The sequence below is a fragment of the Pseudopipra pipra genome, chromosome Z, assembly GCF_036250125.1.
Source record: "Pseudopipra pipra isolate bDixPip1 chromosome Z, bDixPip1.hap1, whole genome shotgun sequence".
NCBI lineage: Eukaryota > Metazoa > Chordata > Aves > Passeriformes > Pipridae > Pseudopipra > Pseudopipra pipra.
In genome coordinates, this window is record NC_087581.1 from 57,281,568 (window position 1) to 57,569,925 (window position 288,358).

The 288,358-nt window shown below is 36.7% G+C and overlaps 1 protein-coding gene across 3 annotated transcripts; it reads left to right on the forward strand.

Annotated features, from left to right (window-relative positions):
• Positions 1-53,905: 53,905 nt before the first annotated feature.
• On the forward strand, positions 53,906-199,996 carry PRR16 (proline rich 16). Of its 3 annotated transcripts, XR_010426957.1 has the most exons (4): positions 53,908-54,189; positions 152,795-153,689; positions 159,489-159,550; positions 194,510-199,996. XR_010426957.1 is itself a non-coding variant. In XM_064642880.1 (3 exons), exons 1-2 carry the CDS (start codon positions 54,028-54,030, stop codon positions 153,551-153,553), a joined length of 921 nt encoding a protein of 306 aa, XP_064498950.1. In that variant the 5' UTR covers positions 53,906-54,027; the 3' UTR covers position 153,554; positions 194,510-199,996. The 3 variants fall into 3 exon arrangements, 1 of the variants encoding a protein (XP_064498950.1); XM_064642880.1 differs by lacking the exon at positions 159,489-159,550 and having other exon boundaries at positions 53,906-54,189; positions 152,795-153,554; XR_010426956.1 differs by lacking the exon at positions 159,489-159,550.
• The last annotated feature ends 88,362 nt before the right edge of the window (positions 199,997-288,358 follow it).

The window sequence follows — 288,358 nt, forward strand, 5'->3', positions numbered from 1 at the left end:
CTCAGCTTGTTCCCACAAACATGATAAATGATCAAATTGGTTGTCTAGAAACAAATTAGAGAGATAGTACTAGGTCTGAATTCTGGGGCCAGAGATATGAGTCCTTAGCCAGTGGAGGAAAAGTATGTAGAAAGATAAATACATATAGATTTTTTTCTTCTTGATATGGAAACCAGTTGTGAGTATTAATTTGTTTTATATAAATCAATTTTGTCATACAGTAGCAACAGCAGCTTTTGGATAATATCAAACTAAGTACAACTACGTTTGTAACTTAGTGACATGCTTCTGATTTCCTCACCCATTCAGAAATTCGCAGATGTATATACAAAAAACTTTGGTGTTGAAGCACTTGTGGATCAATTTTAGTTACTGTATAGCTATATAGCTGTTATAATTAGATGTACCTACTATCAATATAGCTATATCTACTATCATAAGTTGTGACAAGAAAAGAGCTTTCAATAATCTAAGAATACCATAGAAAAGAGGTGTCACACTGTTTTCTGTAGAAAGGAAAAATAAACGTATTTACACACTCCTATACAGTGCTTTGATGAGAAAAAAGATCTTATTTTTTCTACATCTAAATACAAAATCAAAACCCATAAGTAATGCAATAATACCAATGCAGAAATCTGCCTAAGGTAATAATTCCAACTCCTTAGAAGAATCCTTCTGCTGACCTGGTTTATTCTGTTTCCAGTTACAGCTAACTGTTCACAAAGCCCACTGCACCATGCAGACATCTTCTTAAGTTCATGTTTTCTGTGGGTAAAAGTAAATGCTTTGATATGTCTATAAATAGAACTCCTTGTCTGTGGCCTCTGCCTTCCTCTGTCACTGTGAAATATGCACAGGTGATAGTGCAACAGCTAAGATATTTCCTTTTGTTTTTTGGACTGCCTTCAGTGGAAGAATAGAGCATACCAAAAGCATTCACCCAGGATGACAATGTAGAAGCTGTATGGCAAAGACCATGAAACTAGTGGAGCATTGTGCAGAGAATTCTTTAAAGATGCTAACCAAACAATCTGCTCTTTGTATTTGGTCTGCACTGACTGAGAAGCCAATGTCTATGAAATGCAGAGAGCAGACTTATTGGCTATTTGTGACTTAATTCATACCTTACAGACCACTGTCCAGGCTCTATGTCAGAATCCATTTAGAGTTTTAAGCATCCTTTTAATTTCACAGTTTAACATTTGACTAAAACACTAATAGTTCTAGTGATTTTATCAAAGGGAATTAAATAATATTTATATATTCCATCTTGGAGCTGTGAACTGTATCTGCACATATATGTTCACAGTGTTGTTTTATACACCAAACATTAGCCTTGTAGATTGAGTAAAAGTGGTCTCTCAGTCATCATGTCAAATGTAGGATAATTATTTAGCAACAACTTGGTTGATTTTTTTTTCCTTTGGATCGATATTTTTAGAAAACATCTTAAAACGGAAACTCTAGCTTTCTGTGGATTTGCATCGAGTCCTCCTCATCTGAAGTAAATAACCTTTTAGCTTCATTAGCTTCACATCACAATCCTTTTTCTTTTTTTTTTTTTTTTAAACTGTCAATATGATAGATTTGTACGCAACACCTTTCTCTGTTGAAGCCAATGGGTTTTCTGCCGACAGCAAGTATGGCCCACTACACGAGCAGCACAGGAGGGCTTATGCAGCTGTTTCTGGGTAGATTCAGCATATAACAACTTGAAAAAGCAGACTGTCCAAATGTAGACCCAACAGCCACCTCTCATTTGAGAATGCTTCTTTTACAAAGAGTCTGAAAAATACCACAACTGGGAATGCCATGAATGCAGGACAAAGCATTGAAGTCTGGCTTTATCCTCCCCTTCTCCTTATGGTATCTGGCATATCCTTCTTCTTTTGCCCTGCAGTCAGAGGAAGTTAATCATAGAATGGTAGAATTGTCCAGGTTGGACTAGACCTTTAAGATCAAGTCCAGCTGTCTACTTATGCACCCCCACCCTGGCTCACTATTAAACCAAGCCCTTAAGTGCCATATCCAGAAGTTTCTTGAACACTTCCCAGGATGATGACTCTACCACCTCCCTGGACAGGGAATTCTAATATTTTACAATCCTTTCTGTGAAGAACTTTTCCCAAGTATCTAGTCTGAACCTACTGTGGTGCAAGTTGTAGCCATTTCCTCTTGTACTGTCACTTGTTGCTTGGGAGAAGAGATTGACCCTCACCTCACTACAAGCTCCTTCCAGGTAATTGTAGAGAGTGATAAGGTCCCCATTAACCTTTTCAAGGCTAAATAGCCTCAGTTCCCTCAGCCACTGCTCATAAAACTTCAGACTCTTCAATGCTTCTTTGCCCTTCTCCAGGCACACTCCAGCACCTCTATGTCCTTTTTGAAGTGAGAGACCCAAAACTTAACACAGTATTTGAGATGCAACCTCACCAGTGCCCAGTACAGGGGAATGATCAGTGCTGTAAGCCTGCTGGCCGCACTGTTTTCAACACAAGCCAGGATGTCTTTGGCTCTCTCGGCCACCTGGGCACAGTGCTGGATCATGTTCAGATGCTGACAATGAGCACCCACAGGTCTTTTCCTGTCGGGCAGCTTTCCAGCCCTTCTGCCCCAAGCCTGAAGCACTTCATGGGGGAGTCGGGACCCTAGGGCAGGAGCTGGTACTTGACCATGTTGATCCTTATGCAATTGGTCTCAGCCCTTCTCTTTGGAGTCTGGAATATATCTAGAACAAATCTTGGAATTTGATCTGGAGATGACAAAAAGAAAAACAAAATTTTTAAAGAATGCATGATCTAATTTAATGAAATCCAGCAGAAAAGTACAGGCAGTGGCAAATTTAATCCTATGTTTATTAAGACCACATATTAAGAGTTTTGTGGTAAAACATTTTCCAGAAAGGACACAGTAAAGTGTCAAATGATCCAAACTTTTTCAATGATATGAGATTTCTATTTTTCTGTGATTTAGATACTTGAATTAAAACACCTTTGGAAAATAACAGTGCAGGCAAATTTAACATGCCCTCACAAGTTCTTGTGATTATTGTGTTACTTGTGATTATTACGTATCTATTTGTGGAAAAGACTGTTGCTGCCATAAAACCTAGAAACAAATTTGGAACACTGAAGTAGTAGTGATTTATTATTTTATATCAGCCAAAAAAGGGATTACATCTCCTTCTTGAAGAATTGATAGTTATGTTTCTATTACAACAATACAAAGGTCATTGTACATCCCCCAATTGGCTTGTCTTTTCTGTATTTTTATTTGTATATAATAAATTGCATAACAGCACCCTTGGAGAGAATGGCAGTACCTAAGTATTCCTGTCCTTAATCTTTTCTCATTTATTTATTTTACTTATTATTTTATTTATTTATTTATTAATAAAATTATTTATTTTATTTTATTTATTTTACTTATTTTACTTTTATTCTTGAATCCGTAAAGCTAAATAAGTATCAGTGAACCTGTCATGGTAATACAGACTACAAAACTGGAGATTCATTTGTCTGAAATCTCCCACCTTGATAACATATAGGTTTCTTTTCATGTGTCATATATATGGTGTCGATTTCTCTTGGAATGACTTGATGTCAATGCTTATGCTACTCTGCGTAAGTGACTGGAACATTTTTTACCCTAGAGGGCCTGCATTATTAGTTTGCACATGAAGACAAGAATTTTTTGCATCTCCATAGTAGCATCCTTGCACACATAGATGTACTAAGACCAAGATTTACAGGTGTAATAACAAAATTTCTAGAGAGTGATGAAAAATATTAAAACATATTAAGTCAAGTTTTAGAGATAAATAGATAAATGCCTTTTTTTTAATGGATGTGGCAGATGGTGAGAAATTCTGTTAGTTCAGTTAAAGGAAGGGATTAGATAACTTCACTCATTCTTACATCATGGAGCAATAATTACAGAAATCAATCAAAAAAACAAACTAAGCAAATGCAAGACTGCTGGATTGAAGAAAACCTCTTAATCTGCTAAAGTCAAGTGTCACAAACATTTCAGACAAGCAAGCCCTGGAAGAAACCTCAGCGGTGGTAAGGAAGGAGAGAAGACTCTGATAACCCCTTCATCTTTGACAAAGTTTCTTCTGCAAAGTCTAAAAACCAAACACATTTGCAAAAAAATCCTTATAAACTTTCAAAAGTTTATAAATCCACATTTCCACTTTGTGAATTCATTTTTCATAAATCTCGTATAAGATGCAAATGCTTTATTTCCGCAGTTAATAATAAATTTCCACTGTAGGTCACATTTCATCACAAGCTGTCGAAGTTGTAGATAAGGGTCAGGTTCTGGCCCATCCTTTGCAGATGCAGATGCAGAAACATAACTTTGGGCAGGAGCAAGAGTCAACACTTACACATTCGCCATAAGGGGACAAAGAAACAGGATTTTCTTTACAGTGTTGTTTAGAATATATTGAAATTTCAGTTTTTCCTTCTTTCTTTTCTTTTCAACAGAAGTACAGAATTCCCCTCTAAGGCAGACTACAAGAGACTTAGCAAAACATTATTTAGCCATTCAGAAGTGAAAAGCAGGTAGGACCTCTTGCCAATGGTAGAAAACATGCAAGTAAAGAAAATATTTAATTTTAATTAGCAATGTCAGATTTGTAATCCTGCAGTTGTTCCAACATGATTAATTCTGGGTCAGCTTTAAGCCTTCTAGAATCATCAGTTCAGTGCACCATAAAACAAGCCACTTACAAGACAGATTCTCAATGTATTATCAGCTTAACAGACCACCAAATTATAAGAACAACTTCCTCTCCAAAATTATTACTTTGTAATTATTAAGATAACACTGAATATAGCTGAAAATGAATTTTACCACCATTAAGTGAATATTCCCATGGAGTCTTTTTAAATTATTTTACAGTTCTTTCTGCTGATCCCTGACTCTGCATTGCCAATTAGTACAAACATCATAAAGGCACAAACAAGTTAGGATTAAATTTGGCCAACACAGAATGAAATAAAAAAGGCTGTTTGCCATGCACAGCCTGACCACAAATGTTAATGAAAGTAATGCTTTTGTACGGCATTTTTACTCCTATATATTAATCAAAAGAAATCCACAATAATACACCTACAAAGCTACAGGAAGAATCAGAATTAATTGATCTTTTTTTTGTAATTGCTGTTACAAGACTAGTCTGTGGGTACAATGTTTTTGCAAGTCTGTTTCTGTCAAGAAAGCAATTAAGAAGTGAGAGGTATTGTCTGTTCTTGGTTTTTTTGGTATTTTGATAATTTCCAAAGCATTTTATCACAGAACCACAACAGCAATATTAACCCTGAAGCTTAGAATCCCCATGGCAATTCCTCTCCTCGTTAAAAAATGCAAAACACTGAATCATGAGATGCCTACTTGCTAATATACAAGACAGAACTAACTCATAACAGAAGCTTCTCTTATGAAATATTGAGATGATTTAACATGGTGCAATATCTCATTCTTAGCAACTACTAAGAATTATCTTTCATTTCATGCCACATGAATCATCATAAACCTGGTTTCAACAGAAAAAAATGCCAAATCCTAATTTTTCTCCATTTATATGTTATCTGGAAATAGATAATCAAATTACATACTTTGGAATGTGGGTTAGTCAGTGCATAAATGCTAGCAACTGAAGATCATGAATTTTGGCATGTGCTAATATTTCATCATTTATTATATTAGTGTTAGTACAACATTGTAGTAATTTCCATATTCAGTTTTTATTACAAAATTGAGAACCTCTAAAGAAATAGATTAAAAAATCAGGCTAAATACAGTTTGTGTTCCTTTTAATTATTTTTTTATTTTCAAAGGAAATTTGCTCAGCTTCTGGACACAGTACTAGTTCTAAGCATTATTGATGGGGCCTGGCAAAACCTAGAGTCTTTGTGACAACAAATAAAAGGATGTAAAAATCCTATTCCTTTACTCAATTTGCTTTCATGTTAGTTTATAACAATTTCCTCCTCTGCTTTCACTGGCATATCATGCCAGTCAGTTCCAATGTGGAATTAGACATTTCTGAATGAAGATATATTCCACACATATCCTTGCATAGTTCTCTTCTGATATACCAATAAAAGTCTGATTTTTGTCAGATAAAATGTATTTACCTCTCTATCTTCCTCAGCATAAGGTTGCTTGTTAGAAAATAATCTTCAAAGAAAACAAAGTATCACCAATTTCTCCCAGCCTGAAGACTAATAGCTCATGCTGAATGATATGGGAAGACCTTTACTGCTTAAGTATAAAGTAGTAAGGAGAAGCAGGCTAAGAAAGTACTTTTCTTTAGCTTGGTATTGTAAATTCCGCCGCTCAAGTTTTTTTCAGGATAATCCATACACACCTCCACATACGATATTAATGATGTATATTTAAATTTTTCCTTTTTTATAAACATGTGCCCATAGTACATTCAACTCCTCCTTTTCTTGGCACAGTCAAGGAGAACTTAGTACCTATAAGAATATCCTACTGAGTCCATTGAGAAAATGTTTGTAGTAAAAAAGCAATGAATTTATTAAAAGTACAGCACTGTGCCCTTAACATCAACATGATGTTCAGTCATTTACCTGGCTAGCTGTAGAAGTCCCAGCTGAAAAATAACCAGTGTAATGCACATTTACAAGAAGGACTGGAAGGACACTTTGGGGAGTACAGGACTGTCACTTTGACCTTGGTACCAGGAAAGGTTATGCAGCAGATCATCCTGGGTGCGATCATGCACCACGTACAGGACAACCAGGTGATCAGGCAGAGCCAACATGGGTTTATGAAAGGCAGGTCCTACTTGACTAATCTGGTCTTCTGTGACAAAGTGACCCACTTAGTGGATGGGGGAAAGGCTGTGGATGCTGTCTACCTAGACTTCAGTAAAGCATCTGGCACCATTTTCAGTAGCATTTTCCTGCAGAAATTGGCTACCTATGGTATGTAAAAATCTGACTGGATGGCTGAGCCCAAAGAGTGGTGGTGGTGAATAGAACTAACACTAATTGGATGTCAGTTGCTAGTGTGGTTCCCTAGGGTTCAGAATTGGGGCCAGTCCTGTTTAACACCTTTATTGACAACGTGGACAAGGGAATCTCAGATGACACCAAGCTGGGTGGGAGTGTTGATCTGCTAGAGGGTAGTAAAGCTCTACAAAGGGATATGGACAGGCCAAGACCATGAGGTTCATAAGGTTTAATGAGGCCAAGTGCTGAGTCTCACACTTGGGTCACAACAATCCCATGTAGCACTGTAGGCTGGAGAATGAGGGGCTTGAAATCTCATCAGAAAGGAAAATGGAGATACTGGTGTACAGTCAGCTGGATATGAGGCAACAGTGTGCCCAGGTTGTTAAGAAAGCCAATGGTATCTTGCCTGTATCAAGAATAGGATGGCCAACAGGACAATGGAAATCATTGTCCCTCTGTACTCGGCATTGGTGAAGCCACACCTCAAATCCTGTATCCAATTTTGGGCCTACCCCTTCACTTCAAAAAGGGCATTGAAGTTCTGGGATGAGTACAGAGAAGGGCAGCAGAACAGCCGAAGGGTCTGAAGCACAGGAACAGCTTCAGATCAGCACAGGAACAGCTCAGGGAGCTGAGGTTGTTTAGCCTGGAGAAAAAAAGCTCAGTGAGAACCTCATTGTTGTCTACAACTACCTGAAAGGAGGTAGTAGCAAGCTGGGGGTTGCCTGATTCTTCCACACCTCAAGTGAAAGGATGAGGGTAAAGTTGCATGAGAGGATGTTCAGATTAGATACCAGAAAAAAACTTTTCGCTGAAAGAGTGATTGTGTGTTGGAATAAGTTGTCCAGGAAAGTGGTGGACTCACCATCTCTGAAAGTGACACCAGGAGGTATCTGGATATGGTAGTGGAGCATGGCGTTTAGGGGTGATTATGGTGGTGCTGCATTAACAGTTGGGATAGATGATCTTGAAGGTCTCTTCAACTTTGATGATTCTGAGACTTTAAGATAAGATAGTTACTGAAAATTATAATGAAATATGTCTATACATATGCATAATGCTTTTTGATATACGGCCTTTATGTTTGTATGAAGTTTGGTTATTTTATTGTTTATTAATAAATTTTTACATTCTAAAGAAAGAAAAAAACATTTACTAACATAAGAGCTTCTTTGTCAACTCCAAAGCCTTTAATTTTCTTCCCTGCCATATTAGACAAGCCCAAGTACATCCCTGATTAATCCATCTGGCCAGTGTCACTGGCTTTTGGAATGAATCTGGCCTGCTGCTCAAAGAAAGTGCCTGAAATGGTTTTATTCTGTTTACAGGAATACAAATAAAACCACTGAAAAAACCCAACTGATTAAAAAATACTTGGTGTTTAAGAAGAGGTTAATTTTGCTTAAATTGTGATTTCACACAGGAAAGGAGAACTTCAAACCTTTAAAAAGATATAATCCTGACATTCCTATAACTCCTTGCATTTTAGACGGTAAAGGCCTTGCTTTCTATTCAGGATATGGCCTCCTGCTACTCTCTGAACCTAGTTTACACTATTTGTAATGTGCTCTGAACTGAGTACCTTATTTGTCAGATTAAACCAACTGATTTAATTGCCAGGTGCACTATACAACACAACAGTGTAGAGAATCAGTGTAAGTCCAAACTTGTTCTTGTTTTTTGGAAAGAAAAAGATTCTAGTATTTTTTACTATCTTCTATGACTATTAAGTGATATGACAAGGGCTGGTGTTCATCAGACAGATATAATACAAGTTGAGAAATATTTTGCCCCACACTTCAACGTATTTCTCTTACACTATCATGATGTTACTGTTGAGAAAAATGTACAAATGACGTGAACGGAAGTGCATAAGCTACAGATACATAAAAAAATTGCAGCGTACACGCATAATTCTGTATATATAGAGTTTTTATTCTGTGGTATTCTGAATGCATGTTCCTATTATTACCAACACTGAACTCTCAGCCTTTTTGACATTTTTGGGGACTGTCAGATGCTACAGATTTTAAAAAGATCAAGTTTTCAAAACGTGTCACCTGATCTTTCTATTCTTTCTACTTACTCTGATTTGTAGCAACTTAAGTCCCTTCAGGTTTGAATTTTCAAGGAATGAAATGACCTCACAGAAAACTGAAAACTGGTTTTCCCCCTCTTAGATGATGGCCAAATAAAGAAAGGCAATTAATTTTTTCTTCTCTTTGGGGATAGAGTGCTATCTTTGCATCCTGCAGGAAAAAGTCTTGACCTGAACTAGTGGTAATATTATTAAGAAAAAAAAAAATTACATCATTACAATAAATAAGGAGGTAAATTCTATGTTTTATGTGTATGGAGCATTCTATGGATAAACATACACAGTAAATATACTAAAACTGACAATTTTTTTGAGGCTTGCTTGTATTAGTGTAGCTGACAATAAAATTTGGCTCCCAGAAACAAAGGAAAAGTTGAGAATACTATTTGTGTGTGACTGTTTACTTTTGGCTTTGAATAACTATTAATTTATTGATGTACTTTACAACCAAAAGAAGCTTTTAGAAAAAAAAGCTACATATATTGAACATATATTTTTACAGCAGGCATAATTTGTAAATATTTAAACAAATCCAGGATAAAGCTGATTATTTTTCTCTTGAATTGGCCCCAAGGTTTTGGTTTTAATTTTGTTGTGGTTTTTTTTCCACCAGAACCCTGATCACTTGCAAATAGCTCATACCAATTGCTTTACAAATAAAGCAAAAATATGGCTGACTTTGGTTTGTAAAGGGTGCACACAGGAAAGCATTCAGCCTTACGATTTAATTCAGCATAGGATTTGATTCCACATCAGTGACCACAAGCTGGGTACACTGCTTCATTCAAATTGAGCAGTGAAAAATAAATTATAACAGTGCCTCGTATCTGTTCTGGTACCAAGAAATGGTAAACGGAACTGTGAGCAAAAGGAAAACACGAATACGTATTCTTCCATTTTGATTCATACCAAAAATCTGCCTAACCAAGCATCCATTGGACAGGTGTCCTCTTTACTGGGTTGAAAGCTGGGCTCAGAGAGTGCTGGTAAATGGAGTTACATACTCCTGACAGACAGGCACCAGTGGTGTTCCCCAGGGTTTACTGTTGGGTTCAGTCATCTTTAATATCTTTATCAATGAGCTGGACGAGGGGATCGAGTGCCCCCTCAGCCAGTTTGCAGATGACACCAAGTCGGGCAATAGTGTTGATCTGCTGGTAGTGGGAAGGTTCTGCAGAGGGATCTGCATAGGCTGGATTGTTGGGCGGAGGTGAAAGGTATGAGGTCCAATTAAGGCGAAGGGTTGGGTCCGAACTTTGGTCACAACAAGCCCAGGCAGTGCTACAGGCTGGGGGAAGAGTGGCTGCAAAGCTGCTCAGCAGGAAAGGACCTGGGGGTGCTGGTTGACAAATGACTGAACATGAGCCAGCAGTGTGCCCAGGTGGCCAAGACGACCTGCCTTGTATCAGCAATAGTGTGGCAAGCAGGACCAGGAAAGTGGTTGTCCCATTGTACTTGGCACTGGTGAGACTACACTTCAAATCCTGTGTCCAGTTTTGGGCCCCTCACTACAAGAAAGACATTGAGCATGTCCAGAGAAGGGCAAAAAACTGGTAAGGGGTCTAGAGAGTAAGTCTTATGAGGAGCAGCTGAGGGAGCTGGGGTTGTTTAGCCTGGAGAAAAGTGGCTCGAGGGGGACCTCAGTGCTCTCTACAACTACCTGGAAGGACTGTGTAGCCAGGTGGGGGTCAGCCTCTTCTCCCAGGCAATCAGCAACAAGACAAGAGGGAATGGCCTCAAGTTGTGCCAGAGGAGGTTCAGGTTGGACATCAGGAGGAATTTCTTCACTGAATGGGTGGTTAAATATTGGAATGGGCTCTCCAGTGAAGTGGTGGAGTCACCATCCCTGGAAGTGTTCAAGAAATGACTTGATGTGGCACTTGTGCTATGGCCTGTTTGATGTGGTGGTGTTTGGTCAAAGATTGAACTTGATAATCTTGGAAGTCTTTTCCAACTTAATGATTCTATAATTCCATGATTTTTTTCTGTGCCCATCACTTTTGCCTCAGGACAGAACATAAAACTGGGAGTATGTAGTGTGATATTTCTCCTGCCATATGCTGTTAGTAATGAACAATTTCAGGACTTCCAGAGCTATTCATACATTCCTGTCTTTGTGCTGAGACCTTTCAGAAATCCCTTCCTGAAAATATATATGTTCGTACTTCCTCCTTCAAACCAAACTGCTCCATTTCTCTCCTATACTCTCATTTTTTAGTAGAATTTATTCTTCTGATTTTCACTTTGATGACTGTGACTATGCAGCTACTGGCAGCACTGCTTCTGGGGACATAATCTTGTCTGTGTTTATTTTTGAGTTAGAGTGATAGTAACATGCAGTCAGCAAGATGCATTCTTGGAGGTTATCACTGTGGATGGCAGATATGATTTGGTTTCTTCTACACTGTAAAGGGAAATCTTGACCAACAATATAAGATACAATGTGAATTAATAGTTTTTAGTTGCTGGAGCAAGTTATTTAGATCCAAACAAGGATCTAAAGTCTCTGTGTTTCTTAGATGTCAGATTTAACTAATGACCCAAGACTGTTACAGAAGCCCATCAGTTGCAAAAGTCTTGGATTGTGTTTTGTACTTTTTTCCATGCTGGGAAATCAGATAGCATAGTTTTTTTCAAACAAATTTTGTAGTGAGTAGGACATTGGTTCAAAGGAAAGCAAGGTCATCCTGCGGCCTCCTCCAATCTTAATTTACTTTGTCATTGACAAATAATAAAGTCAGTGATTCTTTCTTTGTGAAATAGGAAATTTTAGCTCCTAGAAAGAGCAAATTCCTTACACAATGCTTGTGTAAGGAAAAAAAATGGATTCCTGGAAAAAGGCCACAGTGGGAAGCTGACTTATTCTGAATCTGTGTGGCTGGAATCAAGAGAATCTTGTCCAGATGCCCTTGTGCACATGTATCAGCAGTTCATGAAAATGAATTTTTTCTGCTATGTGGGAAAGAAGATATCCTGGCTGTTCTGTTCTTCATATAATGAAATGATACTCTGCAGGAAACCCTAAAAACACTGACATGACCAATGAATTCTTTATTATACCTGGCTGATGCTCTGTATGGGATCAATATAATCCAGTTATGATTTGAGTAGTGCAACTTGTATTTAAGTCTTCATGGCCATTTGAAAACAATGGCCTGCCAAAGAATGTTTAATTCTTTCCTTTAGTTCTTATCTATGTTTGTTTTTTCCTCTGATCTTGCAATCTTTTCAAACCACTTATTTTCCATGGTGTCCAAGTTCTTTTCTGTCAAATATTTTAACATTCCTGATTGGTATATCAGAATGTAGATGAAAAGAAAGTACTTTACTAAAAACTGAAGCTCACAGAAACTACATGATCTTCTCACTTAACTACATGAGGTCACCAATTGTATTTAAAACAGTAGAGTGATCTGTAAGATATTAGTTCTATTTTCTGTAGTGTAACAGGGTCAAATTTAAAAAAGACAAACTGACAAATTGAGAGTTCTTAATCACTTGGAAGCAGATCCTCTCTCACAATTCCATAAAGAGAATAGGTGAAGGTAGGTAGTGGGATTGTCCCTGGAGTAGGGGAGTGCTGAGGCCATTAACACTGGACCAGTCTCTTGTGTGATACTATTTCATACTACTGTTTCCACTGTTGAGAAATTTAATATATAACCCTTCTTGTTTAAAATAACCCTTCTTATTTCATAAAACACACACACACAAAAGTTCAAGCAGTTTGAGTGTGGTTTTCCTAAATCAATACATGAAGATAACACAAGAAAATTGGTAAATTATTATTGCACAGGTATATGCAACTACACAGTGCTTCAAACCTCATTTGCTTACAAGTAAAGTAGTAGAAGAACTTCCATGCATTTAATTGAACATGAGACTACAATGTTTACTGTAGAACATTACCCATTATGTAGAAAAAGTTAAAGAACCTATTGTAGTTTCTGTATAGGTTGAGGATTACATTGCAGTTATTTGACAAATCCACCAAGTCTTGGGAAATGATTGACATTGTTGACTCTTGACTGTTGTTCAGTCAGCCCATTTGTCCTTCAAACTTGCTATTGTTGCAGACTATATAACATTCACTCTGCTCCTTCTCTTTAAGAATTGTGATTTCTTTTGAGAGAAATACAGTGTTTGATATATTTTATGCTTTATGGAAAAGTATTGCAAAATTATACTCTTGATCCCTCTTGTTCATGAGCGTGACATTATTATAACAACACGCTAATCATTAAAAATGGAATTGCCCAGTAGACAATGGAACATGCTGTCCAGGGAAGTGTCAGAGTCACCATACCCTTAAAAAATATATGGATGTGGCACTTGAGGATTCAATTTAGTGTTGAACACAGGAGTGCTAGCTTGACAATTGGCTCAATGATTTTAGAGGTCTTTTCCTGCCTTAATGATCCTGTTTTTTCTTGTTCCTTCATGTACAAGGCCATGTAGTGACTATACCAGTTCCTCTTTGACCAGTGCCATAATCTTCTTGTTCAGAAACTGGATCTGCATAGGCACTGAAATCAATTCCCTTCTGTTACTTCATAAAATCCTAGATGTGCAGGAAAAGTTATACAGTGAGGCAGCAGTGTGGGTATAGTTCTTTTTAACCTAAACTGTCCATGGTGAGAGGGTAAATAAATAATATCAACCAAGCAGTTTCAGTGAGAATTCAGTGAGAAAGTAGAACTACAATATAGAAATAAGTACAAGTAAAAGTACAGAATAAAAATAAGTGGTAGCTAAATTACAGGAATTGGTGTTTATCACTTCAAACTTTATACATAGCAGGTAATGTATTAAATGGATGTCCCACTGAAGAAAAAGACCTACTGTAATCAAGGAACAGGAATATTATATATGAAAAAACCAACAAGTTTAACAAGGTATGGAAACTTTCAGTCCTTTACTGTTGTTAAGTATCCTAGAAAATTAATGAACAAAAGCTGGTTTCAGCAATTTGCCTCACACTGCTCTGTGTCATGATGAGTTTAATATTTCATCTCTGAAAGACATTCTAGTTTTTGAATTCTGCAACAATGTAATTATCTTTTTCTTTGTTTTGTCCTCGTTGTTTGAAATGGTCTCAAATGCTACAGCAGAATGAAGGAAAGACATAGGATATGAATAAGGTGGGTTTTTTTAGTGCAAAACTCCCTAACACATGCAGGAAGAACCGTGTAGCAGAGTCTTGTGAGAGTGAAGAATACTAACGTGCTGACCTTCTCATGCAATAGAAATTGCATGATTAGAGTCCTAGTGAAATTAAGAGTTTCAGCTAGTTATTCATGACTTAAGCCTTCATATTGCCTCCCTCTATTGCAATCATTACTGCACAGCTTAGGAAGGTGGTCACATCTTTTTCAAAGGGCACTGCCCCTAATTACCAGCAAAAGAGTCTGAGTAAAACACTGATTTTACACCACAACAGATGCTGTTGTACTTGGAGGAATAATTAATGCAGCTGTGGGTCAACTGTCAGGTTTCTGTCATTGTTGTTTAGAATAATTGTGCAATCATTCAGAGTTTATAATAAATCTTGTTGTAGACCCAACTAGTGAACATGGTAGATCACGACTATCCTCAGAAGAATTCCTTGTCAAATGACTTATTGAAGGATGTGTAGCCCCTTTGCTCTCTGTAATGTGGCAGAAGAGTTTCCCTCTGCTGCTATCTGCAAATCAATGTTCTTGGCAAGGAGATGGACTTCAAATCATAGAATCATAGGCTTGTTAAGGTTGCAAAAACCTTTAAGATCATCAAGTCCTACCACTGAGCTAACAACACCACCATGTTCACCATTAAACCATGTCCTCAAGTGCCATATCCACATTTTTTGAACATTTCCTAGGACAGTGACTCCACCACTTCCCTGGGCAGTCTGTTCCAATGCTTTACAACAGTTTCTGTGACAAAATTTTTCTTTATATCTATTCTAAACATTCTTTGGTGCATTTTGGATATTTTTTCTCAATTGTTTTTCCAGGCTAAATAACTACAGCTCCCTTAGGCACTCCTCATAAGACTTGTGCTCCAGACCCCTCATCAGCTTCACTGTCCTTCTCTGGACATGCTCCAGCACCTCAATGCCTTTGTTGTAGTGACGGGCCCAGAACTGGACACAGGACTTGAGGTGTGGCCTCACCTGTGCCGAGTACAGGGCAATGATTACTGACCTAATGCTGCTGGCCACAGCATTGCTGATACAAGCCAGGATGCCACTGGCTTTCTTGGTCACTTGGGCACACAGCTGGTTCATATCCAGCTGGCTGTCAAACAGTACCCCCAAGCCTTTCTCTACTGAGCAGCTCCCAAGCTGCTCATCCTCCACCCTGTAGAGCTGGACAGGGTTGTTGTGACCCAAGGGCAGGACTTGACGCTTCACCGTATTGGATCTCATGCAGCTGTCCTCAGCCCACAGATCCAATATGTCCAGAACCCTCCGTAGACCCTTCCTACCTTCCAGCAGATCGACACTCCCACCCAAGTTGGTGTTTTTTGTCAGCTTACTGAGGATGCACTTGATCCCCTTGTCCAGGCTGGTGCTAAAGATATTAAACAGAGTTGGACCCAATACTGAGCCGTGGGAAAGCATAATCACCAACTGGATGTAACTCCATTCACCACCAGTCTCTGGGCCTGGCCACCCAGCCTATATTTTATCTAGCAAAGAATGCATCCACTCATGCCATGGGCAGCCAGTTTTTCCCGGAGAATGCTGTTGAAAACAATGTCAAAGTCTTTACACAACATCTGCAGCCTTTCCCTCATCTACTGAATGTGCTACTTGTCATAGAAGAAGTTCAGGTGGATCAAGCAGGACCTACCTTTTAGGACAATCCCCTGGTTGTCCTGTACGTGCTTCATGATGTCACTCAAGGTGTTCTGCCCCATGATCTTTCCCACACTGATGTCAAACTGACAGGCCTGTAGTTCCCCAGATTGTCCTTCTTGTAGATGGGTGTCAGATTTGACAGCTTCCAGTCACATGGGACCACCCTGGTTGACGAAGACTGCTGGTAAATGATTGAAAGTGGCTTGGAGAGCTCCTCCACCAGGTCTCTCAGTACTCTTGGGTGAATCCCATGTACTTGTGTGGGTCTAAGTGGCATAGCAGGTCACTGACCTTTCCCTCATGGCTTATGGGGACTGTGTCTTTCAAATCAGGGCACTCAATACCTTGATAACTACTAGTCTTACTAAGCTTAAGGCAAAGAAGGGATTAAGTACCTCAGCCTTTTCCTCATCCCTTGTCATTACATTTCCCCTGACTGTAAGGATTAAAGAGCACAGTTTTCTGTCTCAAACACTTTTAAGATCACAGAAGGACTTTGCCATGAAATAGGCACAGAATGGCATGACAGAACGGCACAAAGCCCAGGCCTGGCAGAGGCAAGGTCTGATTAGCACATCCTGAGTAACACACCTGAACAAAAATTCCCACAGTAGCAAACTGTGTGAAGAAACAACTGCTCATACACGTATCACTGGTCAAACAAAGATCCCCTCAAGTTAGGGGACATATGCCATCTGCAACCACCAATGACAACCAAAGCCCCCCCCCCCCCATATTCCTCTGTGGATACCTGGAAGATGGACAGTAGATAAGATAAAGGTGGTAGTATTGTCTCTGCATTATCTTGGACCTAGGAGGAGTTCAACAAATCTGGGGGAAAAGAATGTATTACTGTTAATAGGCACAAAGAATGCAGAATTTATAGGCTACGAGGAAAGCCAATTCAGCAACTGTGCTGAAATCCAACTAGGTAACAGGTAATTCTGGCAAGAGGAGGTCATAATCACTGACTCACAGCCCACTACGCCAAGAAACCCACTGACTCAAAAAAAGAGAAAGACTGAATATATGGACTAATTGACATTAGCAGTGAGGGAATCATTCGACCAGTGAAATAAAAGGACTATGTAGCCAATGAGCATTAATTCCTTTGTTTGCTAAAATGTGTAAATAGTAAAAAGTTTTGAATGATCAGGGGAGCCTCACCACTGAGAAATCTTTAGAATTTTCTTCATAAAACATGTTAAGCCTTTCAGGACGTCCTCAGCATTCAGGACTGCCGCCCGCAGTACTCTCTCAACCAGTCTCCTAAACAGGCCAAAGTTTGTCCTCTGGAAGTCAAAGATGGAAGTTTTGCTGACGCCTTTCCTTACTTCTCTGAGAATTGAAAACTTGATCACTTTGTGATCATTGTGCCCAGGACAGCCTCCAACCACCACATCACAAACAGCAGGTCCAGTGGGGCACCTTCCCTGATTGCCTCCTTCACCATCTGCATCAGGAAATTATCTTCCACACACTTCAGGAACCTTCTTGATTGTTTTGTCTCAGCTGTATTGTATTCCCAGAAAGCACTTGGTAAGTTGAAGTCCCCCATGAGAATGAGGGCAAGTGATCAAGTGACTTCTCCCAGCTGCTTATAGAATATTTCATCTAACTCTTCATCCTGCTTGAGCAGTCAGTAACAGATTCCCACCAGAATATCTGCCTTATTGGCCTTCCCTCTGACTTAGCATTAATATAATTCAAAATGGACAAGATGAGCATTTCTGAGTTTAACAGAGACCATTATGATGAACATGGTCAAAGTTGGGCATATGTTTGAAAAAGTGGTAAAAGTAAGCTGTACAGCTTTGTAACTCAAGGCAGCACATTACCAATGGCCATCTTTTCCTTTTTAAGTGGTCAGTACAGATGTTCTTGTTTCACCTGCTCTTTGTGTTTGCATTTCTTTGTAGATCTTTCACCGAAGAGATGCTTTAAGGTGTTCTTGTTTTCTTGCAAATTTCAGCAGATGTTGTAATTCTTACCTGAAAGTTACTGAAGTTATTAGCATACATCTCACTGCCTTGTTTCTGAGAGACCATAAGAGTAATTTCATATTTGCTAGAAATCAACATAAATCACAACTAAATCTATTCTTCTAACAAAGCAGCTTGCTATCTTGTGGTTACATCCTGACTGTATGTCTTCAAATTATCTAGGTATTCAAGGTTCTGAATCAAAGAATTAGGTTCTTTTAAAATTGAGAAGTTTCTTTTTCTCTCTTTAAAAAAGGACAGGAAATATTCCTCTTTAGGCATGTTGTTTCTGTTGTCAGCCAGGAACCATCACTGGGACCACTTTAATGAAGAAATGTCCAATTGTGTGAAAGTAACTGATGAGCCAGTATAATTTACAATTCCATATCATGACCAATTCTTTTAGTAAATTTGAAACCCAATAAAGATTAAATATTACACTCTGTCCTGGAAATTACTGTTCAGCATAAACCTTACATTATAATAGGAACAAATTAGAATCTACTTTCCTTATATGTGGAGATTAATGTAAATCCAACCAATCACAGTTACATTTAGTAAGTACTGAATGACAGCAACTATAGGTCATGATTTTTTACCTCTTATTAGGAACAATTAACGCAGCAGGAAATTCTAATGTCTGACTGAAAAAATACTACCAGTTGCACAAGTAAGTATTTTTACGGCAATATTCTACTGAGAGGGGAGGAGAAAACAAATAAAATTCATATAAGTGTGTCTGATAGATCATAATTATATAATATATATTTTATATATTTTATATATATATATTATAGAAAGAGTTATTGAGTGCTTAAAAGTGTGGTAGAAGTCTGTTGGTGAAGGTTTGGAGTTAAACCGTGATGATGGATGTAGGAAAGAATTGTCATTTTACACAACCCCTTCTTCATTATAGTAAATGTAATTTCTTATAACAATTCATTATAATAAATGTAATAAAGTCCCCTCCCATCCCCTATTCTTTTTTCTTTAGCACATATACACTATAAAACTGTTCTTTTCCTAAGGTACTTTTACATTATTCAGAATGCAACCTTGATGAAGTATTATTCTTCACTGGAAACAGTGTAACAAGAGGTATTCACTGTATTCTTAAGGACAAGAAAATCCCTGAACCACCTCTTGGTATTTCCAAGTCTTTGGGAGTAAACATGTAGCATTTCCACAATAAATGACAAACAAAAAACTCAAACAAACGAAACCCAAAACAACAAAAGCAACAACAATTTAAAAACAGAGCTAGTTATTTACAACAACAAACTGAACAACACAGCTAGTTATTTACAATAACAGATTACACATTTATTCAGAAAAAAAATGAGAAAGTCAACCATGTTTCAGAATTTCTTAAAGCTAATCCACTGGTAGGATTTTGACATATATGACAGAATAAGATTTTTATAATTGCATCCAGTCCAAAAATGGTTTACATTCTACATTCTTCACCATTTCTTGACAATTAATCAATTTAAACATACTTTCGATGTCAGTGTTTACTTTTTCTGCAAAACAGGAAGAAGCCTGTGCATATATTGTAAATCCACCCAGGAACACAGAATTTTTGAGGCTAGAAGAGGCCTATTGAGATAATTTTGTCCAGCACCACTGTTTAAATAGAGTCAGCTACAGCCAACTGCTCGGGGTCATGTCCAGTCACATTTTTAATATCTCCAAGGATAGAGACTCAGAGAGCTATCTCGTTAATTTGTTCAGTTTTCAACTACCATCACAGTAAAAAAGTTTTTCTTACTTTTGAAAATAATTTCTTACATGAACCTGTTTAAACGCTGTTGGCCCCAGTATCAACCCTTGGACTTCACCACTTGAGACTGGCCTCCAACTGGGGTTACATTGCCACTAATCACAAGCCTTTGAATCTGGCAGTTCAGTCAGTTTTCAGTCCACCTTACTGTCCACCTATGGGGCTGGTACTTTATCATTGTGTTCATGAGAGTACTAGGCAAGGTAGCATAGAAAGACTTGCTAAAATCAAGGTAAAAAACCTCCACTGTCTTCCATCATTCCCTTAGCTGTTCATCTCAACATAGAAGCCTATCACATTGGTTAAGGAGGATTTCCCCTTCAGAAGTCCCTGCTGACCATTCCCAGTAACTTCCTTGTCCATTGTGTATTTCAGGAGTGGCCTATGAAGAACACTTACTGGCTCACCCATCACTTGTGGGTGCACGCCATCAAGTCCCTTAAACCTAAGTCTATCTTATTTCTTTAAATGTTCTCTAACCTGCTCCTCCTCTTATTCTTGTCTTTCTTGTTCCAGACTTTCCTTCTCATCTCAGAAACCCTGGATTCCCACTGAACTAACCAGCAAGAGTGTTTTCATCTGAATTATCCAGATTATTCTCCTGTTAAAAGAGTATTATTTTTCTTCTTTAGATTACCACTGCATTTTATAAATCAGGAACAATTAAAACTGTTGGTGCAATAAGCAACATCTGAATATCCCCTAATAATTTTAATTTAAAAGTTTATTTTAAAATTATCAGATATTTGTGTTAAATAAAATGGATGAATGTATGTGGCATAATAAAATTGGATATTTTATTAGGTAATTTCCTGAACCATAGGAAAAATTTAGTATGGCCAGGATTGACAAGAGAAGCACATGTGAACTGCTGGAAGCATGGCATATTGCATTGTGCCCAAAACGAACAGATGGTGATAGGAAGAGTACAGCTACTATTTAGTGCCCAGAAAGTTTTGGCTTCATGCTTTTTGGGGGAAAGTTAGGCTATGGGCTAACTGGTAAGGACAGTCCGTGTAAAAGTGATATTTTAAAGAGATGGTAGCAACACCCAAGCAGATGCGATTAATAGCTGGTGCAATCCACAAAGCACCATGCATGCTGACCTCTTCTCTCTGGCTGAAATCAGAAGACAAATGGACATGTTATATGTTTAAAGTTGGGACTTTATTTCCAGTGAGAAAATGTTTGGTACCACCTTAATCAAACATGCTGTAACCTATTGAAGAGAATCTCCTAAAAATATTAGAGGGCTCCTAAGGCATACAAATTAGTGATAGGTCAATTGCTTTCATCTGTATAAGAATACTCCCTCTCAGATGTTTCCCTGTGTATTGAGCTGAACTGAAGCAGCGTTGCTGGATTCACAAATTAGTCCAGATGGCATTTGTTCTGAAATTCAGAAAGCTGCAAATCTTTCCTCCTTTTAGTCCTGCATTTCTACAGGCCTCCACAGAGAATTGTCAGTCCTTCACAGGCACAACACCAGAAGGAAACACAGAGTAATGTATACGATTTAATGCTTTGTGCGATTTCAAAGATTTAAACATATAAACTTAGTTTTAGGACTTTTAAACGAGAACACTTCATATCACAGGATAATAGTTCCTTTAATTTCTTATTTTTGTATCTACAATATTTTTTTAGAAAAACATTCAAATGAAGAAAGACTGACTATTAGGTTAGGTTGAATGCAACCACCAATACCTGCATATGAATTTTCAGGATCAAGTTGCAGGTATCAAGAGGGAATGTTTTCTTCTCAACAAAATTTTTAAAATAAAAATTACACAAATTTATATGTGGATGAACATAAAAATGTACAATATCAGTGCAAGTTTTGGCCTGATTAATGGCCTTGACCATAAGAGTTTCTAAATCACTGAAAAAGAAGATTGTAAACGCTGATCTATTGAATCCTTGACAAAAATGATCAGCTATGAGATAAGGCAAAAAAAAGTAGAAGAAGATTCCTTAAAACAAGTGTTAAAACTGTGCTCTGTTGTCAAGCTGGAAAAACAAAGAAGCCAAACTAAATCAGGTAGAATTACCTCATGAAAGCAGAAGTACAAAAACGTAGCAGAAAACAACCCCCATCTGAATATCATTGATGAAGATTCAAAATCTTTCAGGAATGGTTGATTCAATTTTTTTTTTTCTAGGGGAATTCTATAGTAAAAGAATCAGAAATGATGAGGCAGTCTACTTCTAAGTAGTGCAGCTGATAATCTTTTTGTGTAGGAAGAGGTGTGGAATGAGTTTGTAACAGAAGGTGAGCTTAGCAAAGGCCTATTCTGCTAATGCCATTTTGCATACTCTCATCATAAACAAAAACAACTGAAATCAAGCCAAGGGGATGACTGAGAGAGTTCAGAAAACAGGAGTTAGATTATGCTAGTCTTAATCAGAAATGTGAAAAGATAGGTCTTTTTGCTATTCACCATGTCAGAAAGAAAGGACATTGGAGTTGCACAGAGAGCACAGCTAGAATGACAAAAATCTAGCAGTTTGTAGATTTAGTGATACCATCTGTGTGTGTGTGTTGTGCTCTATTCAAAAATAAAAACACTGCAGACATGACCCTCTGGGTAAGTACAGTGATTCAGCCAGTCAGTGGCAGTAGGAGGTGCTCTCTCAGTCCAAGCCATTTTCTATGGTCCATAGTACTTGCCTCTGCAATGTCTATAGCTGTTGCATTGTGGATGTTGGAAGTTACATCCCTGCCTAGCTTCTTTGGACCAGTTTTCCATGAGCTCGTCTAAGGTATATTTGAATCCGGTGATACCTCATCTACAACTTTATTCACACTAGAGAACCTAGTTAGATGCTGTGTACTTTCTAGTAACTGTTTTAAATTGATTCCTTCTAGTTTCAGTAATTAAACCTCAGTTATTGTAGAAGTCAGTGACTGTCACTCACCTTAGCTATTTTCATGATTTTGTAAACTTTGATCATATACCATGTCATGTTTTGTCCTAAATGAAGAATTCAGATATTTTCAGTGTCAACTCACAAGGCAGTTGTTTTATCATCTGACCATTTTAGTTTTATCTCTGTAAATTTCTAACTGCTCTATGTTGTTCTTGAGATGCAGAGATCAGAACTGGCAGAGCACTTAAAATATCGGTGCAGTAAGGACCAAATGATCCTTATAGGGCAAAATGGTCTCCTCTGTCTTGTTCTCCATACTCTTCCCAGTGACGCAAAATATTTTTTGGGTTTTTTTGTCTGCTGCTAAACAGGAAGCTGTGTGTTTCAGCTTATAGTGACATGACAATGTCACATTTATTTCGGGTGGGTTATTAAGAAACCTTTGGGAAGGTAATACTGCACGTTTTGTAATTGTCAGGTTTCTAAATTTGGAATCACTGTCAGAGACTTTAAGCTGGAGTATTGGAAAGTATTACATTACAATTATATTCTGACTCTTTCTATTACATTGCACCAGTTTTTCATGACCCTAAACTTGCTGGGATTTTTTCTTATTGAATATATTGCTCTAAAAATGTTCAGAGATTATAATAGTCTACAAAAAAAAAGTTATATAATGCACATGTATATTTAGATATTATGTTCTTACATATTTTCACTTAATCCATTAATTTCGCCTGGATAAAGTCATACTAAATGTTTTTACATCTGAGTACTCAACCATGGTGGTGTACTTTTAGTGATGATTGTTACTTGGTATGCTATATGATACCTATATGTTTTAACTCCTCTGAAAGGGAACCTCGTAGCTAATATTATCAGTGTTGTATAAACAGAGTTGTACAAATACTATACAACTATAGCTTAATTACCTTACTTTCTTATTTTCATCTACCACCTAATTTAAAAGTCTTGTAGATATATATGTCAGGTTTCCCATCTGCACTTTGAAACTTTTTCAGTTTAGCTCCCTGTGGTTTTTTTTTTCAGTTACTTGACTCAATTTTTATTAAAACTGTTCCTATTTAACAAATTTCAGAACTATTGTTAATCTTCATCCAAAATTATTTACGCTCTTCCTTTTCTTTATTTGCTCACATTACTCTGTCATCAACTGATTCATCTGCAGTATTTATCACTGTTCCTTGTACCTGTGCAGCATCAGAAGGAAATTTAATGGTTTTTCAGGCAATTCCTGTAATTTTTTGCGCTAAATTTGATCTAATCTATAAGCCTGAATTTAGTGACTATCTCTATGACAACAACTTGCAGATCAGCTTCTCTTCTCTGCTCCCTTCTTTTCTAATCAAAAACCTCTTTTTTTTCTCTTTCCTTTTCTCTATTACTTGACTGGCACTATTAGTACTACCATCCAGCCTATCACTCAAATCTATAATGTGGTTGCGACATTATTCTTCAATTTCAAAATTTTCAAATCTGGAATCTGCTCAAAAACCTGATGCTTTTGTAAGTATAATAACTTAAGTTGTGGGCATTATGGGTATTTCTTTCCGAAGTAGCCATATGGCTAAAACTCTCCTCCAGACTTTTATCATATTATGTTTTGGGTTTTGCAGCACCCTCTCCTATGGCTCTGCTTATATGAGTCAGAATTTTGCTACAAGAAGCAAATTCTTCGCTTTCTTTTTTTCACCCTGTAATCTATGCTAATCTAAGCATTATGTGCTTCTTTTAACTTTTCAGCACCAAAATCTGTAATTCCCATTTTCCCTTTCCATTTTCCATGAACTATGATTTTCGTGGACTCTCACTTTCATTTGACTCATATCAGTTCCTATCATCCTCTACTTCTAGCATACCTCTGCTTTCTCCCAGGTTTAAATGCAAAAGTTAAGTGCAAAAAGCCGTTCAATTAACCCATCCTAACACTGCTTTGTTACGAAAACCATAACATTGCTAGACAGCAGCTGAAACTTCTACAGCACTACCACAATACAAACAATATTTGTAACAACAGCATCGTTTGAAAGAATTTTTTGATGACTGGTTTTGTAAAAATGAGTATTTTCCTCCTCTATAAATACATACATTAATATTCTTTTCTAATAATTACCTCTTTTGAGAAAAAAAAGGTTTTTCTCTTTAGTTGACTGTTATTTATGTAAATGCACCACTCCTGTTTCACTTGGCACATTAAGTCCCACTTCAAATTAATATGTTACACTGACATAGCTGAGGGAAAATCAAAGAGTTCAGGAATACCTGAATATTTATTAATTCAGGATTGCAGCCCCTGTAATATGGTGCCTTGTTTGGCTTCCCATCCATCACTCAATTCCAAGAGCATGACACTATTGATACTTCCGTTTTGACTTTGAAGCATTTGCAAGGGGAGGAATGTGTTTAATTTCACCACTTGGGCACTATGATGTAGCACAAAGAACCTAACTGTATACGTACAGCCGTGCAGTTAAAAATATGTATGAAGCAAGTAAAAAACAAGAGCTCTAAAAAGAAATCTATGCAACTTAGAGGCAAGCGTCTGGAAACATGATGATACAAAATAAAATAGCCTTGCTCTATGTGCTAGTTCCCAGTCATTTGTGTCTCAGCCTACAGCAAGACGCCAGAAAAAGTCATGTGGTTTTTTCCATATTTCAGGAAAATTTTTAGCTCATGATTTAGGAATATGATTCTTACGTTGCTGGACACTGTCACATATATATTTGTGTAGTACAGGGGCAGGGGTGGTTTTCATTCTCAATTTAGCCTGAGAATGGTTAAGAAAGGGCCTAATTACTTCTTTCATAAGTATACAAAACTTTCAAATGAAACCCTTGCTTATATCTTCTAACTTCACTGTTGAGAGTATCATTTATTTCTCATTTATTTGGGAAACAAAGAATGTTGGGTTATGTTCAGTTCTGACCCTGCGGGGCTGGGTACCTCCTTGCCACATGTCCCCTCTGGAAAATAGGATTGCAACATTCCTATCTAGCTAGGTGTTTCTAATCTGCTAAACAATTATGTCTTAGATTTGCTCTTGTAGAGAATATGGAATCCTTGCAGTGTACTGGCAAGCTGGTCAGAAACCTTCCCTTTCCCTTGAAAATTCACTTTAAGCATCCTGTACAGGACATTCCTCTGTTATCTTCAATCAACACAGAAGTCCAGTTTGCATGTATTTTCTTGAAAATGAGCAATTTATTCAAGTGTTGGGGTTTTTTGTTTGTTTGTTTGTTTTTGTTTGGGCTTTGGGCTGGCTTTTTTGTTTGTTTGTTTTTTTAAGGGACTCATTATTCTTTGTGTTACAGCACTGCAAACATGACCCAGTTTATTCGGATCTGAAGTTAAGTTTTTGGTTTTGTTTCATGATGAGCCTTTTGTCTGGCATAAAAACAATTATGTTTCAGACTTGTGACTACTCCAGAAGTTAACCAATTAGCTTAAGACTAAAATCTCAGAAAACAGCTTAAAGATGTGATATTTTGAGAATATTTTCAAAAACTGGAAAAGAATTCCTGCTCCTATATACCCTTTCTGGATGGCAGAGGAGGGTAGAAATTTCTAGGGCAAGGAGCCTAGAAATCTGATGTCTGGAGTATATAAAATCTGCAAAATTGCTTTGAATTAAGATTTAAGAGTGTTGGCAATCTAACAGGAAAAGAAACAATTTACTTGGTCTTATACAATTACCCTATCAATTGGTGAGTTTTGCTCTAATGGAAATCCAATCTGATATGGAAGCTGTGAGATGATGTATCTAGCCTTGACTTATTTGCTCACATCTGTCTATGGTAGTTCAGCCGTCGCTGGTTGTTTTTACTAAATCTTGGAATAAAATCCATTGGATGAATCCTTAGAGGGACCTACACTAACTGGTACTTAGAACTGAGATTTATTTATTTAGCCCTGATATAACATGTGTACAGAGTTTAGAGTTACAGGTTAGAGATTATGTAAGCATTCTTATCTACCCTTTTTGAAGACCTAGGATGAAAGAGGGAAATATTCTAATGTGTTCACATTTCTTCTGATGATAGCTTGAACTCTTGAAGTGTTTCCACAGTTTTCCAAGCCCTAAATTTTCCACTTCTCGAGTGTTTTAAAAATACAAATTAATTACTAGAACTAACAATTTTCTGGGTGATTATTCAAAGAGTAATGTACAGTTCCCTTACAGCTAATCAAGCCTGGCCTTTGAAGTGCATAATACTGATACCCATGGGTTTTATTTTATATCTTCTTACTCTCCCAGATCCCTAGCATGGGATAAGACTGATACCATGGCTGTTGTGAGTTGTGATAAAGATTATATGGCTTTCCTTCTGAACTGCCTAGTGAGTGCTCTGACTATCCAAAGAGCAGGGTGATCAAGGACATTGAATAGAGAACAGAGAACAGCAGACCTCATGAAAGGTTAAATCTTTTAAGGAAAAATTTCCAGGTCACTGATTTGATTCCACATTAAGACAATGAAAAAAATATTCTGAAAAAAATGTTACAGTTGATTCTTTGTCTTTAACTTGTGATACATTGTTTTCATGAGGGAAGAAGGTATATGCAGCTTTTATAAACAAGAAATTGTTATTTTCTTTTTTGTTCTCATAGGGGTATTGAACATACATACATATTATGTTCATGACAGCATGGTAATTTACTCCATGGTAAAATCTTATAAACTTGCTTGATAATAAGAAATGAAAGTAATATTGAGGAAAAATAGGAAAGTTGAAGGCTTCTTTTTTTTTTTTTTTGTATTTGTTTGGTTTAGTCAATCTCGTCTAAAGCCTGCTGCTGATAACACACACATTGACATTATTCCTCTTAGTTTTGGCCCCCAACAACAGGAGGCCTACATAGCACAGCTTCACTGTCACTGAGCCGAGAGCAGAGGACTTTCATCTAGGTTGCAGACAGCAGATGTTCATGCATCAGACCTGGAGAATTTTGTCTCTCTTCATAATGACATGTTTTATTACTGTAATTTTGGAGGGTAGAAATCTGGCCAAATATGTGGATGAGTTGGAGAGAACTAAAACACATTTTTGCAAATTAGGGATTATGGTAATTTCTGACAGCTCCCTTAACAAAAAAGTAGAGGTTATTTAGAACCAAGTGAATTGCTGAGCTATTCAATCCTGACTAGTTTAATGAGACAGAGAGATGAGTTTTGATAAAGCTGCCCCTAACGAAAAAGTTTTCTTCAGCCCCTCAGCTTTTTTGCCATGGGAGAGAATCATTCTCTGAGGAATAGTGTTTTACAAGACTTTTAATAAATGACCAAGAGATATCTTTTTCAAGCAGATGACATTTTAACCCTTGAATATATGCCAAAGCTATCTGAAAGGGAGTGTTTCAGAGCTGTCCCAACCAGCTGTTGATAACTAGGTATAACAAAGTTTGTTGTTATTGCACAAGAGTAGAGTTGAGTCCCTTATCTCTACAGGACTAGAGTCCACATGTTGCAAGTACTGTAGCTTTACTGATAATGATGCTAATCTGATGCTGTGGCATGATGAATCTGTGGCTTCAGTACCATTCTCCAAGTATATGCAGACACTATTTGTAGAGAATGTACAGAATTATGTGTATTTCTTCCAAGATAATTTTCTCTCTGAAGATCTAGGACACTATAGTTAGGTAAGGATTGTCACTGTCCAGCTCTACCTCCTTGGCTTGTTTCTTTCCATGGTAGGATGGTGTCCTGGTTTCAGCCCAGATCAGTGGTAGAGGGCATGGCCAAGACCCTAATGTTTTTCAGTACCACCTTATGTAATCACCAGGGGCGGGGGGGAAGGGACTCTCTCCTTTCCAAGAAGAAGGGTGGTTCCTTCTGGGGGGAGAAAGCATGGAAGGCAAAACAGCCAGTATTGTCACAGACTTTCTGTGTAAATCTTTTACTTGTCTTATATCTTCTGTTACTAATATTGCCGCTGTTACTGTTCACTGTATTATCTCATTGCTGTTTCCAATAAATTGTTATTATCTCTACCAGTGATCTTTGTGTTTTGTGCTTTCAGGTGGAGGGGGAGGGGAAGCAAGTGCCAGCAGAGTTTCAGTGAGAGCACTAAATTAGGGAATACCATTCCTAAACCACAACAGCCTTAATTAGTGCTTAATGTGAGGCTTGAAACCACAACCCTGGGATTAAGAGTCCCATGCTCTACTGACTGAGCAGGCTGTTGGGTTGAGGTAAGAACAATTTATTGGAAACAGCAATGAGATAAGAAAACAAACAATATTACTATATTAATAACAGAACGTATAAGACAAAGAAACAATTTACATGGAAAGTCAGCAACAATACTAACCATTTCGCCCACCACGCCTTCTTCCCTTCTTCTTGGAAGTAAGATTCCCTTCTCCCATCCCTGACAATGATGTGAGGCGGTATCGAACAACATTAGGGTACTGGCCATGCTCCCTCCTGCTGATCTGGGCCGAAACCAGGACCTGCTTTCTCAAATGGTCTCTATTTGCATTTCTTTTTTTCTTTTTTAAAATCAGAGCCCAGAATATAATCCATTTAATTTTCACAGTTGGCATCTTCAATTTACTATTTATCAGAAAGGAAGGAAGGACTGATGGCACTGAATCATAGAATCATAGAGCAACAAAATTATCTAGTTGGAAGAGACCTTAAAGACCATCTAATTCCAGCCCCTAGAGAAGCACTGAACTACTTCTGAAATCCCAATTCCTCCTCATTTTAATCTGAATAATTTCATTCAGAAATAGGGATAAAGTTTTGCTTCTGGAACTGGCTGTATCCAGATGGCTGTTCAGGACGCTCACAATAAACGTCATGTTTAAGTTATCATCCAAATATGCAGAACAAGTGCTTCTTGCTTATCATGGAAAATTTAATACATAATTCTTTGGCTTTGTGACACTATTGCTCCAAACCAAAGAAACCATTGAAATTATTGCAGCTGTTATTTCAAACAAAGGAAATCAAATATATGCAGTAAAATTTGTGTCACTGTGCAATTAGAACAGGAGCATCTACTCATTAAAGACTCATCTTTATTAATACAATAACTGAGGCTTTATCATGCAAATGCATCCATGTTACATAGAACTGCAGTATATCACATATGTAAATTTGTTTTTCCATCAAAGTTGCTTCTTATTATATTATTTCAGAATGTCTCAGAATTTTCATCTGATGGGCTGATTTTTATTTCCTACTGTTAATGATGTGTTTATGCAGGGAGGGTGAACTCACAGTGTTTTTGCCAAGACTCGTATTTTATGTCTCTGGTTTTCTGGTTTCAAGCTTTGGAAAGTGGCTGTGGAAAAGTATCTATACATATTTGCTTGTCTTTCTTAGCAAATGCTGTTAAATAATCCTACTTGTTTTCACTTTCCCAAGACACCAATACAGGAATTCCAGCTTTTTGTAGAAGTGGTACACTGATGTGTATCAGCCTTCTCACATGAGTGATTTCACTATCCCTAGAATCATGCACTTTAGGGTAAGTTAGGGAAATCCTCTGTCCTAAATGATCAATTACTAAACATTTGACAGTGACTTCATACAATATTAGGGAAATAGTAATAACAGGGTTTTGGATTTTTTTTTTCTCCAAGATATGATTCAGTGTTGTTCTGTCAAAAATACTATTTTCAACCAAGACAGTATTTTGCACTACTAAAAATATCACTCATGGTAGATCTTCTGATGCTTTTTGGAAGGCAGCACCAGATGCTTTCTCTAACAGAATATTGCAGCTTACATAAAAGCTTTATCAGCCTATTGGTGGGGATAACATTTTTTACCTCGTAAGAGTTTGTTAGTTTTATCCAATCCATCAAACAAACATTTGTATTCTACATTATGCTGCTTGCAATATCTCAGTCATGTAACTGAAATATATCATCCAAGTGATGAAAACAGGTGCTGGATCTGATTCGTAACCCTGATAAACGTTTTTTCAAACATTGTAGAGCTACAGTATTTCGTATTTTCATAACACTTTCCATTCTGTGGGATCCAAAGTCTTAAATTTCCCATCCAGGAAGGCAGAAAACACAAGCTAAATGAAGAATAAGAGCTGAAATTTCCTTTAAAGCAGTTTCCTTTTAGTTTGGAGAAGGCTGATTACCTCTTTACATATGTGTGGAAAAAAAAAAGGACACTGGATGATCGCCTAATTACCATTTTTATCACTTTTAAATGTAAAGTTTCACTAGTCGTGGTGTCAATGGAGTCTGGATCATTACACATGGAAAATTTCCTGCAAAATTTGGTCAATTTGGAAAGTGTCTAGAAGGAAATGTTTTTAAATTATCTTTCATAAGAAAACAAAATCTTGATTACTTTTACAGCTTTTTTTTTTTTTTTTTTGCTGTCTGTTAATATGTAGAAAGATATCAATAACCTCTGGAGTTTTAGAAAAATTTTTTTAATTTCATTCTGCACCAAGCAAATGTGTCCTGTTGCAGTGTCTCCAGAAGATTTGATTCAGGGTAGCTGTAGCTGTGTGTGAAAAACTTCATTATTCTAAATCTGCCCTCTTCATTTTTTCCCCCTCTTCTCTCTAGAAACTAATTAGTTAACTAAAAGTATATACAAACAAGGACTAGTCCACTACCACATGTCAACTCTGAGGTCTTCATTCTTCTGAAGAATATTTATTGGAACTAAGATTAATTTACCACCTTGAGTCTTACTTTACTAAGATGCTAAGCTGCTTTTTAGCTCATCACAGATGATCATAATGAATTGAGCTTGTTCTGTTCCCACGCTCAGTCAGAAGTGATTTGCAGCTTATCATCCATTTCAGCAACAGGTGCCTAAGCACTCTTTTAGAAAAGCAGAATTTCATGGCTAAAAGCCAATTATTAAAAAAAATAAAAACAAAACCAAAACAAAACAACAAAAAAACCAAACAACAAAAAACCAAACCAACCAACTAACCAACCAACCAACCAACAACAACAACAACAACAAACAAAACAACAACAACAAAAAAAGAGAGGCTTCAGAGACAATTATGAAGAGGTATAGAAACCCAGTCCATGGCCTATCTCTGCAATTTCAACACTTCAAAACCTTTCTTTTTTCCGAAGAAACCCAACTCAAAATGTTATAAGGAAAAGTCCCTCGCCGACTATTTAAATTACTATTATTCTGCTTTAAGATATGTTTCCTACTATATTACAAGTTTAATAGCATGTAATAATTTAAGGAACAGGATGTCTGATTACTCGTTCAACTTCTAATTGCATAATCACATAAAAATATTCCCTTGTATTTGAGGTGGATAATATCTATCCACAATTTTAAGCATTTTCATGTGAGATCTTTGTCAAAATTAGAAAAAGTTCTGTTTATTGATATTAATTTATTATTAATCTAGACAGACCAATGGAGTGCTAGTACCACATTATGTTTCATCTCCTTTTAACAACCCTGAATCTCAAAGACAGCACATTACACAAGGAGAAAGGACTAACATACTTCATATCAGTGAAGTCTCCTCTCTGTTTAATGGACCTGGCATTTATTGCATGGCTGGAGCTTATCCAGCTTATATGCAATGACAGCATGCTAATATATTGTCTCTTAAGTCAGCATCAAGTTAAAAGTATCAGACTTAGAAAGATTAAAAATTTCCCAGCCCAGCCAATACGTGCTTATAATTCTGAGGGGATAGAATAGCCAGTTTATTCTCTAACTGTTCCTTATTACTGCAATTATTCACTAATTCTACCAGACTACCTGCTGAGTAATCATTATTGTCCTCCTAAAGATTCACAAACTTGAAATGCACATTGAGCTGTGTATAAATACCTCCTCAAAAAAAGCTCACCTATTCAACTAACTCCACTTCTTGGAACACTGGCAGCAAAATGGGAAGGTCTTTTAAGAAAAGTAAAAATAGGAGACAGATTATACGATGTGCTGATACACAACCCCCCTTATTTTTCTTCTTCATCTTATAAATTCCCTATTACTCAGGCTCAAGAATAAAAACCACTGATTTTCACTCGACATCATCTCTCCCCTAACAGACTGCTGCTGTTTGCCTTTTTCATACTCAGGAATTGAACAGGAGTTTTGTGTTTGCTACTTCAAAACAGAAATGAAGAAATAAATGCTTCATTTGGAGTCAGATAGAGTCCTTAAAGATAAAAAAAATGGGCATTCTCTTAAAAGGACAGCTGCTTTTGAGAACATAAGAATTTGAACTTTATGTGAAAATTGCTGTTGGTTTTGGGTTGTTTGGATTTTTTATTTTATGTTGTAAATATTTTTCTCCTGAGTTTTTTTCTTTTAGATCAGATTTAATTGTGCCAGTGCTCTCCATCACCTAAATTCTAATATAATTCCTTCTTTCTCCAGAGAGTATAAAACTAAAAGTAAAGTTCAGAAGATTTCCTAATGGAATTTAGACTAAAGGGAAGAAGAAAGGAAGGAAGAGTACAACAGTCTCTCCTTACCACAGAAGCGTTTAATCTAAAGACTGTGCTGATGGGAAAAATGCCATACTACAGACATGATAACTGTAATTTCTGTTTGAGTAAAGACATATGTAATTAAGACAGAGACAAGAGTTCTCTATTTCACTCCATCTGTGATTCAAACTCACTACTGATACTGAGGACTATGCAAAACCCATCACTTTTTAAATTCAGTATCTATGGCAGACAGCTTCAGTTTCTGATAAAAAAAGGAGGTGAAAGAGACTGATGACGATATTGGCTGTACTATTCCAAATTTTTTCTTTTCTGTTTCATTTAAAGTATGTGAATTTTACTAATAACTCCCACCTATGTCTCCAGATTGTTGATTTTTGTATATTATTTTGTATTCTTACACTCCTGGGGAAAAACAAATCAAATCAAAATATGGATAAAAATAAGGATATATGATTTATGATACAGAAAAGCTGCAAAATCTAAAGTTAAGAGGGTAAACTTAAGCTATACAAAGTTTCAAAACATAAATTCCCACCATTGAGGCACAAGGAAAATAAATTGTATTTGAATGGGAATTTTCTGTTAATTTTTATTCTGTCCCAAGAAAGCTTCCCCCCCCCCCCATTTACAGGGGAAGAAGAGAAAACGTGTCTGGCAGGAAAGCATGGAGATTTTCATTCTTACGATAACCAAGTGTTTGCTTTCTCCCAATTCTTGATCTGACTACCTGACTAATTAGTGTGACACTAAAGAGGTCTGAGGACAAATGGATTGTGAACTTACTTCAAAGACACTAAAATTGGAAGGGGGAAAGGGGACAGAATCTGCTTTTGATTTCTGGTACTAAAGGAAGAGTTCAAGAAAACAACAGAGAAACTCTTGGCTTTGAATTGTCTTGAGCTGCACAGTACTTTATAATAAAACTTCCAATGGGAAGAAATTTCCATTTCTTGTTAATCTCTAGCATTCAAGTACTTACTGAGTTTTTTCAGTGAATTTGAGTATCTCATGAGACTTAATATCTAAATATCTTTTAAAACTGCCCCAGTAATACACTCTATTTTGTATTATCCCTTGATGTTTAAAATGCTTTGAGGTACATCCATTATTTGTATGCATGTTCAGTATATGATTAAATTTCTATGTTATGTATATAGCATTAGATTCATGAGCAATACAAAGCTCTGTGAAAACAAACACAATAATTTTGTATGTGATGCTGCTGATGTGACAGCATGTTTGAAGGGATTAGTCTTGACAGAAGACAATAATAATGGTCTGGAAAGGTGGGAATTCTGTCTGCTGAAATATTAGCTACTGAAAGGTATCCACTCGGTCCGTGTAAGAGCAAGGCAAATACAAATGTATTTTTCTTGTACATTAGTTGAGTCAAATTCTATTCTTATTCTAGAGTTACTTCAAAAGGGGAGTGAGAGATATAATGGAAAACGTAAATCATGGAATCACAGAATCATTTAGATTGGAAAAGATTTCCAAGATCATCAAGTCCAACCTTTGACATATCACCACCTTGTCAACTACACTATGGCACTAAATGCCATATCCAGTTCTTTCTTGAACACCTCCAGAGACAGTAACTCCACCATCACCAACCTGGGCATGTCCATTTCAACGTTTAGCAACCCTTTCCATGAAGAAATTTCTCCTGATGTAAAACCTGAACCTCCCCTGACACAGCTTGAGGCTGTCTTCTCCTCCTATCACCAGTTGCCTAGGAGAAGAGGCCAACCCTCACCTTCCTACAATCTCCTTTCAGGTAGTTGCCTGCAAACTTACTGAGGATACATTTCATAACCTTGTCAAGATCATAAATAAAGACCTCAAACTGGACTGGGCCAAATACTGATCCCTGGGGAACACCACTTGTGACTGGCTGCCAACTGGATGCAGCACTGTTCACCACCACTCTCTGAGCCTCGTCATCCAGGCAGTTTTTTACCCAGTGGAGAATGCATCTGTCCAAGCCATGGGCTGCCAGTTTTTTCAGGAGAATGCCATTCACAGGCTTTGCTGAAGTCTGGGTAACTATGTTCACAGCCTTTCCCTCATCCACTTGGTGGGTCACCAGGTCATAAAAGGAGACCAGGTTGGTCAGGCAGGACCCTCCTTTCCTAAATCTATTCTGGCTGTGTCTGATCTGTTGGTTGTCGCATATGTGCTGTGTGATCACACTCAAGATTGTCTGCTCTATAACCGTTCCAGGCATCGAGGTCAGGCTGACAGGCTTGTAGTTCCCCAGATCCTCCTTCTGGGCCTTCTTGTGGATGGACATCACATAGGTCAACCTCCAGTCGTGGGAGGCTAACCTAGGACCTCTCCAGTTACACAGGACTGATGATGAATGATGGAGAGTGGCTTGGTGAGCTCTTCTGCCAGATCCATCAGCACCCTCTTATGAATCCCCTCTGGTGCCATAGACTTGTGAATATCTGAATGGCTCAGCATGTCGCTAACTACCTCCTCCTGGATTATAGAGGGTCTATTCTGTTGCCTGTCCCTGTTTACCAGCTGAAACTGGAACATATGAGATGATGCACTTGAAAAAAAGTTAGTGAGCTTGTGGTGATATAAAATTATGTCTGGCAAACTTTTAAAATTCCTTACTAGGTGAGTTGCTGGCTAGTGATGAATGAGAGTGCAGAGAGCATTCAGGTCAAAGCCTGGATTCAAATATGTCTGAAAGGAGAAACCTGCTCTGGGGGCATCAGCAGAATTCACAGCAAATGTGTTTCATTTGAATTCATAAACTTTTGCTAAGCATCACTACTGATGGTGGTTATGTCATGATGTTTCCATCAACCTTTCTTCCATAACGTTTTGGAAGGACTTCTGAGGAACACTGTTGGTAGCTAAAGCTCCAGGTGAAAAATCCCATGGAGGCAAGGCCATGGTAGTGGCTGTATGTTTTCCTTTTGTTCTTCATGGTGCCACTGTGAGATGTGTAGCATAACTCAACCCAGTTTAACTAATCACAGTTTACTGAGGATGAAATACTATGAAAAAAACAAATTTGCAATTCTTCCCTTAAGAAATTGTATATGTGTTCACACACAGGGATATGTGACTGGAGTTAAGAATTGATTTTTCCAGAACTGTTAAACTCTTGGAATTTTAAAACACTTGCTCTCTTCCTTCTACTCCCAGTCACTTCAACTTCTCTCTGACTTTTGCAGTTGCAACACTGACATTGTGCTGGTTTCCAGCAAGTATGACAAACTGTTCTAATTAAGTAATTTAAAAAAACATTTTGATTGCAAACATATGTGAAACTAAATGTGTTCTTAAATTAATTTTCCACTGCTCTTTCATGAAAATTAGATGGCTTCCATCATTGTAAGTATGATTTAGGAGAGCTGAAGTTGTTGGAGCCCACTGTTTTGTGACAAGAGGATGGATTCTTGTTTATTGAAATATAGTGCTGGTAATAGCTGTTTATAAGAAATATATACAGTTTGTTGAAGTTAAATTCAACTGCCATAAATATTCTACATAGTACTGCTTAAAATATTTTACCCTAAGAAAGTCGATATCCTGTGACTTTCAAATGTAAAAGGCCTTGTCTTATTAATTCAAGAACTAAAAAGCTTTATTTAATTGGTATTTATGACATGACATAATTATTTAAGTATTACTATGAACACCTACTAATGTTTTCAGTATGACTTTTTTTTAACATGTTTTAAATTTAACTACTTAGATTTGAGATATCTCTTTAAATTTTCTTAATAAAATTTCTTTTAGGTAAGTACAGTATTTGGTGGTACAGTTGTCAGAAACCAAGATTCTAGACATAGAATTTTGTTTTACCTGAACAAAAGCTTAAGTAAATATGAAATGGAAGATCATGAATAGTGAATAGGTCTGCAAAAACAATTTAAGACTCCTTACTCTGCTGTAAAAATGTGTGGTTTAGGTTCAGTCTTCAAAGTCCTTATTCTATATTTAGGGACAGGTAGGCATTTCTGAGGCTGGTCCTCAGCAGTTCACTTCCTAAACTGGGAAATATCTAATCTTAATCTCTACTTCCTGCTATAAATTCAGTCATTTGCTCCAGGCTACACTTCTCTCAAATAGGAATTCAAAATTTGAACACTTTTAGAGGAGAAGCATACATACAAGAAACTTATCCCACTTTAATTCAAGCAGAGATATGAGAAGCCTATGTCATTAGAACTGCCTTTCTGCCTGAGGATACTTAAACCCAGTCTCCTTTTGGGGTAGATCTTGGATACCAAGTCTTTCAGTTTCTTCCTGGGTTTTAAAGGAGTTTACAGCAGCTATGTTCTCAAATCCATAGCTGAAATGGGTCTAATTTTGTAGGGTATAAACAGAACAGGCAGAGTTAATTTTTTAAAACCAGTATGGTAATGGACAGAGGACATTCATGATTGGTAAAAATGAGTGATTGTATTTGCTATGTATTCATACTTTAAAACGATTCACAGTCCTATCATTTGCTCCAGAAATGTCAGTACGTTTGTTTCCAAAGCTGCTCTATCAGAGAACATAGAGTTTTTTTCCTTCCTCTTCTCAGCATTCACAAAGCCAGTGGCATACTCTCCAGCTTCAAGGCCTGAAGTGCCGAAGTGCCCTGACAGATCTCCCTTTGAGGCCCCCAGGGCTTACCTGCAGCCTTTGAGCTGCTCTTTTCAGAAACAGAGAATGAGGATCCAATATACACCCTCAGATCATCTCATCTGGGTTGCAAGCTCACACCTCGATGGCCGGCACTTTATCCATGTTCACCGAGGTCAGCTAAGCCAGCTTTTCAAGTTGCAACATGGTGTCCTTACTAACCAAATCCTATCTTCTTTCCATGAAGAATTTAAAACCCCACGGACACCAGCTTTACCTGTCAAAAATTTGTCAGAGGGCGGACAGGAAGAATACTTCTAGAAAGATAAATGCATTTTTTTAAAAACAAATATATGTTCTTGCATTTGTTGAAAATAACAGTGTCTTTAGAAAGGTTGAGAACCAGTAGTAATTCAAGTGTATCTTCACTTCTATCTTTTTACAATGCACATCATTCTACTCAATGCCCATGCAGTCTATGTAACACATTGATAAAATAACCTTTAATACATGATAACTTAACTTTCTTCGTTTTTCTGTCTTTAAATTCTGTGCATGGCTTAAATATCCTTGCTTAAATCATGTGTGTGTAACTTCATGGCTAGGGCAACAGATTGTGTAAGAGATGAGGCCTTTCTTCAAATCCTGGATGGTTAAGAATAAAATTTCCAAGATAAAAAATGAGTGGTGTAGGCTTCTCTGCAAATAAATGCTTTTATCATAACATGTGTGATTCTCAGTCCTGGATTTTCTCTCTGCATAACAAATACAATTATTCTAAGTGTTCAAACGGTTTTAACAGAAGAGACTGGAAGCACAGTGTGACTTTCATGAGTTTCAAATAGCAATGGTATGCAGGGTCCACCTGCACAATGGTACATAAATTTTGTTATGCCCTACCTGTGTGGATAGGCACAAACTGCAGCTGGAAAACTCCTTTAAGCAGCAGTAGCTCAGCAGCAGCTGCTTTCTCTCCTGGAGACCATGGGTCGGTTCCTCCACTCAGTGATGTAGCTCGCTGCTTGTGACTGTTGTGCCTTTCTGTAACATTCTTGGGTTTGCCTAACACATCAACCAGGTTTGATAACACATCACTGTGACTTGTAGATCTCTCACCAAAGAATAGGCCTGTGATGCTTAGAGGATGGTATAAGCTCTGAAGTCCTGACAAAAAGGGAGCAAGAAAGATAGGATTATTTAATACTTGCTATTAATGCTTGCTTGTAAGAGAGCGGCAGCATGTAAACATCCCTACCAGACTGCAGGTAAAATCTAACTGGCAATATTACAGTCATTAATAGCACACAACCATAATTATTGTGGGAAAGCATTCGTGAAACCTGAAAAAGATGGCACATGGGAATGAGACACCAGAAGCAGAACATTTTCTCTGTTTTGCAGCTCATATCTATGAGAGGAGACCTATCTGTGGACAGCTCTGTTTTTTCTATCTGTACCGTCCCATTACAGAGGATTTTTGCCATTTGCATGGATATACAGAAGGGAAGTAAATGCTTGTACCACGTTGACTAAGAAGTGTTGAAAGTCTTGCATATGCAATGCATCATGATTCCTCGTGTGTACTACATTTGACCTGTATCCTCAAGGCATAAGGTCTGATCTGTTTTCTGTTTGGCCCACAAATTTATCCATGAGAAATTCTGTGGCTTGATGTGAAAGCTTGAGGATCACTGCCATTGACACCCTTGATTACAGAATTCTCCACTAATATGCAGATTCAAGTGTCCTGAGGCATGGGTATCACGTAAAAAATTTCCAGTATATCCAACAATGGCGTGTCTAATTAACTACAGCACTGGGAAATCAGACAAATGTGCAAAACTAGTTCTCTGAAGGCCTTTTGAAAATCTAACAGCAGAGGTGTTAGGTTATATATTTGAATATCTTGCTGGAGTTTCACCTCTATAGACTTTAAGGTAACTTTGCTTCCTCAGAACAGACTCCAAAGGCATTCTTCGTCTCTTCTTACCTGAGTACCCTTTGTAATATCAACTCCCAGGTATATGAACTGTGGAAGGGAGACCAGGAGTCACTGTGCATTGTAGGGGGGCACTTTGGTGTTTCACAGAACAGCTTATGAGCTGTTCCGAGCTTTTGCCTCACATAGAAATGCCATAAGGAATCAGAGAGGAAGGTATGACACTGAGCAAACAAAGAAAAAAAGTTGAATATTCATAAGGAGAAGATAGTAGTATGATTTTATAGCCTCAAGAGTAGGGCAATGACCTGCTCCTCATTGTTAAAAGACTGCTCTGTATACTATTCAATATTTGATTTAATACATTCATAGATAGCAAATAATTCTCATCTAAAGTATATGCTTTTGTTCAATAAAGTTGTTAAAGATTATAGTTTACTCTTTGTAGCTGTATGAATTCAATTTTTAGTGTAGATTAGAATTTGTATATATAATCAATCTTAATTTTTTTTCTTGCTGTCTTACCTTATCTCAACAGAAGATAATGTACAAAAAAATCTCCAAGAAAATTATTACATTATGGACACACATGATCTCAAGGTTTATTATTCTCCCTAAGTATTTAAAATTGCATTTGAATGAGAATGGAGTAAAAAGGAACAAAACCCAACAAATAAAATAATTTTGGGAGACAGCAATACTGTCATAAGTGCTCAGCAATACTGTCATAAGTGACTCTGTATCTCATGCAAGAAAACTGTATACACTTACTGAGTAAACCTTTTCAGGTCTTGTCTGTAGAAGGAGCATGTTACATGCCAGCTGGAATAAAATATGAATACTTTATCTTCCAAAGAATTACCTGCCAGGATATTGAAAAATTTCAAGTATCCCATCTTGCCACACAACTGAGCCAATGCTTTTTCCCTCAAGTCACCATTTTGATTAATGCAAGCAGAAGTGTAAGAATGGAAGTGGGTGCCTTCTCAGACAAAAGTGAATGAGTGTTGTCTATTTCTTTAAGTTCTCATATGGTTCCTATCACTTAGTATTAAAAGCGTCAACCAAATATTTGAGAATACTGGTTGGGTTGACAGACTTCTCACTTTAGAGCTATATCTCTCAACTTTTGAACCTATCAGGGTTTTGAAATAGTATCCAAATTATCTGACAACTGACAAAAATACAGACTATGTGTTTAATTCCATACAGTTCCATTTCTTATTTTAAAGTTTTAAGAAGAAAATAATTTATAAAGGATGCTTCCTCCTTGTATTAATTAAAAAATATCCAGGTCTTTAAAAGAAAAATTCTCCAGGCACTGGACTGTTCTTCTACTGACAGGGAACGTGAGCTGGGTTAGTTATTGTACATTTTATACTCATCCTTTGTTCCTCAGATTGGAGAGTGCAAAGACTTAGCATCTATGACATGCAGAAAACATTTCAGCCATAGTAAATTCCTGCATCATAACAACAGACCTACCAGCTTCAAAAGGAATCATCATATAAAAGCCCAGGCTTGATAAAAATTTCAACACTTCAGAATAAATGATCATTGGAGAGGATCATGGAAATGGAAATGCATTTTTTCCTCACTTCTTCAATAAACACCCACAATAATTACATCCTTCCTGTCAGAGAAAACAGAAGTGAATGTCAAAAATCTTAAACAAGGCAAAAGTTACGAGTCTCTGTTTCTCACTCTAGTGATTGAAATTGCATAGATGAATTATTCCTTTATGCAACCTACACAACAGTAAAAGGACTTATTTCTCGACTTGGGGGTGTCCTGGGAGAACAGAGCAGTATCTAAGCACACTCCTCCTATAAATATGGAGAAAGGATGCTTCATATAATGGATTTTGACACCTTGGGTCACCCTTTGGTTCCTGTACCAATGGGATTGTGCTTATAAATGCAATTTTTTAAAAATAAATCTGTCTTTATATTACTTGTTTTATGCAGGAGCAAATTACTAAGAAAACACTAAATATTTACATTCCGAAATCATAAATGCAAGTTGTCAGCCCATCAATTTCTGTAAAACTTGGATTCCTGTGTGAATTTAAGAGAAGGCATAAAGGCATGGAAATTTAGGAATGGGAATATATATTCCAGTGTCTGTCAAAGTAAGAAAAAAACTCCCTTGAACTTCACAGAGAAAGAAGAAATAGTTCCTGTAGTAGGTTAAAGGAGACCAAACTAACGGTAAACTGGCTATGTTGGCTTGATCATCCATTTTATCAGACTACGCAGTTTTAGGATTGTATTTGCTTCCAGTGCCTCTAGTTTAAACAATTTCTGAAGCAGAAGGTCAGTGCTATAAAATATTTATGGAAACTTAAAACAACAACTTCAAACAATTTTCAAAATTGAGCCGAGTTTTAAGAAGTTTCCTTTGTTACTCTTCCTTTTTTGTTCATTTGATTGTTTTTTAATTCAAATAATGACAGGGGTGTTGAAGTCACAAATTTACAAAGGTAAATTAAATTAAATTAAATGGGTGTTATTGGGTTTGTCAGGCACACTACCGATGCATTATTTTTCAAGTTCAGAAAAATAATAGAAATTATCAGAGAGGCACAAATGAGCATATTTATATTAAGCTTTCTGATCTTTACCATTTTATCTCCAGATGAAATCTAAGTTGGTGTAAAAAACTTCAAAACATTTTCTTTAAATGTTAAGTGATTGAACAGTAGGAAGGGTGAAAGAAAATTCAGGTTGTTCTTCCCTACTAAGATCTGGATACCAGAGCAGCCTAAGCTTGCTGTTCCTTTATAAAATAATGCATAAACCCAGGATTTTCACCACCTTTCAGACTGTAAATTATATGTGGAAATTTCTTTTCATACACTGCACTACACTTTTTATAGTTCTTTTCAAAATAAGGTTACTCTATGTAAGATCTTGTAAAGCAAGAATATTCAATGCTAATTAAATTTAACATTTTTCAGTGCTAAAAAAATCAATATAGGAGATTTATATTGGAAATTACTAAATATGGTACTTGACACCTGTACCAAAATTAATTTAGGTATGGTTATTGGTTAGATAGAAGTATTCAGCAATATAATTTTAGAGTGACTGTATCAGTTGAGACCTGGGGAACAGAAGTGCATGTGTTTTTAGGTAAGAGATAGGGTCCCAGTAACCTATGTCTGGTATTGAATTACCATAGAATCAAATGTCAGTAGCATAAAACCAGAGCACACTCTAGGGAAATTAGGGCTGTCTTCTTGTGATCTGACTTATCTTTCTGCTAAAAGATAAGATTGGACATACATAAGAACTGTCACAAAACAATTTTACACATGTTTAGACCAAATGGATTCCCTCTTTAAAGCAGACTTGTAGACTGTAGGTGAGACCTTCAGGTAATGTCAGTTAATCATTTAGTTATAATTTAATTACTGATAGTTTTCTTAAAGTAGAACCGAAAGGCATCTTTCAGGAGTCAGCTTCATGATTAAAAACTCTATTGTTCCTAAACTTGAAAATCTGCCGACAGGTCATTCTGATTGCATTATCTCCCTACGCCTTCCACTTCACAACAAGCAATGTGTTGTCCTCTTTAGTATGTATGCCCCGACTCTCCAAGCTGACCCTGCCAAAAAAGATAAATTTTATCCTGACCTGCGCTACCTTAGCCAAAAGGTTCCTGCAAATGATAAGATCATTATCCTTGATGATTTCAATGCCAGAGTAGGAAAGAACTTTGAAGCCTGGAAAGGAGTATTAGGCAAGCATGGTGTTGGAAACTGCAACGATAATGGACACCTTCTGCTAGAGTTTTGTGTGGAGCAGCAGTTCTCCATCACCAACACTATCTTTCAGCAGAAAAACAGACTGAAGACAACCTGGATGCATCCTAGATCCAAGCACTGGCACCTCATCGATTACATCTTGGTGCGAGAGAGTGATGTTCGCGATGTTCACCATACCTGCGTGATGCCCAGTGCAGAATGACAAACAGACTATCGCTTTGTGTGTTGTAAATTTAACTGCAACCTTAAGTTCAAGCCTAAAAGGGGTGGCATTCCAAAGAGGAGACTCCAAGTTAACAGTCTTCAATCAGCTAAAGTGAGAGACAGCTTTCAGGCAAACCTCAAACTAGGCTTGAGGATCATTTCATAGATCCCTCTCCTGAATCACTTTGGCAGCATATTAAAAATAGCATCCTGCAGTCCTCTGAAGAATCCTTAGGTTTCTCCTTCAAGAAGAACAAGGACTGGTTTGATGAAAACAATCAAGAGATCCAGGAATTGTTGAGGAAAAAGAGAACTGCTCACCAAGCACACCTTGCTCAGCCATCTCGCCATGTAAGGAAAGCAGCCTTTTGTCTTGCATGCAGCAAGCTCCAACAGAAACTCCGTGACATCCAGAACAAGTGGTGGATCAATCCAGCAAGAAAAATTCAATTATGTGCAGATACGGGTGATTACAGAGGATTCTATGAGGCCTTGAAAACAGCATACGGGCCTACATACCAGGTCCAAAGCCCTCTACTCAGTGCAGATGGACAAACACTTCTGACAGATAAAACCTCCATTCTGAATCGATGGTCTGAACACTTTCAGACTCTTTTCAGTATCAACTGTATAGTTCAAGACTCAGCAATTCAGTCCATCAAACAACAACCGGTGAAGAATGAATTGGATACTACCCCTAGGACAGAAGAAACTCTTAAGGCCATACAGCAGGTGAAAACTGGCAAAGCAGCTGGGGTTGATGGAATTCCACCTGAAGTCTGGAAGTACGAGGGCCAAGCACTCCATGCTAAATTTCATGAGTTTGTGGTGTGCTGTTGGGAACTAGGCAAACTACCATCAGACCTTTGTGATGCAGTCATCATCACCTTGTATAAGAAGGGAGATAAATCAGACTGCTCAAACTACCGTGGTATTACTCTCCTCTCCATTGCTGGTGAAATCCTGGCAAGAATACTCTTGAACAGACTAATACCTGCTATAGCAGAAGAACTTCTACCTGAAAGCCAGTGTGGTTTCAGAGCCAACAGGAGGACCACAGACATGGTATTTGTTCTCAGACAACTGCAAGAGAAGTGTAGGGAACAGAACAAAGATCTCTATGTAACCTTTGTTGATCTTACAAAGGTCTTCTATATTGTGAGCAGAAAACGTCTGTGGCAGATTTTGGAACGTTTAGGTTGTCCCCCCAAGTTCCTTAAAATGATCATCTCACTCCATGAGGATCAGCACAGCCAAGTCAGATATGGCAATGCACTTTCTGAGCCCTTTCTAATATCCAGTGGTGTGAAACAAGGCTGCGTTCTCGCACCAACTCTATTCACAATCTTTTTCAGCATGATGCTCCAAAGGGCCACAGCAGACCTCGATGAAGAAGATGGCATCTACATTCGAGATTATACTGATGGAAGCCTATTCAACCTAAGGCAACTGAAGGCCCACACGAAGACCTTAAATCATCTTGTCTGGGAGCTGCTTTATGCTGATGACGCCGCCCTTGTCATCCACACAGAAGCAGCTCTGCAGTGTTTAACATTTGCTGAGGCTGCTGAGCTTTTTGGGCTGGAAGTCAGCTTGAAGAAGACAGAAGTTCTCTATCAGCCTGCATCTCAGGAAGTCTTCCATCATCCCCATATCACCATTGGCCAATCAGAGCTTCAATCAGTCCAGCAGTATAATTACCTAGGTAGCCTCATCTCCTCAGACGGTAAGATTGACAGAGAGATAGACAACAGGTTAACAAAAGCATATAGAGCTTGTGGAAGACTCCATAAAAGAGTTTGGCGAAGGAAAATACAAAGATCAGTGTTTACAGAGCCATAGTGTTGTCTACTCTCTTATATGGATCTGAATCATGGGTCATCTACCGCTACCACCTGCGACTCTTAGAACGCTTCCATCAACGCTGCCTCCAAACAATCCTAAACATCCACTGGTCAGATTATGTAACTTAATCTCTTCTAGAACAGGCAGCAGTTACGAGTATTGAGGCCATGTTGCTGAGAACACAGCTGCGCTGGGCAGGACACATCTCCAGGATGAAGGACCACCACTTCCCTAAGATCAAGCTCTATGGTGAACTTGTCACTGGCAGCCGCAAGAGAGGAGCCCCGAAGAGGAGAAGCAACATCTCAGCCTTGGCCACATTGATCTTAATCGCTGGTCTACCCTGGCCTCCAACTGGGAGGCCTGGAGACACACAATCCATAATTCTTCTGCTCCCTTTGAGAACACATGCAGGATCACCATCGAAGAGAAAAGACAAAGCAGAAAGAATCGTATCCTGCCGATACCATCGAAGGAGTCTTTCTGCTGTGCCTTTTGCAACTGATCTTGTCTATCTTGCATTGGCCTCTTTAGCCACCAGCGCGCTTGTAGCAAATGTGGGTAAAGCTCTTCCCAAATCTTTGTTTGCGAAGCCTAGCCATGAATGACATTACCTACTAATCAAGTGGTTACCATTAAACAGGTTACCATTAACCAGGTTACCAGGTTTTAACAGGCTTGGTTCAAAAAAGCAACCTATATTTGAATGGAAAAATTCAGTCTGATCTGGTTTCTCTTTCTAAATTTTTCAACATTACATCCTGTCCAAAAAAAAAAAGTAAGTACAAGATAGAATTGCCTTTTTCTGTGATCTGAGTGCTACTGCTTTTTTCCTGAAGCTTGCTAAAAAGAATAGAAACTGTTCCATTTTTTGAAAGAAAATAGGTATTCAAATACATGAAAAAAGTTGTTCATGTGTTGGTTTTCATGTATTTTCAATGTGTTGTTTTTTCTGTACCTTTCAAATGAGATTATAATCCAGAGCTACTTTTCCTGAAACACTATATAATAACAGACTGGTGGCAATTTTTAAGAAAGCAAATGGCACACACTTAATTCTGAAAATTTCTATTGGCAATAGTTCTTACCTTGGGAGAAGGGGAGCTGTGAATTTTCCCAGCACAGCTGCAGAGAATTGCAAATTCTCCAGAACAAATTCAAAGCTGAGGTAAACAAGAATAGCCACTTTGTTTGAATGACTGATGGATCAGATATTTGGATACTCAGTGAAAACATTACTTTGAAAATACCTGGCATGACTTCTCAAAGAAACATTGGATGAAATGTACGTATTGGCATCCATCATGGTGCAACTGATATTTTGAAGACAGATCATAGGTCCTGAGAGACTACAAGAAATGATATAACTGATTCCAGGTAAATTGATTGTGGAAATTTTCAAAGAGATTGTTTCATAAAAAATATTGGTTTAAAAAAACCCACACAAAACCAAACAAAACCAACCAACTAAACAAAATAAATAAAAAAAAAAACACCCCAAAAAAACCACCACAAAACAAAATGAAAAAACCCAACAACCCCCCCCAACCAAAACAACAAAAAATCCCCAAGCGTAGAGGAAAAGCATTAATGTCCAAATTAATAACAGATGACATTAGCATATTGAAAAGATCACAGATTTAAATTTATAAGTTTCTGAATTGAGGAGTGAAATATGGGACCATTTTTCTATAATTTGGAAGTTTCTCACTAGTGCCTCTGTGTACTTGGGTCTGTAGTGTTACTGGTCCAGTTCAGTGAGGCAGGGACAGAACCAATGCTTTCTCACGCCTTCACTTGGACAACAGTCAGTACCTCAAGGGATTACTTGGCACCCACACAATTCAGTACTATGTTCATCAGTGAGTAATGGATCCTTCCCATTTAAGTTTTTGGCTTCTTTCTCTTCGTTTGCACCATGGCTTTTAATATAATTTGAATCTGGGGAGTAGGGGATGAAGTGGCAGAGATTCATTGTCTGTCAATAGATAATTCAGCAATCTAAAATGAAAGCCTTGAATGTATGAATGTTCACCTTTGCTTTATGGTGACGGAAAAAACAGCTTTTTAATTGCAATAGCTGGAGTGGGCTTTGAGATAAAGGCTCTATAATCCACTGTAGGTCTGCAAGTTAAAGAGTTGCTTTTTTTTAACCTTTGTATTCTTCCTGTTGTACTCTATTCCTTTTGGTTACTCATTTAAGCTGGCATTTCTCTTACTCAGATTATTCTTATGGAGGTACTTTAGGAAAGAATCCAGACAGTGTTTTTCTTCTGTGCTCCAGATGTTTGCAATAATGTACTACTGAAGTGAATGCCAGTGGTAAAAGAATATTTCTCCACAGGAAATACTTTGCATCTGACACCAACCAACAGCTCCTTGGGGAAAAAAAAGCAACAATTTGTTAGCTGACAGTTAACCAGAAAACAAAAGAGTAATCTTGGTAAAATTAGATTAAGTATATAACTTCCAATAACTGAGTTTGAGAAACTGGCTAATATGATGAAATAAAAAATGGTTTATATAAACTATTGCTTTAGGATTACTGCAGAAACATATTCAGCCAACATTCTTCTTTCAGTTTTACCACCTTGTTTACCACCATACTTGTACATTTTGAAGAGGAAAAAAACTTCCATTTTTTCCAAGTAATTATGCAGAATGTATTCGACAGAGAAAAAAATTATTTTTTATCTTCTATTATTCCTACAGTTTAGAAGTATTTTGATAGACATTTGCAAGAGAGATGTAATAAGCATGGTATAACCGTGTTTTTCCTTCTGTGACTCATTTTCTATTTTTTCCTATAATATTCTATTGATTTGCAATAAGATAGCCATTTCTGTTAATTCTCTCCACCAAAGCAGTGGACATTGAACTGAGTACCTACTTTTAGAGCAAATACATTTTTGCACCTTTCAAGGCCGTGTATGCATACAGTTTGGTTTTCTTATTGTCCCACATTAAATTAATAGATTTTTTATTTCTCGACTATCCAGGGGATCTTTGTTGAGTCAAAGCATTCTACAGAGAATCATTCACACAATGTTAGAAGTCATTGTATAAAATGGATGGACAAAGATCACGTAATTTTGACAAAGTTCACAATACAACATCACTTCTAGGTACTTATATTCCAAATGAATTTGATTTTATTATCCTGTACTACTAAACTCATAGGTAGTATTCCATTGACTTCTACACTGAAAACTGTATCTTTGTTGAAGTAAAAGAAGCACAGGTATAGCTAATACTCATATTTTTTAGTTAGATGCTCCATTTCTTTGCCTAGGTACTGAGGGACTAGCTTGGAGTAAATAAATAGTTTAAATGCTTTCTCTTGCGCACTTTTCAGAGCTTTTGACATTTTTGGAGAAATATCACTAGTTAAAATTGTACAGGAGAAAAAGCCCACTGCAATTTAATGCCTGGGAATATCCCAGATGCAGAATGGGTTCGTATACTATGGTTGTTTACAGCTTACCAAGGAAGCCTGATAGAGCACAAGTGGTTTAAAGAGGACTTAGTTTCAACATGTTTATCTTTCAGCACTTACTTCCCCATGAAGCTGCAGTAAATCTTGTGTGTTGGCATTCCAAGTCAGAGACATGATAAGGATCATACTTTGAACTGTATTAACAAATGTAACACTCCATCCTGAGTAGATTGAAGGAATTGAACATAAGTGATGCATAGGATAGAATTTATTAATATTTAATAGAGAAATGCTTAAATACGTATTTTTAAGTTAGGACAAAATAACTGTTATTTCTTTCCACAACAAAGGATTTGCCAGATAGGAAAAGTTTTATTTAAAAAAAGTTTGATTATCATCCTCATTATACACATTACAAATAACATGGAATAAAAATAGATTTAGATTCCATAAAACTCTGCTCTACTTTTACTTCTAAAGGAGAATAAGGTAGTTTAAGTGTTCAGTTTAAGTGTTCAGTTTCTTAAAAGCTTGGTTCTATGCTTAGGGTTCTGCTCTACAAATAATAAATCATGTACCATTCTTATGAGAAATATGTGTGGATTGTGCATTTAACTAAAAGCATGATATGACTAGTTTCATGCCATACATATAGTATGCATGATTTCAAATCAATATCAAGAACAAAAAGGGTGGAGAAGTAGGACAAGAAGTTGGTGCAAAGCATGACTTTGCCTTAATCCTGACTTCCATTATGTTTTTTATCTACTGTTTGGAAATGAGCCAGCTTAATTCAGAAGTACAAAGTTTATTTTGTGGGATCTTGAGTTTTGTTAAGGGCTCATTTTTAAAAACTTGTTGTTTTTAAAGAAATGGAATTATGACATTTAATCATGCCACCCACAGAAAGTGTTTTTTGGTTTTTGTTTTTTTTTCCTTTAACTGAAAAATATTTCAGCCTCTGTCCAAACAAACTACAACTCTACAGTCTGGGGTGTGAGCAGCCAGTGTGCCTTTTTCATCATAAGTGTTTAAAATTTTTTAAGAATTAAGAAAAGAACATGATATTCAGTTAAGTATGGAAGTACCTTGAAGAGATTAGCCCATTGTTCTTTTAGAATGGAAAGTGCAAAAGACAATAACGTGTGTACAAGAAGTACCTGGAATGCAAGTTAGTGATTTTATTGCATCTTAACCCATTGTTTTACTTTAACTTATGATAAATTTTGAAGATTTTAATGAATATTTTAATTAGCACGTGTCCAATATGCAAGCCTGTGGCAATCATTCTAAGCTTGGTTTTGCAATTTCACCTGGCAAGAAAGAGGCAGGTTTATTGTTTCAGTGCTTCCTAACTTGGATGTAGAATATTTCCTTTAAGGACAAATTTTAAAGAGCCATAGAAAATAAGTTAAGGTTTTATTTTATCATTCACCAAATTAGTAGTTTGGCTAGGGTATATTTTTGCTTTGTAAATTCTTTGACTCTTTGACATTCTTTGACAATGTTTAAAATAAATCAGAACATTCAGATTTAAAATGTTCTGTTTGACTTAAAGATTTTTTTGCCTTTGGTAAATAGCCCAAACTCCAAACAAAATATCTTCCACAGGCAACAGCAAATTATTTTTTAATTAATCTATTTAAAATACTAACAACTTGAGAGAAGTGGGATGTATGTCTACATATATAATTTGTAAAGTGCTCATTTGGTTTCTATTCTCATACAAGAAAATGTATAAAGGTTTTATGGTAGTAAACAGTCCCTCCCAAGTAGGCAAGCATCTGGGGCTTTTTGGTATTATTTTGGGCTTTTTTTTTTTTTAAATAAGAGACAAGTGACTAAATTTAAAAGCAATTACATATCTGATATTACTAGTCTGGCTGATTTTCATGAAAAATTCTTTCTGTGATTCATGTACATTTTATGATTACTCATGATTTCCTGCATAGTTCCCAACTCTCTTTGTGACTCCACACGTAAAATAAATAGCATAAATAAAACAGCATGATAAAATCACTGTTCTGTGTGCACAGTTCATTCTATTTGTAACACTTGGCTGAGGTATAGGATTTTTTTCCAAAAGGAAAAGTGCCATCTACTGAATCACCAAAACAAAACTTTGCAGCATCTTGAGCGATTTTCCTGAGAGATGTCTTTCCCAATAACTGATCAGACCAAACCTCACTCGACTTGTAAATTTTAATGAGATCATTACTGGCCCTGATATGGTTGAGTGACACAGTACTTCACTAAGTATTCATTTAACATGTGTATTGTCTTTGTTTGGGTTCTTTTTTCTGGATTTCAAATGTTAGTGGAAAATCAGTGAACTGCACTTTGAATGTCTTATGCTTTTATTTTCAAAGTAACTTTCCCCCTCAAGATGTCTGGGGAGACTTCCTGTGCATCCCCTGCATCTCTCTCACGGCCTACAGAGGTCAGACTTCCAGTAAGGAGTTACTCCTATTTTCCTGATTAGCCAGTTTGGGTTTGGTAGAGGTATAGACAGAAAGATTATAAAAAGAATAAACTAATAAATAACACTTTATAAAGAGACAACAGCAAAAAGAAATAAAACAATTGGTAGATAACTTCCATATGGGAAACCACCTATGAGTTAACTGAGAAAGGGTCTGGCAAGGTATAGAATGTTTTTCAAAAGGCATAAAATTGCTTGAAAGACCAATAGGACAATGAACTTTACTCAGGACTTAGAAGTGCTGTCAGTTTTTTTCAGAGCTAAGCAGTAGCTACTTGAATGAATAAAAAATATCAGCCACTATATGTTTCTGCACAGCTCTCAGAAGAATGTCACTACAGAAGTGGAGTGATTAGTAAAGTGAACATGATTTATCCTCAAAACTTTGGGAAGTCTCCAAAGGTGGTCACAAGATTAATGAAATTGGATAAACACAGGATTATGGGTAAAATCTTGTCATGACTTAAAACTAACTGATGAGGTAGAACAGGAGTCAATTCTCCTTTCTTAAAGAAAAAAATATTTAGCAGTGAGCAAGAGATGGCAACACGTTTTACTGAGACAGTATATAAAATGTAAGCAATTGTGTATGAGAGGTATATTTAATAATGAATTCCCAATTGGACTGGACAGGGTCTGTAGCAAATCTAGTAGCAATTTGTGACAATGTTGATTATTTCTACAGTAATATGGTAGAAACCATCACTTACCCATGTAAGCCATGTTATGTGTAGGTATGTACAGTATACTGTTGTATAGTAACTAACTTTTCTCAGAAAATAGGCTTTTTTCTCTAACTAAAAACTGGATATGTACAGGTGTCTACACAGATGATTTCACTGATAGCTTTTTGTAAATGTTTTATATTTTCTGTTCATACAATGCCCTTGAGGAATAATATTCAAACATATTTAAAACTTATTCAACAACTTGTGGGTTTCTTTCTTCCTAATTTAGTGGTGACTGCAGTTTGGAAATTCTGACTGTATTACTTAGCTAGCTTCAAAAATCATATGATGTTGTTGCTCATATAGAAACAGTTAAGTAAAAATAACCAAAAGGAATGCTTTTAAAAGTCAGTGTTGGAAGAACTTCTACTTTAGTGAGATGAAAAAGAAATCTTCCATTTTACTTGAAAATCAAGAGGAAAGACATGGGCTCTCCTTGAACACGGTCTCATTGAAATTGTTTGAAAGGTCTTTAAAACACCTGGGGAAAAAAATTGCACTATATGCCCACTAACAAATTATTTCAGCCAAACACCACAGATTTTATAGTGACAAAATGTGGAGAGACAATTACAGTTAATGCTAGACAGTAACAGGTGCAGTCAGGCCCTCTCTATTCATATCCCAGTCCCACAATCTTCCCAGAGACAAACTGTTCATCACCAAGTGAGATTTTTACCACGTGCAGACACAACATTCTGGGCAAGGTTGCTTTTCCCTTCCTGCTTTAGCTAGGTTAAAACATTTCAGGCTGCCAAAACTCTCAGAAACACAACATCAAAGTCAGCTGCAGCCATGCAGGGCAACCCTCAAAGCAAGGCTTGGCTGCATGCCTCCTTGCTGTTCATAGCTAGTGGGAGGTAGGAATACCTAAACCAACTCCTTTTACCTCTTTTGCAGCAAGATGAAAAACCACCAGAGGTGAGTGATATCTTGCAATCTCTTCATTTTGCCCCACAGATCAGTCTGTGAATAGCGCCAGGGAAAGTGAGCGTTCTAAAGCTGCACTGGTCTGTAGTTCAGAGAAAGAGCCTGATAGCACATTCATGAAAGATAATCTGGCTCACGTGCATTTTTATTTCTATTGATGAGAGACACAACCTTTACTTCCCAACTAGAATAGGGTCTACCGACCCCTGCGTTTTTGCACGGCAGTATACAGGGGTGAGCAGACGCCTTTTACCAATTCTGTGGCTTTTACAGAACACTGTCCTTCCTCATAACTTCATTCCAGCAGCAAAGTTCAAACCAAGCAATGTACACTCCAGGCGAGCCAAAGTAGTCACTTTACAGTACAGGGGTATGTGAGTGTCTCTTCCCAATTATGACTTTTATCACCAGAAACAGGCACTGTTGTTGCCTCCTTCGACAGGAATTATTCAATGAGCCAGCCACGAAAAGTGTTTCCTTTCCGAGGGGCTGTTTTGGGGGCTAAGTATTTTTCTCCGGAGAGCTTGTGCGACCCGTCCCCGCTCCCAAGGACCACCGGTGCGTGCGCGCTGGGGGGGTTCCAGGGGCGATACAGCACCGTGCACTCTCTGGGAGATACAGCGCAGCCCACTCACCCCCGCGGGCCTTGAGGCGCGGAGGAGGCTGGAGAGTCTCTCTTCCGCAGAAGCCGCCTTGCCTCCCCCGCCCCTCCGGAGCGCGGGCGGTGGGCGCTCCTCCCCCGGCCCCTCTCGCCGCCCGGGGCCGGTGCCGGGGCCGGTGGTGGCGCGGGCGGCGGCGCGGGCGGGGCGAGGCGCAGGCGCGGCGCACGGCGGGGCTGCAGCCGGGCCCCCGCGCCGCTCCGGGAGCCCATGGCAGCAGCTGCACAGCGCGGCCGCCCGGCGGAGCGCGGCGCGGCGCGGCGCCCCCGGCGCGGGATGCGCGGGCGGGCAGGCGGCGGCGGCGGCAGTGGCTGCGGCAGCTCCGGGAGCCGGAGGGACGGGGCCGGGCGGCCGGCGACCGCCGCGCTCCCCTGACCTGCGTGCCCCGCTGGCCGCGCCGGGCTGCCCCAAAGGATGTCCGCCCAGTCCAAGGGGACCGCATCCTCCTCCTCTTCGCCGTCCGAGGGGCCGCCGGCAGCCTCCAAAGCCAAGGTGAAGGAGCAGATCAAGATCATCGTGGAGGATTTGGAATTAGTCCTGGGGGACCTGAAGGATGTCGCCAAGGAACTTAAGGAGGTGAGAAACGAAGGGCTGCGCGGGCTGACCTCCGGTCTGCCCCGTATGGGGCGAGAGCCCCATCGCCCGCAGGCCGGGGTCCGGCTCCCGGCGCAGCTCCGCTGCCGCCCCCAGGCTCCTTTCGCCGCTTCTTCACCGCGGGTCAAGCAACTGGTGTCCAGGCTGGGTAGCTCCCAGTCGTATCCAGGGGCGGGCGGCTGAGCCTCGGTGCGGCGCCCGGCGGTCTGGGATGGGACGAGGAGCGCGGTTGGAGCCCCTTGTCCCGAATGCCAGGCGCCCCGTCGCCGGGCGTGCTCCCCTCGGCTGCGAGGCGGCTCTGCCTGGGAACTTCCCACCTCGGCGAATCCCTCGGAGTTTTATTTTTTCCCGGGAGGCCGGGGGTGCCTCTCCTGCGAGGTTCCTGCTGGGCAAGGAGGGTGTTCGGGGGAGCTGCGGGACTCGCAGCCCTACCCTATTCCGGGCTGCGCCGGGCCGGCATCCCGACGGTGGGAGAGGAGTGAAGAACGACCGCACTCCCGCTGCAGCGGGTTTAACTTTCGGGTTGCACCGTGCGGCCCCACGCTCACCCCCATGGAGCAGCCCGGCTCTCATTTCCCCCCGGGCCGGGCTGAGTGGCTCCGGACCCGCGCACCCGCCGCCCTTGGCGAAGGGTCCGTGCCCGGCGCCGGCAGCACCGGCTTGGGGAAGTCTGCTTCCGCCTCTGCAGCCTGCTTCACTGGGAGCTGAGCGCCCTGTTTATCTTCTTTATCTGGCAAGATTGCCTTTGCAATCTCTCTTTTGCCGGTGGCGAGTGTCATCTTTCTCAGGTTAATCTGCAGGCAGAGTGCGATTACCGCGGGCATGTTCATAAGCAGGGAAATGCAGTAGCCGAAGGATGAGAATTTGGCTGTCCTTTTGGAGATTTCTACATTCTCTTGATTTTGCTACACAACTGGTCGACAGATGGTTGGATTATGCACCGAAATTCAAGTCTAGAATCTCTGTGCATTGCTTTATAATCCTGTATTTGACATTTATAACAGGCTGTGATTTTTTGCTATCAAATATTAGTTTTCTATTTTAACAACATTGTCAACAAGTTTCATTCAACAGTCTTTTGCCATCTGAGGCAGTCTGAATTTCACCCAGTGCTTTGTATAATGTTGAAAGATGTATAAACACATGGCTCACTAATCACAGCTGTTAGGCTCCTTTCTCACTCACGATTCCAGATTTCTCCTTTTTTTTTTTAATATATCTATAATTTCTATTTTCCTTAATGTACTGCTGCCTATGCTTTGTAATTTTTGAGGTATTTTGAAGTGGGAGTAAACACTGTAGAGCAGCTCTTACACCAGTTTTTAAGACTGATGGTGCAAACTGGCTTCTGTTGCTGCAGAAGAACATTTTCAGGACCTGGAGAGGATGTAATGTGCTTTGTCCCATGAATGTAAATCGTTCGCCGCACTTAATCAGCCCTAGCTTTCTTCTAGTGAGCAAACAGGATTGCTGTAAGTGGAGATCATATATCATCATTTACTGTGGCATGTTTTATCTAAGCAAACTTGTCTGTTCTGGTTGACTGCATCTGTGATAGAGAAATGGATTTACCTCTGCTTGATGGAGAAATTTATAGAGAAGTGGAGCTGTAACTCTCTTAAGTAGCGTGTACCTGTTGAAGGGTGGAAGGATTGCCAAAACCATCTGTTTTGAGAAAATAAAAGTGTTTTTATAAAAAGAATAGTTAAATCTTGATTGTAGCTACACATGAGGTTTTGAGTAATGCTTTTCACCAAATAAGCCTTATAAAGATGATAGCTGTGATAGTTCAGTAAGCAAGAATTGAATACACATACATCTCCTTGCTTGCAATATTATCATTATCTGTTAAATACACTGTGTATGATATTTATTTTGAAAAGTCTGCAAAAGTTTGACATCTGAGTACCTTCAGTTGGCTGCCTTTGTAGTATGGACTCAATCTGTTCAAAACCGTTTAGACATAACTGCAGTGTATACTTTTTAGGTGAAAGTAAGTTAATTGATGATATTATAAGCTAATCATCAGTCTCTTTCATAGATTGTTTGTAGATGTTAGAAAGCACTGACAGCTCATCCATTAAAGCTTATGCGAAGTTAGCCTATAGTCAGTTTTGGTGTATTACATACAGAAATATACCTGTCCTTTATTTAGGTTCCCTACTGTAGGATCAGTCAAAGGGATAAACTAGTGGATGTAAGTTTATACTTTCCATTTTCACTACAAATTGTGTTTTTCTATTTTTCTGGAAATGTTATTGCTACCTTTCCCCCCTGCCCTCCACACTGGGGGTTTGCTGCAGTCTAGCTGTTGTGCTACAACGTTTTCTGTTTGGTGTTTTTTATTTTATTTTATTTTTCTATTAGGAATATGGTATTCTGAAAAGAGCATTTCATTCTTTTTATTACTATTTCAGAAGTCTTCAGTTCTGGTATAGCGGTAGGACATGAAGGGTTTTTTTTGGTGCAGTTCCTAAGTAGAAAATTTGGTGTAATATTTATTTGTGATATACATAATTTGTAAAACAGGTTTTTTTTTTCTATTTATGCCTACATATTTGTTAACCTTAAATATAAATTATGATTATACTTAAAATAGCACTTCAGGTATTGTGATAAACTGGATGTCTTCTAGCATCCTTCAGTCTTCTTTTGTAAGATTTTATGGTCAAAACGCTGTCAAATTGAAATATGGTTTCATTGCTTCAAAGTGAACTGTTCTGTAACAGTAAAGAGCTTGGCTGTACAGGACTTCTATGCCTTGTTACATTTAGCTTATGATGGTTTACTTACATTTGCATCTGCCCTTTGTTCTGAAGCTTTTTCTAATTGGTTCTTTAGCTTTTTTTGTTTTGTTTTTAAAAAGGGGAAAAGGAGGAGTGGGTAGAAGATGGGATGTTAAATCCAGATGCACAAACCATGAAGTTTATAAATATACTCTAGAAGCATGTGACTAAATCATGTGTATTAAAACTAGTACATTTTAAGAGTTACTGTGTCTCAGAAGTGCAACATCTGTCTCTTCCTTCCCACCTCCCGCACTCCCCTCCCCCCTTATTTATTGGTCTTGTCTGCTTAGGCTGAGGTAACCACAGAAGATTAAGATTGCAGAAAGGGGGTGACGGGGAGACATGATAGGATGGAGCGATGCTGAGTCCAGAGTCTCAGCTGGTGTATGGCAGTCTTCTCTAGGGTGCAATTAATTTAGGGGAGGCTTGGCCCCTTTTGTCTCCTTGCTAAAGAGAAACATCTTGAGGCTGTGTAGCAACAACAGGATGTGTTTTTGTGTTGAAATGGATTAAGTGGCTCTTATTTGATGAATATTCCAAAGAAAAATCAAAGGAGTGCCAGAGGATTGAGTAACACTTTCTATTCCTTTAGTCCAGATTATTTCAAAATCAAGTTGGCGGAGCCTTAAACTTTGGTTCTCCTCCAGAGGATTGAATAAAAGACTTTTTTCACTGAAGTCTGTCTAGAAAGATGGTTATTATAAAGTCTTGTTTTGGAGTTGATACTTATCTGTCTGGTACCTAAATAATGTCCAGCTGGAAACCAGAGGATGTGTGCTAAATTATATTGATTGTAAAATGCATGATGTAGCCCTAATTCTCTGATGACTTCAGAAGGGATTGTAGGAGATGTGCATTTGCAGCTGCAGACAACAGGGCACAGAGATTTATGTTATCCTAATACTGATATTGTAATTTTTAAGGCTTCCCTGCTTTCACATTTTATGATAATGTTGCACATTTCTGTAGCCTTGCACTTGTTTTCATTAAGGAAATACTTAACTAAATAATTTGATAAATACTTTTTGTAGCAATAAAAATTCATCGTGCAGAACAAATTCCTGGAAGTTATGTGTGAGACATTTGCATAGCTTTTAATTGGCTAAATACTCTTCAACCTTTTATCAAAAGGAAGCAGCTGTGTAGCTATTGCCAATGTTTAGAATAATCCAAAATGGAGGTTCAGGAGAAACAGAAGCCCTCATAGGCGTTGCACATGGATCAGTAAATTTCCAGTCTTTTGAATCTACCTCCTCTGTTTAAATCCTGTGAAAATGTCTTGCTGATGGAATGAGTGCATAATTCTCTGTCATCTAACTGATGTGTTTATTATCCATAAAGATGTGATCTATCAAATTTAAGCATGACTTAACAAATAATATTTTCTAAGTGATGAAATTAGCAGATACCAATCCCCCTCCCCCAAAACACCATAGCAAAGTTTGTTAGGGGATAGACAATCTGATTTCATAACCAGGCCAGTCATCATTCTCTTAGGTGGAGAGTGGTCATGTATTTTGTGGTCTTAATTTCTGAATCAGGCCTGCAGAAGTGTTTTACGATTTCAACACCAGTGTTTTCCATTCCATTTTTGGTTTTGTGTTCTGATAACAATGAAGATGGTAGGAAGGTTCTTGCCTGTTAATCCAGAAAATAGGAGGCTCCAGTTTGTATCTACCAAACACAAATGATTGGAGCAGCAACAATCAGTCATGTGTCAGTATCTCTGATGTGCAGGCAGCAATACAAGCAACAATATAAAAAATCTTTTGGGTTCATGCTGCTGCATGGAGCTGAGCCAGGGAGTTATTACAGCATAGTTATAGGATATACTATATAGAAATCTAAGGGTAGGTAGAACAATACCAAAGCATTTTAATCTATTCCTTCTTCTCCTTCTGATTCTTGCCTCTTCTCCTCTTTGTATTCTCTCCAGGTGTCAAGGACCTGCCACTCTTTTTACTATGCAGTGGCAGTTGAAGGGAGAGGTTTTTGAACATATTTGTTCCTACCATTAAAAATCCAATAAATGCAGATGCTCTACTTATATCTGGATCCTGGATGCAGGCCTGCTTAACAGTGTTCCTTCTGGAGTCTTGCTTCAGTGGATACACTGTCTGTATATGCAGATCCTGGTCAGAAATGAGAAGGACAGAAGCTTCTGCGTAATTTTTATTGCTGTGGCTGGGATTGTGATCCAGTTCAGGCACCAGGAACAAGGTGTATGAGTGAAGGAATATGCCATTCCAAAACTTGCAAGACTTTTTTTTTTCTGATTTCTTATTACGTTCCTTAATGCCAAATGCAATCATGAACCGTACCTGGATATTTGATTGCAGAGTATGATTCATTATGTAAGAGAAGCACTGCACAGCAACTTTATTGTGATCTACCCAGGGATCCAAAGAAGGCCATAAATAGTCATTGCAGATAACTGAATTGTAATTTTTCTTTCCATTTATTTCTTGTGGCCTATGAAGCATTTATACAGTTATAGACAATAAAATGTGCAATATAATAAGATAAAACTCTTACACTAGTAGTGTCAATAAAGCTAATGGAGCTAAAAGGTAATTGTGAACCTTAAAAAAAACCCCATGTGTTAAAGTTGTCAGGAACGTTTATATGCCAATACATGACAAGGTGAAGTTGCTCCACATATCATTTGTAACCAAAGCTACCAAGAGTTAGTAATTGCATTGTATAACCCAAAGAAAATAATAAGTGGTGTACGTATAGAGAATTGCTTGTCAGTATCAAGAGGCTTGACAGAGGGAAGCATACTGTCAATTTGTGCTAGCTGTTTTATGAACATCCATGTCAACTACTTCATTCCTTGTATGTACTACTAGGCTCCTGAGAGCAATGTATTGTACAATGGGGAGCTAACTAGAACATATATAAATTCAATTTTCAAATAAAAACAGTGCCACAGTGAAAATATGTATTTTTTTTTTTAATTTGAATTTCACACAGTCTGTCCAGTACTGACCATGATAACGAAAACAAAAATAGTAAGGTACAAACTTCTGTCTGTTGCAGTCAGATTTGTTCCATTGACTTTGGAAGGAACAAAACTTAAGTTTGAGTGATGTAAGTTATTTTTGGGTTGCATAATTTTTATTAAAACTTCAGAATTTAGAGGAATCGGTTGCTGCCACATGTATATATGAATGCATTATGCAATACCAATGACTTGGTTGAACACCATCATTGATGTTTGGAATATCTTTGACAGTTTCCTCTGGAAATTATGCAAAGCTTCTGTTCCCATTATTCACACTGGACAAAGGTCTGGAATACCCTTCCCACTTCCAGTCAAAAATTCCAGCCAAATTGCTGCTCACATGTTGTACACATGCTGTACACAAATAGTTAGTACTCCTTGTGGTAGCTGTGGGAGAGGTGCTAATGTTGTCCCTGAGTTTAAAGAGTACTTTCCCACAATACCTCTTTTGCAATACCTTTATGAATGAGCATCACTATTTTCTTCCAGTTTTCATTTCTTTTAGAGCTGCAAAACATTGACATCTCATAGTCTTCTCTGTATATTATACTCGTTCTTTGAAAGGCTGGTGTACTAAATGTTCAGTAACCTCACAGGGTAACTCAAGTATTTGCTGTGCAGGCTTTGTTTTCCTTTGCTAGTAGTTGGCATTTTTGTTTGTTTGTTTTTTTAATAGAAGCAGTAAATAGCAGTTGATGTACATTGTATTTTTAATGAGTAAAATGTTACCTCTCTTGAGATACGAATGTATGATAAGGGCTGCAGCTGATACATGCCTCCTCCGTAGAGTTCCTGTCCAGCTCTATGCAATATTGACTGGTCATTCTTGCTGTAGCTACCTTCAAAATGCCATTTATTATTGTACCCAGCGGAAGAATCAAAGCAGACCCTGCTTTCATTGTGGAAGGGCTGAGAAAATCCTCTCTCTCTCTCCAACCTCCCTCTGTCAGGTCGTGTGTGTGTTGAATGACGCATGAGAGGTCTTAGTGGCTTAGCTGCTGGCATTCTGGTTTAGTTTAAAATTGTTGCACTACAGCTGATGGGAGGTAGTGAGGAATAATTGCCTCCAAACAGTAGTAATACCATCAGTTGTTGCTTTTGCAAAAACTATAGTATATGTTTTTAAAGGTTAACAGAATCATCTGTTGTTTCATGCAGCATGTGCCACATTGCGTTATGAAGACTGAGAGCACTGATGTTGAATCATTTCCAGATTTCATTGTAGATTATTTCTCAGTAATGTGAAAAATCCTGTAATTTTAAAACTTTTCATTTTTTTCTCCTTGATTTTTTTTTTTTAATAATCCAAGTCATTATTTCAGTCCTTCACCCCTGATGGTATTATGTTTTTCTCTTTTTTGTTGTCTGTTTACAGTTCTTTGAGTGAAGAACTTCAAGGTAGAAGTAGAGTATGACATCCTTACTTGCACTATAATCATTTCCCTTGTAAGTAGAAGAAGATTAGGAAAATCTTAGGAAAATAGTGTGAGAAGTTTACTATGTATTTAAAGTGAGACCAGCTGCAGGGTGCTCCAGGACTACCAAAAACTAGATTTGAGCTTTTCACCCAACTGCAGAAAATTAGATAAGTATTTAAAATATGCAAAATTTTGGTATCTAATAACGATTCATACTTTACTGGAAATGTCACTGTGTTAAAGCAGGCAGTTTATGTGGCTTGAAGGATGCAGATTCTAAAAACTAACAAAGTGAAAACAAGAAAGAAGAAGAAATTAATTCTCTGTTGTAGTTTATTGGTTTATACCCATGTATCTGTCCTTTCTGTATAAAATTATTTGTGAAGATGTGAAAAATCAAGGTCAGTATGTTTTTTCTTTACTGCGGTGTAATAAAACAAAGTGTAATTCTTTCTTTGTATGCTTTGTCACTGAGATTTTCAGCTAAATTAACTACTGGAAGTTCAGCAGTTATTGGGCAAATAATTGGAGCAGATATATTTATTTTTTAATATAGAATCACAGACTGGTTGAAGTTCAAAAGGACCCCTGGAAATCGTCCAACCCATTCAAGAGTCAACTAGAGCAGGTTTCTTAGGATCACCATCTTGAATATCTTCAAGGGTGGTGACTCCATGACCTTTTTGGATTACCTATTTCAGTGTTGAATCACCCTTATGGTAAAAATGTTTTGTCTTGTGTTTAAGTAGAATTTCATGTATTTCTAATTGTGCCCACTGTTGTATCATTTGTTCCTTCTAATCAAGTCTATAACAGATGCTCCAACCCCTTAGTTATCCTCCAACCCCTTTCCTGAACTAGGTCCTGTTGTTCATATCCGTCTTGTACTGGGGAGGCCGGACTTGCACACCATATTTCAGACTCAAACTCAAAAAATCAGGTATATATTCATTAAAAATGCAATGTCACAAACATTAATTTCCCTCAATAGATATTTCTTTATCTGAAATTTTTAAATTAACTGAAAAACCTATTTTCTACCTTTTTGTTTGGATTCTAGTTATCTGGTTGTTATTACAAGCAAAAGCCATCCATGATAGATAAAGTTCACATTGTTTTCTAAAATTGGCTTCATTTTTTTCTCAAAATACTACAGAACTGTTCTCTTAAATAAATGATTTTCAGTTGCCACCTGGAGTGCACTTTATTCTGTATGTGTTTTTACTGATGATTGCAGTCACCCTTTGAATGGGGTAAGTTCATGAAGCAGGTGGTTTATGCTACTGCTATGGAGTTTTATTTGTGATATCTGGAGTGGTACAGTCTAGACTTATTTCACTTTCATTGCTTATGAATAATGCTATAGCATGTTTTAAGGTTCAGTAAAGCTGTGGCATTTGGATAAAGAAACATTCTGTGTATGGACACAGTGTTTGGTAGTTTGCATAATTTATTAAGACTAGGAAACTATACAAGTATATGTAGATCTGCTCAGGTAATAACTTTTAATTTCTTGAAATCAAAGTGCAGATGGTAAGACTTACAGGAAACTGATGTTCGATCAGGGTGGAATGTTTATGTTCAAGCAAAAGAATGAAGAGGTTATGATTATTATTTTTTGTTGTTTCCTGTTGACGGTTGGTTTGCATGTGCTTGTTTTCCTGTTGGTGGTTATTTGATTCTGTGTATTAAATAAAATTCATAGAAAGTGAGTGGTTGAATTGTAAGCACTTTAAATGGTATGCAAACACCTTAATTAATTATTTTGATTAGATGTTCTTAAATCTTAGCAAGCTGATGTGATACAGCTTTGACTTCCCTAGAGCTATGCCATCTTGTATTGACTGCACTGTTGTCTGTAAGCAGTGCCAGTCATTCTGGAGATTTGGTGTGCGCAAAACTGGTGTCTTGGATTCACATATCTAACTTCAGGAGAAATTAGAAACTCAGTACTTCTATAGACAGTAATATGTATAAACTGCAATGATGAGGTTCCAATTCTTTTATCTAAGCCTCAAGTTCATTGCATACCAAGGAACTGTAGACTGAGATTGGATAAAGCTAGACATACATAGAAATTTTACATTTGGTATCATGTAACTGATGAAAATGTCCTTTAAAAATCTCTAAAAATATCTTCTAAATTTTAAAAGTCCTTAAAGGTAGTTTAAAACCTTCTATTCAATAATTAATCTTTTCTATTTAGTGCAAGATTGTAAGTATGACAGGTAGCATCCTAATAAAAAAAATTGACTGTATTTTAATGAATGACTGCTGTATACTAGTTCTAGGAGAAATAGTATATATTATTCATGAATATACTATTCATGACCGGCATCATGAATATCTAATTGAAGTTTCTTACGAATTAAAAAAAAATAAATTAGTTCTATCAAAGTCAAAATTTACTTAGCGGACGTCATCTTAAAAACAGGAGCTACTTTTATGATACCTTCAACAGAATATTAAATATACCTAGTCAGTTATTGTTTCAATAATTTGGTAGTCTGCTATAAACTTATATCTGTCTCAGAATATAAATTATTTTTGAGTTTGTATGTTTAACAAGTATTAGTCAATCCAGGGCATAAAATAAAACGCTAAAAGTAAAAGTTAATAAATAACCTTTTGGACTCGTACTTTCTTTGAGAAAATGCAAGTGACCTTGACTTGATGCCTCGTATTATGCAATCAGCTGTAGTTAATAACAATCTATTATGAAAAGAAGGAAGATCTTGTGGATCATGTACTAAATGTGAAGTGTGCTTTTGTTTAGTTTTCACCACTTCTTAGAGTGACATCTCATAACATCCTGGTATAATGTGACAGCTTTTCAAATTACTTTTGGTTTTTTATCGCTATCTTTTGAAAGAGTGGCAAGGCCAAGAGGGAATTTGAAACATTATTGAGCCTTAATTTTCTAAAAATCAAGACAGAGTACTTGTGCCATGTTCATCTGTTATTTCTCAGTTTAATTTACTAATCAAGAATGAGGCATCAGTTTTGTCACTGTGAATTACAGATATGATATATCTTCCTTGTTTGCATGGTTTCTTGTACATAATGAAACATAGTTATCTGCTACATAACTGTTAATACACTGCAATTAAATCTTGAACAAGTAGATTTTTTGATAATTAAATGTCTATTTTGAACAGATTAAATTGTTTCCTTGCTTTTTGTATGGTAACTATAGACTTGTAGAATGCTGTGGAATTTTTCCTTGAAGAACTTAGTGTTAGACTTTGGTAGCCTGTATGGCTAGAGGACAAGATGTCAGCATCTTACTTTCTTCTGATGTAGCACCCTAGCAGATGGATATGTCTTTAAGATTTTCTTCTGGTGAAGGAGATATTCTTGGAGTCTTCACATGCTTCCTGTTGCAGACTGCCAGTTGATACAGACAGGGGACATAGTACAATGCTTTTGTGGCTGGAAACTCTTTAATCTAGCCCAAAAAACTTCATTGGGCAAACAAATAATGACAATTAATAACAACACCTAGGTTGTTGTGGTTTCTTTGTGCTAGTGTTGACACTCAGCTCTGGTAGCTCTTTAATATTTCTTCATCTGGCTGTACATCTATGTTGGTACATTAGTAAAGAATATATCTTTTTATTTATTTTGGCAGACTCTCCGTTTGGTGAAACAGATCTTTTCTATCTCTATTTTGATTGACTTGGTCTTCATAGAAATGTGTTCAATCCCGTAGGTGAGGTCTAGTCAGAGCTTTGCACACAATGTTGCTTATCTTTGCTGGAACCATCTGTTTTCCTACATCCTGAGGTTGCATTGAAGTTGCCTGGTGGTAGCCGTTCCGTGATGACCCTCTGTGCAGAGCTCTGTGAACTAGTGGATTTCCAGTCTGTAGAACAAAGGGATAGGTCCCCCCTGAGCCTCCTTTTCTCCAGGTGAGACACCATCTCAATTCTTCAGCGTCTTCTTCTGTGACCAAGTGACTGGTTTAGTGGATGAGGGAGAGGCTATATATATGTTGTCACCCACAGTGTCCTCCTGGAGAAACTGGCTTCTTCAGGAACATAGCGGGTGTACTCTTTTCTGAGTGAAAAACTGGCCATGCTTAGAGGGTGATGGTGAATGGAGTCACTGGTAGCTAGTCATGTCGTGTTCCCCAGGGCTCAGTGTTGGGACCAGTGCTGTTTAATATCTTCACTGATGTCCTGCATGAGGGGATCGAGGACTCACTCAGTCAATTTGCAGACAACACCAAGTTGTTGATCTTTTGGAGGATAGGAAGATTATGCAGAAGGATCTGGACAGGCTGGGTAGATGGGCCAAGACCAATGGTATGAGGCTCAACAAGGTGAAATGCTGAGTTCTGCCCTTGGGTGACAACAACCTCATGCAGTGCTACAGGCTGGAGGTAGTTTGGCTGGAAAGCTGCCAAGCCGAAAAGGAGCTGGAGGTGCTGGCTAACAGTGGCTTAACATAAACAAGTATTGTGCCCAGGTGGCCAAGAAGATGAATAGTATCCTGGCCTTTATCAGAAATAGTATGGCCCGCAGGACCAGGGAAAATATTGTCTCCCTGTACGTGGCACCGGTGAGACCACACCTTCATTCCTGTGTCCAGTTTTGATACCCACACTTAAAAAAAGACCTTATGATGGTGGTGTGAGTCCAGAGAAGGGGAACAAAGCTAGGGAAGAGTCTGGAGCACAAGTCTTGTAAGGAGCAGCTGAGAGAGCTAGGGTTATTTAGCGCGAAGAAAAGGACGTTCAAGAGACCTTATCACTCTGTACAACTGCCTGAAAGGAGGTGGTAGCCAGGTGGATGTCAGTTTCTTCTCCCAGGTAACAAATGACAAGACAAGAGTTGCACCAGGGAGGGTTCAGGTTAGATATTAGGAAAATTTTTTCATGACACAGTTGTAAAACATTGGAACAAACAACCCAGGGAGGGATTACAGTCACCATCCCTGGAAGTGCTCAGAAACCATGTGGATATGGTACTTGAGGACATAGCTTGCCAGTAGAAATTGATCTTAAAAGTATTTTCCAGCCTTAATGATTCTATGATTCTATGGAGCCTTTCACTACTTAATATCAGTTGCAAAATATAATTCAAGTTGTTAATTATCTCTTTAACAGCATATTCTTCTTTATTGTGCAGTCTTTATTTTCATGAAGTCACAGCAGACTTTTTAGTTCTGTGTGCTCTCTGAGGTAGTTTCAAACCAAGTTAGTTCTGGAAGTGAAGGGCTGTGATATTTCTGATTGGTGTTGTACTTTTACTTGAACAATTCTTCTCTGTATTTAGATTCATGAGCATCTCAGTTAACCTTGTTAGTCCCTTATAATCTGTCAACATCTAAGTTTTTTAAATGCAAAACCTCTTTATGTTTGGGTTTTTAAAATTATTTATTAAAGTCTAATTATGTTGATCTACTGTCATTATATGCCAGAGTAATTTCTATTATTGCCCTTTTTACAGGGTCTGAAATGGTCTGCAAGTATAATTTTTACTGAAGCAGAGGCTGGTTGAGAAGGATATGTCTGCTTTCACCCTCAGGAGTACTTGTGTATTACCATCAGCAATAACAATGTTGCAGGTGTTAATGGACATATTTGGAGTTGGGAAGTGCCAGCAAATGAGTACTGGACAACAAAGTAGATTCTGCAGGTTTAGTTGGTCTGATAAGTTCAAAGACTAATTGTTATTAAGGATTTTTATGAAACATTGGTTACAACACTCTGGTGTTAAATTATTGCTACAGTAATTTATATTGCAGAAGTTGAACCTGCAAAGAGATGAGCTGAGAAAGGCAAGACACAAAGTAAAGGAAACTGATATTGATCTTCAGAGTCTGAGTAATGTCTGTGTGATCTGGCAAGGAAGTCTGAAATGTCAGGAATACAACTTCAGAAAGATTTTCACTGAAATTTATCCTCGTTATTCTTTGTCCTTGCTATTCTTAGTTTTATTTTTTCCCCACCTCCTGAAAAAACTTCCTCTTAGTCACCTTAAATTGCCACTCTTATTTTCATGAGGGAATATGTCCACTTTGACTTTTCCACAGTAGTAGTCACTTATTGTTATTTGTAGACTTATGCATGTTTCTGTTTCTTTGGGGATTCTTTTGTTAATATTTTGTTGTTTGGATATTTGAACATCAGATTATTCTTGCATTGTGCATGATTAAGAAAGCATATATGGTAGTTCTGAATTTTCTCTGACTGTTTTCTCAGACCATGATTATTCTCCAAAAGCATATTTCAAAATACCTTTTTCTTTTCTCCTCTCTTATTACATCTTAGAGTAAACAAAGGCTGTTTACATCACTTAAATTTCATGCTTGTTCTAAGACAAAGTAATGCTTCTAATTAACTACTGTTAGGTGTCCTAGCCTACTTTGTCTTGTGGCAATGCCTTAATTCTCTGATCAGGGCAGTGAACTTCCTCAGTGTTTCCTGTCTTCCTTGAGGGTTAGGTTTCATCTGTTGTGAAACCATGGCTAGAGAGTGAAATCATGACTAGTTCTCTGTTGGAACTGGAATCTCCTCTCTACCAATTTTTCCCCCCCTCCCCTCTCCCCAGTCAGCAGACTTCTGGTAAGGTTTTTCAGGCTCTGGGAAATGTTATATCAGCATACCCAATTAGAAGTAAGAGTAATAGTAGCTGAAGTCAGCAATTTAAGTGGTTTTCTTCTATGAGGGAGTGACATTAATCATTTGTCTTTGCATGTTGGTACAAACCTATCAGTGAAGTAAAATAATGTATGAAGGACCAATTTGCTATGGGATGCTGTATGTTCATGTCAAAGGATCACTGTCCAAAACGGCTGGGTATATTTACAAATGCATAAAATGCCATTCTGAAGAGTTAACTTCGTTTTGTTAGTTTCATTTTGTTTTGTAGACAAACATAATGTTGCAGAAAGTGTAACTCATCACTAGATTGCCAGGTGTTTCCCAGTATAAAATCTGGCCCTCAGTTATTTTGTAAAGGTCAGATAGTTCAGACAGAATTTTTCAATTCTGAATTCCATATCATGCTGGTATTATTTTTTAGAAAAACCTTTCTTTTAGACTAAGTAGCTGCTCTACTTTAGAGCAATAAGCATGGGAAAATGTTATGGGTTTGATCATACTTGTCATCTTCATGCTTGAAAGCTTCCCTCCCCCCAGCCCTCCCCTTCACATCCTTTCTGTACTGTAGCAAAGAAGTCTAGCCTTTGCTAGAGTATAGTTTTTTGATCACGGAAGCCTGTCTGACAGGACCAGGGGATGTAAATGTTCCCTCTGAGCTGCTATAACAAGTTTGATTCTTTTTCTTCTCCTCCCCTGAGTAGGCCATGCCACTATCCTGAGCTATCTTGATGGAGAGATGTGTAGCTCCAATGAAAGGAGAAGGTTCAGGACAAACTGGGGTTAAGATGCTGTGATGTACCTAAATTGCATGTGCAACTTACCTTTGCATAAAGGTTGTTAGAAGAGTGTGGAAAAATGACCGTAAGTGAAAAACTAATACAATGATAAAGCTGTGTCCTGAGATGTGCATGTTAGAGGGCTCTGGAAAGAAGATGCCAAGTTTAAGAGTTTCGAGCTGAATCTATGTATTAAAGACCTTTTCTTCGGAGGGCTGAATAAAAAGGCTCCCAGGATCCTGGACTCTCATCTCTAAGTGGGTGAAACCCTCTAGTGAAAGGTACATCAGTCTTCCATATCCTTCATATCATGAGTGTCAATTGTCTTGTTTCTTTGCGTGCCAGAGGTCTGTCATGGTTTGAGAGCCCTAAAAATCCAATTCCCTAGTCCAAGCCCCCTCCCACATCTCAACTCAGTGTGAGATGGATTTTCCAGACACCACACGAGACTCAGAAGGGGGGAAAGGGAATATATATTACAATGACTGTACAAATAAATACTACAATTCATAATATACAATCTTAGCTATCTCTACCATGACATAAGTATTTACAATGGATCAAATCTCTTCTCCCCTCCAAATAAAAGTCCAAGAGGGAAGAAGGAAGATCCTTTCCACTTTCAGAGCAGCAGTCTCTAAGGCAGCAGGCTCTCTTCCTCTCATGCAGCATCTGTATCTGGATCTCTGCCAGTACACACGAGGGGTATCCAAGCCCCTCGGCCTGTCGTCTCCAAGCGAGGGTCTTCTCTTCCGTGGACTGCATAGCAGGGACAAAACTCACGTCACCACATCATATCATGGGGTGTAAGACCCCCATGAAGGTCCATTCCTCAGGGGATTCACCCCTGAGTCAGAACATCTCGGGCAGCTTTCAGTTGAAGGCCTTTACCTCAAGAGTTCTACCAGAGCTCCTGTGCTCTGTCTCAGGCTGCAAGCTTAGCTTGGCAGCGGCGGTGAGGGGGGCCAAGGTCACCCCCTCTGCATTCCTTCTCTGTCCCGGTCCAGCTTTCCAGGACGCTTTGAGCTTCTCAGCTCTTCTCTGCAGGGCATGTTGCGCTTCACCCTTCCCTTCCAGGAGGTGAGGGGTCTCCAAGGAGTTTGGGGGGTTTTCGGTTTCAGTTCTTACCCAAACTTTCTCTGTAGAACTCAGTTCTCTCTCTGCTGCTGGCTCTCTCTCTCGGCTCTCTCAGACAACTCTGTGTCTTCCTTGGCTGCATGCTGTTCTGCTGCTTCTTCAGTTCTTATCTGTTGGCTCTTTGCCACTGCTCTCTGTTTGCTGCTGCCTCTGCTGATGCTCCGTCTGCCCACTCACGGTGGAGAAAACTTCTTTAGTTTTCAGCCACAGGTACTTAGCCCAGCATTACAGTGTTCCAAGTCCCTGCAGCCCCCCCAGGGGCTCTGGGGGGCTTTTACAACATGGCTACTTCTCTAACAACTAACTACAACTACCTTCTCTTCCGTTCTGCTTGTGATATGTTTATATTTTGCAGAAGTGCTCATTGGGTAAAACCTCAAAACTTCAAGGGTCACCACTCCCTGGGGTTTTGGCATTTTATAACTTCAGGGGGAAAACTGTTTCCCCCCACCACAAGGTCTTAAAATGATCTACATGTCTCAACTATCAGCATGGTGCCAAATGATGGAGTTGGTCTTTTCTTCTGTTTTGGTTCACTTTTAAACTAGGAGATGCAACATAAGCTTATGGTTTGTATTCTTAAAATGGTTTCTTAGTTGGTTTTGATGGAGTTTTCAGTTGCATTCCCATAGCTGTTTTATATAAGACTCTGCCTTGGTGTATTTTGTGATGGTTCATACTTACTATGTAATTAGCTGTGTGGTACTGTGTTGTTATAATTACTTGGTGTAATAGCCCATGCCTTATACATAGCATGATGTTTAGAGCTTTTCTGAATGAAGAATTAATTTCCTGTTGACCTTTTCTGTGATGTGTCATTATGATGCTGGAAAGTCTTATAGATGTTTAATGAATTCATTTTCATAATACTGCTGTGAGGTGAGGGGGTAGTATCTCCAGTACACAGACACGAGACTGGGGGATGCCAAATGTGAAACAGTAAAGCCCTCATTTTCAGTGTATTAAGACTTTATGGATCTCCTTACTTCAACTGAAATAGGTTTATCTTTGACAAATCAGATATGACTATTTCAGGTCAGAAAATAAAGAAACACACATCTGCAACGTAGGTACAATTTTGGTGGCAATGACTTCCTGTGGTATCACCAAGCTAGGTAACAGAGGCAGGGGTAAGATCAGGGTACGATCAAAATTAATTTTTTGAATTGGTTACTGGATCTTCCCCCTGCCACTCTTTAGGGCTTTTTAAAGTCTCTATTGCTTTGGTATCTTCCAACACAATGATCCAGGACTCTCTTAAGAGAACATATTGGTCTAGTCTCGGGCCAGCTTGACCTTTTCTGTTCAGTCAGGTGGGTCTTATGTTGAAAGTGCTGTGCAGTCCTAGTCTGGACCACAAATATATGTGCTGGGGGCTCCAACTAAAATTCTAATTTTGGCCCATTTACCCTACCTTTTGCCCTAATTTTTAGGCTTTAGAATTCAGTAGAAAGGGCACTAGAGGCATGTAAAGTTTGCATTAATTTAAGTGGATTAGGAAAACTGAAACATATATTGAAACCAACATCTAGAAACAAATCCTTAACTGAAATGAGGTACTGATATTCATAATTTCTGAGGTGGTTTACGCAAAATGAATCCTCAGCTAGCTGAAATTAGTTAAGTCAATTATGAAGAAGTGTAATAGTTTGTCTATTCGTTAATTGTTTTCAGTTGAAGTACTGTCAAAATCAGGAGAAAATACCACCAAAAAGCTGACTGTATTTTGGGGAAGAGATTTCAGCCTTCTGTTTGAACAATGTGGTATAGTGGAAGGTGCCCCAGTGTATGGCAGGGGGTTGGAACTAAATGACCTTTAAAGTCCCTTCCAAACCAAACCATTCTATGATTCAGTGATTCTATTATCATTATTCTGAGTTCTCGGAAACGCTTTTGCAGAAGGATCTTGTAGTGCTCATGTAATGCTCACTGATCACAAAAGCATCAGGTACAAGCAACTAGCTATTTTAAAAGTATATCAGGATCTGAAGAGTCTAATCAGGCTATGGAAATATTTTTACTTATGACTGAATAAAGTAACTGTAAACAATAATTTTAAATTATCTGAATTGCATAGTGTTATAAAATCAACATTTTGTACTACCATTATTATTTTTTCTCCTACAGTCTAAACTATATAAATCTCCTTGTTTAAATTTCAGTCCTGTTCTATCTTATTTCTCGAAGATGATCTAAATTATTTTCATTAAAAATTCATCATGCCTTGTGAAAATGTGTACTTGTTTTACTATATTAACTTGATCAATAATCACCTTTCATTATACTATGACACTCAAAGAGAATCTTTTATTCTATAATTATGAATGATCTTTCAGAAGAGAGTTAAAAAAAAAAGAAAAAAGAAGGAAGTGCAATTTGCTTGCGCTTCACATGTACTGTGAAAAGAGACTAATTACACTTTTTTACTGGAATTTTCATTAAGCAAAGGCATCAGGGAACTCAGGTTAGATGCTTTTTAAAATTGTAAATTGAAATTTATAAAAAACATAAGCCTATTGCAAAAAAGGGAGTTCTTCCCATAGATGAACTGTGTAAGACACTCTACTTTGTTTCCACGATGCATTTAGCTTTCTTGTAGTGTACTTTTTATGCAGTGAAAGGATGCTAAAAATGAAGATATGAATCTTTTCCTCTTTTTATCTTTTTATGGTAGTTCCTTATTTCTTCCACTGGATATTATCAATGTTTTATTTCTTTTTATAAAGGCAATGCAACTTGTGGTATAATACACCGTTAGGGAAGACACTGTTTAGCTACTGCTCCAAAATGTTTTTCAGTCCTGAATTGTGTTGCAGCATAAACCAGAAGGCAGTGATATATTTTGTTTTGCATATGTTGCAAGGCTCTTCACAGCTTGGAAAGATGGGAAGGGGAGGGGTTTTTTTTAAGTTTTTGTTAGATTTAGAAGTGACAAATTGCTAGGTTACATATAGCTAAAATTATGAATAAGTCAGCAGTTGAAACTGAAAAACAGATTAAATTGGTTTTTTGTTGATTTTTAGTTTCTGTGTTTTTAGGTTAGAGTTTTTAAGCAAAACAGAGTTTAGCACAGTTTTGATACGTGTATGCTGTTGGCTGTTCTTTATGTGCACACATGCACAAGTACACTCTCTGTCTTACCTGTTTGGTTTGTTTTAAATGTGGTTTCTTTTGGATTTTTTAGTCACCTCTCTAGATGATCACTGTGACAGTTTTGAAGGTCTGTCATGTTCACAGCACATTTTTCAACTGTCTTGCTTAACTGTTGATGTCCTTCCATTGCATGTGCATCTGTTCAGCTGCTAGAAAGACCATCTTTCCAGTTTCATTAGCTGAATAAGAATTAGTTTTAAATTCAGTTGGAAGTGGGGATTGTTGCTACAGCAAACTTCCAAAATGACTCCTGTCTATGGCTTTAAACTTCGACTTCAGCAAATTCTTTTCTTGAAAACCATTTTAATATCTGAATTAGATTTTAAATTTGAAATTAAACTCTGAAGTTAATAATTTTTCCTTTGTTGACTTAGTTTTATGTTTTATGACAAGTATAGTGCACATGGAAATATCTCCTGACAAAGGATTTTGTAAATGAAATTCTGTGTAACTTTATAGCCTAAACTCAGCTCTACATCTGTGCACTTGGTTTGACTGTATTTCGTGACCTCAATAGGGTGTTGTAAAAATAACTGCACTAAAGATTGTTAAATGCCTATATATTATAGTAATAGGACCCATCTAAGTGCATAAGATACATAGATAGACAGATAGCATTAGTGCATTAGAGAGTTCCTTGAGAACACTAACCAGATTAAGTGCCAGTGTTCTCCTATGTAGTAATGTTAATTGCTAATTTTTGGCAGTTGCACAGGCACTAATTACTTTTTAATAGAACCAATGGAAGAAAATTTTCCACTAAGCTTTTATGGATAATTATTGCAATTTTTTTCCTTCCAGGAGCTTGAAAGTTTGCTCTTGTAGCATCCATCAGATCTGTCTTCCAGATAAATGGAAGCATTACAGTACATGCAAGATCTGTAGTTTATACCAGCCCTATCTGCTTTTTAAATTATACCATTTAGAACCTACTCCTTCACTGAACAGAGAGCTTGTACAAATAACACATCAACACATTGCTTTATCTTGTTCAAATGCATCATGTTTCTTCACAGTGCGTTACCCAACAGCCACATCTGCAGGGACTGTCCACTGTACTCAAGTTTTTGAAGCGAAGCCTCACAACTATGCTGAATAAATATAGAGGAGTGCTAGGATTTAATGCACTGAATTTGCCAGGGTCTGTTTCCTTTCTATGTCTCACTCTCTCATTATGTATTCATGTGTGCTCAACATAAAAAGAAGAAATTGCTGCATGAATTGTCTCAGAAATACAAGTCCCACAGAAGATGATAAGCATTAAACTACGTCAAAAGGTGAGTGTGTCAAAAGGTCACTGCAGCTGGACTAAAACAGTATTGTCATTATCTTATGTCACCCTTCTGTCAAGGGTTTCTTAGAGTTAATTGGGATTTTGATGTAGCGTTGATCTTTCCTAATTCTTCATAAACCAATGTCATGCCTTTTCTTTAATGAGTTAGACTAAACATTTGTGGGTTTGTCTTCAAACCCCACTGTGGTATTCCGCATGGGTAAAGCATCAGATCTTCGACTCTAGGAGACTTCTTGAAGGACAAGACCTACAATTTTAAAAGAAAATTAGGGTCTGTGTTGGTCAAATTCTGATAGTTTATAAGAAGGTCAATAAGATAATAGATACATGTGAAAATGGGGCCCCCTGGTGGTCTAGTGGTTAGGATGCAGCACTCTCACCGCCGCGGCCTGGGTTCGATTCCCGGTCAGGGAATTCCTCCGGGCAGATGGAGCTCGTCAGCCCTGTAAGGCCATCCATCTAAGAGAAGGTCACTCTAAACAAACCTACGTCCTGAGGACCTCGCTGCCACCGTCCGAGCTCGCTCGGCCCCGGCAGATGAACCTCAGGATTAAAGGGTGGGCTCAGTTCAGCGCACATTGTGTCTCACCTAAAAAATCCACTGCACAGGCTCGAAGGGTAATGACCTTTCCCGAATCTTCGTTTGTGAAGACTGGACATACACACACACAAACACATGTGAAAACGAGACTGTTTTGGTGGTCTGTTGGCAGGTAGGGACAGTGTGCCCCAAAACCGTGCTCTCAGTGGTGATTGATGCAGGGTTCACTCAGGTGTGTGTGTGTCCTACATTCACTCTTGTCCTGTGTTTGGCTCTACAATACCTCTCTGACAAGTCTGGCCCTCTTTGAAAGATTACCAGAATTTGGAGAAAAATTTTTGTAGCTTTTTTTTTCTTTTTATTCTGACCGGAATAATTGTCTAACCAGAAAGATTAGAGGGGAGCCAATGTTTATATTTTAAGTATTATTCATAAAGATTTTGTTCTTAATGTTGTTATATGCAGAAATTCCAACCTATACACCTTAAATTATAAATTACATCATGATATGAAATCCTGATCACAAAGTAAGAAACCTAAATTTTAATTTAAAAAATAATTTAGATGTTAGCAATTGCTAAACCTGGTTGAAGCAATGTTTACTGAGAAACCCATTAAAAAGATCTCTTAGTGTTTGTGTGTATATAAGGATGATGTGTTTATAATGTGGCATATACTCATTCTCTTCTCTAGAGCCAGTTGATTTGCCTTAATTGTTCCTCACTGCTTCTTTCTCCCTTTCTTTATGCTTATAATTACAAAAAAACCCCAAAACAAGCAAACAAAAAGAAAATAATTTCTCCTTCTATTAAAATCATTTTTCCTTTCCAGACAATCTCTTTTCACTGTCCTTGCAACTCAGTGATTGAATAGTCAGTATCACAAACTTGCTTACAATACTTCACAGGGTATTCATTTGCACATTTCAGGGTTTCTCCAACTGCAGTTCCTTTTGGTTTTGATCAAGATGAAAACTATTTTTGTTCTCCTGAAACTTAAATAAAATAAACTGCAATTTACGAAGTTTGTTGCACTTTCTGAACTCTTCCATAGAATGACAATATTTTAATCAGTTTCTATTGAAGTATTTTTTAGTTTTTGTAAGTTAGTAATTTTTACAGGCAGAGTCAAATCAATAGGTGAGAGGGAACAGGAGCAGAAAAGAGAGAAAAGGCTTCCAGGGAAAGGAGAGCACTCTTAACAGTTGAAATAGATGGAAGATGGCTGAAATATCTGTGTGAAGTTACTGTCAGTATTGGGTGGAACTAAGTTGTCTGATTCTCTCACCTCCTAGTGGTAAAAGCAATTACGTGATGCGAATAACCTGTGCAGGACTGTTGGGAAGGTGATTAAATCTAAGAAGTTCTATTTTCTAAGATCATCCAGACATGGAACATGGAACAGGAAAGCATCAACATCTGTTAAAACAAAGAGAAATCAAGAAATCTCTGTACTGAGGATAAGGAATAACACTCCATATAAGTCACTAGATCTTATAGCAGCTTAATCCAGAATTCTCATTAACATCTGAATGTTGGGCTAAATGGCTAGCACAGGGACCAGGAATGGTATTGTCCTCAGCAGCTGTCTTCTCATAACTAGTAATTCCTTAATAGAGTATTGCAGAATGCTGATACATGTAGAAGTTTATTAATCAAAACAAAATTCTGACTGTGTGATGATTGTCCACAGTTGTATGTAGTCCAAGGAACTCCTTTTAGTCCCAAGCACTCAATTCATGGACCTCATTAATTGTTAGAGCCGTCCTCCTATACATTATCAGAACTGCTGATGCCAGTGTTCTGCCACTTCTGCAGTGTGTGTAGGGAACAGAAGTACACCAGGAAATTGGCTATACTTCCTATTTAAAACTTCAGATGTTAATTTGTCATTAGTGTACAAAGGATTTTTTGATGGGTAGTTGGAACTAGGATTCCCTTCTACTGTAAGAAACTCTGGACGTTCAGAAGGCTCTTAATTCTCTACCATAGATGTTACTGTTTCAGACATGAATTTGTCATTAATTTGAAACTGAATTAAAAGGTAGTTCATTCTTAATTTCAATAAAAATATGAAAAAGCTTATGTTTCTTAGCAGGAATTATTTCTTACAGTAGCAAAATGCTGCAGTTTGTTACACATGGAATTTTGAAGCCTATAGGTAAAATCAAGGTAAGGACATGTTTCAATAATTGATACAGTTTCCTAATTCTATATCTAGTTTATTAGAACCTACCATTGAAGGAAAATCTAAACAGTTGGTGCTAAGTCTAAGGAAATTCTAACGGCAGTGCTAGAATTGAAAGGTTTTCTTCTAATAGAGACTACATTCTCCTTTTCTTTATTAGTGTAAATTTATTAGGTATAAATCTGCTATTTTTTTAAAATTATAATTTTGGGAGAAAGGAATTAAAAATGTAATTTTTTTTTTGTGGTCAAAAGTCATCTTTGATGGTTCAAAATCTGTGCTTCTCTGATTTTGATGATAACCAGAAATTTTGTGAAGAAGTAGTTATTTGCGGACTGTTCTTTAAAAGACACTTAGACTGATTTACTCTTCCTAATTTTATCTGATTAGGTGCTGAATAGTTTGTCTCCAGTGGCCACTTAGCTGCTTGGATGATTTAGGTTGTATTCTTACTCTTTTTTTGGCCCTTGATTGAGATAAGAGAATTGCAATGACTTTAGAGGTTTCTGGATTTTTTAATGACAGTTCAGTTTTAAAAATACTAAAATTACTTTAGTCCATGCTTTATAAAATGTTTTCCATTTGAAAACTCAACAACTTATTCTATAAAAGTTAAAATGCTAGATTTCTATTAAAGTGATTCTGTTGTTCTGATGATGGCAAATCTACTTGGCTGAGATAGAAAACAAGCTTTGGTGGGTTGACCTTGGGTGGCTGCTAGCTGCTCTATCACTCTCCCTCCTTGCCAGGACAGGGGAGACAATAGGATGAAGAAGCTCAAGATGAGGACAGGGAGATCACCCAGCAATTACCATCACAGGCAAAACAGTCTTAGGGAAATTAATTTAATTTATTTCCAATTAAAAATAGAGTAGGATAATGAGAAACAAAGGCAAAACCTAAAACACCTTTCCCTTAACTCTCTCCTCTTCCCAAGCTCAGCTTCACTCCCTACTGTTCTCATCCTTCTCCCAAGGGTTGCAGAGGAATGGGTAATGGGGTTTGCAGGCAATTCCTAATACATGATCTCTTGTCCTGTCTCCCCACAGTCTTTCCCTGACTTTTTCAGCTTGGGTACTCACCATGGGATGCGTATTTCCTTCAGAAACAGACTGCTTCAGCATGGGTCCCCTATGGGTCACAAGTTCTGCCAGAAAACCTGCTGCTGTGTGGCATCCAGGCTGGAGCTCCCGCCAGGAGCCAGCTCTGGCATGGGCTTGCTAGGGGCTGCAGCTTCCTTCAGGACTCATCCACCTGCTGTGGCATGGGGTCCTCCACATGCTGCATGTGGACCTCTGCTCCACCCTGGACTTCCAGGGTGACAACCTGTCTCACCATGGTCTGCACCACAGGCTTCAGGGGAATCTCTGCTGCAGTAACTGGAATATCTCCTTTTAGCAGGACCTGTAGCAGTAGACTGACCCTGAGATAAGCTCAGTTGGTTAGAGCACAGTGCTAATAATGCCAAGGTTGTGGGTTTGATCCCCTGTAGGGGCCATTCACTTATGAGTTGGACTTCATGATCCTTGTAGGACCCTTCCAACTCAGAATACACTGTGATTCTGTGATAGATCAAGGGGTAATGGTTTTAAACTAAAAGAAGGTCAATTTAGATTAGCTATAAGGAAGAAGTTTTTTACAATGAGGATAGGTAAACGCTGGAATGGGTTTTTCAGAAAGGTGGTAGATGCTCTATTATTAGAAACATTCAAGGTCAGGTTGATAAGGCTCTGAACAACTTGATCTAATTGAAGATGTGTCTGATCGTTGCAGGGAAGTTGGACTAGCTGACCTTTAAAGGTCTCTTTCAACCCAAACAATTGATGATTCTATGGTCTTAGCTGATGGGTGCAGCTGTGTTCTGTGGTGGAGCCATTGGAGCTGGCTGGAACAGCTGTGCTAGCATAGAGTAGCCCTGGTCACTCCTCACAGAGGCCACCCTACAGCTGACCTGACAGTGCCTAGGCATCTGCTCCCACCACAGAGCGTAAATGGAGTGTACAACAGATTGGAGTGTTCTATTAATAGGTGACTTTTTTTTCTAGGAAACTCAGATACTGAAAGCAAGGTGTGGTACAACTTCATTTCATAATTCAGAAAACATAAAACTGTTCTAAAATATAAGTTCCACTGATGACTGGAATAAGTAAAGCTGCTTTTTTCCTGTGTGTGTTTGTTTGTTTGGTTTGGTTTTTAATGTAAGAATTCCCTGTTTATTTGCAAAAAAAAAAGAAATTGGAATCATGTCTTATCAATAAGATGCTGGTTTAGAACATTATAGTATATTTTTTACCTAATTCAAAACAATATGGAGGCACTAGGATCTTTCCTTTGTTTTTGCTGTCTGATAGAAACCCTGCTAGGTGAGTAGCTGAATAGCACAAATTTGGTATGTGCTCAGTCTGCTGGACTGATACATGGCTGCTTTCTTTTTTGGTGTGATTCAAGTTTTTTCCCTCTATCCCCTTCAATGGTATTAGTGTCATAGAAAACTTTGTAATTAATCCATAAATATTTTCTTTCCTGCAATTGGATAAATGATTGGTTGGTTTAAATGTTAACGATGCTTTAACTTTTTAATTTGCAGTGAGACATTTTAAGTGTTTGAATGTCCAGGGGGGCATTTAGTTTTAGGTTGTCATACATAAGGAGCAGGTTTTGGGTGACTGCTTTGTTGCAGCTTCAGAGGGACATTTCAAATTTCCTTGCAGAAGCAATTTGGACTCTGACACTCAGTAAGAGCACTGAACAGTCAGTGCATTATGATGGTATTTATGCTGAGAGCTAAGAGACTTTCTTAGGGCATGAAGCTTACTCTGACTTGCCTAAAATATAATCTAGTCTCCAGAGATGGAAGATTGTGGTTATTAGTACAAAACTACTATTTTAATAGGTCTGATAGTAATCAGCTGTTAAAAGTGAGCATCCACAGTAATATTGTATTCAGAGTCTTTGTAAGAAAAACATTGACACCTGAAAGAGAAGACAATGTTAAATCTATCATGTCACCCTTTTTTCCAAAAAAGTGATTTTTAAATTATTTGTGTGATCCAAAGTGAATTCTATTGATATTTGACTGACTTGAAAGCCCCCTAATATCAGCATGGTAAGGCACAAGTATCTGTAACAGTAGAGGTGAGGAGAACCTACAGCTAAAATGAAAGACAAAAGAGTACGATGCATAAATTTCAGAAATGGACAAGAAATGGCAATTATAAAATTTTATGTGAGATTCCTTGGGTCCCTTCCCTTGAGAAGTTGTTGTGGTTTGAAACTCCCAAGAATCCAATTTCTAAGTTCAAGCCCCCTCCCACAATTTGCCCCTGTGAGAGGGTTTAGTGATGGCATGGACTTGATGTCTTCCTCACTTCATGTGGAGAGTTTTCAGACAAAACACAACTGTTCGGTATTGGGGGAAGGGGAAAATATTTACAAAGGTTTATTTACATACATATATATATTTACATTAAATTAAATTCTTCTTTTCCTTCAATAAAAGTCTAAGAAGAAAAGAGAAAAGTCTTTCTGTCACTCCTCAGGCCACAGTTCCTTCATTTCAGTTTTTTGTGGCACTGGTTAGTGTCCTTCATTTTTCTAAGATAGCAGATTTAAGTATGGCAGTCAGGATTTTTGTTCTTACTTTGTGGAAATTCCAACCCTGAGCCCGAACCTTCGGAGGATTTTCCTTGGAGACCTTCACTTCTCTTGGGTTAGAGCATTTAAGGCAGCTTTCAGTTCAGTCTTATCAGAGCTCCTCTGCTCTGTCTCAGCTTACCAGCATGGTAGCAGCAGCAGCAGCAGCAGCAGAGGACAAGGTCATCTCCTCTGCATTCCGTCCTGGTTCAGCTCTCAGGACGACTCTGAGTTTTTCAGCTCCTTTCTCTCTCTTTCTCTCTCTCTCTCTCTCTCTCTCTCTAGCTGCTGCTGCATTTTGGGACTCTCTAAGGGTTTGGAAGTCCACCCCTCCTCTTCAGGAGATCTCTGTGTTTTGGGAAAGTGATACAGTCTTACCCCCAAAACAGCCCTGTTGGGTTTTCCTCTGTTTTGTTGCCAGCTCTCCCTGGTGCAGGAACATCTCTGCGTCTCTCAGCTCTCACGTTATCTCGCTGCTACTGGCTATCTTCTGGCTTTTAGCCACCGCTGTCTCTGTTCAGGGCTGCTCCGCTCAGTGTCTTCTGCTGCTGCTGACAGTAAGGAAACTCTTCCAGCTCTTGATTACGGGACCTGGTCCAGCTTTGACACTATACCGGGTCTCCCGTAGCCTCAACTGGGGGCTGGGGGCCCTTGGCCCCCAGAGGGGCTCACTGGCCCCCTGTCTCCTCGTGGCTCAGATCATGGCTACCTACCTTCTAAACTATCTTCACCACCTTCTCTTCCATTTCTGTGGGTATGTAATTTTCGTAGGGCACATGTGGACTATTGATTGGTCCAGTATTATCAGTGGGGCAAACCATTACTACCCCAGAGAAAAGGTTTTTCAAACCACCACAGAAGTGTTTTATATTGAACTACTCCACTATTTTTTATTCATTGAATATGTTTCTCTTGTGAGCAAGTGGATGCTATGCTATGTGGGAAGCAGATCTGAAGTATTGAAGTGTTGCATGCCCTGTGTGGAATGAGGACAGTAAAGTGAATTGGACTTGGCCTTTTTAAGTTCTAGAAGTGAAATATTTTGGTTCAGGAGGAAAAGGCAAAATGGAAAACAGCAGCTGAGAGGGTCTGTACACAACTGTTTAATTTTGCTTCATGGTCAACCAGAGCTTAAGACCAGGCCTCCAAGGTTTTGTGTGTGTGGACTCAGAACCCTGCAGGGTAATTAGTCCAAGGACTGTTAGTCAAGTGTCTGTTAAAAATGAAGGCTGGACATGGGTCACTGCATGTATCAGAAGGAAGGTCCCTCCTCCTCCTCGAAATTTGACAGGTAGGACTGTACCTTCTACAACAGGTATGAGGCTCTGGAACTAGAAGACCAGACAACTAATGAGGTGGACAATGGTCCTTCTGGGGTAGTGGGGCCTCATAAAGCAACACCACATGTACCCCGCTTCAAGACCTCATCTGTTAACAGGAAAAGAAGGGTAGTTTTGTTAGGAGACGCCCTTCCAAGGGAAACAGAGGACCTGATATGCAGACTGGACCCAACTCGCATGGAAGTCTGCTGTCTCCCAGGGGATTGGGTAAACGACATTACTGGAAAACTTTCCAGTCTAATAAGGCCCCCTGATTACTATAGGCTATTTGTTGTTTGAATTGGCAGTGATGAAATAACAAAGGAAAGTCTGAGGGCAACCAAAAGACACTTCAGGGCCCTGCGACGATTGGTAGAAGGATAAGGAGCACAGGTAGTAATCTCCTCAATCCTTCTTGTAACTAGAAATAATATCGACAAGAACAGGCAGATTCATCAGGTCAATGAGTGGCACCAAGGTTGGTGTAATCAGAAAAATTTTGGGGTTTTTGACCATGGGATAATCTATTCAACACCTGGTCTGCTGACATCTGATGGGATACACCAATCTCTAGGTGATTTTACCTAGAGTTCTAAAACAGGAGCTTGTTGATAGAGCTTCAAACTATCTTGGAAGAGGGAAAGGGACAAAATCAGGCTCAACAGTGATGAGCAATGGGATGGTGTGCCAAAATGTGAAGAAATGAGCACTAATGGGATCCCTCAATCTGTTTCATGAGATATTGGATACAATGTGCCACACCTGAAATGCTTCTACACCAATGCATACAGCATGAGGAACAGACAAGAGCAGCTTGTAGCTTTGGCTCAGTCCTGGAGATTTGACATCACTGGCATAAGTGAAGCCTGGTGGGATGAGTCCTGTGACTGGAATGCTCTGTTAGACAGTTTCAGGATCTTCAGGAGGGATAGGAGGGCAGAAGAGGTGAGTGATGGCACTGTATATAATAGGGGGGTGAGAATGTATAGAGCTCACAGTTGGCAATGGCACAGTTGGGAGCCTCTGGGCAAGAATGAAGGGGCAAGCAAATAATGCAGATGTTGTCGTGGGAGTCTGCTATAGACCTCCCAGACAGGACATGGACAAATTATTCTTGGAAGAACTAAAAGACACTTCCAAACCAACTGCCCTTGTCCTTAAGGGGGACTTCAATGTGCCAGAAATTAACTGAGAGCATCACACAGCTGGTACAAGCTGGGCCAGAAGATTCCTTAAAAACCTGGATGTCAACTTTATGGAACAAGTCCTAAGGAAACTGACTCGGAAAGATGCTCTCCTTGATCTGCTGCTTGTCAACAGAGAGGATCTCATGAGTGAAGTGGATGTTGGTGGCCATCTTGGCCACAGCGACCATGAAGTGATTGAGTTTAACATCTCTGTTGACAGGAGGAAAAGTGCCAGCAAAAGCTCAACTCTGGAGATGACGAGAGCAGACTTCAGACTGCTCAAAGAATTAGTAAGTAATTTCTAATTAGTAAGTAATTTCCCCTGGGAAAATGTTTGTGCAGCTCCTGGTGTCCATCGGTGCTGGTCACTTTTCAAAACATCTCCTCCTAAGGGCACAGGAGCAGCAATTCCCAAATGTCGGAAGTCAAGCAGGTGAGGCAGAAGGCCAGCTTGGCTAAGCAGGGATTTTCTCTTGGAAATAAGGCAAAACAGGAAGGTATATACCCAGTGGAAGCAAGGTCAAGTGACATGGAAAGAATTCAGAGATGCTACTTGCTGCTGTAGGGAGAAAATTCATGAGGCCAAAGCTCAGCTGGAATTGAAGCTGAAATGTGGAGGACAATAAAAAGAGATTTTTTGAATACCAAGCCTGACAGAGTTCAAAAGGTGTTTGGACAATACTCTCAGATACGTGGTTGATTCTTGGGAATGGTCCTGTGCAGGGCTAAGGGTTGGACTCAATGATCCTTATGGGTCCCTTCCAACTCAGCATATTCTGTGATTCTGTGAAAATACCTGAGGCTGGAAGGTGAAATGGACTTAGTAAGTGATTGATGAAGGGAAACAAATCCACAGGTTGCTCCTACAAGTACTTTGTGATGCAAAATTATTTATATTACTTGGTTATGTATCAGGACCATATTTTGCACCAGATGCAATAGAATAATATTCTTAGTGTTTTGTGGTGTAAGAGTAAGAAAAAAAATCAATGGTGCAAGGATAAGTGAGAGCGCACAGTGGAGGATTGGGAAGGGAAAATAAAGCAGGTAATGTTTGAAAAGGTTATCCAGCAGGGAGGAACCTTTTTCAAAAAGATGTTTTAGGTTACCCATCTTCACAGGAATGCTGGGATTAGTTCTGGCTGAGGCAAATTTATCTCTCTCAAGGCCCAGGAAAAGGATGTTGCAATAAGCTGTACAGTTGCTGGTGACTAACCTCTTCCTCAGCAGTCACTGATGTTTTTCATAATATTTCTACCGTCAGATCATAACAGTATTTTTTGGCCTGTAATGATTACGAAAACTGTTCAGCAGGGTGTATGAGTAAGAGTGCCCAGCAAAATACACAAATGATCTGTATATTGTACAGCTGCCTTTTCTCCATCGGTAATCACTCTGTCTTGGGGAATGGAAGCCTATATTTGTTCGTGGCTGTAGAACCTGTCTCTGAGAACAAGTAATTGCAGCACAGCAAGAAGTGGATGCTAGAAGTGATATTGATGGCTCACCTGCTTCCAATTATTTATTGGCTTCTCTAGTGAAGCCAGAAATTGTAGTGGACAGATGACATCATTGACTCTTTCTTTTTTCCCTGCTATTTACCCGCCACAAGACTATAAACTACAGAAGCTTGTTATAAGTAGTTTCTTTTCTCTCAAAACTGATTCAGCTCTGTTTTTGCAAAGCAGTGTCATCCCCAAACACTCCAGCTCCTTTTTAGTATTGTTGTACCGTCAGATTCCCGAAGTTTACAAGCTTCCATTGCAGTACCATGTTTTGTGATTCTTGTTTGTCTGGTTTTCTTAAAATCTCTAACCCCCAATCACAGAGTCAAATGTCCTGGCACTGCTTTCATGGTGTGTGAATGCGAACAATTTCAAGATCTCCAGCTGTCATCATTGCATTAGTGCCTTCGCTGCAAAAACCTGAAGGATGTGAAGAGCTGGAAGTAAATATATGCAAATACACTGTTCAAAACCCCTACTTTTTAAGGAATTGATGTGAATTTTGGAAGCTTTTTGAATTTTAATTGTTGGTTGGTTGGTTTTTTTCAGTTCCTTATTCTGACATAAAAATATCCCATATGTTAGGGCAAGTAGCACATGTTTGCACTAATCTAATCACTTCATCTTTTAGTGTAGTGCCACACTTCGGTTTTTTTGGTCACTAATCTCAGAAGTCGCCTTGCCTTGCCAATAATAACTCCAACAGGCTGTGAAGAGTTTTTCTGAAGGAAGAGAAACTGAACAACTTCTGTCAGGATTGTTTCTGTTAGAAGTTTCAAAGCACTGGCCTTTTGATGAAGTTGTCAGAGTGGACCTGGTAAGATGGGGCAAAAGAACATGCAGCTCTGATCATGTTGCCTGTCATGGGAAACCATCGCCTATGGTTTCTGGAGGTGCAAGTCCCCTAAATTCCTCTGCTTTCTTCCTTTTCAGACGTGTGTCAGGTTGTATGCGGTATCTGTTTCAGGAACAATGTGTTTTACTGATCCTAATTTTATAAAACTCTTCTAACATATCATTGCTGTCTTGCCTATATGAAGCATGAAGGCTGTTGTTTTTTGATCTTTGTTCTCCAAGTTTAAAAGCATCTTGTATGTTAATTGTATGCTTGATTTTTTTTTTTTTTCATTTTTCCAGGTAGTGGAAGAGATATTTAAAGTATGTGAGGTACTGTACATCTTCTAGATTTCCTTTTGTGTATGCACAAATCTGTTGCTCAAATCTCTTGGTTTTACCTTATGCAGATCAGTTTTGAGGCATATCCTCATTACCCAATGGCTTTAAAATAACAAAACAAAACCAAAAAGACAGACTAAAAATTTGTTCTTGGACAAGCATAAGAAATTAATTATGCTCAGCTCCAGTGAATAATCAGAATTAGTAGAGATTAAATTGGCCGTTACTGCTATACATTTTTTTCTAGACCGTGCAGGCGTGATTTTTTTTCTATGAAACTCCTTTTAAATTCTTTACTGCTGTAAATATGGCTTTGAGGATAAAGTGTTTTTCAGCATTTCAGTGTATTTGCTGCATGACTGATGCAGCCTGATATGACTTATCACAACATGACTTGTCATCAGAAAAGAGCTGAGAAAACAGAAGTGAGTTCCTTGAAGCTAAGGGCAGAGCAAGTAAAATGCATGCTTTTAAGAATGGCTTCTCTCTTCTCATCTTGTTCTCTTTCCACTTAAAGAAAAAAAACCTAGCTTATAGAAACCAGGCAAATAGTAAATTTTAAATATGCTCCTGGATTTGGAATCTGTTTTCTAGTGATCAGGTAAAGGAAAAAAGATAGGGGACATTCCGTTGTTTTTTTTTTTTTTTTTTTTTTTTTTTTTTTTTTTTTGAGGTGTTAAACTCTTAATAAAGAAGGAATGCTAATAATTAGCAAAATAACTATAAAGGTTGTACATTCCAAATGCTGTTGCAGTTTCAGTGGTCACTTTTAGTAGTTTGAAGGTTGGAAACATTAATTTTCAATGATCTAACCTATCTAGATTGTTTATTAGCATTCAATTTTTATATTTTTTTAATAATATGTTTTGTTAGTTTCTGTTTTTATGGATGTTCTTCTTTGACTAATAAACTTAGTGGCAGTCAAAAATAAAGCACAAATAAGAATATGTTCTCTATAGTCAAATAAAAGTATTTAGTAATTTTATACATATTTAACAGCATGAATACACAGAGGAATATAATTAGTTTACTGGAGTTGTACTGCTAAGCTCTTGTAGGGCAAGGTGAGAAGACAGTGATTAAATAATTGTTAACTACTGTCTTAATGAATGAATTCTATATTTGCTAAGAGTGAGTTTATCTGAATGCTAGTTATATTGAAAACAAATTTGAAACATGTTTGAAGTTATTTCAAGGCCTCAGAGTGTTTAAGGAGAGATGCTTTAGTGCAGTCACAAACATATCACGTTGTTTTTATGTTTCAAAACACGGTCTGTGCCCTAGTCCTAAGTACTCAATATAATTTTTGCTGGCTTTCTGCTATTAATGTGACAAACAAAAGTGGGAACTAAGGTAGGATTCTAGTACAAGGGACCACTAATGGTAGACCGATATGTAACAGCATAACTTCAAAGTGAGTGCTGTATTATTTTAGAAAGCTATTTTCACTTCAGGATGGGAGAGAGGATGAGTAGCGACACAATGAGTCCAAGTCTACCATGATGAAAAAAGCAAACTACTGGAAAGGAAGCCTAAAGAGATAGCATGAGTTCCGTAACCAACACTTCTATATGTTTGCCATATTTTGTGGATCAGACAGTGTGAATACATAAAATTTCTCTTCCTTCCAAGAAGCAGTGGGCACAGCGGACAAATAAGGAGGAGATTTGGTCCAGATGACCTCTAGAGGTTCCCTTCCAGACTCAACCATTGAGTCGTTCTGTGTTTGCATTAACTTTTGTTGTCAGTGGATCCTGAGAAATTTGAATATTTGAAATGAAATTTTCTGGGTTTTTTTTTTTTTTGTATTTTTAAAAATTCATGTGCTTGAACTTTACTAGCATGAATCTAAAGACAAAAATTATTTTTATTATGTATCACTCAGCAACATTTTCTAATATATATGTTATTGTAAAGATTATATAATCATAGAATAATTCTTAGTTGCTATTCAATTACAGATGAAGAATAGCAGGAAAAATAGTTTACCACGAGACACAGTTTACCAAAAGAGCCTATATTAGAAATATTTTTCAGTTCAGTTTCGCTTCGTTGCTGGAATTGAAATATGTTATTTGCTAGTTAAGAGAATTAAAATAAATTGGCTTAATACTATTTTATAATCTTTTCTCCATTAGTTCAGTGACTTAATAGATTAAAAAGCATGTGAGTCGTCAGGAAAAATTTAAGAATTACCTCTTTCAATGGATGTGCTTGTTTTTCTGTGAGTATATCTTTTGTTACTGAAATCTGCCAGCTGCCTGCTATTTTTTAAGGTGTTCTAGTGTGTCATTGGCTAATAGTTGCCTTGAAACTTTAAACAGATTCAGAGTTAATAAGGATAAATCTCGATCTGATCCTACAGATGTGTCCTTTTGCTTACATAGTGCAAACGCTGAATATCAGCTGTAGAAATCTTATTAAACTGTGTAAATAAAAGAGAATACATTTGGACTAATGTTTAGTCAATCTTCCTTAAATGAAATGGAAAAGGTACCTAACTCAAATTTAGTATAAGGTGTTATTGACTTTGCATTGGGAAGATGAAACAAATTGTGTTTTGATTTAATGTGGGTTAATTTTTTCATTGTGTCTGCTGGTATGGCTGAATTAGTAGAGATTAAATTGGCCATTACTGCTATACAGTAATGATAAGAGCATGCAAAAAAAAATCCCACTCGTTTGTTTGTATTTCCAGTGTTGTAGTAGAGATCTGGGCATTGCGTTTTTTATTTTGCAGCTGGAAGATATTTTCTTTTGGCTGTGTTGCTGCTTGTTTTGTATCTGGCAGCTCAGAAAGTTCAGGCAGTTACTCTTCACCCTTATGAACATGTTCTTTTCTGAGCTCTCTGTGACTTCTCAGCATGGTTATAGCCAACCTAATTTGGTTCTATGAAATAAGCATCAGCAACATGTCAAACCGATGACTCTTGAAAAAAAATACCACTAAGAACCCTATTAAAAAACATAAAAATGTGTCACCTGAAAATATTTATTTTTTCAAGTATTTTGAAGTGTGATTGTTCTTTTTCAGGTTTTATTTTTTCTTGGTGCAGAATATATGTGTGGAAAATGTTTGGGTTTTTTTTTTCCCCAAAGGTTTCATCTAGCTTGAGGCAGGGATAGAAAAAGAAAGGAAAAATGAAAGAACATGACTGAAATACAAACACAGCTTTGAAAACAACTGTAATAGTTTTACTTGTCCCAGTGTTTTTGCAGAGTTAAGCCTCCCTTTCCTTGTCTATACTTTATATGTCTTATCACATGAGTGGCATCTCTTGTTTCTTCAATACTCTTCCTCCATTTTCCTTGAAGTGGAGAAGAAACATTTGTTCATGAAATACTTTTCAGCTTGCTGGAGTGGTTTGACAATTTTTATGTTGCAATAAGTAGAAAAGCTTGGTTTAGGAACCATCTGCAAGTATATGTTTTATTTTCAGACACTGCAGATAAATACTCATAGAAGTATGAGTATTCTACATAATAAGACTATAATAAGTAAATGTCTAATAAGAGACTAGTAAGTAAATGTCTTACTCATTTAAACAACCATCTTAGGCTCATCAGTTCCTTATTTCATCATGTCTGCATATCAATTAGGCAATTTGGAAAAAGTAAGATCTCTTGGAAGAGATTGCTTAAGCAATTTATTGGCTGCAACTTTCTTTTTGAATATAACTGACAGTGCTGAGTAGCTATGATTCTATGATTTTTTTTTTTTATGGGATTGGTGAATTCTTCTCTGGTGTGTTGAAATGGTTGACTCCTATCGGTTGCATGTTCCTCTAACAAGATTATGGGAACATATTGATGATCACTGAATTCCCTTTTCCTGTTAAAATGTCATTATTTTTTTCTGTGCTAAATTTCACTTAAACACATTAAAAAATGGAAGTCTGAAAAATGCTCTACTTCTCCAATACTCAAAAAAAAAAAAGGCTAAATTATTGTGATAATTAAAAATATTTATCTTGATGAAGAGATCTGTGTGAGAATGTCTTTGGCACTCCAGAAGCAAGATTTCCAAATTTGCAGTATACAGGCTGAATAATTAGGCCTATAGAAACAGAGCATTATTTGAGAGGAGGAGAAAAAGGAATCAGTTTGGAATACTTAGTGTAATCCACAAAGACAAAGCTGCTATCTTCCAGAGAGCATTGACTATGAGTCCTGGCTATGCTTTACTGCACTCCTTGTGGGACTTGCTGAGGTAGGCAGCTGTACAGTGTACTTTTGCATCCCATCTGTGTTGTCTAAGCTTAACTGGTGAACAGAATGACCTCATGTTCATAAAAACTTAAGTTGTTTTCCAGGAACTTAGTTGTTCCATGCTAGGGTTGGTCCACTGTTAGAGACAATAGTGCTGGGTCAGGGTGGTGTTCCTGAGGCTGACCTCTGCCTCTTACTTGCCCGGCTTGGCAGTGCCCTTCAATAGTCCTACTGGAGTTGGTTCATCTGGAAAGGGGTGTGATGACACACGCCATCTGGAGGGAGTTGCAATAGGGGGCTTCCTCTGTGGAATTTCTGACTTGAAAGTCAAAGAGCAGACAGACCTTGCACAATATATGTCCAGGTAGGTTTTCAGTTCTCCTGAATTGCATCCTCTATTCTCAATGCCACTGGAAGCATGATAGTTTTGCATCTTCGTAGTGTAAGTGGTTTTGGCAGGAATACTCCAGACATTACAAAACATTCACAGAAGTAGGTTCTGCTCTGCATTTAGTTAGCTCCCTGGGACAGCCAGAGCACTTTTGAGAGAGTTTACCAAAGCTGCTACTCTTCACAAAGCTTGTGATTTGCCTGAAAGTCCAAGTTTTCTGCTCAGCAACAACTAGCATGCTGTTTTACCATTCACTGAGTGCTGTTTTAGGTGGTGTAGTTTGTTGGATTTTTTCAGATTCTTTTAGTAAATGAAGTAGAATAATATCATCTGTAATCTTTGTAATTGTCACTGATTCCTTCGTTTATATGCTATAGAGTATGTGTGAGCAAGATAGTGGTGAAGGAAAATGTTTACAGATAAACACATCTATTTCTCTTCCAGAAGTATGACTAGAGGTAGGTTAGCAGATACAAACTGAAGGACTTCTGTCTGTGCTACCAATGTGTGTTTTACTATTTAATCTCTTTGCAGAGTATTGCAGATGTTCAGTGCTTGATTTAGAAGGTTAGAGATGAAAAGGATGGCAGCCGTAATTAAAAAGGATTTATTTTCTGAACACAGTTTTTGTTTCTTCATTCCTTCTCTTGACCTTATGTCAGGGATGCTGAATACCTTCAATTTCCTCTTAAGTAAAATGGATTCATCTTCCAGATGCTCAGTATTTCTCAAACTTACTGTGATTTCCCTTTTTTTTTTTTTTTTTTTTTTTTTAAATCATGTATGACGGTGGTTGAGATAGAAATGTTAATAGTAATTTTGGAGAAGAAACTACTTCTTCTTAGGCTAATAAACATTTTAGAGATAGTGCCCTGGCCTGTTTGACCAAAGATATTGAATTAAACCAAGGTATTTTAATGCCTGAATGCCTGGCTTTGTTCTGTTTGTTTTTTTTTTTTTAAGGTTTGGCAAATTTCACATGACTTTCAGTAAATTGCCTTTACATCATTGTCATTTTCATCTTATTTAATAAAACCTGTTTATTCTTAAAATAAACAAAATAAACTCGCTTATCTCACTTCAGAGAATCACCTTTTCTTTAATTAGACTTCAAATAGCATAAAACTGTGGAACCTATATAAAATAATCTTTAACTCGTTCTCTTTGCTATTCTCTTCTTTGACCATGAAAAATCAAAAGACTTATATGCCTTAATCTTTTAAGTTTGCAGGACTTCATCTGTGCAGTGAACACCTAAACTCTTCAATTATGAGTCAATATAATCTAAATTTCACAGATATTTAGAATTCAGAAGTGTTCTGAAGTCTGCATAGTCTGTGAGCAAGTCCTTATTTTTATAGATTTCATGCTAGAGGGAAGAACTGAGGGGCTCCATTGGTCCCAAAAGCTGTTTGTGGGCTTGGATGATGAGAGCAGCTTAATGTAAGGACTAATTTCTCATTTGCCTGGTGGCTGCATGATGAAGAAGCATCTCAAAACAGGAGTTTCCTAAATGGAAAAGGCATTTTTGATCCCTGACTGTGGTTGGCTTGACCGTAGTGGTCTGTTAGGCAAGTGCCCACCAAGCAGTTCTATGACTCCCGCGGGAATAATCTTAACTGTGTTATTGCAGAGGCATTATCAAGATTGCTGAGGAGCTCAGTTTGGTCAGTTTTGGTCAGTGACAGGTGTGTCTTGAAGCTGGCAGGAACTGCCTGTTTCAAATGTGGGGGACACTTCTGGTGTCTTCTCACAGAAGCCCCTTTTGCAGCCACCTTGTTACCAAAACCATGCATGTAAACCAATACACTTACGAAATGCATCACAAAAGGAAAGAAGGTTCCTTTTTGGTAGCAAGCTAGTTGTTATAGAGCTTCCTTTACACTGTGACTCAGTAGGGAAATAAACAGAATCAGAGAATCATAGAACATGCCGAGTTGGAAGAGACCCATAAGGATCATTGAGTTCAACTCTGACATTTTAATCTATGGAAGAGCAAAATTCTGGTTTTGAAAATGCTATTATACATGGCAATTAGATACTAAAATTTTCAATTATCATTATTTGTACTTTATTTTAAAAGTTTGTTCTAAAAGACTATTTCATTAAAAATGCCCCACATTTTCAATTTTCTGTCTTGTAAATGAAATAAATGAGGTGAAATTTGGTAGATTTTTATTATTTGGCAAGCAAGACACTAGGGCTGGCCAACCTAGGAGTTTATTAAATCATTATGTATAACAGTTTCAGCACTGGGAAATTAACTTTTGGTGGAGAAAAAGTCTTCTGCAGATTAGTAAACTGTCAGCATATGTTAATGCAGTTTTAAAGCCATGACAATACATGTGAATTCTAATACAGAAGAGGCAGCTTCCTTCCACAGTTTGTGCATGGACTGGATCTGCTGTATGTTAGTGCGAATTGTCTGGGTATGTGTAAGAATGGTCAGTGTCATGCAAAGTATTTTTTGGGGAAACCCTGGGACTTGTTTGTGGTGACAGTGTCATTCATTCTGCATGACCTGTTGCAAGCAGTGCAGTGTCTCCCCTTCCATTTTTCTGCATTTCAGGAGAAGGCAGAACAGAGAAGGTTAAAATTTGAACTGCAGATTATTAACAAATATTATTAGCAAGTGACAGGGCTTGTTTTTTGTTTGTTTGTTTGTTGTTTTTGTTTTTTTGTTTTGGGTTTGGGTTTGGTTTGGTTTGGTTTGGTTTTGGTTTTTTTGTTTGTTTGTTTGTTTTTTGTTTTTTGGTATATCACCATTAGGGTGGTGACCCTGCTCTGCTGCTCAGCCTTAGTGGGGCTCCATCTGGAGTGCTGTGTCCAGTTCTGGGCTCCTCAGCACAAGGGAGACCCAGAGCACGTCCAGTGAAGGGGGCAACAAAGATGATTAAGGGTCTGGGGCATCTCTCCTATGAGGAAAGGGTGAGGGACCTGGGCCTGTTCTGACCTGAGAAGAAACAGCTGAGAGGGGATCTCAATAAGTGTCTGAAGGGAGGATATTCAGAGAATGGATCCAACCTCTTAGTGATGATGAGAGCTGATAGGCAGGAGTTGATGCACAGGGAGTTCCACCTGAATATGAGGAAGAACTTCTTTACTGTTTGAGTGACCATGCACTGGAATAGATTGCCCAGAGAAGCTATGGAATCTCCCTCACTAGAGGAATTCAAGAACTGTCTGGAATCAATCCTGTGCCATGTGCTCTAGGATGACCCAGCATGTGCAGAGAATTTGGACCAGATGACCCATGTGGTCCTTTCCAACCTGACTGATTCTGTGATTTGCAAAATATTTTCAGTTCTTGGGGTTTGTTTGATACTCATAATGCAGATCCAATTTTGCAGCTAGATTCAGTACTTACTACTCATCTTGCTCAGCAGATGTATTTGTGAATTAATTTCATTAATATTTCTTACTCTTTATATCTTGGCATGTAATATTCTTTAAAAAAAACTCTCTAAAAAAATTAGTATTTGTGTGAAAAAATGAAGTATTGAGCCTTTTTGGTGAAGTATTCAGTCCCATTTGTTTTTTATAGGGCAAGACAGTGGGAAGCTTGGCAAACAAGCATAACTTAATTTGCTTTCAAAGATGTGAATGCCTCTTGAAGTGAAAAGATCCACTCTGTTGCAAATCTAAAATTAGATTATGTATAATGTATTCAAATCTGACAAAACAGAATGGCTCCATGATGAGTGTCATTTTGTTGATATGAAAATTATTTTAAAATCCTTTTTATGTGGGCTTTTTTATTTAAGTTTAAGCTCAGGTTGAATACCTCAGACAGTGTAGCTCTGTTCTCTGATGGATTTATATAATTTTTATCTTAAAATAAAATAAAAAGGAAGGGAAGTGAGGATGTTATTCCAATATGTATAAACTGCTGAATTCTTGACACAGCTTCCACAGCTTTAACCCATGAAGATTTTCGAACTCTGCAATGAATGAAAGAAATTAGAGGCAGCCGAGCTTTCTGCCTGACCAGGCATTTCTGCAATGAGTCTGCTCCTTGTCAGACCACTTGGAAAATTTTTACTTGTATTTTATTTTTACCTTTATTTTTGTCTTTATTTCAGGTTGTTTCATGTGGCTTGGAAAAGCTTAGTCTCTTAGGACATGTTAACCGTAATAGAGGTGCCACAGGAACAGACTCAAACCAAGTCCAGGCCAAAGCAGGCATAGTTATGGGATGCTGCACCACTTAGCACATCTTGTTGACTTCCTTCTGAGCCTTCTGGGAATTTTCCAAACAAAATATAGCAGATCTGTGACACTGCAGATTTAAGTAAAATATTGCATTCTTTGGTACAAGATAACCATATCTTCATTCTCTCTATTGCAGTACAGCATAGTTTACTGAGGCTGAAAGCACTCCTCCCACTATTTTAGGTAGAAATTGAGAAAATGATGCATCTAGTGGGAGTGCCCCCTAATTCAGACATGGTTATTCAGATCTGATGCTTAGTCCAGGCCTACTGTTAATGGCAAAAGAAATTTAAATACAAACATGCCATATGGGCAATTCCACACCTGCTAATGACCTTGTTTATAATCTCTTTTCCTTTAACCCTCACATCACTTCTCAAATGCAGATTTAAACTAAGATAGTTTGTTTTCCCCAAGATGGTTCCCTTTATACCTTTTTTTGGTATGGTGAGGCAGATATCTGAATGGATTACCCATGCCACAGCTTGAGCATGAGATTGATTGAGGGACAGAAAGTGGGTCATGTCAGTCTAGCCTGAAAAATATAGTAAGGATTTAGATGACCTGCTTTACCCAGTGTTTCAATTGTGATTTACTAAAAAAATTCTTAAAATAGATACTACTTAATTTTAACTTTGCTCTAAACAATACGTTTGCCAAGACAAGTATCAATGTAGATGAATATTAATATGTCCCCTCCTCCCCTGTTTATTAAAGAAGTGAATCAGGTATCACATCTTAGAGTAATTATATTAATTTAATGGCTTGTATTCAATGTATGTATTAAAAGGTGGACTTTGAGAGGGAAAAAAAAGTTCCTGTCCACTTGCAAATATGTGTGTTTGTATCTGGGACATCTGTGGTGGCATACATGGTAGTACAGCAGCTACACAATCTAGCGTAGCAGATAGATTTACAGCTGTAGGTTGCAGAGAAAACAGTCCTAATTCTTGTATTACAGTTCCTAAATTCTATCATTAATTGCTTTTCCATATTTAATCTGAATACAGTAAAGTATGGATTATAATTATTACTGGAAAATAATCATAAACCAAGCCTAGGTGAACAAAATATAGTGTGTATGGAATATATAGTTAGTATAATTATTCCATATATGTAGACACGATATTAATTTATAAATCAATTAGTACAGTTCTACAAGACTTTGTCTCAGAGACTTTATTTTAAAACACTCCAACTTAATAAATTAAATAAAGGCTGTGTTATTCATTAATACATTTTAGATTTGTATAAAATTATCTACATAAACCTTTATTTTAATAAAATCTTTGTGTCATGTCGCTTGACCATAGGTCCATGCATATACATAAGGCACTAAGTCCTGCCTGAAGTAATTGTATTTCCATAGCTTGTTAGTTTTCTTGATTTGTCAGAAAGGAAGTCCTGCAAATAATTTATTAGTATTTATAGTAAGGTATAAAACTAAGTTGACTGTGACCTAAAACCCACCTGGGAAAAGAAGATTATGTTTATATACCTTATGGGCTATATACCAGAGTGTGAGGTTCAAAATAATAACACAAAGCAATTATAATAGGAAAAAGATACTGATGCTGAAGTGTATGAGAATGCATTGCATGACTATAAACCTTCAGCTTCTCAAAGTGGGATTAGTCATAGAATTTCTTTCATGCAAGTTCATGCAAACATCCCAGAAAAATGAATGAAGTGCTTGGTCTGTCACTTGCTTTGCATTTCCTTGAAAAAAAACAAACAACCAAACAAAAAAAACCTGGTTAACAAGAAGGACAGAATTTTTAAAATACTGGTTTTATTTTAAGTGAAAGGCAGAAGGTCATTGTCAACCTGTCTGGGCTTCACTTGGATATAAAAGAATGTATTTGAAACTCAAATGTTTTGAGAATTAAGAGTACACCAATGCTAATTCCCTTACTTTTTCTGCTCTGAAAGTCTACCATACTATTTATATTTGATAATAGAGAGTTGTGACCTTTAGAAAACCTGATTTCAAGAAGGATAAAAAGTGGTATTAAAAGTGAAAGGTTTACTGCAAATACTGGAAGAAAGGCATACACTTTGGAAGCTAATGTTTACATAAAACCCCAAAATGTTACACTGGTATTTCTATGATAATTAATTAACGTCGTGCCGGGGTAATCATAACTCAAATGACTTGTATGTTTCCTTTGTAACTGCTGAATTCTGCTCTTTTTAATACTTGATGACTTTCATCTAGCCAACAGCCCTTCTGAAGATATTTTTGGTGCAGTACTTGATGAAAATAGATCAATCTTTTTTTTTTTTTTTGTAGAACCCCTCTTAGACTTTTTTCCTTTTCCACACCTCTACAAAGACTTTCTATAAATTATCTCAAGTCCAAGTCAATGGCATTGTAAAACTTTTATTTTTTTTTGAAGCATGTTATGACATACTAGATATGATCTGAAGTAAAACTGATCTGAGGAGAGCAATGGCATAGAGTCAGGTCTTTCTTGACATTGGCCCAATGTTGTATTGCAGAACAGAGTGTAGTGCAGAGATTTCTGAAGCAATGGAAACTCTAGTTAGTTGTAAGCCTAATTTGAGTAAAACAGAAGAAACCTTCAGCCTAGACAAATCCTTCCATGTAATCATAACATTAATTGGATTTTATTTTTTTTAAATTTAAAACAAAGGGATCGTGATTTCAGAGGTGGCATACTATTTTTAAACTGGAATCATGCTTTGGTGCCACAGTGATAAGTTTTTATTAAGTGGGTAAAACAGAAAAGGTCTGGGTGTTATGATATACAATGGAAATACACTATTTGTAGGGGTAGTCATTCGTACAGTTGTTCCTCCTATTGCTCAAGGCATGAGAAGATATCAAGGAAGCTTCTCCTTGCCAGCACTGAAATGGTAATCAGAAATACAGGACAGCTTCATCAGGAAAGGAAACTGGGGGGTGTCTGGTGCCAGGAGCTGCTCGCAGCAGAGTCAGCCAGAGGGTCAGACCACACTGCTTGGGGCTTCATCCCACTGGGGCCTCAGGCCCTCTGATGATCCACAGCCCCTGGACAGTCTGCGCCAACACTTATGTGTCCTCCCGAGGAAAGGTTTCTGTACAGCCAGTCCTAACTTGTCATGTCCCAGTCCTTCACAGTTGTTTGTGTGGCCTACGTTGTTAATGAAAAATAGTCTGGCAACAATAATGAAAATCCGGTATTTATGTCACCAAAACCAGGCTATTATTAAATGGACCTAATGAATTTAATGTATTCAGCAATAGCGTTTCTTTGTGCATTAACATCCACTTATATGCATGCATCATTCCCTGTGATGATACTCATTAATAATAATTGCAGTACTTACAGGGTTACTCTTTCCTGCAACGAAAACATCACAGCTTGATCTAAGCATTAACTACATCTAGCAATAGGAGTTGACAGTGCAAGTAGGATTCTTAGATGTGTTAAGAGTAGGTTTGAAACTAAAAGAAGTGAAAGCGATATGTTAGAAATTATTCATTTGGAACACAGAATCCAGTTTTAGGCTGATTTTCAGAGGGGAAAAAAACCAAGACACCTCAGAGGATCAGATAAGATAGAGAAACCTGGTGAAATTTGTTGCATATGAAAGTGGAGATTACAAATAAAGAAAACATCTGTCAGGATTAGGGTGAAACTTTCAAATTGCAAATACTTATAAATGGCTTCTTTTTCTTCTGTTGTATAAAGTAGTGAAATTATTATGGAATAGAATTACTTATCTGTAGTTCTGGTTGGTAACAGCCTCTGTCCCAGTGGACCACTGAGAAGCAGTTTACAGATAGGTATTTTAGTTTCAGTATTTTATTTATTTAATTGATTTGTTTGATCTTCCCGTGTGATTAGTTGCTGAAGTGTAAAACAACTTGGTTTATCTGTTTCTGTGATCTATGTCATAAATGGAAGACTGTGTGGTGTTCTGATAACTGGAGTAGCTCTAAAGAGGAATTTTTATTTTATATTCTTAAAAACCTGTGTCTCAGAGCAGAGTATTAGGTAAAGTAGTGCAATCAAGTGTGGCAAGCAGTGCGCTGCAGAAGGTTACTGTTACAAACATTAAACCTTTCTTGTACATTTTAACAACACTGAGAGCACAACTGAAGGTTTTAACCATTATGCCAGCGTAGATCTATGCAACTGACATCAGCCACTTGCTAGACTTGTCACTTCTGGGCTCTTGCATGTTTTTAAAACCTGTGAAGTCTGTGAAGCATCTCTAGGTGCTGCCTCTCCCTGCTGCAACTGTGCCCAAGTGTCTCTGTCTCTCTGCAGCAGACCCATCTGGCTGCCTCTGGCTGCAGGGTCCTGGGATAACCTGTGGGCAGGGAGCTCAGAAGGGGCTGGCTGCAAGGTGTCCACAACACCTGAGTACATGTTCTGACTTCTGATAAATCAGTGGTTCCCTACCAGGAGCTAAACCATCATCTAAAGTAACATGATTCACTATTAGTGAAGGGATCGTAGTTGTTCCATAGTACAAAAGGGATGCCTTTTGCTGAGATCTTGGATGTTGAGAACTGGATTTTCACCTTTTCTATCATGAGAATACTTACAACTTAAATCCCTTTATGTAAAAAAGGAAATGCCTTTTCACTGATGCTGTGAAAATGTGATTGAATTGGAGTAGTTAATGAATTTGGCTTCTTACAGAATTTGTTATCTAGTCAAACAGCTAGGCTTTAACAAAAAAAACAAATAAAAGAACTGAATAACTGCTCCAAACCTGAGAAATCTGTGGCTTTTACTGGCTGGGGGCATTTTTAGTCTGATAATCTCAATTTTAGTTCTCATTCTAGAAAATGTCAGATAAATAGTGTGAAAATCAGTCATTTGTGCAACTTCTATTCAATTTTCCACCACTGGGAGTATTCAAACTCCGCTTTCTGTAGCTGGGTGTTTTGTTTGTTTGTTTGTTTGTTTTTAAAGCAGGAGCTTGTGATTTCTGCTTTGAGTGCTCGGGTTTACATCTGGTTGGTCAGAAAGGTGCAGTACTAGTGTCAGAGAGCTTATTGATAAAAAAAAAGATTAGAAGAAGCATGTGGAGTTGCTATAGCAAAGATCTGATACAGAGTCAGACTTGCCAATTGGCCAAACTAACTTTTTTTTTCAATTCTGTCTTGGTGTCAAAAGTTGATGAATAAAATATCTTGGTCAACTATGAAGCCCATAACAGCAAGTTAAGAAGTTAATATTTCATAGAGTCATGGAATCATAGAATCATAAAGGTTGGGAAAGACCTCCAAGATCTTGGAGTCCAACCTTTGACAGAATACTGCCATGCCAACTAAACCATAGCACTAAGTGCCCCATCCAGTCATTTCTCAAAAACCACCTACCTGGGAAGCCTGTTCCAATGGTTGGAACATAATTTCTTTGCTTCAAGAGCTATCAATAAAAATGCTAATACATCTTTTGCTCTCCTTGTTGTTCATTTGAATCTTTAACACCTTTTGCTTGTTTTGGTATTCCTTCTGAATATTAAGATCTTTCCTCTGAATATTGAATAATAATATATTTAAATTATTGAGGTGTTTGTTCTGATAGAAGCTGACTACCTTTTCTCTATTTCTAACAGGATGATAATACTCAGTACTTATATTAGATTTTCCATATTCTAAGTTTTGTAGTCATCAATTAAACAGATAACAACACTTGTTGGAGTTGGATTCACAGGATAACTTAAATGCAAGACATAAAAAATTGGAATGTAGTACTGTCAAATTCTAATGTTTTCATTTTAGTTCTGTTGAATAGAGTCTTTGCAGTCATGACTAATTCTCTAGTTTTGATTTAGTTTCTAAGGGTAAAAATTAAAATTTTGAATAATGTAGCATGCAAAGGACCTTTCTAAATTTTGGCTGCCATAGCCACCATCTCAAATGACTTTTTTTATTTCTTTTATTAAGATCAAAGTGACACATTATTCAGAATTTTACTGTAATTCACTTTAAAGTCAAATGTGTATTTTAATATAATTTTCTTTTGTATTTTGTATGTAACACAGTCACTTATCTCATCTTGCATTAGCATTTCCAGATATTGTTGCAAATGCAATATTTAAATGTGGATTGGTATGTCTGATCTGCTTGTTATTTGTTCAAAGGCAACGCACAACTGAGTTAGATGTTAATAAACCAGTTACAGTATTTCCATGTTCCATTGTTGTATTCAATTCCATTTCAGTATTTCCGTAATTTTAAGCTTAATTGCAAAGTTTAAACCAGGAAGTGAAGTTATTATTTTTTATATAGCAAAAGATAGCTATAAAAGATAGCTGTAGCAAAAAAATTCTTCTTTGTAAACTGGAGAGGGCTACCCTTGAATAATTTTCAGGTAATTTTCATGTTTGTGGCTGTTGTAAGTAAAAAACCCCACTATATTGTGGTTTAAATTATTTAACATGCATATTTATAACAGAAGTTTCACATGGATCATTTATACTCAGTTTGGAGAGGGACAGTGATGCATAAAATGTGTTCATATTACAGTATTAGCATTTATGAAAATGTTTCATTTACAGAATACAGCATAATAGGCATTTTGAAGGTCTGATGCTTTTCCTGTGTTGGTAATCCTGATTAAAGTAACATAAGTAGGAATTGACACAAGCTGGTGTAGTCTATTATGCCACTAATCCGTGGTTTAAGGGTTCCTAAGATCTTGTGCACATTGGTATGAAGGTACTTAGTTAAACCATCATGTAAGTGGTCTACAGATAGATTTCATTTTGTCAGTTTTTGCTAAGTGTATCTTTTGTGTCCATGGGAGAAAAAGTTTTACAGGATGATTGAAAAAATATTGTCTGTAAGCAAAGACTCTGTAAGTAACCTGAAAAAACCTGCAGATAAATAATCTCTAGGGTATTTTGAGACATTAAATAGATGTACATGGTCTATTAAGAGATGTATTTTATTTTTCAAGAAATAAAGCTTTCATATTGATTAATAGACTAACAAAAATAATTGACAAACACCTGTTAAGATTATCTCAAACTGTTGCAGTACTTAAGCACAACAAACCAAAGGGAGGAATTTCTGAAAGTTAATTAAATTTCTGTTAGTATTTGTAATCTCTGTAACTTTAGAGAAACCAGGTGTTGGAGGTACATGGTTTAAATATAAGTCATGGCATTTACTTCTATAATTAGGAGGTTGCCCTTTTAACTTAGGTCAATGTATCAACATCTATAAAACTGATTATACATGCTGTTTGGGAAAAAAACCCCAAGTTCTGCCATTGGAACTCATCAATCGATGCTCATCGTTTCTTGCCAATACAAATCTCAAAAGACGTTTAACACTTGATACAACACGTCTTGATAACACTAAGTGATACTATTAGAGGTAGTTGCTGGGTTGTTTGAAAATGTCAGGTTTGTAATAGCATACCTGGCTTTTTTAAGGCAATGCTGTGACAATTTAAATTTTGACACTTGAGTTTCTTGGCCAGTTTAAAAGAAAAAAACCCACTCAAATTAGAATCAGATGGATTGATTAAGTTTATGGGCTTATCTTTATCACATACTTCAAGTAAAGTTTTGAGGTCCTTATAAAACAAGAAGCTTCTTCACTGAAATCGGAAGAACATCTGTTACAGGCAACAAAGCCTGAGAACTGCTTTGTTATAGCAGACACAAAGATCTAGTAGAAGGTTTTGACTAAACTTCTGTAATACATTTCCCACTAGTTTGGGAAATTAGGAAGCTGTTTGATATAAATGATGAGTTGGAGGCAGACATTTTTCTGTGGGAACTTGCTGCAATGACAGTCGGTTCAGCTGCTCCAGCACATGTGAACAGAGGGACAGATCTTCCCAGCTTCAGGGAGGGCTGACTGAAAGTCAGTATAAGTGATATATAAGACTATAATGCTTGAAGGGAACAATTCCTATTGAGAGGCATCTAAAGGGAACATAGGTGGGTAATGTTATTTTGTATTTATTGAGGACAAATACAGCAGTGGAATGAAACTATCACTCTGATTTCTGAAGAAAGGGCCATTTTCTTTTGAGAGATGACTAACTTTCTTGATAGCATTTACAACTAATGATGTAAATGTTCTAAAAACCTAACCAAACAAAACCTCTGGATTTGTTTTTGCAAGCTTGAATTCCTATAAAATGTGTAAAATTGTTATTTTAGAAAGGCTAGAGCATGAACTACTGTTTTAAAAAATTATCAAAGTGAGAGTGAGCATTTTGCACTTGTCAGTGAACAAATGGAAGGAACATTTAAAGAAATGTCACCATATTGTGTCTTTGCACCTTTAACTGATTTCCATGAGTTTAATATAGATTTTTTTAATTGCTGCTTTCTCAAAGCAATTCTGGGTTTTAGTACAAGTACGGAAGGCATTAAAGTAAAATCAATCAATTTATTTCGTTCTACCAATCTATTATTCCTGTTCCTAAGGGCCTGCAAAGCCTTTAAAAATTGGGTTTTTGTTAAAGTAATATTGTAGAAATAAGGAGTAACTTTACACATTTTCTAGTTGAAAGTAATTTGGAATTTTAAAAATGATACACTGACATCACAACCAGGCCATGTGCTTTCTATATTTAAAGAACTGTATTTCATTTGGGAGACAACTAATAGGAATTCAGCTGCTGTACCAAAGCATTCATTGCAATTAGCTGAGATAATTTCTTCTGAGCTATAGATATATCTATATGGAAGATTGTTTTTTGGAAAGAAATTAATGTATTTTATTTTACTAATGAATTATGAATGTTGAACTGTGGTTAGCAGTGTAGTCTGATTCTTCAACTAGTTAGAAACTCAAAGATGGATACATCTTCTAATCTTAACTGAAATATACAGTGATTTGATCTGTTTCATACAATTTTAGAGCTGTTTAAGATCACTCCTATGAAAAATTCAGTTGAAATTATAGTAAATTGCAATACATTTGTAGAAACATGATCAGATTTTTCTAAGCAACCTAACTAGGAATTGAGGATTTGGTACCAAGTGAAAAACTCAATATGAAATTGGAAAAGGGTATATGGGAGAAATCTGACAATGTGGTAAGTTCTTATTTTTCCTGCAAGTATAAAATGCAGTTTTCTGTTAAAATGGAGAACTGCCCTATCTAAAGCAGAACAAGGTGTTCTGTATAGCAGCATTGAAAAGATCTTACAAAATTATGGCAGTGCTCACTCACTTCAGGTCTCTTTCCCCATACAGGATGGAAATATGGATAAATTCAACATGGGAGTTGCTGGCCTAACCCAGGCCAATCCTGCATCCCAACAGAGAATCAGCTGAACTGCAGCTCCATCAGGTGGTCACAGGCAACTAACAAGGGTTTGAGAACTGGGGCAAAATACAGTTCTGTGAACAGACTCCAAAACAGAACACCAACAAAGGGCAGTCAGAAATAGTTATGACATGGAGGAGGCAATACTAGTGTAAATCATAAGTTGGATGAGCAAGTTGGAAATACATTTTGTTGAGGTTTTTTGGTAGCGTGAGGTTTTTTTGTTGTTTTGTTATGTTTTTTTTTCCTGTTTCTTTTATTTTTTTTACATTTTTGCTAGAGTATCCTATTTAGTTTTGATTTTGTCCTTAGAGATGTCACTGGCATGAAAAGTAGTGTGGCCAGCAGGTTGAGGGGGGTGATTCTGCCTCTCTACCCTGCTGTGGTGAAATCCAGCTTGGACTGATGCATCCAGCCCTGGGGTCTCCAGCACAGGAGGGACATTGACCTGCTGGAGCGAGTCAAGAGGTGGGACACCAAGATGATTAGAGGAATGGAGCGCCTCTCCCGTGAGGAAAGGCTGAGAGAATTGGAATTTTTCAGCCTGGAAAAGACAAGGCTTCAGGGTCACCTAATTGCAGCCTTCCAGTACCTGAAGGGATCCTACAAGAACGATGGAGATGGACTTGTTACAAGAGCATGTGGTGACAGGAGAAGGGGGAGTGGTTTTAAAATGAAAGAGAGTAGATTTAGATTAGATATTAGAAAGAAATTCTTTACCGTGATGGTGTTGAGACACTGGGGCAGGTTCCCCAGAGAAGTTGTGGCTGCCTCATCCCTGGCAGTGTTCAAGGCCAGTTTGGATGAGGCTCTGAGTAACCTGGACTAGTGAAAGAAGTTGCTGTCCATGGCAGGTGGGTTGATACTAGATGATCTGTGAGATCCCTTCCAACCCAACCCATTCTGTGATTCTACCAGTGAATGGCTGATATATATTGGTCAATCAAGTCTGTGCTGTAAATTCAGACCATCTGCTTCATGTTTGAAATTCTAACTTTGCAACAAGTGAAACAAAAGTGTTTTCATCATTTGTTTAACACTGCCTATGAAGGCCAGGGCCCCCTGGTGGTCTAGTGGTTAGGATGCAGCACTCTCACTGCTGCGGCCTGGGTTCGATTCCTGGTCAGGGGACTCCCCCGGGCAGATGGAGCTCGTCAGCCCTGTAAGGCCATCCATCTAAGAGAAGGTCACTCTAAACAAACCTACGTCCTGAGGACCTCGCTGCCACCGTCCGAGCTCGCTCGGCCCCGGCAGATGAACCTCAGGATTAAAGGGTGGGCTCAGTTCAGCGCACACTGTGTCTCACCTAAGAAATCCACTGCGCAGGCTCGAAGGGTGATGACCTTTCCCAAATCTTCGCTCGCAAAGACTGGCCATGAATCTATGAAGGCCTCTTATGCTTTCCTACCTGTTTTCTCTGAGACACTCACTTTCTCATGGAAACCTTAACTTTCCTTCAAATGTTAAAGGAAAGGGAGAATGTCACTGTGAAGGTATTTGCTGGCCTTTCCTAGTTCTAAAAGAGGAACACCTAGGGAAAAAAAAGATGCATATAGTGCATGTATGCATCTATATATACCCGGGTTAGTTATCTACATCAGAGACATATTTACTCTTCCTGCTACACCCAATAATGTATATTGAAACAGCTGAAGGAAGCTTGTCTGGAAAGGAAAGTAAGCTGAGGGGAAAAGCTTCTTGCTAGAGCTCTGAGGGGTTTGTCTCTTTATTTTTAGCATAGGATGGAAAACTGCTCTCTGTCACTGTCTCACTTCAACATGATTGAGTAAATTGTCCCTGATCAGTAAAACCCTAAACAGCCATGGGTATTCTAGTGGTTTGTATTGAATAAAATTTAAAGATGATCAATTTAAAATGTTCCATCTCTCAAATTAACATAAATAATCAAGATGAGTCAAATTCTATTACACGAAAACTTACAGGGAAAAAATTATTTGTAATTTAGGCTTCTGGTTTTTTGTAGATAGAAAATGCTTATTATTTGGAAGAGGGAAGATACTTAATATTTGATTTCTGCATTTTAAAAGAAATTGAGAATATCCATTTCAGAGAAGAGAAGGGAGAGATTAATGTGCACTAATTTGCATTTTTCTCTGTATACATGATATCATGGTTTGTTTTTATTTTTCCTTGGTGCTTTTGATTAACCTTTTGATAACAGAAACTGGTTCTGTTCAAAGAGAATTAGTATTATCTCTCATTTAACTGAGGATGGAAGGGGAAAAATGGCTTACAGGCTACGGTTTTAAAAGACAGCTCAGTTAATTTTGACAATGAATTTGATGCTGGCCATACATAAACTTCTTAATTTTTCTTGAGAAAATTGTCTGATTGATTTTGTATTTGGTAGTATGTCCATCAAAACACATTCCACTGTTTGTGACTTTTGAAGTGAAAATTTAAAATTGTTTTTTCATGGTCTCTCAAGATGTTCTGCCTATGTCTGCAAGCACTGTGAGCGTATCTTTGCAAATGTGGTATAGATGTAATTTTGATGGATAAAGGTACAGCCACTAAATATATCACAGATGTAGAGACCCTCATCTACCATGGATGCTGTCTGAAGTCTTGAAACAATTTATTTGTGCTAATCTGACAGTTCCTGAAGTGTAAGCCTTGGTCTCAGCCTTTGTCAAGTCATATGAAGGTTGCTGTGTGTGCAAGGAGCCTCAGGACCTCTGTGCTTTGCACTGCTACATGGTGTAGATAGGAAGAAGAAAAAAAGAAGAAACACAGACCTGAGTACCTAAGCTCCTTGTGTGACAATTCAGGAAATATAGGTACATTTAACTAAGGATTGCAACAGCCAGCAGATGGGACATGGATGAACTGGTCAGGAGAAAATGCTTTTGGTGCTGTGTGGGTTTTAATCTTGCCTTCAGATTGCAGGTTGGATGTCCAGCTCTTCCTAGTGTGAGTGCTTTCTTTCATAAACAGCAGAGGCATCACTTTGTTATAGAAAATGTCAGGAAGTGTATGAGAGGTGGTATCTAAAAATAACAGTGATAATTGCTTTCTGCTGGTGGGAGGATTTATTTTGGAACACAGTGAAAAAAGGAAAGAGTCGAAAGGCTGCAGCCAAGGGAAACTGCAGCAGGCTTTAGCCTCCATTTTGGTGTTGTCTCTCAGTTATTGCAGATATTTTCAGTGCTGATTGCTTATGTTCATACTTGATGTAAAATTTCTCAGCACAGATACCTGATCAGCCTCTGATGAGATGTTTTTGCCGTTATTTGATTACCACTCTCCCTCAGCCATGGAGCTGGAAGCTATATAGTACTGGTTGGTCGGGAAGCAGGTTGCTGTTAGGGAGTGAGCAACATTCTGTGCAAAAAACCCAGATGGGGTTGGTTCATCAGAAGTGTTGGGATGGCGGGAAAGTAGATGGAAATTGGTAGATTGGGAGATACGCGTCCTGTTCTAGTTTGCAGGATTACAGAACAAATTATTGAGACTAATCTGCACTACTCCAGTGCTACGAATAGACAAGATTACAGCTATCTGCCTAACCTATTGCATCTGTTATGCATTAGTGCCTGAAAGAATAAAACTGGAGAAAACTTGAGAATTTTGGCTCAAGTGGAGATGTGTGGTAGTAAAATATAGTTTTATATTGAGTTGCATGTCTATTGATGTTTAGGGATTATGTAAACGGCAAAGCATTTCTTTTTGTATTGTTATAGGAAAAACATCTGTTAGCATCCTTCTTAGTCCTTAGTTTTAGTACCTTTAAGGTGATGCAAATGTGCATATTTATCAGTATCAAGGTATGTTTACCAAAACTAGATGTGTTCAAGTTTGAGATATACTTGCTACAGCATTTGCAGTACATACACATATTTGCAAAATGTTAAAATGCATAGCTCAGGTAGTAAGATGCAAAATTGTAGGCCTTTTCAATTAAAAAAAAAAAAGAATTTAGTCTTCCAATTCTGAAATCAAAAGGGAAATTTATAGATGATCCTTTCCCCTTTCTGTGCTCTAAGGTTGATCAAAATCATGTCTTCTATGAATTTCTGAAATTATACAGACTAAACAAAATTCCCAGTTGATCTGGTTCAGTGTTCTACTGTCCTTACTCTTACAAAGGTTTTCCTAATGGAGTCCTCTTTGCTGCATTTTTAAGATGATTACTTTTTCACTACGTATTTGGTGTATAGGGAACTTATTCACTTCAGTTTTCTTTGCAGGGACATCTTGCAGCAAATTTGGAAAACTGTTCTCAAATGTTTTGATCCATTTTACTAATTTTTGGTGTACTGTGCTGGGCATATGGAAGACTGGTTGGGAAGAGAGTTGTAGAAAAGAAAAGACAAGTATGCAGCAGAAAAGCGTAGAGAAGATGATGAGACAGAGATTACAATTTTACTGGGTATTGTGACTGATCATTCAACATAAAGGATTGGTAGTTTGCATGACATCTGGATTTATACTGATTGGAAATTATTATATGGTGGTTTGGTGAAATAGCCTAATGATTTTTGTTTGAATTATTGTGGACAGGTGGCTGTATCTGAGAATTTCCTCATTTTTGGAGCACATTTGTTCCCCTTTTGACAATTTTAATGAAGATAACAAAGAATTTAAGATTAAAGACTGAATTGGCCTCTCTGTGAATAAGGAGTGAAGTACATATGCAGTGAAATTTCTGGGGCACATCTTCTGTCTGTGTCAAACTTGTATTGGGCAGAAATACAGTATTATTTCTGGATCTGTCAGTCATGCACTTTCAGAACTAATGAAATGCAAGAGACCTTCTTTTGAATGAGTTTCCTATTCTGACAGTGATATTACTTTTGAATTTTGTCTGCTGGGACAGAAGTGCCATATTTCTTTGCTAAGATAGAATACAAAATTTTCCTTCTTTGTTGCCGTGTTAGACTACTGTTAGCTGTAGATATTCTTAAATCTTTTAACATAGTATGTAGTATGCAGACAACCATGTAGTATGCAGATAGCCACACCAGAAAGATGTGTTTCCTGTAGATGCTTCATTTTGACCCTTCTCAACCTGTGCCTGTCAGATTTTTTAGTGATTTTTAAAATAATTTTCTTTAGCAGATTTATGTAACAAAATGATGGGAGCTAATTGCAGTCTGTGAAAGATTCAAGACACTTTTCATTGTGTCCACGTGTTTTCCCCATTTAGTTAATTAAGAAAGGTCACAAATTAAGATAATACACAAGTGAAGAATAATACTCCACATGAAATACAGTTATTTGAGACAGCATGTACTTTATTGATTGCATGGGAGTTAAAAAAATCATCTAGAAATTTAATTTTGTTTAATAAATATGATTTTAGTTTTTAAGTTTGATAGCTGTGCCTCTGTTCTGGGAATAATTCTTACTCTCTCTTAACACTTTCAGAGATTATCTGGATTTATTTTTTTAAGGGTCTCAGTCTTTCCTAGCTTCGAAAATGTAGTATTCTGCTGATGTCATTGTGAAAGTTGTGTATTTCATGCTAGGAAATTGTTCTGTTTGTGAGATGCTGACACAATTATTCATTATTCCATCCATTCACCCCTTTTATTAATACAAAATTATAGTTTATGCAAATGGCTAAATAAAACTGATGTCTTATCTACAAAAGCTCAAGCTCTCTCTTTTCCTGTTCTGGATTTGGGACAGAGATGGAGAGAAGTAGCAGCTTCTAAAGCATTCTGCTCTGCTACCTGAAGAATTAATAAGCACAGTGCCAGCATCAAGAACAGAGAGCTGTTTCAGGTGTGGACTCTGAAGTTCAGTTTGATTTCTGGAAGGAGGAATCCACAACACAGATCTGCTGCTGGTATGTATTAATATTGGCAAACCCCTTCCTTATCGATGTGCACAGGAGGGTTGGACAAAGCATGGTTGTTGTGCTCTGTGTGAGGATACTCAATGACAAAAATTCTTTGCTATGTTTGCTAAACTGTTGCCTGAACTGAACATAATACGACTCAGGAAGTGGTTTTTGACACTGTGGGAGTATGCCAGCTATGCAGCAGCTCGTGGCATTTCATACTCGAAGGGAGACTCCTGTCCCCTTCTGTTTCAAATTAAAACAAAGTCAGCGAAATGAAGAGGTTTTATTTTACTGTTTTAGTCAATGTAGCACATGTATGTCTTTTCATTGTGAACTCTTTCAGCTGTCTTGCTGTGATCCTATACATCCTGTGACCCTCTAAGTAAACTCTTCTGCCCATCAGCTCTGTTTCACATCTGGTGATCTATCTCTTACAGTCTCTGCATTTAACCAAGAGTCTCCTGAATAGTTTTTAAGGGTTTTTTTTCTGTGAATCTTCTAAAGCCCTCTGCATATAGACAATGTAAATCTTCACTTAACCAAGTAAGATAAGACAAAATGTTAATATTTCTCTTGGCTTGAAATTTGCCACAGGATTCAAATGTCTGTGAGGTGTTTTCAGGAAACAAGAGTTTCTGAGGATTTATACAGAGATTGTCTTAACTCTTTAATCTGTCTGCCTGGGTAGGGTAATCTCAGCAAAAGACAGAATATCATAGTATCCTAGGATAATATTTTAGTTAGTATGGCTTATTACGTATCAGAAATAGTGAATATAGAATGGAGAAAAATCTTTGTCTGATATAGCGTATGTAAAAAAACTTCTTATTTAATACTGTAGTATCTTTAGGTATTGATGGAAGCTCATTGTACCTAAAAGTTGATTAGGGTCTGAGATAACTGAAGTTGCTGTTCTTGTAAATGTTCTCTATCATTTTGTGGAAATAGAAATTAAAAAAAAAAATTACATACTTACCATAGATAAGGAAGCCCCATATTCCTGCATCATTTTTCTAGCAGCTCTTGCACGGCATTTAGTCCTGGTTTTTGTCTGACAACACCTCCTGTGAAATATAAGTATTTATCCCTTTGCTATATCTCCTGTCTGCTTCAACGTATTGTAATTTCTGAAATAATTTTTTTTAGAGAGGGGAGTGCCTGTGAGGGATGTGCTATGAAGATGGAGCTTCCGTAGTTCAGGAACTGGTGACCAGTAGCTTATAGGCATTGTTGAATCCATGGAGTTGCTAAAGCTTTGAGGTCTTTTGCATTTCTAGTGGAGATACTTTTTTTTTTTTATAGCCTCTTTCTTATATGTTGGTGATTTTGGAGAGGTTTGGGTTTTCTTGGTTGTGGGTTGTTTGTTTTTTGGTTTTGGTAAAAATCTGCTTTGATGACTAATATATGATGAACTGTGGATCCAAAGTCCTTTCTTTGGATTTAGCTGGTTCTTCTTCATCTTGGGTTTGTCTAGCTGATTATATTCTTATCGAGAGGCAGCACATAGTTGGCTTGCATCTTATCTATTTCAGATCACATCTCAAGCTCCTGATTTGAATTCCAATCCTCTTCTACAAAACAACTAGTTTGTCAGTGCCTGTGGATTTAAAAGGATAGTCTCCTTTTCTTTACCTTGTTAGTAAAAATGAAGAATGGCAGCAGACCTAAGCCACATACCTGAACTGTCTCATTTGGTCAGTTTTTTCCAGTGTTACAATGATCCATTTGCAGATGAGGTGTTTTCAGGAAACTGAGTGCTTGTGACTGAGTGCTGGTGGTGGAGTGGGATTCCTGTATGAGGTGGTTTGAAGTCTGCAACTACCTGCAGGCAAGTTTTTCTTTGTCAACATGCTTTAGAAGTGATGGCATGGTGCAAGGATCATTTTCTCAGATTTGTCTGGTATTCAGGGTTATCCTACACTTCAGCTCATGGGGCAACAGGGGTGACTGAGAAGGATTTTGTAAGGTGCTAATTTTGGTGGTATTTATGACACAGAGAAGCCTTCACATCTTATACCTCTTACTCTGGGCTCCAGTCTCTGAAATTGGAGGCCTGCATTGAAAATCTCCTAGGAAAATGGGGAGAAGTGCATAGGCATAACTCAGGGGCTTAGAGGATCAATATCAAGTGGAAATTTCTAACCTTGATGAACTGTCCAGGAAAAAGTCATGTGCAAATTCTGTACCATGATGTATTTGCAAGACATCTGGCAATGTCATGCAATAGATGTTATCTGAATTTTTCTTTTTTTCTGAGATATCCTAGTCTCCCTCTTCCTTGGTTAATGAAAAGTGTATTGTTTTGTTTCTTTATTGGTCTAATCTCAAGTAGACACAAAGGGGAGAAAAAGTAATAAAACTTAGCTGTATCTGTTGCAGACTGTGTTTTTGTAACAAACTTAGAGGATAACACAAGAGGAGAAAGACACAAGTCTTTCCATCTTTATGTCTTTCCCATCCGTTATATCTGGTACCCTGTCACAGAAGCAAACTAGATTTGTTTTGACATGATTTGTTCTTGACAAGCCAGTGTTGGCTATTACTCATCTCCCTTGTTGCTTTGTCTGTGTTTACAAGTAGTTGGTTTGACTGTTTCTTCCAGTAGTTTTTTAGGAATTAAAGGGGTTTCAGTAGTTCCTTGGGGTTTTCAATAGTTCCTTGAATTGCTACTCTGTAAATTTTAAAAGGCATGTATTCGTTTTGCCCTTTTCTAGTCATATTGCATCACAGCTTTTCAAAACAGTTATTAAAGGGTTATACTGTTAGTGCATACCTGCTTACCTTTGGTGATTTGGGATTCACATACTTCTGCTAGGGAATACAGTTCTCCATTCTTTCATGTTCCTTGTCTTCCATTTACTAGCACTGCTTTGCTTTTACCAGCATGTTTCCAGTTGCAGCGTTACAGAAGGGTAACAAAAGAAAATACCTCAAAGTGCAGTAGACAACTGTATGCTGCTATATTATTTTATTTCTAGTCAAGAAAGATTAAGTTAAAATTCATGAGAAGCAGGACACTGGGCTCAGACTTTTCTCAGCAGAAATAAATTGTGCATTATATATTGTTGTCCACCATTTTTGTCAGTAACTGCTACTTACCAAGTCAACTGTTATGTTCTTTATTTTGTCACTTCAGTTCATGATGAGAATTTTTGTGAAGGTGAAATTCCTGATGTTTTGTATCAAGAATGTACAAAAAACCCCCAACACACTAAAACCCAAATTAATATAAGAAATTGTAGGCCAGGCATCAAGCACCTCAGAGTCCTTACACCCTAGAGAAATCAGGAATGCAACTGCATGATTACGTGTATATTCAGCTGCACAAGTCTGATATTTCATGGCTAATCAATCTTCTTAAGTAAGGATTCAATTGGCTGTTAAAATCCTTTGTATGCAACTATTTCACCTACAGGTTAAGAACTAACTGTAGAAGTAGATTTAGGTTTTCCAGATGGAAAATCGTTTTCTGTGCCACTCGTATGCTTGCATCAAAATTGATATATAGTGCTTAAGAAGTTATTTTAACAAAAAGTGAAAACTGGCACTAGCATGTTTAGCAACTTGATATTGATGGTAAGAGTGATGAGTAAGAACTCTCTGATAACTTCTACTGTAGCAGTTTGCATTTTTAACCTGTGAAATGGTAGGGTCAGACCAAAATATCTATAATTAAGCGAAAACCTCTCAACGAGGTAGTTGAGAAGTCTGGCTCCAATTTCACAGTTTCATGCCTTTACTCTGTGCCGTGTTTGAACTACTGAAATAAAATGGCTTGATAGACTTACAAAAATGCATAAATTAGTTTCCAAGAAACTAGAAGAAACTATAGCTTTTCTGAGGTGGATTGTAAAATTGTCACAATTTTAATTTCAGAAAAAAGGAAAATTCCAAATTTCATTCAGCTCTGAAATCAACACTATTGTTGACAGAAAACCTTCCGGATTAATTAATAAGTTCTGTTTATAATATAAAACAATAGGCAAGCCAGATTGTTGCAAAAAAAAAAGATGAGTACATTTGACTAGGCAGACAGTTCAATTTTGAACATTGTTTTCATCCTCTTTTTTGTGTTCTCAGAAGTTCCATTAGAGAGATTAATTTGATATTTAATTTGTACTTATATGCAGTGCAGTCACCTTGTCATGTGTTAAATAACTGATATCTTTTTTTCTCCCCAAAATTCATAGTCGTCCATGTAAAGGTATAATGTGAGTGTTAAAATAATTTCAGATTAATGATTTTCTGAAGACCAAGTAACTGCAAGCTGTGGCTGTACTGATTGCTCTCAAATCTCAGTTCTTTCGTTGTAGGTTTCATTGTATTACCTTAAAAAAAAAATAGCCATAACCGAAAGAAGGCATGAGAGGTAATAATTCTTAAAGTAAATTTCCTTAAGAAGTTATGGAAGACAGAAATAATCTCATGGTTGTTTGAAGCAAATTGTACAGCTTTTGCTAGGTAAGAAATGTAGCTCTTCTGTGTTAAAAAAAAAAAAAAAGAAAAAAATAAGAATTCTCACAAGTAGATTCTCCTTATAAAGTTATATTTGTTCTCTGTGACCCTCTAGTCAATCAGGTACGTACCATCTTTAAAGTGAGAGATGTTTCTGAGAATCTACAATGTGCACACTATTCTGAGAACAGCTAAACAAGTCTTTTTCAAGTGATATTTCTATTATAGCTGTTACATTTCTTGTTTGTAAAATACTGTGTCCTAAAGTGGTTTTGGAATGATGATTAAAATGCTTGTTGCATACAACTTATATAGTTTTTTTACAAGAGGGTCTGTAACTGTATAAAATATCATAAAACATTACTATTTATTAATAATAGATTTAGATGACAATCCAAGGTACAGCATTCCCTCTTTTTCCACTTGAGACAGGAGACTGATGTGGTGGCTCATGTGAGAAGCATGTCTGTTAAGCAAATGACACAATGAGAGAGGAATCACAGTTGCAACATGTCTGTATCTGGAAAAATACATCTTTAGTCCTGAGTGCCGCAAAGCTTCCAGGGCAGTGAAGCATTATACTTTCTTGTTTTTTCTATGCCCTTATTCTCCACATGAAGCTGAAGCTCACTGCTGAGGCATGGCAGTGGTTTCTGATGTGAGAGGTCTTAGAGTGCAAGACGAAGGTTAGGAGAGCTTGCAAATGCCCAAAATGTGGGAGGTGCAGCGGGGAACTGGATGGTCTGGTAGCATGTGAGGCTGCCATATTGGCAGCATCTGGTCACTGCTTTTATCATACAGAGGAAAGAAGTTTTAGCTGGAAGTGTTAGTTTGAATTACTTGGAGGTGTAAACCAATCTTGAATTGACTTCTGATACAATCTGCAAGCAGTGGGAAAACACACAGCGGGGCAAGACTTCAGTTCTCTCCCACAGCTCGTATCTGCAATGTCACCAGTTTCACAGGGCAGCAAATCTGCAGAGCATCACCAAAAGAAACCCAACAAAGACACACAAAAATACATTGACAAGTTGTTTCCTTATGGTTTTAAATGTGATCATCGTCTAAATTCTCCTGGTTTTATTCTAATAAGTGTCTAAAAGCTTCTTGGCTTGTACTAGCTTCTGCAAGCAGCATCACCATACCAACGCAGAGAGCATACCAGGTGCAAAACCCACCCAAGCTTTATATAACCAATTTATTATCCATGGAGATGATTCGCAAAGGCTGAGCTGTGTGTTACTGTGGAGACCTTATTAGCAATTTTAAGCTGGATTTGGTATATCCATGTGAGCTGCAGCTGCAGCAGTAACTGCAAGGAAGAATACCCTGAGGGAGAGATGATGGGATTTTTCATTTTCCTTAATCTTAAGTGCAATTTTGCCAAGCTTCTTAATGAACATTTAGCTTCAATTTTCCCTGATACTGAGGAGGAGTGTATTTTGTAACAGTGTTTGTGTCCTCATGAATTCTGGAATTTCACATGAACAGGTTGTTCTGCTTTTGGTGACAAGATGCTGCTGCTGCCTCACCTTTGTGTCTCTCTATTGTAACAAGAATTCCTGCACCTACTTTTTCTCCTGCAGCTGTGCTGATGAAGAATAATGCATATTTCATCACATTTTAGCCCCTGCCCAGTTTCATATGCCTTATTTCAAGACTGGCAGCAGTCATACTGACTCATGTTCAAAGACATTATTCCTAGTTGCAAAAGCCTGGCCAAGAACCTCTCTGAATTACAGTCTAAGATGTACATAGGGAGGAAGGTGACCTATTTTGACTCTCCAGAGGATACTCACAGCCTTTTCACTAGGACTATTCTTTGCTTCTTAAAGGGAAAGTTGCCTTTGACTGCCTGTAGTAGTATACTGGAGGTAAGTTTACTTCCTTTGTATGTAGGCAGGTATTATCTGCAAACTCTTGACCACCTTTTATGCACAGATGGAAAACGATGTTCAAAATGTGCAATGGCTGCCAGATTTGTATGGAGAGGGAGACAGACCTTACTTAAATCATTACTGTTTTTCTGTGTTTCCAAACAGCTTTAGATTCAGCTTTGGTGGGGTCTGTGTCCTAAAATAGTCCCTTGGAATTACTGTTGCCATTATCTAATCTAGTGATGGCACTGAATAGCTGGTTGATCATGAGAATACTCATTTTATAGGGTCATATAGACTTTGGCTGGCTAGTAGCCATTCTGGGTGAGTCCCTTAATTGTTAGTGATTCCTGCTATGTTTTGTAGAGTAATATAAGCATAAATCTTGATATTTTTTCTGGCAAGGATTTGCTCTGCCATCTTTTAAATGTATTTTGAATAGGAAAATATCCTAGTCCCAGTAGGCCTGATGATGCTTTTTTGCATATTCTTTTCCTTTCTGAAGGATCACTCTTGCATTTAGGTTGTAAGAGCAGAGTAGTTCTTATCTGGCAAAGATAAGAACAGCCTCTTCCTTAGCTGTGTAGCTGAGAGATGATTAGTGAAAACCTTTTACGAAATATAGCCTTAAACTTGGCATTGACAAGCTAGCATTTAGTATTGTGACTGACAGTATCAAAATTAATTTTCAGCAAGGTCCTCTTCCATACACAGTGCAATATTTTGGGGAGAGTTTAGCAAGATTATCTAAGAGCAATGGCCTGTCTGCTTCAGCCTTTGCTGAAGACAAAGGCTGAGAACCTGAAGTTTGGTTAAATTTAAGAGCTACCTTACCAGTCCACCTGCCAGTTTTGTTTTAATGCCTAACAAATTTACATCTTTCAGAGATAGTTCTTCCCTGGTTTAAAGATTTTGGAACCAGATATCAAGAGACTGACTGCACACAAACCCTGCAAAAGCAGTTGTCTTTCAGTCAATCCATTCAAAATCAACAAAACTGAGTCTGCAGAAATGAACTTTGAGGTCTGTAGCAGGTCAGCACAATTGACATATATTCTTTTTAACAATACTGTTAAAATTCTTATAGACATCCTTCCTCCTGTCTGCCCTTTCCTTGGTGTTAAGTTCAACTTCTGTCACCACAGGGTGAGTGGTTCCTAAGTGGTTGGCTATAGTTTTGGGTGGGTGGTGTTGGTATAAGCAAGCTTTCAGCATGTGTATACAGTCCAGGACAGTTGCAGTGCGTGTTTCTTCCTCTTCTTTGCTGAGGAACACATAATATTGCTGGCATCTCCTTCTTCCTGCTGAAGTCCAAGGTGGGCTTGCACCCCACTTTACACCAGGCTAATTTTTATTGGTCTGTCACTTTACATCAGAATTTTTTGTATGCCGTGTGTTTTCTCAATGAAACCGAGCAAGAGTTCTGAGACGCTGGAATTCTATTCTGAGGGGATGTTACAGACCCTCGCTCTGAGAGGAATACAACATTAATGTTAAGGGACAAGTGGTACCCTGTTCCAGAGTTCTGCCTGTGTATGTTCTGTACTAATGAAAACATAACAGAAAGGACAACTTAGTAGTCATGAAATAGATAGAATGGACATCCAGGGAGATAAGCAAGCTGAATCAGGGGGGGTTTCGCAAGCTCCCAGTGTGTAGTCAGGAAAAGTTCATGACAAAGAGGACCCTCTTGAGGCTGAAGGACTGAAAAGACCACCAGAAGACTCCCTAAAAGGACAGCTCCGTCTCAAGCTCCGCCTAGAATCCGCCTATTATGAATATGATAATTAGATTTTGAAATTAAATGAATATGTATGTATAGATGTTGTAATCACTCATAAAAACTGTATAAATTACCTGGCTTTTCCCTGAGAACTTTGGAGCTAGTTTGTCCAGCGCGAGCTGGCTGGTTCCCCAGCGTTGCTCAAAATAAATACCTTTGCTGCTTAAAGACTCAAAACTGTCTCTGAGCAGTCTCATTTCTGCCAATTTTGGCATCATCAAGTTGGATAGTTGGTCTTAGTTGGCTGTAACTCTTGCTGTGTCTAAAGAAATGCTCTTCCTAGGTCCCGGGTTTCAATGCCTTCAACTGATGGCAAGAAAGTTGTTTGTGGCCACAGGATCTCCACTGTAATCCTCTACCCAATTATTGTATGGTGCTCATACTCCTTTGCCCTTCATCCTGTGTCCACATTTTTTTTTTAATGCATCCAGGCTAAACCAGCAAAACCAAATCTCTATGCAAGCCAAGGCAGACTTAGAAAAAGCCTTACAAGTCCCGAGGCCTTTCAGAGTCATTGCAACATGTATTACTAGCAATGGTGATACTGTAGTCACAAGGCTGCAAAGTGACAATACAAAGCATATGCAATGCATATTCCGTATGATGAGTAATTTGTTGTGTAACAGTCTTAAAGAATTCTTAGCAGTCAGGAGATCTTTTAAATATATGAAAGCCAGCTGTGAAGCAATTAAAGGCCTGATGGAGGTATCATAATAAAGAGAAGGGCTCAAAAACTCTGCCACTTTCCAGCTTGTAACACAGCTTCAAAGGCAACACGCAGAAGAGATATGCATCATCAAAGTTATGTTTTTATTAAACAGGAAGCATCACTCCCCACATTTCATATAAAAAGAAGTAGATCTAAAAAGTGGTTTTAATATTGGGTCTAAAGCAATGTACCAAGGCAAAAGAGTAGACCACATAACACAGGTTACAAATGCTCAAAGGCAGGTCAGCAGAGCATCAGAAGTACATCACTAGCATTCAACCTTGCTTTAGGACAAAATTCAGAAAAAAGCTGGTAGCAGCTAGGCAGACAAAAGCATAGATCTGTTGATCAGTCCATGTCCACTGGACCTTAGGTGGGCAAAACCTGGGAGTCTTAATGCTACGAAAATGCAGGCGATGTTTGTATTTGCATATTGTTTTGTTATGCTGTTTCCATTCTTATAATTGAAGTTTAATGTTAGAACTTCATGGAATTTCTTTGTTTTTACTCTTTAGTTTGTCTGAAACTGCAAATGAGTTCAAATGTAGTCATTTTGGGCACTATTCTTTGGAGAAAATGCATCCAGACCAGAAGTGTATTGTTCTCTGTTGCAGAGTTTAATATGTGATCGGGGTTTCTAGGATTTTGATAAAAGTTTTGTCCTGCAGTTTGAGTCTGTTTTACTGTGTTCAGATTGAACAGAGAAAGCTTTACAGTTGTAAATGAACTCTGAAGTGTCATATTCACATTAGGCCTACATTTTCTAATTCTAAGTAGCTCTATCTTTTTAATACCCTAGAGGGACTAAAAGTATTGTTGATGGTTTTATGTGTATATCTTCCTTTATTGTGATTTGCAGCATCTTAATCTTCCTTATATTTTTTGTAACTTATTTTCAGCTCCAGTCTTTTCACAAGCGTGTTAACCTAAAATTGAATTACTAGGTCTCCAGTGAAAGTAATTTTGAGCGTGCCCTGTGTAATTGTAGGCCTAATTTCTCTGTATATACTGAAATGTGTATGGAAACTGTTATGACTCTGTGGGGAAGAAGAACCAGAGGCCATGGAATGAAGAGATTAGAGGTGGTGTAGGAATGAGCAGGAAATTTCTGTTAAGCAGATGAGAATTCTTATATGCTTCTTATACTAAGTTTGTTTGGTAAAAAATAGCAAAAGCACTTTTGTTGTATGGATCCTTGAACTTAAGAGTACATAGTGGTATCACAGGAGCAAAACCAGTACTCCGTAGAGTACCACTTCCCATTTTTTATATGCATGTGTACTCTTGAAGTTGCAACTTTCTCAAGCAATAGATTTGTTTTTGCTGTGCTGATTACAGGCTCTCAGGATGCTGTGTTTCTTCCTACCTATCCTTAATAACCAGGGTTTCTACATCTACATATCTTCTTTCACTGTCCACAACATAGAGAAGTTGGGAATTGTTTTCCTCCTACTGTATCTCTAGCCCTATCTTACATTCCTCTTTTTTTATTTGTTTGTTTGGTTGGTTTTTTGTTATCAAGAATCTTCTTTCTCAAATGAACACAGCCATAGTGTCCTAGAGCAGATAAGGCATATCGTTAAAATTTTCATTCTCAGAAAGCCTTCATGCTTTTGGTAAAATAGGGCATGTCTGAGCTGGGGGAAGCTCTGTTATTGTAGGACAATTGTGTGTTCAATACTACATTAAACCTGCATTTACTGTGTTACAGTAGATCAACTAAAAGATATTGTAGGGAAGTGTTTATCACCATGAGCTAGGGTGATAAAGGCAGAGTGAGCCATGTGTTTCTTCTGTACCTAGAGATGAGAATCAGCTAGCCAGAGTGCTCTAAAGTCATATTTTAGCCCAAGTGTAAATAGGGCAGACATACTTATACAAGACATTTGGTACCACTTAAAATAAAAATCACACGTCTCGTATCTGAAAAAGCCTAACCCAGTACTTGGAGTTTTGCTGTGCTTGTATTCTTTAGGTCAGATGATGGCCTGTGAATTGACTCTTGATTTGTCTCCCCTGAAAAATTGGACAATTATACATGAAAATTATCTAATTGTCTTCTTTTTCCCAAAAATATGGATTCTTTTGTATGGGCACAGGACCTTGAATATGTGTTGGAATAAGTTAATGTAGAAAATAAATCGCAATAGTGAAATTTGGTAATATAGTTCTCCATAGCTGTTCAGGTGGTTGAGAGTCTCTTGACTCTCCTGTACCAATAAGATTAATTGTGAAAGTCTTGCAGGTGATTCATCATGAGCTTCTACAGACTGAACATCTTTGTTCTGACTTAGTGCTCCTGAAACACCAGTGTAAAGTGTTTTTCTGCTCTGACTCATGGTTTTCTTCAGTAAAAGCAGGAAATATAATGCAGCCTATTTATTTTAAAAGGATTTATTTTATTTATAAACACTTTCTTAAAATATTAATATGGGGACAATATTGGAGAATGTTTTTAATGTTTTTTCAAAAGCAGAACTATACTGAAGCTAACATTTTCTGCATGATTAGATAAATTATATTTAGGTTTCTCAGATGCTGATTATAAATATGCAAATTGTTTCAAGGAAAGCAGACAGTAATAGCTTTTATTGTTCCTTTTCTAGGTTCAGGTAATAAAGAAACCTTGCTGTAAGACCAAATACTTGTTCTAATGTTAAAGACTGATAGCTCATAGCCTTCCTCAGGAATTCCTATGTATTCTCCTATAATTTTCTGTCATTGTTAATTATCCAATGTGTAAGATAAATGTGACAGAACTTGGTTGTAAAGCTTTGGACACCAGATGTTACAAAAAATGTCTATTTAAATGCTGTGAGATCTGGAATATGTGTAGCAATATTCCCAAGTATCTTTAAACACAGTTAAAACTCAAGTACCATTGTGTGCAGACTGCTCTGAGTGGTAGGGTTAACTGTGAGAGTTCTCCAGATTAAGGATTGCTGGGTTAGAGGTTTAAGAGAATTCAGAGGAAATACCAGATCCCTCAATATTGCTGGAATAAATTTTAAGAGTCTGTCTTGCAGGTTTTATATGTATATGGCATGTCTTTTTTCTTGAGTATCTCAATATCAGTAAATTGGGCATGGCAGAAAATGATAAATCAGAAGTGACAAATCCTGAAGTTGCCAAGGCAGTCATAAACTTCCTGCCTAAAAATCAGCGTCTACTGAGGGATGTTGTCAAAGTCTAAAATGGAATAATACTCTAGTTGCCATGGAAAACCAAAGAGTTTTGAAGGCTAATTAATTTGAAAACTCTCTTCTTCACATTTTGACTGAAAATGAAGTTTGTGCTTCTCAGGACAGAAGACGCTGAATCAGAGAATCACGTTGCTGTGTGAGAACTTGACCCTTTATAAAAGGCTTTTACAGCAGAAGGGGTAGAGCATATTTCTGGTGGAAACTAAGGGTAGAAGTATATCTTTGTTCAGAACTCAGAACTGTGTATCCCACACCACTGGTAGTCATTTTATACTGCAGTATTTGCTTGAGTTGTATATGTAAAAATTCTTATTTTAAACACAGAAGTTTTTTGTTGCTGACCTGCTGCATTCTTTTTCATGCTGAAATTCCCCAATTGTGTGCTGCGTACCAGCATCCTGTGAAGCTGTATTAATAGAATCTGTCTGAGAACCATATGCTGTGTTTCAAACTGTCTTTTTTTTTTCTGGAAATAAAGATGGCTAGAGATTTTATAAAATATGTCTGACAGTCAGGAAAAATAAATTCAGACTATCTGTCAGGGAGCATAATGAAGTGTATTTATTCAAAACTATGTTTTATTTGAACCATGAACACTAATTTTTTTTTAATATGTAAATATTAGATGTATGAAAGTGAAAGGCAGTAAAATGGGAAGGAGAAATATATCCCTTTTATTTTTTTTGAAAAATGACAAAAGTCAGAAACAGAGGAGTTGACAGTGACTTTCATGCATTCATATCTGAAGTGTAAGAAAAATACTTTTTCAGTGGCACTTTTTTTTTGTATGTCAACAGCACTAATTGCTTAAGATTATAAATGAAACACTAAATATGTAAAGACTTTTCAACACTTAATACACTTAACAAGCTTTAAATAAAATATTTATTACTGTCCTCAAGAACTTTTTTACGTGCAAAAAGAAGAGCAGATGGATATTGCCATGCTGTTAGAAATGCTTTGTCTATAAGAGTACAAAACTGTTTTTTGAAATTCCAGTAATAAGTATCAACTTCTCAGGCAAAGAAATTTTACTGTAAATTGCAGAACATGAACCAGGGTATCAGGTAGCCTTTTTTTTAAAATACTCAGTACATTATTGATGTGAATCATTAATAGTTTATTTTCTGAAAATCTCAAGAATATACTGAACCTAGAAAATCATACTGTTGTAAAAAAAAACCAAAACCAAAAAAACCCCCGAACCAAACCACACTAAAAAATAAACAAACAAAACCGAATAAACACTCTTGAAAAGTGAAACATAATCGAATAAGATTATTAAAAAATTATGATCAGTGTATTGATGTGTCATTGCTATCCAGGAATTTCTCTTTGTGAAATACTTCTGTGACTGTGGTGCCCTTAGATAACTGCTTTGGGTTGTTGTACCTTGTGGTATAGGTGAACTCTATGTCTTTGCAATCTGCAATATTTCTTACATCATCACCTAAACTGCACCTGTTGTTTTGGTATTGTGCTCAAAGGTTCTGAGTATGTAACCATTAAGGATTGTTGCTTAGTTGTGCAGCATGCGAATTGTATATCCTAAATGCTGGCCAGACATGTTACAAACAATATCTAGTAAACCCATGAAAGCTGTTGAGCATGTGAAATGCTTTTTGGCTTCATAATACGCCTAAAGGTCTTCTGTTCAGTCAGCAGCAGTCTCTGAGGTCTCTGCTTCCGAAAGCAATTTGAAGCTGAAGGAATTCTACTCTTGCAATCATGTCTCTTGTACCTGAGGGAGGCTAAAGCTGACTGCCTCTGTAAATCACATTGGTTCTCCTGCACTCGATGTTTGCTGTTGTTCTGCTGTTTTTTCTTGACAAATGTTACTTTGATAAATTCAGTTTGGCAGGCTTGCTCGAGGAAGAGTCTTTGTGGTTATCACTCCTTTATATACATGATTTATTTTTCTCAAAATCAACTGCTGGCGTCATTCCCAGTTTCCTCTCTAACTCTGTCAAATTACTCCTGGTAATATACATTAGTTTGAACTGTTTTTTAGACTTAATGCTGGGTTCCAATCATAACTAGCTAGCTGAGGGGAAACTGGGTTTTCAAAAGCCATTGAAAGTAGAAGAACTTAGTAGTGCTGCAGTGTGTTTGTGTTGGAGCACAACTGGGCTGTTTGTGTCTAGTTTTGATGCTGTGACAAGAGAAAGACCTCGACAAACTGGAATGAGCCCAAAAGGCTTTCCAGGTGATTGCCTGGAGCGTGAGGAGGGACTGGGAGAACTGCACTCCTTCATCCTGCAGAGGAGGATAAGAGAGATCAGAGGATGCCCAGTGAGCATTGTCTGCAGCCTAATGGGACATTTTGATGGAATTGGACCTGGACTAACCAGACATGCATAATAAAAATATGAGGGACAACAAGAAAATTGCAAGGAGAGCAATTCCAATCAAAAGTTAGGACAAGAAATTTCTCATCAAAAGTGATGAGACACTGGAGTGGGGCCCCAGAAAGCAGGGCATAGTTACGCACTTATAAAAAGTCATTTATCAGAGTGAAAAAAAATCAGAGAATTACTGTAATCAACTTAAAACAAGTAGTGACTTTACGTTAAAATTTAGTTTTCTTAGAATTTATTTTTAATTGATCCGTTGAATTGTCTGTAAGGATCTTTAACAAAGGCAGGTCGACAACTTCCAGTTGCTGTACTTACTGTATACTTAGTGACTAAAAGTGCTTATCAATCCTGTGATTTGTAGGCCCTTTTTGATTTTCTTCCTGAACAAATAGCCTTGGAGAGGTTTTTTTAATTCAACTATAGAATCGATTTTCCTCTTCTTCTGTTTTAAGAAAAAAGTTAACTTTTTTTTGTGTTAAAATGCTCTAGTAGCTCTAAAGTTGATTAATTTCTATTGATCTTTGTTTTCAGTTAGGGTTTTTAAGATAGTCTTTAAAAATAAAAGTACCATAGGAATCCAATTGGTCACTTCTTACAAAGGCAAAAGTAGATCACACTCAAAAGAAGAGAGTATGTCTGAAAATGTTTTTATATTTTCTACAAATAGGGATGTCGGTCATGTTGAAAATTTGTGAATATATTCCAGACATGTAGGAGTTCCCGTGTTGAGGAAATAAAATAGTAAAGAATTAATTTTCAAAATTGAGCAAATGTGATCTATTGAAGAATAGCAGTACAAGAACACAGTTGAAGGAGATGTTTTAATCATCTCTTTTAAAAAAAAAAGAGGAAAAAAATTTAGGAATAGGGTTAGGTCCAGGAAATGCATAGTCCAAGGAAATGTATAGACTTACAAGGCAATGTAAGTCTGCAAAAACGAAAAGCTTATTCCAATCCATCAGAGTAACTTTTGGTTGGTTAAATAATGGTTAGGTTTCTGACTGCCTTTACATGCCAAATTCTTCAACGCTCTAAAGATACCTTTGAGATTAACTTCAAACACGTTTTGAATCTACAGGATGTGAGTAGGGAAGGAGATGGGCTCTTGTTACAGTGATCTGGCAATGAGCATTCTTGTCCAAGTTAGTAGCCCACATTTTATCCAAATTTGATGCCTTATACATTGATATATGACTGCTGTTCTGGTTAAGGCTTTATCCCACAGGCAGCCAACAGTGAATGTTGCAAAAAATTACATTTGCATAAAATTAGGTGAGATTTATCCATTTTTTTATAAGATCAAAGGTCCTCCAGATATTTTCTATTTGTATAAAATGTTGTCAGTGTTTTCCTCTTAGTTGTTCAGAGAGGAAGCTACTGCCATAATATCATATTTCTCTGATTTATTTCTGTACAAGACTCAGTCATTCATGCCATAACCTCTCCAACCTCTCTGCTGGTCATTCCATCTCTTCTCACTATTGTATAAATGAAAACTAGTCTTGTCCCCTCCTATCTTTACTGATACTCTGATACTCTCCTCTTGTGAGTATCAGAACTGGTTAGAATCATGTGTGAAATGGTGCACTGGATCTAGGTCACTTCCACCCTACTGCAATGTGGTTGAAGGAAGGATGTACATATAATGCCATGGGACATAGTGCTTTGAGCAGTATTACAGCACCAGTACCCTAAGTTGGAACTTATGTGGGAACCCCAAGACCTACCAGCACTGCTTCTCAAGTATTTACTGCTAATTGTAATATTGAAACTTGTTTGATTTAGAACAATCAAACATACAACAGAATTATTTTTAATAATCTTCTCTTCTTACAGCTGAAACAGTATTTCAACATTTGTCAAGTTACTGTTCAACAAGGCAGCCTCTCCTTCTGTATTGATGTGAATTCTTTACGAATCCTTTACAGTTAAGCAAAACAAAGCAAAACCCCACAGCAAGACCCACTGCCTTGTACTGGGAGGCCAACACTGGACCTTGGATTCTAGATGTAGCTAATCAGTGCTGAGTATGAATGATATTCATTGATGAATGATCAACTACCAGGAGGCTACTGACTGTCTTTTCTGTAAGGGCACACTGCTTGATCATGTCAGCTTGGTGCCCAACAAGACCTCCAAGTCTTTCTCTGCAAAGTTTCTTTCCAGTCACTTAAGCACCTGGTGCCTGAAGTCATGTGCTTCCAGCCCCTTTCCAATATGGGACTCCCACTTTGATGATCTCAAACTTTGCCTGCTCCATCTTTGCTACCTCCAGAGGCTGAGGCCTGTGAAACCACAAGGGCTTGGAGGAGATACAGTCCATGTCTTTCTTCTTGCCTTTGATGCTTTCGAGGCTGTTGAGTTCCTCTATGGCACAAGTGATCCAGCAGCACACTCATCCTGCAAGTTCCCTGTTGTCCTCACCCCCTAGAAGGCTGGGACTGATACTGGTATTTCATGTGAGTTTGAAGAAAGGTTAAGGATGTGTGTCTGGTCAGGGAACTCCCCTGGGCAGATGGAGCTCGTCAGCCCTGTAAGGCCATCCATCTAAGAGAAGGTCACTCTAAACAAACCTACGTCCTGAGGACCTCGCTGCCACCGTCCGAGCTTCGCTCGGCCCCAGCAGATGAACCTTAGGATTAAAGGGTGGGCTCAGTTCAGCGCACACTGTGTCTCACCTAAAAAATCCACTGCACAGGCTTGAAGGGTGATGACCTTTCCCAAATCTTCGTTCACGAAGACTGACCATGATAAGGATGTGTTTAAGACCCTGTATGTGAAGTTTCTGGTGTTCTCCAATCCTCTCTTACACTTACTTTTTGACTGCATATTTAACCTTGTGCTTTTTCATAAGCAATAATTGTGAATGCATCTTTGTAAAATTTGACAACTTTTTTCATTTCAGGACTTTCTCCAATTGTCAGTCCGTGAAATTTTTTAGGTGTATTTGTTCTTTATTTTCTGACTTCAACTGGATTTTCACAGATGTTGCAAAAAAGGCCCTACTAAATTATATTCATTTTCTGTGCAACTAGAAACACTGTTGGCCACAATGTTGGCTACTGTGCAAGCTGAGGAGGTTTCTGAATTTAAAGATTTTATTCTCAGAAGGAGAAGTAGGAGGCTGCTGAATGAGAGGAAATGTCACTTATTCCACCATGGTACAGAATTCCAGTGGCTATAAGCTGAGGGGAAATCTACTATGGCTTGAAAATAAGCTTCCACATTCATGTAGAATTAAACATCAGCAAATAGTAAATAAACAATATATATTAAAGCCTGTTTTCCTGTTGCATCTGACTGAAATTAGGTTCTACTCTTCTGAATCCATTTGCTACGGTAGCCTGCAGCTATAAGGAGAAATTAAAGTTCTTTAATGTTATTTGATGAGAAATTCATGCCTTTAATTCCAGAAACTGGAATAGCTGACCTCACTGTAGAGGTCAACAAATACATAATGCCAAATAATAAATCATATCAAGGATGATAATTGCCATCAGCTCCCATTTATAAATATGTGTGCTCCCTAACATAATTAGAATTAGAAATACCTTTTCAATAAAAAGATTCATGGGGCATTTTATTTCCATGCATGAGAAATTAATTGGGTAATTTTACAATGGCATATGAAGATTGTTGATTGTAACGTTGGCTAAGAAATCATGGCTTTTGTAGCTCAGTTGTGGTGGTTATTATGCTCACACTACTGATTTTTGCACTCCTGTTAAGTCTGATAGTCCTTTAGTGGATATCCACATTTTTGAATGCACAGCCAGCTTCTGAGAAGATTCTGCACTCCTAAGAGACTCTTTAGCCTATTTTCCAGTCAGTATGATTTTGGAAACCTGAGTCCAAGTACATTATTTTAAAAATACTTTAAAAAAATTAAGAAATCTTGCCTTTTTATACAATGACATTAGGAAAGTAATGCTTCAGGCAAACTGGGACAATAGGGAAAGAACAGCTCTTTCTTGGGAGGTTTGAGCCATGCAGACATCACATTTGTTATCTTACAATCAACATGATGTGAATAAAAAGTAAGATGCTCATTAGTTCAGTCAGTCCATCTAAGCAAAGCTTATACTGCTTGAAGTTATCTGTTCCATTTGTTTGAATACTTTAGTGCTCTTCATATTACTGAACATGTCGCGTTTTTCCTATGAGAGACCACAATGGTATATTAAATGCTGTGTTTCTTTCCATCAAGCTATTGAAGTATTTGCTTTCAGGCTTAGTTAGGATAGCTGTGATACTCATTGTACGTTTCCCAAATGTGAAGAAAAGGACATGTTCAAGACACATCAAAATGCAGTATTTTAAAGTTCATCCAGTATAAGAGGCAGAGAGTCTTTATACATAAAATCGGAATTATTTTTATAGGATTGCCTTTAATCTGAATCATCTGTAGGGATAATTCCTGTACATTAGGGCCAAGGAACCCTGGTCTTTCTTTCATGAAGAAATTTCACAGAAGATAGTATTCCTCAATTATGGCATTTAAAATAGAGATGAGTAATTTTTTTCTTAAAAGCTAGATTGCAAAGCATTTAATAATTCAGAAAAAGTTAGGCAAGAAAAGGCATAATACACAACTGGAAGAAGAATCTTCAGGCTTAGCAGATGTGAATTCAGAGTAAAATGAAATGGCAATCAAGATCACTAATTTTCTTTTTTTACTCCGTGCCAAAGGTACATAAATAAAGTTTCCAGAGGAACACAATTCTTCCCCTCTGCTGCATAAAGTGGAAGTGGAAGCACTACAGAAATTGTGTTTATATAACCGTTGTTCTGTGGAAAGGGCAGTTTGAAACTCACTAGCTCTAAGATGAAGTCTAAAGATGAAAGAAATCACTGCTCTTTCAGCAAATGTGTAGAAGAAATGTGGGACAGAAAATTAAATGTACTTAGCTCTCCATGTTATCAAGTTTTGTTTCATCAAGTTTATGTTTGTTGAGTTTTTAATTATTATTTTATTATTTCCATTTCCTCCTTTCCATTAAAGTTAAAAAAGACATGCAAGAAAATTAGTATGTTTTGTGCTAGGAAGAAACTTATTCTGAAGGCAGACAATGAAAAGTGTGTGAAAAATAAAAGCATGTGTTCATCTCTCTATGTTAACCCAGAATAATTGTATTCTCTTAAGATGTGACTTAATTTACATGAGTGAATGTTACAATAAATAAAGCAAATGTACTATAAGTGGTGCTCTTCTTGTATGTGAATACCTTTTTTTGTTTGGTTGGGTTTTTTTTTTATTTATGAAAGTGCTGAGATTGCAGATGAACTGAGCTGGCACATAACTTTATCACAATGATTGTATCAATTCTAATATTGAAATGTATAGTCAAACGTTTTTCCATTTATCCTGATGGCCATCTGTCTCTAGGCTGCATGTACTCAAGGGGACTTGTTGATAGGGGCTGCTGCTGGACACATCAGTTAACTCAGTAAGCACCATAACATCATCTTATCTCTTTGGAATGCAATTACCTGCGGCTGTGTTCACTCTTATCTTTCATTAATCTCTCCTGTTTCATGTTCTCAACATGTATTCACATAGTAGAACAGGATGACTCTTAATTACCCCAAACACTCAGCTTTCTTTAGTAACTCATGGTTCTGCCTTTTTGGTGGACACAGTCAGGATGGTGCATGGGTGGAAACCTAAGATTTACTTGAAATCGTGACACTACCTGCCCTTCCCCCCCCACTCCCTGCTTTCCCTAAAAAACATTTACTGGAGGAGAATGTATAATCTATTGAAAACATTCCAAGTTATAGTTCAACTTTCTTGAAGGATTTTCTGAACTGAGGAAGAGTGTAGGAAAGATAAAAGAATGACTGACTTTAGCTAAAACTGAAATTCTAATGATGCTGTGCCTTGAAATTACATCTTGATAGTTTAATTTAATTCTTCTTATGTTCTGCATTATGAGAGCAAGTGACTAATCTTTACCTTGGTAGTGGTGAATAGGAAAAAGATTAGTCACTCATACTAAGGTGTTGGTGAATAGCAGTTCATGATTCGATTAAACCTTCCTTCAGCTATCACTTTTCCCAGCTGAAGAAACTCAGTCTATTTAGGGTATTTTATTTCTTTTCCGTACAAAAGTAATTTCCTTGTGTTAGTTGCCCTTCTAGCTACCTTTTCTGGTTCTACTGTGTCATCTTTGGGATGAGAGGCCAGAACTAAGGACATTGGTCCAAACAGCACATTTTTGATTTTATCACTGGCCTTCTGCTGCCAGCAACTAAATTTTTGTTGCAGCTAAACTTCTATACCTTGTTAGCTCACATAGTTTGTGGATTTGATTGTGCTGTGCTGGGAGATTTGCTACTGAATTTCTAACATCAGGTGACACAGGAGGGAGAAGAAAGGAAAGGACAAAAGAAGCAAACATATACACTTCAGTCTGGTGCAGTTGTACTGAAGCATTCAGGGAGTTTCATGCTCTCTAAAGCATGTAAAGTTAAAGTTTATTTGGAAAATAACAGCTGTGATTGTGAGCCTTTTCATCTCAAAACAAAGAGGAGTTGGGGGTGTTCCTCTGATTCTGATTTTTAAATCTTACTGAAAATAGAAGCAGCATGGTGCCTTTTACCACATAACAACTGTTGTAGTTTTAGTTATCTTTTTCTTTATCTGTTCCACAAAGATTCCTGGCATTGTTGAATGTTTCCAGGGGGTAAAAAAAAAAAAAAAGAAAAGTTGTTATGAGGGAAGGTGCCCCCTCAGCAAGTTTCTGCTGGGGAGAAAGACCTACCACACCATGCTAAGCAGTTTTGTGCACAGGTCTGTCTTTGTGTAAATACCTTAGCTATTTCCTAAATTGGTATTGTAGGCTGTCATTTTCGCTGGAAAGTGGCAATAAGGAACACCAAGAGTTAGTAAAAGGTTAGTATGATTGTCTTACTCATGGTGGACAATAATCTATCAGTGATTTTGAGCAGGAAAGGAATTTTTTTCTGAATTTCTAGGATGGGTGTTTAAAAGAAAATTTATGTACTGATATTCCTAGTATTTCTAGGGATGAACTCATTGGACTTTTTTTTCATAAACTTTTACTAGTAAATGGGTCATTTATAGTCACAAGTATTTATGAATTAATAAGTGCCTGTTTGTGAATTCAATGTACTGATCTAAGCATGGAATTGCAGTAATTTATGCTGTTACCGTAAAAGTAGTCATATAATAATCAACACTGAGCTCTGACCTCAACCTATGGAAATCAGGCTTACTAAGTCCTTTGTGATGTTCTGAATAAATTTTTACTGCATAAGTTCTTGGTAATGCTTTGTCAGGCTTATTTCTTAAATGTCCCTAAATGCTGTGCTTCCTACAAGCATAACTGATGTCACTGCTTACACTTTTAATACTTTTTGTATGATAAGGTACACATAGAGAAAAAAACCAAACAATTTTAAGTTTTTTTGGTTCATCTCCAGAGTTGAGGACTTTCATTCTGATTTTCCTCTTTCCTGGGTTGGGACTATCTACGTAACTCCCATTGATTCTCAGTACCTAATTCATTCCATTTTGCTCCCTCCCTTCCTGTTAAAAAAATTAAAGGCATAATGGCATTTTTTTTTTTTATTTTCTGGTGATTATTTAGGTTTGTGGTGGTGTCTACCTCAGTGCATGCTTGGGGAACCTCTTCAGTGGGTACAGGTAGTGCATGTGAAAGCCTAGATGTTCTCCCTGAAGCAGCTGTTGCTCCCACTACCAACTTCAGTATGTCCCTCACCACCTTGCTCTGTTCAAGTCTGAAGATTCTTTCCTTAGGCTTATCCAGATGCCAGGATCCTTACAGATGAGATCTGGGAATCAGACTTGGGGTGCCTTATATAAGGACTTTCTTAGATCTATTTGGTGCCTTAATAATTTAAAGACTTCTCAGAAGCTATTAATTTCTAAAAACAATTTAGGTGATCTCAAATGTTTTAATATACTGCCGCATTGAGCACATTATATGTGTATGATACTCCAGAAAGAATGTGCATCTTTAAAAGAGGAACTTTATTTTATTTTTCGTTAGTGGAAAACTAATTTCTGGGAGACTGTATGTTCCCCACCACTACCTTTTCCTTACATTTCATTCTTTTTTTAATTCTCAAGTTAGGCATTTTATGTTTCTATAGATTATTATTTTACAAGTACTTGCATGAAATTAGCTGAATACTTGATATGTTTATATGTCTGTCTGTGTGAGTGTTCATAATAAACTATATATAGTATGCATATAAATTAAAAAAATAGTCTGTTTTAAGACAAAGTACATTTGTCATACATAGAAGAAATATGGTACAGGTTAGTGTCTTTGAGATGAGGCAGTGCATTCAGTAAGAATGAAATACTCTAAATGGCTCATTCCCACTTTTGTTTGAAGTGTTGAAATTCCCAGCATTTGACCATATCCTTGGACATGCACAGCCAGTCAACACTTCTTCAAACATGCAGCCTTTATGATATGGGCTTTGAGCCTTGTGCCAGCACCTTAATGCTCCTGTGAATTGCCTGTATAATCATTTTCCTTTTCAGTCACCTCACAAATGCCATTTGACCAATTAAATATATTAAAAAGTTACTTTGTATTTGTCTATATCTTCTCAAAGGAAATAGTGACTACTGCTCTGTGTACTCTTCAGTCTTTTTTACATAGATCATCTCTGGCACATAATAAGCTTTGCAGAGAAATAACCCAGATCAAATTTTCTAATATAGTACTAGGCCAACATTTCTAGGAGTAGAAGTAAAATATTCTGTTGTTCATTTTTCACTCATGCTCTAGGAAAAACACCTAGCCAAACACTTGGACAGTAATATTTTCACTGGTGTGTGAACTTGCATAATTCTGTGTCTTCTGCATGGGCAGTTACTCATCTCTTAAAGGTGAATAAAAATAGACCAAGTAATGTGTTGCATAAAATCTTTTCCATAGCCCAGCCAACTTCCTAGAGCCATCTTGTTTATCTGAAAACAAGTTCACTGAAAAAATGTATTTACTAGTTTGCTTTCTAGTAACATAGTATCACTCCTCGCACACCATATTCTCATTAAACTTGGTATAAAATTAAAAAACAATGTTACACAGCGACAGGCAGAACTACAAGCACTAAAAGCAAGAAGATACATTTGGGTGAAGGGGAGGGGGTTGTTTATGAAGTTCATTTAGTCAGTAAAAAAAAAAACCAAACAACAAACAAACCAAAAACCCAGCATCTTATCGTAAGTAGCATTTAGTGCAAATTTATCTAAGAGAAATCAGAAATGATGTTGAATTTGAGCCTGGTAAGCCAAAATAATGGAAATAGATCTACTCTATTCTGTAGAAGAAAGAAAAGTTGTTTTTTATGTAAAGGCAATAGAAAAGGCAGGATGGTGGCCAGAGTTCGGACTTCCAGGATCAGGGAGAAAAGTTTGATCCAGCATGTACCCTGGGGACTGGAGATTTTGCCTACTTACTCTTCATTTCATGCAACTGACTTTTTGATATCTGAAGTTGCTTCAAAGTTACAGTGAAATCTTCTGCCTTCTTGATGCCAGCAGAGACTCTTCTAGTGCAGTCAGAGCACAGGCCGACAGAGAAGGATGTTTTGCAGGCACGCCTATGCACCTTGCACAGCAGAGACCATGAGGTAATAAGAGCTCCCTTTCATTGGCATGGTGCTGCTTGACCCACGGCTTTGCTGGCAGAAGAGTGTTATATGTGTTCTCAAGGTCTACCTAATGTGATTAGGCCAGCAAAACTGCAGAACTGCTCTGAAACCTGATGCCTAACGATACGACATGGGCCGCAGGGTGGGCAGCACAGGGGCAGTGCTCAGGCAGGGCTGTTGCAAAGGTCATTGTGTTACCTGGCAGATGTAACTAGTGGCGATTAAGGTAAGGTGGAGGTTTTATTCTATGAGGACTGCACAGTATGTTTCACAGCCACTTTACATTCAGATGATGAACAGTTTTTTCCATTTCTAACAGTAATGGATTCCTAACATCCTCAGGAGAGTTTTTGTTAAGTTAAATTTAAAGATTAACATCTCTTGTAGAAGTTTTGCTCTTCAAAGTCTTCCTTCTGTCATCTTGTTAGTATTGTACTGGCGAAAATGAGAAAGAAATTCTATATATATTGTTGACTGTCTGATTTGTATATGGTTTTTCGTATGGCTGTAATCACTGTACGATAGTTTCCTCCCTTCAATCAATCTACATATTTCAATCTTTCTAGGCATCAGACATCCAAGAGAAGCAGGTATGTTACACTCTTTCATGCAAAGATGCGTTCTTGCATATTTTTCTTATTGTCTATTAGAAAGCAAGAATATTATGTATCACTCAGTGATGCACTTACTACTTTGGAGACTATGATTTGTGTGGCTTTGAAACATGAAACAGTATGAAGACAGCATGTTTCTTCTTTGAGTTGGGTACTACCAATGATTGCTAAGGCTTGAGGAGTCTGAATTATTCTTACATTTTTTTCTTGCTACGTGCATCTTGTGCATGTCTGGTACTATTGTGTACGAAAATTTTAATGGGTATTGTTGGTGCAGTTATTGCAATACCTCACACTGATGCGGTCTAGAATATTGATTTCTTGGCAACAACAACAAATAGCAAATCTCCATGTTCAGATTTTATGAACATGAAGGTAGTAGCTTGTGCTAATGACCAGAACAGGAGCTTAATAAAAAAAAATTAATTTTCTTCTACTACTGTGTATTAATGACATGATTTTTATTCGATATATCTATAGCTGCTTCAAAAGTTGGCAAATGTAAATGTCAGGATGCTTTGAACTAACATGGTTTTGCTTTTGATTTGGCTCAAATGTTAAATATTTTTTACTGAACCCATGACTGCAGGAAAGTTGCTTGGCAAAAGATAATAGTGAAAGATTTGAAAAGCAAATAGGTGTCTGAAATGTCAGATACTGAAATTGTGAAAACTGTGTTTAATTTTGTTCGCATGTTTAATCAAAACAAGGTGGAGGACTAATAATAACGTGATAGAAGTGGACAGTGTAATGAATGGTTGCAATATGTGCAAATAATAGATTTCAAAAGATTTGACAAGGCAATGTGAGTCAACAGAAAATAGAATTTAATTTTATTTTCTTTGAATGTTGCTTCTTTGATCAAAACATTTCATAGCTCATGGATTAAAGACAGCTATGTCTTCATTTTTCATGATGAAAGAAATGATTTCTCCCCTGACATCTGAGATCACAAGAATTAATTTTCACCTCCTTTTTTTGGTAGAATGTACAAAATGAAAACTTGGAGCATAGCATCTGGTTTTAGTAAGGAGATGGGATGAGCCAATCTGGTTTTTTTTCCTCCTTCTTTTTCGAAGTTTTCATTTGATTGAGAGAAGGAAGTAGATATATAAAGGAGTTGAACTGGGCAGAAGGTTGGAAAGAAGTAAAGCCTAAAATCCTTTTTTTCTCACTTAGTAAAGATGTGGTGTGTTTGAAAGCCAGAGTGCTTTGTTCCAGCTGTCAGTTGGGCTTAGAAAGATACTACTGCTTGCTTCTTTTTGTAAATGAACACATTAATGAGAAAGTGAGAAGCACTTGGGTGTCTAGCTGAGGTTTTTTTTCAGTTGAAAGTCTAATGTGTAGTTTTCAGTAAACTGTCCTGGTTTATCATGAATACAACAAAAAATTGCAGCCTAATAAATATGTATTCTTTGGAAGATTAATATCCGTAGCCTGGAATTTCTGTGTTCATGAATTCTCTTACTTAAAATCTGTCTTTGCAGAGAAGGATTAAAGGTAACTCTATTGCTGCTAATAGCAATAGTGAAAAGAACTGTACTACTGATTTTTTTCTTAATTAGGGTTCACCCTTTACTAGATCTCAGTGAGGAAAAAATACATATTCTTATGCTCTGCAGTTCTCTCATTCACTCCATCAGTAAAAACTGTCAACATGAATGAACATTTTCTGTGTCTCCACAACATCTTGGCTCATGAATTCCCCGTGTTATTGCCTCCTTTATATCATCATGATGTGCTCTTTATTCTTTTTCTCTTTTGTTAGATAACAGTGCTACCCTTTCAAATTATACCTACTGGTAGTAAGGAACCTAGTTTCATCTGTGGCATCAGAATCTGATGCCAATGAATAGAAACACATTAATTTAATTAAGAAGAGAACTAAAACTTTATTTCATTATCTCTAATGTGGGTGTACTTTTTAAAACAAATTATACTACAGTTGTAGTGCTTTAAAGATTCAATCTTTTAGATGTCATGACTCTGTTCTGCCTATTAATTAAATTTATTCTAATAATTCTTGGAAGCCTATAAACTGCAACTAGGTAGTCTGAACATAATGGTGTTTTGTCCTTCCTAAGCTTCTAAAAGACTTGAATATTTTCTGCCTCAGTAGAGAAGGAAAAATCTATTACATATCACAGTCACCCTTATTATTTAATGATCATTAAAAAGAAGAAAAACTAACCTAAGCCGCCTGTCTTACACTCAGTGCTTATTTGATGCTACCATGCCTACCTGTGTGTAGTACATTAAATTATCCTGGTTCTGGGACTTATAACTTTGTATGTCAGAGGTGCTGGAAATTTTGAATTCTTTATTACCTGTGCGTATGGCAGCTCAGACAGTGCAATGTCATGAATAAGCTGAGCAATTTTAATGCTTTATTTGCTTCATCACCTTTCTGCTGTGACTGTTGGTATATATGGATTCAACATATGTGTATTTTTTTATAATCTTTGATGTAATATCCACTTTGAAATGACTTCATGTTTGTGTAGCATATAATTGTTTCTGCTAGTCATTGAGACACCATAATGGTGTTTATTTTTGTTCATTGGAAAAAATGCTCAGTACAAATTCTGATAGTTCTGTGTGGGAAAAGGTACTATTTTCTATAATGCATTAAAACCAGATAGTTAAATTAGACCTGCATCATCTGTGTGATTTGTAACCAGTGAATGTATGAGTCTCTGCACATCTTGGAACTCTGAGAAGATCTGTGCATACTGAGACAGGTGAGACTGTGTTGGTTAACATGGTAAGGGAAAGCATAGTTCATGCAGAATTTGTAAATGATTTTATGTCAATAGGTATTTTTGTTTTCATTACTCTTACTTTATTAACAATTATGGATACCAGAGAGTATCATATCACAGTTTTCTAAAATCTAGAAACAAGCAGGGGCACAGAATTCCTAGTGTATAATTTAGGTAACCCTGCAAATGGACAGTGAGTTGGGTATATATGATAGCTTCAGAAAGTCTGAGTGACTTTGGCACAAATTTTTTATCTCTTCATTAACTTGCTGTATTACTGGCATGTGTGGCATGGAAACTGGAAGCACCAAGCCAGACATGAATGAAGCAGAAGAAACCTGAAAGATCAACAGAAAATAAGAAAAGTGTGGTAATGGAGACTTCTGCACTATGCTACTTGGCTGTCTTCTTCCCTCAAAGTATGGTGATTTTGATGTGGGTAATCCTGTAAAAGCTGAAGCCTGGAATTTTTCTGAAAACTGATCAGAAATCTTTGTCTTTCAATACCAAAAATAACATAGCTCAACTGCTGAGACAGGTTACTCTACTGCTTTGCTGTTACTTCATGTAGCTTCTTCTCACCCTTATCCTCGTTCATCTTCTGTAAAAGGTTTTATAGGCTCAGTTCCTGTGTGAACTACAACTTTTATGCAGGGGAGTATTTAATCTTTCATTTAATGTGTATATTTACTTTGGATTTATTTTTAAAAAAGGAAAGTGATATTGCTTTCTTGAAGTTTGGATTCTGGGACAAGCAGTTTAAATCACTGCTTAGGCAGATATGACTAATGTTTGAATGGGAGTAAGATCTAAGACCCCAAGTAGTGCTATGAGTGTACTGGTCAGTGTCTGTGAGAACATGACAGAGGTAGTTTGACATATTCACAGCTACCGTGGGGACATTGTAGCCTAATATGTCATATACTTATACCTGGCTCTTGAAAACATGTAATTTCCACAATAGCTTATAATAGCTGTTATCTAAAACATAACTCCACAATATGTAGTTAGATGTAGTGAATTTTGAGTGTTGTTTTTTGTTGTTGGTTGTTTGGTGCTTTTTGTTTGTTTTGTTTTGTTTCATTTTTATAAATGTTCTAGTGCATATGTTACAAGGAAATGTTAATGAAATGGATATTGAATTTTGAAACATCTATACTTGATACTTGACTGTGTTTTATTTATCCTGCTGTAGAGAGAACCTATTAGACAACAAAATTAGCCAACAAGATTAGCCAAAAACATTCTACTCTGCAGTAGTGTAGGAGAATAGTAGTAATAAACAGCACATATTTTGCGAGGAGGGTTGCACGTTTACAAGAAATGTAACTCTTGTTCCAGAGTATACAAAGTAAATGGATGAGAAATAAAGAGTACGGAGAAAAATGGTGGCACATAAAGATGGAGCTTCTTTCTTGAGTTAACCCAGCAGTTATGTCAGTAGCAGAGCTGGAAATTAGAAACCACTGGGCAGGCTTCTATTTCCTGTGATCTCTTTGAAGATGATCTGTAGAGTACGCGAATAGGGAACAACTACATTCAAAGTAATTGTGATTTTATTTTTCTCTTAAAACGTTAAAATATATTATGAATTATTTCTACTGCTGTGAATGGATAGAAGCATGTTTAATGACTTAATGACATTGGTTTTGCAGCAACAATATGTTGGTTTTACCCTTCTTAATCTGGAGGAGAGGGAAACTTTTGATCTTAAAAATACTTTAGGAAGTAAAATTAAGAACAACAGAACTGCCTACTGTAATGGTGGGGAGAGGAATCATCAGTGGACCCATTTTTTTATACATTTTATACAGCAATATTAGATGAGATTTATGGTATACTTTCATTGCATACACCATACTGTTTGTTACTGTACTGTACTGTACTGTACTGAAGTCTGTTGTACTTCGTGTGTCTTCTCACCAACTATGTTCTTTTGAATGGTAGAGCTGCATTTTTCTTTGAAACAAAGCAAACTAAGATGACCTCCATAGGATAACAGCAGAAGCAGGCACTTGATCTGTCTTTCTAGTGCTTCTCTGTACATCCTGCCAGCTGCACTGGAAAAATTCCACTCTTTACATCTTTACATCTAAGGACCACTTCAAAATAATAGGTACAAAACATTTCATTCCTGCTGCCAGAAGTACTGCAGTTACAAGAAGGGGATTGGGAATTATAAGGACTGGATGTGAGGACTCTTCAAAGTGGATTAGTAATGTGGGTGGCAATCAAAGAAATTATTTAGTACGTGCGTTATTAACCTGAATGGAACTTTTGCTGCTTGTATACGGTAAGGGGGGAAACAGGGGGGGTGGGTGGGGAATGAGAGAGAGAGAATAAGAGTGAGAGTGAGACTGAGAGAGAGAGAGAAGAAGTATTCATGTCTTATGAACTTCAGAAGACACTGTGAAAGGAAGCTCCAGCAGATGTAGAAAACTTTTGTTTCTCTTCCCTTAAGGTTTGAATCAGATTTTCCTTATATTGTCAAAATCACTATAGAAATAATGATTAATATACCATAATTTAAAATAAATATTCCATAGCTTTTTTATTAACATGCTAACTCAAATAAAAATGCTTTGTAGGGAAGCCAAAAGCAAAACAGAACTTCATAGGCTAAGTATCAACAATGCATTTAAAGAAGTGAATCATTTTTACTTTATCTTTGGTTGGAAATTTGTGGTAGCTGTACTGAATCTTGACTGCAGTTTGTTACCCTGCATGATTGAGACAGGGAGTTTCTCCCCCAGCCTGCTCATCCCTATGTTTTGCAAGTCTGTTTGGAAATAATTTTCTACTCCCTGCATCAATGTATTCTACTACTGCAGTTTACTGCTGTAATGCAACTATTCACTTACTGAAGAAAACAGACCTCTTCAGAATTTCATGTTCAGCCTTTAGTTAATACTTCGGATAAGTCATCCCTCTCTTTTGCATTGAAAATAGCAAAGTTAGCTATACCCAAGGGAAACCTATGTCACAAATGCAGAAGGATCTGAAGTGAGTACACAGCAGAGTGACTGGACTACAAGTGGTAAAAACATATATTTATGGTACTGAGTACAACACCAGGTACCGTGTGAGATGGCCAAACTCTCTTTTGATAGTTCAGTAGTGTTGAGAGTGCAAATACATTACAGGCATAATAGGCTCAGCTTCTTTGCAGATTGTGCAAAAGCAAATAAAAACATTTTCTTACTTTATTAGAGAGCTGGTGTGCAACCAGAAATAGAATTGGAACAGCAGCTACTAGTGCCAAAAGCATGAGCTAATGGTCTTATAAGGACAAAAATCTAATATTCATTGCTTGAAAAAACATCTATGGGTATTGTATTTTGGCACACTGAAATAATTATCTTCTTCAAAAGTGCTGGAAATATCTGAGCTACAAATTTCCTGGTTGGTTTTTTTTTTTTTTTTGAGGGAGGGGGAATTAATAGTACAAATACTAGATTTCAAAACAGAAGGCTTCCTAAATCTGAAAAATGTCTTAAACATGTTAGATAAACATCTTTAATGTTCAGCATATAGAGTGTGTATCTCATTGCAAACATTAGCTGTAAACTCTATTCTTTGCTTCTCGTGCATCCTTAGTTTATGGTATTCGTTAATTATTTTTTTTTTACTGAAAGATAGATAGAACACTTTCTTTGATCTCCAAAATAAGTGATTTTGATTAAATTCAGCTTTAACTGTAAAAAAAGTGCCCATGGATATAAACATGTAACATTATATTACATTGTTTAATTTGAATTTGAAACATTTTAAACAGCTGTCTTGGCAGTGATCATGTTATGCTAATGCAAATACTGTAGTTATTGTTAAATCATTTAATTATATTATTTATGAAAAAAATCCTTAGCTACAATTTGCTTTTTATTCACAGCTTGAAATACATAAACAACTCTACTAATGACTTGAAGGGCTCAGATTTAGATCTAAGAGGCAGACAAAAGTTTTGCATATAGAACCTAAAATGAGATAAAACTCTATTTTTATATATATTTCTCTTGTCCACATATAGCATTTTATTGAAAGGAACCTGAAAAAATTATATCCATAAAGATAAAATATTCTGTGCCTTTTAATTAAATTCCTCTAATATGTTCTGCAGTGTGAGCAGAAGTCATTTATCTTGAAGCAACAAATAATTAAAAGGCAACTATGTATTCATGTCAAACCTACATGGTTCATAGCAAGTACTTTCTCTGCTTTGGCTGATTCATTACTTATTGTTAGTGGTGCAAACTCACTGTGGGCTGTTTTCTGTGATGTATTCTGCCCAGTACATCCAGATGGAAAAGATCAAATTGAGTCCCAAGAAACCTTCAATAGGATCACTATTACAAAATATTCTGCACTCTCTTGTTCTTGGAACACACTTACTTCCAGGTGTTACATGCAGTTCACCAGGAGGGCAAGGGGGGGAAGGGAGTTTATGCATTTGAGACCTTTCAGCTGGAAAAGTTAGAAAACTCTTTAGTAATAATCATCATTATCTATAACATTATTTTTATCCAGGCAGATAGTTCAACCTAGTGCATAAAGAGAAGCTCTTTCAAAGATGGAGGATATCAACAGAAAGAGTATTGTAGGTATGTCTGAAGAAAAGAAGTCTATTGCTTTAGTAGGCTATGCATTTTTTGAACATAAAAGGCAGACGATGCTGTCACTTCATCTAAAATTTGCTTTAAACATTGGATTTGTTCAATATTTAAAATAGAATAAAACTTAATGGATTGTGCAATTTGGGGTAATATTTTGAAGCCAAAAGGACTGGGTAGAAAATGTGTCTATTAAGCTAAATCCTCCAGTATTGTTCAGCTCTGTTGAAACTACATTTTAATAAGTGTCCAACATGCTCAGAATTAGTACTTCCAGATTAATGTAAATTTGCTGCACGTTTCGGTTGGGCTTAGATGTGGCTTTGGTGCTGTAACATAAATGGTGCTGAAATACTAAAATATGGTGACCATCTAGACTCAAAATAGTATTTTACTAATATAATCCTTTAAATCAAAAATCCAACAGAACATGTGTTCTTCAAAAAGATATATTGGCTGTTCTTGGAGAATTTTTTTTTGTTTTAGTACAAAAGAATGTTAAACATTTAGTTCTGGAGTCTCTTTTTAGACTGCCAGAGGAAAAGGAAGGATGCTGATTAATACTTTGCCTAGTGAGGTGGTTTACTTAAAATCAGAGAAATATACTCAGTGCTTAGACTGGAGTTAACATAAAAGAATTGCAATAAAGTTGTTTACCAGCTTCTTAGAAAATTCTTTTGGGTATGCTCAATATTTCAAATTATTTTTCAGAGCTATAATGTTACAAGGTTGGTTTCTTGGTTGTCTTTTTTTTTTTTTTCCCCCATAGCCATTATTAATGTGTCAGAAGAGGGTATTTGAGAAAGTATTTGTGCGAATATGTGAGATTTCTAGTCCTACAAAGGAACTTTCAGTCTCCATGGTAAGCATTAACTGTTTGGGGATGAACATACTTTAAGGAACTTCTACATTCTGTTAACCTTAATAGTTTAGAGTTTAGACAAATATTTAGCATTCATTTAAAGTAATATGCTGTCTAATTAGGCAAATCACTGTATTTGTAGTCATCATGAACCAATTTTTATGTCAAAGATTGTTATGTGGGGACTGAAATCTGTAAGATTTTTATAGTACTGCATTCTCAGCAGTTTTACAACATATTTATTCAGAAAACATTAGCAACAATGAAAATGCACAAGTTAATCACTCCTTAGTTTTTTTCAGCATCCAGCCACTTTCAATTTTGTTACCTGTTTTGAGAAAGAAAAGCAGTAGTAAGCTGCAAGGAGTATTACTGGAATATGTAAATAAGGATTGTATATTAATTCTCAAGTTTTTTACAGGGAAGACTTTTTACTTTTATTTACATGTGGGTTTAAGCATTGAATGCTGATTAGCAATCTTTCTTTAAATTTCCTTCTTTGGGCCAATGAATTAAAATAAATGTATGCAGAAATACTTATCAACTGCATATTTGATATGCCCAGCTTCATCCTTTTCAATGTTTATTTTTCTTTTCTTATCTAATAGCATAAAAATAGAGGTTCACAATCTTTGTTTTAAAAAATTTATAATTCTACAAATTTAGAATAAAGTGTGCAAAACTCAAATAACAAAAAAATTACATTCTTTTTAAATGGTCACACAGGCTTCATCTACACTGTAAAACTTAAATTTGAAGAGTAAGAAAAAAAAGTATAATTTACATCAGTGTAACAACAAATGAAAAATTCCAGTTTTCTTTGTAAGTTGTGTGAAATCAAATTTTCTTTATATTTTATTGTGTAGTCCTCGTACATTTCTGTAATACTTAAAAGCTTTTTTTTTTTTCTAGTTGTGAGTCTTTTTTCAGTGTTCAGAACAAGCTGTGCCAGATTTTCTTGCTGCTCTCAGAATCTGTTTTTGAGCAGCTTCCAGGTTAACACTGGGTTAACTAGGTTAGGTAGGTTAACTCTGCTGCCCATAGAGATATGCATCATATTTGCTATTTCAAATACATGGACTGACCTGCTCTGCTTACAGTGTTGAGTCTGAGTTGCAGATTGTCTTTCAACCTGAGTAACAAGCTACATGTGAAATCATTGCACTACTTGCCAGAGTTAAGACAAGTGTCATCATTCTGTGTCTCTAGATGTGAAAAAACAGATTTAATCTGCTTTATTTTTTTTTTTTTGAAATTACTTACTTTCTTATATTGCCAAATAGAGTTGATGTGAGGATTTCACTGGAAGTATGAGATTCTGTTGCCATTAATAAAGAAGGCTGTCCTGTTTCAACTAGTATTTTAGAACAGCTTTTTTTTTTCTTACAAATATTATTTAAACTTGCTTTTCTCAGAAGGACTTTTTTGCTTGTTTTTTTGTTACTTTATTTTCTCAGGGTTTCTGTTTGTTTATCAAATTTCATCAGGATTTGTTTGTGTGTGACAAGAGCTGTAATTGTACTATTCATCATGCTATGAATACATGCCACATACCTGCCTTCATGTTTCTCTTTGATCTTCCAAACAGCATTTGTCTCAGACTTCATCCAAAAGGGTTCACAGGTGAATTACTATGGCTATATTAAATTCTTAAAGGGGAACTTGAGGAGTAGCTTACTGTAATTTCTATTTCTTTTTTTATTCCTTCATGAAAAAGAAGACTTTTTTTTTAAGATTTCGAATGTGGGTTTCCCAGTTTGCTTTCCCTGAAACACTAAGTCAGAATGATGATACTGAGCTTTCATGGCCTTTTTAAATTCTCAAGAGCCCAACATGGTCTTACATTTTCATTTACATGTTTCAGTCCAGCCTAACTTGGTGTTCTATCTACTTGAAAATGTCAGAGAACAGTTGAATAAAGCCTGTCATTGAAAATTAGGTATTTTTTTATTTCATTTATGTACAGAGGCTAAGATTGAATGTATTGTATCCGGCTCTGGAATGTCCACAGCACAGGGAGGACATTGACCTGCTGAAGTGAGTCTAGAGGAAGGACACCAAGGTGCCTAGAGGGATGGAGCACCTCTCCCATGAGGAATGTCTGAAAGAATTGAAATTTTTCAGCCTGGAAAAGAGCAGGCTTAGGGGTGACCTAATTTCAGTCTTCTACTACCTGAAGGGAGCCTACAAGAAGGATGGAGAGAGACTTGTTACAGGGGTATGTAGTGACAAGACAAGGGAGAATGTTTAGATTGGATCTTAGGAAGAAATTCTTTACTGTGGGGGTGGTGAGGCACTGGAACAGGTTGCTCAGAGAAGTTGCAGATGTCCCAGCTCTGGAAGTGTTCAAGGCCAGGTTAGATGGGGCTCTGAGCAGCCTGATCTAGTGGAAAGTGTCCCTGCTTATGGTAGGGAGGTTGGAACTAGGTGATCTTTGAGATCACTTCCAACTTGGGCCATCTGTGATTCTGTGTTAATGTACTCTAAAGGGGAATACTAGCTTGAGAAGTTACTAATGTATTCTTTAGCCAAAATTTTATGGTGGCAACAAAAACTCTGTGTGTATAAGTTTGCTTAGGATGGAGTTAATCTCTTAGATGCCTTAACACCTGACAAGCTTCACACCAACCTCGTTCTTTGCTGGTGCTGCAAGGTGAGTGACTGAGCTGCTGAGATGCTGTTGTAAGTCGCCTCGTGAAAGCTGAACTTCTAATCTGCATGGAAGTTAGTATTTACTCAGATATCAAATTCTAGTGCTTTGTTAGAGTATTTTAGTATAAACAGACATTATTATTTGTTAATACAGCTTCAGATATTAAGATGCTGATGTAAAATGAAACAAAACAAAAAAACTGCAACCTAATTGCATGGCTGGGAGGGCTTCCGCAGATGCGGTTTTGCAAAACAGCTACAGCTTGGGTATTATGCAAGTCCATGAAGCACTTTGTCTATAAAAGCATCTGTGTTTTTTCTCAAGCCGAAAGAGGTGTAGGTGGCATCTCCATATAATGAGGGTGGGAAACTGCAGGATATTGCAGATGCTAAAACCTTATGCAGGTTCAAGCAGAAATAGACATGTTCATGGTAGATAAATATGTCAAGATCTGCTTAATACAAAATCTGCTGAGTTCTAGAGTTAGAAATTGCTTGAGTCTGGGATAAGGTTCTGCAGAAATATTTCTGTGTGACTTTTCTATTCTTGTGTTCTTGCCTGAGCACCTGCTTTTTGTAATTTTTCACAATATTGTACTAAGTAGACCACTTGTCTCTCCTACTACAGCTCTTGTTTTGGGTTCTTTTTGCAATTTTTTTGCTTACACCACTTTATAAACTTGTTTCAATCTAGTTTTGGTTTCTCCTTGACCTGGTAGCTGTATTCTTTTGGGGTTGGAGGAAAGGGAGAGGACAGGGAGCAGTGTAGAGAAGTTGACTGTGGCAAAATACAAAAGATATGAGCATGGACGACTGATGCTGGAATATAACCACTCCAGAAAAAGGTCTTATTTGGATGCTATACGTTAAACTTTAAAGGGCGATAATGGCTCTATCACTGTTAACAGGGACCTCCGTCTTGTTTGTTGTTAGCTGTGTAGTAGTTCAGGATTTACAGGCACTTGGTAGGGGAAAAAAGCTTCTTTTGTGTCCTTGGATTGCTCATTTTTGTCAACAAAGGACTAATAACTATACAAGAAATAGTAAGCTAAGGTGATAGGAATGTAAATAGTTTGACAGCTTGTCCTTTAGTAATTATAGCAAGTGGAAGATTTCTTGTTGGATTAGAGGTGCAATCACAAGATATTAGAGCTACTGATGTAGCATAACCAATTCCTTACTTAAAGGCAAGAATAGCCTCTTTGTGCTAGAGGTGATTACTCTTTTATTCTTAATTACATATTTATTCTTGTGTCGTGTTAGTTAATTAATTTTAGCACATACAGTGCAAAATTTATCTATGTCAAACTTTGCAAGGTTTCAGAATTACTTAAAAGATAATGAAATTAAGACATTTCAATTGCACTTATTTGTAATTAAAGAATACTACCTAATTTTGTTCATTTCTCTGCTACTTTTTTTAGTTCAAGCTAGTAACTTGTCTCATGACCTGATTTGATTGTGGTTGATTTAAAATCAAATTCAGTATCTGTCCATAACTGTATATTTTCTAGTAAACTTCCAGCAAACTGTTAAGTCAAATCTCATACCTGCACACTGCTGTGGTGTAGTACTAAAAAGTAATTTATGGATTGTACCTATTCCATCTCAGAGATAATATCAGCTAAGTACTGCTCCCATTCTCCTTATGCAGCTTTTTTGAGAGCTACTAGCCTGTGCAGAGGCAAGTAATTAAAAAAAAACCCAAAACCAGAATCTAAGTCATAAATCTATGTGAAACTTTGAAGAACAAAAAACCCAGTGCAAATGCCTGAACATTATAGGGAATATTATAATTTTTCACTTCTGTGAACTTAAAAATTTTTATATCTTTGGAAGTATATTAGTTTTTTTTCTGAAACAAAGTTTACTTCTTTATTCAGTAGTTGCCAAAAAAGTACAGTTATCTGTGGTGGAATTGAGTGAAGCTTGTGGATTATGTATTCACTGAACATTGGCACCCTATTGCCTTATTTCACCCTGCCTTAAAATAGGAGGAAAAACGAACCTGGTGAAGCATTTATTGTAAGGAGATAATAAAACTCTTAATAGTCTTGTATGTGTATTAAATAATCGCAGAAAGAGAAACACTGACGTCAGTGTTTATGATTAACATAGATATCCCTTTTCAGAGAAGTTTAGGGGTACAATTAAGGAGTACAAGAAACTGTTACTTTCTCTGTCATGTTTTAGTCTTATGGTTACAAAGTAAGAATGAGATCTGTCATCCAGTGAGTTTTGAGTCTTATCAGAGGAAGTAAAAACCATTCAAAATGTACAGCTCAAATAACTGAAATATTAGGGCAGCATAGGCTGCTTTTGATAATCACAAGACTTCTTCTTGGACAAGATTCTGAAGTTACTTTAAGCAGAGACTGCAGTGGAAAAGCAGTACTTTGTGCCAGGCCTATGATTTTAAACAATTTAATATAAGAGTTTGATAACACTGGGAGTTGGGTTAACTGCATGATATCTTTGCTTTTCAAACTGTTTGCAACTTCAATTTTTTCCTTTTTTTTTTTAATTGGGTTTGAGTATTATATATATCATTTTCTGCTGAACATGTAGTATTGATTCATTCTCCATATACTGGTAGTTTCAGAACAGAATTTCTGAGTCCAAATCCATGTTGATAAGAGTATGGTTTTTTGTTGTTTGTTTGGTTTTTTTAGTGGCACATAACTTTCTCTTACCCCTGGCTATAATGAGGAGCTTTATGTTTTCTCTAATGATGTAATATGCTGTGCATATCGTGAGAGAAAACAGGAAAGTTGTTTCCAAATAGTGATCTTTAGTCTCAATTCACTTAATGGTTCTATCTCACAAATGCCACACACTTCATATTCCTGTTTAATCTTTGTGCAGTGAGAATAAAATCTCATGTGACGTTACTATAGATCTTATGTAAACCTTGAACTAAAATGTTTTGTCTGCTGCTTGTGAAATGTGCTCTGACATAGCTGCCTTTCCTTTCTCAGCTTTCTTTACACTATTCTTTTGCTCTCAGGTATCATGTTTATGACATGCATCCATTGATTCACTTTGGCTTCTTCAGCCTCTGTGCTGTATTGCTCTAATTATTCCAGAGTGCAATCACTGTTTCATTTCACACTGCTGTCTTAAAATCTAGTGATCTTGCCTCATTGCCTACTCTTAGTAACTACTACCTGGCAAGTTGTCATTTTCCTTTTGGCTTCATTTTATTCTCATTCTGTAATTTCTATAATTTTCTGTACCTAATCGAATCCTGAAAACTCTTGAAGCGGATAGAAATACAATATTTTGCTTGTCCCTAAAATGTCTCAAGCACCTATGGCATTCTCTATAAAGATTTGGATTTTGCTGGTAAAGAACCCTCTGATTACTTCCTACCATCTATTCAATTATATGCTTCTACACTCTTTTAATATTCAAGTTATTAGTTCAGATACCTTGAGAAAACCTTCTGACTATAAAAACATTTCAGAAAGGTATTTAAAAGTATTAAAAATCAGTGCATTGACAACCAAGAACTCAACAACTGTAATGTTCATTTGCTTTAGCAAACATCTGTGATTTTCATACAGTCATACAACACTGATTTTTTACCTTGTACTTGTTCTTACAGCTAGGTGCTCAATGTAGATACCCCTAACAAGATAACTCACTTGGTTGGGACATGGTGCTAATAATGCCAAGGTTGCAGGTTCAATCCCAGTATGGGCTATCTGCTTAAGATTTGGACTTGATGATCATTGTGGGTCTCTTCCAACTCAAAATACTCTGTGATTCAAGATTCTGTGATAAGTTAGCCTCTCTGTGTTGAGTGATTTAGGAGCACTAGTTCATTTGAGTTCTTGACTGTTTCCTAATTGGAATGTTCATAATTAACACTTTTTTCCCCAAATGTACTGAAAGGCTAATGTGTCTACAAAAAAATTAAAAGAACAAGAAAAAGCAAAATAATAAGGAATCATAACTAATTCCACTTTTCTCGATTTCTGTTGTTTGCTGAGGTGAGGTTTTGTGTTCGTTTGTTTTAATTAGTTTTTTGGTAAATTGCTGTTAGTGATGTTTTTTAAACATACGCCTGCTGTTTTGGGTTTTGGTAAAAATGACATTTAATTCATATCAACTGATCACTGATTCTAAATGATGATTATAAATTCTTATGTTCTACAGATGTTGTTGTTGCTGATCGTGTCTGTAGTTTGAGCATTAGTGAAGAAAACGACCTGAGTCTACATTTAAAAAAACCTAAAAGGACAAGAGATTACAAGATAATTTTCAATCAGTAAGCTGGAGGTGAAGGATAAACATATCTACATTAAGTTTGCTTTATTCAAAATTTTTTTTCTGCTTATTGTGCAGCTATTGTCAAAATAAAAAAACAAAAAAAAACAACCAAATAAAAAACAAACCATGCAAAAGCTCCATCCACACATATTTATAAGATGTAAGCATAGATTTGACTTATTGAATTACTTAGATTTCAGGATAAAATATTTTGGGTCTGTCCATGTGCTAACAGACTGATCAATTCTTGAATTCTGCTAGAAAAATCCAACTCCATCCCCACTGGGCACCTAATATTGTTATCCAGTACCAACCCAGAAAGAGGATAAGAATAAACTGACATCCTGGTTCATTCAGGGGTGTCATACTGGATTCTACAGAGCTTGAAGCCTCAGGATATAGCTATCAGGGGAGAAGTAGGCATCTCAGCAGAGCTCACATCTGGTTAATGACTAAGGAGCTCCTCAGGCTATGAAATGGTGTATCCCCAATGCTTGTACATGTGTTTTATTCTAGAACTGAAAAAATGGAAAAATTCACTGGACAGATTCACTAGAACAGCACTTTTTGTTTGTGTGTTTGGTTGGTTTTTTATATTCTCTCACCTCCTTAGAATTTGCATTGTGAAACAGCCTATGTTTTTCTTAAGATTCATTTTTCTTTTTAACTATGTCAGTTTCACTGTGTTAGTTAGGGGTTCTCTTGTTAGTTTTTCAACTTCTTTGAATTTTACCTTCTGGGATAGAAAAGCAAAAGAAAATAACAGTACACAGAATCACAACTTGTGGTGGGAATGAATCTGGACAGATAAACTGTGTTGTTACGTCAGAGCCATTTCATGCTGGGTTTACGTTTTACAAATGGATAAATGACAAAAAAAATTCTGATGTGCACTGTACATTTACCCAGAAGACAAAAGATAAACTCTGTAGTCATTAACTTGAAGGGCAGCTAATAACAGACTTTCTTGTTACTCTTGAGAAAGTTTTTGCACTGCCAAAAGGACAATCTGAATGGATGCAAATTTTCTCACCAGGGTCTGCCATTTCATGACATTTGTGCTGCATAATTTTTCTCTTTCTTTTCTTGCCAAGAAATTTCTTTGGTTCATGCTGCATCACTCCATTCTGTAACTGTTATAATTTATTAAAAGAAATTAGAATGCAATATTATATTTAGCCAGACCCTAATATTTACAAAATCCGTACTACGCTTGTAGACGGATGCCTAAATTTCAGGATTACTATCCAGAAAATGACTGTCTTTTCCTTGTTCCTGTTTCCTTTTGAGAGGATCTCTCTGCCTTGGTTTGCTTATGTAATGGAAGGTGATTAGGCAGGTTCTTTCGCCTGTAAACTCATTCTTCCTATGAATTTTGATACTGGTGTGATTTGTCTACCTTAATTCTGAAATTTCCAAGAGTAGTCGTATGCTGTACCCTGGAGGGGATGTTTGGGATCTGACAGTTACTAGAGTTCAACTGTACATTTCAACTTTTAGAATAATGTTTTGAATTCTGATTATTTGGGGGATTTAATGTCTGTCTTTTAAGGGTATACTTTTTCTTTATTCATTTTTTGAGAAAAATCAAAGTGCCAAAATAGAAACTGAAATGCAGCATAATACTGGGCTTTGAATAGTGATTAAATGAGCAGTTCTTTTGGTCTTTTAGAGTAAAAATATTGTAAATTTTTTTCAAAGTTGTTTGAAAGCTCTCTTTCTGAATCATGCTTATTTGCACGTTTGCTGATTTTAGGAGAAGGAAGACAGTGAACTGAATTGCTGCATATGAATTTTCATGAATTTTGTATTATGCAACTCTGAGCTTCCAGTATGAGCAGTGAAAGCTGAAGTGCTTTCTCATTTTATGGTGGTTTTGCTTTTATTATTTACTGTTTACTACTGAACACATAAGTGAGTGACTGGTTTGGCTGAAAAAAGTCACTGCCTTCAGTAATGACTGTCAATTCTTTTGCAGTTAATATATGGCTCATATGCCTAAAAATAGTGTTGGGTTGAAACAGTAATATTACAGTCAAGTTACTGAAAGCAGGAAGTAGAAATGAAAGTTTCCATGGCACAATGGCAGCATCTAGTTTTATTTCAGATGTACTGGGCTGCCCCCTCCAGAACATCACAGATCAACCACAAGAACGCCAGGCAATGGCTCAAGCTTTTTGTTCATGCACCAAAGTTAGCTAGCAACATTTCAGTCACTGATTATTTGTTGTATATATTGTGAGGATGTAAAGGACAGAGATCAGTTTTTAAATGTGTTCTTACTTTAAATGTGTACTATCTGTTGCAGTTACATTTAATTTGTAGTTAGAGTTGTTCAAATAGTTACTGAGTGAAATGCAGTTTTCAGGAAGGGCTTTTAATTGTCACAGACAAACTTTCTCTACTAAGTAAAGGTGGCATGGGTTGCATGCTCTATGAAAAATCAGTAGAAAAAGAGGGCTTTGAAGACTAGAAAAGATCTAACATTGTAGAATCTACAAACAGAAATATGGGAGGTAGAGGAAAACTTGGGTTTGTTTCAGAAGATTGTTTCAGGGGATTTCAGATCTTACAGAAAATATTCATGAAGGTGGATAATGCAGGAGGGAAGTTGTTTCTCAGACCCTGTTTTATGTTAAAAAATTGTCATGAAAATGTGTACCACTTTTATGATTTTAGGAATATAATATCACCTATACAGCACATCTACTGTTTGAAAGGTCAGAGCTAAGAGATACTGTGCAGAAGTTTAAGGCCCAGAAGCCGTCATGTAGAAGCTAAAGTTGAACAATTCTGTCTCCTCCTACACTGGAAGGAAAAGCATAATATTGAAGAATTACACTTCACTTACTATGATATTACCAAGTAAACCCTGGAGGGAAAGAAAGGGAATTTCATTCTAGACTGTTTCAAGTTATATTTCTCTTGTGTTTAGGTGATAAGCTAGCAAACTAGCCATCCTTATCATTATTGTTGTTGTCATTTTTATTATTATTATTTTATTATGTTGACAGGAAAAAAGAAATAATGTTCAAAAAAATTGGATGCTTCAGTTCTGGGGAGGACAAACTGATAGTGGAGAGGGCTTTTGTTTTTCCCTGCCTTCTCTGAGTCAAGGTTTTTCTCACCATTTTCAATCTGGCTGTTGTGCAGGTGGTTGACCAAATTGACACACTGACGTCTGATCTGCAGCTGGAGGATGAGATGACAGACAGTTCCAAAACAGACACACTTAACAGCAGCTCTAGCAGCACAACAGCTTCCAGCTTGGAGAAAGTCAAGGTGCGCGGCAACCCCCCTCTCATCAAGCCGCCTGCGCACCCCTCTGCCATCCTCACCGTGCTGCGGAAGCCAAACCCACCTCCGCCTCCACCACGACTGACGCCTGTCAAGTGTGATGAACCTCCCAGGCTGCCTCCTTTGGCCAACCCAGTCAAGACGAATGGCACCCTGCTGCGAAATGGGGGCTTGCCAGTTGGGCCCAGCCGCATCCCAAATGGAGATATGTGCTGCATACCGAACAATAATTTGGAGAAGGTCGTGGCGCAGCCTCTGATGCACAGACCTGAGAAAGAACGGTGTCCTCAGCCGGGAGCAAGGGAACGGGTACGATTTAGTGAAAAAGTGCAGTACCACGGCTATTGCCCTGACTGTGATGTTCGGTATAACATTAAAAACAGGGAGGTGCACTTGCACAGTGACTCGACCCGTGTTCCTGGAAAGCTGCCACACCAGTGCCCTCCTCTGCCACCTCCACCACCTCCACTGCCTCCATTTCCTCTGGAAAATGGAGGGTTGGGGATAAGTCCCAGTAATAGCTTTCCTCCTCCAAGACCTGCAACTGTGCCTCCACAAACTGCACCAAAACCCCAGAAGACCATCTTGAGGAAATCAACCACTACAACAGTGTGAAGTATGCCACTTGTAATAACTCTTTATTTTTTCCTATATATAAACATAAATAGGTAATGAGCACTTTCTACTTGAGCAATAAAAAGACCCAATGTATTACTCCCTGTGTCCAGTGGAGTGGCATAAAAATCACATGGTAAGTACAAAGAGGAATACTGTTGATCTTATTTGTACCCACCAAAAATACCATTAAGCCAAAGGATGCTGAAAAAATATTCATTATTTAGCAGTTTCTTAATTGTAGCATGGTTTAAAAAAAAATGAAAAGAAAGTTCAGTACAAAAATACTGAATAGTGGTCTGTGACAGATTTCAGTCTATCTGACGTGAGGCAATAAATATTGCTCCTGGGTTTTAGAGCTTTTAAAATGTCTTTTGATGAGGCAAAGCGTGGTACCAGCTAACAGCGTTTGACTGCAAATGCATTTTTCTCTGCATGACTGCTTGAACGAATGCATTGTGTGTGGAGTGGTGCAGTAGAAATTAATCATTGGACTTTCAGGCAGCTTGCTCTTTGGTGGGGAAGTAAAGAAATAATTGAAACATATGTTGGCATGGCTCTGGAAAACTGAGTTATCTTGTGTTTTGTTTCTCACTTGCTCAGTGTGTCACAGCCAATGTAAAGTACGGAGTTTTAAGATGAGCAGGGAGAGCCCCATTCAGTTCCCCTGTATTTCCACTGCTCCATCCTCAAAATGGTAGTGATATTTTATCTCATGTGCAATGGCAGTAGATTTTAAAAACAAAGCCCAGTCCTGTGTTTTTCCCAAAGCTTTTGTCTGGTGCAAATCTCTTTTGAAGGCAATGAACATGTTGCCTAAGGCCTTCAGGGACATCCACTTAATTCATGTAAAGAGCTTTGAAGTTGAAAAGCTCTGTGCAATTATGGAGCATTAACATTGCAAAACAAGATATTTTACATGTTATCACATTTTGATGGTGAACCCAATTAATATTCTTACTAGTTGAAAAAAAGTCCTCAGTGTTTTTAATTATTTTATGAAAGAACATCCTTTTATTCTCACAAAGAGAATTACAGGGACTTACAGTTTAAAAAACATCCAGTCAGTGAAGGAAATCTGATAATAAACCTGTTATTTACAAAACTTGTTCCAAATTAATCTCAAATGGCCAACAGCAAATACTATACGAAAAAAAATATTCTTATTTCAGCTGAAATGTAAAAGGTACTTTGTGATGAAACAGACAAAACTAGACAAAACAGATTTTTAATTTTAATTTCTCTTTACATGCAGTAATAGGTAAACTGAAAACCAATCCTCAAGCTATTTCCCTGTATACATATTTCAATACATTTATAGTATTTAAAATTAAGCAATAAGAATAATCATGACAAAAATTCTAGCAAATTACTACCATTTGGAAAACTTTGCAGTAAACAAAGATTGTATTTTGTGTAAATATACATTTAGGGTCTAAAGCTTCATGCTTTATTCCCTGCATAAAAGGCTAAGGAAGGAAATAATCTTAAATGCTTAATCATTCTTTCCCCTCCTCTTCCCATGTGTTTTTCATGATGCACTTTTCATTTTGTATTGTTTGACTGTACTTAATCCCATGACAGCTGTTGCCAAGTGAAGTGAGTCCTGGCACTTGGCAGCAAGAGGCAGTAACTCATTCTGCATGTGCATGAGATATTTGCTACCCAAATGAGGTTTTTGTCACGTAGATTCTGCTCACATGCTGGAACTCCACGTTACCTCCTTTGCTTGTGTGTTTAAAATTACATTTAAAATCATTGGAATTATGTGTGGACATATCCACATTGCATATGTACAGGTTTTCCTTTTAAAAAGAAAATTCCTGCTGTCTTGACTTTATCACTACTGTAGACATCATATACCTGTTATAAGTTAGCTTAGTATTTTTTTCATTCTGAAAAGAGCTACCGTGTAGAAGAAAATATAAGAAAATGCAAATCAAATATTACATATTTTATATAAAATGTTTGTTTCATCTTAAATTAGGGAAAATAACACTGAATCATTTTAGGGGAGTAGGATCTGCTGCACAAATCTTTCCCCGCTTGGCTCAATCTTTCCACTATGAACTCACTTCTGATAGTAGAGCACAGTATTTCTCCTTTGGGCTTTTAAGAACATCTTAGTACTTCCAAGTTGGATGCTGTACTCAGTAGATGTGCACTGATATACATGTAAATGTCACTTTTGTTTCAGTGTTAAGTTTAAAGTTCTCAGCTCTGGAAAGTTTAAGTAGCATCTGAATTTCAGCAGTTCATGTTCAGTTTTGGTATCCAAAATTTCCATCTTGTACTTCGTCCTCACTTGAAGAAATGCTTTCTTTTTTCTTTCCCCATGCTCTTTCCCAAGTATCTTTTCACAAACTACTGCCCCTTGTGAATTTTCACACAGGTGCAAATGCTGTGCTATAAAAAGAAAAGTTTCATCTCTTTGAATGCAATGCTGTCTTTGGCCAGAAATGCCGGAGTTTCCAAATCTGACAGAAATACATTGTTTTTCAGAAAAGTTTTCTAACTCAGGCTTTTTTTAGTGCAACATGTTCCAAAAGTCTCTGTTAAATCATAGTACAAAAGTGGAATCAATTCTGTTTTAATAAGAATCTCTGGCCTGTGTCCTATTGTAAGGTATTTTTATCAATGTAACAATTTCACATTATTGGCAGGACAGGATAAAATTAAGGTTAAAACAGGTAAATTTACAAAGCACAGGAAACAATTAACTCTAAGTATTACAGCACTGTCTGATAGAAATGGCATAACAACAAATGCAATACTGTATTCAACTAGCAGTGGTTTTTACATTTGTATTAGGGATGTAAGCTCTGTGAAGCATTTTTGAACACCTACAATGTAGCATGCTTCACACTTTACTGAGGAAAACCCAGTAAGCTAACCAGAACTGGACAGGAATTGTCTGCCTTTGAAATGTAAGTGTAATATCTCTGAGATTATATTTAGTGTTTTGCAAAAATATTCATACTTGAAAAAAATGAAAGTCCAGTTGCAGTACTCAGAGCTTTAATTCAATGTTTGCTGTTCAGTTTTGATTCCTCAAAGGTATTTTAAAGTCTGAATTGTCCAGATCTAGTCTTGTCAAATGCAAATAGAAGGAGAAGGTGGTTTCCATCAATTTAATGAAAAAAATAATTTAGGAAAATTAAGATAAGCAATCAAAATTGCTTAATTTGTAATAATGGCACTTATTAATAAAGGCTAACATGTGAATGCATTGTAAGAAAGAAACACTAGGAGAGTGGAATCCAATAACAATACTTTTTAAGGACATAAGATGGGAATCTTCAAAAAGATCATGGATTTTTCTATAATCTAGTAGAAGTCATTGTTCTTCCTTCTCGCTTCTGAAGGTGTTACACTTTTTATCACATCATCCACTGTTCTTGAAAACAAAAAAAAATTCCAAATATTCATCTAAATTTTTTAAATCAATATTTTATTTAAAATATGACATGAAGTAAGTGAAATAGACTACATCTCTTGCTATTAACTTCTTTCAGAAAACTTTATTATTGGTTTTGAAGAAGAGAACAGTGTGAATCTTTTAATTACCAGATGGATTTGCGTGTGCCCTCTGGACTTTCTCAGATCTCTTTGTTTCCATGTTCTAATTATGACTTTCCTTTCAGTGATACCATGAACAGTGATTTTACATGTGGAGATAAAATCATGCTATGGTTGCTATGTCGCTTGTCTGATTTACTGTTACAGTAGGCACATGTAGTGAGCCTATATTTTTGCAGAGGCAGCATTTCTCATATTCTGTATATATGCTGTGATCCATGCTTTTTCAGAGGCTATGTGTGTGTGTAGAAGCAAAATACCTATCCACTGTTCAAACTAGTAATAGTAATAAAACATAAGGCTCAGAACTGCAGCAAGGTTTTGCAAGCAAGGTAAGTGCAAAAGCATGTGGTAGAATAAATATCTATGGTAAACCATGGTAAGCACAATGTCTTGAGTACTTAATCTGAAAAATACTTGGCACCTGTTAAATAACTACACGGTATTTTGTGGGGAAGTTTGTGGTATACCACATGCAATGGTTACATGCTGCAGCCTAACATTTCCTTATCTATTAACACAGACCAAGAAGTCCATAACTGAAGCAGCAGCAACAGCGCTGGTGTTACTGGCTCAGTGGTGCATGCAAACTGCAGTACAGCCTCGTCTTTGGTAGCAGTTACACGTTGATGGCTCTTAACTGGGAAAAATTAGGAGGGATTTTATCTCACTAGCCTGTTTTATGGTGGCAAATAGTCCAAGAGAGCAAGTTCCTCTATCAAAATTTTGTCAAGATATTTTGTCCATCTTGGGTTAGCTCTGGGGAGCGCGTGCAAGCTAATTCCTGGTGCTTAATGATATAAGATCTGTCTAGCTCATGTTGGTGAAAGAGCTCTCTTGTAGCTGTGACTGGAGCTGCTGGGAAAAATGGACTTGACCAGGTATCCTGCTGCAGGAGAGGGGCCCATGCAAGTCTGTGCAAGTCTGCTCCTGTTCTCTGTTTCTTCACATTTTTTCATGAATGGCAATATTTTATTACTACATGGTTGGAGTGTTTTGTTAAAAAATTGCAGTTGCACTGTGTTCATCAGCTGGGCTGTATTGTTTCTGTGGTGTAAGCAGGTGGGACTATGACTGTGTTTGGGTTGCCCACTCCTTTGTAATACTGAATCTTTGCAAATTTTGAGGCAGAGTTTTCTTACTTTTGAGGTAATCAGTCTCCTGTCAGGTTATAAAAACCAGATGAGAATCTCTCATGCAGGTGTGATGAAGAGGGACTAGAACCTTCCATGTCTTGAGGGACTGTTTTTGTTGTTTCAGGACTGTGTATCTTTTTTCATGTGAAAATGTTTTTTATAGACAGATGAGAAAAATGTCAGGTCTAATCCAGGAAAAGAAGTAGAACATAAATTGCACCTGATAGCCAACAGCAATGCTTCGTACAATGAGTAAGACCAGAAACATCCTACTGCCTTGCTTGGGGAAGAGAGAGAGTGGAACTCCAGGAATTACTGCATCTTTCTTCTCAGGAGTTTTTTTCTTTCATCCTGAAACACTAGATGTATACTAGATTGCTAAGGAAATTAGTCTACCTCACTGTTGGCTGTAAATTATGTTCATAATAAGTAATTATGTGTTTATGAGAGTTTTCTGATACCAGATCTGTCCCTCTGTGTTTTCTGTTTGATCTTTTGACTAACTTCTTATCCTACCTTGCAAGCAATAATGGGGTAAAGGCTACACAAGAAGGGAAAATAATAAGTAAATTTTGAAAAAAAGAGAACTTTAAACAGATATATTTAAGTATATTCCTCAACAGTGCTTACATGATGATAACATCAATCTAAGAGCTTGTTTTTCTTTAAATTTCTTATCATTACTTTAAACTTAATCTTGAGTCACCTTAAGCTTAAGAGAGCACGTAAAAACCCAGTCAGTGACAGAATTTCTCATAGAAGTGTTTATTTCCTTTCCAGTTCAACATTGATTTTGCTAAGTAAAAGTTAGTAATACATGTCAGTCTCCTTCTCGGATAAAAGAAGGTGAAAACCAAAACATTATGATAGTATCTCTTTGTTTATACAAAGAGATACTATCATATTGTTTATACACAATGCTTACAGAATATTTTTGGTTTTTGCATACTGGAGCTAATGTTCTAATTGGACTCCTGATACTGAAGCTAATTGGCTTTGTCCCTGCTTCAAATCTAGGATGCAACTTGTGCTCCAGATCCCTTGACCAGTTGTCCCAAGGCCTTGAGGTTCCTCTTGATTCTCTGCAGTATCCTTGATGGGTTATTGCAGGGAGATTGAACTAGATGATCTTTAAAGGTCTGTGAAAGAAGGAGAGGCAGAGACAATGTGTGGTGAACTGACAGTAACCAACATTCCCTGTCCTGCTGCACCACTTGCAGGGAGGAGGTAGAGAAATCGTGAGTGAAGCTGAGCCCAGGAAGAAAGAAGAAGTTGGGAGAAGGTAGTTTTAAGATTTAGTTTTCATTTTTTATTTTTCTACTCTCACTTGATTGGTAATATACTAAATTAATTTCCCTAAATCCAGTCTGTTTTGCTCATGATGGTAGTTGGTGAGTGTTTTTTCCCTATCCCTAATTTGACTCATGAGCCTTTTGTTATGTTTTCTCTCCCCTGTCCAGCTGAGGAAAGGAAGTGATAGAGCAGCTGTCTTGGGTACCTGCCATCCAGGCAGGCTCCCCCACACACAGTGTCCAAGAGTGCCAAGATCTAGTGGGCTGTTACTGGAAAATGTCCTTTCCTTATAATTGATCTTCAGAAAGAGATAGTGCAAATTAAAAGTCAGGAAAAATAAAGTAACTTTATTTCATACTCTCAAAACTTTTCTGCAAGTTTGAATTTTCTGGCTGTGATTTGCTTTACCTAATTAAAAGTTTAGAAGGAAACTTATTCATTAATTCTGGGGAAATAAGGTTTCTGACATGAGAGGATCCATTACATAATAAAAGAAAAAAAAATACTGTTGTCTGAGTTAATAAAATCAGACTAGAAATGAGATTAAGATTCTTCACAGTGAGCTGTGTAAGAACTCACTTGGAAGAGTAATCAGTAATCCACAATATGAAGTCTTTGAATTAATGTATTTCTCTTAAAAAGGAGGCGCACTAGGTCTAAGGAAAATACTTCGAAGGTCTACAGTGGTAAGCAGGAAGGCAAAGTAATTTACTCTATTGCTTCCTGTTAGCCATTAAAAGAACTTATACACCTTTCTTTATAAGACAGATGAAAAATATACTTCTATGATGTTGCCAGCAGGTGCAATTTTGTACTTGACAAAGAAGAGAGATGAAAAAAAAGAATCAGTTAAGCATGCCAGAAGCAATAGAAAATTAAAGTGTCAAACTTTGTTTTTATAAACAGGCACAACTCGGTACAAATTGTTCAGGCTGTTAATGAATTGCTTGTACTTGGTGACTTGAAATGAATGGGTTGGAAGCCTTTTATGGGTATATATGGAAGTGCTTCTTTACCCACTAGAATCATGATTTTAGAATAAGCCATCTTTGTGTACCTGTGTGTAAAATCTGCAGCAGAACAGAATACTGCAGAGGAGCTGTATGGGCAAATACTTTGACAGCCAAATTTTTTGTCATCTGTGCAGGAATCAGCCTCAATATCAGTCAGTTGATGCAGCCATAGACAAATGCTCTTCAAATTCCAGTGCTGATGTGACTTATTACACATTTAACCCTGCACTGTTTTTGGGAAAACCATCCTATGGTACCTTTGCTGATCATTCCTGTGTCATCTCTACAATAAGTGAACTACACTTTGTCAGTGGAGCAGTGAACCGATTGAGTGGCCCAAGCTGTCTGAAAAAATTTTTATTCCCAAAATCGTTGAGTCAGTCAATGAGGCAGACTATGAAAGAGGAGAGTGGAAAAAGAATCAGCCTTGTCACAGAGATGTGAATTTTTGCCTTGACTTGACTTGTTTCTAAAAAGCACGATAAGAATACACACAAAATGTTTTCATATGTCACCAAAATAACTGAGGATAAAATATAATCAAAATAAGATTTTGGGTTGTGTTATGTTGTGATTTAAGTAATCCTTCTAGTAAAATAGGTCTTTTCATAAGAATTAAGGTAATCGGAATACCAATAAAGTAATGAATCCACAAGGAAGAGCTTTTCATGGGTGTTTATTTTCTAAAACATAATCACTGCAGATATGAATGAAACACAAATGGATTTTTAGCAACAGAAATAGCACCACTCTAATTTCCATTAGTAAGATAGTAGTTAAGCTTTTTTTCTGCTAAGGACTTGTTGGGAAATTATTTTTATTTCTATCCTAGCAAGTATAATGAAGAAACTGTGTATTTTTCTTTCTCTTTTTGAACTTCTGTTTTGAGTTGTTTAAAAAAAAACAGAAACCAAACCAAACCAAACCAACCAACACCAAACAAACAAAAGCACAACAAAACCCTGGAAACAAAGAAACAAACAAACAAACAAAAATGGGGGGAAAAAAAGGAAGAAAAGAGAGGAAAAATGTATTTGATTCCTTTGTGCTATATAACACATTTGGCATTTTCAAGTGCATTAGTAATGCTCACATTTTCAACTTCTGAGAAACTCTGATAATTGAAATACTAGTTATCTAGAAACTGACCTACAAAAAAATGAAAGTAACAATCAACAGAACAATAAATTCAGTGAAATATTGATAAACATGTGTAATATAAATAATTACTGAACAGGCTGGGAAAGAGACTCATCTGATAAAGATTTACTGTTCCCATGAGTTTTGACAAAAAACTTAGTAGTTCAGTAAAAGGAATTTTAAGACTCTTCCAACAGCTTGTGTAGAGCGTGTTCTGCATGTACGTGCAATGACATAGTAACTGATTCGTGACATTGGTTATGAGTCTTTACAAGAAAGCCTGTGTAAACCAATAGGCCAAATTTTGATGATGCATTTATTTTCATAATCCATCATAATTTTTTTCATATTAAGTCCCTATTTGTTATAAATTTATTTAAAATATTTTTACAAGCTCATAATATATTACTGATAAAGTATATCACTTTGTGCTAGATTTGTTTAAAACTTTTTAGTAATCACACCTCCTGAAGAAATGTAGAAATACAGCTATGGTCATTCATAATTTGGTCATTCATAATTTGTAATTTATGTGTTTGAAATCTCTGTAAACAACTTTATATGACCCTGAATACTTTACAGACTGATTTTTTTCCCTGTCATGACCTGATTTTTAAATACAAGACTAGTATCTTAAGAGCATGTCTAACTTGCAGACTTTTAAGTAGACATTACTTGGAGAGCAGTTGTACTATTTGAGAACTATTTCAATTTGGATTTTTCCCAAACTTGGAAAAGACTCATAGATACTGAAATAATCCTCACTTTATGATAATTCTAAGCATTGTTCCAATTAGTAAAATATTTTGTTACAATATGTTGAGTAGATTATTATTAATTTGCATGAAAAAGATATCATATCCTAGGGGCAGGAAGAGATGAGAAAATTATTTTAGAAAAATGTGTCTACATCTGAAAACCAACAGCTAACATTGGCTTTGTCCTTTGTTTTGTTAGAGATCTTAAAATGCATATGTTTGCATTTTGGTTTATTGTCATTTAGGTTTGAACTTGTCATTGCTATATACAGGCCGATTATGCCAGTGTTCAGTGCAAAAGTACAGAAAATGAAAGAATTTGTTCCAAGTAGTTTGTAATTTGGTGAACTTTCAGGTCATTTCTGATCACACACACATCAGAGTAAGTCTACTAAAACTGCTTTCCGTTATTCCATGTGGGAAACAGCTTTTAGAGACTGAATTGTATTGCTTAGGCAGAAGAAGCATTAAACAAGGGAAATGCTGAAGCAGAACAGTAAATACATATGAACTTAAATTTTGTAGCATTAATGCTTTTTTTGCATACATTGTTCATTTTCAGCCTCTTCTTTTTTTTATATATTTAGTTCCAGCTGTACAAAGACATGGTGTTCAATCACTTCTTTTAAGGCTAGAAGAACAAGAAATAAGGTTGTAAATACATTATAACTGACTCATTGGTTTCTAGAAATTTAGCCTTATTGATGTACCTTACTGAAGGGAAACCTTGCTCTAACAAGCTCCACTGTTGATCTTTAGTCTGAATTCACAGGCTGAGACAAGCATTTGTATATACTAGTATCTCTTTTAACAAGTTTGTTTCACTACCACTCATTAACCATACATGCAGGAGATTAATTATTTGTCTCTCAGACATGAAATGAATCTTTTAAATCATATTTAAGTGAATATTTCATCAGCTTTCAAGCACTGGTGTTTTGTATGGTGTGTTTTCAAGAAAAATTTGATCTATGAATGGAAGCTTTAAATGTTGGAAATACAAAGCAGAGAGCTTTGTCAAAGTGCTGTAAGATTTTAGGAAAAAAGATACGTATTAGAAATTACTAAGAGTTGATACTGGCTTTCTGTTTAACAGGAAATTTCGTGTAGGGGCCTGCCCACTGTTCTTGAAGCACAAAGACACTTTGGTGCCCTGAATCTCACCAGAACTGCCACTTTTCAGCTGTAGGGACAGCTCAATAAAGCACTCAATAAAGGTGCAGTTTTGTCCCTGATCTGTTGTTTGTGTCACGTGTGTTCTGGTCTGGGCCCGGGAACCTTGTCCTGCAGCTGTGCTGTCAGCAGTGCATGTTCATGGTACTGGGCTTTTGTGGCAAGTTTGTGGGGGGAACAGGGGAGAGGCTGCAGGGGTGGCTTCTGTGGCTTCTGTGGGAAGGTATCCCCCATGTTACAAAGAGTCAGTTGCAGCTGTCTCCAACACAGGCTCACTGCTGACCAAGGCTGAGCCTGTCTGCGATGTTGGTAGGACCTCTGGGATAACATAGTTCAGAAAGTGTAAAAAAAGCTGCACAACAGCAGCTGGGAGAGGAAAGTGAGAATATGTGAGAGAATCAACCCTGTGGACACCAAGGTCAGTGAAGGAGGGAGAGAAGATGTTTCAGGTGTCATAGCAGAGATTTCTCTGCAGCCCCATAGTAAGGCAGGGTGTCCCACTGCAGCCTGTGGAGGGCCGTCGTGGAGCAGGTGGAGGCTGTGACTCCATGGGAAGCCTGTGTGGCAGCTCTGTCCTGGCAGTACCTGTGGCCCCATGGAGAAAGGATTTGCTGGCAGGACCTGTGACTTCACAGGGGACCTGTGGTGGAGCAGTTTGTGAAGAACTGCACGCCATGGGAAGGACTCGCGTTGAAGTTCATGAAGGACTGTTTCCCATGGGAGGGACCCCACGCTAGAGCAGTGGAAGTGCGTGTGGAGTCATCCCTCTGCGAAGGAAGGAGAGATAGAGACAATGTGACATGAACTGATTGTAACCAACATTCCCTGTCCCCTGGCACTGCTGACAGGGAGGAGGTAGAGAAATTCAAAGTCAAACTAAGCCCAAGAAGAAGGGAGGAGAGGGGAGAAGGTGTTTTTATATTTGTCCTTATTTCTCATTGTCTTACACTGATCTTTGATTGGCAATAATTTAAACTAATTTTCCCAAGTTGGTTCTGTTTTACCTGTGATGGTAATTGCCGAATGATCTTTCTCTGTCTGTATCTTGACCCATGAACCTTTTGTTGTATTTTCTCTCCCCTGTACAGCTGAGGATGGGGCGTGATAGAGGGGCCTTTTGGGCATGTGGCAGCCATCTAAAGTAAACTCACCACAGCACAGTGGAACCTATGGACCTGTGACTATCTTTTGCTATTCTTTCACTACTTAACATTAATTTTTCAGTTCCAGTTAATCTAAGATAAAGAAGAATTTCTGACTCTGTCTTGAGAAATTGAAGTTGAATACTAGTTAAGAAAAAAATTGATACAAAGTAAAAACATGAGTGAGATCTAATATGCAGTTGTAATGCTCAAAAAAGTAAATTATATAGTATTTTGGCAGTCTGGGTTCCACACAATATTTCTTGTTAGAGCAGTTCTAATTTTTTGTAAATCCTGTATGCTTCCATCAAGAATGAGGGAGAAATCATTAAAATCAAATCTTAATACTGAAAGCCATTTTCTGATCTTCAGCGAAGGAATTTATACTAGAATTGTTTTTATAATACATTACATGAACAAAATCAAAGAAGAATTTTCTTCAAGTTCCAATTTCACATAGTATGCTTTTCAATTTATTTTATTTTATGTTAAAAGGACTAAATAGAAGGAACACAGTGCAGGAAACTGTTTTTCAGAAAACTTTCAGTATATGTATGGCTTGGTTATGAAATTATAAACTGTATAATCTCCTATTTGTGGTACAATGACAAAGGCTTTTCAAAACTAGAGCTGCCTCTTCCCTCTCTAAATAAAAAGGATCTGAGGTCAAATTTACTTTAAATTTTTTCAACATAGAGCTCACTGACCATCACCAGGTGATACATGAGTTAAGCAAGTAGCTTGGAGTATTGTACCTCTACAGGGAAACCTCACAAACTGCACTGAATATAAGCAAAAAAACACGTGATTTTTGGTTACAATCAAAGGTAGTTGGTATTTAATAGAGCAGATACTACAGTAAAAATTAGGTTTATAAACAGTGTTATATTGTTGATGTAGCAAAGCACTGTAGACTCAATCTTCCTCACAGCTCTGTTTTTCTGAAGGCTGAGAGTAAATTACAGCATGAGCCCTGGACAACTAATTCCTGGGCAAATTGGACCCACCTAAAGGCAGGCAGCTGTGATGTGCAAAGGGATGATGAAGAAAAGTGAAGGGAAAGGGTGATTAGAAGACATTTTCCCTGCCTTATTTCTCAAGGAGGAACTGTGAAGGAGAGAAATGCAGCTATTGGGTGAACAGAGTAACTGTAACTCAGAGTAACTCATGGGATTTACTGCTTCGCTTGGGTCCCTAGTTTCTTGCTATGGATACACTTTATTGTCGTAACTTGTTTATCACTTACCATATGTTTCATGTGATGTACAACAGAGAAAAGTTTGTTTTGCCTCTTTTCTTTGGAGAACTTTTTGGTAATTTCTAATTTTTTATTAATTCCTTCCTAAACCCAAGAGCTTAAAGTGACTTGATATATCAAAACCCAAGAAATTTTGCATATTCATTTTCATCATTTTTGCTTACTGTCAGAGAGTTTTTTGGCTGTCCAAACTGTGCAGGTGCCACATTCATTTTGCATTAGAAGCTTTTTCAGCATGTTCAGTAGCAAGTATTTTGGGATAGTGTTAAAATTTTAAAAATATTTTCTTTCCCCCAGCTATTATGGCATGCCCATGTTTATATGCAAGAACATATTTAAATGTAGATAACAGAAAATATGAAAAACTAGAAAAAAAATGCTCCTTTGGTCAAACTTTCAAAATATGAGACTTCTTTCTGGACATATAATTTTAGAATGATACTTTAATAATTTATTTTAAAAAGACAGAGCTCCAACTTGAGTGGAGGAGCTTGCTACTCTTTCAAACATGAAAAATTTAAAAACATTTATAAGCATTTCTGTGGGTGCATGTCTGTACATAACAGTGTTATAGCAAGCAACTGCATGGTTGTGCTGTTAATTCTTGCCTTTTTCAAGACATAAAAGTTTATTGGGCAGTAATGGTTTCAGTCTCTTTAATATCTGTCAAAGGTTAGTAAGCATCAGATGCTGGGCCCTGGGTGTTGCTGAGGGTTATGTTTGTTGGGAGGCTGCTGATTGCAGCAAGTATGGCAGAGAGCACCAGGAAGTTATTACCTATTACCCCCTCCAAAGGTCCAAACCTTAATTTACAACACAGAAAGTGTGGAAGAAACATTGTCAAAGTTATGCCATTAAATTGCAGGGCTGAAAAGCGGAGAGCTTTGGAGAGGATGAATAGGCAATGAAAGGAAGGACCACACTGAAGTGGAAAGCAGTGGGTGAAGTAGAGGTGAAGAAGAAAGGATGAAAGAAGAATACAAGAATATCAAGCCCACCTAGAAAGTATTCTGAACTGCATCACCACTGTCTGATATCCCAGCTTAGTAGTTTTATAGGTAATCTCTAAGTGGTGTCTTCACAAAATTTTTTTCCTGAAAGCCACATGACACAAAATGATAAAACATATAACATTTGTTACTTTTCTATTGAATATGCAAGGAATGGACAAGGAACATTTGCTTTTGTTCCAGATCTTTGTGTATTTTCATCTTCTTTTTTTTTTTTTTTTCTTTTTTTTTTTTTCTTTTTTTTTTTTTTTTTTAAATTTTCATAATGCCTGGAAGTTGTTTGGCTGAACAGGAAGTTTTTCTTTTGAATTCTTATGACTAACATAACCACAGGAAGCTTAAGAGCAGTTCTGGGATTTCAAATAAAAGGAGTGCAGCATGAAATAGGTAACATTTCATAAAAGCCATAGAATTGGTCCTGGGAGTAAATGGAAATTATAGAAGTACAGATGCATCTTATAGAACATGACAGTTAAAAGAGAATTGCATTGGAATATCATTTTAAAAAGCTTAGGCAAAAATTAACCCTCTGAATAGGCAAGACCAAAAACATCACTAGAGCCAGTGCCTAGATTATTGCATCAGGGTGAGTTGGACCCACTGTAATAATGAAAGCATATGCAGCTTGAAAAGGGCATGGACAAAGATAAATTAGAAACAGCTGTCAGAAAGAATTTTTAGAATCATGCATTTATGAAGTAGATACTGGCCAAGGCAGTTGATGGAAATCACAAAGGGACAAGAAGAGGGGAGAGAGAGAAAGAGATTGACATCTCTTACTAGCAGCTTCAACTAAAAAAGATCTATGCAGGAGATGTCTAATGTCCCTAATACTTGGTTTTACTCACTGCCACAGTAAGCTATAAAATGGCAATATTGAAACATGTTTAATCTGCCTCTTAAAATCTGTCTGTGTTTATGAGTCAAATTATCAAATAATAGAACGGTTTGGGCTGGAAGGGACCTTTAAAGATCATCTATTCCAACCCCCTGCAACGAACAGGGGAGCATTCAACTACATCTGGTTGTTCAAAGTCCTGTCCAAACTGACCTTGGTTGTTTCCAGGGATAGGGAATCTATAAGCTCTTAGAGAAACCTGTTCCAGTGTTCCACTACCTTCATCATTAAAAAAACTAATTTCCTTATATCTAGTCTGAATGCTGTAATAAGGTCTCCCTTGAGTCTTTTGTCCCAGCTGAACAATATGAGAACATTCTATTCTCTCAGCCTTTCTTCATGGGAGATGTGCTCCAGCCCTCTAACCACTTTTGTGGCCTTTCTCTGGATTTGCTCCAACAGGATCCTTCCTATGCTGGGGACCCCGGAGCTGGACACAGCGCTCCAAGTGGGGTCTCACAAAAGCAAAGTAGAGGGCAGAATCACATCCCTTGGCCTGCTGACCACACTGCCTTTGATGCAGCCCAGGACAAAGTTGCATTCCTGGGCTGCAAGCACACATTGCCAGTTCGTGTCCAGCCTCTTATCCCCCAGCATTTCCAAGTCCTTCTTGGCAGGGATGCTCTCGATTTGTTCATCCCCCAGATTATATTGATACTGGAGGTTACCCCAGCACAATGCAGAATGACCTTGGTGGTGTTGAAGCTCATGAGGCTCATAGGGGCCCACTTCACAGCACTTACATGCCGCATCCAGCATGTGCCACGTTATTAAGGTTATGGAAATAATTTCATAGCCACTTTTTGTAAATCCGGCTTGAAAAAGACTATGCTCACGGAATTTGAGAGAAATTGACTGCTTACATAGTATACTGAGACAAAGCAAGCCTCCAGTGCTTTGAGACTTGCTACAGGATTACTTCTAAGGAGTATTTACCAATCACTAAAATAAATAATGTATCTAATATTGATACTTACTAGGAGACATCAGATGGGCACTAGATATATTTGAGGCTGTGTACTCAACTGCCTATGGTGAGAACGTGTGAAATGTTTCTTTCCAGATAATATTCCCGATTAGACTTAAAACAATTTGGATACAATTGCTATATCCAAATCTTTTGCCATTTAAACCACGTTGTAATAATCTAGCACAAGGATGAGCACTCAAAAAAATGTCAGATATCTACTGTAGAGACAGAAGCTTCAGCTTGAGGTATCAATTCAAGGATTCTTTGCAGTGGCCATGATGAGTTATATAGTGTCATATGGATTCTGAGGTTCATACATAGTGACAGTGACAGATCTGTCTGTGTATAAGTTAGGAGTGAAAATCCCTGGTAAATTAAAACCTGAAAAATTCCATGGTAGTTCAAATAACTCTTTAGTAGAAGGAAAACATTGTATGAACTTAACAAGAGCTGCTTGCCAGCTTAGCTATTCAGACTTGAACTGTTTGAAATCACTTGCAGGACTGATATTAACTGCTGAACCACACATACCAGATAACCAAAAATGTAACTTAGCTGAACTGATATTTCTGATTTTCATTAGACAAGGAAAATGGCATTTTTGGTCATTAAAACATTCAGTGAAAAATGATGTATGATTTCAATTTTTCAAATCTATGAGTATGCTGGAAGTAAAATTCTGCTGCTTTTCCCCCTTTCAGATGAAATAAAGCCAAAAATGCCCGATGTGTGTTCATCAACTCTGTCCTATCCTGTTCTGGTGATACTGAAGGAAACAGTTCCCACTCACCTTGGAGAGGTGGTCCTCAGCTGGTCCTTCTCACCTATGAAACTTCTGAAGGCCCCAAAATCTGTTCATTTTCCCTTGTTATTCCATTCCTTTATGGTTTAATTGCTCTAAAATGTATATCCATTAATTTTATCTCTGAAATCAGGACTTCTAAAAAGTCAGAGCATTTTTTAAATGATATATAATATAATAAAATTATTTACTATAGATTTTGACTGTATATATCAAATTTCATTTAATATAGGCATGCCCTGTTACAATTCTTTGGTTCAAAGATAATAAAAGTAGCATTCTGGTTTTCCAGAAAGAGAAACTTTTATTCTCGAAATTTAATCTTGGGTATCCATTCATCGTTTTGTTTTCCCCAAAATTACCTCTTGAAAGAAAGGAATATGAAATATTAATATCTCCTTTTGTACTTTAGATTTATGGTTGCATAGTGCAAATACTCATGAGGAGTGATGACTTCTATATTTTAGATATAGTTGAAACCTGATGACAAAACAGCTGAAAATATTACAAACACAATATTGTTATTTTGGTTTGTGTTTTGGTTTTTTGTTGTTGTTGTTGTCTTTGTTGCTTTTAATTCAGTTAATTGAAGGGGAGTTGTTTTGTTTTGAGCTTTTTACTAAAATTTTTTATGTAGCAATGCATAAAAGGAGGGGGCCAAGTTGGAATCTATAGCTGCACGTGTTCTATAAATGAATCTATAGCTGCACGTGTTTTTACCAAAATATTGCATGCTTCACTTAAGTGTCCAAAAAAGTGGAATTGCAATTGGTCCACCACTAATCATGTAAAAATATAATTTAATTTTATAGTATTTGCACCTTGAAATCCATGTGCTAATCTGTTACACAATAATATTTCATATTCACTGCTCTGCTGTAAATGTTGCTCAAGGTTTAAAACCACACACAGCTGTCTCTCTGTTCTGTAATCACACACTGCACTTTGAAAATAGAGGTTAATGACCCTCTTTCAATGTGAAAACCCTGTAGTGTCTGCAGTAAGTTTCAGCCTGTTGGCCTTTCTGTGTTAAATACTCCATGGCTGTAGATCAGGGTTGATTATAAACCTGTAGGCAAATTCAGCACCAGCAGAAGTAGACAAATTTCACAAGTGTAAATATAATAATTTATGCAAATAGTGGGTTTGGTCCATTAAAACCATGAAACTGATACTCATGTTTCCCACAATTTAAATGTTCCTTAACCATCTTGCACTACAATGAAAAAGTTTATTTGAGCTCTTGAAGATTAATTACTGCAGTTTTCCTCTACCTCACGTTAGTTATGCACCTAGAATAGTTTAAAAGGGAATTGCTTTTAAGGATGTTTTTAATACCTGCTTTTTCTAAAATTTTAAGGGCTCTACATAAAACTGCCATCTCTAGAGAAACAATGAATTTTGTTTGAAATGTTGCTGTTAAGCAAAATTCCACATTCAGTTGGGCAAAATAATACAAAATTGCATTTATAAAGTTAAGGTGAAGATGAATGACATTATTAGGTGTACACTAATAAAAACTAAAAAAAAGAAACCTGCTTCTTTATTAGAAAATCAAAATGTTAATTTCTTTAAAAAGGTAAATTCACCAGAGGAAGAAAAGGGTTTTTTTACTCTCTTTGTGACAGAAATCTTAGCTCTTATGCACATTTATAAAAACATTGCTTCTTAAGAACTGTTATTATATTTGGTTACCTTTTGAAAATGGGGACGTTCATATTGTAGGCTCTATGTGGAAAGCTTAATTAATAATTGTGAAAAGTGGATCTAATTGTGTAGTAGAGGAGTGGGGTGGTAAGGTTTTAAAAGACTTAGGTAATAAGTATTTATTGAAACTAGCTACATTCAAGTGACAACATATTTCAAAATACTTGAGACAACACATTTGAAATCTGCATAATAAAATTTCAACTATTTGTCTTTTTAAAGAGAGAGACTTCCTAAAAGAGCTGGCAGAGCAAATCAGATTTTCCACTCCAAAGAAAACTCTACAAGCCTGCAGCATAGTTGCTATGCTGCAAAATGGTTGGGAAGTGGTCGAGAGCTCCTCCTATGGTCTGGCCTCTGACAGCAGTTGCCTAAATGCCTTGCTGCCCTTTCCTGACCAAATATGCACTGTAAAGTCTGTAACAGATTCTTCTCCAGAATTAAGCCAGATCTTCAGGTGTCACTTTTCAGGAGTACACACAGATTTGTGGTTATCAGGTAGACAGAGTTACGCTACAGAAGTTTCTAGGATTAATCCCAAGGATAAATGAATAAAATGTCGTGTTCATTCCAAACCACCTGGGAAGGTTAAGTAATTTTTTATAAATCCATAAATTTTATTCTACTTCTTTATAAAAATAGCCTTCCTTCTGAACTAGATTTGCAGTTATTCACATATCCTGTTCTGGACCATACTGATTTTTGTCAGATATGCAATTCTCCAGGTTTGTGAGTAATGTAGTACTCATCTAAACCCCATGCAGATGTGTAAATTAACAAGACTTGTACTATTTTAAATAGAAAAAATTCACTTTCATCAGTGGAATTCATATCCATAGTTTCTGTGTATATTTTATTATGGTAATTATTATACTTATTTTGTTAGAGGGATTTGTTTGGTTTTGTTTTTTAAATATATTTTTCTGTCATATAAAAAGAAACAGCTCTTGCTTCGTAATACAGACTGGTAGATATTTGTTAGATATTTTCATTTTATATATGAAATTCATATATAGCTGAAAAATTTTAGGGATACAGACATGTTTTGAAAGATCCACTGAATTTGTCTAATCTCAGAGTACAGGTCTGTTTACTAATGCACATAGCAAAACTGAAAGTTATGATCAGAATTACAGAACTGTATGCATTTCAGGGGTGTAGCACCACTTGTTACCTTTGTTTTGCAGAGCCTGAAGTTGGATTTGCTACAGTATATAGAATTCTTTCTGTTCCAAATGCCCGTTTTTAAAAGACCCAGAAATAATTTTAGATTTCACAGAGTTATTATAATTTTCTTTTTATGATTTACTAACATCTCTAAAGGAATGTTGCTATAAAAAAGTTTTTTCATGTACTCTCAAGTGAATTCTGCAGAGATCTATTTCTAATGAAAATCATTTAATTTTCTATAAAATAAAATTGTAAAGAACATGTTAGGTGTTTGTGCTTGTAAAGATTGCTTCTGCTTGAGTTTTTCCTTTTGTTGTTTGTTTGGTTTTTTTCATGAGCCCGAAATATGTTGAAATTCATAATCGAGGAAGGAGAGAATTTAAGTAAAGGGGAAAGAACATTAAAATAGGGTAGCGAGTTATGGGTAGGGAAACATGGAGGCTGAGTGGAAACCAGGAATTACTAAAAGGAAAGGCTAAAATCTTGTCTCATTTAGCTATGAGTACTCACAGATACAATAGAAATTCAAGCAAGAGTCAGACAAACTTTTTAATACAGCTATTAAAGGAACTGTACCATCATAGTCAATTTTTCTTGAGAGTGGAGGAAAATCAGCATGTCATAAGAGCCTTTAGCATTTTTTCATAGCAATAAATGAAGAGTTCTGTTGTGAAGAATAATGATATACAACTCTGAAAACCGCTTTGTTGACTGAGGTTTATGTACTGTGGAGGCCTTCAAAAGACCACAAATGGTAAATGTGTATTCCCTGTCATGCTATGTTCAAAATCCCCTTTCAGAAGATAGTGGATTTATAAAGTCTTAATTTCAGGTTCCTTTAAAATTAATTCTATTATTTTATAATTACTGACTTAAAGATATCCAAATATCATAGATTCATAGAGTGGTTTGGATTAGAAGGAACCCTAAAGATCATCTAGTTACAAACTTCCTGCCACTGGCAGTGACACCTTCCATTAGAAGCCCCATTCTGAAAGGCCCATTTAACCTGACCTTGAACACTTGTAGAATTTGAGAATATTTGAACAGTTATGCATTCAAACATGAGAAAACAGAGGTATTTATGAATATTTCTTATGTTGAAAGAAGGTAAGCGCTGAAGACACATGCTCAGAGTGTGATGATGTGTCCATCCCTGGAAACATTCAAATTTCTTTGGGACAAGACCCAAAGCAAAGTGGTCTAACTCTAAAGACTGCTCTGACATGGATTGTACTCCACCTGTTCCTTTCAGTTTCAGGTTTGCTCTGACTTTTATCTCAATGAGTGGTTGGAGGTAACTCAAATTATGTAATAAAAATCATCTTAGAAAGTTGCTGCGTGGCACTTCACTAATGGACAGATACTAATAATGTTTAGTTTAATTGTGAAATTCAGTCCAGAAGATATGTTTGGGATTGTTAATATATATTTTCTAAACCATGTGTTAAGCCTGGTTTTGCTCAGAAATTAATGTACTGTGAAAGGTAGGTATTAATGCATGTGTATGCCGTGAGCTATTTCAGATTTAGCAAGCTAGAGAAAGCTATATTAGAATTCTCTCATGTGTGCCGTGGTTCTGGATGGATTGGTCCTAATTTTCTTGAATTAGTTGAAAATTGGCAAGAACATGAAATGTATGTTTCTGTGAGTCTTAATTTTGCTCATAAATTTGCAAACTGTGTTTCAATCTTTCTGTGTTAACACTGAGTATTGTCTGAAGTCATGTTTAGCACCGTTCTTTTTCCTGCTCTAAGGATATCTGCTCTAAGTATATGAGTCTGTCCCTTCAGGCTGTTCACTGAATGCTTTCCACAGTTGATTCAGTCTTTCCACCACCACAGACATTCTTAATTGTGTCGCTTTCTGAACTGAAATGAAAACACTATGTTGCTGTATCATTTGTACCATATGTCGCTGTTGTTTATATCTGCAACAGAGAATACAACCATCAGAATTTTCATTGGTTTTAGTTAATGACACTATCAATGGTATTACGGTTTAACTTTCCCTTCCTTCCCGGAGTTTTCACATAGTAATGTCTTCAAGCACAATCATGCCTGTCTTTCCATTCCTTAACACACAAGACTCTGCTTTCTGTTGCTCCAATGTTGATTGATATTGCCAGTGTACTGTCTGTAGACGCTCTGGCCTATTGAATTCGTTTAGTAGTATGCTGAGTTAGTGACTGGGTGTGGTGATCTTTGAGAGACAAGTACCATGTAGAAAATAACTTGATAAAAAAAAATGCTTTGTTCTGGGTTATTTTTTGCCTAGAAAATACATTTTCTTTTTCAAATGTAGCTTTGTCATGTCAGTATAAAAGATCTGAGAAAGATATTGTGTTCATTAAAAAAAAAAAAACAAAGAAGAAAAAAACCCAAACCTGAGCTTTGCCTCTGCCTAATTTGGAAACATGTGGAACATATAAAGTTACACGTTACACCTCTGAGTCCATTTTTTCCGACAGCAACTCACCATTTTTCAAAAGTGTTTCACACTTACAATTACTTCAGGAATATTACCCTTATATTCCGGTAGCCTCATCAGGCATTGTTGTCTTGAATATCATAGGCAATAAAGCAACCCAGTGATTTAGTGTGTTCTTTTGACAGATGAAAATTGTTGCAATTACTGAAACAACAGCAGATATTGTAGAATAATTTTTCGTGGAGGTATTAATTTACTTTGCACTCTCATTTGCCTTGCAGAGAGAGAAAATCACAACTGCATAAAATAATCCCATAGTTAGCTCATAAAATGTTCAGGCTAGTGAAAGGTTAGGAATGGTAGTGATTAAATGACTATAGACAGCAGCTCAGGCACTTTACATGTAGAGATGAATGCAAATAGGTGGAAATTATGTGGAATATGAGCACTCAATTGCTTCCCAAGTCTTGTACTGCAGTAACTTGATTGACATGAAACCTAATCTAGATTTCTTCCCTAATCTAGACTATCTTTTTAGAAGTTACCTGGAAAATTTATCCAGAGAAGCACCTGAGGAAAACATTATCTTGCATTTTCTGTTGCTCTCATCTAGCTGGATAGCTATCTAGTTATATATAATAATTATTATAATAAATTAGTTTATTAATATAATAGTTATATTAACTATAATAGTAGTTATATTGACTAGTTACCTAACTAGTTATTTATTAGTTGTCAGTAGATTCTGGGAAATAGTACTTGCTTTCTTATGTTGCAATATAACAAAAAGGCATTTACAAGAAATACTACTCTTCCTTGTGTCTGGCAAATATTCAAGAAATTACCAGTTGAAGCAGTCAAGAAGAATAAAAAATGTGGAGTCAATGATATGGATGATTTGGGCTTGACTCTATAATGAGACTACTGTTTTTGCTATTTATTTTCATGGGGTAAATTGTAGTGACTGTGTTAAGACGTGTCTTTGTGACAGCTGGCATAACTGCTGATAAGTTCTCTGTCTTTTCTTTGATTGATTTTAGATTTTGGGCACTGTGTGGGTACTGCAGGTACAGCAGGTAATGAGGTCAGATTATACATCCTGAAAGAAGAGCAAAGGGTACTGCAGAGCAAGATATTTGGGCATGTGAATGGAACTTTTGGAACAGACGGTGAACATTAAGCGCTGTTGTACTGGCAGACTCAAAGAAAAAGACACCTACATTAAAAAAAAAAAAAAGAGAGAGAGAGAGAAATGATATTTTGAGTATTGTGGACTTGTAGGAATCTACCTAAAACTGTTGAGTATAGAGGAAGCCTGGGGGTACATTCTGGCCAAGGGGAATCTTGTTCAAAATAATTTTTATTTTGATCCAGCAGAACCAAATTACCTTTTTTCAAGTGTTACCTTATTCCAAGGCCTCTGCTGAAACCTAACATTAAAAATTGAAAGACCTTTTGGTGTTTAATGCATATTCTGTTTAAGGAAGATGCCGGCAAATCCACCTGAAAACTGCATACTATTTCAGGTCCTGAGAAAGCATTTTTGCTTATAGTTTCTCTGCTTAGTGACCTAAGGTAGCTGTCAAAATAATTTTGGATAGTGCAGTATTAGCATAGAAAGCAGGAGGGAACAAGTCTATTTTGGCATAAAATGTGTTTCTTTGTTTATAATAATTTTTTCATCTCCCATCACCTGTAGTGAGTCTGCAGTCATGCTGTCTCTTGCTCACTGGCTTGTGTATCATTTTCTGCAAAAGTTGCATAGTTTCAGCAAAAGCAATGGGAGAAAATCTCATATTCAGCATAATTTGTAATTTGAACTCGTGGTTCACTTCTAAGTAGAAGACCAGGGTTAAACTCTAGTCACAGGAGGGAAATGAACACTGCTTTGCTCACTACTAGAAGGATATTTGAACGTTTAAAAGCTACTTTCATCTCTCACCTCTCTCCCTTCCCTCTCTCTTCTACGTGCCTTCTCTGGGTACATTACAAAAGGGAAAAAAAAAGGGCAATCACTTCAAGTGGATCTGATCGGGTCAGTTTTTACTATGAAAATCTATGTTCACAGAGAAATTATTCACAAGAATGCTTGTTTCGAAACCCCAGTAAACCATGAATGTCAGCAGGGTAAAGTGGTTCAGCCTTGCAAATGTCTTTTGCATATCTACAAAACCCAAAATACGTCAGGTTGCAAGCTGCAGCTTTTATTAAGTAAAGGCACCTCCAATATGCAGTAGCCACTAAAAATAGACAGTTCAAGATAATAAATTATAATTTGTACTTGTGTTTTCTTCTGGATATCTCTGTAGTCAGTTTTAATTTGTGGCATGTTAGATAGGACTAGATGAACTTCAAATAATCCTTCAATGGTAAATAAGTGGTTTTGTACCACTACCTGAAATCCTAATAACTTTTGGAAAACTTCAGATATGTCTAGGAACAAAACTGAAATTAATTGTTTCCTTTTTCATTTTACTGTTCTTCACTTTGACAGTGCAATGCTCTTTGCTGTTCAATTTTACTAGAAGTGATTGCTTTTCTTGAATATTTGGCATAGTACAGCTGAAATAGTTTTGCATGGAACATACATTGCAGAGATTACACTTTCAATTGGCTGATGCCTTATACTTACCTATAAAAGCAAAACTGAAGTCATGATGTGATATTTTCTTTTCATTGCTGTCTTATGTGTTAGGAATTTTAGTTTGGAATATGTAAAAAGTTTTTCTTTAGAAGTATTCGGCAATGAGAATTCTTGATCTAGATGTTAATTTTATGTTCCTTGAAAATTGTTTTGGTTGGTTTACACCTACATTTTTATGTCTACAATCAGATTAAATTCCATCCTAAATACTTATGATGCAAATCAAAATACAGATTGACCTAAGCAGCCTTTTTTCCCCATCTTCCAATATATTTTAGTTTCTCAACAGTTATGAATTCTCTCGCCTCCACCACATACAGCTTTGCGGCTTGCTTTTGAGTATTTAAACTTTTCACTTTGCTGTGGACAGCATTCTATTTATACCTTGATAATAGTTCTACTCTGGTCGCCTCATTTTGTCTCTTTCCTGTCCTGGCTCATTGGAACTGAATGCTGAGTTTTGGGAAAGACAGTGCTCAGATCAGCATCACTACAATCATTTGATGTCATAGCTAAATCTTTACAAATCCAGTCTGCTCCCAGAAGGTGTTCTGGCAAAGGTGTCCACCCAGTGCTGTTTATATGGTACCACCACAAGCAGATCGGATAAATGGATGCTGCTGGGGCTAGTTCTGCAGCTCATCCCTGCTGGTGAATGCTCCTAAAATCCAAGATTTCTCTCCACAGACAATGTGTGAGCAAGTTCAACAGACAATTTTTTTCCAGAAATACTTTGTATTAGAAATTGCTGTGAAAATATTGTGCAACATTTATAGGGCTGTGGCATTCAACTCTGTGGGGCTCAGAAACCTCTCAGTGCTGAACAAGAAGCTTATCTTGCAGTTTCCTTCAGAAAAAGTTGTAGGATGTATTTTTTGCCTTTCTGAGATTTGGGGCATTGTTGGAAAAACAGCGGATAGCTGTTGGTACATAAATGACTTAGCAGTTTTTTCATTGAAGGATCACTGGTAGAGATGGGAATAACACACAGGCTTTCCTTTAGGAACCAGCTGGGTCAGGTAGAAAACTATTAACAGTAGTTTTGGCTTTTAATGATGACGAATTTAAGAGCAAGTCAGGTAACAGGAGTGAATTAATTCTGAAGCAGAGATGAACTTCAAATAGTCCACATTTCGAAGTTCTTATGGATAAGGCCGTGAGAGGAAAAACTTACAGAATTTTAATTACTAAGAAAATGGTTTAAAATAAGGTATTTGTTTTCAGATAAGAAAACAAATGTGTGTCTAATGCAGACAGAGAAGTGTGTGGTTTGTAGCCCAGAACATCTTTCAGAGTCGTGGTGTATTGTACCACCAAAATGTAGGTGCTTGGGGTAAGTACAAACCAATTTCAGCCCTGTGGCCATGATCAGAATTGCATAATAAGTAAATTACTAAATAAATAATATTATCTGTTGAGAAAATTCATTATGAATATGTAAACAATTGAAGGTCAAATATGAAAAAAGTAGGGGGGTTTTTTTGCTATTGGTATACTGATTGTCACAAATGATAACGTTTAAAGATGACTACAGACATGTTAGTATGCTCATATATTCTTTCTGATAGTGCAAATCTTGTGTGATCTGCAAATTCTTATCTTTAAACATGTTGATGGCACTTCAGCTTGTTGAAATATATATTTTACAGAAATCTCATCAGTAAAGTAAAAAACATAGTGTGTAAACAGAAGCACATTTACCAGAAAGTTTCAAGGTGTCTAGTGCTTTTTTTGGTACTTAATCCAGGTAAGGGCTTAAGCAAATATAATCATTTAACTAATTTTTTTGAAAAGTGAAACATTATTTTCATATTATCTTTAACATGCATCAATATGAATAGTTAGTTGTGCATTCAGCAGGTTTTAATTAAATTAAATAAGAAAACATACCTCTTGAAAGTACTGTGAAATGTTTCAATTAATCTCTGCAGGTTAGTTGAAGCTGTAAAAGGTAAGTTTAAGACACTGAAATTTTAAGCAGTGTAAGCATTTCTTAAACAAACCCTGAGTTAGATATCAAAACACCTTTTTCAATCCTTCGCAGATATTTGCATTTAGATATTCTATAAATAAATTATTAAATACATTATTTAGAAAGTTCTGGCCCACTATTTGATTTGTGCAGTGGGTACAAAATATGATGGCATTATGAGTTTGAAATACACCTTAAAGTAGTTAATAATGTAGAGACATTAACGTCTCATCTTAGTTTTTATGTTCAGCCTAGAATGCCTTGCTAAAACCATCTTAAAATTAAAGGATAATTCTCTTGTGCATTAGGATTTGAGTATCACTGTTTTATTTATTTTCTGTAGTAATTAATGCTGTACCACCTGACACCAAGGCCAAATTGTGTTGTTACTGCTAAAGAACTTTGCATTTTAGAAAAGAAACAGGGGAAAAAACAAAACACAAAAACATGGGAAAACTATTTTCAAATATTGTAAGTGTGAAATATATATAAATTCCATATTCTGTAGGAATGTTACTTGGCCATAACAATATCTTCTTTTGTTTTCATTATTTAAATTGAAGCATGGCATGTATTTTGTAAAAGAGGAAAACAAATTATTTAACTAATTTTCTTCCACAAATCTATTATTGCTTCAAAATAGAACTGAGCCATGACAATTGCTCATAAATCCGTTGTACTGTAAGGTGTCTGCTATAGAAAACTGTAGTTATCTGTAATAGATCTTACATGCTTAAATAAAACAAGATTCTCAGTGAAAATCAGCTGCTGAGCCCACATAGGGTAAGGATTGACTGCAGAATTCTTCAGGAGCTGCAGAGGGAAGCTCATTGAGATTCTCATTGGTCTTTCCAAAGATCCACGAGAATCCATAAGAAAGAGGAAAGCTATAAGAGAAAATAGAGGTGAATTATTTGCTATGTAACTGGTGAACGTTTTAATTTTGTAAGTCATTAGTGAGTAAACCTGTAGGAAGAAGGTCCATGTGTGTAATAGATAGGGAGCATGCTCTGCTGTTTGGAACTTTGTTGGAACAGTCAACAGGCATTGAACAGCGCAAGAGCAGAAGACTGAGCAGCCATGCAGAAAGCACAATTAGTATGATTAAGAAATTGATGAGGGCACAGTTAAGTGACTATTGCAAGTACTAGCAACCTGGATAGCTGTCAAAATGAAAAGGAAAATTTCCATTTGTTAAGAGAAATTTAGTAAATTTTTAGCATTACTTAGATTTACAGTTTGCGTAACTGGACCAGCTCATTCTGAAGTTATCACCTCACTTATGTGTGACAAGTTCATATATATTATATGTCAATGAAGAGAAAGGTACCTAGGTTTAGACTAAGTCATAATCCTAATACTAAAATGTTAGAATCATAAATGCCTATGGAAGTATTAAAGTCTAGAGAGATTAAAAGAATAGGCTCGTTTGTCCCTGGATATTTTATAACAGTGTTACTCTCTAGGAAAAGGTCAGAAATTTTGGAGTATCTGCTAGTCACTCAAAATAGTCATGGAACACTAGCAGTAGGGATCAACATGTTGACAAGGTTTCAAGAGTATCAATGTACATTTCAATGGAGAGAACATTTGCATTTTTCAAAAAGCAAATTAGGAAGCATCGTGTGGCAACAATACATTCCACTTCTCTTAAACAATGCCTTGACAGAAGTATTTAAGTAAATACCAGAAGAAATAAAATGAAAAATTATTACTCATTGTTAATGCTACGAATTTTTCAGATGATCATTTTCCCGAGTAAAAGCATATACTATACTAAAATGATCCACCCTAGCTCTGAGGTGCAGTGGCCTTGTTGCTGTATTACAGGGCTTGTTTGAAAGGTGCAAGTCAACCTGAAATACCCAACATGGAACAGAACTGACTCAGAGTAAGAAAGATTAAGTGATATGGTTAGTACATATTTTACTTCTGTATCTTCCATTAAAACCCATCAATTTATCACTCATAAGGTATGACAGAAAAAAAAGAAAAAGAAAAATCTGTTGTAAGAGCATTAAATCAAGTGGTGATTACTTCAGCTGATTTTTTTAATTAATTCTTTTTAAGTACTCAGGTATTTTAGTAAGTAGTGAAAGGTACCTAATATTTTTATGAATAAGTTAATTTCTGAATAAAAGCTAGATTTTAAGTTTACTAAGAATATAACACCTTAGGGACTTTTAAACATAGTTTTTGTAATTACTGGAAGATAAAATGAGAAATTCAGATTTTATTAATCATGATTTTTCTTCTAACTCCATCTTGGTTAACAGGCACTTATTTCAAAATTCTTTTAAACAAAGCGGTTTTATCTTTTTAATATTGTAATTTTCTGAGACAGAACTTTATAGTACTGTCTTAATCAAGATCAAGAGCATATTGATTCTCCTGCAAAAGATTTTATGTTACTTTTTTCTGATTGCCTATTTTTTTAAGGGAAAAAAATATCTGAGATACCATCATCCAACTTAGTTTTGTAGTGCTACTATCTGGCAGTTGCAATAAAAATAAAAATATTAGTAACTGCTTCTACATTTAGATTTGCTAAAGAATTACTATCTGAACAGCAAAAGACTTGTATTTCAATTAAACCAATTAAAACTTCTAAAACACAGAACACATTTTAATTGCATCCTTTTCAGAGTGTTCAGCTAACACTTAATCACTTGTGGGTTTTGAACTTTCCTATTTATGGGAGCTTATCATGGGGTTAAGGAAGGAGGATAATACATGGAAAGAATTATTCACCTCTAATCTGTATTGTAGGAAATCCTTGCATACCAGATAATTCCCTTTTTTAACAAGTGTATAGTTTGACTTCAGCCCACAGGCAAGATAGAAGATTCATGTTTTGGTTGCTATCTGTAGCTCTACTGCTGTATTTCTATTAAAATCAGAAACATGTGAAATGTAGCTAACACAGTACTGGTCTTAGAGTCCAAGTCATAAAAAAGAAAAAGAAAGGTGATAGTTTTACTTTTCCTCTATTAGCACCATCTGAGGTGGCATTGTTTCAAGTAATGGAAGCCAGCATGGCCAGAGGGTCCATTTGTATCCATTCTTTTAATCACAACTCTGTAAGGAAACCCAGTGTATTTTCACTCAAGTGAAAGTAAAACATGGACAGTATATTAGTATGGCCAAAATGAAAACCTGAAATCTGTCATTCCTTTCAGTATTTAGATATTCTATCTGACACAAATGCAACTATTTTTCATTCACTCAAAAATAAAGCATGGGACAGATGTGCTAGATTTACAGATTGCTGGAGAAGGAGATGGTGTTTATAGACTGCCTTTCTTTTGCCCTCTGTTGCTAGAGATAAGAGAAATCCAAATTGACTTGCTTCCTCTGCCTGAGGCATTTTGAACTCACAGCTTCCCTATGCCTGAAGCACGCTCTGTGTTTCTCTTTGTAGCAATATGGCTTCAGCTGCTCATGGCTTCTTTGAGAGTTTGGTAGAGGAAGGTACTGCTAGAGTGGAAGGAGTGAGTGCTGGGATGGGGGTTGGATTTTGGAAAAGCAGTAAGCAAGAGGACAGAGTACCCTTTTTTCATCTACTGTATCCTATGCCTGAAGGATGGAGTGAACTTCTCTTTTGCAACCTCCACAAATGCAGTTTGTCCAGCAGTTATATACATGCTACCAAGGGCTCTCCCTGTTTTGGGACATCTCATCTGAAGTCTCCCCATTACCCACAGTTCTCCATCAAGTCTCCTCCAGACCCTGAGCTGCTGTTTCTGCAAACAGGATTACCAGCCAGATCGTTCTTTGTGCCAGCTTTCCTACTTTCTCAATGGTCACAAACAGCAAACGAAAACCTCACAGATTTCTGTCTTCCTGTCCTTTCTTCACAGGTCCCACATCACAAGCTGACTTCTCGCAAGCTACAAAGAGGATGTGAAATCTTCTCTTTAACTTCTCTCCCCAGTCCTTTAAGCAAAACCATATTCTCTTGATAAGTGTAGTTACCTGACACTCATTGCAGCAACAAAGGCAGCTAAGTGTTTTTTCACCTGCTCTCTCCTGGAATAAGTTTAGACAATGCCTAAAATAGCCTAGAATTTGGTTCTCAAAGTAAAATACTTTCACAGTTATCCTGAGATTTTTAATAGAAGATTGCAGAAGGATGTAGCTATCAATTTACTGTTCAGCACACTGTGTTGGTGGGAGGAGTGGTAAGACTTCACTCAAAATGGAAGGTGGTGTTGTGGAAAAAGGCTTTTCAGAATTGAGCTGTCAGCTTGTCATTTGTCCATTATATATTTTGCAGTTTGATATGGTACATGAAGATTTTGTTACATCATCACTGAGCTTTCTGATTGCTGACTTACAGTTGTGATTTGTGCAGTGATTTTTATATTTATATGGAAGAGCTTTCTATGTTTTTTCCTGTTTTTCTGTTTCCTTTTTTCCTGTTTTCCGGTTGGAAAATCACTATGGCACAGGTAAAACAGTTTACAAAAGTAAATGAAACATGTTTACTTTGAATGATGCTTACACATTGATGCCTTTTTTTTATCTAGGGAATGAATTTTGAAACTTCATTATTTCTTTGTAAGCAGTAAGTATGTACTTTTAATTATTGATACAGATGATTCAGTTTATTACTCTAGTTCATTATACCAGGAGGTGTTTGTGGCTATAAAATACAAGGATTTGTGGCTACAAAATAAAAACAACCTTTTCCAGTTTTATTCACTTAAAAGTTTGTGTACTGTTCATGCTTAGAGGCTCTTTTAGGCATTAAGAGGCTCTTAGATAACTTTAAAAATGGGAGGTGATACTAAGGAATAATATATTTTTCAATATTACCTGTAGAAGAAAATTTCATCAGGACGAAGTTAGACCTTCTCTTGTTGAGTTTACAGGAGAAAACAAAGCCATTTTATTGGTCATTACTATTTTAATCAGGTAAGAATTTCTAGTAAATACTTCACCTCTGCATTATGCTGTCCAAAACACAATTATTTGCACACACAAAAAAACCCAAAACACCCTCACCCACCAGTCTTTACCAGGCTCTGCTCACTAAGGTCTAAAATCCTGTCTTCACTCTACAAAGAAAATCAAGAAAGTTGATTGATAAAAGAATTTAATTTTCTTTAATTTTACAGTATTGCATTCTTTTTTTTTCTTTTATCTGGCTTACTGCACCATCAGGGCAACTGAGAATCTGCTGTGTAAATTCCTTTATCTGCATTTGTTTTAGCTGCTTTTCATCAAGTACATTTAATTTGTCCCATTGTTGTATATGGTACAGCGTGCAACTTTCCTTTTCCTGAAAGCTGCCCTGACTTAAGTAAATTGGTCTTTTGAATTCCTCATGTGTGTTCAGTGCCTTAGAGGGTCACTGTTGTCTGTCTTTCGCTTCTTTTTGCACATTTTAATATTAAAAGGAAAGAGGGAACACAGTGATAGAGTTCAATAATGAGAAGTCAAAGATAATCTACTTGTCAGGGCTATTTTTTTTACTTTTTCTGGTAGACAGGTGGCGGTTTATGACCCTCCAGATTCTTCCAGGCTCTGACAGATATGGTGCATAGAGCTTCTTCAGCCTCCTGTCTTTTTGGATTTTATTTCTTGTATTGCTACTCACTCTTACATGCTCTATTCCATGGAACCATAGAATTGATTAGGTTTAAAAAGACCAAGGAAAGAGATACTTGAGAATATGTGTTCTGCTAATTTTGACTAGTTCAACAAGAGCATAGAATTTCTGGATGCACTGGTTATAGAAAACAAAGCCAAGTGTCTTTTCTGTATATCACAATAGATAGAAAGTCCATCCTACTTGAAAAAGAATTAACAGTTATTTTGTCCTTCTGTCTCATGCTGAGGGGGAAATGCTTGAAGAGATGTTTCAAATATACACTGGAGCATCTGTGGCTTATTTGCAGATGTGCAAACTCTCCGATTTTGAACTGTGACTTGGAAAACAACACTGGAGAGGATCTTAGCCAACTCAGTCAGCACACAGTAGATTCAGAACTTCAAACATAATTCCAACCCACACATAATCATGATTTTTTACAGTAGACTGTCTTATATATCTGACTAACTGATTTAGATAAACAGATCCAGGGATTTTATTCTTGTTTTCAACTCAGGGGCAGTCCACCAAAATGACTAATCTCTTTGCTGAACATCTCAGAGACTGCTGGGCAACAGATTGAGGTATTTTATGACCAGACAAACAGTGTATTTGAGGCCTGTGCTTAATGGGCAAAGCACTGAATTGCACATTTTGCTAGTAACCTTTTCCTGAATGCATTAGCAGGAGAGTTTAGTGGGCTGTATTTGATTTCTGAGCTGCTTTTGTTAGGCGAAATATCTCTTTTGTTAAGCAAATGTCAGATGAGCATGGATACCTGTATTGGAGCAACGGCAGCCAATGATTTTCAATTAGCAAGACAGTCTGCACTGGCAAAGGTCTTAAAGTTTGCAAATGTTGGTATTAAAAACAAAGAAAAACCCCAAAATTACACACACACATGCACAAGAAGTTCATTATGAGCCAAGCCTTTAAGCGTATTTGATGGACATTATAAAGGGTCTAAGCCAGAGATGCTTTATGGCTTTCAATTTCTCTTATAATGAGGAAATCATTATTTTCTTACAATGATCTGAAACTGAGATAGATCATTGCCTGTGTAACTGTCCCCTTTTCCTGCTGGAGATCATCATATCCTTCTCCCTACCCTCTTGAAGTAGTTCTTTACTATATTTGTCTCATGTGTATGTTTTGATAGGGATGTCTGTGCTGATGATTATGAGAAATTAAGTTCCTTAAAGGCTAAGTGGAGGTATGATTTGTTGCTGAGCTTATGTCTTAAGCAACTGGACTGTCCCATCCAGTTGTATATACCTTTATACATCATCAGACCTGGATGGAAAAAAACAGTGATCACTAAATGTCAAAACATACTGTTTCATTCCAGTCTAGACTTCTGCATATTCAGCTTAAAATGGTTAAACAGCCTACAAAAAGAGACTCATGGCAGATTTGCAAAATCAGAAGCTGAAATGTTGATCTTCATTTTCTTTCCTTTTTCCAAAGATAACCCAAAATTTCAGGGTTTTTTTTCAAACATAGTGTTATATTACAAAAACATTACAGTGTTCTGGAAGCTCATTTCTAGGATTGCTCAAAATAAATTAAAAGGCGTAATACTGAGTGTCTAGAAAGAATATTAACACTGATATTTTTGATAACTTGATATTTCTGCCTTTTTGACATCAGTTGCATATGACTTGCGTATAGTCATTTGGAGTGGTGGGTAGGAAAGCTAATAAGTAGGGTTTAGGTTTTTTTGTATACAGGTATTTGCAAAAGCTCTTGAAACAAAAGTTGACCCCTTGAAGAGAAAGTGCTTTGAATCATTATATATTTGCAAAAGTTATAAATTCCTGTATTTATTTTTATAATTTTGTAAGAACATATATTCTAGTAGAGTAATCAAAAGTCAAAACTCTTACCAAAGTTAACCCCAGAAAGTATGTAGTGCTTTCCATAAGAAGATTCTTTCATACATCTTCAATGTAAATGTCATGCCAGGTTGATCTCTTTCATGCATGTTGTTGCTGAAAGTACAAGACATATGAAGATTCCAAGTAATTTCCTGATTTTTTTTTTCATCTTCCAATCTAAGAATATATTCAGCTACATTTTTACAGTATTGATTGTGGTTTCTATTCACTTTCTTCCTGATACTGTAATTTCCTTGAGAGCTCAAGAAAGTAGCTGGTTAAGTCTTGATAAATTAATGTGTAGAAGCTTCAGTGTTTTTCTTTCCCAATGGAAGAAGTCTCAAGCAGTTGATGCAACCTTTCTAGTCTGCCTTGCGGTGGAAAAGAGCTGCAGTTGGTGACTGGGAAATCTTCCAATAAGCTTTTGAAGCACGGAGACTTGTCGTAAACACTGTCCCATTGGTACATTGTCTCAAGGCCTCTCTTGCACTTACAGGTTTCTGCCCAAGATAAAGCTGCGAGCTACTAAAAAATTTCTAGTAGCTAAAAATTCCTATCAACAAAGTCCAGCAACATCATAGAGCCCACTTTTCTTTTGTAAAGAAAAGAATGGAATTTGAATATGTTGATTAACCAGAATAATAATGAATAGTAATAGTAATGAATCATTGCATTGTTAGCCTTTAGTTGCATTGGCATGTTTAGGGAGTCCAGGATAATGTAGTTTCAGTGATCTCCATGTATCTAGTGTCATTGAAATTAATATTTTTTTCTCATGTGACAAAATATTTGTGCCAAATGATAAAAGAAAAAGTAAAGCACATGTTAATGAACATCATGTTGTTATCTAGAATTACAAACTATTTCATCCTTCAATAGGCAAACTGTAGAAAAGCTGCACCAAAGAATTTACAGATATTTTCTGATGACTTTTAAGTCCTTTTGGCTTGCAAAATAGGCCTAATCCTACAAGGCTGCTCGATTGCTTGAGTAATTTGAAATAAATGAAAGATCAGCAAATGTCAAGAAAAAACCCAAAAGGGTGGAAGTATTGATAGTTACATTGTCTTCTACATAGCTCCTCTCACCCATGTAGTTTTTGGTTTTTTTTAAATCAGCAGGTGGAGGGCTGCCAGCTCACTTTTCATCTATCCTTCTTAGCTTCAGGCTGAATGAGAAAAGGTTACATCCGTCAGCTGCAAGATATACTCTGGGGAGAATGATTTTCAAACCATTCACACATCACTTTAAGATATGTAATTATACAAAACCTTCTAAACTCTAAAAATTGAAACATAAAATTTTTTAAATAATAGCACATGCAAGTCCTTTAAGGCATTTAACTATTCTGTGTGAACTTTCAGTTGTCCTCAGACTAATGTCCCTTCAACTGACTGATAAAAGCTTTTTCCCTTTGTCATGTAGATTATCCCATATACCAAAGTAAATTATTATTATTCATTGAGTGTTGGTCACATGGATTTGTATGCTGTTTTCTGTTAGATAGTCAGCTTCAGGAATTGACTGTTGTAAAAGTAAGACACAGGAAATCTGAATTCTTGCATAAAAAATACTGACATATATGGGGCATGGAGTGTTGGTTTCTTTTCTAACCTGTCCATCTCTTTTACTTTCTGCCGAGAACTAGAGTGTAAGAAGGCAATGATGGCAAAGTCCTGAGATTAAGCAAAGAGGCAATACCGTTGATAAGGAATTTCCCAGCACTAGATACTGGATGTGACTTTCTTTGGCAACTCATTGCAAATGCAAACCTACTTCACCCTTAATATTTTTGTTTCAATATTTATTTCCTATGGTGTTGCCTGGGTTCAAATAGATAAATAAACTTTGTAACCAACTCCCCAACTGTATTACCAGCTAGTATTTCACTAATCATTAGAAATAAACAGTTAGTTACATTAGTGGCTTAGCTGTCTTTTGCATCTCTTTCTTTTACTAATCTTTGTTCTACCTCTATTTGACACAGACGTACATTCAAACTAATTAAGGAAATTTGCTTTGACTCACTATGAAAAGGAGGGCAAAAATAAGGGCAGAAAGATGAAAATAGTATCATATATTAGCTAACTCTTATGTTTAAAAAAATGCAGTAAGAATGAAGAGGTTGGTTCCCTAGACAGTATTACCATAAAAGATTCTCTTTGAGCATCTCAGATACACAGTCCCATTTGGGAAAGTGGCAGTAGGCCTCAAGTCTAGCTAGCCATCCACATTCCTCTGATACTCAGAGAAGGATGCTGCAAGAAACAAGTTTTAGTTTACCACTAGCAATGTAGGGTTTATTTGTTTCAAGAGTATAGAGAGCATTAAAACTATTTTTTTGCTGTTTGGGCTTGTAGATTCAGTGTTTCAGAGTATTTATTTCTGAAAATAAGAAGCAGAAATAAGTAGAGAGTCAAAAGGACAGTGAAATTAAATGTCGTTAACTTGTAACATGGAAATTAAAATTATTGCCTGTAATCTCAAAAGAAATCTACAGCCAAACCAGAAATGGACCCAAAATTTCTTTTACATATTCAAGTGCCTCAAATTCAAGACTGGCTTTATGGTTTTATTATTGTCCTCTGAATACATGGCATAAATTATTTCAGTAACCCCCTCATAAAGTAGTGCTCAAGTACTTTATAAATTAAATGAACATCAAATTCATTTCCATAGTATTTTTAGCATATATCTCCTAGGGGTGTAACTAAACTGAAGTGTGACTACTTCTGTATAGAGGGACCCACCCAGTCTAGTCCTCGCATTGGTTGCTGACCTGCTGCTGTTGGTACAACTGTAGTGGCCACTTGATCTCTGACTTTGGATGTGACCTCGCCAACCACAGCCTAACTGGTTGCAGCCTTCTGGATATTGTCCGTATTACAAAAATTGATAGTCCAGCATTTATGTATACTTGGATTTGCTTTTTAAGCAAGTCTGAATCAGAAGCCTATATGTAAATGAATATTAGAACAAGCTATGACTTGTTATTTTGAACTTAAATATAGAGCTAAAATTTTACACTTTAGCGCAAAGAAAAATAAAGAAGCAAAATGTAAAAACAAACTTGATTTCGTCTTCTTGATAATTTCTTGCTTTTTCTATGTATGTTAGTCACGTACAAGATAAAATGTAGTTGAAAGCTAGTAAACATGTATCCCAGAGACAAAATGAATCCAAAACAACATCTCAGAAATATTTGTGAGATGAAGGATATCCTGTATCCTCATGAAGGATACACTGTATCCTCATGAAGGATACAGTGTAACTTATCCAAAAAATTATAAGAAAAGAAATAGGCTTCCTAGGAAGGTATTCACACTTGACATAACCAATTCTACCTTAAAATATGCATAATGCCAAAACAGTTTTCCAGCACCTAAGGGACCAAAAAGGCAAATGAAAAGAAAGTCATGTTAAGAAAAATGACCTGATTAAAAAGGCTTCTAAAATTTGAAAATGGTAAACAGAAATGTATTGTTTCAGCCAAGAATATGCCTGAGGGATTTTAAAAATGCTAATTTATATGTGCTTTCTGTACATGCTGAGAAATAAGTTCTTACTTCTCTAGTTAAAATTTATGTATAGTTCTCTTAAGAGATGAGGTGCCTGTGACCAGTGAACAAGACTGCCAGAATTTCCCATGATACATCATCAGAACTTTTTCCAGTGCCATTCTGTCCCCTTTTAGCATTTTGTAGTTGGAACTTTGACATTTTTGACATTTTGACATTCATCACGGCAACCCCTAATGTAAACTATTGACTCCCATGATGTCAAGATACCTGATACCTGTCAGCTGGTAGCTTTGGTTGCCTAGATGTTCCCTATGTTGAAAACTAGTGTAATCAACAAACAGAAAGATGTGATTTCGCACTGTAGGTCCCACAAATTACTTCTCTCAAATCTAAACTGTTTGGAACTTGATTGAGACAAGCACCAACCACATCAATTTGGCCAGCAGTTTATAAGTAAGAAGCAGGAGATTTTATGAGTTCATATGTTGATAAGCACTCTGCTCCTGACATTCATTGCATGCTTCTGTTAAAATTGATTTCTCACTATAAAAAAATTATTCTACAGTAGCTCTCAGACCCAATATTCCGACGATCTTCATGTTATTGCGCAAACCGATAAAGGCAGTAAATATGTACAAAGACACTATTTAAGCAGTATGAGTTCAGTTGGAAAATTATATTTAATGAATATTTTCATCATGTACTTTCAGACATAATTTACAGATTTCTATCCAGGATTGACTCTATAGAACTATATATAGCGAAAGCTCTGGAGATATCAAACCTGGCATGGCAAAGAACTTTATAATCGTGTTGAGGAAGGGTTATTAGGAGAGGTTAGCAAGAATTTAATGCATACTGCCAATGTATAAATGAATAATAGTGTGTAAAAAAAAAAAGAAAGCTTGTAACTTTAGATATTTTTCATGCCATTTACAATCTCTTTCAAAACTTTGAAGGGAAAATTTCCAATAAGCAATTGGGAATTCTTTTTTGCTCACTGACAAATAAATTATTTATGAATTGAAACAATAGGATGGGGCAATCACACATAAATAAGTTTTCTGGAGCTTCAGAGGAAAAAAATAGGAATCATTAAAAAGTATGGTGGTGGATTTGTTAACATTCTGTGTTCCTTAGATTTAGGTGGTTTAGTTTTTTCAGAGAAAGATGTCTCAGCAGGACTATATAACTGAACACAAAAATCAGAGATCATGGTGGGGATTTCTTGGACAAAAGAAACTAACAAAAAAAACTTTACAAAAACATTCCCTTTGTGTTTAGTAATTCTTACTTCTATTGAGGGGATTAACACTGTGTAATTACTCTTATCTGAAAGGAGTAGAAAGCTTAGGTTAATATAAATAAAATAGTCTATGTCTGAATCTAAATATTTCTGTATCTTTCAGGTATAAGTAAGTAACTGAAACAATGTCATTACTATTTAAACAATATATAGAAAATATGGGCACTGTGTTTAAGAAGATTTATTACTATGTGATTTTATGTATTTTTTTTTCCTTGAGAACTTTCGTTATACTCCTAAATATGTGAGAACTGCTCTCTGACTTCTGGTATGCTTATGACAGATAACAACATGTGTCCAAATTATACTGTCTGGGCTAAAATAGCCCAAATAATGGAGCTTTTATTTAGGCTAATCTTTCAGTGGCTTTTATCAGACTCTTAAAATGATGTGGAAATTATAGAGCTTAGTATAAATCAAGTAAATCTCATTTTCTCAATTGAATGTAAAGTGTATTTCCTGGTTTTCTCCTTTTTCTTGATAAAAGACACTAGACCTAGCATAGAAAGCTCCATTAAAAGTATTCCTTTCTGTGATCATTGGTAGTCATCACTGCACTCATCAGTTCAAAGTTGATAATGTCTTCTGTATAATTTTCTTCGTTTCTTCCAATCATGCCACTGCATATTTTGTTCTTTAAATACTGTAAATTGAAGCTGAGTTTCTCTGTATCTGACAATGGTGTAACCATTCTGTAGCTCTGAGGTGAGAAGATGCTTCCCTTTAGTAGACTTTTCCCTTAATATTTTCCATGCACAGAGTTCTGAATAGCAATTTGTCCAGCGACAGTATGGTCATGGCCATGATGAGAAGGAGGATGTAATTGTAGAGGGGACTAGACTCATTCTCAGTTTTTAAGAAGACAAACAGAGCAAAGCAGAAGGGCATAGGTTTTTTTTCAGGTAATACATGCAGAGCAGTAAAATAGATTTTTTATTATAGAAGTGTAGTTAAATGGATTTGAATGGGGAAAACAGTAACATTGGTTTCTCTGATTCTCTGGTTCTTGGGACTAAACACTGATGTGGTAGGAAGAAAATGAATAAATGATGCTGCCAAAGTAATGAAAGGGAGAAAGGATGAGTGAACAAAATGGTCTCCTATAAATTGTCTGAACCCTAGCTAAGGTCAGGGTTTTTTTCACTCTGAGATTATTGACAAGGTATGTTATGTGGTAATGAAAGGATTTTATAATGATGAATTAAGTATAGCAATCTGAATGTACAGCCTCTCTATCAAAATATTACAGACCATAGACTTAAGAACTAGACAGTTCAGGATAGGAATCTGAGATTTTTATTTTTAAGCTGCAGTCAAGGGCAATATTAACTTTTTTTTTTTGGAATTTTTCTGAGGTAATAACATACGTGAATCATTAGCCCAAGTATAGATGAAGCCTGAAACTGTGAAAGCTGAAAAAGGGTTTTGTGTTTCTAGTGATATGAAGACTGTCCTCAGTTAAAAAGTAAGCTGCTAGCAGATGTTTAGAATATTCATTTTTTCATTAGCAATACAAGTCAAACTCTAAATAGTTGATTAGGAAAAAATTTCCTACCAAGCCAGTGTTATCACTAATTTATTATACCATGTTTGCTAGACTGTTGGGTTACACTGGGCCACAGTAACAATTCTGAGTGCTAACTAAGTTTCCCTTAATATTTGATATTTTGCTTAAGTGGTTGGGAAAAAAAAAATAAAAAGGATTCATAGCACATCAACTTTAGATTCCTTTTTTTTCTCTGACAGAGTGAAATTCTGTCTTACCCCTTGACAATCTTTATCAGCTTAAAGCATTTGAGTCAATATGAGATAAGACGAAATGCAAACGAAGATGTAGATTCACAAAACTAAAATCTTATGGCAAATAAGTGATTTTCCCTCTCCTCACAGATTTACACCTGTGAGTGTAAATCACCAACAGTGGAAGAGGAAGTTCTCACTTTTTTCCTCAGGAGATGTGAATTTAATCATTTAACCAAAATTAGTGCCCTAGCTACCAACAGGTAAGTATTCTAAGGTCTCTGCTTTTGATGCTGCTGCTTTGTCTTGCCTAATAAGTACAGTTAAGAAAACTCAGCCAGCCAGGGAACCTCAGCATTAGATTGCAGCATTATTCTCCTTCACTGACTCTAAGACTACTTTAGTGTTTACAAATTAAAGCTGTTTCACAGAACTGAATCTGAAAGACCCAAATCAGAATTCTATATAGTATCTTAGTGATTAGGAAATTTACTTGTCAGGTAAGAAACTTCTGCTGAGTTTCGCTTTCTATTTAATTTGTGAACAAGTATTAAAGTCCAGATTTCACATGTGGTATAAATAATGTGATTCCAAAGACACCATTGAAGTTAAACCCATTTACCCCATCAGAGAACCAAGGCTTGTACCCATAATAAAGTACAACTATAAAAGATCAAGTTCAAAATATCGTAATTTTTTAAACTCCTGCTTTCAGTAAAAATGGAATGATCATTCAAAATTATGTTTTCTTTTTTGTTAACTTTGTCTATTTAAAATAACATTTTTATAACTTTTCCCTTGTCTTCTTTTCTTTTTGACAGCACCTTCAGGCTTGAAGGAACACCTATATTTGGAGGCACGTCAGTTAATTTGTTGCATATCAGATTCATCATTGTGACTTCTTGCAGGCCAGATCTGAGAAGTAACCAGGAACCTGATCCTTAGTGGAGAATGGAAGAGCCCTTCAAGTGAGAGCACAACTGGTCACTAATGTAATCTACATTGAGTCATCTTTCTCAGATCTGACAGCTACAAGCTGAGTCCTGGCAAAAGCCACAGCCTTAAATTCCATTCAGTGGGAAAGAAGGATGAGAGAACTAAATGTCTTGCCCCATTGCAGAGACCACTGTCTCCAAGCCTGACACCTGAGTTCTGTGCTGAGCAACCAGAGTAACAAACAGTGAGGTCTTTTATGAGTACAGCCAGCATCCACAAATATTTCAATATGTAGCCAAAAGGAGAAATGAAGCACTTGTGATATCAGAAAATGAATACATTTACTATAACAGAGGAGTGTTGCTGTCTGTGGGGAAAGAAGACCTCTGTCGTCCCTTGTACATATTCAAAGCCATACAGGAACAGGGCATCATTGAAGTTAAATCACTTAGAAGGATGCTGTTTCCTGTCCTCCACCCAACTTTGAGGAAGTTCCGCTGTTAGAGATTGCATCGCAATGCACTTCTAGTATTTGCACTGTCACTTCCATTCAGGGTAACGATGTGTGCCACCATTTGCACAGATGGCCCCAGGAGATTTTTGACCACAAGCTGTACTTTGCTGGGGCTCCAAAAGGAATTAAAAAGTTAGAACTGAAGAAAGACATTTATGCTCTCTTTCACTATGGGGATCTCTTCACAGAAAGGACTATGGTCCTTTCTTAGGATTAAATAAATACATGCATATACATACATATATATATATGTATATATATGAAGAAGCATCAACATGATAAGGTGTATTTAAAAAGGGGATATAATATTTTTTAATAGTATCCATTTTTTTTATCATATTAGCAGCCAAGAAATTTAGTCTATTGAATTATACATCCAAAATGTTCCTATCGAACATTGACATTTTAGTCCCAGTTACTGTTAAAGAAGTCATTTGTAATATGTATTTGACATTAAATTTTTCTAGCCATTTGTCTATACTTCATGGAGAAATCTAACAGACAAGCAGCGTTTTCAGTTTATTTTTCTAAATAAATATGTTGTTTGTATTATTTGCAGTCACTCATTTTGGCTGGTTTTCATTATCTCCAAAAGTGATTTAAAGACAGAACCAAAACACAGAAATTGTTTGTTCTTGTTAAGCTGTAATGATTTGCTGAATGAAAGCTTTAATATAAATACTGTAATTTGTAAAATGATGAAGTATATTTATATAGGCAAGTATGTATGGAAAACAAAAGGAGGTATTTTAACTCTTAATTTCAGAACATAGTTTATTTTAATAACCACAGGAAGAAATTAAATATATAATGGTTAGGGCTTTTTTTAAAATCAGTGGATTTTAGTAAGTGAAGATTTGGATGTTTAAGAATGACATGAATGTAGTCTAATAATGGTGGTTTCCCAAATTATACAGAGACCTTTTGTCAGCTGTCTCATTTTATTCAAAAACTGGTTTAGTTTTTTTGGGAGTTGGCGGGTTTTTAGGGTGCGTGTGTGCTAGCATTTTTGTTTGGTTTTTTGTTTGTATTAGCGTACTGACAAGACCATGAAGTTGATACTATTTGATAGTAATTTGAAAAGCTACAGAATAAGAGGTTGTTCCTTAGGATGATCTACACTTTACAGTTAAGAACAGTCATTGTTATCCATCTAATGCAGTGGTTTGTTGTACAGTTATTGAACATTTCAATGCTAGAGCTGTTTTGAATAAAAACCTTTTTTTTTTCATTTTTTTTCTTAGTCCATTAGCCTGTGTGTAATTTTAAGAGAAAAGTAATGCATTTGGTTCCCAGTTCACTCAAATCGTTCACCTTAAATCCAGTCATATGTATCTGATTTATAAAGCGGAATAGGTTTTTCTTTTATTTTATTGCTTTATGGAATCTATTAAGTGCTCACTAACAGAAAAAAATATCTTTCAAAAAAAATTAATCTGTGGTTAACTTTGTAAAGGGCAAATATCTTAAAAATGTGTTGCTCTGCTCTAATGTACTAACCAGTGTATGCGTGTATCTTTGTGTGTGTGTGCACGCATGCGCACCCTTACCTGCTCATGAATGAAATGCCAGCTCTGCTGAAGTAAGTGCCACAAGTCCTGTTTCTGCAAAAGATGCTCGTATTACTGTATTTTTTGGTGAAAGACCTGGGCTCTGTCTTTGCTTGTGACTCTGAAGCCATAAACAGCTTTTGAAGTTTGTCAGGAAATCAGAAAATGAAATAATAAGTTTATATTAGACTCCGTTATTTGGCAAAACTTGGGATGATCTAATGATATGACTCTTTTCTTTTAAAGAAAGTTAGTGGTCAATTTCCATTGGTGCAATGGATAAATGAAACCTTTTTTGTATTTGTTAAAGAATGATGGTTGTGTTTTGTTCACACACAATTTAGCTTTCCAGTTGGCTTACAATCTTGTTACTGTGATGTCATTTCTGTGTCATTAGAATACCTTGTTTGGACACACAACTTGCATGGGCTTGGTTTTGCTCCCTCTTTTGATACCCTATACTTTAAAATTGGAAAGTTTGTTCTTTGAAACTAGTATTCAGAGTTGTTTAAGAAAGGGGCAACATTACTGAAACAGTAAGAAAATTTCAGAATGCTAATTTGAAGACTTCCATTATTACCTAATGATAAAACTTGGAAAGCTCTTATTTTTGTGAACAAAATGCATTCATTTATATCTGAAAATAGCCCAATAAAAATCTAGTGAAATAATTTGTTACTACTTGCAAATATTTTTCTGCTATTCTGAGTTCTAGATCAGCTTGTTTGTAAAATTTTTATTGCACAAAACCCACCTGATACAATGTACAGTTTTCTTCAGAAAAATACATGAGATATGAAAAATAATGACCTGGTCCCAGATATGATTTTATATAATCTGTGTAATGCAAAAATAATGCACATACACCAGCACGTAGGCCTAATTTAATGACAAATGTAGTTGGAATATAACACTGCAAACCATAGTTCTGATCAGTCACACGTTGTTTGGAGCTCTGCTTAACTGGGACTTCATGCTGGAAGTGTGTGCACATGTATGTGCACACACATGCACTGTTATGTATCATGTTTTATTCTACTACCAGTGACACTGGGATAAATCCGGATTGCGTGATTTTTGTAGATTTAAATTAAATCATTAGGTGCGTATTTAATATTGGATATAAATTGAGCTGATGTCTGTATACTATGCAGATACTCACCTGAGATAACACCTTGACACAAGATTTCAGAAATTGTTGACAAATAATTAGCACTGAAGTGCTTTTTCATAAAGTTTAAAACCAGAGCAGACAATTAGATTATCTCATTAAACAATAAAAAATTTGTTTTGTTTCCCTTTTCTTAGTCTAAGCATATTGACAAGACCAACAGAACTTTTTCAACTATATGATGTTATGATGACTGGTTGGTCCTTTTGTAGGTTTATGTGTGTTTTGTGTATAAGAAGCGCCTGAAGGTATGGTTCTAGAGTAATAGTGCATTATTTCATTACCTGGCATCTGAAAAGGCACCTGAAGCAGCCAATAGGCTTGAAATGCTGAGATGTGCAAAGAAAAATGCTGACAGTTCTGGATGTGTCTACAAGACATACTTTCAGCACTTGAATTTTTTTAAAAGACGAGGACCACCATCATTCATGAAAAGAATATGGACGTGTTAAAATAGCTATTTTGTAAAATGGAAGCAAAAGATTACAAAAATCTGGTGATCACCAGAATGTTATAAAAGTGTCCCTTTCCTGACTCAAATGATCACCCCAAGTGTCACATGTCATGAATATTCCCAAGGGACAGATTTTTTTCTGCGATCGGTGGTGTGCTGGGTCCACAGCAAGGCAATGATGCTGTAAATAAGACCTGACCACAGGATAAGTGGTAGGCTGCTGTCTGAGGAGGGGTGGAAGAAGGACAGCCATTGCTCTGCTCTGGAGCTCCCATTGAAGGTAGGAGGCTGTTACTGAGGCTGGATCTTACAGAGAAAATTAGTTGAACAGAGTGACTCATACATTACGGTAAGATTGCTTAGAGGACTGCTGAGACTAAATTAATGATTTTCATGGGCTGGATAGTTGAAGATCCCATAAGAGAAGAAGTAAAAGCCAGGTGGATATGGTTCAAATTACTTCAGCTGAATTTCTCTCTAGATTCAATATCCTTGCAGGGCTGTAAAGAAGCCAAAAAATCTCCCAACAGTTGGGCTCAACTTGAGAAAGGACAATTATAAGCAGGGACTCCTGTCAGAGAAAACCTGGAAGGAATACTAAGAGAGTTAAGTCATAGCAGATGGCACAGAGACTATTTAAGGTGTTGTATTGAAGGCAGAGAGCAAATACATCCTGCTTAGCAAGAAAAGATTGAGAAAGGGTAAAAGGGAAACGCATGGCTAAGTAGCAGGGTGTCAGAGGCTGCTTAGGGCAAGAAGTCATCCTTCAGATAGCTGAAGATTATTAAGACGATAAATAAGTAAATAAATAAATAAATACCACAGCATGGTTAATCAAAACAATTGCAAGATACATAAGAGATTTGTTGACTAAAATAGTTGCAAGAAACATAAGAGTTAAGAAGTTCGATTTCTACAACAGAGCAGAGGGAAGTCTGGCAAAAAGTCTGTAATGCCGAAAGATAATCAAGGAAAACAGAAGCACTTGGAAGAAGTTATAGGGAAAAAATTGTCTTAAGTTTTTAATTCTGCTTGTTCCCTAGAAGGGCTTTGGCAGATTCTTACACATAAACTTTTCCCTGTGGAGGAACTCATATGGCTTTGTCAGTGTGAGGTGTTACAAAACAAAATAAAGAGGTACACATCTAAGATTTTTAAAGGCACTCAGGGACGGAATAGTCAAAATGATAACTGTGGTGTGAAATTAATTTTATAAAATTATTTTGATAGCTTTTGAGATGTGAGATCGCAACTATATTCCAATTTTAAAATAAATTTCAGAAAGGTTGAAAGAAGAGTATAGACAATTAGATCAGTACTGGGCAAAACAGCTGAAACTATAGTAATATTTCTTTGAAAAGAACTAGAAGGTGTTTAACAGTGTCAGTATTACCAAACACTGCAGGAAATTGCACAGCTAGCTAAGAGAAAACAGAGAGAAAACTGCAGCTGCCTAAGAGGAAAGGGCTGCATACATTAAAAAAAATGTAAAATATGGGAGAAAATGGTGATTTTGCTCAGTTTTTGCAGTGGACAGAGGCCATGAGTGAAGTTTCATGGGGCATGTACTGGGATCCATGCATCTCTAGATATATTTGACCATGTGAATATGCTGGAAAAGTAGTGTATAGTTATTTGGTAAATTTGTTGATCATACTAAATTATTTAAAGTATTAAATATGAGTCGCCTGAATGACTGGTTATTAAAATGTAAAATGGAATTCAGTGAAGATAAATGTAAACTGATATGTATGAAAACAATTTTGTATTTTGCTTATTTCACTTAGCTTGATATCTAGCAATTTAATGTTTCTATGAAAATGTAAGTCTTGCTCTCACGATGTCAAAAAAAATGCACATATGCAGTTAAAAATTGCTAGGAAAGTAAAAGAGAAAATAAGTGAATGTCATTATATTCAATCGCTTCACTGCACTTCAATCAACAGAAGTGCAGTAGACCATGAAAGTTAACTTTTTAAACACTATGTCCAGTTCCTCATCTGAAAAAAAACGTATTTAAATTAAAAACTTCAGAGAATGAGTTACAAAGGTAGTGAAATGGTAGAATGAGATTCTGAGAAGTGACAGCAGGCAATGATTCTTCTGCTCAACAGAAACGTGAAAGAGAAGTAGAGCAGTAAGATCATGAATGGCTTCAAGTGTTCCGTGGTAGTGGACATCAAACTAGCCACTCAAGCTCCAAAACAGCACCACAGTGGTTATTTAAGCAACGTGGGGGGAAACTGTGGAACTCCTTCACTCAAGACACTGCATATGACAAAAGTTTATGGGACTTTGCAGAGTCTGTGAGGAGCACAGCAAATATAGTAATTGAGAGCTGCCAAATTAAGTGATCCTGCTTTTGCCTCAACCACAAACCATTGGTGTCAGAGAGAGTGTCGTGAAGATGAATTTCTATATGCACGTTATTGATCACTGTCAAGTCCTTTGTGGCCCAGATACACCATTTACATAAGCTGAAACCCTGAGTAAGAAAAATCACTTATGTGTTAGTTCATTACCCTGTTACATTGAGGTTTAGGTACTGAGATTTGAACACACACATATAGTAATTAAGCAGACTAATGCCAGGCAGAGAGATACATGTTTCAGGAGGTAAAACATCCCCAAGTAACAAAACCTACTTAGGGCTGATTTTATATTTCTTTTAAGTAAATGCGTATGTGTGTTCATTTGCTTACTTAACTTTGTCACTGAAATAAATGTACCAATTAATACAGTTGCATTGTGAGTTGTGAATGGAAGCCATCTGGATCATCAGAATGAAGAGCTTAGAATTTATTTATGAGACCCACATTGATATGGTCCCTGTGAATTACCTACATTTGAATAACTAGAGAGTTTTTACACACTTCCACCAAACTGACAGCAATTGGGCATATGAGAAACCCATTATTTATAGTGAAAACTTTACTTTGACACTTTATTAGAGATATTAATACTTAAAATATATCTTACTAGAAGACTTAGTCAATAGAATTTAGATCTTTTGAAAATTGAATTGCTAGACCATATAAGATTATAAATGAACCAAAATCTGTATGTAACGTGGAATGTAACAGAATTTATTTGATTTAGCCTATTATTTTTTCCATTTAAACAGATTTTGCAACAGCGATGAATATGTCGTGCAAAAATGATTGTATAATAAGGTCTTTTTCATAGAGAAAAAATATTTTAAGATGTTGTAGCTAGAAAAGTGAGTAAATTTCTATTTGTTATAATTCAGTAAGCAAAATGTTTATTATTATTGTATGTATCACTGTTACAGTTATGGTACTACTGATGAAACAGGACAATACATTTGGCTTTAAAACTGTCTTATCCATCTATTTTTAGAACAAATGCTTGCTTTTTTTTCCAGTTTCTCTATAAGTTTCTCCTTTGATATTGTTAAAAAAGACCCCTGGTTTGTTCATTCCTCTGTTTTCCAACTACAATTGTCACTGTGACATTATATAACTAACTTAATTCGTCTGTTGGGAATTTTTTGTCTGTTGATCATATGCCCTGTCCTTTTCTCTGAGAACAGATATTGCAGAATGGTCTTGTGTTAGCAGACTTAGTTTAATGTAGGTTGCACTGATTTTATCTTATGGAAAAGTAAATACTTGGTGTTTGTATGCAGAAGCTAACTAAAGACACTATCTTTGCTATGGGCTGTTTAAACTAAGTTTTTCAAGAAAAGTTAATTTCAAATCTCTTGAAAATGGATGGAAAGTATTTCCATTTGCCTGGTTATGGCTTTGTTCCATTTGAACTAACAATGTGATGTTTTGAACAGAATGAATTGAACTGAATGAAATCACCACTACATAAGTAATCTGTTTCTACTTGTAAAATTTTTACTTTTCTGACATTGTAGAGGATCCTAGCTCACACTTAAACAGGTTTTTGATTAGGATTTAAAGTTTCTTTATTTTTTATTGTATGTAAAGAGAAGAATAAACAAGGAATGATAAAATGCAGTGTCAAAAGGGAGATCTTTATAAAAGTAAAAATAAAATAGCGAAAAATTCAATTTGTTTTGGAAAGATGCAGTCACAAGTTAGCTGAATTATAAGACCTAGTATAAGACCCATAGCTAAAACACCTAAATTGTGACATGGAGAAATTTAATAGGAAAGGTCACACTGAACATTGGTTTCCTGGAACTGAAGCCTTCAAAATATGAATTAATAAATGATAAAATATAAACCATAATTTTGCCTTCAAACTATCAAACTTTTGCAGTTAGGGCTGCTAAATCTAAGCAATGATGAAAGTGCTGGTTAGAAGGGATTTCTGGTTAAAATCTATTCTGATTTCCCTTTGGAGGTGAGAACGAAGCTTTGTTTTCATAACCTTTGCTGATGGTGCACCCCCGTATTCTGTGGGTATCCTGGTATAGTGCTTCATCATGAAAAATTCTTCTGTACGTGCAACCTGCTTTGTCCAACTTGCACTGTACCTTGTATAGTCGCATTTATATTGTTTGCTACTGCTGCAAAGAGTTTAGCTCTGCTTCTTCAAATATGGCCCTTAGCTTTAACTTTGCCAGACTGAAAACATCTCGTCTCCCTCAACCTCTCCATGTCAGTCATATTCTTTAAGTTTCCTGCTGTGTGTTCAGCAAAGTTCACCTAGGTCAGGGCAAGAGCATATTGTTGGCTTTGTGGCCAAGTCCTTTCAGCCTGTTTGCTGCTCATCCAGTCAGTCTTCACCGACCACAGCTCTTCTACCCTGGGTACAAAGCTTGGCCCTTCTGCCTGTTAAACTTATTGTGACTCCTCTAGGCAAAATCTGTGAATTTTCCCCAGATTCTACTGACTTGAATTTTTGTCATTCATTGTGTCGGGCACTCCTCTTAATATCATCCAGAAATTTGTCAAGTTTGCATTCTGTGTCATCATCCAGGTCCTTAATGAAGGGACACCAGTCCTGATCCCATGTGTTGGCATGGAAGTCGTTAAGAGTGGTTGAGCATGATTTGCCATTGATAAGTCTGTGTGTATTTCTCCTGATTGTCTTGTCTTCCATGTGTTTGGAAATTAATTCCAATTGAATGCTATTTGTGAACTTTCCAATGTAAAAAGTGACATTACCTGTTTCAGAGTTCCCTTATCTCCCTTCCTTCTTAAGATGAATATAGTATTTGCCTTTTTCCAGTTGTTGAGGACCTTTCTTGATTACCATACTTTTTAATAGATGACAGTAACCTTGAGCTTACTCTAGCCAGCCCCAGGTGTTGACCTTGAGGTCAATTTGATCTGGTATCCTGTACTTCAGTCCTTCTTTAAATTGTCCCTGGATTCTTGGTCTCCTATATGCCTGCTGCCAAAACAAGACTGATACATGCAGAAGTTAAAAAGTTTGCTTTGTCTGCAAAGACTGAGGTGAAAAAGTCATTAAATAAATCAACTTTTTCCATAAAATCTGTCTGTCAATTGGCTCTCCCATTCAGCAACATATATATTTTTTGAATGTCTTTCTGTTATTAGCTTACTTGTAAGAATTCTTCTTGTTACCTTTTATTTCACTAACTAGCTTTAGCTCTAATCGGGTTTCGGTCTTTATGATTTTTATCCTTAACAGCATGAGCAATACTTTCATATTCTCCCTTTGTTTCCTGTCCTAGTTTTCCCTTCCTGTATGATTTCTAGCATTTAAGTTCTCTTCCTGATCTGCCTGCATGAAGGGGTACTTTTATTCTGAGATCTAACTAATTTTTCTCTAAAAGTCAGCTAGGTATTCTGGGTCCCTCTTGTAGGAGACTCCAAGGGGATTACTCCAGCAATATTGTAAATAGATCAAAATCTACTGGCTTGAAGTCTGGAGTCCAAGTCCACAGCTTATCTTCAGTGCCTGTCTCCAGATCTTGATCACAGTCTTTTCCTGGTCACTGCAACCCAAACTGGCATCAGTGGTCCCACTCACAATTTTTTCTACCTTTTTGAGCACCTGGTCAAATAGAGTATTCCCCTGGTTGGGCCCTTTAGAGTTCACATGAGGCATTTGTAAGCAGGGCCCTCTAGACACTTCTACAATGATAAAGAATTGTATTGCCTGTTCTGCAGGTGTCCATGTGGTCAAAATCCCTCATGTGGATCAACGGCTCTCATCAGGAGATTCCGCTTAACTGTCTGTAGACAGCCTCAGAGATGTCACCAAGTCAGGCAGAGATCTCTATCACAATATCATCCCTGTTGCATGCTCTTTGACCTAGACCTGGAGAGTCTTCGCAGACACATCCTTGGTTTCACACCAGGTTTCTCCTCAGCCAGGGATTTCCTTCACATAACACATACCTCTGCTTTGTCTTTACTGCCTACCTTCCCCCAGCAGTCTTGTGGAAAGTGATTGTGAAGACAATCAATTCACTCTACTGGAAGCATTAGTGCTGTGGAACTGAAGAGGACAGGAAGTAAATGCCATATGTCTTACAGTCTTCAGCTTTAGAGGTTTTGATGCATACAGTAATCTGACAGAAGAGATTTATGCATGGCTGGACAAGCACAGAGGGAGGAGACTAACCTAGATAACCTTTCTATAAATGCAAGAGAGGTTGTCAAATGGAATGTGAATTTGGGAATTTGAATATTACTACCTTAGTAATCAACCTGGAGCAATCAACGTGGCAAAAGAAGGTGGGTGAGTTCCCAAGGGTAAATGTGAAAGTTACACTTTAGATGTACTAGTCACAGAGAGCTGTGTCCTGCTCATTGTGATGCATATTGATCAAAGAGGCTACCTGACACAGCCAGATTAAATACTTGGTTGCCGGAGTTTTCAAATATAAAAATTATGATAAAAACACTGTAGAAAGGCCCAAAAGAGTGTGAAATTTGCCTATTATGCTGACTGAAGCTTTGATACCAAAATAGTCTCTCATGCAGGCAAACATAGAAATTCTTTGAATACATTATTTGAATTTGCTTTTATTTTAATAATTTTTGCTTAACCCATATGCATATGAAAATGCATGATTATCTGTGCAGACAAAATTAACATGAAGGGTAGAAAAAAGTTAAATTGCTTGGGGCTTGACTTCCACTTAATTTGGATATGTAGCAGGGTGAAAATATGTATGTCCTACCACAGGTATAAAGATGATTTATTCTCATTTTAATTCTACTTTCTCTTGACAGCATAATGCTAAAGGATTTACTTAAATTAAAATAAGACCTTCTCTCCTTGACACTATTGTTTTATCCTAATCAACAGCAAATTGAGTCACTAATGTGTATTTGGCTACTCGAAGGATAGATCTTAAATTAAAAAAGAATCAGGATCATTTTTTCCTGGGAGAATCTTGGTAAGATGTGAGTGGGAAAAGAGCTGAGAACAAATTATGTTTCTTTTTCATTGTTTGAGATCTAATATGTGACAATTAGAGTTATCTTCTGGATATACATCTTTCCACTGGCATGCAGCATGAGCAGATGGGAAGCTGATTTAGATTAGACACTTTAAATTAAATAAAGCTACTTAAGAGGAATCCTTCTTTGTTCAAGATCACTGAGATAAATTTTGACCAATGATTCATGGTCATGTTTAAAAGAATTTAGTAATTTAGGGCTAGATTCATGGAGCATAAACATTAAAAGTAACAGATATGCTGCTTTTTGCCAAGAGTTTTCTAAGCCATAGAAAAACTTCCAATTTTTTGGTCTACTATAATCAGAAACCATGCTGATACTAGAAAGGAAAAGTTTACTTTACTCAGATAAATAGAAGATAACAACTTCATAGCTTTTCATATTCATTAGATTCAAACAAATATTGCTAGATTATCATCTTTACTTTCCTGCATTAATATTTAATAAGTCTTCTTTTTAAAACGTACCCTAGCAACTAGTATATTTTTCTTTTGGAGAGGATAATATTGATAAAGCAGAGGCATGTATTTACTCAGAATATGTAATTTAAATGTGAACATTTCTAAGAAAAAATGCGTCTTCAAAATCTTTTCAGACTCCCATTACTGTGAGATGGGCATTGGTATAATCCTCGAGGGATGATATTTTAGTTGTGATTGTAACAGAAAATGCAATTTAATGATGTCTCTGAGGACTGAAAGATTAGGGCTGCAGGCAAACAAATATAAAGAACATAGGGATTTTCAAATGCATGAACTGCAGTCGTAATACATTCTGTTCTTCTACCCTCTGGACTCATGTCTCTGATAAAAGCATACTTATTACACAGATATAGAAGGATAAAGACTATAGACATCACCTGCTGTTTCTCCTGCTGTGTTTTCATGTACTACTTTGTCTTCATAGAAACAATCAGTTTACCGGGGTATGTCTTGTGGGTTTTACTATTATTATCAGTTTTGAAATTTTACATGTTAGGAATTTAAATATTATAATTTCTTTTAAACTACTATTTATTCTGATGTCTGAAATCCCTGTTAATTTGATGATACAAATATTTCCATGGTGTTTGATTTTTGCTGAAATCTGAAGAACACTTACAACAGCTAATGTGAGTGGCCAGCTTTAACTGTTTAAATTCTTGCCTGTTATTTTTGGTTTGGTATTAATCAAATCTCAGATTATTTTTTTGCATTTATCCATTTTTTAATACAATTTTCCCTTTTCAAACCAAAATAAGCTTTGTTTGCTCAACTAAGATAGCATAAGGCAAGTTTTTGTTACACTGATATAAATCTTTTTATATAGATACGTAGATATGAACATATTTTGTGTTGAAATCAAAGTTGCACAAAAATACCATTCTAATGTTTTAAATTCTTAGATATTATATTACTTAACACCACAAATATTGAGTACACTGAGCTTGCATGTTTAGATGCTTTTTTTTTAGTTTTGGATGAAGCAGTTTTGACATTTATCTTCTTTGTCATTGTGCCAAGGGCAATTCATTTTGTTTAATATCTTGCTGAAGAGTGGAATGACAGCAAGTATTGGAATCAAGTATTAGACATGATCATACTGTAGTAAAGAGTATTCCTGAGGCAATATTAATGAATCAATAATATTGTTGAATGCAAGAATTAGGATAACTTTCCTTTAGAATATACATGACAAATTTTTGTCTATTTCCAATATCCAATCTAGAAATGATGCTAAGGGTTTTTCTTGAGTGTTCATGAGACTGCAGTTCCAGAAATAAATACTTCTCAGAGAGTGCTTATATAAGTCATGATCATCTGAAGGCAGAATATGTTTACTGACAGTTAGAATTGAGCATGTCAGTCTAACTGTGAAATGCTGAATCCATGAATATTTACTCCTTGGAATAATAGTTATTTGTTTGATTAGGCTGCTTTTTGGATAAATATGGTTAGTGAGCTAATAATATAAGCAAACCACTAAGAAGGAGGCTGTCTTTAGTACTGCTAAAGCACTGCTGGAATGCTGCAAATGGCAAGTGAAATAAATATAAAGATTTATTTTTTGAATACAAAAAAATTTACTTTCACTGTAAATGGCAACATGCTTGTTTCATGTAAGTACAGCGTCATCCTTTAAAGCATGCACAGGGGCTAACAATTTATTTACTTGACTGGCCTTTACTTAACTCTATTTTTTTCCCTCAACTGAGTGTTATGTTGTTATGTTGCTTTGAAGCCTGTGTTGTTATATACTAGTGAATAGCTATGGTAATAAGACCTCGTTTTACTGAATGCTGAAGGATCCCACAGAAAAAAGTGTGTGCTGAACTGGATTACAATTCCTCAGAAGATCATCTCTCCCCACCTACCCCACCATTCACTTCCATATTTTCAGAGTCCTAGTTTGTTAACTGTGTCCAAAAGTCTCATCTGAGCCTTCAAAGAGCCCAGAAGTATAATGGCAATTCAGTCTCAAACTACCAGCACTGTTTCTTAGGTCCTTCATTAAAACTGTCATTGTGTCTTCCCAAAAGAAAAGTTCTATTGGAGCTTCTGAGAAGTAACTCCAAAACATGTCATTTAAGTCCACAGTAAGTGTAGTGATATTTGTCTGACTTTTTGTAAAGATTGATCCATTGAAGTACATGCCTTATACAATAGGTATCACTACAGACATGTTGCTACTACTCAGTTCATCTCCTGCAGAGGCAATATGGATAATTCTGACCACATATTCACAGAATGTTCTTATGAGAAAAAAGAGTAATAAAAGAAATAAAAAGAAAGAAAGAAAGAAAAGGAAAGAAAGAAAGGAAGGAAGGAAGAAAGGAAGGAAGAAAGAAAGAAAGGAAGGAAGAAGGGAAGAAAGAAAGAAAGAGAAAGAAAAAAGGAAGAAAAAAGAAAAAGAAATAAAGAAAGAAAGAAGAAAGAAAGAAAAGAAGGAAAGAAAGAAAGAAAGAAAGAAAGAAAGAAAGAAAGAAAGGAAAGATTTTGCCCTTGATAATTAAATGCAACTCTAGCATAATTACTACAACAGCTGGACTAAGACTGAAGATTGAATGTGTTGCCAAAAATTGTAGTTTCATGCACTTTCAGGTTAAAGAATCAGTCAAGAAAGTGAAACTAGACAGCTAGCAATTACACATACAGAAAGGGCTTCTTAAATAGCACTTTTGGTAACTTTTCAGAGTCTAATAAAGTTCAAATATACAAATAGGCCTCATATTCCATATGAAAAGAATTCCTATGCCTCTATGTCCTCATCCACTTTGTCCAGAGCATATTTTCTTATGTCTCATATACTGGAATACAAGAACCTCAGAGAAACCCATAAATCATTTGGGAGAAACAAAGCTCTAGGCAAAGGCAAATTATTTAACAGTATTTCAGAATGATAAATATGAGAACATTATTGAAAGTGACATACATAGTAACTAGAGTCTTCCATAGGCATAGAAAGAAACCTCTCTGGTTGAGTCTGAGAAATAATGTATAACTTAATGGATGAATGCAGAGTAAAATGAAGCCAAAAATTTAAAAGTTTGTGGCTTCAAATACTGTGAATATAAAGGTTTTGACTCAGTGCACAGAGGTGTTTTTATAAAAGAAACTAAAGAGAAGAGTGATAACAGTATGCAGAAACAGAACAGGAAGACTGTCTTTGGCAGCATTGATGTATGAATAAGTGGGAAAAGTAATTAAGTTAATAAATTTCTATTAGAATGCTCATGAAAAGACAAGGAGGGCAAGCCTGTTTGCACAAACAGAACTCTTCTTGAATCTCAGTCCCACCAGAAAAAAACCCTGATGCCACCATTTGTTTCTGATTGAAAACCTCTTTGAAACCCCAGTGTTTATTGACAAATTTGAGTTCTTTCCCTATGTTAATAGTTTTTGCTCAATTTATTTTGATATTGGATCTAAATATGTACATCTGATTTCACACTGCATGTAGCATATAGGAAGTAGACTGTTGGTTTAAACCCACTATGGCTACATATATACTGAAAGCAAAATATATTGAAGTTGATTTATGAAGATGGCTGTGCCATTATTGTATGGAAATAAATTAGTACTTATTGCTTTCTCATATCCAACTTTCCTACAAAGACAGATACCAGATTTTATTATTCTTGTGACTTGCTATTCTTGTAATATAACTCTAAAGCTGTTGTTTTACATGCCAAATGAGGGTGGATTGTCAGGGTAATAGCAAGAAGCATCACAGGTTTTGTGAGACGGTTACAATGATCACTACTACTTTTTTAACCTGCAAAATATAGCAACATCAACCACCACCAAAACTAAACCAAACCAAACCAACCAAACAACCCCAACAAAAAACCCACAATCAAGTGAAAAAAAAAACCCCAACAGCATTTTAAACCATCCTACAACACAAAAGATTGCTATTCAGGAAGTACTCACTCCATCTGTCTTAATTATAGAAGCTTAAATAAGATAAACTCTGCATCTTGGATACGTAAATATAAAAAGAGAATAAGGAAGTACTGGGCCAAAGAAAAATCCTTTTTATTTAACTCAGTTGTATTTATACCACTGAATCTTACTTTACTTTATTCTTTTCGAAGTGACCAATATTTTATCAGAGCTGTAAAAGTAATTTAACTTCAGCTGTTCCAAATGTGCACAAAAGCCTTTCAGCAATATAGCACCACTAAGTAGTTCATCACTCTATGTGTATCCACTGCAAGAAACCATACATATTTGGGTTTACAGGTAGCAGTTTCAAATTGACAGAATGCTGTACTCTGGTTTGTTGAGCATCAGACCTTTTACGTAAATGAGAACATATCTTACTGTTCCAGAGCTTGTGGGTTTACCATCAAAATAAAATCATAGCACATAAAAACACTGGGAAACTACTTTTATCAAGATTAATTTTATTTAGTCATCTTGGAAGGTGGACTAAAATACAAAGATTCTTTTATGGTGTAGGTTTTGACAAATGTAATAATTGCTATCAATTATTTTACAAGTTTACTCTATTTTTAGAATTTAGACTTTTTTGCATATTTACAGATTGCTGACCAAGACAATAATTATTTTCCTTCATTGTCTTTGATTCTATCTAATAACTTCTTTGTAAAGAAGAGATTTTTTTTTTTGAAATTTTGTTGGGTAAAAAATGTTTTCAAAGTAATAATATTTAAGTCCTGGGTTATTTTTGAAGTTTAATCAAGAATGCATTTTGCTCAGCTTCATCAAGATAGCAGCTACATACTATCTGCAATGTTACAGCATGTAGTATGCCTACTACTCATTTGGGCATATGAATCAGACTGGGAATTTAATTTATAGCCTATGTAGAAATGAGTTCTTGTCTGTTCTTGAATGAACGCTGGCTATCTTGAAGCTCTGTTTTTGTCTCTGTAAGATTTTCAAAGTCACTCTGATTTTACCTTTTTTTTAAAAACCTAATGTATCCTGTCAGTAAGGAAGAGCTAGAAAACCATGTATAGATAGAATGTGAGAGAAAAGAATCTTTACTCTTATGGGTCAGAGACAATTCTAAAGTCACTGGGAGATTTGGAAGCAGGAGTCACTCCACCTGAGCCCCAAATAATCCACCATCTTGGTGATTGAAGGCATGCGTATTTTATTTTGTCCAATTATTACAAGTGTCTTCAACAATTCTCAATAGCATAAGTCTCAGATAGGTCTTTTTCTTTCTGGCTACAGAAAGCAAAAAGACTTTAATCAAAATGTCTTCATTGAACTGAATGTCAGTGATATTTTGATGACAGAGGGTACATCTTGCTCCTGTACTGAATAAAGTAAGTAAGAAAAGACTTATTTCGACAAGGATCTGTACTGACTACCTGCAAGTTGCAGATAGCTATTGACAGAGCTCTAAAAGTCTCATGAAACTCTGGTTTCATTCAAATGCGTGCCTTAAAGGTTCTTTAAAGGGTGTTTTCTTTTTCTTTTTTTTTTAAACAAAGTGTTTTTGAGCAGTCTGGCATTGACATTTATAATGAAATTATATTGCATGCAGTTGCAAGGTATTTTTTGAAAGCCCTACCACATGAACCTAGGACATCATCATCTTTTTGTTAAAAAGTGTATATTTTATGCTAAAAACCCATTATGTTATTTTGTTAATCTTTTGGTGTAATAACAATGGTTATCTTTCCTTTGGATTTGAGCCCTTAATTTCACTAAGAGATTGTTAATAGAACCGCACTATCAATTCCCCCTTCAGAGAACAAAATTGAAAGCGTAATGTATAGGTGACTTTGCAATAAGTGTACAATAGAGCTATAATAAAATCTGTCATCTCAGTCTGCAGCTGAGATACTTTGTATTACCACTGTAAGAAGAAAAAAGGCAGAGACAGTTGCTGCAGTGTGAGAGCATGGAAGTCGTGTGTCTTGTTCAAGAACAGTGTACTGTTTTTCAAATATCATCTCAAAGATGTGATCCATAGAGTATTTTCTAGTGGTTTATGCAATGTTATCTCATTATAAGATGCTGCCATGCTTTCTGGATTTCAGCTGCTGAACTGCATTTTGAGATATCTTAAACAACTTAGCAAACTTGCCTAATAATCTTTTTCATGTTAAAAATTGCATAGTCATTTTGAAGGTGTAAATAGGAAAAGGAGAGTCTATCAAGCAGTCTCCTTTTTGGGCTGTGTACTATCAAAAAACCCCCTATGTAGTTCAACACTACCATTTTTTCAGTAGACAAACTTTGACTTTCTTATTAAAAAAGAAAATTAGCACATTAATTTTGGTGTTTTCTTTATGAAATGGTCTATTCCACCAAAATTAAAATGTTTAAAATTCTTCAATTCTTCTTTCCTCCCTGAGTACAGATGGTTCAGAAGAGGTTATTGAAAAAATGCTTAAAGAAATAAATCACCTGAGTCACTATATAATAGCCATCAGACTTGCAAAAAAGGATGAATGATTCATTCCAATACACACCATTTTGGTCAGATTATGAGCATGCTTTGGAAAGAGTTCTCATTGACTTTTATTTCTCTAGTTGTTAAAGTAAAGGTTTACCCAGATATAGCATCAACTATTATCCTTGGGAGCAAGGAAGTTCTGTACCCCAATTTTAGTTCTGCTTGTGGCTATGCTGTTTATTTTTAAAGTCGACATGCAGGAGTTTAGCTAGCAATATGCAATATTACTGCAGCTTTTCAGCCACAGAGCACTAATCACAGCATATTTTCAGTCTAAGTTTTTTCTTCTTTGGATTCTGTATGGTCACTATGTCTCCTGGAGCAATGTTATCCCAAAATTCAAGTATCCGTAAAATGCATTTTTTTCTTACGGCAAGAAGTTGGAATGCAGCACCTAAATTCAATTTTCCCCTGTGTTCTGGTGCTTTCAGGCCAGGATGAAGTACAACTTCATCCATCTACGAGAAAATGGAATCAAAATGTTGGAAGTAAGCTGTTTCAGATCTTTCTATTAAAATAGAGAGTAAAACTTATAATGTACCATGGGTTTAAAATAATGATGAGGACTAGAAAGAAGACTGTTTTTTCCTTTCCTTATTTATTACCAAGTGTATTTCAATAAAGAATATTAATTTTGAGACCATTCTACATCTTAATACAACTTAAAACATATTATTCTGGAATTAAATGTTTAGCAGGGACAAAGTAAAAGCAATGCAGTTGTATCTGTTGTGACTTAGCTCCAAGTACATTGCCTATAAATCAATTAAATGAGGATAGTCATCTTATTGAGAGTTCTGAATAGCTCTCTTATTGTACTAGATGAGATGCTAGATGCCAGGAGGGAAGGATATGTGGCATAGTAAGGGAGAGGGCATAGAAAAAAAGTTTGGCATTCAGATGTTGTCGCAGTGAATCTGTTAGCTAGTCCTGACTTAGTAACCAAAGGTTCTTCATTCCCATAATTTTTATGCTTTTTAGCATATTTTCAGTGTATTTTCAGAATATTTTACTTTATGTTTGATCTTTTAATCCAGATGTTTTTATTCCGGGTTTTGGGTTGTTTTCAATGTAGCAACCAACCATGATAGTTTAGGTAAAAACCAAACCATCTGTTTAATCTCTGCCTAAAACACCACAGATTAAAAAGCAACGACCAGTAATTTAGAAAAACACAGGTCTGGCACTGACATGCTAATCTGTGTAGATTTAGATGAGTATGGGTTTTAGGTTTTTTTTGAAACCTTGAGAAAAAGACACACATACTGTTCATATCCTTCATCTATTGTTTAAAGTCTGCCTCTGCTGAGTCAGCTTACACATATAGATACTAAGGTTCCACAGGTTATTTTATTTTCATTTAACTTCGTGCTCTTCATTTGGTTTCCTGCCTAGTTCCCTGGGAAAACAAGGCCTATGAAATTGTGTTGTCTGCCTCTTTTGCAATTTTTGGCCATCACCAGGCAAATCTTACATAAGGCAAGGGGCTCAATGATGTGAGGTTTCCAGGGTCCGTAGAGGGGGAAATGCAACATTTTTGTCACTGCCCAAGGGTGTAGCTTGGCTCAGTCTTGGAACGCAGCTGAGATTCAGTATGTGCTGCAGACACCTTGACAGGCAGGTAGGGAAGGAAGTGGGAGTAAGGAGAAAAAAGACAGGCATCCTTTGGAAATTACTCTTTGCTGGTTGTGGTGTGACTGTGGTCCATATGTAACATCCCAAAGGAAATTAAACTGGAAGAATATTGCTATGTTTTTGTCAATACAAATTAACCTATGCCACATTATTGATTAATTACATTATCCATCCTCTTTTTATTCACTGAAGTCACTAGGATTTCCACATTAAGAGTAAACAGAGAAAATCCTGGCATGCAAGTCAAATTCTTTTGTCTCATAAGCAAAAAAACCATTTGTAAAAATTATGTAAAAACCATGTAAAAATTACACTTCTTAAACTTCCATCTCAAAACACTGCAGTCCTCTGATAGAAATGAAGGCATGCTTGATGCTTCAGTGAGAATGTCTTTACCAGCCTATTTCACTACCTATTTCTGTTGGCCAAGTTTCATATAATCAGTTCACATAAAAATAATAAAATGTATTTAAGTTTCATGTGATTTCTTCTATGAAAATGTCATAAAAAGCTTATGTGGGTAGGAAACAAGAAGCTGAATGACGACTGGTAGCTATTTATATGATAATTTTGCTTTATCTAAAATATATTTTAATGTAATGAGCATTTGTAAGTAGTGACTTGAGAACAGTACAGAGATACTGAATTGTACAAAGGAACATGCTCCAAATTATCCTAAATTATACTTGGAGTAGCACTGAGGACCACAGAGATAAACCAATAGGTGTTTGTGTAACTTAGGGCACAATTTAATCTATTTTTCTCTAGCAGGACTATTCATTATGAACACAATTTTCCATAAATCATTTTGAACTTGCGGGCTACATTTATCTGATAGATAGATACATAATCCCTAAGAAAATAGGCTATATTCTCTGAATCACAACTAAGCTACAGTGGTGCAGCAAAATCAAATACACATTCTGCAAAAGCTTTTCACATAAGTGACAGAAATGTATGAGGCATGAAAACATTCTGGCCAAACAAACAGGATCATATAGCCTCTAGACTTCAAGCTGCAACCAGTGCAAGATTTTGGTTTACAGTTTGCTCCAAGGGTGGAGAGAAAAAAAAAAAAAGATGACAAATGCTGTCTTGTCACATCTTTATGTGGCATTGAATATTTGAAGGCGTTTAATCACAGTGTTGCAATACTAATGTATCGAAGAACTTCTTTCCACCTCAAAGTCTTTGCAGCCCTAGGAAACTGCACCAGATATTGGAAATGTTTCCCGGGTGTTGGATTCAGAGTGACACTGGTTTGTATCAAATTCAATGCCAACAGTGTTCTAAAGGAAACTTGTACCTGAGTTAATTTGCTGTCAAAAGTAAGTTTAACTTCAATGAATGTTATTGAAGTAACTCAGCATCTGAAATGAATGTTTTATATGTTTCAGTGGATTGCGAGAAAATAAAATTTTGCAGCATGAAATAGAAGTGCCAGTAGAAAACTGTACATTGTAAAGTGTCATTATGAGCAGTACAAGTAGTACAATATAAATTCAGAAGTGCATTTCACCATGGTGTTAAGCAAAGAACCTGAGCTCGCAAAATGCAGCTGAGATTCAGCTTACTAAGAATTGCTTGTCCTGTACAGCCACAGCAGGCAAGTCTATATGTACCAGTACCCACAAGCAATGCTGTTGCCTTAAGAGGACAACATGATGCTGTTTTTCAGATGAGTGACACATTCTGTTACATGGTACTTTGTGACAATTTCTGTCATGACTGACATCTACAGGAGCTTCCCTCATTGGGAAGGTGAGAAAATGGGAAAAAACAGAAAGCCTCTGGGTCCTTAAAAATTGAGGGCTTTTTACCATAAATGAGAATGAATTTAATCAGTGGGAAGGCATCATGATGACAATGATGGATTTGTATGATGACAGTCAGCCTGCTTCTGGGTGTGTATTTATTTTGGTGGGTTATTTCCTACTCAGATGGTCATTAAAGGAGATGTACAGGCAAGGGATAATAAAAAAAAAAAGAAAGAGATTAAGCTTAACTGAACAGAAATGGTCCTCTAACCTAAAATAGAGGGAGATTTATGAAGCCTAGAGAAGCTGACCCTAGCCTGAAAAGTACAGAGAAAAAAAAAAAGCAGAAGCACTGAGCTGTCAGGTGTAATCTAGGTTAATTTCAGACATGGTGCAGAGATGTTACAGTTCTGAAGCCCTGTTGAAACTTGGGGATTATTAGTTCCGATGTAATTCTTGAGTTAATGTGCATTTCCTGAGTCAAGATCTGATCTTACATGGCATTGCTTTGATCAGTGTGGATTTGCTGTTATGGTATTCTGCAAGATGAAGCACTGAACACTGGGCAAGTGTTCCTTTACTTGGCTTTCAAAAGAGTCAAGTGCATAAATACCAATGCATATTTGCATGAAAAATGGACTAAAACAGCAAGCATAGGTACGATGGTCTACATATAAAACTCACTAATTTTAAATCTTTTCCCAGAGGAGTGTGCACATTTTGGCCAATACTCACACTTTTTATTTTACTGTGCCTCCACATTCCAGCCATCATCCACAGCATTTTCAGGGAGAACTTTTTTAAAAGTCTAAATGTTTTGCTGGAGTCTACAATGTATTACAGCTAAAATTCAGGTAGAAAATAATCCAGATACACCAGTGAAGACACTCCCAGAGAAGGGTCATGGATTGTTTTCTCCAGGATAAACTGAAAAGCAGATCTGTCATTTCACAGGTGTATGCTCTGGAGTCCGGAAGGAACATTCTCAAAAAGATCATCCTACATTTTAGGCAGAGACTTGCCCAGGATCTGATTGGGTTTTGGGTTATTAAGAGAGATAATATTTAGTAACACATGTCAGTTTTATTTACTGACACCATTACAAGCAGAAAAAAGTACTTGGGGAAAAAAATGAACTAGGGAAGAGGCACAACATTCCAAAACATACAGCTAAGTTTTTTCAGTAGCTGCATCTGAAATGTGCATGTTCATTTTTTATTATGAAGGCATGCATTTATTATTTCTGAGTAGAAATCTCATTTTGTGGAGTATTTACATCTATTAATGCAACTGTGCAGCTCTTAAGAGATTACCAAGATTACAATTGTGACAGAAATTAACAAAGACAAAGCTTTATCTGCTTAGGAAAAGAAGTTCAGAATTTACAAGGTCTTATTTTTATAAATTGTTTTAAAATGGGTAGTGTCTAAAAAAGCATTTAAGAAATATTATTTTAATAGAGGCTGTTTCATACTTAAAACTAATAATTTAGTTCATTTAAACAAGTACCTTTAAATTCTATTTCAATACCTACAAACTTACAAAAAGGAAACTAAGATATACATGAGGGGTTGCCTCACTGAAATGGACCTACTATCACACGACAACTATTATTGTAATTTAACATTGAAAAATAGTGGTCTACATTTAGAAAAAAATACTATCCTTCTTCTACAGCATATTTTAAATGTTATTTTATAGTATTATATAGATATTAATATTAATAATATAAGAAAAATGTATTTAAGATATATAAATATATATACAAAATAAAAATATACATAATATAAGGAAAGGTAGCTAAAAATAATCTCTTGTTTGGCTCTCACTTTCTCCATACTTCACATGCTTTCCACTTTTCCAGCAATGAGGGTTTTGCTCTTGTCCCGTTAACAGCTTGGCCTCTGTTCACTGCAGTCAGCAGAAGCCCTCTTACCTCTCTGACCCAGATCTGTGCTCCAGTCAACCAAAGATGTTGTATTTGACTGGGTTTTTTGTTAAACACAAACTCTTTGACTTACTAGCTAAGATTAATGTAAGACTAATACCTCAAGTAGAGCTGGTCCAGGAAGAGCTTTAGGGTTTGTAAAGAGTGGTAGAAGAAGATGCCTCTTTAGGGATCAGTGCATATATCCAGCTATTCTGGCTTCAAGTTTGAACCTTTTATTAAAATATTCTGAATCAGTTTGCCTAGCTCCTAGTAAGTACTATACTATAACAAATAATATTTGTTAAGTTTTTAAAATTAACAGAAATGTTTTTCATTTGTGACAGTCTTTGACAGTAAATACAAACACAATACAAATGTCTGTGTTCCACTTAAAGGACAAAAGTGTTCATAGAAAACCGTGCAGTAGCTAGTTCTCTATTGTCACAGTCAGAACACTGTTTTACCACTATCAAAAAAAACAAAAGCTGCAAAATATAAAATTCCATAACTTTTGTAATTCAAGCCCACAAAAGTTTGTTCAAATCCTGCCCTAGGATTAGTCTAAGCCTGTCAGAAGAAGCTTGGTTCTTCTGTGAAGAGGTTTTGTGTGCAAATTCCCAAGGGTATATTTCCATATTTACTTTGCTAAATTAACAGCTCTTCTCCAGTGAGAGATGCATAACCTGTCTCCCTCTCTCCTTCCAGCCCACCTTACTTTACCTTCTCTGCAGCACGTACCTGATCACATAATAACTTGACTCAGCTCCCCAGAAGAGCAGAAAACTGACATGGCAAGCAAGAAAAAATGTAACATTCTCTATTGGGCTGGTAGTTCTAGTTCACTGTGTGATCACAAGAGCAACAGAGGCATTCTCCTCCCATGACCCCCCTACTCACTGGAGACCCCATCAGCTTTTTTCTGGTGAAGACTAGCTGCATTCTCATATTTGTCATTGCATACATCATCAGTTCTTGTCCTTCACTTGTATCAGCATTGAATGCATCTTCCCTTCTTCCTCAGCTGATATTGTGGCACATAATTCTTCTCTCACACACTTTGCTCTTTATTTATTTAACATACTGCTGTCCCAGCAAATCCTTGTCAGTGCTTTCTGTATGTTTGGTTTCCAACCGTTTTATACCTTGATATTATTTAAATCATTAATATTTAGTCTGAAGTGATGGCAAAATGTGTCTGAGCATATATTATGAATAAATCCATTGAAGGTTTACACAATTTCTGGCTACAACACAGGTTTAGATTAATATTAAATAAATCAAAGGCTGATTCATTTTTAAAGAAGATAACTGCTGAACTGACAGAAGAGCTTGTGTTAGAAGTTTTGCAGAGCTTTCGGGGGAAAAAAAAAGAGTAAAATATGATACAACTTGCTTTTATGATACTAAGCAGACTTTTAAAAAGAAAAAAAAAAGCAACAATTGCTCAGTGATGGATTTTCAAAGACTCCAGCTTTGGTTTCCTCATTGAAGTAACCAATATCTTCACCTAATACTGTCTAGAAAATAACATCCAATTTATTCTTAAACTCTTAAAATATATTTTTTTTAACTTTTGATACTGGAGTAGTTTCTTTTTAAAGGCAGGCATCACTTGTTTGTGCCAGACAGAGGTGAACAGGAATTGCCAAGTACACGATGAGCAGTGCTGTGGGCAGTGCAGCCCAGCAAGCATCAGTGAGATAACATCAGCTTGGACCCAGCACATTCTCAGTTTTCTGTTTGCCAGGATGCTGGTCAACCAGAAGTCCACCATCCCATCCCCACAGGGCCTGGAGGGGTGGCACACAGCCAGGACCTATCATGGTGGAGAGAATAAAGCTTCCCTCAACTGAGTGAGAGCAGATACATTTTTGGGGCCCTGTAATATACAGCTGGTTGACTTTCCTCATGTTGCCTGGATTGAAGGCACAGACAGATTTGCCTTTCTTCATGTCTTACCTTCCATAAGCTATGACCCTCAAAACACAGTGTTTAGGAGAGTTGACTTCAAGAGGATAACACTCTCAGATCTCCTAACTGCTGGGATTTTTGGTACATAATCTTTCTCGGAAGCATGCCTCTGTCTTCATTTTTGAGGTGAGAGGGGAAGCACAATCCAGCATTGTAAGTGATTAAAGAACCTTATGTAAATAAAACCCAGGAAACCACACACCCCTGTAAATTTTTATGTCCTTATTAATTGGTATGTGATACTACAGAGTAACCAAGGCTGTAAAATATAGCAGGGTTCATTTTTTTAAAATCCCACATGTGAAAAAAAATCTCATATATTATTTTTAGGAGCAACATTTCTATTTGTTTTAAGAAATGCTTTATATCTTGAAATTCATATCCTCAAGAAACACAGGAATGGACAATTTGGTTTTTCAACCTAAAAAAACAATACTTGGACCCCAAGCTGGGGTCTTGCAGCAATACCTCCAGTTTTAACATTTTGGGGAACATACCTAGTTTTGCCTTAGCTGCTTAAATATGCAAGAATTTTTAACAGAGTTGCACTGATGTGTTGTGCTTGTGGGTGAAAAAGCAGAGGTATAAGAAGTTTTTTGTTAGGGTTAAAAATCCTGAAGAAAACTGTGCATTCAGTTTTCCTAGAAACAAATATAACTTCTCATCACACACAGGGAATGTAGAAAACTGCATTGTGACAAACTAAGAGCAATTCTTTGAGTTCAATCATTGACTGAATGTGTTTCTTGGAGCTTTGTGAATAACTAAGCTTGCAGCTTATTAGCCAAATCAAGCCCAGCAATAATTCTGAAATACATTTCTGATTGACTTAAATTTATTCAATATATATTTTTGAGATCAAGAAAAGCATTTACAGATAATCAGTTGTTTTTTTAAAAAAGCTTAATTGCAAAGATTGTTGCAGTGTGTGTTATAGATTTCATATATATACATGTATTCTCTCAAAGCTAAATGAAAATTGAACTTGCTGTTTAAGCTTTTGCATATTTTAACTCTGGAATATTATCATACTAATCTTAGTTATAGGAGTTGGGTTTTGTGGAAAAACTTCTTCTGTCTCTGGCGGGTTATTCTTGAACTATGTTTCATTATCAAACTATCTAGTTCCAAGCATGTTGGCACTCTCTTGCTTTCATGCTGAGAGATTAGTATCCTAAATATATTTTTTTAAGCGAGCTTCTCTCATACTTTTCAATTTGGCAATAAATTTCTATGCAACAAACCATTCCCCTTTTGCACATTAAAGCAGATTAAACCGTGGCAATTACTTATTAAAAGAGAACTGTATGGATGAATATTAATTTGGTATTTAAGTTACGTTGAGCTCCTTTGGTTTCATGTTTCTTAAAAAATCTAATTTTCTGTCTACCACTGCCTTCTGAGAATCCATGTTCTTCTTATTGACTATATGCTATAAGAAGTCAGAATAAAAGAAAATGATGTATAAAAGCTGGAACAGCCTGAGACAGTGTGCTAGTATAGTAAGATAATGGATAACATTTATTAAGTAGATTATATGTAGCAGCTCAATAACAGGAGAGTGATTCTGATAGTTCAGAAAGCTGTCTTCCTTTTTTTATACTAAAACTTTTCTGAACTTCTGCCTGTGCTTCTCCTTTCTATAACTTCTTTGTTGGTTATGTTGGTTATGTTGGTTATGTTATTTGGTTTCATTTTCTTTTTGTCATTCTCCTTTATACTTACAGGTCTTCTCAGCTCAAAATCATCTACAGATTTCATTGAAACAGCTTTCTGCACCCAGGTTTCTTTAATATCTTCATTAATGCCCTGCAAGGGGATTACCTGTTTCAATCAAATCTGTGACACTCAGCATTCCGGCTTCAGTCTTTATCCTCGTTTATTATTTTTTCCCGGCCATCCCAAATGTTGTAAGGGATCAAACATTTTGGGCAGTCAGAATAATAGATTAGAAAACAAAACCCATTTCTCTCATGACTGAATAAATTATATGAAAATTAAAATAAAATCATAACTAAAATTACTTTCAAACAAGTAAGGAGGATCAGCTTTCAGAAAGGAATAGGCCAAAAACACATCATGGAGAAAACAAATAAACAAAGAGCCCTGAATAGTGAAGTTAGTTCTAGAAAAATGTCTCTTCCATCTCATATGGAGACATTGTAGCCCCTAAAATGTTTATTTTTTGGCCATCTTAGGGTAAATATCACTGTAGAAGATCATGATATCTAAGCAAAAATATCATTAATCTCAGCACTGATTAATCTCACTCATATCATATCATATCATATCATAGCTTTGTAGAGCTACAATCACTATGAGCCCCATTATTCATGACAGTCTACTGGGCTTGAATCTAAAATGCTTTTTTAATGGAGTAATTTACAAAATTATTGCAAAATAATTGTAATCTCAACCAATATATCCAAAAAGACACTCCCAACATCAGCAAACCCCCTTAAACAGCTTATCTAGTTTATCATGAGGTGACACAGTGATTAAGAGTATGATATGGCCTCCTAACTTCAAAAAAGATATTACTAAGGTGAGTAAAATTTCATAAACTGAACCTGAGGAAAAAATAATTATTTTCATGACTTATGTTAATGTAACCACGTGAGACAGTTCCATCTATGTAACAGATACAATGTATATGACATCTGTAGTAATTTTGTCTTTGCTCACACTGAACTCTTTTTGTGCCAGGTAAGTGAACAAGTTATAAGACATTCAACCAAAGGTTTCCAGTGATGACAGTTACTTAAACAAAATAATAGTACCAATGCTGAACTTTACACAGAAGAGCTATCCAGGTGAATTTCAAGTATATGAGTGGCTTGTGTCATATCTCATCTTCTTTAGATGCACTAAACAATCGGAAAGCAATAGATTAAGTTTTATATGTGTGTACATTAATTCAGTTGTAAGATGTCATTGGCTTTAAACAACAGAAATCTGAAAGAAATCAAATCATTAGGAGTGTTTTCTGAGTTTGTCAAGAAGAGAAGCATTCTCTTAAAATTCTGTCTCAACAACAACTGGAGGTACATTAAGTTTGGTTTAGTATGTCTTTTGAAGCCACACACGCCTAATAATGCATGAACTCCCTTTTCTTTCCCCTCATATCTAACTATAGTAGCATCAGCAAGATAAAGATAAATTCAAATCCTGGAGTGCAATTAAACTGAGCTGAAAAACTAGCCTTGGTATTTGGCCATACTATTTACTCTGCATGCAAAGCATTTGTCCCAAGGATATTGACATTGAAAACTAGTAAATAGGAGAGAGAAAAAACCAAACCCAAATAGAAATGAGGTGCTGTTCTAGTTCTACCAAATATAGAGCAGGAACTGAATTGCTGAATTACCTGGCTTTAAAGATTTAGGTTGTGAAGGGAAAGAATAGCCCAGCCCTCTTCTTTGTCCTATTGCCCTTCTTTTTCAGACACACACACAAAGAGAGACATGCACAAACATCTTGGATGTGACACATTAAAACTCCTCTACACACATTTGGTTTGCATTCCTTGCAAGGACATATGCTCAGTTTGCCTGTTCCATTATCTGATTATCTGTGAAGACCTGAACTGTATGAAATTCACAGTCTGATGGCCTCTTCATGAACTTGTATGACAGAAAAGCATTTAATTTTAGGTGGATGTTTCCAAAAGAAAGAAAAATAGAAAAGGGGGAAGGAAGTATGAAGGCTCAGATTCTCATATGTTAGGTTGTGCCTAGTTTTCACTGAAATAACTAAAGTGTATAGTACAACTTTAAAAAAGAAATCAAACAACACATCTCCAAAAGCATCACACTGTCAAATTCTAGTTTCTGTATGTTGTAATGAATACTTACCTTGAAGATTGAACATGGGCTTGAGAGAGGTTGGGAGACAGCAGGCTAAACATTGCCAGTTATTTTGTCCTGTATCTTGTTTTTTTTTTTCATTTATCTTTGGTTTTGTTTGTGTGTTTTGTTGGTTTTTTGTTTGTTTTGGTTTTATTATCTACTTTACGGCTTGGTATATGAAAACAAGTTTTCAAGTTACTTATCCTGACAATTTCCATGTGTATAGAATCTTTTGACAGAATTAGAACCTTTCTCCTTCCCTTTTCCCCTTTCCCTACCCTTTTTCCCCTTAACCTTCCTCTTCCCCTTCATTTCTTTCTGTTTTTTTTCCCTCTGAAAGAGAGACAACTGCAGTTTGGGTGAAAAAAAGTGCTTCCCTTTGCAAGAAAAGGTACCTAAAGTCCATATGACATATCTTCTATGGATGCCAAATGGGTTAGTTTAATCATAATGTCTTATTAGTTTAATCAAAATATCTAAATCTCAGTCTGCCACTGCATGTATGTCTTTAGATTTTTTTCATGTATGTATTTTTACATATCCTGTTTTAGGGAAATATTTCAGGGTCAGTTAAGAAGTAGAGCTTCCTAAGAGAAAATAGAGTGTATTCCAGTCCATTTACTGTGATTCAGCTTTTCATATAAGGGAAGAGAACAAAATATTTTCAATAGATTTAGCACATTAATTCAGAATCTTTGCTTAACCTCTTGAAATGTGGCCTACCCTTTTCTGGACATTTGCCTTTTTTGATAAGGATAAAAGAGCAATTTCTCAGACTGCGGAACAGACAGAAGAAATCTCCCTTGTTTCTGGGTGATATTGGATGATATGTTATAATAACAATGAGAGAAAGTTTGTGAACTAAGGTTGTGAAACGGTCAGCTCTCCACAGTACTATTTATCTAGCAGAATAATGATTAGCACATCACAGTTCACTCCCCAGAGTAGATACACTAAAATTCAGAACAGAGTTTCATTAGGTTCATAGCAGACAGGAAAAACTCTGTTAATATAAGTAAAATAAAAATAATAAAAAAAGTGAAAATAACTTCATAGGGTGCAGTTTGTGTTGATTAGCCTCATAGTAATGAAGTTACAGGGGAAATGAGGCTGAAGAGGAAAACCTCAGTAAATAAGCACAATGGAAAAAAAAATATTAATTTTCTTCTTATTAGTATGTGATTTCACTGAGTCTGAGGTACCTTGCTGGAAAAAGGCAATTGTAATACAGTCCAGTGCATATAGCTCGGGAAAGCTTGAACACAGGAGGGAAAAAGGCATGGTTCTTACAGTTAAGTCTCAGGACTGTGCAGACATCTCAGCGTGGGTGAGAAGAGAGCCCAGGTGATATCCATTGTCTGATTAATCTGGGCATGTTTATCCTCTTGGAGGACACAGGTTGAATGCGCCCATCATAAGATGCTTAACATAAAAACATAGTAAGTGAATTACACAGGGGAAATCAAGATTCACAATGTCAATTGGTTCAACTAAATTAGTGTCTGCAAACTGAAGTGATTCTGTTCACGTTTCAGTAAAACACCTATTCCATTCCACTATCCAAAGGCTGAATAAAAGCTGCTTATTCAGAGCGGCCCTGAGGCTGACTCTAGTCTTTTACACTTGCAGAGCAACATGGAAAAGGCCAGTGGTTCCTTAGAGGAACATTTCAAAGAAATTCAGGACTTATGCACACAAACCTTAATATTTAAAGTACAAGTTCTGATCTAAAAGTCATTGCATAAGTAGAACACAGAGTAAGAGGACTTAATATTTATTATTTCAAGGCATGCTGTATGTTGAGTATCACCTGTGTCTAAACATTCAAAACACCTTCCTTGAATAAGAACCTGAAAAAGCAACATCTATTTCTCCTCACCAAGATAAAAAACAAATGTGAACCTGCATATTTATCAATAACAAACCGAAGCAACATTTCAAGATTTTTTTTAATATATATATCTTATTTGATTGATGTGCATTTTCTCCCTTTTGCCTACAGAGCTATGCTCAATCAGCTGATCAACAGTTCATGGACTCAATATCTCTAGGGATTTAACACAGAGCAAAATGAGTGCAAACTTTGGTTTAGGGTATTGAACTCCTCAAAATGCTTCATAATCTGTGGATACTAAACTTAGGGTAGCAACCCGTCAGTTATAAAACTGTACTGGATGTTCAAGATGCCTATTAAGATGCCTAATGTCGACTCTGTGTTGCAGTGGTGATTGGTTAAAAAAGTACTTTCACAGCTGGGTGTTAAGTACTGATTATGCTATAGAAACCTTATGCCTGCAGCTTCTTGAGAGAAGATATCTAAAAAGCAGAAGCGACATAATTTGATCTTATTGTGCTTCGGGCACACATGGACCACACTGAAATGTTAAATCTATGGCTGAAATTTGCACTGACATAGATCTTTCTCTACAGAACACTTGTTTGTAGAGAGAAGATAAGATTGTTGGTTTTTTGGGGTTTTTTTTGCTTTTTTTGTCAGAGATGTACCAAAAAAAGTGTGAGGCACAAACACTCATGTATCAACATATCTTTGGGATTCAAAGAAAATGTAAAAAGGAATCTGGGATAGCAGTTAAAATATGGATGTAGCTGTTAACTAATTTTATCTCCTCTGTAAAAAACTCATGATGAGACTAGCTTAATTTGCATGACCATTACAATGCAATATGATCTCTCATGAGATTTGCACTAATAAACAGTATAAAGACTTCTCTGCCTGTAGACATTATTTCCCTTGGCTTATTCTGCTCTGAGATTATATTATATAAAAAGAATTATGAAGAGCAATTTTGCAGTTTAAAAGCTCACAAAGTTGTTGTGTGAAAATGCAGCTACTCCATGCTGACTGTCGTCTTTGGTCAGCTCGCATCAATTACAAGCATCTTTTTCCATTTAAAAAAAAAATGAAAAATTAAATCTGTGCTGGCAAATACAGAAATGGCTGATGGAAGGGAGGACAACTTCAAGGCAATGTATTACAATGAACAAAAAATGGTACTGGCATTTTAGAAAAGGTGACAAAATCTGTATTAGACAGGTTCTTATCGCATTTTGCCATGGCTGATGCAGAGCAGCAATAGACAGCACTGTCTGCCAATTTTTGTTTCATTGGTTTTCTCAAAAAAAAAATCTCAGTAGCATAATTCTGTATCTCCTCAAAACAATAAAAAAAATTCCCATATTTGATTTCTGACTTTATTTATTTATTTATTTGCTTACTTGTGTGTTTTCTGGTACCATCATGGTTTGCAAAGTTAACAATTTGTCTGTAGAAGTAGGTTCGTATATGTGCTTAAATATGGCAGGGGTGAAACTTGTAATTCATTATTTTTTGTGAAACAAATACGTCCTTCACTCTCTAGCTGTGTCCTGTGCCACATCAAAGACTAAGTAGTGGACAATATGAATCGTCCGTGTTCTTTTGATATTAGGTAGATGCTTTGTAAATAAAATGGTCCATGTGTAAATAAAACTTAATCAAAACCCAACTAAGCTGACTGAAATATTCTTACAGAATACATTGAACTTCATCTGATGCATTACAGCTTCCTGTGGTGGTGGTAAAACAGTTTTACCCCTGCAGTTATAAAATGGTAAAGCCCCAGGGGGTGGTGACCCTGGAAGTTTGGAAGTTTTATCCAATGAGCGCTTCTGCGAAATATAAACATACAACAAGCAAACAGAAGAGAAGGTTAGTTGTAGTTTGGTAGAAGAAGTGGCCATGTTGTAGGAGCCACGAGGAGAGACAGCAGTAGTCCCACTGGGGGCTGCCCCTCCCCCAGCCCCCAGCGGGGGGCTGCAGGGACTTGGAAGAGTGTAATGCTGGGCTAAGTACCTGTGGCTCAAAGCTAAAAAAGTTTTCTCCTCCGTGAGTGAGCAGAGACAGAGCAGCGGCAGAAGCAGCATCCAGAAACGGTGGCAGGGAGCCAGAAAAGATAAGAAGCAGCAGAGGCATTACAGCCAAGTAGGAGAGACACAGAGATGTCTAATGAAGAGAGAGAAAGAGCAGGACAAAACTCTACACAGAGTTTTGGGGGTAAGAACTGAACCAGACCCCCCCAAAAATCCTTTGAGATCCCTCTTAAGTTGGGGTGGTGGACTCCTACTGGATGGAGTAAATGCAACATGAAGCACCGGAGAGAGAGGAGCTAAAAAGCTCCGAGAAGAATGCGGAGGGGGGTGACCTTGGCTCCCCTGCTGCGTGAGGCAGAGCACAGGAGCTCTGCAAAGGGGCTTAAATCCCCTGAAGATAAGGACTGTCATGGAGACCCTGGAGCTTCATGATATGACGTAGTGAAGTGACTCTTGTCCTGGTGAACACAGCCTACGGAAGAAGACCCTCGCTTGAAACGAGTGGCCGAGGGGGGCTTGGATTCCCCCTCGTGTGTGCTGGCAGAGATCCAGCCACGGCTGCTGCTGCATGGGAAGAAGACAAGCTGCTGCCTGGGAAGAAGACAAGCTGCTGCCCTAGAGAGAAACTGCTGCTCTGAGACTGGAAAGGATCTTTCCTTCTTCCCTCCTGGACTTTTATTTGGAGGGGAGAAGAGATCTGATCCATTATAAATACTGATTTGTCATGGTAGAGATAGTTGAGATCGTGTGTATAATGTATTATAATATTTATGTGTACAGTCATTGTAATATATTCCCTTTCCCCACTTTAAGTCTCGTGTGGTTGTCTGGAAAAAACACATCTTATACTAGGTTGAGGTGTGGGAGGGGTCTTTGACTAGAGAATTAAATTTTTAGGAGCTCTCAAATCATGATACTTCCGAATAACTTTTTTTTTGTGTGCTTATCAGTGGTCAGGAAGAGCTACTGAACCGCCTTTGTGAACCCAGCAAAAGTGCAAGTGCAGGAAAAAAAGGAGGCAAGATTATCTTGAATTTCACAACTACTGCATATGTGGTAATGAATGTACTATGAAATTTGCCTGGAGTGAATAGCATGTATTTTTCTGAGTTAGTATATAATATATATCTTCATAAATATCTAAAACAAATTCTGAAATTAAGCAGTATGAATAAGCTATTCATTTAAGCAACTTAAAGATATCTATTTCTGGTACAACTATGGTTATTTATCATAATTACATAATGGTATAAAAAATAAGATTTTATTTTAGTGATGTAAATAAAACCATAACATGGAAATCAGAATTAGTATGAGATGGCTTTTCTTTCTTTCTTTCTTTCTTCTTCTTATACAAAAAAAATCTTTGGAAGGCAAAAACTATCATTATTTGGTGAGACTACCTGTAATTACACTTATCAAAAAATTATTTCTTACTAGAGTGGCACAGTTTAGCAATTCTGCTTTGCAATCTTTTTGAAACTGAATTTGTTTATAATAGCTGTGAAGCAGTTTCATGCAGAAGATATTTCAGAATTTTGCCCTATTCTATTTTAAACATTGTATGCTTCCCCATAACCATTATCCTTATGAACACCCACATCATTACCACTATGAGAAACATAGTATTTTTAACATCAGGAATGATTTCTCCATATTATAAAATTGCATATATGCAGTTGGTAAATGACAAGGAAGGAAAATTATCAATTTCTATTATTGTGACTATATAGAGGAAATTAGCTTCACCCATTCATGAAGTGGATAAGGCTTTTTGGTAGGTGGGAAACACTCTCTTGGTTCCTGCAATCATCAAACAGAAACACAGTAAAAGTTTTAGTATGACAGGAATAAAAAAATCATAGAACTTTGAAAGAGAGAATAGGAGGTTGTGAATTAAAAATTGTTGAGTGCTCAAGCCTAAAAGAAAAATGATATTTGTCTTCATTATCTCTGTCACCTGTTAAGGAAAAGTAAGTGAATGCATGTAAAAAGGTAGTGAATTGCTCCACAAACCATTCATATGCTTATGTAGTATATATCGATATCTGACCTGTTTTACGAGCCATGCCTTGTTTCTTTAACAGCTAGAGCTGCTGCTGGAGTTTAGATGTGCCTTGGTCACATGTCCTGATCCCTCAGGAGTGGGGGAGCCCTTGAAAAAAAAGTTCAGTGGGTTAGTCATGTTCAAGTTCAGGTAGGAATGTCCAGGTACCTTCCTTGGCGTGTGAGGGGAGAGCTTTACACTGTCAGATGGAGCCCTGTGGATCATGCACAGTCCTCTGGTGAAAGACTTGAGTCTGGGGGTGCCTGGGGAGTCTTTGATGGTTTATGACACCTTCTAAGACAGGATCACTCTTTCTCATGCCTGCATAGTTGAGCCAGCTGTGCCTTTTTAGAAGGGATAAATGCCTTCAGGCCTACTTGTGAATGTTCCAATACTTTATCCTAGTCCGTGGGACAACTCAGCTTCGTGCAGCAGAGCTTCAGAATAAATTGCCATAGGATGGTCAGAGATTTATTTTCAAAATATTTTTACCTGTTGAGTAGTCTCTAAATATTAAAATGAACATAGGAGTCAGCACTGGCATCCACAAGCATGTTTTTTGCAGTTGGCGTAATTTCAGTGTTTTGGATTTAAATAGAAAAAAATCCTTAAAGTTATTCTATAATGAGTGATAAGGAGAAATCAATCTCTGTGGACTAGAAATTCTGGTTTTTTTCCTTTCTTCAAATCATCTTCCTTTCTCTTATACACTGTCTGATTCAATATCCTCTGTAATCTGCTTTAAAAATACCATTGTTCTGAGACTTCTCTTTAAAAAAAATAACTTTGAACACAGTTAAGACAATGACAGGTAACCAAAGCAGGAATCAAGCTGTGGTCTGTGATCTTCTCAATCAGACCACAGGAGGATCACAGGGTACAATCTCTTGTAATTTTTTTTCAGACGCACAAAAGATGACAGCGTAATCAGGAACAGTCACTGAGGCTTTAAGAAGACCATGTTTGACTAGCCTGATTGTCTTCTGTGATTGCTTGTATAGCCAGGAGGGCAGTAGATGACCTAATTTTAGTCAAGGTTTTGACACATCTTCCACAGAATTCTCATTTGAAAACTGTTAGTCTCCTTCATGTGGGAGATTGGTGTGGATGACATCCAAAAGTACCAAGGAGCCTTTATATGATCTTACAGTTCATTATCTATGGATACTACATGGTATATTTTCAGTATTATGTGTCAGATCCTCTATTAGTCCATTAATATAATCAATATAAAGTACAATCTCAAAATCACTACCTAGAAACAGCAGAATGCTGCTTGTGAAATACGAAAAACACCTTTTATTTCTTTGTGAAAATAAGTCAACTAATCAACAAATCAACTTCATTCATCCTAAACCCCCAAATCTAACATATACTATTTTATTTATTAGGAGGTCACTTTTTAGCCACTTCATCTCTAACTAGTTTTAAAAGAGAACAGATGTAAAGACCTATCTGTCAAACCAAGGAACACCACCCCCACCTGCCCACTCCCCACACACATCTCGTATTAAGTAGCAACAGACTCTCTGATAAGGAGCAGAATGAAAGAGTAATACGGGCTAAATCACTAGAAGGTTTCTTAGCCACACTGAGTAATAACTTATGACTGAGATGACGTTCAAATGAGAATCCTTCCAAAATGAAATACTGCTTATCATGGTTAATAACGGCAAGGTCTTATATGGAGTTTGTAGAGACTAGTTTCCTATGGTCTTATGGGTTTTTTAGGTTTTTTTTGTTTGTTTGTTGCTGTTGTTGGCTTTTTGTTTTGGTTTTGTAATGCTGCCTTTTTTCTCAATCAATGAAAGTATTAACTATATGGCTTGGTAACCCAGTATATTATTTCAAGTAAAAGAATTCTTACCAGTAGGCTCAAACCCACTGTCCCTTATTCTTCAATTTGGCTCTACTACTGAATAAATAGCAGAAAGATCTATCCTTCACTCTAGCTATAAAATGGTGCTTTGCATTGTCCCTTAAGTATTTGCATTTATGAAGAAGAGTAAAAGATATCTAAAAAGAAAACCTTCAACAGCTTGAAGATTAAACTGAGATTTGCTATTCAAGTTACCAATAAAGAATATTACAGAAAGGAAAAAAATATGCATTAAACATAGGATATTCTCTGTCCTCACAGAAATCCTACCTGCTTCAGCAGTGGGTAATCTAACTATTACTCACGTCTCATACGCTTATAAAAGAAAAAAAAAAATGAAAAAAATGACAATGCTTTCACAAAAGTATGTAATTCTGCTTATTAAGGAGAAGATGTCTATAGCTAATTTGTGTTTATCAGAACAAACAGTTCCAGGTGTTGACATAGGCACCCTGAATTTCACAATTATACCATAATTGTGTTTTGAAGCAGTATTGTTTTACATTCATTTATTTTTACATTATTTTTTGACACAATAAGGTCACCGATGTATTTTATAGTTTTCTATTATTTTCTGCTTGTCTTACTGCCTCTATGTTAAGACAAATCAGTTTACCTTAAGAGGGCAAGTGTGCTGTCTAGAATACATTAGCTGAGCATTAGGTTGTATTTCAGTGGTTGAAATAGAGGGAAGTTGTCTATATCTGTGTCATATTTATGCTTTTTTTGCCTCTTATTTTCATTATTATATTGTTTGTTTATTTAACCTGGACAGTGATCAGATTGGAAAAGACAAATTATAGTGGAAATCAGGATTTTGGTGGTGCATGCACTTTGTTACAAGAATGACACTGTAGTAATTGAAACTTTGAAGCAATATATTAAGATGAAGGATCTTCTAAGTGTAGATCAGTAGTAAATGGAAATAACATTTGTCTTAACCATTTGTTTAGCAGTTGATTTTGTCAGGCTTTAGATTTAAAACCAGTGAGCAAGAAACAAAGCAAGAAGTGGCAGACCTGAAGCGTTAGTTTCAGCCCTGCAGCACTATTGACATTCAGCAGCCTCTTTCTCTAAAGCATTATAATACTGCTAGAACCCGTCCTAAATCTTGCTCAGCTGACCTCTGACTTACTACCTCCTGTGAAAATCACAGTTACAGAATACTTCAGCACTTACTTGTTATACTATAAAAATTTATACTCTTGAATTATTTCAACTTTAAAATAATACAGGTTGGGATCTTTTTTTGGTTTTGGTGGGGTCTTTTTTATTTGTTTGGGGGTTGTGGGGTTTTAGGTTTGTTTGGATGATGGGGTTTGTTTTGGAGTTTTTGTTCGGGGTGTGTTTTTATTTGTTTGGGGGTTTGGTGTGGTTTCTTTATCTTTTTTTCTTCTTTTCTTCCTTCTTTTTTTTTTTTTTTTTTTCCAAAAGGCACAAAATAGCAGACCTGTGTGATTTGACTCAGTACTACCCTTACCATAATGCACTGTGGTAAGAATAAGACTGACAATCTCCTCCAATCTGTACTATAAAGTACTTCATACTTGATTCTACCATTATGATTGCAATTATTACTACTGCTGCTACTGACTTGCTGGTATTGAAAATCATTAAGAGGTGAATAATAGTTCCTATCTCCTTCAGATAGCATTTTGAATTGAAAAAACTGAAATGATAGACCAAGATCAACTTGAAGCCTTTGTTTTTCCGTCATTATTAAAATATATGCAGAGCATATGTTTTGGGGAAAAGATAATGGAGGTTCAATGTTTTTATTCCTTTTAATTACATATAGGTATTAATGCCAACAAGTAAATATGAGTAATATTAATTGAAAACTGTTGTGTTGGCTATTTCTTTTCTTTACCCATATTAATAAGATTGCTAAGTGTCAGTCATTACTATGTGATCAGAAAAAACATCTTCAGAATTTGGCAGCATATACTTAAAAAAATAATGGTGTGTTGTCTCTTCACAATAAGAACTTCAAACTCTCTTGAGCTATCTGAGAAGTCTACATTGGTAACAGTAAACATCGTAAAATACACACATTGTGGGACATTTAAAAAAGTTAATATATAAGGGCATAGAAGAAGTCAAAAGTCTACATGATTTTATCAAAGCTGGTTTTGGCAGCAAAAAAGAATAAAACATTAAATATGGGAAAGAATTTATGGCACAGATTGAGTCAAAATGAGAATTTGTCTTTATTGAACATTAGAATTAATTATGATATGAGAATTGGCATCCTCATAGGTGGAGGGAGGAAGGGACTTAACACTAATATTAAAGAAGGAGTTAAATCAGCAAATCACAGCAGATGTGTGTATATGTGTGTACCTAGAAGTACAAAAATGCATACACTACTTAAGTGTAAAACCTTTAATGGTATATAATGTATAAATAGCTTATGTTGTTGCAAACCTACCAAGCTAATGTGGTAAGGGAGTTTAAGAGAAAAACTTTCTTGTTTCTGTCCAATGTTTAGCATTTCAGTAAAACAACAAGAGGCATCAGGAATTCTTATCATTGAGAATAAATATGGTATACAGCTGACAAGGATTTTTAAGAATTATCTACAAACATAAGACCTGAATAAATAACCCCTGAAAAAGATGGCTGACAAAGTCTATGATTAATTTCTCTACTCTTGGAACACTGAGGAAATCCTTGAAGTTTAAGTAAAAATTAATGCTGTATTATCATTTAAAATGTGTAAGCTGATCAGCATAACTCCCAGCCAACTTTTATCCTAAAAACTGGTGGGAAAATTACATATTTGGAAAGACTAAACGGTTGCTAAACTACTAAAGATTTAAATCTTCCAATTCATTAATAGGTATATAGGAGTACAATTGAAAGGCACAGTTTTTTCTATATTTTTTATTGTAACAATATGTGAAAATAAAGATAATAGCTGTTGAAAAAGACACTAGATTCAGAAGAGGTAGTGAAACAGTTAAAATGGAAGAAATTAACCTCTTACAGATACCATGTGCAGTTTTGTACCTCCACTATAGGAAGGACATTAATAACTGAAACATTTGCCACCGATGTGGTTGGGTCTTGAGATTCTACAAGTAGATCAGGATGTAAACTTGATCTGAAAAACTGTCAACCTACAGGAGCCTTGAGTTTTAAGAGTCTATTGGGTCTGGTGGGATGGAGTTAACTTTCCCCATAACAGAATTTGTAGTACTGCCATCTGTATTTGTAACAAGAATTGTGTTGATAACATATCAGTGTTTTGACAACTACTGAGCCACGCTTGCAGAACATCAATTCTATCTGTTGAAACCCTGCAAAGGTCAGTAGGCTGGGGAGGCTAGAGACTTGGAGAGGACTTAGCCAGGACAGCTTACCTGAGGGGACCAAAGGTATATTCCATACCATACGGTGTCAAGGTCGGAAAGAAACAGCTAAGAGACAAGGAGAGAGGGAGATATTTCTTATTAAGGTGATTCACAGAATTACAGAATATGCCAAGTTGGAAGGGACCCACAAGGATCATCAAGTCCAACTCCTCGTCCTGCAGAGGACCATTTCCAAGAGTCACACCATGTGCCTGAGAGTATCATTCAAAGGCTTCTTGAACTCTGTCAGGCTTAGTGCTGTGACCACTTCCCTGGGGAGCCTCTTCCAGTACCTTCTGGATGAAGAACCTCTTTCTAATATCCAGCCTAAACCTTCCCTAACACAACCTCCCTTGGGTCCTGTCACTGGTCACCACAGAGAAGAAATCAGTGCCTGTTTGTCCTCTTCCCCTCACAAGGAAATTGTAGATTGCAGTGAGGTCTTCCCTCAGTCTCCTCTTCTCTAGGCTGAACAAGCCAAGTGACCTCAGCCCCTCCCCATACAGCCTCCCTTCAAGGCCCTTCACCATCTTCGTTGCCCTCCTTTGGATGATCTCTAATAGCTTAATGTCTTTCTTATATTGTGGTGCCCAAAACTGCCACAATATTCAAGTTGAGGCTGCCCCAGTGCAGAGCAGAGTGAGACAATCTCCTCCCTCGACCAGCTGGCGATGCTTTGCCTGATGGCCCCCAGGACACAGTTAGTCTACCTGACTGACAGATTCAGCTGGCCACTGACCAGGACCCCCACGTCCCTTTCCATGGAACTGCTTTCCAGCATCTCATCCCCCAGTCTGTACAAACATCCAGGGTTGCCCCATCCCAGATGCAGAATCCAGCAACCTTTCCTTGTTGAACTTCATATGGTTGGTTATTGCCCAGTCCTCTAATTTGTTGAGGTCTCTCTGCAGGGCCTCCCTACCTTTGAGGGATTCAACAGCTTCTCCCAGTTTTGTATCATCTACAAACTGCTTAATATCCCTTCCAATCCTGAGTCCAAGTGATTTATGAACGTGTTGAAGAGCAGAAAGCCCAAGATGGAGCCCTGTTGAACCCCACCAGTGACAGGTCACCAGTCTGATGTCACCCCATTCACTGTTACCCTCTGTGCTTGACCCGTGAGCCAATTGCTCACCCACCACATGATGTGTGTATCCAGCTCTGTGCTGGACATTTTGTCCAGAAGGATCCTGTGAGAGATAGTATCGAAAGTTTTACTGAAATCCAAGAGGATTACATCAACTGGCTTCCCTTGATCAACTAGGTTCGTTACCTTGTCATAAAAGGAAATCAGGTTTGATAAGCAAGACTGTCCTCTCATGAAACCATGCTGATGACAGCACTGTCTTTCAGGTTTTTATGGGTACAAGCCAGGGAACGGAGTTATAGTGAGGAACATTCATACTATTACATCACCTGAAGGGGACCCCTCCACCCTCCTGGCACAGGGATTTGGAGGGGGGCTACGGGATTTGCAGCAGGTAAAAGTTGTTCCTGGGTCCCAGCCATGGTCAGGAGTCATCCCTGTCTGCAGACAGCAGAAAAGCCGTACCAGGAACTGGAAGTGCACCATTAAACTGTTATTTTTCCTCACAATCTTTTTTTTACCCCTGTATAAAAGGGAACGGAGTTCATCTTATTGGAATTCCCTCCTCCAAATATTTGTTTTTAAACCAAGACAGAATAAACTTCTAGAATAAACTACCTCCCAGAATAAACTTCTCCATAACTTTACCAGGCACTGAAATGAGACTGATTGTCTTCTGAAGCAACTGCTACATGTATTGGAGCTCTGCTTCCGAGGAAGTGGCTGGACATCACCAGTTGACAGGAATTAGAGAATAAATCTTGCAGCTTTGCTTCGCTTCAATTCAAAGCCTTTTCCTGTTCTCATTAAACTGCCCTTATTTTGATCCATATGTTTTTTATCTTGTTTTCTCCCCTCTGTTCTGCTTAGGAGGGAGAGTTAGAGATCAGGTTAATGGACACCTGGTGGCCTGCCAAGGACAGCCTACCACAGTCCGTTTTTGGTACCCAATGTGAGGCTTGAGAAAACAGCAGTTTTGAATTCAGTGTGCTGTAACTATGATAGTTATTAATTGGCAGGCTTGTGTAGGGGCCACAGAATTTAATTGTTGCACTGCTCAGCTCTTTATTTTGCTGAGCTTAGAAACATATTAGTGGAAACAATGGCTATGTGCTTTGTCCTGGTATTGATGCCCCAACTGTGCTGGAGTAGCTATATTGTGGACAGGCTGAGAAAACATAGGTCCTTCTCCTAATCCAGGAGAAATATGGGTGGTTTTGTTGCTCAGGCTCCTGAATTCCTTATTCACGTTTACGTTAGCTGTTTATTAACGCTGTCAGCATACTGTCAGGTTTCTGAATCTGGTGTCATCCTGGTGTAAGAGAGGACAACTTTGGAGAGAGGTGAAATCAAAATGTGCCCTGAGGGAGCTGGTTCCTGTGTGGCAGGCTGTGGAAGTATTTGAGTGGGTGTTTCGAGCAGTTATCACCTCCCATAGACTGGGATTTTATGTCTGAACAGGCAAATAACCACTCTGAATTTATGTGCCTCCTGATAGAAAGGTATCTTTCCTACCCCAATAACATCCAGCAGCTTCTAGCACCATTTTGAGGCTTGGCCTATATCTAGTGAGGCACAGTTCAGTACTATTTGAGCATATGATTAAGACAGAAACCCAGAACATCTCTGAGGATGACATGACGGAGACAGTGATCCAAGCTACAACCAAGAACACATCAGCTGAGACAAGAATCCAAACTCCAACTATGGTAATCATGAAAGCAGTGAAAAGAAGTGGACATGAAGGTCAATGGGTCCATATAATTTATGTCCCTTCCTAGAGACCGTGGAATTGACAATGAAAATAAAAAACAGGCAAATATTTGCTGTCTCTGGAGGCTGCTCCTCTTGAATATGATGGCAAGATATACATTCAAGGAAGACATTGTGAACTGCCAAGGGAAGTGGACTACCACTGAGAAAGACATCGAGTATCTGAGAGTGGTGCTGAAAGTTTTCTACAATGATCTAGATGACAACAAGGTCTCCAAAGATCCATCTGACAGCCTGTGTGCACTGGCCATATGGAGGAAGATGGTCCAAAATGTGCTGGACATCAAATGGTTTAATGTATTGCCCAGATTTAGGTACACCATCTAGGGAAAAGGCATCTTCCTGGCTCTGAAACTTTGCAGAAAATCTTTCTCCTTTCTTTTCCCCTGGGAGAGCATCTTGACTGTCAGGGCTGCCCCATGGAGCCCCAGTGAGAGAGAAAGTAAGTCCTATGCACACTCCACATTGCAGTCTCTGATTCTTTATGTACGACCAGCTGGAGAGTTTGAGGAAGTAGGATGGCAGCATACCTTTAAGCTGGAAGCCCATGTACACAATTTGAGGGGAAAATACATCCAAGAAGAGGCCACCCAAGAAGACTGTGGGTTTAATTGCTGTTGAGATGTAAAAATGTTGAGTTTTTGATACTCCTGATGCAGGAAAAGAATCACCATGATTACCTGCCTTGCTTCTGGTGAAGAGACCTCTGGTCTGGCAGTGCAGGGGTCAGACAGTAAATGCTATAAACAGGAATAGAGGGTTTCTGTCTTTGAGCAGGAGGAGTGTTATGTGCGTTCAGTGGCATGGCATATGAGATCCACAGAAATAGCAGGCTTTGATAGGCACAAATGCATATTGTACACTCATACCATAAGGGTCCCATGTATCCTTGGCATAGACAACTTTAGAAAGGGTACTTCAAGGATCCAAGTGTATCAATGAGCTTTTGGTATAGCCACCAAAAATACAGAGAAAAGCTGAACAGCTGTCTATTTTACCTGACCTCTTGGTCATGTGCAAATTGCTACCATGATGGTGCACCAGTGGCAATACACACCAGCCAAGAGTTTCTGATTCCCATCCATGACCTGATTCATCAGCTGGAGAGCCAAATGATCCGCAAGAGTTCTTCACCCTTTGGTAATCCCATATGGCATGTGAAGAGGTCTGATGGAGTGTGGAACTTAACAGTGGACTATTGTTGCCTGCATGAAGTCATGCCATGGCTGAGTGCTGCTGCACCAGACCTGCCAGAGCTCCAACATGAAATCTGCCAAATGGTATGCTGCAACTGATGATATGTGTTTTTCCAAATTCCTTTGGCAGCTGAGTGCAGGCCACTGTTTGCTTTTATGTGGAGAAATGTCCAATACACCAGGAATTGGCTGTCTGAGGGTTGTAAGCACAATCCCACCATTTGTCATGGAATAGTTCAACCTGCATTGGAATAGAAGAGTCTAAAAAGATTTAAAAAAAAAAGAAAAACCCCACCTATGTTAATCACTTTATAAATATGCTGTTACTTCTTTGTGATCTGGCTTAAAAAATGTCATAACCTTCAAGATTTTGGCAGGATCTTAAAATTTACTATCCATTTATTCAAAAAGGATCTTAGGATATTGTGGTGGTTTTATATGGAATAGACTTGATTTTCTTCACGCTGTCTTGTATGGGGCTGTGTTTTGAATTTTTACTGGAATCAGAGAATCACAGAATTGACCAGGTTGAAAAAGACATCCAAGATCATCAAGTCCAACCCTTGATCCAACACCACTGTGATTACTAGACCATGGCACTAAGTGCCACATCCAGTCTCTTCTTAAAAACCTCCAGGGACAGTGAACCCACCACCTCCTTGGGCAGCCCATTCCAATGTCTGATTAGTCTCCCTGTAAAAAATTTTTTCCTAATATTCAACCTAAACCTCCCCTGGCACAACTCAAAACCATGCCCTCTTGTCCTACTGCTGGTTGCCTGGGAGAAGAGATCGATGCCTACCTGGCTACAACTTCCTTTCAGGTAGTTATAGAGAGTGATGAGGTCTCCCCTGAACCTCCTCTTCTCCAGGCTGAACAGCCCCAACTCCCTCCGCCTCTCCTCATAGGACTTGTGCTTGAGCCCCTTCACCAGCCTCGTTGCTCTTCTCTGGACCTGCTCCAGCACCTCAATAACCTTCCTGAACTGAGAGGCCCAGAACTGGACACAGTACTTCAGGTGTGGCCTCACCAGTGCTGAGTACAGGGGAAGAATCACTTCCCTGGTCCTGCTGGCCACACTGTTCCTGATCCAGGCCAGGATGTCATTGGCCTTCTTGGCCACCTGGGCACACTGTTGGCTCATGTTCAGCTTCCTGTCAATCCAAACCTTCAGGTCCCTTTCTGCCTGGCTGCTCTCCAGCCACTCTGTCCCAGCCTGTAGTGCTGCATGGGGTTGTTGTGACCAAAGTGCAGGACCCGGCACTTGGCCTTGTGGAACCTCATCCTGTTAGAATTGGCACAACTCACCAGCCTGTCCAGGCCCCTCTGCAGAGCCCTCCTGCCCTCCAGCTGATTGACACTCCACCCCAACTTGGAGTGCAAGTTTGCTAATGGTACACTCAATCCCCTCATCCAGATCATCAATAAAGATACTAAACAGGGCTTGGCCCAACACTGATCCCTGGGGGATACCACTAGTGATTGGCGCCAACTGGATACAGCACCATTCCCCACCACTCTCTGGGCCTGGCCCTCCAGCCAGTTCCTAACCCAGCACAGAGTGCCCCTGTCCAAGCCATGGGCTGCCAGCTTTTTCAGGAGTGTGATAAGTAAGAGGCTATAAAAATTTTGGTTGCAAGGAATAAGAGAATTTATTAAAGCCACAAATAAGCAAAACGGCTAGCCGGGCGACCGGAGGAAACCCCTTGTTCCTGCCGCGGTCCGCAAGAGGGGTCAGCAAACAGCACTTCTTATACCCTCTTTCAGCCACCTCCCCCCCAATGTCATGTCATTAGTCCATTAACTCTGGTTTCGCAGGCTAAGTCCTGTTTGGTTCCTCTTTCGCGGGCTGACTCCAGGTTGGTTCCTCTTTACGGGCTAGTTCTGTTGCTGAGGGACATCAGCCAATAGTCCAGTGGTCAATAGTCTCTATGGGCCGTGATGCTGGAAATTTCCACTGGGGTGACGATTAGTCAGCTCGATCCTCGTGGTTCACCTCCCTCTGTTTGTCTTCATATTGCTCTCTATTAATATACTTAGAACAAATACTTTTAAAATATCAAAAGATATTGTGCCAAATCATCATTGCGTTGTGGTTTGTTAGTCTGCAGTTTACAGATCTTGTGGTTAGTTATTACACAACACTTAAACTTGTGATTTCAACAAAGCACTTAATACAACATTATAACTTCATTAACCCTTCTCAACTTGATCTTCAAATTTACTCTTTGATTACTTATAACAAGTAGTATGCTGTGGGAGACAGTGTAAAAGGCTTTCCTGAAGTCCAGATGGACCACAACCACAGCCTTCCCCTCATCCACCAGGTGGGTCACCTGATCATAAAAGGAGATCAGGTTGGTCAGACAGGACCCGCCCTTCCTAAATCTGTGTAGACTGAGTCTGATCCCTTGTCCATCCTGTAGGTGCTGTGTGACTGCACTTAGGATGAGCTGCTCCATAACCTTGCCAGGCACTGAGGTCAGGCTGACGGGCCTGTAGTTTTCTGGGTCCTCCTTGCAGCCCTTTATGTGGATGGACGTGACATTTGCCAGTTTCCAATCATCTGGAACCTCCCCAGTGAGCCAGGACTGTTGGGAAATGATGGAGAGTGGCTTGGCAAGCTCTTCCGCCAGCTCCCTCATCACCCTAAGATGGATTCCATCTGGTCCCATAGACTTGTGAGGATCCAAGTGGCTCTACAGGTTTCCTCCTGAATTACAGGGAGGCTATTTGGCTTCCTGCCTCTGTCTACCAGCTCCGAAGGCCAGTTGTCCTGAGGAGAACCTGTTGCCGTCTGAAATTCGAATACCAACAGAAAAAGAACTGCTCAGATTAAACAGGAAACCTTGGGCCACAGGGGCTGGGGGAAAACCCACCATCTAAAAGACCAGACAAGATCCATTGACCTGTCTCCTCCAGCAGGGTGTAGACAGACTTTGCATGATACTATCAGATATCCCATTGTTTTTTCCCTTCCAGTGTAAATCCTTCTTTCGGGTAAAGCTGATCGGCCTTCCCCAGTGTAACCCTGCTTACTGGAAATATCAAAACTTTTTCTCCAAAATGTAAATACTGTGTCAGAGAAATGTAAAATCATTTTTCCCCTTATGTCACCCCTGTTACTGGAAAGGTTAATAAATTGTTGAAACCTCTATTTGGCATAACGCTGCTTATTGGTATGTTAAGCTCCCGAGACCCTTAAATAGCGGTTCGTGTGTTCAATAAAGGTACTCCAGTTTTTATGCCCATGACTGGGATCGTGTTAGCTTTATTGGACTGTTACAACAACCTGTCTTACTGTTGAAAACTGAGGCAAAGAAGATGTTAAGTATCTTAGCCTTTTCCTCATCTTTGGTGACTATGTTCCCCCCATGTCCAACAAAGAATGGAGGTTTTCCTTGTCCCTCCTTTTTCTACTGATGTATTTGTAGAAACACTTCTTGTTACCCCTAACAGAAGTGACTATCTTGAGTTCAAATTGTGCCTTTGTCTCTCTAATTTTCTTTCTACATGACCTAACTATATTCCTAAACACTTCATGAGTAGTCAGACCTTTTTTCAATAGTCGGTAAGCTCTTTTTTTCCCCCCTAATTTTCTTTAAAACTTCCCTATTCAGCTAGGCTGGCTGTCTCACCTTTCAGCAGACTGGGACAGCCTGCTCCTGTGTGTTCAAGACTTGCTTCTTGAAACATGTCCATCCCTCCTGGACCCCTTTGTTTTCAAGGGTTGTTTCCTAGGGTACACTCTGAGTGTACCTACCAGTCTTCTGAGTAGGCTGAAATCTGCCGTGCAGAAGTCCTGGGTAGAAATTTTATTGATGGCCCCCTTTGCATCCCTGACTATTGAAAACTCTATTATTTCATGGTCACTGTGCCCCAGACGGCCTCTGGCTGCCACATCTCCCACCAGCGCCTCTCTGTGAAGAGCAGGTCTAGCAGGGCCCCATACCTCGTAGGCTCATTTATCAGCTAGAGCAGGAAATTATCTGCTATACGTTCTAGGAATCTCCTAGACTGCCTCTTCTCTGTTGTGTTGAGTTCTCAGCAGACATCTGGCAGGTTAAAGTCGTCCAAAAGAACAGGGGCTGGCGATTTTGAGACATCCACCAGCTGCTTGTAGAATAATTCATCACCCTCATCATCTTGATTGGGTGGTCTGTAACAGACTCCCACCAGCATGTCAGCCTTGCTGGCCTTCCCCCTGATTCTGATCCACAGGCACTCAACCTTATCATTAGTGATTTCAAGTTCTGCAGATTGAAGAGACTCTCTAACATACAGAGCTGCCCCTCCACCTCTCCTACCTTGCCCAACCCTTCTGAAGAGCTTGTAGCCACCCATGGCAGCATTCCAGTCATGAGAGTCATCCCACCATGTTTCTGTGATGGCGACTACATCACAGCTTTCCTGCTGCACGATGGCTTCCAGCTCCTCTTGTTTGTTACCCATCCTGCGTGCACTGGTGTACATGCATTTCAGCTGGGATGCTGATTTCACTTCTAATTCAGACTTTCTACCCTTAGACTCATCTCGAAAGCAGTGTTGATAACTCAGGGTTGTTTTCATTATTGCTGAGCAGTGCTTACATTACAACCCATGATTTTTCTCTCTTTTACTCTCCTGATTCTCTTCCCCATTCTCCTGGGGGTGAATGAGTGAGCAGCTGTGTGGGGCTTGGTTGCTGGCCTGAAGCACAGTGTCACGTGGAGAAGCAACCACAAATCTGGGCAAGGTGGTTATGCTGCCTTCATAGCCTGAGATAGCACAATTGTTTTTTCACAGCACTGCTTCACAAAGCAGATATAGCTGTAATGGATGATCCAATAGTGTGGGTTTCAGTTATGCCTGTTTTTTCCTTTATTCTCAGTAATGTTAGCTGTTATAATGTTTTGACACATGTTGATGCTGATTGTACAAAGACATGACAGATGCAAGAATAAGAGGTGAGGAGAAATTCTGTGTATATAAACAATACATCAGGCGAAATCATGTAGTTTGAAGAATTGGACACATAAGAACATACCAGAAATGTATGTGTAAAAGTAAATATTTATTTACTTACTATGTTATGTTTCCTAGACCTAAGTTTTGATATTTTATAGAGCAGATACTTCAAGCTACTCTGAAACAATTCTATTTTAAGTCTGTAGGCAAGGAATAAGATTTATTTCAAAATGGACTGTTTTAAGATTCCAGTGTTCACTTATGTCTGGAGCTCAAGAAGCCCAGGAGAGCATCTATTAGGAATTCTTTACAGGGTAAACAGAAACCTGTTGTCCTTTTTGTTGTACTTATCTGGTATGTACTATCTGGAATGTACTGGAGGAGTATCTTGCCACTCCTGTAGGGGTTTCCTCTTTATTGGAACATGAAGCTATTCCAGAGATATACGGGAGTGTATTATCAGGACTCAATACAGAACTGCACTGAGTTTGTGTGGTAAGGTTTTGGTAGTGGGGGATCTAGAGAGTTGACTTCTCTGGGAAGCTGCTGGAAGCTTCTCCCACATCAAATGAAGCCAGTGATAGCTGACTCCAAGATGGACCAGCTGCTGGCCAAGGCTGAGCCCATCAGCAATGGTGGCAGTGCCTCTGGGAAAACAGAAGTGGAAAAAATTGTTGCATAGGAGTACTTGCAGCCAGAGAGGAGTGAGAAGACGAGACAAACAGCCCTGCAAGGCTGGCGAAGATGGAGGCTGAGGATATGCTCCAGGCACTAGAGCAGAGTCCATGGAAAAGACTGTGGTGAGGCAGGCTGTATCTCCCTTCAGCCCATGAAGGTCCATAGTGGAGCAGAGATCTGCACTGTATGCCATGGAAGGGATCCACACTGGAGCAGTTCATGAAGAACTGCAGTCTATGGGGAGGACTCACGTTGGAGAAGTTTGTAGAGGACAGTCTCCTATGAGACGAATCTGGCACCGGAACAGGGGAAGAGTGTGAGGAGTCTTACACATGAGAAGGAAGGAATGGCAGAGACAACATGTGATGAACTGAATGCATCTCCCATTTCCCATCTCTCTGTACGACCGGGAGAAGGAAGTAGAAAATTGGGAACAAAGTTAAGCCTGGGAAGGAGGGAGAGATTGAGAGAAGATCCTTTTAAGATTTGTTTTACTTCTCATTATACTACTCTGATTTGATTGGTGATAAATTCAATTAATTTCCACAAGTCGTGTCTCTTTTGCTGATGACATTAATTGGTTAGTGATCTCTCACTGTCTTTATCTCAGCCCACAAGCCTTTTGTTATGTTTCCTCTCACATGTCCCCTGATGAGGAGAGTGATAGGGTGCTTTCGGTGGGCACCAGGCATGTGGCCAAGGTTAAACCAGCACATGTTACAGAAGACTAATGTATACTAAGAGTCAACTAAAAGAAAAAAAATATGTTCCTGACATCAGTCATCTAGTCAACCACATATTTTTGTATCCAGAAAATCCACAAAAAATTGTGGCTATTAATATATCTGGCCACCAACTCTTTATTATGATTGTAGGGGTGATATTAAGCTGAAGTGAAAGAGATTCTGCCTTGGATTATTTATTCAACATTTTAGTATTCTTTATTTATTTTGACATTTGCTCCAAATTTGGAATCAACTCATATGCTTCAAAATGTAAATATTGACCTGAGTCTCTCATTATATGACTAAAAGAAGAAAGTTTGATATGTTATGGCTTTGGAAAGGATTAAATTTTTATTCATCCTCTCTTGAAGTAGTGTTTTAGGAGTTCTTTGATAAGCACATATTTAGCAATTTTGTTCTTGTGTATTTGGAAGTATATGCATATTCTTTGCAGTCCCAGCACCTTTGGCACATGGGAGGTGGTGGAAATCCCATGTAACTGCTTTCTGGAAAAGCAGTTCATGCATTACTAAGACTGAGACCCGAGAAGCCAGCTCAGCATGTTAGTGAGGGTTTGGTGAGACTCAGAGTTAAATTTGGAGGGTTTTCTTGGAGAGGATAAGCATCTTGGATGATGGAATGATGGAACAAAGAAGGGGCTTGGGACATAATACAAAGTTGCAACTAGACTTGCAGTCACAATTGCCACCATTATAATGCAACATTTGCATGATATGTTTTTTCTTATTATAACAAAAGAGATAATTTATATCGCCTTCATAAACTTTGAAGAAGTAAAGAATTCTTACCTAAATATAGTTTTTCTCTGGAATTCTAGCTCATTAGCATTACAATTATATCTTTTAAAATGGTGACCCAAAGATATGCTAATAATATCAATCTTAATTTTGAAACAAGAGGGTGAAGGAGTTCTTTCTGTGAACTGATTTAATTCAATGTCTATGTTTTTCCTTGGGAAGTTGTCCTTTTAATTAAGCGTTCTATTACTACAAACTGCTGTGGCCTTGAGAGGGAATAAGCATGCAATTTAAATGTATGCAAGCAGTAACTAATAAAAACACTTACCATCCATGAAATAATGGAATTTGAAAGTATAATGAATCAACACATGCAGAAATTATTGGACAAAATGGTTTAAAAAGTTTTATAGAACAAAATAAGTGAATAGTATGCCATGAAATACTGGATAATTTCCCCAGACATGCATAAACACATTATTCCTGGTCACAGCCAAGTATGATTCATGGTAAAAGCCTTCACCCAAATTTCCAGGGAGGGGTTATTTAATTTATTACCTAAGAAACAAACAAAAAAAATACAATGTGAAAAAGTAGTAAGAAATAATTTAAAGTGCTCAAAATAAACCCTTTCATACACAGTCATTATTTAGGCTTATGTTTTTCTATATTCAGATAATTTATAAAAAGCATGTTTTGGGAAAGCAAAGCATACACATCTTCTTATGAGCTGGATCCCAAAATAATGTGTATTTGAAATTCTTTTGATCTTATACATGAGTTGTTTCCATGTTCGAGGAGATCAGTAACTCACATGTCAAAGTGTTGATAGGATGACTGCCCTCTCTATGCACTCCTTTTTTTTTTTGTGTCAATATGAACATTATTCATTGGCTGTAACTTTTTAAGGTGGACGTAAAGGTATACAAATTACTCTTTTCCACCAAGCTTTCATTCAGTTTTAATCAAGGAGTCAGGGGAACATCAGAAAAAGAAATGATCAGAGAGAGAGGGAAAAAAAATTAAAAAAATCAGACTTAATGTAACTATATCTTCTATAATTTCAATTAAAAAATTCAGATGTCTTAGGTGGTAAAGTGATGAATATTTAAAATAAAGTATATATGCCTTCAAAATAATTATTTCATAATTAAAATCTTTTAGAAGCAAATTCATAAACAGAAGTTTCTCCTAGTGAAAAGGTTTAATCTTACAATGCTCTTTATGGTGCTTCTATATCTTAGTCTGATTGATAATACCTGTGTTAATTATTCTCCTAGAGGATTTCCCAGCAAATTAAGAAATAGCAAAATTAGCAAGTTTTGGATACTTGAGTTTGCTCTCACAATTTTGAGTATCTACTCTTTTCTCATTGGAAAAAATACTGTGGGTTTTTTTCTCAAGTACAAATAAATTTCCTGGAGCATTACATAGAATACAGAACACTCAAAGTAGATTTCTTTTGCAGTTTCTGAAGAGAGTTACAAATGTCAGAAGTATTAGTTTACTGATGCATTCCCTGCTAAGGTTGTTTTCCAAACTTAAGCATAGGACATAATAAACAACTCTTTACCAACATAAAAAGGAAATTTCTGTAAGTATGCGGCTTTTCTAGAGAAGACTCATATGGCTCCACAGTGCTTGAAACATTAATAAGGACTAATTTGCAAATAGTTCTGTGTTTAAAATTATGAGTAGAAAAAAGCTAAAAATCCCTAAATTGATACATTTAGTAATATTAATAAGGAAAGATGATCTAAGTGGAAAATTAAAAAGAAAGCCTCTAGAAAGGCATGGGTATATGAGATCTAGGAATTCAAAATTACTGAAAGAGTGCATAACATTGAAGGATTACAATTTACATTGCACATTAATTAGATTATACAACATGTTTATTCTGTCTGGAGCAGTGAGATATATTTATCTTTAAAATAAAATGAAATTGGAAAAGCCAGGTTTGCCAGACTTCCCAAGCAAAAAGAGGCCTCTTCTTCAGTCTTTCTCATGCATCCTGAAAGGAGTAATTGCTCTGAAGACCTCTAGATCAGCATCTGAAGATATTATTTATGTCTTTTAGAAGGCTGAAGGGGAACAAGCCATGTGGGAGAATAAATTTGAAGAAAAAATTGTAATACAGAAAGAAAGGTTTTTTACCCCTGTATAAGAACTTCATGGCTTTTGGGAGATGTTGGTTTTAACATTAAAAAAACCAACCCAAACATAAACCTCTACACAAACATAAAAGGAACAACCCACTGAAGGAGTCAGAAATGCAGTTGTGAAGTTCTTGTGAATCTGTAACATGGTATCAGAGTTGAATCTCAAAGCTGAAAAAGGAAGATTTTGAGAATTCTGGGAGCACAAGGCATGTGGCTCTGGAACAAAAACTGGACATACTTAAAATTATACAAGAGAAGCAAGACAGTAATAAGGCAAGCTGGTTTACCCAACAACAAATCTACAAAAATCTACCAAGTAAAAAAATTAAAAAAACTCAGGTTGAGACTTCATGGAGAAATCCACAGAATTAATTGTTTTAAAGATGTGGTATAAAACACTTTATTGTCACAGAAGAAAACACAAATCAAACCCAACTGCAGTATTAAGACAGATCTACTGTTTTGCAGAAATCAAAATTAAAGACTTGTTTATAAAAAAAGCTGCCTGACTTCAATTAGCTAAACTAATTCCGACCTATTCACCTTAAAACTCCCCTGTAGTAAATACAGAGAAATAGCTATTTTTAGCCATAGTTCATGTGATTTTAGACTTCTGTCTTATGATGAGATAAATATCACTCTACAAATTCTCTTCACTTTACATTAATGACAGCAGGAGACCATAGGTAGCTTGGAGAAAGTGTCTTCAGATGTAGGCAAGGTTTGCAGATAGACAGAGAAATGAATCAGATAGACAAATGTGCAGATAGACAAATGAATCCAACAGCTAATAACTGAAATATCACATCGAACATAGTACCTGTCTTACAAGCCATTAGTGTTATTCTGGTGCAAAGATGAATGAGATATCCGAAAACAAAATACAGTATCTAAAAAAAAAAATCCAATCCTCTTGAATATTCTCAGATAGAAAGCATAGCATTCTGCTGAGCAACAGTGAACTCCTATTCTGCCAGTAACTCTAAAGGGAATCCTAAAAAAATAAAAAGTCTCAGAAAAGGAAATACGGACTAAAAGAATCCAATCCAAAATTAAATTATTTTGTAGGAATAGCAAAGGAAAATAAAAAATGGTAATGACAGATAGAAACAAGGGTAATTTGATTTTACAAATATTAAATATCATTAGTGTAGCACACTTCTAAATGCATTGCTTCATTGACAATGCTGCAGTCAATATAACTTTAAGAAAGACATAAATGGCTTAAATGGCTTTTTTAATGGCTTAAAAAACATTCTAGTGTGAGCTAGAAGCTATTAGCATCAGCAAGTGTTAATAACATGATATACAACTCTTCCTCATAAATATTTTTACCACTATATTCTTATGATTTGCCTCTTTAAAACAGACCACAAATTCTATGTTCTGTCTTAGAATCCTTCTTTATAAACAGTGAAGTTATGATCTAATATCTGCCACAAAATACTCCACCATTTCACATAACAAATGAAAATTTCTATGAAGGTTTATCTGAAAGAGCATCCTAGAAAGATGCGTTCTTTCACATCTACCTTTTTTTTTTCCATTTGTGCTGGAAAATCCTAAGGGAGGATGGAAATATTTATGATTCAGAAAAAGGCAGTATTGGGTAAACTGGGACAATCAGTAATCTTTTGGTTTTCAAGCTGCTATGCTTATGAAAAAGTTTGCCCTATAATTTCTTTTTTTTTTTTTGAGCATGTACATAAACTTTACTCTGGCCAATCAGCTCTTTAATTGAACTCTATTCTGTTTGTCCTTTATGATTTTTGCAAAGAAAGTTTTATATCATATAGTAGGAGAATTTTTTGGTTGTAAATAAATTTTTTTAGCTTTTTTTTCTTTTTATAAATGTATTTTTCTATATTTTCAGCTCCACTGATAATTTGAGATAAAAAGCTTTTTTTAGGCAGCAGAAGCTTACTATAAAAAGTAAACCATATAAACTTGTGTGTTTTTTTTTGTTTTTGTTTTTGTTTTTTTTGTTGTTGTTTTGTTTTGTTGTTGTTGTTGTTTTTTTGTTTGTTTTTTTTTTTTTTTTTTTTTTACTTTGAGATATATTTTAAAAGTGTCTTTCTTGTGTGAAACAAACTATCACCTTTTGTACACCAGCACAATCTCCACACTCACTCCATTTTGGGATACAGGTAAATTAAAGACGACAAGACTTTTCATTCTAACAAAGTGCAAACTGTTATGGTATTGTGGCTGATTGCAGTTAGTGATATCTAACTTGTTACTTATTCTGCTAATGATCCATTTATCATTTTATACCTGATCTTTAGCTTATCTCCAGGAAATTACTGAAGATTTGAGGTTTTCTTTGATAAAACATGGGGGAGGGGAAAGAAGATAATTCTTATTCTTCAAAATTTATGATTTGAAATCATATTGTAAATAGCATTTTTTTAAATTCATTAAGTAAAAAGTCTTATTCTGTCAGGTTTTGTCCATGTGTAAAATATGTCATAGCATGTGTACTATGTTCAAGGTATTTTTCTTAAAGTTCAATGCTTCCATTCATTTCATAGTTCTTTATCCACTGGAATCCCTATACACATATGATTATTCCTAGTACATATATTTGCTTGTTATTCCCTTGAAAACTTATGTAACAATCAAATTCTCTGTGATGATCTTGCAAATAGAAATCATTGTGTTTTGTTACTAACTTTGCACAACTGTTGACAGATGTGTCAGACTCGATGATCTTTTGGGTCCTTTCCAACTCAGAATATACTGTGTATTTACTGTGAAATTTTTTTTCATGATTATAAGCATATAAGTTCATATATTCAGGCTATCATCATTGTCATTACTCTTCCTCATTCTCATTTTTTCTAACAAAAATGTTATTCTGAACAAATTTTGCCTGCAAGGCCATGACATTTTTCACTTTCATTTTAGTTCTCTTTAGTCTTTTTTTTCTCCTTATTGCTCCGGTCAGTTCAACTTTTATATTTTAAAATGTTAGGTTTTCTCAAAAGAAGCAGGTAAATTATAGTAACTGTAAATGTCATTACAAAACATGAACAAGTTGGGACCCTAATCAAGCCTTTTTCTTTTCATTTTTATGCAGCATTGCTTCAAGTAAGGAGGAGAAGAAAGGTCAAAATAACGGTACATTTTAAGAGCAGCAAGGTAAAAAGATGTAGGGCAGCATTACCATTTGCGATGTTAATGTAGCAGACAGGTAAGAGAATTTATATTCTATATTAATATTCTACAAATGGCTTTTCTGACTGGAAGATTCATCAGTTTTTTGGACTCGCTTGCTACACAGTTCCTTCACTGTACTTAGGTTAATGTTTTTATTCAGACTCCTTTTTCATCTAGACCGTCTTATGTAGAAAGTGTTTAATGACTCGAACAGGGATGAACCAAAAAATTGAGGATGGAGAGAAGTTTCTTTTCATCCAAACTCTCATCAATCCATCTCTATTTCTCTTTAAGAAAAAAAAATTAAGAATTACTCCTTGATGAAAGTGTAATTTCCAATTATTCTGAATAAAATACTTCTAGTTAGAAAATTTTAACAAATGAAAAACCAGAAAAACCAAAAAAAAATAGTAAAAACAAAAGGGGAATGACAGGCCAGGTTTTGGCATTAGTCAGAAAAATGTTCAAGAAGGATTTGCCTATGGATTAAGACAGCTGTTCAGTGTACCAGAGACCTGTATTTACCCCAGGTCTATGTCCACACACAAAAGAAATGACTGTAGTCCTCAGATTAAATGGTATTTTGGGTTGAATTACTTAGTCAATTTTGTTAACATTGTTCTATTCTGGATACTAGTCTACTTTGTATACAGTAGTTTAATATTTTTTGGACCACAGACTTGCACATAAGTGTCTTGCCTCTAAAGGGACATTGCCAGAAAAGATAGAGACTTTCTTGTTTGTGGTTTTGTGCTTGCTTTGTGTTCCATCATATTTATAAATCAAATTCAATGTCTTAAAAACGAAGAAGCAGAAGTGACAGCAGGTCACAAGCTGTAAGCTACTGTCTCAATGTCACTGAAGCATGTTAATCCCAGCAACCTGTTGGAACACCAACACCTCCAAACACATTTTGATGTAAGGGGGTTGATTTGATTCTGGAAGCTGCTAAAGAAACCTCAAAAGCTCACATGATCTGAGAGACACTTAACAGAAACCCCAGGATCATGCATACTGTCAAAAGCATTACACAGAATAAAGACAGAATACCATATAAACAGAATCTTAGTACATTCCATCTTCCCACCCTGCCTTCCACTGCCCCCCCCTTCCCCCTCATCCCCCTCTCCTCCCACCTTTAGTGACTTCCAATGACCAATTTTAAGTTCTGATTTTTTAAGTCAGTAACTCACTCTTATCTTGCCAGGACAGAGAAATATCTGTCTAGGTGAAACCAAGAAGTCTGCAAGTATATGATTACTGCTGCTAGGCCCTACAGTCCATATTAAGTTCAATCCTTTCCAAATCACTGGAACTTCCCAGCTGGTTCCTGATCTTGGTTGTTTCTTCTATCTTCCCTATAAGAAAGGCAAGTATTGAACATCTACTACAACTGTGTGGTTTAACTTTCTTCTGCTAAATAAGAATATTTAGTCTGAATTCAATACCAGTATCATTCGTTTCTTCTCTTCACTTGCAGAGTCTCAGCTCCCAGAGAGAAGGAGGCAGTAAGGGGTGAATAGTATCAGTGTGGTTGGTTGTTCACCAAGGTTTCTCCATTATTTTCTTTTCTTAGCTGTATGCTGTTATTCCATGTTAGTAAGAAACATTCTCAGGTCTGTCAATAGATGGGGCTACAGATTCTACGTTTTTAATGGCATTTTCAGCTTTGCTTTTATTTTTTTTCCCAAGGTTGATAAAAATTATTATTATTTACCCTCATTTCTATCAGATATATTTCCTTCTGATTAGTGAGCATTACTTCAAGGACTTAATTTGTCTGGCACTTTTTTTTTTTTAATAATAAGATATTCTGGTAACATATTAAATTCTATTTTTTGTATTTAATCTTCTTCACCAGATTTGCACCTTAAAAAAAAATTGATTGCTGAAACACCCACAATAATCCTCTTTAACTTGTTGTACTCATATCTTTCTTCTATTAACTCTATGCATCCCAGACTATTTTTGTGTTATTTTGTAATTATACCCCATCAGACATATGATACAGAAGGAAAAATATTTTTTCTATCTGCTAAGTCAGCATTTAAAATAAATGTATTCTCTCATGCAAAGTATTTCAGACTTTCTTTGCTTTCTCTAATCAGCACAGAAGTCTACTTTTTTTAATGATTAAATTTATAAAGTTCATGGTGTCTCTTTGTGTCCTAAATATGAACCTTTCACATCATGTCATTTTTATCAAAAATAAATAAATTACTGTAAAATGTAACCTGTAGTTATGTATCACCTGTAGTAAATAATTGCAAATATTGTTCCTCTCTTACAGGGATAGAATTAGATAACTAAAGGTTGCATATTGTATCTACGCAAAGTAATTTTTATTTTTTTCTTTAAACATTTCACTTGCTTACTTCTAATAGGAATTTATGTATCTGAATTTTTCAGTCTTGGAATTCTGTGTACTGGAGAGTCCTCTGAGTTAATATGAAGAAACAATGGTATACAGTTTCCAGAACAGAATTTGAAGATATTATAATATTCAAGTAACTACAAACTTAACTCTCTCTTTAGGTCAAAATTTTTCTTTTATAAAAAATATTAATTTCTGGTTAAGCCTATTTCAGCTTTTTTTTAACTGTTCTCTACATTTTCAGGTATTTAATAAAAGGGTTAATCTCTAATTTGGATTTTATTCTTCTTTTATCCTTCTGTTAATTTTCCTGGAGATTGTTGGATCACAATGTCTTTGACTTTATTGTTCTATGTTTTACTGCTCTTTACAGGACTGAAATTGAATAGTGGATTTGAAAATAATTTATAGGTATCAAAAAACATAGACTTGGACATCTGCAGATACATGCTGTGCATATAGGCCCCTACTTCTTAGAAAAACTCTATGAAATAGAGTTATAAGTAAGACTACTCAGCTGAATAAAAAATTCCAAAATATGTACTAAATAAATGTTACCCAATCAAGTAACAGAAAAATGCAAGTCAAGTTGTTTAATCAAATACTGGTTGCTGAAAAAATTGCAAATAAATTCAATATGAGAAATAATTTTGAGAACAAACTAATTTACGGCATTTTGTTGTAAAAAGAACTTACAGCAAATAATTCATCTCTATCTCATTCTCTATGGCACACAGAATACTATTAAAAAAAATACATTGATTTTGGTGCTACAAATCCTTTAACAAAAATCAAAGAAACATTTAAGTAGTTTATGTGCCAGGTTCACACAATGACACAGGAAAATTTTTTACCTGTCAAGGAAACGTATATTGCAAGTAATTACAAGATATGAGGTTTGAACATTTTCCTCAACGAGTTGTTATTCATATTTTCTACCCAAAGGGATACTGCATTTGTTGCCCATGCTGTAAGACTGTGGTATATTATCTTGCAGATTCTCAGAGGACAGAAGGAGGGTAGAAGTTTAAGCAAAAATAAAAGTAGAATTAAATCTTTGCTGCTGCTACCGCCAGACCTTTTTGTTCAACCTCACAAGCATACTATAATGAACCTTGTTCTTACCCAAAAACTGTGGTTGAAAATTATAATGCTGCACTTCAGAAATCATAATTTAATTTTTGTCTTTTAATAAAGGTTCCACAGACCTTTTCCTATTCCTTTGGAAGCACTTTAGGCATTGATTATGGAAACTTGCATAAGTTCTTTCTCCACTACCAAATTGGTAAGATTTCAACATAAAAGTAGTAATAATAAAATATAAATGAGATCAAGCCCCTAGAAGATAAATAGAACATTTTCCCCAAAGATACTTATCCACAGATTAAATATGGTAATCAGAAATACCAACTAAACATACTACTGCTGAATCATGTTGATATTTTTTGTGATATGATAATTTATACTTTGAAAATATGCATACAGTTCAGCAGGAAAATTCTTGGAAGTAGTTAAGTTTTACATCTCCTCCCTCTTCTTTATGCAACTTTATATAAATTCCCTTTCATACAACATGAAGAAAAAAAATCTTTGGAGTGCGGAAGTAGTAGAAATGCATGTGGTAACACAGAGGCATAAAAATCATAGGTTTTATAGTTCCTTTCATGACTTGTAATTTCAAAATTACCTTAGACATATGCCAGAATATTCACTAAAGGAACACAGTCTCTAAAAAGAAATTCTGCTCCGAAATTCAGAATTCAGAAATAGTTAATCCATTTGCTGTTGTGAGTGTCTCTTAGAAAGAATTTACCGGAACATAAATTTTATATGGTGTCTCTCTGGGAGAAAAGGAGGAAAACTTGAGTAACTTAAAAATTGTATCAGGTTATGTAAAAACTGTAAAGAGTAATGTTGAAGTCACTGTATTTAATGTACAGTAATTAACATCCTTATCTGCATAAACAGCACTGATAAACTTTGTTTACACAATTCCTGCAGCTATTTCTCCAAATTTAAAAAGAAAAAGAAAAAGGAAAAGTTGAAGACTGTGCTCAAATCACTTATTTCATCTCACCTTCCAAAATATTTTACATTACAGCAAAATTGTCTTTGGGCTGGCAGTAGCTGTTATTTTCAGGCAGCTTAAAGTACTGCTAGTTCATTATTCCTACTATAGGTATGTTGGACAGCCCATGGGCACTTTGCCTGCAGCTGTGGATGGGCATCAGTATATCAGCTCCACCTCAGTTATTTTATCCATGGTGAGGCCAGTACAATGGAGTTGTTTCTCTGCTTTATCTGCAGCATTTAAGGTGATTTGGAGAAAAAATTTAATAAAACCACCACTCACAGCTCCAGAAAATTAAAATCCATCTGAGATGCTTGAAAGACTGATAACTGAAATACACTTATTGTGTTCTTTCTAGCATTCTAAAGTCCTGGCAAGCAGATTTGGATACAAAAATGCTGTAAATGAAGAAATACTTTACTTTCTCAAAACTACAATATGTTCAAAAAAAGAATCAACCTATTAGATGGACTAATGGGATCAACTTAATAGGATTTTACTTCCACACTATATGCCAGTCATAACTGAGTAAAAAGCAAAGGCTCTCTGAAATGAGGAGATCAGACTCTGGAAAAGAAAAAGGAATATAAACCAGATTGTATCTGTAATCTCATTCCTGTACCTGTGGCAAAGTTCTTCTTGTTTTTAATGTAGAAAGTGTTTGCTCTAAATATTGCCTTTATCTAGGAGTAAACAAAACTCCTTAAAATTTGTAGTTTTAAAATAAATAATTTTAAAAATTTCCATGATAGAACTTGTAATTTTGCCTGCTAGTTATTTTTTATTTTTGAGGCTAAGTTTTACTAATTTTATTAAAATGCTCAGGATTGTGTGAGGATACAGTTACACAAAGCTACCTACTTCAATCATATGTAAAACCAATACTTAGTTTTCTGGGGATTCTAAATACTTTAAAAAATATAATTTAGAAAAAAATTCTAAATTATTTATAGGAAGAGTGGTTATTCTTTCCTGTGTTTATGAACATTGAAGGTTTGTGTAACTTATCTCTATAATAAGTTATGTAATGCACAAGAGAAATTCTTACATGACTGTTTCATGATGCAGTGAAGCATTAAAAAGGATCTAGCACATTAGATCTCCTGAGAGGCTTATGTACAGCTTGGTATATTTTGTGAAAAGGTTGGGTAGATTTACTTAGAAATATTCTTTCGATATAAAAGGCATACCCTATTCATAAATTGCACTTAAATTGATACAGTTTAGTCCATCAGAAAGAGGATCAGTGAGGTTTGCTAAAAGTCGTCTAAAAATTCTGTAAGGTAAGTGAAAATTACATCTAGTTTCTCTGATTCCTTCATTTTTATCTAGCTGTAGAACGGAGCAGCAACCGACACCATTAAACCTTTCTCAAAAAATAAACAATGTAACTCAGAGTATCAAAGAGAAATCTACAGGTACATTTATCCTGCCTTACTCCTTTGTCCTCCCTTCTGATCTGGATTTGTGACATTTCCATTATTTGGAGACCTCAAAAGGAATAGATTGTTTCTTTAATCGATTATCCATTTTAAGTTGTCCAAAACCAGTATTTTAAGCCTTTTTCTATTTCGTTTCTGTAGGGCAACAAGTAAAGCATTGTTATAAGCCAAAACTAGGATTCAGATAGGTACAAGCAACATTTATCACAGTCTGATTTTCTAATTGTACACAAGACGTATTTCAAAAATAACATACAATTTTCAGACTGTAAAACTGTAACAATACTGTAATGGATCTTAAAATTATATACCTCAAAAAGGACCACCTGTTTTTGCAGATGGGAAGATTTTTCTTTATTCTTAAGTATCAAGATTGCACTACAATTCAGGAGGTAATCTTTGTATGAATATCACAGTCCTTTATTCTTCTTCAGAAGTGATGTCATTCATTACTTTTACTACAATAATCCATAGCTGAGCACTCTTCTGCTGGTTTTGTACTGTTACTTCTTTTCTACACTTCACAGGTATGTAACATCACACGTGGATCTAAAAACTCATTACGTCATTTACTTCAATAATTCCTATATATATTTAACTTATGTACCCCAGTCATGTTTTCTGGAGTTCTTAATCTTGTTTTGTTCTTAACATAGGTTTGAATTTTTGTTTTTAAATTAAATTAAATTTTAATTTTTTTCCATGTATGTTTTTAATGAAGAGATTTCCTTAGTACTTCCCAGTGTGTGACATAAAATATCTCCCAGGTCAAAAATTAACAAAGATGATAATATTTGTTGAGTAAAGCAAACATTCTTGTCTATTTTGGCAAAGAATAGAAAGAAGTCAACTTTTTTAACTTAATCTCTTGAGGCATTTTGGTTTAGATGTTTTTGAGCTTTTATTTGATTGAAGTCAGAATAATCATGTTGTTGGAAAAAGAAAGAAAAATAACTTTACCCAAGCCAATAAAGTTCTGAAGTACAGATGACTATAAAATTATCTTGTAATTACTTGAAGGAAAAAATATGATCTGAAAACTCATTTATCCAAAGGTTTTTTTTTCAATAAACATTTCATTGCCTGAAGATAGGACTGAAAGCTGACTCAGTGTCTCCAAATATCATCAAAAGTCCAGTTACTGTCCTATAACTACCATGATTTTAAGATTAGAAATAGATAACCAAAAATCACATGCACATATAACTTTCAACATTTGCATATGGACTGCTGAATATCGACCCCAACATCTCAGAAGTATTTAACACCCATGGAGGACTATCATATCACACAACTCCAAGGACTGAGTAGACTAGAGTGGCTGATTTCTGGGTGAATTTTCTAAACAGGTCAGAAAGAGAGCAGATAAATAAAACTAACCATGAAACACCCAAACTACATCAACACTATAGAAAGACAGCTTCTCTTACAGAAGAAAAAGAATAAGTTGGTTTGGAGGCCTTCAGAAAGACTGCAACACTGCTTTCTTAAAAAATATAACTCATTTCAAGAATCCTACTGCTAGATTTTTATTTCCTGTGAGAATGAAAACTGCCTAATGAATATGTTCATACATAATATATATCTAAGGTCTTGACTATAAGCCTAGTGAATGAACAAGGGTCCTGACGTGCAATAGGATGACAGACTACTGTTTTTAATTTCATATATTTTGGTATATGCCTTTCATTACATTTTATTTCTAGAAGCAAATTATCATACTTCTGTAAGCTTAGCCCCTTTCTCCAGTTTTTGCACACAGGGTTAAGTATCACTAAAAACTCGCATGACAGCTGGATCCATGTCAAGAGGGATCTGCCAGCTTTCTTCAAAGTTCACCTCTCAGTCTTAATATTGCACATCAGTTTTTGTTCAGACTACTATTTGATCTCCATTTAAAAATCAATTTTGTCTAGCTGGCTGATGGTGCACTGCCACTAGGTAGGACATTTACAGCCCAGACACATACATATGACACACCTCTTAACTTATCTTCTAACTTCTTCCAACTAATACCAGACCTAGCTTTATGATAAATGATCATCATTGCTATTGACCATGATCAGCTTTGCTCTTCTGAATGGTTTATAGCTTCATTTTCTGTTTCAGCTTCCTTTTTGTGAACTGACTGTTGTCAGTTGCTGAATTTACTAAATGTTGTGGAAATACATTCCTCTCTGGCAGAGAAACATGCTAACTGCCTCAGCTGCATCACAAGAATTAAATGAGGTGCATAGGTTTGACATGACTTACTTACTGTATTTTTTCTCAGCTCTGAAACAATATTTCAAAACTAAATTTCCCTGAATATATAATTATGAAGTCAGGCAACTGGCACTGACTGTCAGAAGAAATGCACTAGTCGCATCAGTTGACTCCAAATCATACCATGACATTCCTGTTGGTGTAGTATGTTTCCTTCCACTTGAGTGACAATATTCAGTTCCTTTGGGCTCTTTCCAGGTCTCTTGTGAGCCCAATGTTCAACTGTTGTTTGAAGGCTTTGAAAAATGCTTTCCACAGGAGGAAGAGGAAAAATATGTTAAAAAATTTAGTACAGAAAATAGATACAAATTAGGCTCAAGCTGAAGTACTGGTATGCTATTAGTACTGGTATACTATTATAAAGTAATTAATACAAATCTCATTGAAATTCAAACTAAATTGACTCAAAGACCTTCTCACCATTACTGCTAGTTTACATTCTGCTCTTTCTATAAAATATGGTTATTCTGATTCTCAGTTTCAAAAAAAGCCTTGGTTCATGCAGTAGAGAGAAATGCATACCTTAGCCAACCAATCCATCACTTGAGAGAGGAAGGGCATGGTATGGATAGTCAGTATTCCATTTCAAGAGTTTCCAATAGCAAATTTCTAAGGCATTACACCAGGAAGGTAGACCCTTTTCCCTCCTGATATGTTTTAAAAACAAAACTATTCAAGGAGAATTTCCTAGTCTCCATGGAAGCTTTGCATATTTGACAGTCTACTGTCTCATCCGATACTGCCAGTGAGGATAATGGAATCAAATTACTAATCCTGACCTCTCCAAGAACATTGTCAAGTGATTTAGAATCAATTCTTTATTTGCACTGGAAATGCAAATGAGGAAAACTTCCAGCCTTCAAACCAACATATCACTTCTTATTGTATGACTTCTGGTGTTCGTAAGAATACTGGTCTTTGAGTAGTTTCCAGAAAACACAAATTATATAACCTCCCAATCTTCATGACCAGTGGATTTACTACAGTGGAAGCAGCCAGGATGCTATCAAGTAATGTTACATTTACCAGGACAGTAGATAAGGGGTTCTTCCCCATCAAAATTTCTGCTGCATCTCAAGCTCCAAGAATTGCTGAAAACTGTACATACAAATCTGAAAATGTGTAAAACTACCATATGCACCAATTCAAACTGAATCCAGATGAATTTCCCAAATCAGCAGAAATCTTCCATTCTTTGCTATTCCCAAGAGCAAGGTTTGTGAATCACCCTACTGATGATACATCTTATTGTATTATTCAATCTTGGTAAGATAGTTCCAAAAGCTACATTAGAAAATCATTAAGAAAAACATTAAGATATTTAATAATTTTAGGACCTTGTAAATTAAGTTTTCCATCCATTTCCTAACTACATACATATGTATAAACCCCTTGTGCAAGTTTCGAGCTGGCTTCCTGCCAAGCCCCCGAAACTCAACAACAAGGACCCGCTTCCCAGAGAGGGAAGAGAAAAGAAAACAACCCAAGCAGCCAAAGCTATAGCAAATATATATGTATATATATATATATTTTACATATGAGACAGATACACACAACGAGAATACCACACACCACAACTCCAGAAATCCCAAACAGTTCCCCAAAAAGGGAAGAGGGGGAGGGAGAAGGGAGAAGGACAAAAAGGGGCAAGGACCGAACAAGTCAAACAGCCAACTGAAGGCAAACTAGCAAAAATCTCAGCACTTCCCTTCGAACAGGCAGGATGGCTGGACACGGCCCAGCACTCTCCCCTCACACATGGCAGATAACAGCAGTCACTGTAGGCCTCAGCTCCAGATAAGCCAGACCGAGACAGGGACCCACCGTTCTCGAACCTCGCCGGAAAGGAAGAGAGCGAGGTCCCTCCTGCTGGCTTTATTTATACCTCAAGTTACGTAAAGGAATAGCATGGAATACTTCCATGATCACTTTCCTAGTTCCTTCCTGGTTACAAGCTGGTCTCCAGGAAGGCCTAGAGTGAAACCACCACACCCCTCCAGCTTGACCTCTTCATAGATTCCTATCCAGATGGTTGAGTTCCAGTTGGACTACAGACAAAATAGTTTCTTGAATTTACTTCTGTGTATCAGATACGCTACTTGAAATTCTTATTATAGTATAGGAACAAAGGAATTTTGTTATCTCATTTGATAGATGACCTTGTTTCATTTTTCATCCTTGTTTCTCCAAAACCTCTTTCTGTAAACCATTATTATCTGCTATTTCAGGCGTAAATACTTAAAAAAAAGTATAGATGATATTCATCTCCTTTATTTCTTTTCCTGAGACAAAACAGAGGATTCTGTATTTATTAGATGAAAGAAAGGGTGAGTAGATAAGAAAATCTGAAGGGTAAACTTGGAGATACCTTTAAAGTTTTAATTATCAGACTGGAAATAAAAACAAAGGGTACATTAAAGTTTACACTCAGGGAAGACAGTGAAGGTCATGTAGTTGATCTTTCCACCAAAAGCATTAGCATGTGAATTTTGAGTTTTGAAAGATTTCTTGCATGAAGTTTAGTGTTAACTGTCCCTTTAACGATGGGAACATGTTCAAACCGACAAAGGAGAAGGACAAAATTATTATTATGTGAAATCTCAATGAGACAAAAGTCTAGACGTTAAATCTTTGTTCTTTTCTTTCACATGTGGCATGATTCCATCATGAATCATGTCTATCATTTGAAACATTATCTACAAATGGCATAATTAGAGGTTGAAGAAGATGAAAGTTAGAAGATTTCTTCATCTACCTGACTAATTTCCAAATTCAACTATTTTAAATGACAGCATATCTTCCTCAAACTTGGATCTGTTAAATCTGTTTATTCAGTATTCAGATAACAAGAAGATCTTTCAGAAATTTTATGGAGATGATATTGTCCTTCTCAAAAAATATAAATGAAATAAGAGCCAGCAGTGTGTCCAGGTTGCCAAGGAGACCAATATCATCCTGTCTTGTATCAGAAATAGTGTGGCCAGCAGGACCATGGAATTGATCACTTGGCACTGGTGAGGCCACACCTTGGATACCATGTTCAGTTTTGACCCGCTGACATAAGGAGTGGCTGAGAGAGCTGGAGCTGCTGAGCCTGGAGAAAAGGAGTCTCAGGGGAGACTTCGTTGATCTCTACAACTACCTGAATGGAGATTATTGCTGAATGGGAGTACAACTCCACTGCCAGGTAACAAGTGACAGAATGAGAGGAAACCACCTCAAATTCCACCAGGGGAGTTTTAAATTGCATATGAGGTAAAATGTCTTCACTGAAAGGATTGTCAAGCATTAGAACAGGCTGCTCAGGGAAGTGGTGTGGAAGTGTCCAAAAAATGTGTATATATGGCACTGAGGGATGTGTTTTAGCGGTGGACCTGTCAGTGATGGGCTAATGGTTGGACCGTGGTAGTTTACTTTGGTTGAATGCCAGGTGTCCACTGAGGCTTCAAAGATCTCCCCCCCACCCCCCAGAGGGAAAAAGGGGAGATGAAAAAAAATATAAAACCCCAGGATTTACCAAGAAAGGCAGTTTTATATTTACACAGAGAAAAAGGAAAAAAACCTAATAACACTACAAACACATAGGCAAAGGAAACTAACAGTAAAATTCTACTTTCCAAAATAAGCAAAGTGTTCTTTCTCTCTCCTCCAAGGAGTAGCTGTACCGCTGGATAGCTATTAAGGAAAGAGAACAAGCTACTTCCTTCTCCCCTCTTTATATCTGAGCTGACGTAACATGCAATGGAATATCTTCTGAGTCAATATGAATCAGGTGACTTATCCTAGGTTTCCTCCCAGGAAAATGAAACAAACCCACTATATGGACTTAATGGTCTTATAGGTCTTTTCAAACCTCCATGATCCTGTGATTCTATTAAGTGTTCTTGTTCTATTTTCTGTATTCCAGGCTCAGCCTAAAGCTCCCTTTCACACTATGAGTGCCCTGAAATTGGCAAAGGTTTGAAAGAAGATTAATTACCTTCTAATAGAAGGTGGTACCACCAATATTTGTACTATAAAGTGAACAGTCAATGGATATTTGACATTGCTAATGACCAGGCTAAAGGTGAAAAGAAAAAAGAGACCCATAAAACAAAATAGTTATTACAAAAAAATATACATTATTACTGCGGGTTGTTCTGCTACTTAGGAATTCAGGTATTTCCTATACCTTTTATTACTATAAAGGCTACCAAAACACCACAGTGAGTCTGAAGAAAAACAGACAGTTTATAATTTAATACAACAGTCATCAGACTAGACTGACAAAGGGAAGAAGGTGGAAAGAAATATTAATTGTATACATCTTACCACATACACAAGGCATGTAGAAAAATTGTTGGAATTAAAGATGTAATTTTGTAATTATAATTAACCCAGATACAATTTAAAAATGTTAATTACATTATGAAGATCTTTTGAGAATTTTAGTTTTAATACAGTTCACTTGGGTCACTGCTACTGTTTATGAAGTACAGGAAGAAGTATATACAACGTGCTTTAGACCATTTACCTGGGCTGCTAGGAAAACAATTATGGTCTAAATAATATTAGTGATTCATGAATGAGAGATACAGGATTCAATAACAGTATTTATCAATTCTATTCAGAGTAAAGTTCAATATAATAAATCAGTGGTAATCAAACTATTCAGATGATAAAATATTTTGAAGCATAAAAAAGTTACTTTTAAGACTTTTTATGTTTTCTATGGTTTCCTTCACTCTTTCCAAATTTCTAGTAAAGTTTAGTAAAGTTTTATTATTGTTACCATTGTTATTCTCCTCCTCTTGTTATTGAAATCTTTGGTCTCAGCTTCTTTCTTTCCTGTTGTCTCCTTTGTTTTGCTGGGAGTTGTACCTTAAATAATATTATAAAGCCACTAATGCTAGATCAGTTTTCTGTAATATCTGTTTTAACAGCTAGAGGCTATTCTATGACACTGACACAATAGGAGAAGATTTCAAATCTAGTAATAATTTTGTAGCAACAAGTTTTTAAGAGTCACGTACAATTGAGGACTTGCACTATATTTATACATCTGCATCGTTGTAAGTGTTGAGGAAACAACAAAAGAAACAAGGGGCTCCACACTTAGAAATCAACCCCATGGCAGTAACCTGTAGAGGGCACCTTGACACCTCCCTTTCCTGCTGTGTCCCTCAGCAGGCAGGTAGGAGCAATGAGCTACCTGTGGCTTGGTGCCTTAGGGGCAGCAGCTGATGGTGTTGCTCAGGGCCAGTCTGGTGTCAGGAGTAGAGAAGACTGAGGCAAAATACAAGCCACAAAGGTAAGAAATACCAGGAAACTTTCACGTAGGGTTGTTGCAGTGAGAATCAGGGAAGATGAGAGGCTTGGTTTGTTTTCTTCCTAATTTAAATAGATAAATAAACTATCCTATTTTAAGTGAGGGTAAGCACTGAGTGTGAAAGCTGCTGGGCTTCGGTGCTCCTTTTTGATAACTTAAAATCTCATAGGAACCAGAAGAGATCTACTATGTCTGCCTCCCATGAAGCATTCTGTAGATGTTAACTTTACGTTTTGATGTTACTTAGTTAGGAACATGCTGGTCTACTCTGAAATACAATAAGAGAGGCTATTAACACAGCAGGAGCATGTGTCTTGTCTGTAATATAAAGGCCATTTTTTTGGCTTTGGAGGATAGGGGCTGTATCTCTAAGGAGCTTTGGAGAACACTTGAACACCTATTCTCAGTGAATGAGAGGAACAGCAATTAGCAACAGCTGTACTACAAATGGGCTTACACTGAACCATAAGAAAATAAACACCTCTCATGTAAAGAGTACTGAACGAGCAGTTCTACTAGAGAAGGTAATATACATCCATGGAGAAAAGTAATCTTTATATGTAAGTAATTTCTATACAGATTTTTTTCTCAGAACAACAACAAAATAATCCAAACCAACATGTCCTAGACTTTGAAACTCAAAAATTTCAGATTCAACAGTACACATCTCAGTGTTTATATATTTTGTTCCAAAGTCATGATACTTTCCGGTACACAAGCTTGGAATGAGCTGAGGCAACAGCTGTGTGAATATTGACTACTAGGCTGATAAGCAGAATTTCACTTTAAAAATCTACTCATCTCAGAAAATATGCTGTAGTCTGGGTCCTTGACCAAGAATTTCTGGAACAGGTTTCTACCTCTGCAATTCTGAGCATGGATCTCCTCTGGCAAGTCTGTAACTCCTGTTGTTTCAAGGAAACAAGCAGGGCCTGGGACATACATATGGATATGGAGGGACCTAGTGGCAGACCTAAGAGGTCAACTTGAATAGCACCCATGGCTATGGGTTTAACATTCCTCTTAAAGCGGCATCATTGAACTATATGTTCAGATTGAATGAAAAGTAAGTTTAGGGCTCTGTACTGTGCCATAAAGCAGAAATTGCCAGTGATTTAAGATTTAATTCTCTTGAATTTCTACTCTGGTAATAGAGACATTTGGGAAGAACAGAGAATTTATTCGTTCTACCAACTGCTCTCAGGTTGTTTACATAATAATTTAAACTCTCATTATACTAATTTCAGAAGCAAACAAGCTTAGAAATAGTTTTGGGAGCAGATAATTCAGAACTCCCTTGCTACCAGTTAAGAGCTTGAACTTCTCATCAGCTTCTTCTGTGTGTTCTTGCTGTATCTCTCTGTGGTCCTAAGCATCTTGAGTAATTTATTGTATAATGGCTTTTTCCTCTTTCCCGTCTGCCCTTGTTCTTGGTGACTAGGAATAGGGATGGTGTTATTTTTTTCTGCTGATAGATAAAGTTTTATTATTTGTTTAGTTTCTACCAACCACTTATTTCTATGTATAATTTATGTTATTCTGATAAAGTACATTTGATATTATTTAAAATGTGGTCTCATCTTGACAGAGATATACAGTCCAATTTAGGCAATTCATAAGAAATATAAGAAACACTGTAAAGATATAGGTAGGATGAAAAAACAATATACATTTTTATGCTTAGCTCCTTAAAAGAGTTTAAATGCTGTTTTGCAAAACCAATGACTGTGGCTTCATTAGCATATTGTTGAGAGGTTATAACGGAGAGAAAATAGAACAGACTCCAGAGGAACATCAAATCTCTGTATACAATCTTTTCTGCCACTTGCTCTGTGGTGTGTTACACTTCAAATTTCATGGCAGAAGGCTGTATTTGTCCTTCATTCCTGTGTTTCTCTTGTGGTTTTTTTTCCTCTTATTTTATGCAATACAAAACACACAGGAAGGGAAGTGTGCATGTGTGTATTTGGATGCCGGTTGACATAAAAAAACCCAAAATATAAAGTTAGCACCTTTGGGAGAAAGCTTCCCTTAACAGACTGCTTTACCTCTCATCATTACTGCTATTCACTGTCATATTTGCCGTCATTTTCCTGATCAGCAGTGACTTGAAATTGATGTGAGACACAACTGGTAATGATGTAGATCTCTCCTTTGGTTTTGTTTCTGTAAGTGTGCACCTGGGTTTTGTAGATTGACAGAACTTTTTTTTTCTGCAGAAAACAGACCTAAGAATTATTTTAAACCTTATTCAAAACCTTATTATTGATGAACATTATGCAAGTTCATTCTTATCTGAAGTTCTCAGTCATATAGAGTTAAAATTATCACAAATTATTTTAATTTTATTAGAATTTGTGTGATATAGGTTTTTAATAAATTATTGGTTGTTAGGATCAGAGCACCATGAAAATACTGTCTTTAATCCTATTACTATATTGAACAGAGTTATCTGGGTAGTCTAAAATCAATATCTTAGTATTTGACTTTACACTAATTTTCAAAACCAGATTAAATATATGTAAAATGCTATTTTTTAATAAAAGTTGAAAAAATTAGGGAACTGCTGTAGCTTCGCTTTTCACATTTTTTTATCTTATTTGTTTGACATGTTCCAACTTAAGATGAAGGAGGTTTAAAACTGTAATTGAACTTATAAGTAAGATCATGTGGAAGTTGTCATACTTTTACTTTCTTTTTTTTACTTTTCTTTTTTTTTTTTTTACTTTGTCTTTTAAGACACCATTGCTTTCAGAAATAGACTCATTACAGTCTTTGAATGCAATAGGGCACCTCGACTAATGCAATGGAGCAGAGGCTCAGTTGGTTAGAGCATGACACACCAGACAGTGTGAATTATTATATCTGTACAGGGATACTTATTTCTCCAATAAGCCATGTTTTAGTGCTTGACACCAGAAAACTTGCTAAAATAACGTTTCTGCAATATGGGAAGTAAAGAAGTTTTCGCTGATAATTTTGGGTGAAAATAAGTCCTATTTTAAAATGCAGTACCTGATCTAGAGATAATTTCATACAATTATAAAATCATTAAGGTTGAAAAAAACCTCTAAGTTTGTTGACTCCAACTGCTAGCTTAATGTTACTGCTAAACCGTGCGCCCAAGAACCACGAGTTTTTTGAACATTTCCAAGGATGGCAACACCACCATTTCCCTGGGCAGCCTGTTCCAATGCCTGACCAACCTTGTGGTGCAGAATTTTCTCCCAATATAAAATCTAAACCTCCCCTGGCACAATTTGAGGCCATTTCCTCTGGTTCTATCACTTGTTACCTAGAAGAAGAGACTGACACCCATCTGGCTACAACCTCCTTTCAGCTGATTGTAGAGAGAGAGAAAGTCTTCCCTAAGCTCTCTTTTCTTCAGGCCAAGGAGCCCTAGCTTCCTCAGATAGAAACACAATTGTTTGCTAGACATCTCCATAGTTTGCATTAATTCTGTATTGTATTGATACTGTAACAAACATTGTCTTATTTATTTTGGTTCTCTTTGCTTCCTAGAGAGGCTCTTGACTAAACACAGATCACTGATTGTAGGAATAACAGTGTGAAGGTTTTTCCATCCTTAAGATAATGTAATGCCTAAACTAAATTCCCAGTGTAAACTTGGACATTGCACATTTCTTTCATGTACATATTCTTAGCAGTTATCTCAAGCTCTTGAAAAGATGTTTCATGACTTGCTCAGAGTTTCATTGTATTAGACAGTCCTTTTATGATGTTTTTCTTCTATCAAAGATGGCTTTAAAAACCTGAGAGATTTTTTTTCTACTTGAGAGCAGAATGGTGCCACACTTTTTCATTCCACTGTTGCTGAGATGTTCTTGATAGGTTTTTTGACATTAATAATTTCTGTCCCAGAAAAATTGCATGGAACAATCTGACAAATCATAGGTCTTCTAGTATAGAAGAATTAGTGTTTGTTTTCTTTTGATTAGATTCTGGACAAACCAACCAACCAACCAACCAGACAAACAATCAAATAAACAATACTCTTGAAGAGTGCATTTACATGTCTTTGTCTATGGTGTAGAGATAAAAAAAGATAATGAACAAGGAGACAGTGGTATGGAAATAAGGAAAGTTTGGAGAGTGTGAAAGGAATGTGTTATTTGTTTTGTCTTGCCAAGAAAACTCTACTCCACACTGAAAATATGTCATCCCTTATACTATTGTAGTGGGGGAAGAAAATAAGGAAACCACATTAGCACGGTCAGAAAATTTAACACATGGGATTTTTTATGAATGTTAGTAGTTTCAGCATGAAATATCTTGGTAATTTGTTTCCAACTTCAGTGCTTCAGTTGATGTGATATTACTGACGATGAGTTTTTTCAGAAATTTTCTTAGCCCCAGATTACAATGTAAGCAGTTGAGTATATGCTTAAAATGGGCTTCTCTGAAACTTTTCCACGCAACTTAAAAAGTAAGCTTCAGTATTAACTGACTGACTCTAATCTACAGTACTCACCCTAGTCAGCAAAGATGACAGATGGCTAGCTAAATGATCATGCAGTTGGGACACAGCACCAGGGAATTATGTTCCTTGAATTTTCATAGTAGGTAAAAAATTAAATCATTTTTCTTTACTAATTCATCAGTAAGCTAAGAAAATTGATTTCATTACAAATCACTTCCTCTCTCCCTGTCCCTAAAGAAAAATCCTAATCACCAACTTTTTTTTAAGTAATCCTGTTTTCCTTGCAACTGATATGAAAGAGAGAAATCTTCTTTGGACCAGTAAAAGGTTCTACAGCTCTAACAGTGTAATAACTAACCTGCAGTTAAATTTTCTTATGCAAAATTGCATGAGAGCGTAACCTTGGGTGTTCCACATTTTTCATAAAATCTTGATCTTATCCTGTGAGAAGACAGATATTTTTCGGAGAGGTAATTTCAAAAGCACTGCACACTCATTTCTGTTAAAAACAGTGTTTTAGAATCTTTCTTTTTCCTGAGTGGTGGGCTGGAAAAAATGTTGTGAGACTCTTTGTTGTCGAGGCTGAGGATTCGTTGTGTGTTAACTTCCAAATTGCTTTGAAAGCAATCCTATATAACAATGAAAAAGGGTGTTTGAAGAGACAACAAGTTGTTTGTCTGGTGTCAAATATTTTTGTATGGGGAAATATGCTATGCTCTCTCCTGGATTCAGCTCCCTTTCTGGTTAGTATTAACCTATGGGCAGTTGCCTACTTTGAGTAAGAGAAGTTGGTAACTGCACTATTCTCCCAATTCTTGTGATAATTAGAAAAGCAAATTTTCAAGGACCGAAGAGGTTATTCCATGGTAATAACTGCAGAAAAAAGGCTATTTACTGAGAGCATTTTTCTTTTTGGGGTATAGCTTGATCTGTACCTTTACAGCAGTTTACATCAACTTCACATATATTTAATGAGTTTTTAATTTCTTTCTTGATAAATTTCACATTATCTACCAAAAGCTGTGTTTTCTCAAGAGTCATCACACTGACACATTGAAACATACAAAATAAAATCTGCATTGTCAGCTATATTAGAGTGTAGAGAAAATAAGAATGTTATTCCTCTTTTAAAAGTATGTGATTAATATGTCACATAGATATCTCATGTGTTGTACCAAAAAAAGATGCTCATTTTTTTATTTAAAAAAATGACTTAAAAACCCCCTTTGTTACAGGATGTGTTAGATCCATTGACATCTCCCAATTTGTTTTAATAATCAAAATAATGTCAACTGTTATGATTACAAACCATTTATCACAAGACTATGAACTCAGTGTATATGAATAAATACTTGTTAAACTTCCAAACCCAGTTTTCATAAGCAGGGAAATGAAATGCACATGACTGTTGAATGACACTGCTTTTAATGGCGACAGAAAGAGAGAAAGTTGTAGAAAAAAGGAGAGCAGATTAAACTTGAAAGCCTAACAGAATACTAAATAGTTTTTTATAGTGTGTCTGGTTTCAAGGAGTTGTAAATAAAATATTTAGCACCTCAAATTATGTTGTTTCAATACCTGACAGTCAAGACGGCACTTTCCTCTAAATTGGGCATGTTTTCTTTCTGCAGAGATACTGCAAACTTTTTTTATGCCATATGTGCTTCAGCAGTGGTTCTGTATTAAACTGCCCTTGTTGTTAGTGATGGAATTTCTAAAATTGTATTTGAAAAGAGTGCATATATTCCCAAAGTACTGTTTCACAGTGTCAGGGTGATGCTCAGAATACAACAAAATCCTGATACATTTGCTGGGATTCAACACCACCATGACTAATTTATCTACTTTGCAACTTATTTTCTTGTAAATTATGCTGAACTCTTACCGCTATTCATATATTTGTGTGTGTGTGTGTGTATATATATATATATATCTAAAGAAAACAGTTTGGTTTTTTTTTTTATTTGAAATATCTCTTGTTTCTTAGTGAGAAATGTCCATTACTTATTCATTAGTGTTGCTTCAGTGATAGTCCTGTGTTTTGTAAAAACGTCAGTCTAACTCTGTAAAACAAAAGATGCTAAAACTCAATATGTTGTAAGGAAAAATTAAAGACTATGCATGTATTTATCACTTTTTTAAAGTTTTATTTTATATGATACTCCTCTGAAGTAAGGCTTTTTTTTTAATGGAAATGTAAATGGGTTCCTTTTGGGAGAAAATACTAGGAGAAGTTCTATGTGTATCAAAGCTTTCATGTAAATTAATGGCTTTTTTAGAAAGCAGAAGTTTGTTAATGATGGTAATTACTTCAGATGATCTAATGTCTGAGTACTTATTCCCTGAAAGATCATGCCTATAGAGGAGCTGCTCATTGCATGTAGAATTTGTAATAGCTGTATTGTGGTTTTCACATAAATTTGAAAATTATTACTTTCAGTTTCTTTTATTTGTTTGATGAATAACTCTTGCCTAATCATGCTGATGCTCTTGCTTATGTGAATCTCATTAGGGAAACTTCTTAATAATGATGGCAAGGTGTTACAGTTTCCACAAAATTGCTTCAAAATTTGAATGTCTTATGAACTGAAGTATTAAGAAAGTTGATTTAGCAAAACCTGTAAATATTTAAGCTGAATTTCATGTTCTTTTTGGAATAAGTTCAAATCTTCAAGACATTCAGAATTTTTTTTTAATAGAAGGACTTTTTGGTAATTATGTTTTTTACTCTGTAGAGAAACATGATAATGACGGTCTATATACCTCTACATAACAAATCATATCCAAGTATGGAGCTTAAACTGCAATAGCTATAATGATTTCAAAAGAAATATATATTTTCTGCTTAATTTTGAGCATAGATTATAGATGAATAAGATCTACTTAGTTATTTAACAATAATTTTAAAATAAAGGCTGACTCATTAAGTTACTGTCTGAAATCAGGCTAACAGTATTTTCATCCTAGTGATAATGCTCCTGTGACTAAAAAATGTTGTTTGCATATTTAAACAATTGCTTAGTTCTTTTTTTCGGAAGTATTTCATGTCAGGTTGAAATGGATTGTTTTCTGTGCTCATGTTTGAGTATTACTTAGACCTGTTCTCTAGGTTAGTCTAGGATATAACAAAGGATCTTGTTAGAAAAAAACCATTAACCTACTTCAAAGTAGCTCTATGATAGAAATTGGTAAATTCCAAAAGAAAGAAGTAACATTACAAGGTCAGTATGGATTTATTCAACACTGGGCTAACACCGTTGCTTGTTCAGGTGGAAAACGACATGGATAGCAATGTGAGGACTAGCTAGCTGTCACGACACTAGTCGTGCCCTTGTCTGGAAGCTGTTGTAATGTCTCCTGTGTCTTAAATCCTTCTCCTGTTTACAAGGACATCTAAAAAATTAATTACTTAAGCTAAATTTTATTGACTGTCAAAGCTCAGAATAAATGATGTGGAGCTGAGCAACCCGAGAGCTGCGTGTGTTAACAGGGTAGTGATCTAGAAGCTGCCCATAAGGAATAACCATACCTTTTAAAGTATTCAAACTGCTTTTGGATATCAGAAGGTGCCATGTGAAAGTAATGATATTTGGCAATGTGATTCCATCATCAGGCTGCTTCGAGGACAAATTATTTTTTAAAAAAATCTTATTTTAAACTATCTAATAATAATGAATTAAAAATTTAATTGTAAGGATGTTGTGTTACTTGTCTTTCCTGTTTTTCAAAAGTACAGAACAATAAACTATTTGTATGAAAGAAGTATGGCCTAACTTCTGAAAGATTTGGAAAACCTAAAAGAGTACCAGGATGTCCTCTATACAGTGAGATGACTCTAGAAGGTCTAATCTTAGCAGAAAGTTGTAGGGCCATTAAGCAAAGAGTGAAGGAAGGAAACAGAAACATTGGGAGAATTAGCTTTGTTTATAAAGTAAAGGAAGACTGAATAAAATAATCAGATAATTCTTTGAAACAGCACAAGAAATTGTTATATATTTTAAGGAAAAGAATTAAGTTAGTTTAACTTAGCATTCTAAAGACAAGATAAATTTGAGAACCTGTGCCATTTTTTTTTACAGAACGTGTTGGAAAAAGAGAAGAAACAGACCTTTTAAAAGTCATTATCCAACAATTAAAATTTCATTGTTGAACAAAGACTTTTAGACCCTAAATGAACACCTGCAATCGTTGTACTGTTGACTAATTCTTACAATTAAAAAATAAGATGCCATACAGATAAAGTGGAAGGTATGTTTTTTCTTTAATAAGTGGAAATGCACCTTTAAATGAAATAGCGGTGTGATTAGTGCTAACATTTTCTAAAGTCAAGCACTTATAGTCCTGCAAAGAGGGAGAGATATTTGTATAGAATGAGACTCATTTATGTAGTCTATTAGAGGGCATTCATCTTAGAAGCTTAGGTTATTTTTCAATATTGCAATCAACAGAGAGATGTCAGCTCTTCATTGGTGTTACTTTTCTTTGGTTATAAGGAGGGATTAGTTCTCTGAAGTTCTGCAATTGCTTTATACTGGTATAATTGTATGTTACCATGAAAGGAGCTCATGCAGCAGCTGGGTGAGCTTGATGGAAATTGATGTGGTCACAAACTAAGCTGATGAAAGAAAAAAATAAAATCTTTCAGCCAAATTGGTCCTCAAATCTAGCTCATTGATTGGATGCATGAATACTGCTGCTGGCAAACACAATAATGTGGGAATACACAGAGAGAGTTCAAGGAAAAAGGGTCTGTGATTCACAAACATGTTGGCTTAAAGTGAGCTGAGCCCTCAGTTAGGTAATGTGAACGTTGTGCTGGGGAATGTATATTCGGATATTAAATATGAGTTTGTCTGCTTTACTGCCTAATCTTTTTTGCATATGCTCTGTGTCTAGGACTGAAGCCACCTTTCACTGACAATGCGTAGAAATTAACTTTCTCTGTGGGCTGGTTATTTCTAATTGCAATCAGTAAGCTTATGCTCACCTTCTTTAAAAACAGCTCATCTAGGTCATTGTTTGCAGCAGTGAAATTGTATTAGAAAGAACAGCCATCAAACTTAACATGGGAATAAAAATCATAACAGAAAATCAGTATATCACTACTAAAAGAAACATACAGAGTTGTTTCTCTTGTAGAACTAAATACTTGTTTTCTCATGCTTTAACCACTGTTGATGAACACTTGTTTGGTTACATCTGAGTCACACTCACACACTGCTGTGCTTTCCAAATTACCCAAGAAGAGTTTCACCTTGCAATCACATGATAGCATGTGATTGCAGTCCAAAGACCAAAATCCCCTTACTGACTACCAGATAATTTTCATGCCAGCAATTTCTTTAAGCTAGCTTTTACAGTGACATACTGAAGAAATGCTAGGTATATTAATTAAAGTGTTTGCATTCTATACTGCAGTGAGTGGTATCACATTTGTATGGCAAACTTGTTTTCTATGTTTTTAGGTTGAGTTTTACAGCATCTTGGATCCAGTAACAAGTTCATCTGCCTTTCTGCCCAGGCTTCAGAGGAAATGTCAGATTAACTGACACTCAGTAATTGTTAATTACAGTGTTTACCTTCCTAAATGAGGAGGAAATGTTAGCACTCTTTCAGGGTACTGTAATCTTCTGAGTTAAAAACTTATGTAAATAGCTAGATTGGAGGGGCAGAAAACTAATGTATGCTGCTATTAATATCATCTTCTCTGGTAAAGAATCTGTGTTCCCATTCATTCATAATGCAGCATTGTCATATTATTTAGAAATAAATTTAAATTTAAAAATGAAATTTAAAATAACTATATAATATTCTGTCATGTTTAAAGAACTATTTTTTCTATTGTACCTGTTTACAGTTTTAAAGAATAAAAACTGTGTTTTATCATTCTAATTAGATCAAATTGAGTATTTTTATATTTTTTTTCCCCAAGATCTTCTAATTATGCTACTGATTCTTGAATTTGCAGTTCTTAGAAATTCTACTGAATTCGGGCCTTCTCTCTGCTTGCAAAATAATGCCAGACCTTTACAGCACACTTATCTGTTTGATTGCCTTTCAGTCTTTTCATGACTTGTAATGGAAAGTTACAAATTAATAAATGCGCTCCCTAACAAACAAAAAGCACACACACACAAACTCCTCCAGGCCCCTAAACAAATAATTAAAAAAAAAATCTAAAAAGAAGTTTCAGTCTCAAAGACAGATCTGACCAGGATTTGTTTCTATAAATGTCTTCACGATAATGACAAAACATCTTAGCATTTGTTGTTTCTCATGTTGTTACCTTCCACTGTGGTTTCCTCCTGTGCAATCACTTATTCAACATAGTAAAGTGATAGTAAATTTTACTTTTATTTTGAGCTTAGCTACAAGCCCTTTCTTTTGGAACACCATAACTGAGTAACATTTTGAGCTGAAAGATGGGAATAATATTATTTCTCAATGAATACATGAGCTGTCACTATATTGTTAAATATTTTTTATTGTTTTGTTGGGGTTTTTTTTTTGCATTGCTACAGATCTGTAAATGTGGCTCATTTTTGCAAAGTAATTCTAGTCTTACTGATGTGAAACTTACAGCATTTCCTGATCCTGTTATACATGTGTCTTATTCTTTTTATTCACCATAAATTCTACTTACTGATGTACAGTGGGTGAAATTAGTCATCATGTTTTGATGGTATGAGTTATTACTAATTAGTATATGATTGACTTAAGATTCGCCTTTGACTATATTATCACATATTAGTGTGTATATATACATGCATTCAAATAGGGGACAACTCTTTGCTTTCTTTTCAGGCTTGACAGGCTTTCTGACACTAAGTGTTTCAAACTGCTGTCCATAAAAAGCTGCTTCAGGTGGTTTGTTTCCCCCATACATTTTCTGTGAATGCTCTACGGCATTTTTATACATACATGTAGACTACAGTAATGGTTTTGCTACATTCCTTTTCGATCAATTTTTTTTAGTGCAATGAACTAATGCTTGGTTACTATCTGCAAACAGAAATTAACTGGCTATTTTTTAATTTATTTTTGTATTTCCTCTATAGCATATGCAGAAACATGATGAAGTTGTACAAGAACAGTGTTTCCTTTGTTTTAAGAACTATTTGGAAAACTTTCAAAAAAAGAAACCTAAAAAACAAACCAATCAAAAAACCATAGCTCTATATATCTTACATTAAATTAATGAAGGTCATCAGAAGAAATTAGTTTGCTTTTTGTTCAATTTTGATTGAATGTATTACCTCCTAACACTTGCTAAATTCCTCACCGGTTTGCAGAAATGACAAAAATCACACTAGTGCTCTTTCCAGAATTAATGGATGGCAGCAAAACCTTTTCAGTTACCCTTTCTTACGGTTTTGGAAAGCCAAAATTTCCTGGGTAAGAACACTGGCGGGTAAAAGGGATGAAATTTTTCCATATAGCTTTGTGTATCCTCTTCTTAGTAATTTGCTTTCTGTTATCTGAGGCTGTCAATATGTCCAAACTCATGAAACTCATGCTTCACATCTCTGAAAAATTCAAGTCTGATTAGTTATATCATTGCTAGATATATCACTTCCTGCCTAAAGTAATTAGCCTGGATTTCTGTAAATGCTGAAAATCAACACAGTTTTCACATGTAGAAATGGATTTTAAAAATTGCAAAAATGTATATATATCTATTGGTTTCTCTTTAGTAAAATGATGTTCCAGGTGCTTTTTTTCTTCTCCATGTTTCAAACCTTTTCAGCAGTGCTTACACTTCAGACCCAGAGGAATGTCCTTGGTTTGGCAATACAAATTTATTTCAACCTTCAGTAACAGTAGAAAATGAGAAGGGATGTGGGACAGGAGGGACGAAGAAGGAGCAGAGAAATAGAATAAAAATTCTAGACATGGGGTAAAGCAGGAGACAGATGTTAAAAAACAATGTCCTATTACTATAACATGCTGACTCTTCATTGCTGCCTGAAACTACTTTCAATTCTTGTTTTAAAACTCATCGTCAAGTACTCAATAACTCCAGACATGATATCTCTGAAGTATGCTTTCTCATAAACAACTCTCAAATTAAATTCAAGAGAATTTCCATGAGTTAATTATCTTCTCTTGAAATAAATTTACTTTTAAAGGCTTGCAAAACAGTGCTGGAAGCTGAAAGAAAAATATGTAAGCATTCATAAATGAATGTAATGAAAGATATCTCATTATTGAATCTTATTTGCCTTACTCATAGGACAATTTTGAGAATTAATGTTTGCACACTTCTGTGTTCTGCAAGTGCTATCAGTAGTCATACTCTCTTTTTCAGCCAAAGTCAGAATACAATTTTCATACCATTCCTGGGTCACAAGTTGGCAATGAGTAGTTGCAGTACATTTAACCTTGATTTCATACTCTACTCACAAGGAAAGAAACAGTGGGTAAACCACTACTGACAAGATTTTCAATTAGGAAGCAATACTGAAGATGATATGTTTTAGGAGAATAGATTCATAATGTAAAGTGATCAGTTCAGTTTTGTGTTGAGCAAATTCTGCTAAAACTGCTGAATGTGTACTTGTTGTATTTGCCTTTACCACTTAGTTTATGGATTTCAGTAGTACTATATCAACACATAGTAGGAATAGAGAAAACAAAAGTGATGTTAGATGCATAGTGTGGTGAGACTTTTCTCACTACTTATATTTCTACAGAGGTATCCTATAGAAAATATTAAACATATAGTAATATTAGTGAAATAAAATTAATAGTGAAATAAAATTTTAACCCAGTATTCTGGTGTGCACCTTGCTGGAAGCCTGTAATTGCTTTACTATGTCATTGAAACACATCATCTGTGGAAAGTCCACAACTAATGCTGTCCCATACAAAAAATTCTGCAAAGACAGGGCAGAATTAATGGCCACCTGGAGCTGAAGAGTCTGTCAGTGTCAGCTGATAAAATACACCTGTGTTTAGATAAAAAGAAGCAGTTGTCATCAGAAGAGCACTCTGATATTGTTCTTACTTCTGCTGCCAAGTCAGGCTCATATGATGGAGCGATCTGTATCTGTTTTACCTTACATTTGCTGGAGGTGTTGTCTAAGGCTTGCAAGGTGATAAATATTATTTGGATGTGAATTTTGGGTATGGGTTGTATGAAACTTCTGCTGTCCTACCTCTTTATTAACTTATCTGTAAGCTTTCCTAAAACAGTCAAGTATTTTAATTAGAGTGTCTTTCAATTCATGGTTCAGGGAAGCCAGTGTTCAATATATGGCAAATATATTCTTTCATTCCCTGCTATTTTTGATGTATTTATTAAGGGTTGATTCTTGATCCCTAAAATCCCTCACCTTTAAAAGGCCGGCATCTAAATCTGTAATTTGGAGAGAAAGATGAAGTGGGGAAAATAATTCTTTATGCCCTTGTAACTACGCCAACCATTAAAGAAATCTTTGTTTGGCTAAAAATGGTTTGCTTAAACCAGTGACACCATTCAAATATGTAGATACAGCCCTACATCTTACTGGATACAAGTTTAAGTTAGAAAACAGCAATTGAAGTCACCCATAGAACTAAAATATCGTTTTTATGGATATATGCTCAGTGTATATGCTCAGTATATGGAAGACCTCTTTCACAGTATGTGTAACATAATTCTTTTTTTCCTCATTATAGAAATAATTATAAAAACTGTAGCTTTCGTCTTGCAAGCAAATATTTAAAATATATTGACATACATGGCTAACCTGTTTTTTTCTCGGACATAAATTTGTCTGGTCTTAATTGATAACACAATCAACTTGCAGGACAATAAATTAAAGTTAACTACCACCAAATAGCTTTGTACAAGTACTATTATACCTTGCAACCTTGTTTTCTATATCCAGTCCAGTACTTCTTATTATTGCCCTCCTTTGCTTTCATAACAATAAAAGTTGTTGATGCATATGTATTTTGTAACTGCAGTGATGTCAATACAAATTGGCCTGTCTGATAATGATATGCTTTTCTCATGTGTTGTGACTTAAAAACAACAGAAGTGACCTTTGGAAAACAAAAATCTTTTCTTGAGGGTATACAATAAATTCTGAATTGCAGTCTGTCAGAGCAGACTGGTTATGAGCAATAGTCTTCAACGGAGAACAAAAAGCTGTGTGTTTAGACTAGGTGAATCCCTTGAGGAAATGCAGGTCTCCCCTAACCTTACTGATTATACTTAAAAGATAATAATAGATTTATCTAACACATTGACCTGACTGTAGGAATGGTGGCTGTGATAGTTTTCACCCTAGGCCTTCCTGGAGACCAGCTTGTAACCAGGAAGGAACTAGGAAGGTGACCAAGGAAGTATTCCATGTTATTCCTTTCCGTAACACAACATATAAAAAGGCGCAGATAAGAGAATTCACTCTCTTCTCTCTTCTGGTGGCCGAAGGCGACAGGTCTCTCCATAGACGGGCTTTGCTTATATAGGCCAGGGCCTGCTACTCAGACCTGCCGTTATCTCCGGTCTCTCCGGGAGGCGTGGGGGAAGTTGGCTGCTGCCTTGCACAGCTCTGCTGTCCCGCTCAGGGAAGTATTTAATTCGTTTTTATATTTATTCATTAGCTCTCTATTAACAGGTTTATTTAGGAGATATTTGTTTTTTAGATTTCTTTTTATCCCTGTTTTCCCTCTCCCTTTTCCCTTTTTTCCCCCTTGGGAGTTCGCTGTTGTGTATAATATATTCAAATTGTAGGTATAATTGTAAATATATGTAATATATATATATATATTTGATATAATCCCATTTCGTTCGAACTTCTTTCAGTTTTTTTCCTGTGGTTCATTTTTTTCCTCTCTTGGGGAGAGCAGGAGGGGGTAGCAGACAGCTTGGACTTGGTGGGAGAGCCAGGCCAAACTGATACAGTGGCATTAGTAAATGTCCACACGAGGACAGAGAGAGAAATTGTAGGAAAAAATGAAAATACTTCTTATGCATCATTCTATAATTAAATATCAAGACAATCTATCATAGTAATTAGCTTTCTGAAAAGCTTGTTGCTTGAGTACTTTGTTATCATCATGGCTTCTCCCTAGCTCTTCCTCCATATTAAATACATAATTACTTTTCTAGTCTATCTTATGTTTGCCAGTAGCAGCAAGCACAGCACACTGAGGATGAAGGGTGAAGAATAGAAGAGAGCAAAGTATGTTTTTCTTTGCACTTTAAACTTTTAATTGATTGTAGTTGAAAAATGTGTAGAAAGCTCTCCTATTCCCCAAGTAAAAGTCTTTAAAATGCAAACTGAGAACCCATTTTTGCTTCAGCTGAAGGAGTCTGTAATTAGCTACCGGTATACCTTGATAACTAAGCATTTGCCTGCCCTACAAATAACTGCAGACATTCAAGGATGGGTTGGAATAGACACCGAATTTTTTTAATGGTACTAGTAAGTACTGCACATATGTGAAAGTCAAGCTTCATTGCTATAGTCCTGAAGTCAGCCACCATTTACATCTAGATTGAGAATATTATGTTTTTCATTCAAGTGGTAGGGAACAGCTGCTGGGACTTGTGACCATATCTGCCTGACCTATTTAGAGCAGGCAAATGGTTCACAAAATTATGCTTTCTTTGCTGCTTGCGATCTGTTCATGAAACACATTGGTACTGAAAAAATGCCTGTTATTTTTGACTTGAGGGTGGGAGTTTTTGTTGTGGATATATTTTGCTTTTTTATTAGTTCCCTCCTCCCCCCATACCAGGCAAAATCACTTTACAAACAGCTTAAAACTTATTCACTTCAATAGTTTATGTAATTGTTTAAATGTTAGCTGTATATAAATCTCCCCAAAGAGGATATAAGGATAACATTGGGCATATTTCCTCTTTCAGTGATCTATAGTATCAACTTTTCAGTATTTTGCAAATATTTCAAATAAAAATTTCTAGGTGAATATTTTGAAATGTCCACTTAACATTTTGATATTTGCTGAAGACTGCAGTGCACATATCTTCAGGTTGAGACTTGAACCAATAAATGTCATGGTTCTGGTTGTGGTAATTTTCAATTAATCAGTGAAATGCCGGTGAATTTGGTTAATATTACTATTTTAACTGTGATTATTTATTTTCAAAAGTTTCTCATATGAAATATAATGTTTATTCATTAAAAAAACCACCACCTTCCTTGTTTTTTTATCAATGGCAAAAATGCAGTGGTATTTGTTCATGCATGGCACTAATGGTTTCAGTGAGAGGAAAACAGAATGAAACTGTGGAATGTTTTTGACTTTTTTTAAGAGAATAGTAGATATTTGGATACAGCAGAATTTACAAGTGCTTTTTTTGAACTTCCTTTGAAAAACAGACTTCCTTACAGCATGTAAGCTACTTTGTGCTCTCCACAATATTTTGGGTTAATTTCAAAATTAGTTCAAAATAAGAACTAAAGCATCTCTCACAAATAACATGCATCTGTAAATAAGTTATTGCTGTAACACAATAAAAACAGACAACAAGGACTTTTGGTTGTTTTCAGAGTCCTAAGAGATTTCTCAAGCACCGTGCATCAGCTGTAACAACCCCAAACCAGATTTTTAACTGCAAGTTATTAGGTACATATTTGGTTCACATTAACATGCACCATCCCTACACATTTCTCTGTACTATCTATTAATGTTTATATTTGATTTTCCCTTGGCTTGGGTGTGCATACCTTGTTTGCAAGGAGGGAAAGTTTGCTCCAAGCACAGATGTGAAGCTATTATAGCTATCTCTTCCTGAGTAGTTTTTTTACTCTGTGAAGGAACGCAAGAGGCAGATGATGAGTGATAATACTTTAAAGACGCAGATTCTCCCTCCCTCCCCTGCTCCTCTTGTTTTAGTCTCTTTCCCAAAGACTCTTAATCTAGAGTACTTTGGGATGGTTTGATACAGTGGAACTATTTGAATACTTATGAGAGACATTTTCAGACAAATAATTAAATTCCAACAGTCGTGCCATATGTTCATGGCTAGGCTTTGCAAACGAAGATTTAGGAAGGACTCTATCCCCATTTTCTACAAGCACGCTGGTGACTAAAAAGGCCAACATGAGATAGACAAGTCCGGTTGCAAAAGGCACAGCAGGAAGACTCCTTGGATGGTATCGGCAAGACACGATTCTTTCTGTGTTGTCTTTTCTCCTCGAGAGTGCTCCGGTGTGCATTCTCAAAGGAAGCAGCAGTGTTATAGATAGTATGTCTCCAAACTTCCCCATTGGAGGCCAGAGTAGACCAGTAATGATGCTCAATATGGCCAAGGCTGAGATGTTGCTTCAGGGAGTCCTTGTATCTCCTCTTCGGGGCTCCTCTCTTGTGGTAGGCAGTGGCAAGTTCACCATAGAGCATGATCTTAGGGAAGTGGTAGTCCTTCATCCTGGAGACGTGTTCTGCCCAGTGCAGCTGTGTTCTCAGCAACATGGCCTCAATACTCATAACTGCTGGCTGTTCAAGAACAGACATATTAGTCACAAAATCTGACCAGTGGATGTTTAGGACTGTACGGAGACAGCATTGATGGAAGCGTTCTAGGAGTCGCAGGTGGTGGTGGTAGATGACCCATGATTCAGGTCCATATAAGAGAGTAGACAGTACAATGTCTCTGTAAACATTGATCTTTGTGCTTTTCTTCAGGTGTTTATTTCACCAAACTCTTTTATGGAGTTTTCTGAAAGCACTATATGCCTTTGCTAACCTGTTGTATATCTCTCCGTCAATCTTACTGGGAAGATGATGTTACCTAGGTAATTAAACTGCTGGATTGATTGGAGCTCTGATTTGTCAATGGTGATGTGGGGATGATGGAAGACTTCCTGAGGTGCAGGCTGACAGAAAACTTCTGTCTTCTTCAGGCTGACTTCCAGCCCAAAAAGCTCAGCAGCCTAAGCAAAGCAGGATGTTAAACGCTGCAGAGCTACTTCTGTGTGGGCAACGAGGGCATCGTCATCAGCATAAAGCAGCTCCCAGACAAGATGATTTAAGGTCTTAGTGAGGGCCTTCAGTTGCCTTAGGTTGAATAGGCTTCCATCGGTACAATATCGAATGTAGATACCGTCCTGATCATCGAGGTCTGCCGTGGCCTTTTGGAGCATCATGTTGAAAAAGGTTGTGAAGAGGGTTGGTGCAAGAACGCGGCCTTGTTTCACACCACTGATAATTAGAAAGGGCTCAGAAAGTGCATCGCCATATCTGACTTGGCCATGCTGATCCTCATGAGGTGAGATGATCATTTTAAGGAACTTGGGGGGGACATCCTAAATGTTCCAAAATCTGCCATAGACCTTTTCTGCTCACAATATAGAAGACCTTTGTAAGATCAACAAAGGTTACATAGAGATCTTTGTTCTGTTCCCTACACTTCTCTTGCAGTTGTCTGAGAACAAATACCATGTCTGTGGTACTTCTCTTGGCTCTGAAACCACATTGGCTTTCAGGAAGGATACCTTCTGCTATAGCGGGTATTAGTCTGTTCAAGAGTATTCTTGCCAGGATTTTGCCAGCAATGGAGAGCAGAGTAATACCGCAGTAATTTGAACAGTCTGATTTATCTCCTTTCTTCTTATACAAGGTGATGATGACTGCATCACAAAGGTCAGATGGGAGTTCGCCTAGTTCCCAACAGCGCACCACAAACTCGTGAAATTTAGCATGGAGTGCTTGGCCCCCATGCTTCCAGACTTCAGGTGTAATTCCATCAACCCTGGCTGCCTTGCCAGTTTTCACCTGCTGTATGGCCTTAAGAGTGTCTCCCATAGGAGGGGCAATATCCAATTCATTCTTCACTGGTTGTTGTTTGATGGACTGAATTGCTGAGTCTTGAACTACACGACTAGTACTGAGAAGAGTCTGAAAGTGTTCAGACCATCAATTCAGAATGGAGGTTTGGTCTGTCAGAAGTGTTTGACCATCTGCACTGAGTAGAGGGCTTTGGACCTGGTATGTAGGCCCGTATGCTGTTTTCAAGTCCTCATAGAATCCTCTGTGATCACCCGTATCTGCACATAATTGAATTTTTCCTGCTGGATTGATCCACCACTTGTTCTGGATGTCATGAAGTTTCTGTTGGAGCTTGCTGCATGCAAGATAAAAGGCTGCTTTTCTTACATGACAAGATGGCTGAGCAAGGTGTGCTTGGTGAGCAGTTCTCTTCCTCAACAATTCTTGGATCTCTTGATTGTTTTCATCAAACCAGTCCTTGTTCTTCTTGAAGGAGAACCCTAAGGATTCTTCAAAGATTTGATTTTTTTTTAAAGGAGTATTAATTCTATTCCATGCAGAAATCTTAATTTCTTATTTAAGGCTCATAAATGAGTTGACATACAGAGAATAAACTGACTACATGGTTTCAAAAGCATGACTAAGTGCCTTAATAAAGCTTGTCCAAGATTCAATGCACAATTATTTGGGCATGTTTTATTCTTCCTCTGAGCTTCTAATACAGTTAATTAAGAGGAAGTGTTATTGTCCTACTCTACCACACAATTAAATTGTTGTTTGTGAAAAACATAGGGTTTTAAAACAAAAAAAATAAAAATTATTGCCAAGACAGCAACCTGGGCAGAAATATATTTTTTAAATGCAACAATTCAGTATCATTTCTAAAACCTATATTCTTTTGCAATTTTTTATTGTTTTGTGGCTTAATTTTGGGTCTTTTGATACTTGATTCTAAAATACACTGCATTAGTGAAAGATATGCCCAATTGTGCGCGATTAAACTACCTCCTTCTTGCTACAAATTTATCCTATTGAACTGCAGAGGTTACTTCCCTGGTGTTGAATGTACTGGGCAATGTAAAAAAGTTGACACTGAGAGAAAAAAAAGCTCTCAAATTTTGTGCTCTGTCAGGTGAGAGTTAAGGGGATGAGTTTGCCAGGAGTCAAAGATTACAAGGAGGGAGGGTTTTGTGGAATGAAGCAAGAGAGGGGGAATTTGAACTCTGAGATGAAAGGAAGGTGGAAGATGAGTTTACTACACCCATACTTACCACAGATACTGCAATTTCCCTTTTTAATTTTTATTGCTAATGTATTCTACTTGCACATGCCAGCTGGATTATCTACAGGGAAAACAGCAAAAAACCAGAAGGCTCACACAAGGGATAATCACAAAACAGAGTAATTTAGTTACAGAGCCTATAACAACTGCAACATACAATCTGTAGAAAGAGTATATGGTTTATTACTATGATCCTTTGTGACTTTCATTTACACATATAGGCCATTATAATTCAATGGCCAAAGAAAACAGTGAAATATGAAAAATCATAGGAATACAGAGGTGCATATACAACACCAAAACACAAGATGCAGGATCAGTCTTGAGAGGGTAGACTTTGCCTTCTGTAACAAATGAACAACTTTTTCAGTACAACTCAGTAGCTTATTGCATGGTCATGTTGTTGTCATTAAAAGTACCCAGCAGTATTCATGCACAGTGCCTAAGCATAGTCACCAGCTTATTTCCTTTTTAGTTCTTTTGTTTTATTTTTCTATAAACAAGAGCAGTATGATACCTTAGGTGTTCTAATGATGCTTTGATTTAAAAGGCCTCTTTATAGCTCATGGAAGCTTAGTCTTTCTACAGCTGTAACATCAGCTCCCAACACTGAAAATTCAGTACAGTTTTACCAAAGAACTGAGGACCTAAAGATCTCATAAACTACACAGGAATGGAAAGTCATCTCCATTTTCAGGTAATCAAAAGCTGACTTGGAAATGTTAAAGGAGGAATAATTGTTCTTTTTGTTCAGTTTGGCTACTCTATCACAGCCACATTTCCTGTTGTATCTTCGAGTGAATATTTGCTAGTACAGTAAGGAAAGAAAAGGATTATATAGCTATTTTTGTCATCTGACCAGTGAGGTTATGTTGAAAGAAAGTATCATCTCTTGTTTTCAGTGCTTGGATCTCTTCCAGAGTTTTGTCATGTTTTCTGCCTACAAATCCCACCATTTTATATGATGAATCATACAGCTAGAAAGCAATACTGTCCCTTTTGAAGGCATCACCTGCAGAGGGACACAATCCATCTGTTACACTCCAGATTTTAAGCCACAAACTGCCCAGAGCAGTTACATTTTATTTAAGACTTTTTAAAAGCATTTTGGTTCGTTATAACCTCGAATTAGTGTCCGGAGAAAGAGTCACTGGTCTCTAAGAGAAATTCTTTTAATTTAGTGAGAAAAATAAGATATTTTGGCAAAAGATTTTACAGGAGTAAAATACAACCAAGAAAAAATATTTCACTGAAACACTTGGCACAAAGACGCATCACAGCCACTACGATCAATCAATATACCAGCTTTAGTAAAACACAATTCATTCGTTTTAAGTTATCCACAAGAGAAGTAAAGAGTTAAAGAAGAAAACAGATTAAAAGAGTAAAGAAAGAGAGAAGAAAGAGAGAAGGAGAGAGAGGAAAGGAATAACGGTTGCCTCGTAGAACAGCTTTCATTAATTTGGTGTCACTTTCTTCCAGAATGATTTTTAAACAGTTATCAATGTTTCAAAGATCTATTATTTACAAAGTTCTTCTGGATCAGCTGGCCCTTACTTTATTTACTGCTATGCTAGATGTGTCTTTCTGCTTTTTCTTTTCTACTTTTTTCTTTGTTTTTAGTCTTGCCTTTCTCAAATAAATTCACACTTTTGTTCTTATTCTTCTGGCACATAATTTTATCAAATGCTTGATATTGCTGTTAGCAAACAACTTTCTGTTTAGCACCTATTTAGAAAATTTAGTACCTGATTAAGTACCTAGAGGGTCTCCAATTCCCTCTTCAGTTCATTCTTTCTGAAAATCACTTTCAAGTGATTTAAATTAAATAAAAAAAAATAAAGCTGTTTCTAATTTACTTTTGACTGTCAAAATAAAAAATTCCCCCTCAGAAGAGAATTTTTCTTCCTCAACAATATCCTCCTAAATCAGTATGGTTAATTCAATTATACTCTCATCTTCTTGATAACTAAATAAAAAATTCTCACCGAAACTAAGTTATTAAGTTTTATCTATCTTATGGCAATCAACAGGTGGTTTCAAGAGAAACTTAAAGTAATACTCCCATCAAGATTAATCTGGTGTCATCATCTGAAAAAGGCAGCAGCCACATGCACTAGTTGGTCAACAAACTGATTAATTTAAACCGATCACAGAACACACTGCCACTTACTCATCCAAAAAGGAGACAGAAGCGAGTCAGGGCAGGAGGAGATGTGTGAAAGGTTGATAAATAGTTGTTCTGAAAAAAAGGGAGAAGGAAGTAATGTGTTGGTAAACTGTGGGAGATACAATTCTGTATATGGACAGACTTGGCTTCTCTGCTTGTGGAGTTATTTGGGGTTTAGCTGTTAAGTTTATTATCTGTGCCAAATGCTTCACTTTCTGTTCTTGGTAATTTTTCAGTCTTCTTCACTAAGAGAACAGGTAAGCTTGGGAACAACATGTAATGAGGTAAGATGCAGTCTGCAACATGAAATTATAAACTAAAATGTGAAGTGAGCATAAAAAAAGGGAAAGCATAGGGAAGAAAGATTAATTTAAAAGTAATAGAGAATATATATTTATGATAATCAACTGTTCTACCCTGCCCTAACAAGGTAGCTTTTATGAGCTTTTATCAGAAATATACTCTTTTCTAACTGCAATTGCAAAGGGGAAAACAACTAAACAACAGAAGTTCCCCTCAAGATAATGATAAGTGTATGTTTTTTAATAGTGGTTTCTTCCAATTATATTGGTAGAAGTGAGTTTTCAGGAGAAATTTGTAGGACAAGAATGGTGTTGGTGACATCAATTATATCATGAATTTTCAGTTAAATATGATTTTCCTGAGTTAGGTCTATTCTTTCATAAACAAGAATCATTATAAGGATTTTTCATCTAGTAAGAAGGTGACAGCAGAGAAAACAAACTGAATTCAGATTTCATGTTTTGACATTACCCCAGGAAAAAAATTCTTTTTAAATAAATATTCAAATTGTTGGATGAACAAAAGACTGGAAGTTTTTATGGTATGCAATTCAACAGAAAAAAAAATAAATCAGTTTTAAACCAAAA

What these genes read in the sequence shown, in the direction of transcription:
- PRR16 (XM_064642880.1), top strand. Translation starts at nt 54,028, where the DNA reads ATGTCCGCCCAGTCCAAGGGGACCGCATCCTCCTCCTCTTCGCCGTCC. An exon ending in TCGCCAAGGAACTTAAGGAG is followed by an intron (nt 54,190 to 152,794) that starts GTGAGAAACGAA and finishes GCTGTTGTGCAG; the next exon opens with GTGGTTGACCAAATTGACAC.